At 42.9% G+C, this 288,358-nt stretch overlaps 1 protein-coding gene and 1 pseudogene across 1 annotated transcript; one reads left to right on the top strand and one right to left on the bottom strand.

The window, feature by feature from the left end:
• The first annotated feature begins 104,839 nt into the window (after window positions 1-104,839).
• Window positions 104,840-220,815, top strand: LOC148008682 (uncharacterized). The gene is made up of 9 exons (XM_087674079.1): window positions 104,840-104,950; window positions 106,867-107,019; window positions 108,246-108,329; window positions 108,485-108,531; window positions 151,408-151,481; window positions 191,208-191,266; window positions 219,378-219,437; window positions 219,594-219,674; window positions 219,803-220,815. Exons 1-9 carry the CDS (start codon window positions 104,894-104,896, stop codon window positions 219,854-219,856), a joined length of 669 nt encoding a protein of 222 aa, XP_087530205.1. The 5' UTR covers window positions 104,840-104,893; the 3' UTR covers window positions 219,857-220,815.
• Window positions 122,824-124,169, bottom strand: LOC148008683 (uncharacterized; annotated as a pseudogene).
• Window positions 220,816-288,358: the final 67,543 nt, after the last annotated feature.

Here is a 288,358-nt window from a genome sequence, read left to right as displayed (position 1 = left end):
TCCACAAGCAGCTTTGATGCATTTACAGTATCTATACCTATCTTCTTAGCACACTTGGGTGAAATAAATGAGTGTGTACTTCCACAGTCAATCAAAACTTTAAATGATTTACCTTGGTGACTAGCCGGTGTCTGTATTACCGAATATTGACGATTTGGTCCTTTCCTGTGGAATGCAGCATGAACAGTTACTCTTTCAATATCTTCTTCCATAGTAGGGTCTTCCTCCTTATTAGTCTCTTTTAGGGTAATATTTGACGTTCTTCCTCTTGCCATAGCTACATAACCACGACCTTGGGCAGCTCTGCCTTGACCTCGAAATTGGCCTTGGTGATGGTTTCTACCAAGCTTTGGACAATCTCTCCTGAAATGTCCTGTCTCATTACAATGGAAGCACCTAAGACCATCCTTGTTTCCTTGGGTAGGAATAAAATTTCCAACTGCATTGGATTTTGCCTTCTTCTTTTGTCCTTGGAAAAATTGTCCTTGGGTTCTTTTTGCTTGACCTTTAAATCCTCCTTTGTTCTGGTTATTGTAGCTCCAGAACTTATTGTTATTAGGCTTTGATTGTACTTCCCGCACAATAGGAGCAGCTTGAATCAGAGCATCCTGGAGGTCTATGGGGCGCATTGATTCTAAACGAGTGTTCAGAGGATAATTTAGCCCATTGCAAAACTTGGACACTTGTTGAACAGTATCCATGGGGGGTGCATATTTAAGAAGAGAAACAAACTTGGAGTAGTATGCTTCCAAGGTCAGTCCCATTTGCTTCAAATTGAAGAACTCGTTCATCTTTTGGGTGCGATAAGCTGGAGGTAAATACCTCCCTCTTACAGCTTCTTTCAGCAAGTCCCAAGTAATGGTATTTTCAGGGACACCTTGATCTCGGCACCACTGCTTCCACCAAAGTCGAGCTTCACCAATTAATTTTAGCTTAGCTATCATGGCTTGGTTGGCTGGGATAGTTCCAGCAGCAGTAAAATAATCTTCCATCGATTCGATCCAAATTTCTGCATCAGCTTCCACATTTTCGCCTTTCCCATTAAACTCTGGAGGTTTGACTTGCTTCAATAAACTCCTTTTCTCTTGAGCTTCGTTGGGAATTATTGTGGGTGCAAGATTCTGGGAAATTTTTAGAAATTTGTAAGTTAAATTTTACAACTCTATGTAGCGTCAATAATAGAGTTCAGTACTTCAAAATATCTCTCGCTTAGTTTACTGAAACAACTCTCAAATCAACTTTCTTCCCATAAAATTAAATTGCAATTTCAGAGGTTTCAAGACAAAAATAATAAAAATAGGATTGTATTATTTCTTTGATTGATGAAGTATCAATCAATCTTTTATTACAACGGATATACAAGGTAATCAGATGGAAGGAAATACATTATTCAGATGGCTCGCAGGCTCATCTTATTTTCTCTCAGGAAAGGATTCCCTACTACAATCTACGTATGACACTCTGATACATCCTTTATGAAGTAACTTGGATTCGGAGAGTGAATATCTAGGAATCTATATTTTTGAGAGAGTTCAGGAAATCCCTCTTTTTTGTAGTTGCGACGGCTAGAGCGACCTATGACTTTTATTCTGTCAGCCGGAAGGATCTTCGTAACTTCCCCATAGATATATTGGTTTAGTTTGATCTTCTTGCCTCTAGTATACAGGGTTGAGTTTACAGTGGCCTCATGAAATAGATAGATCTTAACAACTTTAAGATCTTCCATCCATTTTACCCTTTTCAGATTATTTTGAAGATAAGCTAGACGGCTTGCATCAATATAGCAATATCCTCCACTAATCATCCAACGTCTTTCACGATATAGAGGCGACGGGTTGTACAACTGATCTAGTACTCGCATCATCTGAATTCTCCAGGAAAAACTGGATGAATGCATAGCTGACATAAACATTACTTGAAAGATCAAGAATCGCTTCCAAGATTCATTACTCTGCCATAATTCAAAAAACATATGTTAATAAAGAGAAGAAAACATGTCCTAAGCTATGCTTAGAAAAAAATAATATTTTTCTTAAGCTTACGTCATAATCTATACTAACGTGCGCTCTGATACCAACTGTGAGGTGTCCGCTAGTCCCAATCCACGGCACACCTTTTAGTAGTCCATCAGTAGGTTTTTCCATAAATGATGCCGCCCGCTGCTCCCTTGGAACATCACGGGATTGTCACTTAGGCCCTACCGAGTCTACTTCGCAACGGGAGAGTTCTGGCCGAACCCACTAGGATCGACCTGAAGACTTGGGTTCCTAAAATCGGATGGGTCTCCTAGCAGCCAGCTAGCGTCAGTAATTTCGAGTTCCACTTTTTAGAGGATTACTCAATCTGAAGCGGACTTGCCATTGCACTTGGTTCAAAGAGAATGGGAGACGGAGGGGACTGTGGTACATCAACCCTCCTGCCCATAAGGCAAAATCCCATTCCGGTCCCCTAAAACAATGCAAGTCGGTTCTACCTAATGACTACTTGGTCAATTTATCGTCTTCCTATTTCTATATTCGATGTAGAAAAGCTCCCAGCTAACCGGGACCACCCTACCATTGGACGGACCCGTCGGGGGTTACACCCACCCGCTTTCCTCTGATGATGGGTCATCTTTAGTTTTTTAATTACCTACAACACATTTATTGGAACATATACAACCAGCTTCCTTAATTAATCCATTTAGTCACACGTTCCTTCACATAATTTATCTCACTAACACGCATACAATTCGAACAGTAAAGCAAACTTCTTTATTGTATTGGAAGTCTTATTACAATTTTCATCATTCCGACCCAGCGGAGAGATACACAGAATTCCATAAGGACATTCCGTCCACCAAGATTCCACCCTCATAACTAGTATTTAGGGTTCCAGGATCCCATCCTGGGTCACGAAGGGGCTCGTCAGATTCTTGGAACAATGCAGGATTTACAGCCAGAGCCCCCTCTGGCACCTACAATTCCTACTGCCCGAGACTATCCCTACTGACAGACCTTTCGCCTACGGAGCCGGTCCAAGCCTCTCGTAGCGATAATCATGACCCCCTTGGAGTAGGGTCTCGCCGCTAGCTTGGGGGTAGCCTAGCGCGATCCTTCCTTTTATTCTATTGGCAATAATTTCAATTCAAAATCTAGATTCTAGCAAACACAAACAGTCCTTTCAAATATGTATCAAATAGTGCAATGACAATCATCCCAACATGTAAATCACAGTTTCACATAGCCAAGGTAGACCTTATCCTAAGGCAACCTTTCATTCTAATGAGGATTCTTCTCCCCATAAAGAAGTGTTGAGTACACCTCTTAAAACACGTTAAGCAAGGCATGAGTTTTCCATTTGGATTCACTTATCTAACATAAGCAAAATCCCTTAAGGAAATATATTGTGTCAATAAACTCAACAATATGATCTTTAGGATTCCTAAATAGATAACCAGTTTCTATAACCTTCACTAATCAGTTCTTAACCTTGTCGTATTTTGATCATAACTCTATTGAATACGCATAAAGACATATGTACAATAACCTTTGACAATTAATTCTGTCTTGATTCTATGCCTTAGTATCCCAACTATTCTAGCTAGAAATCATAGTGATTAATCGTTTTATGCTTGAACTAATATGTCCTTCTAGATGAGTTATCAGTTTAATGTGTAAGAGAAGAATATGAAAGCTAATATCCTATGTAATTTATCTTATATTGTAAAATTGATAATCTAGTAATGAATAACCTGGTTTGGCGGCATGATGACATTAGGAACTTCATCTTTACTCGCGCTCGCATTAGCCACACCTGATGTTCCAATTGTGGTGGCAATTCCCGCAACCTCGGGCACTCCCGTATCATTGGCAACACCCGTTGCTTGACCGGTTGCATTGATTTCCATGGTTTTTTCACTTCGTCACTTTGGAGCCATCGTCCACGAGGAGTCTGAGAGATAGGGAAGGTGGGATAGATTTTAGATGAGAGAGGGTAGAGAATATGGCTTAGTTAAAGATCGAGACAAGGGATTTGAGCTAGCTCTCTTCCTCTCTCTCTCTCTCTCTCTCTCTCTCTCTCTCTCTCTCTCTCTCTCTCTCTCTCTCTCTCTCTCTCTCTCTCTCTCTAGCTTCTCGCAGCCTCTTGAAGGAGTATTCTTCCTTCTCTCTTCTTCTCTCTCGCAGCCTCTCGGGGTCTCCTTATGTCCCTTATGCCTCTCCCATGCCTCGTATTTATAGTGAATTGGGGAAGAGGGCTTGTGGTTGAGAAGTGGAGCTCTTTGTGGAGGGGGATCTTGGAAAGATCAGTGATCTGATGCTCAGATCATAAATCTGATGGTTCCATTGGCTCCGAAAGGGGGGTAAAACCCCAAGACACTTGGTTAGAAAGCTCTCAGTTCACTCTTTCTTCTTTTCTCTGTTCGAAGTGCTGTCTACTGCCTGTAAACTGCGATCGCGGCGCGCGCGATTTCGCCAGTCACTTTTCTTTATTTTTCTTTTTATAAAATCTTCAAACTAACTAACACATCACTTGTTTTTTTCTTTTAAATGACATCTAGTTCTAGAAATCTCCATATCTCTTTTTTTTAAAAAAAAAATTAAGATAATCTCTAAAATATCTAAAATATTCTAGTCTTGTCCAAAGGTCTAATATTTTTAGACCATCCAAACTATACACATTATCCTAGTGATTAATATAACTCATAAGTTTCGTTCGCGTTGTAATTTACGTGAAGGATGGCCACGGTCCTTGCCAATTCGAAAAAAAATATCGAATTTACGACTCTTGATTTTTCTAAATAAAATATTTTAAATTAAATAAAAATTATTAATAATTAATGTTAGTTAGTTTTTACCTTAGTTAGTCTTTAGTTAGTAATCTTACTAACTTAACTAACTTTTGAACTAACCAACTAACTTTTATTGTGTGGAAATATTACATAGTGGCACCATAGCAGGTCCAATAAATCCACCACCACCATTGACAACTTGTGCTTGCTTTGCGAATCAACTCATCTATCCTCTATAAGCTAACTTTGCGTTTATTTGGCAAACACTGCAAACCATCTAGATCTTTCTCATGCTCTTGATTTGAGTCTCTTACTTCTTTGTCTCTTTCCTGTGCATGAGAGAATTGCATAGTCTGTCCTATAGTGGAACAACACAAGAGGGCAAGGACCAAGAATAGGTTGAGGCACTTAGAGCGTTGATTTACCAAAACATAGTTGCAGCTGAGGAGAAGAGGGCAAGTTGGTTGAAGGAAGAATGAACATAGGCACATGCATAAGTTCAATCCATCATTGTGTAGGAAGCTCGCTTCAATAACATGAAGGCTCTTGTGTATGCTATAATCTCTCTTGGCATCGTAGCTCTATACACGTTTGCGTAAACTTGCCACTTTCTTGCTAGCTCTGATCATAGCTTTCACCACTTGTTCCCTCTTTTGTTCCTCTTGTAGACCCTGGGGCCTATAGATTGCAAGGATACAGATAGCTTTGATAAAGCTCAAAACCTCTTACAGCTTGCCATGTCTAGGATGGAGGATGAATTCATTAAGTGCACAGTGAATGAGTAGATCCTGAATGGTTGTTTGAAATCTAAGGTGGATGAAGGCTCTCAAGGTGTCTATAGATTGAAGATGAAGAAATGAGAAGCTGTAAAATCACTGCACACTATGTTGGACAGGCAGTCCCAAATCTTGAGTGCCTTGAACAAGGAGAAGAAGAAGAAAAGTTTGCTCCCTACTAAAGCCTCTTCAAAGCCTTCAATAATGGTGCTCCACTTGTTGAGAATGAAGAGTAGAGAAAGATTCAAGCATAAAATGCCTTTCCAAACCTCATGAGATGAAGGCTAGGAGAGATTGAAGAAGAGGAAAAAGAAGCCTCTCTTGAAAAGTAACCATAGTTTAACTCCCAACTAAGCCTGGTTCACTTCCATTTTACCTAGTTATCTTCAAATTGCATGAAAATTTGATGGCAAACTACTATTTTAGACTTTCACCGCCATATCTGACCTTGGAGATCTCCAGATATAGTGTCTTGCTAATTGTAGATGGTCTGCAACCCTCTGCTAATCACTATCTTTGTCAAATACTTGTCTAAAATTGATTTTGATGGAGAAAAATTGGATTGAAATAGAAGGAAAAATGGATCAAAGACCAATGCTTTGATACTGCTTGTCAAGAAGTGAACTAGAGAGAGAGAAAGAGAAGAGAGAAGATTGTAGAAGAGAGAAGAAAGAGTGCAGAGAAGAGAGAAATAGAGTGACGAGGAGAGAGAAATACTAGAATAGGAGAGAGAAATACTTGAAAGAGAAAGAAGCCATTGAAGTTGTGAGCAAGGTGAAGAGAAGAAGGATAGTAATGCATTAATGTGTCAAAAGATAGTTACAAAATGATTGGTACCTTCACCTTTTATCAAAACTGCATCATGGACATTAACTTGCTAGTGTCCATGGAGGTTGCAGTGTCTTGGGCAGTCGAGGTGGTCATGGCATGGGACATGAAGATTGATGGGAGGGGGTGTATTGGGGCCTTGCCCTTGCCTAATACTATCATGACTACTTTACCCTCTAATGCCTTGGCGCTACCTCTTGGCTCTCCTTCCCTCTGAGGGCTCATGGTAGTTAGCTCTTATGTGCCAAAAGTCTCCTCCACTAACCTGTGCATGGCCTCGACCATCTCTTCATATTCCTTTCTCCTCAACTCTTTCACCTCTTCCTCTGCTTTTCTTTTTCTCTCTTCTTCAGCCCTTCTCGACTCCTCTTCCACTCTCTTTAGCTCAACTGCTTCCTTCTCCCTTCTCACCTCTTTGGCCCTTTTGGGCCCTCTTCAGCTCGGCACATTCCTCCTTGGTCATTCTTTATTTTATTTCCTTCTGTGACTTCAATGGGGTTTTCTTCTTTGGTGCCCTGGGCTCTCTTTGGCATAATTGTGTCTCTTGCTCTTCCCTATCACTTATAGTCCTCTCAGGGGTGTGGTAATCAGTCAAGGGTGTGGCAATTAGTCAGGGGTCTCCCCTACTACAACTTCACCTTCTTCTATGTCCTTTAGGGCCTCTTGGATGATGGTTGTTAGTACTCCACCGAACTTGATGGTGGATGCCTTGGAGGAGGATTTTCTCCTAGAGTTGACCTCACTGTGGAGGCTGGGGACTACCCTATTGAGAATAGCAAATGATGCTTGATGTGAATGCCCATAGAGGCTAGATGTGTGCCTAGAAGAAACCTGCCCATAAGTGGCTTTTTATCCTCTAGGAAGAGATGACAAAATCCCATAAGCACAGTGAGGTACAATGGTACTATCCAAATGCTATATAAGCATGTACTTGACACTCATTTCAATGTGATAGTACTATCATTCTGTGTCACTCAAGATTGTGTTTATGAGTCCAAGTTAATCTATTTTGGAACCTAATTCACTTGAGTTACAATTCTTTATCTCAATCATGTTTTATGTTTAGAGACATCATTTGACGGTAGATATACAATTAGTTATTGGTCTAGGAGACTAAGGAACAAGAAAGTGTCAAATGATAATAATACATCTACTACTAATTCAATTCTTGATGAAGTCTTTCTTACCTTAGAGAGTTTGGATGATGAGCTTGGTATTCCTTTAGTTAGTACTGAGAGCATATGATAATGCAAAGGCCCTATTGAGTAATCTAGTGGTACACAAATCTAGCAAGGTGAAATATCATGTTAGAATATTTGATTTTGAGGGTTATGTAGCAAGTAACAATTATGCTTATAAGATAAAAGTAGTTGAGGATGTTGAGCCCACTTCTTTTGAGGAGGCTATTAGTCATGCTCATTGGGATGTAATAATGGATGAGAAGATGGCTACATTAGAGGGCAATAGGATTTGAGATCTAGTAACATTGCCCAAGGGTAAGAAAGCTATTGGCTATAAGTGGATCTATAAAATAAAGCATAATATAGATGGTTCTATTAGTAGGAATAAGGCTAGATTGGTTGCAAAAGGCTATGCATAAACATATGGTATAGATTATGAAGTGATATTCAATCCAATTGCTAGGATGGCAACTGCCAAATGTGTAATTGGTTTGGCAGTAGCCAAAGGTTGGACTTTATAACAGGTGGATGTGGAGAATGTCTTTGTGTTAGATATGCTCAATGCCCCACCCTCATAAGGTGCCACAAATAATCCATGATGCTCAAAGTTGTAAGGACCTCATTATGAGGAGAAGCCATATGTGAGCCCCTGAGTCCTGACTTGTATGTCAGATGAGGTCTATGTGATCGGATGGCAAAAAGGTGACCATTATGAGTCTAATCTTTGGGTTAGACGGAGTACTTAAGCTGGTAGTAACTCAAGGCACATTGCATCGAGTTGCAGGGTAAGGGAGTTATCAGGGGTCCTTATTTTGGGGTCCTAAGGTGTACGCAAATCGGATGCTGGATGCGTACGTAGCGAGGGCCAGAATGTCTCCAAGAACAAAAGAACTCTAGTAAAGCTCATCAAACAAGAAGATAGATTTACATGATGTCAAGAAAAGAGACAAATTGGGTACAATCTTCCCCTATGCCTTGTGTGAGCACTTCACAAGGCATATATTTATAAATTTATTCATCTCAAAACTCAAAAATAGCCAATTTTACAATTAACATGCTTTGGCCTTTTTGTTTGCTTCTGTCCAAATAAAAAATAAAGCGGGTGGGTGCCACAAAAGTCAGGCTGTGCCCAAATACAATGTCCGATAATGAAATATTTAAATTGTGCGCCCATGCACATAGAAAATAATAAATATTTATCAAGTACTTCAATAAATAATAGCGCCATGCCTTTAATGATAAGACGCATGTCCCATCAAAAATGATAATTTCTTCTAGGTAATTTGATTATATGCTATCGCCCAATGCTTCCCAATGCCACCGCCGCCTGCTCTACACATCAAGTGAAGCATTCACAATTGTCAGAAAATAATAAAATTAAACCAACAAAAGTGAATACCTAACAGTTTTCAGCTACAAAATAAATAAATAGGTTGGAGCTCTATCCTAACCTTAATTTAATACGAGTGCACTCTAAACTCATAAACATCCATTAATTTAAATATGTATTTTGTAGAATCACCCATTGTGGAATCACCCACATGCACATTAAATTAACATGATGCCTGAAAAGGACAGGTGTCCCTGTCAACTTCTTGCACAAGGAATCCACCTTGTGTACGATCCCTGGCAAATAAATATAGTTTTATGGAATCCACCGCAAAACTTCACAGAATCCACCGTGGAATAAAAACCTCACGGAATCCACCATGGCCTCACAGAATCCACTGTGGAATATGTCTCTTGGCATCATATACCCCCGAAGTGGGATAGCAATTGTCTTCAATTGCTATTAGCTAAATGTGAAGCGAGCAGTGAGGGATAAGCATTTAGGTTGCAGGCGTGCATCCATTGGGCCTCTTCAACAAGATGATTTTTAAACTTAACCAAATATCTAGAATATCTACGGCTAGTTCTAGTGGTCATAAAGTCCGTATCTAGAATAGTTTCATGTTCAAGGATTTCAGTTTCTTCTTCTAACAAATGAGGGTTTTCATAGACAAGGTGAATAGGTAATTAGCCTCTAAAAGGTCGTAACAAATTGATATGAAAAGTATTGTGGATTTTCCAGTGTTGGGGTAGTTCTAATTTAAATGCATTTGCATTGATTTTGTAAATGATATTGAAAGGTCCATAAAATCTAAGGGCTAACTTAACAACAGGGTGTCTCTCAACACTTTGCAATCTTCACTTTTCAATGCGTAACCAAACATAATCATTAACTTTGAAACTCATGGCTTTTGTTTCCTTGTTAGCTTGTTTAGTGTATGATTGCTGGGCTTTCACAATCATGTCTTTGACTTCAACAAAAATAGTAGTATGTATATTGGCAATATCATCAACAGCTTTAACTTTGTTTAACAATGATATAATAGGTGTAGGCAATCTATGTCCATAAATGATTTCAAAAGGTGCTTTATGTGTAGATGTATGTGGTGTATTATTGTATGCAAATTGAAGTAATTGCAAGTGTGTATCCCATGTTTGTGGTTTTGAAATTGTGTATGTACGCAAAAGATCTAAAATTGTAATGTTAGTAGCTTCTATTTGCCCATTAGTTTCAGGATGAAATGCAGATGGAAAATCAATCTTAGTACCTAAATTAGCAAACAAAGTAGTCCAAAAATTATTCCAAAATCTAGAATCATGATAAATAATAATAACTTTTGGCAAACCATAGTTAGTGAAAACAATCTTCAAAAACAATTGTGCAACTTGAGATGCAGTTAATGTTTTCTTGCATGGAAGAAAATATGATTGTTTGATGCCAGGAGGCATATTCCACAGTGGATTCCGTGAGGTTTTACGGTGGATTCCGTAAACTTAGATGTCCGGGGCTCATACACAAAGAGGATTCTTTGTGCGAGAAGTTGATGGGGACGCCTGTCCTTTTCGGGCGTTTCATTAATTTAGTGTGTACATGGGTGATTCCATAGCGGGTGATTTCGCAAAATGCATATTAAATTAATAAACGTTTATGAGTTTAGAGTGCGCACTCGTAATAAATTAAGGTTAGGATTTATTTCTAACCAGTTGATTTATTTATGTAGCTGAAGACTGCTAGGTATTCACTTTTGTCGGTTTAATTGTATTATTTTACTAACGATTGTGAATGCTTCAGTTGATGTGTAGAGATAGCAGCAGTGGCGGAGGAAAGCATTGGGGTCTAGCGGGTATTCGACATTTGGACTATATTTTGATAGACGCCACGCCTATATTTTGTTATGTCTATAGAGACATCGATTATTTATTATTATTTTGTATGTGCTTATGCGCCCGGATATGTTATTTCTATTTGGACATTGAGATTGGGCGTGCCAGACTCTATGGGCACCGTCCATTAGCTTTATTTTCCTATTTTTGTAGAAAGCAAACTCAAAAGCTAAAAAGCGTGTCATATTTTTGTAATTGGGCTATTATTGAGCATGAAGATTGGAAATATACATAAAATACATGCTTTGTGAAGCGCTCACACAAGGCATGGGGGAGATTGAACCCAATTTGTCTCTTGCCTCTTGTCGTGCATGCTTTTCATGGGTTTTTGTGCAAAAAGGTAGAGTACTTTGTTCTTGGGGACCTTCCGGGATTCACCACGTGAGCTATCTGCGACCGATCTGCGCACCAGTGGTATCAGAGCGGAGCAGAGATCAAGAGCTTCCAATCGCTACCAATCTCGGGCGAAGGCGGAGCTCCAGGAACAAACGGCCTCTACAGTCAATCTCGTCGCGAACCGTCGATACAGGCAGACTTCTGGCGATCAAGAACCCCTGTTTCCACTGTCAGATCGCGAAGGACCAAGCTCTGCAGGCGGAGGACCACTCATACACTTCCATCATTAATTCGTGGAGTTACAGAGATAAGCTCCATTGTTTTTATCATTATTTCTTTCAATTAAGCTTAAGACAAAGCTTAACAAGCTTATCAAGCTTCAAAATTTCACGTCGATCTGCAAGAAGGACCCTCCGAATTTCACGCGCGGCCAAAAAAACGGCCCCCCCCTCACGAAAAAAAACGGCAGCCTGCTAGTCCACCATTAAGCTACTAAGCTTAATTACCAAGTCAAATTAAGCTAAGTCACACAACTCTCTGCAAGTTACACAGATCTGACAAGTTCGCAAACTCTGGGTCTCGCACTTCTGAAGTCAAGTTCCGTAAGTCGACTCTAATCAAGTTCTGCAAGTTCTGCAAGTCGGCCTAAGTCCAGCAAGTCAACAACTCTGCAAGTCTGCTAAGTCTGCAACTCTGCAAGTCAGACTAAATCAGAACTGACTAGTGCTTAAAACTCATAGAAGACTTGTTCGTATGCAAAAACTCTGGACTGGAAAGTTGTTCGCAGCAAGCTGTTCTACCTATCTACAAGTTTCTTGAAGTACTTTCAGCAAACGGAGACAGAAATATTGCAGAATTTCTGAAAATTGAAGAAGAAATATCCAAAAAAAAACACATAGCCTTGTAACCCCAAATTTGAGCTACGCTCATCCCGCTAACTGATTTTGAGTGAGAAAGGTTTGTTGAGTTTTACAGGATGACTACCCCACATATGGATGATCCTATAGCTAAAGACGATCTACCCGAGCCTACCATGGAACAAAAGCTGGATCTTATCATACTGCAATTGGAAGAAGAGCGAAGAGCTAGGCAAGCCTTGCAAGCGCAATTGACAAAGCTACAAAGAGCGTCCACCGATAAAGAAGAACCTCAAGCTGAAGATTTGATTCGCCGTACCATCGACGCCACCCTTGAAGCACAAACCATTCGCAAGGAATCCAAGATAAGTAAACGAAGTTTCAAGTTTCGCACTTTCAATGGCACAAGAGAAGGAAAGACTGTTTTATCATTCATTAGCCAGTTTGATGACTATTTCCATGAGGAAACTTATCCCGAAAAAGATAAAATCAAGTGTGTTACTAATCATCTAATAGACAGAGCATCACTTTGGTGGACTGTAGTCCGCAAGAGCATAGAATGTCCTGCTACATGGGAAGATTTTAAGAAGAAGTTCATGCAAAATTTCCTTCCACCGCAATTTCATGAGAAGGCTATCAAGCAATGGGATTTACTTCAACAGCGAGATCGTGAGCCTATTCCACAGTATACAGAGCGTTTTTGGAATGTACTCCTACAGCTACGCATGCTTGAAGACGTACCAGAGATGACACATAAGCGGAAGTACATGTCTGGACTTCTTGGACATTACTACGCTGAAGTGAACATGTTCAAGCCTGCTACCCTTGAAGACGCCATCTCCTTAGCTCACGACACTAAAGATAAGTTACGCGGAAGAGATCGACGACCACAGCCATTCCAAGCAAACGGTACTTATGGATCTAAACAATTCAATTCCAATTTCAGAAGGTTTAATCCAGGTCGTTTTTCATCACCATCTTTCCGCAAGAATTGGCCTAAACCACCTGCATTACCATCCACTGTCAATTCAAATTCTAAGCCTATTCCACAAGCAAATCCAAATATACCCAGACTCCCAGCCATTGCAAATAATGTGACCAAAGCTAAGCCAATAGTATGCTACAAGTGTCACCAACCAGGGCATCTCGCAGCAAATTGTCATTCAAAGAAGCCATCAGCACATATCAACTACCTTGGAGTCATGGACGAAGAAGAGCATGAGGATATGCCAGATTTCACTGAAGATGAGGATAATATTACTACTACTTCCGACACTTTACCAGGTATGCCTACTTCACATTCATTGTTGACTATGAAATGTATGGTGCATGGAAAAGAAAGAACTATATTGCATGATGACGGTAGTACCCATGACTTTATTTCAGCAAAATTGGTAAAGGAATTAAAATTGCATACTATACCTACGCACTATCGCATAAAAGCTGCATTTTTAGGCACTAGGTACAATGGCACACAAGAAGTTCAAGATTTAGAAATTCAAATTGGTCCATATATTGAAAGAAGAAATTTCTTAGTTGTCCCATTACAGTCAAGCGACATTATTCTAGGAATGCCATGGAGACACTAACATAATCCCAATATAGATTATTCCACACACACAATGAATATTAATTTTCAAGGAAAATCTATTACATTATTTGGTATGCATGCATCTCATATTTTTCCACTGCTTTCGCATACTCAAGCAAAACGTGCACTACGCAAGAATACTAAATCATATCTCATTTGGGTGAATGAATTGCATGCAAAGGAAAATCATATGCACCCTAGGCATAAGGAATTTCTCGCATATTTTAAGGACTGTTTTGCAGAAGACCTACCACCAGGTTTACCTCCATCACGTCCAGAAGACCATAAGATTGACCTAATACCTGGCACACAACCACCTTGCAAAGCCCCATATAGGCACAATCAAATAGAGCAAAAAGAAATCCAGAGTCAAGTTGAAGAATTACTAAATAGAGGCTTAATTCGACCTAGCAGTTCTCCATTCGGTGCACCTGTGCTTTTAGTCAAGAAAAAGAATAATACTTATCGTATGTGTATTGACTACCGAGCATTAAACAAGATCACTGTAAAGAATAGATATCCTATACCTAGAGTTGATGACCTTATGGACAAACTGCAAGGATCTTCTATATTTAGTAAAATTGACCTTAAGTCTGGATATCATCAGGTGAGGCTAGATAGATCCGACATATTTAAGACTACATTCAGGACACAGTTTGGCCATTACGAATTCTTAGTCATGCCATTCGGATTAACTAATGCACCTGCTACTTTCAGTAGAATGATGAACCGTATTTTTCTAAAATATCAGTATTGTGTGATTGTTTTCTTTGATGATATTTTAGTGTTCAGTCAAAGTGAAAAAGAGCATTATGAGCATTTATCATTAGTTTTTCAGTTACTGAAAGAAAATCAATTGTTTGCAAATCCTGACAAGAGTGAATTCTTTAAGACAGAAATAGAATATCTAGGTCATATTGTATCAAAAGAAGGAATTAAAGTTGATCCTAAGAAAATTGACGCAATATTGCATTGGCCTGTTCCTAAAAATGTACATGAACTACGCTCATTCCTTGGTCTTGCTAGTTTCTATAGGAAGTTTGTACGTAATTTCTCATTACTTGCTTTACCACTGACCAAACTTCTTAAGAAAGGCATTGTTTATCAATGGACTGAAAATCAGCAGAAATCCTTTGACTTACTCAAACGTGCATTAACCAATGCCCATGTTCTACAATTGCCTGACTTTAACAAACCATTCTTTTTAGTTGTGACCGATGCTAGCGGATCAGGAATAGGAGCCGTGCTAATGCAAGACAACCATCCAATAGCATATTCTAGTTCTAAGCTGAAACCCTCTGAGCTTAAATATTCCACTTATGACAAGGAACTCTTAGCAGTTGTACAAGCATTAAAACAATGGAAGCATTATTTAATGGGTTCAGAATTCATGATAAAGACCGACCAGCAAAGCATTAGACATCTACTTAGCCAACCCCAAATTTCTGACCGTCATATCAAATGGGCTTCATTCATTCAAAGTTTCCATCCTATCATTCAATACCAACCTGGAAAAGAAAATATAGTTGCCGATGCATTGAGTAGAAGACATGCAATTCATAATATTTCTATCATATCTTTTGATTCTTTGATTGCTATGAAAGACACATATCACCAAGATATTACTTTTCATTCTAATTGGAAAAAATTAGTTAAAAATAATTTCATTCATGTTGATTCATTGTCATATAATGATGGATTCATATTCTTTGAAAAGAGACTGTGTGTTACTATTCCATTCCGATCTTTTGTTTTGAATGAAATTCATTGTCCCCCATATCAAGGTCATAGAGGTATCATTTCTACATTACGCATGTTAACTGAAGATTTTTATTGGCCGCATATGGATGCAGATGTATCTAATTTCGTTTCTGAATGTCTGATTTGTCAAAGAATAAAGAGACATCATGGTAAACAGTATGGGTTATTAATGCCTTTATCTATTCCATCTAAACCTTGGGAACATATATCTATGGATTTCATTACTGGCTTACCAAATACTAAATCTAACCATGACATGATTTGGACAATTGTAGATAGATTTAGTAAGCAAGCATATTTCATTGCATGTAAGAAAACTTTAACAGCATCACAAGCAGCACAGTTATTTTTGAAAATTGTTTTTACTAACCATGGATTGCCGAAAGTGATTATTTCAGATAGAGATTCTAGATTTTGTAATAATTTTTGGATTACACTGTTTGCAAATCTAGGCACAAAGATTGATTTCTCATCTGCATTTCATCCAGAAACAAATGGACAAACAGAAGCCACAAATAGCACTATTTTAGATCTTTTACGTGCATACACTATCTCTAAACCTCAGACATGGGATACTCATTTACATTTATTACAGTTTGCATATAACAATACACCGCGCACATCTACAAAGAAAGCACCTTTTGAAGTTATTTATGGATATAGATTATCTACACCTGTTGCATCTTTGTCTAATAGAATACAAAGTGCCGATGATATTGCTGTTATGCATAATAGTATTTTTTATGAGGTCAAGGATATGATTGCTAAAGCCCAACAATCATATACCAAACAAGCCAACAAGAAAAGACAAGCCATGAATTTCAAAGTTGATGATTATGTTTGGCTTAGAATAGAAAAGCGTAGACTGCAAAGTGTAGATAGACATCCAGTTGTCAAATTAGCTCCTAGATTCTACGGACCATTTAGAATCATTCATAAGATTAATGACAATGCTTTCAAGTTAGAACTGCCATCTCATTGGAAAATTCATAATACATTTCATATTAGTTTATTGAGACCATTTAGAGGCCAATTACCTATCCACCCTGTCTATGAAAACCCACCTTTACTAGAAGAAGAGACTGAAATACTTGAACCCGAAGCCATCATAGACACTGACTACATGACCACTAGAACTGGCCGAAGGTATTCTAGATATCTAGTGAAATTTAAGAACCATCCTGTAGAGGAAGCACAATGGATGCACGCTAGAGACTTAAATGCTTTCCCCACTCTGTTAGCTCCACATTGAGCTAATAGCAATTGAGGTCAATTGCTATCCCACCCCGGGGGTATGATGCCAGGAGGCATATTCCACGGTGGATTCCGTGAGGTTTTACGGTGGATTCCGTAAACTTAGATGTCCGGGGCTCATACACAAAGAGGATTCTTTGTGCGAGAAGTTGATGGGGACGCCTGTGCTTTTCGGGCGTTTCATTAATTTAGTGTGTACATGGGTGATTCCATAGCGGGTGATTCCGCAAAATGCATATTAAATTAATAAACGTTTATGAGTTTAGAGTGCGCACTCGTAATAAATTAAGGTTAGGATTTATTTCTAACCAGTTGATTTATTTATGTAGCTGAAGACTGCTAGGTATTCACTTTTGTCGGTTTAATTGTATTATTTTACTAACGATTGTGAATGCTTCAGTTGATGTGTAGAGATAGCAGCAGTGGCGGAGGAAAGCATTGGGGTCTAGCGGGTATTCGACATTTGGACTATATTTTGATAGGCGCCACGCCTATATTTTGTTATGTCTATAGAGACATCGATTATTTATTATTATTTTGTATGCACTTATGCGCCCGGATATGTTATTTCTATTTGGACATTGAGATTGGGCGTGCCAGACTCTATGGGCACCGTCCATTAGCTTTATTTTCCTATTTTTGTAGAAAGCAAACTCAAAAGCTAAAAAGCTTGTCATATTTTTGTAATTGGGCTATTATTGAGCATGAAGATTGGAAATATACATAAAATACATGCTTTGTGAAGCGCTCACACAAGGTATGGGGGAGATTGAACCCAATTTGTCTCTTGCCTCTTATCGTGCATGCTTTTACATGGGTTTTTGTGCAAAAAGGTAGAGTACTTTGTTCTTGGGAACCTTCCGGGATTCACCACGTGAGCTATCTGCGACCGATCTGCGCACCATTGTTTGCTAAATCGATCTACAATAGTCCAAATCATATCACGATTAGCTTGTGTGTTAGGCAAACCAGTTATAAAATCCATTGAAATATGTTCCCATGGTCATTAAGAATTGGTAAAGGCATTAACAAACCAAATTGCTTACCATGGTGTCGCTTGACTCTTTGACAAATTAAACACTCAGATACAAAGTTAGAAACATCAGATTCCACGTGTGGCTAGTAAAAATCTTCAACCAATGTATGTAAAGTAGAAATAATACCTCTATGGTCTTGATATGGGGGACAATGAATTTCCTACAACACAAATGATCTAAATGGAACAATTACACACAACATTTTCTCATAAAAAATAAATCCATCAGAATAAGACAAAGAATCAAATGGAATCCAGTTATTAGCAACTAATTTATTCCAATCATCTTGAAAATTGGGCTTTGGTCATAGGTATCTTTCATAGGAATAAGGGAATCAAAAGATATAATAGAGATATTATGGATACTTGGTCTTCTACTTAAGACATCGGCAACGACATTCTCTTTTCCGGGTTGATATTGGATAAGTGGATGAAAACTTTGAATAAAAGCAGCCTATTTAATATGATGGTCAGAGATTTGTGGCTAACTAGGGAGATGTTTGATATTTTGTTGGTCAGTTTTGATCATGAATTCAGATCCCATTAAATAGTGTTTCCATTGACGTAAGGCCTATACTATAGCTAACAATTCCTTATCATATAGGGTTTAAGTTGGCAGCTAGAATAGGCTATGGGATGTGAATCTTGCATAAGGACAACTCCTATTCTTGATCTGCTAGCATCAATGACTACTAGAAAGAATGGTCGATTAAAATCGGGTAATTGCAAAACAGTTGCATGTGTTAAAGCACGTTTCAATTAATCAAAAGACTTTTGCTGATTATCAGATCAATGATATACATTACCTTTCTTTAATAATCTCGTTAAAGGTAATGCAAGCAATGAAAAATTCTCACAATTTTCTATAAAAGCTAGCAAGACCTAAGAAAGAATGTAACTCATGCACATTTCTGGGGATTGGCCAATTCAAAATTGCATATTTTCAGGATCAACTTGAATACCATCAGAAGAAACAATGTGTCCTAAGTATTCAATGTGGGTTTGGAAAAATTCACTCTTTTCAAGGTTAGTATATAATTGATTCTCTTTCAATAATTTAAAAACCAAAGATAAATGTTCATAATGCTCATTCTCATTCTTACTGAAAACCAATATGTCATCAAAGAAAACAATTACACAATGCTGATACTTCAAAAATATTCGATTCATCATTCGACTGAATGTGGCTGGTCATCATTAGTCAAACCAAAAGGTATAACAAGGAATTCATAATGATCAAATTGAGTTCTAAATGCAGTTTTTATCCAACAGTGCGAATGTATCTCATGAACGGAAACTAACATTTCATGTGTTTCTTTTAATCATGATTGCAAAACAGGAATTCTAATTGACTATTCTAATGTGAAATAATATAAAAACCTTATCATTTTATGTGTGTAAAAGCTGTCATTTCATGCATATAAACTTGTGCAAACTCCATACTCTACCATTTCGCGCATATAAACTTATGCGAACTCCATACTCTATCATTTCACGCATGCAATCTAGCCCTTAGAGTAAACAAAAATCCTACGACTCGTCCTTGTTCCATGCACATAGCTAACCCTTTCATCTCTTCCACGAGAAATAATACATAATTAATTATAACGCTTAAAGAACCTGGGTTTGATTCGTGTTCGTAGGGGCATTTATTGCGTTGGTCGCTCCGCTCACCTCTCCCACATTACCGGTACCAACGCTAGCTTTGGCACCCACGCTTCCCGCAATTTTCTTCTTGGGAGCCATTTCTACTCGGGGTTTGGATAGTCCGGGCCTTAGCGACCTTCAAGATGACCGGTTCGGGAGGGAAAGGTCACGGAAAGGGGATCCTTTGCCAATGAGGGGATGGCTTGAGTGTGGCTCCTCGAACCGTCTTCACTCTCCAACTCTCTTCCTCTCTCTTTCTCCTTCTCTCTCTCTCCCTCTCTTCTTCCTCTTCTCTTCTCCTTCTTTCTCTCTCTCCTTCCTCTTCTTCTTCTTTTTCTACTTCTCTCTTCTCTCTTTCTACCTCTTCTACTTCTTATTCACTTCTTCTTCTCCTTCTCTCTCTCTCCTCCTTCTCTTCTTCTCTCCCTCTTTTCTTCCTCTCCTTCTTCTTTCCCTCTTCTCCTTCTCTCTTCTCTCCTTCTACCTCTTCTTCTTCCACTTCTTTTTCTTCTCTCTTCTCTCCTTCTCCTTCTCTCCCTTCTCTCTCACTTCTTCTCTTCCTCTTCTCTCTCTCCCTCCTTCTTCCTCTTCTTCTCTTCTTCTCTCTCTCTCCCTCCTTCCCCTTCTCTCCTTCTCCTTCTCTCCCTCTACTTCTCTTCTTCTCTTCTCTCTCCCTCCTTCCCCTTCTCTCCTTCTCCTTCTCTCCCTCCACTTCTCTTCTCTCTCCCTCCTTCCCCTTCTCTCCTTCTCCTTCTCTCCCTCTACTTCTCTTTTCTGCTCACAGGGGATGCCACAGCCGACTGGCAGTCGAGGAGGCAAGTGGGGGGTGGCTTTAGACGGAAGGCTCAAGGGCCCACGCAGTTGCTACCGACCAGAGGGGGTGGGAGGAAGTTATCGTCGGAGCCCTCAAGGCTACTGCTACTGTTGCAGGGAGGAGGTGGCGACCTAGGGAAGGGGGAGCGCAGTCTCCATGTAGACGAGGAAGGGGAGGAGCCTCCCCTTTTATAGGAGGGGGAGGAGGTGGGTGGCATGGCCACCCCTCCCATCTGGGGGGCTGCATGCCCCCCAGCACCACCACATCACTCCCTCTCTCTCTCTCCTCGACGTGCTGTCGGCGAGGAGAGAGAGAGGGAAAAAAATTTTGAACTAACCATAATATTTTTTTTTTGAAATTAAGGGGGAGGGGAGGGGAGTTCCTATGGGGGGGAGCATGGGCATGTTACATAAAGCAAACATAAAAATACAATAAATTAACATCGAGGGAAATACAAAGAAAGAGCTTGACAAGACTTCCTTTTTAGTCCTTTTGCATAGTATGCAATACTGAAAGAGAGAAAAAGTAGTATTCATTTACCTTTTCTTAATGTTCCTTTACAAATTCATTGAAGATCTTTTAATCATTCATCAAGTTCATATTTATTATTGTTACAATCATCTGTGAGATTTGCAAGGGCAATGATACTTTTTAATATCTACCATATCAAGTTACATCAATGTAAAACTCCTTGGTCCCTTTGATTTTTGATACCATCCAAGTTGAACCTCCACCCCCAATGGCCTATCTAAGAGACTAAACCTTTTCTTATACTCCACATAAGCAATGCCAACTTTTCTTTATATCTTTTGATCTCATCCTTAGTACCACACACTTTTTATTTTATTATTTCTTGTACTTTTTGAAGAGCTTGCCTTTGATGAGCTTGTGATCTTGCCATGATATTTTCTTCTTGGAAGAATATAGCAGGATCTACACCAATGCCAAATATATTATTGTTTGCTTGAGTTTGATAATTCTCCTCCTTACTATAATATACTCCCTATCACACCCTTGTAAGCCTATCTTTAGGCAACATGGGATTGCCATTAAGTTAACTTACCAATGTAGACTTCAAAAGAAACCTACTACTCTCAAGCTCCACTATGAGGTTCTCTTTATCTTTTTCCTCCTTTTTTCATCCAATATAGAATCTACTACGTGTCTTATCTCACTTATAGATACATCCTTCTTTGAATCTATTCCATCATCTACAATCTAAAGATTCCTTGTCTATATCATAATTTTATAGATTTGAATTTGCATAGGCCTCAAAAAATCCTTCAGACCAAGGCTCCAACATTTATTGTTCTCTTTATCTTTTGGCTTTGTTTGCAAACCTTCACAAATTTGTTGAGCACTTTGTAATCCCCCTTTCAAGGCCTTGATGATCTTCTTATCAGCCTTATAAACATTTATAATCGCCTAAATCTACCTTTTTTCATGGTCTCCTAACCATGCTACCAACTTTGCTAAAAAAGATTTCGGCTACATCAGATCTAGTCACATGTATTGGAAGCATCTTATTTAGATGGAAGTCTCTAAAATATCTTATGAGGAATACAACAAAGTGACATGAGAATTTCATGTCTAGGAATGCCTCCTTACTAATAAAATTCCTAGATAGTGTATATGTGGTACGTTTTCTAATCCAAGATCTCTAGATTTGGAAGAAGAGTATTAGCTTTACTAGTAAATGGTCTCTCCACCAAGCTCAAGTGTGGGGCCAAGAAAGTATCAATGTAATCTATAAGAACTTCAAGGTAGGCTTGTGTTCCAACTATTTTATACTCTTTTCGTGCTTTCCATTGTTTGCTAGCTCTCCCAAACACCATTGGACTTGCCTACTATGTATCCTCTATATTGCAACCAAATTTTGACTCATCATCTACTTCCTTAAGCATATGCTTGTCAACATAAAAAGTATCATAAATAATGGTGACATGATTCAAAGTAATCCAAACATCACTAAGAATATTGATTAGCTCTTTTTTGTTGTGTATAAAATATTGATCGTGAATGTGTAAAACTTCTCAATCTGATAAGCTGAAAGGGACCATCCATCCCATCTGATCTCATATTTAATGCCATGCTTATTGATATAATCAACTAAGATTAATTTTCTTCATTGACTATCTCCATAATAATGTGTAAAGCATGCCATCCCAAAGAAGGAGATATCATGTTATGACTATATGCCTACTAGCCAACAATTGCAAATGTTGACCAAAAGTAGATCCATTTGTTATGATTTGTTGGAAATCTAGAAACACATGATATCTTGGTTAGAAACTAATCATAATAATGACTGTTTTGGATGGATTACTGAATTTTGGCACGGATCTAAAGTCTAAATTTGCAAAAAACTTTAGGGATCCAAATGGCTATTATGAGCTCCCAGTTATATGTGAAAATGCATTATAAGAAACCTTTTAAAGCATGGCCATATTGCCTACAATTTGAAGTCCTCAAAAGGGGTTGAAATGACGATACACAAGCATACAAGTTTGTTTGCAAATCTTGTCAAGCTCTAATTCAAGCCCCTCAAAGATTGTGTAAGGTACACCATCTATTTGAAAACATTGTGTTGTCTTTCTAAGTACTTGAATTTAGTTTAATATTGCTAGTTTTTTATCTTTGTCCCAAGGAGATCCACGTAATTTTGTAATATTGTTGCATTGGATGGAGTTCAAGATTCAAAGACAACACAAAAGAATTGTGGTGTGGTTGAGATTAAAGCTCTTAACAGTGGAAAAAACTTTATGCTTGAGATGCTACATATATTATTCATTCCATGAAGATTTTGGGGAGCTCAAGTACACTGTTTCATTTGTTTTTAAAACCACTGATAGTTCAACTAGAAAACCTCATTATTAAAGGCTTTGAAATGAATTTTAATGTGCCATATTTATTTTTGGATATGACTCTAAACATTTAGAGCTCAAGTGATACTAATGATGGTCACAAGGGATCACCCTTATCAATGTAAGATTGGAGCATTCAAAGAAGGTGGCAGTCATTTTATCAAAGAGATAAAGCCATCGCTAGTTTGGAAAGTGAAGGGTGAGGCAGATATCTATGTGATCGAAATAGGTATCAATTTATGTATCTTTTGTTGAAACAATCTACAAATGATATGTTAATATGCTTGAGTTATGTCGATAGAAAAACTACTCAAGTCCAACATGATGATTTACTTAAGTGAAAGACATCCCCAAAATATACTATGACTTGGGTTGCTCAAGTCTTTTACAATTATGCTTGTGATAATGGATGGTCATTTAGAGACATTCAAACCATGCGGTCCTTGTTGCTAGGTTCTTGGAAGGTGAGATCAAAGGAGTTTCTTGGAGCTGCAAACTCAGCTCCATTGGAGCATTCATAGGTATATAGACCAAAGTTCTATATTCTCCTTATGTTTTATACATAGTTAATTATTTTCCATATCTAATCATAAGTTAGTTGTGAAACAAGTTTTTGTGAAGTTTTGGATGATATTTTACATCATGGTAGTCATGATATGCGTTGGTGTTATGAGCCACAATGTAAAGTCTCTACTTATATTAACATCAAGACCAATAATAAAAACCATGAAATTTGATATGTCAACTCTCATAGACAAAGACTATGTACATGAATAGTTATGCATGTCCAAGAAGATTTTGATGGGCTTTCACCTCATGAAAGAATCTCTAGGGAACTCCACCAAGCTCTTTTTTGCCCAACTAGATATGGAATTGATAAAAATGGATCTCAGGAATGTTCTCAATCACATGCATTAGCAAGTTTTTCATGTAAATCTTCTCTATGGTTTAGTATATGATTGAACATGTTCTCAAATTTCATTGATTCACTTATGAGAGATTTGGACAAACAAAAAAAGAACAAAATTGATTATTCGTTTGAGAAAATTAAAAAAATAACTCCTTCCTCAATCCAATATGGTAGATGGTCAACGTTACCAAATAGACACCGTGAAAATTATGAGGCAAATGAAACTCAAAAATGTGTATAATTGTGTTTCCATGCTACAAATACCATGAATGCCCAAAGCTAAATCATTATGGATTTCATGTGTTAGAAATATGAAAGAATATGTGTGCAAAAGACTCATTGAAGAGAAAGGAAATATCGTAGTTTGGAAAGAAGCTAGTTCATAGAATCTCCACAAATGAGGAAAGAAGGTATGCGGAGCATCATCTTAACTTTGTCCTTGTGATGACAAAGTGATAGAATATAAAAATTTTCTATTCAAAGGGGAGACTTATAAGATAGCCAATATGGTAGTTGTAAAGTGTGACTAAGGTAAACACCTACATCTAATGTAGATCATTGGAAAGAATGTATAACATCTTTCTTTTCATTCAAATGTGATGGGCATTTGATGTTATTCTTTGGAGCTAAGTACTATAAGCAATGTTTTGAGATTAAGAGAAGGCAATCAAGCTTAGAAGCTGATAGTACCACTCGTATGAGCATTTTACAAAGTATGTGTCTTCCTTTCCCATGGGATTGCATAAGACCAATTGGTTCTTTGTTACACAAGTTTATTCCTTTTCCACATGGAAATTTCATCATTGCATATAAGACAAAAGATCTAGAAATGAGAATCCAATTAACTCAACTAGGTTGTGTTGGGTGTATTCCCCCTTGGCCAAAAGAGAAGGATATTATTTTGATGGAATGCCATCTAAACTTAATATGCTCACCAAAAGAATGGAAACTTGCAATCATCTGAGCTATGAATTATGATAAAGTCTTGCAATACTAGCATGGTTGAAACAAATAAGTACACAAGGAAAAGAATGGATGGTCACAATGGAAAACAATGAGTAGAAAGGTTGGTGGTTTTGCATGTGAGTGAGTGAGTGAGAAATGGTTTGTTCTTACAACAACAAGTATAAAGATCCATGGAAAAGACAAGGAAGTTCCAATTATGTGGAAATTGAAGTATATATCCTTCAAGAGGGATCAAGATTTTTTACTCATTTATTCAATTTATTTCACTATATAATCTAGCTATGATCATTTTTTTAATTCTTATTATTTGTCTCAATGTTTTCCAATGGTCTTTATTGCTTCAAATATGCAGATATCTAAACTAAATTATGAAAGTACTCATAGTTCTAAGCTTTTTATCCTTAGATTTCATAGATTTGACAATGTTAAGTGTTTTTCCAAAAAATGGCTACCTTGATTACAAGAATATTATATGAAATTAATGAATTTTTAGATATTATTGTTGGTATGATAATGAATATGAAAGGGCCATCAAAGTTAGTCACACAAGTAACTTAAATTTTAAGATTTATGATATTTTCGTATGCATTTTGGTCAATATTTTTTCTTTATTCAATGATTGTGAAAGACAATAAGCTAAAATTTTAAAAGACGTTTCTATCAATGTTTATATGTTACTCAATGGATTTTCTTTCTTATGCAAGATAACTTGCCAAAACAAAGAGACATTCAATATCATGTGTCCCCTACACCCCCATCAAGGTTACACAAATGTAAGATAAATCTGATAATTTCTTATTCTGTGAAAATAAAATTATTCATGAGTTAGATCTAACTTAAAAACTACTACATTATGCGAGGTAATATAAATGAATAAATAAATAACTATTATTCTCAACCATCTAGCTCCATATCACCTTTGGAAACAATTGGAATTGGTCCCATACCCACATATGATGAGATATTCTAACAACTTGAGAAAATAGAGGAAGGAAAGTCGTGTGTGAATAAAAATTTAAGAGAAAAGTTTCATGAGTGACACCTTATGATGCTTGCAAATTATAGGCTTATACATAGGTAGTTTCACAAAATTGATATAGCAAAATATCTATATTTTAAGGAAGTTAAAAAGCAGTAGTGAGAAAGGTGATCCATGAGAATTACCATATGATTTTACATATTTGTTTTAATGATGTTGAATATATTTAGCTTGAAGATGATATCTACGAGTTGCTTAAGTCTACGAATCAATCGAATAGTCAACACATGATGCATAACTATTACAAGAGCAAGTAAGTATAATTCTTATACATATATTTATTATCAAGTACATATTTAACTTTTATTTTAAAAATATGATGTTTGATTTGTCTTAGTATTTTGATTAAAGGATGTGAAATTGTGAAGTTACAACTATTCATACAAATTCACCCACTACTAATAGTGAAGAGGAAGGTGCTAGCTCCTCAAAATAAGTAAGTTTAAAACCCATGGTTTAATAGTCATTAGTTCTTTCTAAGATAAAGTCTAAACTTAGTTCCTTCTTAATCATATTCGAGGTTTGTTCATAGAATATATCGTCATATAGAAATTTTAGTATATTGACTTCTAATTTGTATATATTTATAGGTCTATAAACCAATGTTTGAAGAAGGTATTGATGATACCTATTTTCCTCTATAAGTTAGATACTAGATCATATATCTAAATCATATAACTTAGATGTATAATTTACCTTAATAAGCTACATTTTTTTCATTATTTATTAGATAATAATCAATTTGTTGATTCTAGTGACCAAGATGTTCATGCATCTAATGAGAAAGCTGACAGTATTTGCATTGGGTCAAAGTTACAGTTTTCAAATGAGGTAAGTGTTATTATTTTCTCACTGCCTCATTAGGTTGATCACATGCTTTACATAAATTTTATCATTATTTATTATATTTTTCTTAAATAAAAACTCGTGTATGCTTTTATTAAGATTTTGATGCAATTGAAGAAGATCATGGTACAAGTTTTATAGACTTATTATTGAGAAAATTTAACTATGTAGAGAAATTTTCCAACATAAAGGATTACAACTTACCATAGTAGTTAAAGGGTAGCAAGAATGGCAAACATCTTGAGCCACATGGACCTATAGCATTGGAAATGGAATCATCAATCATAGAGAGGGGTGTGTGTGTGTGTGTGTGTGTGTGTGTGTGTGTGTGTGTGTGTGTGTGTGTGTGTGTGTGTGTGTGTGTGTGTGTGTGTGTGTGTGTGTGTGTGTGTGTGTGTGTGTGTGTGTGTGTGTGTGTGTGTGTGTGTGTGTGTGTGTGTGTGTGTGTGTGTGTGTGTGTGTGTGTGTGTGTGTGTGTGTGTGTGTGCACGTGCGCGCGCGCGTGTGTGCGCGCACGTGTGCGTGTGTGCGTGTGCATGTGCGCGGGTGCATGTGCGTGTGTGTGTTGTCAAGGATATTCGAGGAATCAATCAATCGTATACACTCAAACCTTCAACAATGATGAATTGTCGGAGGCAAGGTTGTAGCTAGCATAAGAGAAATTGGCGTTTGCATGAAAGTGACTAGAGCTCTAACTCCACACTAACTAGACAAGTGGCTAATAAGTAGCTTTTTTGAGAGAGAGAGAGAGAGAGAGAGAGAGATAATACAAGGAAAGTATCCATGCTAGCTACCTCCTACAACCACAAAGAGAGAGTGAGAGAGTATGCTTTTTAGCACTCATGCAGCCCGAGATATTGAGAGAGAGGGGGGGACCGTAGACATGGTACATGCACCAAGCAAGGCCATAGAATGTTTCACAGGTAGACTTCGTGCAAGTACCAAGTAGGATATTGTGGGCAAGCAATTGGTAAGCAAGCTCAAAGGTGGAGAGAGCAAGCAAGCCACTCATCAAGGGTGCCATGTGTCACAAGGGTGCAAGGGGCTACCACGTATTCCCAAACCCCACTCCACCAGTGTGTCAGTGTGTGTGTGTGTGTGTGTGTGTGTGTGTGTGTGTGTGTGTGTGTGTGTTGTAAATAACATATATAATAAATAAATATTGTAATTTAATCTTACATTAGTAAAGGCACGTGTGCCTAGCCATCCACATTTACCCACTATACACTATACCCACATACTTGTATATTACAGGTGACAAGTGCCCATCATTGTTATTTTTATTCTTTATTCTTTCAATGACTATTGAATAAGGGAAGGCCAGTCACACATTGTGACTATCGGAGTTCCCACATACACTACATCTCTCTATTGCTCTTTCTCTCCATCTACCAGGGGAAGGGCAAGAAGCAAGTTTTTTGCGCAAGCTTTTGAGTGTTTTTTTTTTTTTTTTTTTTTTTTTTTTGCAACCCCTCTATTCTTATTCCACATAGTTCACTTATTCTAGCCTTAGATGTATCCATCTCCACTTCCACCACCACCACCACCGTTGCCACCATCACTGCCGCCGACCATCGCTGCTAGCTTTACCACCACCACTACCATCATTACCTTCACTCCCACCTTCACACACACACACACACTCTCTCTCTCTCTCTCTCTCTCTCTCTAAAATAATTTGTGCTAGCACTCTCGATTGATAGAATCTATATCATTTTGTATTATGAAAGGCATTTCAACAAATAGTTCTCTCTCTCTCTTTCTCTCTCTCATGTTTGAAATATGGAAACATTTGTATAAGCACTCCAAATCAATACAACTTGTATTACATTGGATTGTGACATGTGTTGCAACGAATAGCTCTCCCTTACTGATATATAGAGCTCACTCACACACACACACACACACACACACACTCTCTCTCTCTCTCTCTCTCTCTCTCTCTCTCTCTCTCTCTCTCTCTCTCTCTCTCTCTCTCTCTCTCTCTCTCTCTCTCTCTCTCTCTCTCTCTCTCTCTCAAATAATTTGTGCTAGCACTCTCGATTGATAGAATCTATATCATTTTGTATTATGAAAGGCGTTTCAACAAATAGTTCTCTCTTTCTCTTTCTCTCTCTCATGTTTGAAATATGGAAACATTTGTATAAGCACTCCAAATCAATACAACTTGTATTACATTGGATTGTGACATGTGTTGCAACGAATAGCTCTCCCTTACTGATATATAGAGCTCACTCACACACACACACACACACATACTCTCTCTCTCTCTCTCTCTCTCTCTCTCTCTCTCTCTCTCTCTCTCTCTCTCTCTCTCTCTCTCTCTCTCTCTCTCTCACAATAACAAAATAATTTTAACAAGCTATCTAGATCTAGATTTATATTACATTTATCTTTGGCAAATGTACTATTGTTCCACAAACTGATAGGCAACGATAGTAAAAGATTATCATAAATTTATAATCATAGCTAACCAAGCGAGGTATGTCTATATTTTCTCAACAAAATAAAATGTATTTGCTCTGAGAATTAGTAAAGTCTTTGCTTTGCTAGTCACACTATGGACGACGTTGAAATGTGAGATGTAAGTTCTCTTCCGTAAGCATGGATTGGTGTATAAACATGTCTATATTTGCATCCATTTCAAATACTCACTAAATATTTTTCTTTATACATGCCTCTAGCAACCTCATTAAACATTGGTTAAAAAATAAAAACATATTATTAAAGCTTGAACATCTGTGGATTTTTTATTATGGTGGCAAGATTGGTGAAAATAAGTATAAATTTGATGCTCAATCAGTATGATTTATGAGAGAGAGAGAGAGAGAGAGAGAGACTATCATTTTGATCTCTCATTGTGCATGTCTCTGCTAACTTGACATCATATTGTTATAATATTAATATTCATAGGCTATAAAATATAGTTATACTTGCACAATGAAAATGACTCTGAAATTTCATAATAAATTTGATGTTCCTCAATGAGTAGTAGACATATTATTTTACTAGATTTCAAAGCCCTAGATGCCTTTTTCACACACACAAAGTCAATGCATCTTTTTGCATTTGAGTTTTTACTCTGCTAGATGATGCCCTTTTATGCCTTTCTATTTGCGTGTTGCACATGTTTTTGTTTAATCAGGTCTTTGGCATTGGAGACACCCATCAAAGTGACTTAGGAATATTGGAAGAATAATACAATGATATGCTATTCTAAAGTGTTTGTTGGCATGGATTTCCCTTATATTAGATTCATTTAGTAGAATCCTCTTCCAATGATGAGCTGGCTTGGTACAAGATGGCCTAGATGCTGAGAACTGATGGTATTTATGAAGGTGTAGAGAGTTGAGGAGACTGAGGATATTCTCCTATTTTCCAGAAAGTTTTGGTATACACTTTGGAATAGTGCACATATATAAAAGCAAGACTCTTCAACTGAACATTGGTGTATATGCTAGCATGACATAGAAACTGATGACATATTAATAGGGCCATTTAAGAACACTTCGTTAGATCTCTTCAGCCCAAGTCATTTTAGAGAAGATAGTCACTTGAAAAGCAGTTGCGTGGAGCACATCATTAGCCTTGGAATTGGGTAGTGAAAGTGGTCTTAGTAGTAAAACTATGAGAGTCGCTACTTTCGAGTTCTTTTAGGCAATGGCAACATAATTAAGTGACTGGAAGATACAGACAAAGAATAAAGTGGCAAATGACACTCCAATAGATGATTTGAGCCATGTGCTATCATCCCTTGAGAGACAATGGGGAAAAGGTGCAACTTATTGAGGCCTTCCTTCTTGTTGGATAGTAGGACCTTCTAGTGTTTGTTGGATAGTAGGACCTTCCTTGTGGAGAGGAGGCAAGTTTCATTTGCCACCATAGGATCACTCCACCTATCTTCAGATCTAGAAGATTCTATAGCCATTGAATTTTTTAATTGATAGGTCTTGGCTGTCATTTGAAAATCCATGTATGAGGTAGCATTAGGAAGAGTTGATGCACTGGAGCACACTGCATAGTCAAGCTCTTACTTGTTGGCAAATAATGGTGGCAAAGGACAAGGTTCTTTTAGCTACTATTTGGCACGGCAAACAAACAAGGGCTATTGTAGCTTGGCTCGTGATTATTTCTAGGAAGGGCCTTAGCTTTGTTAATGTGCATCCTAGGCTTTGTGCAAACTATCTACTAAGGGCTTTTTTTAGATTTTAACCTTGAACGGAGCTATTGATGCCCAAGTTATCGAAATGTATTTACATCCTATTGTCATGGAAGCATCGATGATTGTTCACCAAGGACAATTTCAATCTTCTCCTTTACTAGAGTTCCCCTTTCATTGAAGGGCATGAGGCATAAAAACCTTTGGCTGACTTTGTCTTTTATCACATGGTTGGCTTCAAAATGTATGCCTTTCTATGATTGGCTTCTAGTTTGAGCATGTGTTTAGATACATAGGATGATAGGCTTAGATGGCTTGAACTTGATGAGATGATATTGAGATACTTGTGTTTTGAAATCACATTAGCTAGTGAGATCCTCTAGAGATATTCCTAGGTGGCATCTTTTGCTTTTGGGAGCTTCTTGTTTGGTACATATAAACAAAAGGATTCATGAATATGTGAGTTTAGTAGTCCTAGAGGAATGATCAACTATGGGTTAGTCTACAATATTGACGAGATACAAGATTGCTCTAGAATGAAAGGTGAGGATTGCTTACCACAACATATTTACATGATGCAAACATTTGTACCAATTGGACAATTCGTGAAAACTTTGGGCTTGCAAAGGACACTAGTAGACCAATCCCAATGAATGTAGAGAGTTTTGACTAATGAAATCCTTCTTATAGATGTGTGTAGTATGCGAGGATATTATGTGAGGATTTACTAAGGTTTGTAGAGAAAATGTGATGTATGAACAACCACAAGGCTAAGAAATGAACTCAGAGATTTGGAATGAAATGAGAATGAATGAAACAAGGAATGGTCTCAATGAACAAACTGAGCATGTGGGGTAGGTTATACAAGAAATGCTCAAGGAGTGGAGGGCTGTCCGACAACCACTTCTTAGAGGAGTTAGTTGAGGAATGCTAAAGCAGTGTATCCTACTTTGACAAATGCAGAACACCAATACTAGCCAAACTCAATGTCAGAAGGACGTCAAATTTTAATGCTTTACTTAGCATTTGACTAAAAGCTAATGAAATGTGCAAATGTGACTTGTACACGTGAGATGCAAGTTAATTATTTCATAATGTGGGACCTAGGACCCCAAAATATGAATTAGTGCCAAAGGCAAAGTTGTAATTGTGAAGAAAATTGTGGAGTAGTTGCTAGGATTTGCACTGAGGAAACATATGATCACGACAAAAACACAACGATATAGACACAGATGTGCAAAACTTAAATCCTAAAAGCATAACTCAAAACTCAAATATAGAAACAAACACAAACAGAAGGAGAGAGAAAGAACACGAGTCTAAAGTGAATTAATACTGTAAATGAATGTAAGAGTGTACAGAGTACCCAACGGCAAAGTAGGAGTGTCGAAGAGTGACATCCATTGGAGATGGATCCCAAGTACTGTGATCGCCAGTGACAAGTCAGAGTGTTGGAAGTGAGTAAACTATCAAATGTAGATGCTAGAGGCTGTTGGAACACTTGGCATCATCAAAGAAAGCTATGGAGGAGGCAAGCAATAGCCATAATCTGCAAATACGGATGTGGAGTTGTTGCTTGAAGAGGGAGAGTTGTCACGAGGGCTGGAGGACAAATGTAGCTAGGAGGAGGAGTGGAGCACTTGTCACCTAGCTGATGGAGATTAAACGCAAGCTGCAAGAGACTGTATAGAGGGTGACGATGACAGTGGAGTGTCAAAAGCAGTAGTAGGAGTGACATCAGGTAGGAGGCAACAACAAGACAAGTTGTCACCACCAAAAACTGGAGCACTTGGAGGAGTGATGGCAGCAATCACGAAGGCTAGATAGCCACATGAAGGAAGACTAATGGCAAAAAATCTGCACAAGAGATTATGACTGAATGGGGGCATTCTATCAATATATAGATGTGGATGGATCCTCCCAAATTAGGGTTTTAAAGAAACTCTCTTAAACTATGCCATGTTCCAGGGTTTTTCATTAAATAAGCATGTTTATGGGTTGTTTAAAAGGCTATTTAGCATGTAATGCATTTCTTAGCTCAACACCCCCTCTTAGGCCCAAGACATGGCTAGAAAGAAAGGCCAATCCAGTTTTGACCAAGGCACCCCACCCCAAAGCAGCTAGGGTATTGGACAAAGGGTGCACGGTGGCTGCCTAGTGGCCTACCAAGACTACAAAGTCAATGGTTATCTTACCAAGGGAGTCCAAGTAGTCACCCTAGAGAGGATAGGGCATTGGACAAAGGGTGCTCGTCAGCTTCCCAGTGGCCTACCAAGTTGTATAAAGGTGGATGGAACTATAATGAACTTTGTTTGTTGTTGTTGTTTTGAAAAATAAAAAATAATAATAAAGTGTTTTGAGAGATGGTTTGTAGTTGATTAATAAGTGTACTACTATATGGGAGAATGAGAAGGGATGGCTAGGTCCAACCCATCATAAAACAGACAAGCTACCCATCCACTCAAGAGTGTCGATGATGAGGGAAGGGTGATCAGGTAATGGTGGTGTGGTGTACAATTTGTTGGTGGAAACAACTTAGGATCTGTCTAGTGGGACTTTGCACAATGAACATGCTACATACTGTCAAATGCTCATGCAATAGATGCCACTTAGTAGGGAAGTTGTTCACTTGCCCAAGCACCCTTTACAAAGATGATGAAATCATGTATGAAAAAGAAGGTACAATTGGAGAGGGGGGAGCAGAGGCTGATGCTGAAGAAAAGTGCCAAAACTTTAGATTATCAAGAAGGGTGGCAATCCCCTCAACCTTGGATGTTGATGCAATAGGAGGAAGAGGAGCTGGATGTCGATCATTGTGTGGTGTCGAGAACCAAGATGTGAGGAAGCATCCCAATTGGAAGAACAAGAGAGAAGCCATTGCCATGATAGCATCAAGAGATAATGCATGAGCCACCTCAAGGAGGGAAGTCTCCATGTTGGTAGAAGAGCAAAACTTGTAGGATGATGAAACCATGAATGGAATGGTGTGCATCTCAAGTCTCTAGCCTAGGGTGCAAATGTGCATATTAGCCCTACATTGAAAACAAAACCTTGCAAAAGAAAGGAAGATCTGCAAGCATAGAGGTCAGTAGGGAGATGGTCTGAAAAACAAAACAAAATTGAAATGAAAAGCTAATTGAATGAACAATGCAATGGTGCAAATGTGTATGTGTGTGAGTAAATGTAACAGAAGTCTTAAGAATGAAAGCTGAGGATAAAATCCTATGAGTCCGAATCAATAACCCTAAGACCTAAGAGTGTGAAGATGGAGCTAATGTAAGGATGTGACCATCATCGCGTATGCCCACTAGTAGGTCTCTTCCAATGAAATGCATGATGAGGTGGTGAGACAGTCCTAGAGGACGAGGTGAATGTGAAGTGGATGCGTTAAGTGCAATAGGATTGGTACTTGGAGATCAATTAATCATCCCCTTAGGAATAGAGAAGAATGGTCGTTGAGATTGTCCGTGTTCCACATCTCAAGCAGTTGCTATGGCCGAAGGAGCAGATGGGGTAGCAATGGGAGGCATAGCCAAGTTGGACTGGTCAGTTAGAGTGGAGATAGTTGTAGCAGTTTGTTGGTGTTTCTTAGGAGGAAGACCTTGGGCCTTGGTACAACACTCCTCGTCCACATGCATGTGCAAAATCTATTTTTCTTAGGGAGTTTTTGCTTGATGGGTTTTGTTTCTTTGGTTCTATTTGAAGAAGAGGACTCACCCTTGGCTTAGCTTGCCTTTGCATCTTGCGAGTTCTTACCACTGTTGGCTCTACCTTGTGAAGAAGATGCAACCAGTCCCCTTTCTAAATAAGTATGTGTGGAGGCTTTCTTGTGGACTTGGTCATGTAGCTGTGCATACTACAAGAACCAGCACTCAAACTCATAGAAGGTCAGCAATCTAGGTAGTGAGATAATGTTTTGGATAAAATGGTATTTGTGGGGCAACTAGTTCAAAAAGAATGTGACCTGCATTCGACTTTGGGGAGCTAGTAGTGGCAAACTCCGTAACTGTTGATGTTTGGCAAACTTGACTTTCAGATCATCCCCTTAATGGAAACTCATGAAGCTAAAAATCGAGATTGATACATTGAGTGCAATCTTTGTCATATAGTGGTTGATGAGATGACTCCAATGCTCAAATGCAAGGGGAAAATGTTGTGATTGAGAGTGGAACTCAAGAAGCAACCCGTACATTAACTCAACATTGGTTGTGGCATCACAGGCTCTCCATTGACAGATGTGATCAGGGTGAGCTAATCGAGGGTCTGGGCATAGGCTCTAGACCAATGACAAGGTCTGAAAGATTCAAGCACTTGTTGCATAAAGTTCGACCAAGTGGGAAATTTCATCTCATTAAAACGAGTCTTATTATGAAGGCATTCTTGGCCGCATTCTTGGCCGTTGCAACTGAAGTTTAGTTCCAGGAGATGGATAAGGTGTGTAATGAGAATAGGGGGGATAGGATGAGGGAGTGGAGTACACTTGGGAATTTATCCCAAAGTGCCAACTGTGCATGCGAAAAGGATACACAATGGATTCGAATGTGGGCATGGACTGACTATGCATGGCCATGGTAATCACACCAGGATTAGAAGAGGGAAATCCTTGTGTAGGAGTGACCCAAGGAACGTGCGACGATGCACCATATGCAAAGGAGGGAAATCCCTGCGTTTGGAAGGTCAAAATGGGGATGTGAGTGTCCAAGGGTAGGGAGGGGGATGCCCATCACAACCGTCCAAGGGTGAAAGGAAGTGCTCGCTTTTGGGTGTGTGGAAGGCACAATCTTAAAGGGCGGCATTTCCCCTAACAATGAGGGTAGGTAGTGTTAAGCTAAAATAGGCATTACTTGTTGATTAGCCTCTTAAACAGCCCCAAACACGCTAAAAATACTCTTTTAGAGTGAAACCCTAAACAGGGAGCAGTTCGAGAGAGTTTAGTGGAAACCCTAATTTTTGGGGTGCCCTTCCACATCTACAAATAGATAGCCTGCCCCCATTCAGCCATCATCCTTGTTTACAAGTTACACTAGCCCACACACCCTCTGTTGCTATTGACTGCACCCTCTGTTGCTATTGACCCCCACTTTCAAGCCTGAAACCTGCCTCTATATGTTGTCCAACCATCATCAACTACAGCCACATAATCTTCAGCTTGTCCATTGCTATAGGCGACAACTGTCAGCTGCTGGCAACTGCTCCAGACTATCCCGTTCAGCCTATTGTCCATCATCTCTAGGGTCAGCCAGCCTGCATTTTTAGCATTGCAGGCCCTAACACTCTCAAACACTGTTTCACCCTGCTGTTTACAGCTGACTGTGCCTAGTTTCCAACCTATGATCGGTAGTACACTGCTGTATTTACTAGTTTCCAGCCTCCAAATTGTTGCATTTTGGTGAGCAGCTTGTTGTTATTCACTATTCAGCACTCCTACACTCTGACTGGTGGTCACAAACTTGGGATTCGTATTCGCTGGACGTCACACTCCGACGTTGCTCTGCCCTTGAGCACACTGTACACTCTTACATTCATTTACAACATTCATTCACTTCAAAGTTGTGTTCTCTCTCTCCCTTCTTTTGTTAGTGTTTGAGTTTTTGTGTTTGAGTTTTGAGTTTTGCATTTAGGGTTTGAGTTTTGAGTTTTGCGTTTAGGGTTTGAGTTTTGCCCTTTGTGTCTGTGTCTATCTCTTTGTGTTTCTATCGTGGTCGTACACTCTGCGTGTCCTCAGTGCAAACCCTAGCAGTTTCCTTCACATGGTATCAGAGCCCCTGCTCTTGTAAAGCATATCCTGCAGATATTATGGAGAGCTAGTCTTTGTGTGAGGCACACAATACGACTCTAACTGAATCACAATGTCCCAGACACCTTCTTCTCCAGTTCCTATGATGTCTTATCAAGCTTCTCCATCATTGGAGGCCCTGAGATGGCATTATGGACTCGATGAGGAGGACAACACTCCACCTTCACTAGATTTCACTAACATGACAGAGGAGGACTTTGAGGAGTACTATCGCAACAAGTATGGTAATGTTTACACCCCTCCTACCAATTTTGCTACCACATCTAGACCGGTTGGTGAGGCTGGCCACCTCTTTGATCATGGAGGACATACGGCATTCGAAACGTCTGGTGATCCATCTTCATCATCTCAGCCAAGTCCAATGTCATGTTTGTACAATTCTTTTGTGTTGCATGAATCAAAACCCTCACATGTTTCTTCTTTTGAGGTACAGGATTCGAATGGCTTTGCATATGTGAACTTCAATAGAGGGGACTCACTAAGCAGACAAAATTCAGGTACATCTATAGCTTATGTATCATTTAACCATATCACACACACTTCTCACTTCCCTCCCATCCCACCCTCTTCTATATCACACCTCTCATCATCTTTCCAAAACCTTGGATTATACTCCACATCTGCATCACACACCCTAGGGGTTGGATCTTCCATCTCCGCTCCTAGCACCTTTTCCTTCTCCACCCCATTCTCTACCTCTTTGCACCATGGTACTTCGTTAGGGGGAATGCCACCCTTTAACACAGTGACTCTCACCTTTCAGCACATGAGCACACCCATAACTCCTGGGACGACTGTGATGGGCATCCCCCTCACTATCCCCAGCTTCACATCTCCCATGACCACTCATACGTAGGGGTTTCCATCCTCAGCTTATGGTGCATCTTCACACTCTACTTGGGTTACACCTATGCAGGGATTCCCATCTTCTGCTCACCGTGTTTCCGTCCCACCTCCTTGGGTTCCTCATGTGGCTACCATGCCCATGCCTAGTCAATCCATCCCTATTTATGGATCCACCTTGCACAATACACGCATGCTTGGTGGGCACTCTAGGGCCCATTCCCAAGTATACTCCACTCCCCCATCCTACCCACACTACACTTTTTCACACTATCCATCTCCGAGCACTACCACTCCTATTGCAACGGCCAAGAATGCCTTCATGGATAAGACACGTTTTAATGGGTCAAATTTCACCACTTGGTCTAATCATGCAACAAGTGCTTGAGTCTCAGGGTCTTTGGGACCTCGTCATTGGTCTAGAGCCTATGCCAGACCCTTGACTAGCTCACCCTGATTACATCTGTCAATGGAGAGTCCGCAATGCCACAACCAATGTTGAGCTAATGTAGGGATTGCTTCCTGAGTTTCACTCTCAGTTGCAATACTTCCCGCTCGCATTAGAGCGTTGGAGTCACCTTCTCAACCGCTATGTGACTCGAGATCGTACTCGGTGCATCAATCTCGACTTTGAGCTTCAAGAGTTCTCTATTAAGGAAGGGATGATATGAAAGTCAAGCTGGCTGAATATAGGCGGTTACTTGATGAGTTCGCTACTACTAGCTCTCCAAAGTCAGATGACGATCAGGTTACATTCTTCTTGAATAAGTTGCCTGACAAGTACTACAATTAGGGGGTTGGTTGCCTCTTCTTAGAGAGGGACAACCACTAGTGGCAAGAACTCGCTAGATGCAAAGGCAAGCCAATCAAAGGGTGACTCCTCTTCCTCAGATGGAACCAAAGAATCCAGACCTATCTGGCAACAACTACCTTGGAAAAACCGGTTTTGCACACATTGCCAGAGAGCAGGCCATGTGGATGAGGAGTGTTGCTCCAAGGCCCAAGATCTTCTACCTAAATAGCCTCAGCAGACCGCTGCGACTGCACAGTCTAGTGGGGTTACGCCCTCCGCTCCTGTTTCATCTGCTCCTTCAGCACCCGTTGTTGCTATTGTTGGACATGTAGCTCAAGTATAGCCTCAGCGGCCCATCTCTTTCACTACCCCTGAGGGATTGGCTGATTAGGACTTCCAATATACTTTTTTGAACTAATCATATGTGTGCATGTGTGTGTGCATATTAGGACTTCCAATATACACACATAAATACATGCACGTGTGTGTGTGTGTGTGTGTGTGTGTGTGTGTGTGTGTGTGTGTGTGTGTGTGTGTTATTGAGAGAGAGGGAGAGAAAGAGAGATTTTTGGTGATAATAGTTTTTTAATAAGAGAGATACATAGAAACAAGTTCTTAATGAGACACACACACAGCGTGCATGCATGCACACACACATACACGTAGAGAGACAAATCAAGGTATTTGAATAAGAGAGAGATATAGAAATAAGTTTTTAATGAGACATGCGTACATGCATTGCACACACATATACACATAGAGAGACAAATCAAGGTATTTGAATAAGAGAGAGATATAGAAACAAGTTCTTAATGAGACACACACATGAGTGCATGCATGCACATGCACATACAAAAAGAGAGACAAATCAAAGGTAGGTTTGTTTGTTGTATATTACAAAACTAAAGACATAGCTTTAAAGACTATTGCTCATACAAACTCTAATCCACCTTGACTAAATAATTCATGAATGGTTTGCCTAGTCTTTAAAATTAGAAATATATTCTAGATACATTGAATGTAAGGAATTTCAATTGGAAGGGTATTAGGACTCAATGGAGAAAACAAGGAGGAGAAAGAGATAAAAATGACTTTTGGATGAGAGAGAGAGGGGGGGGGGAGAGGGAGATAAAAACAATTATTGATGAGAGACAAGAAAGATGTATCTTTTTAAAAATCATTGATAAGAGAGAAAAAAAAGAAATGTGAAAAAGTAGTTTGGATAAAGAGGTACCTTTTTCAAAAAAAAATTCTCAAGTTCTCTCTAAAAGAAATTTTCACTAAACATAGAGCTATCAATAACCCCTTCCCAACCAAAAATTTTTCCATAAGTCCCCTCGTAGAGATAGAGACAACTTGTGAAATTTTTTTTATGAGAAGAGGTTGTTGGCAATCCCTATCTGGCAACAAAAAAATTCATGTCCCCTTAGAGAGATGATGGAGGGGAGTTGTGATTCAAATCTCTCTCTCTCTCTCTCTCTCTCTCTCTCTCTCTCTCTCTCTCTCTCTCTCTCTCTCTCTCTCTCTCTCTCTCTCTCTCTCTCTCTCTCTCTCTCTCTCTCTCTCTCTCTCTCTCTCTCTCTCTCACCGAGAAGGGGTTACCGACAACCCCTATTCGAAAAAAAATCATGTCCCCTTAGAGAGATGATGATAAAGTCACATAATCTCTCTCTCTCTCTCTCTCTCTCTCTCTCTCTCTCTCTCTCTCTCTCTCTCTCTCTCTCTCTCTCTCTCTCTCTCTCTCTCTCTCTCTCATTTTTAATGAGGAAACTACTACAACATTCAACTAGACAAAGATTTGTTCTTCTCGTTCACATAGGAGATAAAGAGAATTTCAAACCAGATGATGATATTGAGTCTCAAAAGTCATGCAAGTTAGCAGCATGGAGACTTCTCTACGAACGTAACTCGGTATCCTTATAGAGAAGTATATTTGCAATGGTATCTTGTTGATGTGTTCTCTATACATAGTAGGACTATGAATGGTAGGTTCATATGTGGGTAATTGGAGAAGGGAATATTGCAAACTTTGCCAAGAAAATGCACAGATTAGATGCATTTGAAGGAGAAGTAGCTCATATATAAGGATCACCAGATTGAGTAGCAGTGGAATGAGAAGGTGTACTGGAGATGTCCTATCTTTCTGGACTACCTAAAGGTGAATTCCCCTCCAGCAATAAGGCATTATACCAAACATACTCGAAGGAAAAAATGTACAAGAGACATAAGGATCCAAGTTCTGGTAAGTAATTCCACATGTATTCATTAGAATATGTCACACTTTTATGTCTTCTTCTAAAGAGAATATGGCTGATTGTAGGAAAGTGATACCTCCAGTGCATTTCTTTTCGTAACTCATTCTTCAGTAAGGAGTCAAGGTGAAGCCACAATTTCTAAAATGTTTTGATGATATTAATTGACCACACTTTAGCCCTACAATGATACTATTTGTGGATGATAGCATAGAGAAGATACATCGTAACCCACCTAACTCCTTTACATATCCATTTGCATTTCAAAAAAGTCCTATGGATACCATCCTCGTCAAACACATGCTTCCCTACTTGACTAAGAAAAATCCCTTCAATAGTATTGACTTGCAAAACATGCTTCCATGTTTGATTGAGCTAGCACGTTTTCACGAGGAAGTTTAGAAGTTTGTTAGGGAACACCCATTTCACCCTCCAACAATGGACATCTGGATCGATATTTAATGTTTGCAATAAATATGTCCATTTGCTTTGCACATAGTAGTTCACTAACTTGCAAATGCATTTGTGGATTTAGTATATTTTTTGTAGTTTTTATAGTAAGTTCATGCAATATAATGTGAAATATATCAGTATATTAAAATATTTGATCGTTAAAGTTGGGAGTTTAAAATGAAGAATTCTTGAAATGAATAGCAGCTACCAGTAATGAAGCAATATGGAGCTATATTTTACGAAGATTGTGAAGCAATTTCTTACGAGGGTCTATTGTAAACAAATGCATAACTTCAATCCATATGCAAGCCTAATCAAATGAGGAAAAGAGAGAGCAATGTGCAAGTATAAGTGGATATGTCTGTAGTTTGCTTGTGTGTGCATAATTAAAGTACTAACACATCAAGATGTAATTATAAAATACATGTAAAGAAGGGAGAAAGGAAATATGTGAATGTATATGCAGTGTGATATCTCATATATATGCATAATTGAACTATTAACATTGTGATAATATTATCAAAGATAAGCACATCAACTTAATCTAGTGATGTAAATAAGTTAAGGGGAGAGAACTGCTAATGCATTGTTAGAGAGAGAGAGAGAGAGAGAGAGATGATAAATGACAAAGTTGGGGGTGAAAAAGACAAAGAGATAGAGAGAGAGAGAGAGAGAGAAGGAGGAGATTGTTATTCAGAAGGAGGAGAGGGAGATGCATGTCGTGGATCCCCAACATATGAGAGAGTGTGTGTGTGTGTGTGAGAGAGAGGAGGAGGAGATTGTTATTTAGAAGGAGGAGAGGGAGATGCATGTCGTGGATCCCCAACATATGAGAGAGAGAGAGAGAGAGAGAGAGGAATGTGTAAGTGTAAGTGTATTTAGTTTTACTCATGTGTGTACAATTGAAGTACTAATACATCATGATGTAATTATATAGTGCGATATCGCATATGTATGTGTAATTCAACCACTAACATTGTGATAATATTGTAAAAAATAATCACATAAGCTTAATATAGTGATGTAAAGCAATCAAGGAGAGAGAGAACTACTAGTGTTGAGAGAGAGAGAGAGAGAGAGAGGGTGTTATTGAGGAGGAGAAGGAGAGGGAGATGCATGTTGTGGGTCTCCAAGAAATGAGAGAGAGAGAGAGAGAGAGAGAGAGAGAGAGAGAGAGAGAGAGAGAAAGAGATGTTATTGAGGGGAGTGACATGTCGGTGGTTGGTCTCCAACATATGAGGAGAGAGAGAGAGAGAGAGAAAAATAAGTTGTGGTTCTGATGAGGAGGAGGAGAGTAAGATGTGGTGGTGTAGTGGCAATGCTAGTGGCAGTAATGTTATTGAGGGGAGTGAGATGTCAGTGGTTGGTCCCCAACATACAAGGAGAGAGAGAGAGAGAGAGAGAGGAGAATTGGTTATGGTTCTAATGAGGAGAGGGAGGGTAAGATGTAGTGGTAGCGATGGTGGTGCTAGTGGTGGTGGTGGTGGTGGCAATGGAGAAGTAGCATTGGCACTTGAATATGCCCAAAAGAAAAAGAGGACCAAGTGGACTATGTGGAATAAAACTCGAGGTTGCCAAAAAGAGCTCGCTCAAAAGCTCACTTCTCGCATGCACTCCATCTACCATAAACACTATAACCACTAATACCTTTATTATTTGACCACATGGTCAAATCTTGTTATCTTGCTTAAAGGTGGAGTCCATCCTAAATACTATATAAGATACCTTCCCAAATTCTACTTTCAAATATGGATCTAGATTTAGCCACGTGGTCAAAACATTTATCACTTATTTGAAATTAGAACTTAGGAAATTTCCAAATTCTCTAATATGGTGTTCATAGATGTTACTTTGCTCTTGCTTCCACTTGTGCACTTCCACTTAGGCTCTACCTTTCAATTGGTATCAAAGTTTGGAATCAAGAAGCTTCACTGGTCATTTACTTCAGGCCACCATGAAGAAGCTTTAGCCCAAGGTTTCAAGGCATCCATTTTTTCTTCCTCCAAGTATGCATCGAGTCTTCCTTCTCCCAGCTTGTTCTAGCTTGCTCTTGGCTTATCAAGGAACTTCCTAGGGCTTAACTAAGACTTCTTGAGTGATTACTAAGCTAAGAAGCAACCATTCTATCCATTTTGAGTGGATACAAGCATGTTACAAAATTCATGGATAATTATAGGAGCTTGACAACACTTTTGTATTTTGGCCATAACTTTTAAATATGATATCAAATTTAGGTATTCTATAACTAGAAATGAAGAGCAAGAAAAGAGCTATAGGTTTGAGCACTTAAAAAGTTGATCCCGTATAGTTCCATTTCTTTATTTTACATAAAACATAACAACTTTGGTTTGGACAACAAGCGTTTGATTGATTTATGCTCTTCTTATGCTTATGGGGGATGTTTGTAATGCCCAAATGATGCATTGATGCTTTGAAAAGGCTTTTCAATGATTAGAGCTTGATTAGCTCAGTCATTGAAGTGTTTATTTCTTTAATAATAGTTTGGATAGCAAGCATAGAATACTAAGCTTCATGGTTGAATGCCTATTGTGCCTATATGGTATTTTGGGTATACTCCAATGATGCTAGCATTAATATATGAGCCTAAATATGGTTATAACATGCTTTAGAACTTGGATTTAAGCTACGCTTGATGTACTTGGGATTTGGTTAATTGCTTTGAGATTTTTTGCTTACTCAAATACAAATATTGAAGCTTTATTAGATACTTATACTCTCAAATGCATTTGTGATGTGCTTGGCTTCCCTAATGCTTTGACGTATATATCCTGAGCTTTGCTTGCTCACTTTGCATTCCAGATTCACTTCTAGTGCAATATGCTTGTACTTACTTGGTAGAGTTTGTTCTTTGAGACAGTGGGACTCTTGATTCATGTATATGCTCTCTTGTAACTCCAACACTTACATATGTTAGCAATTTATCAATGATGTATACATGCATATTGGTTATTTACTGAGTGCCATTGCTCTTTGCTCAATCAATTGTGCATTTGACCAATCTATATAGTTATTCTCAATATCTTCTACATGCATGATGTATATGCTTATGGGATGTATGGTTTACTAACACTTTGAGTTCGTAACAATCTTTGGTATAGGTGGTCTATGTATTAAGTGCCATTGCTCTTTGCTCAATTAGTTGTGTATTTTACCAATCTAGTTATGCACTAAGTGGCATTGCTCTTTGCTCAATTAGTTGTGCATTTGACCAATCTTTATAGTTACTCTCGAGATCTTCTACATGTATGATGTATATGCTTATGGGACATATGGTTTACTCACACTAAGTTCGTGACAATCTTTGGTGCAAGTGGTCTATGCTTAGTCACTATTAGTTGCATTTTTTGTATCCTGGTCACTCTACAAATATTCCTAGGAGTGGGAGCTTGCTTTCTTGGTTATTTGCCCTTGACATATATTAGTATCTTTGTTTCAGCATTGTTGTAATTACAATTTATAGCACTCTTTTGGAAAGCATGTAGCTTATTTCGGCACTCTTTTTTATTGCAATTTGGACAGCTCTAGTCTCATTTGATGCCACCCTTTTGCACGCTCTTTTAGATCAAATTTGGGACTATTTTGCTTAATTTACGATAGCTCTTGCTCTTATCATTTACAAACATGTATAGACATCATGGTAGATTTATCAATCGATAGCTATTTTTGATGGCAATAACTTCCAACACTAGAAGACATAGATATGGGAAGTCTTGGTGCAAAAGAGGCAAGTTTAACCATTGAAGTTAGAGGGCACAAAGCCTGAGCCTTATGATGCAGATAATTGGCTAGAACTTGATTAGCTATGCAAGTCCACCATTATCAAAGCATGTATATTTAAATGTCATTGATATTGAGGGTGGTGCTTATGCATTTTGGAAAAATATTTGTGATCTTTATGGCAAACAAAGACCTATATCTCAGTTATATTAGTTGAAGAAACTCATGGACCTTCACATAAAGGAGGGTACAACTATGTCTACTCATTTGAATTTCATTCCACTTTCAGCCAGCTTGTATCATATGGCATTCAGTTTGAAGATAATATTAAGTCTTTATGAAAGGTGAGAAGGATCGAAGCTTGCACGCGAGCTATGGCGGGAGAGCAAGAACAAGAAAGAGAGAGACAAAAAATGGGAACTCCAACGGTCACAATGTGTGACTGGGCCTTCCTTTATTTACTAGTCACTAAAATGAATGTAAAGAATAAAGTGACGTGATGGGCGCCCGCCACCTGCAGTGTGCAGTGGCGGGTACTGTCAGTGTAGTAATACACGGGGCGGCATGGCAGAGGCGCCTTTACCCCAACAACCTCCCACTTAAAGGCGAATCTGCTCCAGTGAGAGAGAAAAGAAAAGAAAAAAAGACAGTACAACTGTACATAGGTACAAGGGATGAGGAAAGGCAACATCTCATCCAATGCCCATCAATCTCCTGAGGAAGGCAAAGCGCTCAGTAGTGAGGCTTTTCGTGAGCAGATCTGCAGGATTCTCGTCAGTGGAGATCTTGACAAGGTCAACAGACTTGTCCTCCACAACACCACGTATGAAGTGATACCTCACCTCAATGTGTTTTGTCTTCGCATGGAAGACCGGATTCTTAGCCAACTGAATGGCACTCATAGAATCCGAATGCAGTGTAGGTATAGCATCAATCCCAAGGTCAGCAACTAGACGGCCTAGCCATATGGCCTCCTTGCAAGCCTCAGTGGCTGCAACATACTCGGCCTCAGTGGTAGACAAAGCCGTACACTTCTGAACCCTGGACATCCAAGAGACAGCCCCTTCAGCATAGGTGAATACATAGCCAGAAGTGGACTTCCTACTATCTGCCTGTCCTGCATAATCGGAGTCAGTGTACCCCACAACCCCTGTATCTTGGCTGCCATAGCAAATACACATATCTGATGTGCCCTTCAGGTACCTCATGATACCCTTCACGGCATCCCAATGTCTGCTGCCAGGTGTAGCCATATAGCGTGCCATAACACCAACTGCATGCGCAATATCTGGACGAGTGGCTATCATGGCATACATCAAACTGCCCACGGCTGAAGCATAAGGGATCTTGGCCATCTCGGCCCTCTGCTCATTTGTCTGCGGACAATCGGCCTGTGATACCTTCACATAAGAAGGTAATGGACAGCCAATAGGCTTTACGTCTTGCATGCGAAAGTGTTCAAGGACTTTATGAATGTACTCCCGCTGTGAGAGATACAAAAGCCCCTGATGCCTATCGCACTTAATGCGCATCCCAAGTATATGTGAGGCCTGTCCAAAATCCTTCATCTCAAAGCTCTTCTTCAGCTGAGATTTAAGAGCATCTAGCTCATCATGAGCTTTCTCTGCTATCAGCATATCATCAACATAGAGTACCAAGATAAGCAAACTGCCATCATGGGCTTTCTTCTGTAAAGATACGGATCCATAGCACTCCTGCTGTAGCCCTGTGACTGTATAAAGGCATCAAACTTATGATACAATTCCCTAGGTGCCTGCTTCAAGCCATACAAGCTCTTCTTCAACTTGCACACTAGGTGCTCCCTGCCAGGTTCTGCAAAGCCCTTAGGCTGATCCATATAGATCTCATCATGCAAGTCCCCATGTAGAAAAACCGTCTTGACATCCATCTGATATAGATCTAAGTCAAGCTATGCAACCAAAGCCAAGACTAAGCACAGGGTGGTCATCTTAACCACAGGAGAGAAGACCTCATCAAAGTCCACACCATGTTCCTGCTTAAAACCCTTTGCTACCAATCTAGCATTGTATGCCGGCTTGGGGTGTCCAGGGGTACTTTTCAGCTTGTACACCCACTTGCATGGCAAAGCCTTCTTGCCCTTAGGCAAGGCAACCAAATCCCAAGTCTCATTCTTATGCAGGGAGTCTATCTCAGACTGCATAGCCCTCTCCCAGGAGTGACTGTCACCCCTGCGCATAGCCTCATCATAAGTGAAAGGCTCTCCTGCATCTGTAACCAAAACATAATGCATAGAGGGCTGAAATCTGTCAGGTGGACGTCTGTCTCTGGCAGACCGTCTCACCGCAGGCTCTGCTGCCTGTCTAACTGCCTGTCCAATATCCTGGCCCTGTGGAGGAACTGCTGCAGGCTGTACTACTAACTGTGCTGGAGCTCTAGGCTCCTCCTGAAAGATCACTCTGCGGATCTCAACCACCTTCTCAGGCTACCTGTGCATCTTGTCTTCATGGAAGACGACATCATGGCTGCGTACTATTTTCCGCGCCTGCGGATTCCATAGGCGATAGCCCATCTCTCCTGACTCACCATAGCCAAGGAATATGCATTTAATGCTCTTTGGATCCAATTTACTCCTCTTGTCCTTGGGCACATGGCAGAATGCCTCACATCCAAAGACACGGAGATGCGCATAAGAGGGTGGCTTACCAGCCCAAACTTCCTCTACAACCTGGAAATCCAATCCACTGGAAGGCGATCGGTTTATGACATGCACTGCCGTACTAACTGCCTCAGCCCAAAAACTCTGGGATAGGCCTGCATGGCTAAGCATAGAGCGTACACGCTCCTAAATAGTCCTGTTCATGCACTCAGCCACAAACCATTCTAGGGTGGGGTGTAAGAGGCGGTCAACTGACGCTTAATACCCTTGTCATCACAAAACTGCTCAAAAGCATGCGAGACATATTCTCCCCCATTATCTGTCCTAAGGCATTTCAGCCTATACCCAGTCTGGTTCTCAACAAGAGCAAGCCATCTCTGAAAAACTGCCAAGACATCGGACTTCTGCTTTATGGGATAAGCCCACACTTTCCTAGAAAAATCATCAATGAAGGTAACGAAGTACTTCGCGCCACCCATAGACATGCAAGGCATAGGCCCACAAACATTGGAATGCACCAATGCCAAGGGCTCACTCATGCGTGGCCTACCCGATTTCTTATGCGTAGACCTATTCTGCTTACCATAAAGATAATGATCACACGAGTCAAAACATGCATAATCCAAAGGCAGAAGATACTGCAAACCAGATAACATTTTCATTCCCTTCAAAGGCATGTGCCCTAAACGAGCATGCCAAAGTGATACATGTGGGATAGAACCCACTGCCAAAACATGGTCAACTGAGGACCCAGATACAACAAGAGGATAGAGGCTGCCAGCCTTGGGGCCTCTAGCAAGCACAAGTCTGCCACGAGTAATCTTCCAGGCAGAATCCCCAAAACATACATGAAATCCTGCATCATCTAGCTGTCCTGCAGACATAAGACTGCGCGTAAGCGCAGGTACATGACGTACATCCCTAAGCAAAAATGAACTGCCAGTGAAAAACTGCAACTGAATATCACCCATGCCCACAATATCAAGAGACCTGTCGTCTCCAAGTCTGACTGAACCAGATATAGTGCGGTAAGAGTGGAACCACTCACGGTAAGGCGTCACATGGAAGGATGCTCCTGAATCCAATAACCAGCACTGTGCATACATACTAGATGTCTTAGTCAAGTGTGAAGCATCAAAAGAACTAGCTGCAAGTATAAACTCATCACCACCATCGGACTCCTCAGTCTGCGTGACATTAATTTCCTCAATCTTGACGCTGGACTTCGCAGGTACTATGCTGCGATCAGAGGACTTCTCCTGCACTTTATCTTTCCCCTTATCCTTGCGCTTCTCATTGCGCAACTCATGACACTGTGGTCTAATATGGCCCTTTTTCCCACAATGATGACAAGTGACATTTGCATTGCGCCCACGCGACTTACTACGCGACTTGCCACGAGATTTAGACCGACCCTTCTACGAGTCACGGCCTCGGCCATTACCACGGTCATACCTGTCATTCCTGCCTCTAACTGTCAAAGAATGACTACCACGAGAGGCATCCAAGTTTTTGCGATTCACCTCTTCCTGAAGAAGAGCACTCTCAACATCTGCCAATTTTAGAGTAGCACTAGAGGCACAAAGAGCAGTATGGAAAACATCCCATGACTCATTCAGAGTCCCAAGCAAGAAAAGAGGACTTACTTCCTCTCCAAAGGTGATATCCTGCGAAGTCAGGTTCTTCAGTATAGCATGGAACTGGCTCAAGTGAGCAGACATAGTCGCATTATCCTTCATGCGCAGATCCATAAGCTGCTTCAACCAGTACATCTGACTTGCCGGACTTTTCTTATCATAAAGATTCTTGATCTTATTCCATAGATCCCATGCACTCTGTGCTTCCTCAAATACATTATAATGTACCTGTTCAGTGAGAGACAATACAATCGTGGACTTGCATAGCTCATCAAGTTCAAGCCAGTCGTCATTGTCCATAGTTTCAGGCTACTCCCCACTCAACCGAAGTGGCTTAATCTGAGATTTTTGCACCAAGACCTGCCAAATTTGACTCTTCCAATAAGAGTAGTTGGTACCATCCAACTTTGTGATGTTAAATATGGCATTATCAGTCGAAGAGGACGCCATAATGCAGGCTGGAAATGCACAGACAATGTAAAACTGCTGGCTGTTTTACTACAGAAAATGCCCAAAATCCACTGAAATGAGCTCCAAATGGCGAGAAAAGTGTGCCAAAAGATGCTGCCCACTTAGTACTAGGTGCGGTACACCAAATTAAGATATTTCAGCATAAAAAATACTGCTCAGTCCACCAATAAATGCTTGCTGTAATAAATTTCAGAATTGCAATAATGAGAGCAAACTGTCCCAAAACTGGATCTAATGTCAACTAAACAATGCTAGGTCCAAAGCCGGCATGAAATGGACATAAGCAAGGCCAATGACAGTGAAAAGAACATGAGCTCAACACCGAAGCATGTCAAAATAACATCTGCCAGTGAAAGGCACACCCCCAGACACTCTAGGCAAAGTGTTCCTGTAACTACCAAAACCTGACACAAATAGGTGTCTGCTCAAAGAGAAAGATCCAAATATGAGACTCAGCTCATAAGCATCATGTGAACCAAGAGTACATCAATGCATATCCATAAAGATCGGAGTATGATCCCAAAGTCTCAATGCGTATGTAGCTGCTCAAGACATAAACTGCTCCAAATACATGTAAGTGCTCCAATAGCATGCAACTGTCAAAGGTCAAGTCAAAGGTCAAGCAAGCATGTAAAATGCTCCCACTGGCACAAAAGGCGTACAAAGCGAGCTCAGAAGCTCAAACAACCCAAGAGAAAGCACCAGTGATAAGTGACCCTGTCAATGCATTAAGCGCATCCAAGAGAGCATGGCATACATGAAGCACCGGTCGTATTAACCATGAAGCAATACATAAGCCCAAATAAGCTCTCGGTCAACTCAATGACATCCAAATAGCAACCAAGATCAGTGATCAAGTAAGCCGGGAATGCTCAAATACATCCAAATCCAAGCTCCAAATGTCGGTATGGCATACACGAACCAAATAGCATATGTCACGAACCAAAGCATGTAATGCAAAAGCCTAACTGTCAAGCAGAGACATGAGGCATAGGCGGTCCACGAGCATGCCAAGTCGGTCCAAATGCCAATGAAGACGGAGCTAATGCGAAGCTCAAAAGCATCCCATAATCTCATACATATGCTCCAAGTCGTCCCCAAATGTCAGAGACATCATGCCAAAGCTCAAAGCATACATCCGGTATCGGTAGGTAAGTGCCAAAGCATGTAAAGTACCTTCAGCCCACTGTTATTCCAGCATGTATTTATTGTTCTAAACAGTAGATTTCAGCCCCGAATTCAAGCCAAAATCATGGTCAAACCAAATGCATACATCCCCAATACATCCGGGTAGGAAGTAGACCGCATACGGGCATCAAATAGCTCCAACGGAATGAGGCATAAGCAACAAATGTCAGTGTCAGGGGTGCTACCCTGTTTCCAGCACTGTTATGCAGTGAATGATAGTTTCAAAACTGAGAATGATCAGCTCCCAACCTCAATGTCAAGCCAAAGCATCAAAATGACATCCAAAAAATGGCTCAAATGCCCTCCAAATAGGCCAATGATGAGTGCTCCATGAGCAACAAAGCATTCAGTTGTAAAACGTGGAGGTCAAAGTCTGAAAATGGGTGCCATATTCAGCGTGTTGAGGCCTGGAGTAATGCTGCCAATCACGTGGAGTTATGATGGTTGGGGGGGCTCCAAAATAAGCCCCAATAGGCCACACACAAGGGCTTGATGAAGATCAAGTGGCTGCAGCTTCAACACGTGAGGAGGGGAGGGCTGAATAGGTGCGCTGAAATCAGCGTGAGTTGCTGGAAAATGGCTACTGATCAACGTGGTTGAATGTTGAGTGTGGGGGGGCTCAATGATGGCCCAAGGTAGGCACGTACCAAACCATGAAGGCCCAATGCAAAGGGGATGGAAGATATGAGCTATGGAGCTCAAGAAGAGTGGCTGCCCTTTGTTCCTACCCTGTTTCAAACTAAGAATACACTCAAATGCCTGCAAATGCTGAAGCAATACCTCAAGGGCAAGGCCCTGATGAAGCTCAAGAAGGCCGGGATGGAGCTCGGGAAGCCGGGGAGAGTCGGGAGCTCTAGAGGTCGGCTATGGCTACCGAGATGGAGACCCAATGCGTGAAGCGAGTCGATGCGAAGGTCAGGAAGCACTGAGTCGAGCTCGAGCAAGAGAATGCCAAGCTCTAATACCAGTTGAAAGGTGAGAAGGATCGAAGCTTGCACGCGAGCTATGGCGGGAGAGCAAGAGCAAGAAAGAGAGAGACAAGAAATGGGAACTCCAACGGTCACAATGTGTGACCGGGCCTTCCTTTATTTACTAGTCACTAAAATGAATGTAAAGAATAAAGTGACGTGACGGGCGCCCGCCACCTGCAGTGTGCAGTGGCGGGTACTGTCAGTGTAGTAATACATGGGGCGGCACGGCGGAGGCGCCTTTACCCCAACACTTTATTCTTGCTTGTTATACTACATGAGTCATTGGACACCTTTTGTACTACTATGAGTGCTCATCCCCTTAAGGGTAGTTTTAAGTGTACTGATGGAGAGAGCCCTCTATTAAATGTACTAATGTAGAGGGTACTGGTAGTAATAACCATGGTAGAGACTCCCAACCCAACAAGGACAAGTCTTAGTCTCGTGGGTAATCTCACAGTAAGTCCCACAAATGCAAGTCCTCTTTGACATGTTATTATTGTGGGCAATAGGGTCATATTAGGCTGTAGTGTCATAACAGGCATAATGGTAAGCACAATGAGAAAGACAAGGGGAAAGCACAAGATAATGCAATATCTAATGATCATAGCACTATTGTCCCTAGTAAGTCCAACATGAAGATTGAAGAGATAAATATAGTGCATCCTAAGTTTGATGATGACTATATCTTAGTACTTCATCTCTTAATACTACCCTATTGACCGATGCTTCATCTACTTGCTCCCAATGTTGGCAGCTTGATTTGGGGGCCTCTTTCCATGTTATCCCGTGTCGAGATTGGTTTTATATCTATTGCAACATTACAGGTTTTGTGAGATTGGAAAATACCAATGTATTTGATATCATCAGCATTGGGGATGTTTGACTACAATTTGCTTTAGGTACCTCTTATATTTTGCATAATGTATATCATGTATCAACTTTAACCAAAAGCCTACATTTCTATTGGATAGTTGGATTATGCAAGATACCATGTCCCTTTTGGTGTTTCTACATGGAAGATTACCCGTGCTAGTCACCTTGTTTTTGCTCAAGGTGCCAAGGTTGGCAGCCTCTATCCTTTGTTTGTATATGGGTTTATTGACCATGTATTGGATATTACTAATTTACCACATGTATTTTTAATGAAAGCCACCTTGGGCACATGTCTTTGAAATGAATAAAAGGAATTACTTGTTGTTGCAGTATTTTGCACCTCTTGAATTTGCTCGCATTTTGATTCATGTGATCATTGTCTTTATGGCAAGCAAACACATAACATTCATAAAAAGTGTAGCTCTACACAAATGGACGAGCCTATGGCTCTTGTGCATTCCAATGTATGTGGTCTTATGCCCTAACAGTCATTGGGTGGCACAAATTACTTTGTGACATTTATTGATGATTATTCATGCAAGGTTTGGGCTTATCCTATTGAGCAAAATTTTGATGTCCTAGCTACATTTCATCAATTTTTTAACTCTTGTTAAACTGGTCTAGGTATAGGGCTAAAGAGTGCATGAACATGACTATTCAAGAAGAAATTTGTAGTATGCTTAGTTAAATAGGCTTACTATAGTAGTTTTGGGCTAAGGTAGTTATTACTACGATGCATCTCATTAATAGATCCCCGTGCATTGCTTTTGGCTGTCAAGTTGCTGAGAATATATAGTCTGGAAAACTTCCGTCATATGCTCATTTGAGGATATTTGGATGTGAGGCTTTCTACCATGTTGCCAAGGACAAGCACAACAAGCTGGTTCTGAAGTCTATCAAATGCATCTGTCTTGGATATGCTGATGTAGGTGAGATGGGCTATCGCCTTTAGGATCTGTAGGCTTGGAAGGTTATTCCTAGTTGTGATGTTGTGTTTCATGAAGAGAGGATGCATAAGTAACCCGAGTAGGTAATTGAGGTATGTAGGGTGGTGTTTTAGGAGGAGCCTCCTATTATTGTACAACCAGCCCTAGTGAGACAGAGACAGCCTACTACAATCGTTGATGATGTGGTGGCCCATGATCTATCCGTTGTACCTAATCATGTTGTGAAACAGAGAGGATATGCTATACATGCCCCATAGCCGGCTTCGAGGCATTCTACTAGAGCTTCATGTCCTCATGATCACTATAAGCTCTCTATGGATCATGTCATGGTAAAAGACTTTGCATATAAGGCTAGATTGGTTGCAAAGGGTTTTAAGTAGGATCATAGTGTTGACTTCAATGAAGTCTTTTCTCCTGCAGTCAAGGTGACTACCCTATACTTGGTCTTGGCTTTGGTTACTTAATTGAATTTGGATCTTTATTGGATGGATGTGAATATGGCTTTCTTAAATGGAGATTTGTATGATGAGATTTACATGTAGCAACCTAAGGGCTTTGCAGAGAAAGGTAAGAAACACCTAGTGTGAAAATTAAAGAAGACTCTTTATAGGCTTAAGCAAGCACCTAGGGAGTGGTACTATAAGTTTGATGCTTTTATGCATTCATAGGGGTATTCCTGTTGTGATATGGATCCATGTTTTTTAATACAAAGAAGGCTCGTGATGGTAGCCTTCTTATCTTGGTGCTTTATATTGATTATATGCTTATATATGGGAGTGCTCATGTTGATCTAGATTCTTTTAACTCAACTCAATAAGAACTTTGAGATGAAGGACATGAAACATGCATCACACATACTTGATATGCACATTATGCACAATCACTCTAAGAGACTTCTCTACTTGTCCCAAAAGGAGTATATATACAAAGTACTTGAGCAGTTTCATATGCAAGATGATAAGCCTATTGGTTGTCCTTTACCTTCTAATGTGAAGGTTAGTTAGGCTAATTATTTGCAATTAGATTATGAGAGGGCCAAGATAGTGAAGGTTCCATATGCCATTGGAGTTTGATGGGCTATGATAGCCACTCGACTTGACATAGCATTTGTAGTAGGAGTTGTGGCATGCTATATGGCTACACGTGGTAGGTGTCATTGGGATGCCGTGAAGGGTATCACAAAGGTACTTGAAAGGCACTATGGATATGTGTATTTGCTATGGTAGCCAGGATACAAGAGTCATAGGCTATACTAACTTAAATTATGTAGGACATGCAAACAATAGGAAGTCCACCTCACCTATGCTAGAGATGTTATCTCTTGAATGTTCAAGGTGCTAAAATACACAGCCATACCTACTACTGAGTTTGAGTACATTGCAACCACCATTAAGGCTTGCAAAGAGGCCCCATCGTTATGCATCGATTTGCAAATCTTGGTATGAGGATGACTCCTACACTACATTCAGATTCGATGAGTACCATCAATTGGCCTATAATCTAGTCTTCCATATGAAGACAAAGCTTATTGAGGTGCACTATCACTTCATCAATAGAGAGGTGGTAGAAGACAAGCTTGTTGAACTTGTCAAGGTCTTGATTGATGAGAATCCTGCAAATCTACTCACTAAAAGTCTCTTAGTGAAACATTTTTCCTTCCCTAGAAGGTTGATATAGGCGGAAGATGAGATGACGTCTTTCCTCATCCTATTGTACTTTATGTACATGTTATACTTTCTCTTCTTTCTTTTACTCCTTACTAAGGCAGATTCACATTTAAGCGGGAGGTTGTTGGGGGAAAGGCACATGTGCCTAATCACCCACATTTACTCACTATACATTGTACTCGCACACCTGTACACTATAGGTGGTGGGAACCCATCATTGTCACTTCATTCTTTATTCTTTCAATGACCATATAATAAGGGAAGGTCAATCACACATTGTGACTATTAGAGTTCCCACATATGGTGTTTCACTCTCTTGCTCCATCCACCATAGCTCTTAATGCTACTTGTGTGCTTCCACTTGGGCTCTATCTTTCATATATTATATATATAATGTCTTATAATATATTGAATATATCATATTAAATATTATTATGCATATGTATTTAACATATATACCTTGAGGATATGCCTCCGTATTCTTTACTATGATATATACATATTTAAGAAATACATCTCAAATATACAATATGGTATATATGGTAATATTTATAATATATCTAAGATGTACTCCTTAACATGACATATACACACCTCATGTAGCACATGATTTGCACCAATGTTCGCAACATTAAAGTAATTTGTCTTAAGACACACTTTATGTGGAAAGAGGGCTTAGTTAAAGGGTTATATTTTGGATGATTGCTAGCTCAATCTTGCCCACCCATGCATTATTGCATTCTTATATACATGAAAATAAGACTATCCATATACATAACAGTCAATTAGAGTTAACATAAAGGAGAATAATACCTATGAAAATCTCTATTGGCCGACTACCCAAAGGTATGGTGCATACACTTGGACTTCATGTGGCAAAATTCATTCCCCCTAGATTGTTCTTTGAAGTTAAACATGTGTGCAAAAAAGACTCCTAGCTAATATTATGTGGTTGTGCTCATAATTGTGTTGGTTATCCATTGCAAATGCATCATAATTTATTGTTGTGGCCCACATACTAAGCAACACTTTATACACCACAAATTATATTTGTTGAGTATTTGGTAAAGAACTCCTACGCATGTGTGCCTTGGTGTTTAGTAGTAAAGCAAATAGACTAATAAATGAAACCCTATGTGTAATGTTGTGCTTTTTGTGAAGCTTTCATGTTTTCATGTCATGCAATATATATGAGTCATAAAGGTAATTAAAAAACAAATATGCCATTTAAAATAGATAAAGAAGGTAGCTTGATGCATGGATATTTTAAAATAGATCCTAAGTTATGTGTTTTCTAGGTATGAATGTAAATCTTAATGATGTTGATAACATATGTTATTAATAGAAACCACCTTATATAAACACAACATGAATATACTTAATAATATCTTCATCCCTTCATTTTAGATGTTCTTTAGTCATGTGTGTGGGTGCATCTTCCCCCTTTGCTCTAATAACATTAATAGCTACACTAAGAATCTTAATGCTATAGTAACATTAGTGTATTCGATAATACAAAAAATGTTAGTAATAGGACCTCACAAATGGTTGACATATCACACGGTTAATATTGTTTGTGTTTGATAAGATTGATATTATTATTTGAATAATAGCAATATTAGTAGTGACATAATAACAAGATTTATGTGTTAATATAAATTAATATTTATTTAACTATTATTTTATAAATATTATTAATATCAAACTAGAAATTAACAATTATAACGAGCATTTATATGTTCATATAGAAAAATAGTTTTTTATTTTATTATGTATTATCATTAGTATTATAATAGTTGGATTTATTATGTTAATATAATATTTTAATAATAATAATAATATAATTTCTTATCTCAATATAAAAATCTAATAGTTTATTAAAATATTAGTATTGCTACTATATATTATTATTATTATTATTAACATTACATAAACAATTAATTCTCTCTCTTTGTCTCATTAATTCATTCTTTCTCTTACTTTGTTCAAGTGTAAATATTTTTTTGTAAAACTTCAAAGGCTTTAAATAATACTTCTTTGAGTGAAAGTCGAGAATTACATTTATTATATATAAATGATATCATGGACAAATATATTTTTAATAAAATGTATTTTAAATAATGTTAAATAAAATTAACCTTTATATGCTTAACACATAAACATTGTGTAAGTGTACCATCGTGTTTGCACATTAGTAGACATTAACTATATCTTTATAATAACAAATGGAAATCTTCTATGCCTTTTATTATCCTTGGGTATATTTTCTTTTTCTCTCCTTATTATCCTCAATTACTATTGTAGTTCTCTTTCTCATGCTTGATTTTGAAATTGGCCTTTAATATATTTGTTTCTAGACTCAGTATATCGAGGCCCTTTATGACATGATCCTTTGCCTTATAGTACTTGCAAAACATCTAACTCTCTTTTTCCTTACCACCCTTATCAGCCTTGTTTGTGTGAGCAACATTTGTAAATTTTTGCTTATTAGTAGAACATGAAGCTTTTCCTTTACCTTTCTAATGAGCCACAAAAGCTTGATATGCAACACACAATATAGCCATGTTTCACCTACATTGTTCTTCTTGTGGCAAAATAAAAACCAACTCATCAAATGACAAAGTATGTAGATCACCTTTCATTGTCAAACAAAGAGTAGATGTAAAACTTTGATAAGAATCAAGAAGACCATTAAGAACAATCTGCATAAGTGATCTGTCTAGTAAAATCTCATTTGCAGTAATTAACTACTCTTAAGGTATTTGATTATTGTCAAAAATTTGTCCATGAAGTCACCTTCATCCATTCGTTCACTCTCTAATAACTTACATAGATAAGCGACATGAGCCTCATTTCTTCCTTGATATAAAGATGCAAGGATATCCCAAGCATCCTTAACTATCTTACATGAGCAAATATGTTGAATCATGATATGTTTAGCATATAATACAATCGAATCACGAGCCTCTACATCTTTGCCATCCTAACAAATCTACTTAGGAGTAGGTGGTGGTGATGGTGCTCTAGTATTATCCAAACTGATAATATCCTCAATAACATCTATTTCTATTGTTTCTTTTGCACTAGTAGCTTTCGCAATACCACCAAGACAACTTTCAATTCCAAGTACAATGTTCCAAAGCCCCTTTGCAACCAATACATGACACATCATATAACCATATAGTGGATAGTTGGTTCCATCCAACTTGTCCTTAATAGTCAATCTATGGAATACATCATTGTTTCCAACCATGGTCATTGATTGTACTTGATGCAAAAGTTGCATGTATAGGGGAAAATATACATGGAACCGAGAGACTATAAGGGCTCTTACTTAACACATTTAAAAAATTCTACACAACAGGATGAAATAGCTTGTGCAATTCTTGCAATAGTGCAAGTAGAGGCCAAAATAAACTTGAATAAAAAATTTGACGATACCTAGTATTGAAGGATGTTCCTAGAGTATATGTCAACCTATGCTCATAAAATCTCATCTCAATTTGAGGAAATCAAGTAGAGGGTGTTGATGACTTTGCCCAAGAGGTCGAAGCCCGCTATGATACCAAGTATTGGACTTACGATTGCAAGCATGCAAGTACATAGCTAGGAGAAGAAGAAGCTTAAGAGAGCACAACTCAAAGTATATTGAGAGGTATCGAAAGGAAATATTTAAAAGACTAAGTATACCCTAAAGTTAAAAGAGATATATACAAGGCTAAGGGGAAAAAAATCTCCTAAAGGGGGAAAAAAGTACCTTGGTGGTCCTAAGTGTGTTCATACACATCACTACCGAAATATCTTAATAGAGATGTAGCAACAACAACCGTCACCTTATCAAAACTTCACTTTTGAACTTCCATCCTTGTACATGTTCACCATTTCGACAATCCCATGAGGTTGATCAATCATGGGAACAACTACCATATGAATAAACATACTTTTGGAAAAATCTAGACAACCTTCATGTATGATTCCTCTCAGGATTCTTGATTGTATTGAATGCCCCCATTGACACTTGGAGTTGAAGAACTTTGAAAACGGAAGCTTATAATTCAAACTAAATGTGGGCATTACTTTGTCAAAGAAGATACAATAATGTCAACGACGTGAACAATGAATATGTGTCTCCAGAAATGAGAGTGTTCTAAGTCATATGAAGGGTATCAGTCTTGGCGTTTAGTAAGTAGATGTTGCACTCCCAACTTGCGTTGTGAAATGTTTTATAATGGTCCTGATCGATACACGATAGGCACTCTTACCCTTAGACACTTTTATTGACAATGTTTGTCTTGTGTATTGATGGAGTCTAGCTTAAAAGGTCCTCTATCCCATTGGCCACTTCGATGAAGAATATATAGGCTCTTAGACTCTTGTAGATATATGCCACGGGGAAATGTAGCCGGTGCTTTGAACACACACACATGTACACACATACGCGTGCACACACACACACACACACACACACACAAAAGAAACTCAACCAACACGAAAACCAATTGGGCTAGGACTCCGTTGGCGGCATGTTGGCTCTTTGGTTTCTTGTCTAATTTGAAAGTCAATTACTTTACAAAATTTACTTGTGCAAGAAGAATAATAACAAAAAGAAAGAAAAAAAGTGCAAGGCTGCAGGGCCAGGGGTACAGCCAGCCAGCCAGCCATGGATCTCTTTCTTGAGTCCAAGCGCAAGAGGGATCCGTGCTGAAACTCGTCCATTTCCCCACACAAACCCTAGCTCCTCAGAAAAAACAGATATGGACAATCATGACGACATCTTCCCTTCCATCGTGGAGCTAAACGTCGGTTAGTAGACTCATCTTGTCGTTCAGTTTTCCTAATCAGTTGATGTCTGTTGTTGTTGTTGCTGTTTGTTTTTTGTTCATCCATTCTGTTAACTTCAGTCTGCAGGTTAGATTGCATTTTCTTTCACAAGTTTTTAGCAATTGCGTGTAAGTTTTGGTTGATCCATTTTGGTGGCTCCACAATATTGTTTGATAGTATATGTTCCTCCATTTTGGTAAGTCGACTTAATAGTGTTTGCTGGCGTTTGTGCATTCTTTGTTCATACATTGGCGACTCCAGTGAATAGGTTGGTTGCATTCCTCTCAGTTTTCAGTAATTTTTTGTTAGCCTTTTGTTCATGCATTTGTGATTCCAGCAAATGGTTTGATTGCATTCTTAATGGTTTTCAGCAATTGGTTGTTAAATTTTTGCTCTTCGATTATTGGCTCCATTAAAAAGACTGATTCCATTCTTATCAATTCTTTATTAGGCTTTAATTCATCCACTAGCCACTCCAGTTAATAGGTTCAAAACAGTGTTACCAGTTTTTCAGCATTGTGTCTACTATCACCAAAACTAAATTGATATGTGAGCTCGGGCAGCCAGTCTATAAATAGGCCAAAAGAGAAACAACAAATATGTAGGTCAGCAAGTTTGTAGCAAAACAGTCTGCTTGCATCAAAATAAATAATAAAATAATAAATTGCAGTGAAAATGCCACCTGCATGCTATGTGGCACCTGCCTGACAGCTGCATCACCTGCCCAACTGCCCGGAACTGCTGCGAACAATTGGCGATTGCATGAAACTGCCCGACCCGATCCAGAAATGTGCGAATCTGCCCTAGAGTGTCTGTACTCTGCCTGTGGTCATCTAGGGGATGACTAAATTGCGAACATCCCCTCTGAGATCTTGGATGCAGATGTATGGCTCAGGGACCTTGGAGCTCTCTGACCTGCACACACCAAAACTAAATTGATATGTGACCTCAAGCAGCCAGCCTATAAATAGGCCAATAGAGAAACAACAAATGTGGAGGTCAGCGAGCAAAAACTGGCTGATTGCAAACAAAACAGTCTGCCTGCATCAAGATAAACAATAAAATAATAAATTGCAGTGAAAATGCTGCCTGCATGCCATGTGGCACCTGCTCGACAGCTGCATCATTTGCCTGACTACCCAGAACTGCTGCAAATAGCTGGCGACTGCATGAAACTGTCTGACCTGATCCAGAAATGTGTAAATCTGCCCTAAAGTGACTGCACTCTGCCTGTGCGTGTCCAGAGGATGACTAAATTGCTAACACCCCCTAGAGTGATTGTACTCTGCCTGTGCCCATCCAGAGGATGGCTAAATTGCTAACACCCCCTTTGAGATCTTGGATGTGGCATAAGGCCTAGGGGTTTGGAGTGCTGTCGAAAAACGGCTTGAGGAAGAGCCTTTGTTAACAAGTTTGCCAAGTTATCCTCCATCTTGCAATACACCACATCAATAATCTTGTCTAAGATCTTCTCCCGAATGAAATGGTACTGTATCTCAATGTTCTTCGACCTAGCATGGAATATGGGGTTTTGTGCCAAGCAATGCAACTCTCATTGTTGCAATGAAGTGTCCGAGGACAACCAAGCTCTCCTAGCAACCTCTGAAGCCATATTATCTCACATGTGGTAGAAGATGTTGCTCTACACTTCGCCTTTGTAGATGATAGGGCAACTGTGGGTTGCTTCTTACTACTTCAAGAGATGGCACTTATACTCAAAGTAAAGCAATATCCGGTCGTTGACCTCTTGTGGTCAACATCTATAATAAGGCATGATCAATAGGGTTTTCATCAAGACGATAGAGATCTTTCGGTGATGGTGCTTGTTAACACTATCGAAGAAGAAACTTGATGATCATATACCGCACATTGGAGGCCATAAAAAATGACACGAAACCTTGAAGTTGCAATGGCTGAAATGATAATAAGATTTTTCTTGATGCTAAGCACATAGGGGACATCATACAATGTCAAAGGAGTGCTCAAAACAAAGACAACCTACTACATAACAGGCATTGTTCGCACATAACTACACTCCCCTTAGGTACGAGAGAGAGAGAGAGAGAGAGAGAGAGAGATTTACGAAAAAAGAGAGAGAGAGAGAGAGAGAGAGAGAGAGAGAGAGAGAGAGAGAGAGAGAGAGAGAGGATAAGATCTATTAACGTCTTCCTGCTAATCATTTCACTGTTAAAGTTGTGGTGGACTTTTAGTTGTATTTGTGTTTTTTTTTTGTTGACTTGATGGTTTGATGTAAAAAATGTGAGACGTATCCTTTCTGTTTGGTTGGCTTGAAGGCCGGATGTAAATATTCCAATATTAATATACATTTATTCATGAAAAGAGAGAGAGAGAGAGAGAGAGAAGATAAGATCTATTAACATCTCAAAAATTCCAGAATGGTCTATGAGACCATAACCAATACAACTAGTATCATCATCTCTCATCAGAGAAGAAGATATAAAATTTATGTGTAGGTCTACATGGTAGATTGGAATGAGAAGTATGAAAAATTGAAAAAACTAAGTTTAAGAAGACTAAAAAGAGTGTAGAGTATCTCCCCCTCAGTCTATGGAATCCACCAAGACCGTGCAAGCTACCTCTGAGTGAGTCAGCATGCCAATGTGCATTTATAACGAGCAATCGTGATGCGAATGTGACACATATGGGCATGCCTATGTTGCCGAGTAGGTACTTTAGGGTGTCATGCTCTACGTAATGCAGTAGCTCTGTCAATTGTGATGCTGCTTGATGATTTCCCTCGATGACGCCTATTAGTAGGAGATGTAGTGTTTGGGGTGGCAGCGGCTGGGGGTTCAACTACACTGAAAAAGTCTATCTGTACTCATGCCATGTAAGTTCAGCCACGTGCTTATATGTGTATACCAACATTGTCTATCTCTCTCAGTTGCAAGCTGTCTTGAAGACTCTAGAGCTAGTCTAGGATATTGGTCTTAAGGGAGCTGCCATATCCTCTGGAGGAAAGTAATTGCTTGGAATAATGCCTCAACTACCATGGGTGCAGTGCCTAATTCTGCTCGGATGATTTCTTGTGGTGCTGAGGCTTTTGCCCTTATCATGCGTGCTATCATCATGACCAGTGGTCTTTCCATATGTTCCCAACCATCATAATGTTGTGCTTCTGGTCTATCATAGTCCATAAATGGCATTCGTCTAGTATGATAAAGACTTGGGACCCAAATGGCTGCCCCATAGAGTAGTGTGGGCATAACTAAAGTGTCAAAAAGCCACAATTTGGTACGAGGCTCCTGAAACTGTATGTGTGCATATTGCTGCTGTAGAGTACACAAAGCTGCTTATGCCCATGCAAGTCTAGCCTTTGAAGTCTCCTTCCATGAAAATTGTGGGCATAACTAAAGTGTCAAAAAGCCTAGCCTAGAGTAGTGTGGGCATAACTAAAGTGTCAAAAAGCCACAATTTGGTAAGAGGCTCCTGAAACTGTATGTATACACATTGCTGCTCTAGAGTACCCTAAGCTGCATATACCCGTGCAAGCCTAGCCTCTGAAGTCTCCTTCCATGAAAACTGTGGCCCTTTGAAAGTGACCCCGAGGTATACATATTGTCTAACCATTTCCACAGGCTGACCGTCATACATAAAGTGATGCTCTGAGCGTGTCACCCAAGTCGCCGAGGTGTTAAAGACCATAATTTTAGTCTTTCCAAGATTAACTTTGAGACCTTTGTCTTCATAGAACACATGCAATGCATCTGGATAATCAATGAATTAACAGATTAATGCACAATAACTCAATCACAAAATGAGAGGTGATGTATTAATGAGTGAGAGAGAATACAATGCTCAAGGCAATCACAATGACAAATGCCACACTTGTGTGCTAGTGACGCACAAAGTGTGCTTTTATAAACTCTAATGGCTTAACCATCATAAGAAAAATAAAACCCTAACCCTAGTGTTAGTTCGTAGGGCACTAGGGGCAACAATTGCATTTAATGATAGTTTAAATGCATAGGGAGCGTGGATCATGGATGAAAGGGTATCAACGTGTAGCCCATGAGATGGCCTACATTTTATACCATGTGAGAAGTGGGTGCAATGATGGAAATGTGAGAATTTGTTGCAATAGAGCACAAGAGAGAACAGAGACACTGCAAAGAAACATAATTACCGCAAAAAAACTCAAACTCGGAATGCTTGGGAACTGGAATCCATGAACTAAGACAAAGACAATACAAAGACAACAATGAGTCATTGGTTGTGTTGGCATTGGCCCTCCCCTCTCTCCAACAGGATCTTCATATGGTGTATGCTGATGTGATTGACTAGAGGAGGGAGTGTGTAGAATAAATAGTCCATGAATATGAATAGATTGGCGAGTATAAATGAGGCATCATTAATGTAGTATTCTAGGAAATAATGTGCCAGATGGCCAAAAATAGGCACACAAAAATGTTGGTGATTACATCACATCTAGTAAAGATGTGCCCGTTCCCAATCCACTGAAATACGCATGGACTCACTCTCAGACTGAAAATATCTGCTAACACAGTCAGCCACCAAGGCAGTCCGAATGGGCCCATATTCGACTCAAGAGATGGCTCCTATATTGACTAAGTCTAGTAAGCACAACCATCAATGTAGTGGTCCACTTGACATGAAAAATAAACAATCTAGTAGTGTAATAAATGATAAAAACACCTTAGTTGAAAGGAAAGAAAGACAAATGTTGAAATAAGGAAAAAGAATGTCCAAGACCGGATTTCAAAAAGAGAAGATACCATATTTGTCTCCATGTTGATGGAGGCAAAACCAAAAAAACAAATCTTCAACTCAGTTAACACAATCCTCACCCATGCAAGAATCCAAAAAAACAAACTTTCAGTCCAATTAGGATTGGTGAATACTTGCAATGTTAGCCTTGAATTGAAATACAAAACCTATCACGAAAGGATTGGAAAAGAAACCTAGCAGTTTTTCATATTGAGATGCTTTGGCTAGTAGAAAGAGATGGAAAAGTGACTAAGTATGCAAAGAAAGACTTGAAAAATGCAAGAGTATGGCTAAACCTATGGTAGAAAAGCCCATTAGGGCATGTTCGCTGCTTTTCTAGCCATCTGAGGCCATTTTGGGTCCCGTTTGAGACCTGCAAGGTTGCCATTAGTTTCAGGGTATACTACAATTTCAGTTGTGTGGATTGAAAGTAGGTGTTTAGGTTATGAATTTCAAATTTGTAAGTTTTGAGGTATTTGCCAAGAAGCAAACACGAGTTTTATCTGTAAACAAGTTGTAGATTACATGTACTATTGAGCAATCACACTGAAAAAAAATTGCTTGATGAATCTAAATGTGAACTAAGAGTGGGAGGGAACGGTGAAAAGTGGGAAGGTGAATGTGAAGCACCAAACTCATACTCACATGAAACAAAAGATGAAGATTACCTTGTGGAACGTCTCTGGTCATAGAGTGTCCTTCAAATCTATGTTGGTACCAAATTTGGTCTCCATGGTGACTTACGGTTGGTTCGTGTATGGCTGAAGGAGTAGTATAGACAAAATCAAGATCACACAAAAATAGACTGCACAAACTTGCCATTGGGCTTGACCATAAAGAGCTTGGACTTTTGGTTGTGTCCTAAGTGGATAGTCTTTCCTCAACTGAGAGCGACTAGTCTCACTAGAAGTGGGCTTCTTTGAATGATCCCTAAAAGGTTAGTAGATGAAGATTTTGGAACATTGTCCTTCAAATCAAGACCATAATGCCTCAATAGGGCTTCCATTGTAGGAATAGCTTTAGAAAAAATTAGAGGATCCCAAGATGGAGTGTGGTCTAAGCCATTGTGAAGTAGCACATGAAGTATAATGTGATCAAGAACAAACCAAGCACTCCATGATAGCCTTAGGTAACTCTTTAGAAGAGCATACCTTGATTCCTTGTGGAGGTATTCTAGGTTTTACAAAAGGAAACACAGATTGAAACACAATGAACTCAAACACTAACCCAAAATGCAAAATGAAGATAATTGAATAATAAATCAAGAAATGAATGAAAATGTACAAAATGCTTAAGGGGAGAGTTGCCAAATAGTCTTGAGGGAGCAGGCCGAGGGAGGTGCCGATGTGTGTCTCTCACTAGAGATGGATTTGGAGTGCAGTAATCACTAGTTGGAGTAAAGTCTGATGAAGAAAAGTGCTGAAAATACAAAAACGACGTGTTTGTAGATGATGATGATGATGTTAGCAAGCTAGGGCAAAACATAGCCTGTAGGAGTTGCAAGGTGGAAGGGCGATAGTTGGGGATAGCCGCGGTAGCATATTGAATGGAGAGGATAGCAATAGGGGCAAAATGTAGCTTGAAGAAGTCAGCAGCATGAAGGCGATTATTGTGGATGGTGATTGCAAGAGGTGGAGGTGATGGCAATGTGCGAGTCTGTGCATGTTCAGTTGTGATCTGGTCTATGCGTTTTTTTTTGTGGAGTGATTTTGAGGCCTATAGTCATTATTTTATGGCTGACGTGGGCCCATCAAATCTAGCTGACCCGTTCATGATCTTGTCCTATTTATAGGACCAATGGCTCCCTCTTTATTCATCAGTCGACATACTTCTATAGCAGGTTCTGTTGGAGAGAGAGAGCCGGTGCTAGTGCCCACACAGCTGATGACTCACTATCATTTTGTATTGTCTCGACTTGGTATATAGATTCCATTTCTTGAGCATTCGTTTGAGCTCTCTTTTCAATGTTCTTTTTTTTGCAATGTTTCTCTTTTCTTTTCTCTTGTTCTTTTATTTTCTCGTGTTGTGGAGTCCATTACGGTAGATTCATAGGCTTCCATCATTGCACCCACTTTTGACATGGTATCATACGTCCATGTTAGGTCTTGTGGTGCTGATTCCTTCTGCTGCAGGTCTGCGTTTTACCTCTTCTGTTGCCAATCTATTCGTTTACTGTCTGCTGTGACTGACATTCACCGTACGCAACCACCTGCAGCCAAATTTCAGCCTGTTTTCAGCACTAGATACGTGCATTTCATCAGTTGTACCTGTGTTTTGCTGCACTGATCAGTTTTTGGCCTGGTCAAGTGCAGTTAATGCCTGTCCTGTTTGTGTTTTGATCATCAGCATCTGTATTTTCATGTTTTGATCCCGTATAGGGCTGGGCGATAGTGTTTTCAGGCTGTCAGGTTTGTTTGGTGGCTGACATCTCTATGATTATCCAGTCGTTGGCTGTGTTTTTGTTTGTATCCTCTTGTTTTATCTCTCTATGTAGTAGTTGTCTTTTTGATCATCTTGTGTCTGATTCTCTACTCAGCTTTAGAGAGGGTTCTTGTGTATCTGGTTGTTGTGTTCTACACATCACATTGTGTGTACTGTTGATTCATTCTCTATGTGCTTTCTTTACTGCTTGGGACATGATCAACATAGGACTTTTAGCAACATTTCAAGAGATTATGGCATTTGGAGATATGCGGGAAAGGATGTCAGAGGGATTGATTTACCTCATCCCAAAGGGCAGCAGAGATAGACTAGAGATCACCCACTGGAGACCAATCACTTTGCTTGGAACAATGTATAAAATCCTAGCCAAAATGATCAGCCTTAAACTCTCTCTCTTAATGCCAAACCTCAAGGCTCATTCACCCTACCCAAACTGGTTTTGTTGGTGAGCGTAGCATCCTTGATAATATTTTCACCTTTTGGGAATCCATAGCTCTTGCATGATCCAGGGGACAAAACTTCATTGTTTTGCTTCTCAATTTTGAGAAGGCCTTTTATAGAGTTGTCTAGAGGGCACCATGTTGAGGATGGGTTTTCTAGAGTAGTGGATTAAAGGTGTTTCGGTTCTATATTCACTCATTGGCTCACAGCCAGGTCCTCATTGGTGGAACTAGAGGTGCCAGATTTAGTATTTAGAGGTCAGTGAGACAAGGATGTCCCCTTGCACCTCTTCTTTTCTTATTTGTTGGTAGAGGCTATAAGCTCCTTCCTGAGGGGTAGGAATACATGTATTCGAGGCATTAGACTTACCATTCTAGAGTTTGAGGAGTCGTTGGATGTAGAGTTTGAAGATGGCACATCTATTTACCTAGATGGGGATGAGGAGACTTTTAGGGCCTTTGTAGCTGTGATGGAGGTTTTCTGCAGAGCTTTAGGAGCTCTTATTAATTGGCACAAATCCTATGTATTTTGGGTTTGTGATACTTGGTAGATTGTAACGTGCCCGCCCCTCAGATTGCAGGACACGTCTTAGCAGCCCATCGAGAGATCAATCTAGAAGACGTCGCCCGGCACTCCCAAGGAATGACACGGGGTTTGCCAACTAGGGTCTCTCGAGTCTGCTTCGCAACGGAACTTATCTGGCCGTTCCCACTAGGATCGACCTAAAGTCCGGGTTCCTAGCAGTCGAGTCTTCCTAACAACCTTCTAGCGTCGGTCGACAGCCGCTCCACTTTGCGTAGATATAACTGGACCCAAGCAGACTCATACCGCACTTGGTTCAAAGAGAATGGGTAACGAGAGGGATGCATCGCTCGACCTCTCTGCCCGTAGGGCATAGTCCCATTCCGGTCCCCTAAAACGGTATGAATCAGGGTTCTAACCAACATTATCTATGGTCATCGTCCGACCTTTCCTAACATTTATCGTTAACATTTCCTTTGAGGAAAGCTCTCGGCTAACCGAGACCACCCTTCCGTAGGATAGACCCATTGGTTACATCCACCACACTTCCCCCGGGGGTGGTTTTAGTTATCTAATTACGTACCACATTATGTTTGACATATAAAAGCAGCTTCCTTAATTAACCTGTTAATCGTAGGTTCCTTTACGTAATTTAGGGCACTAACACGAAGACAAGATAAAACAAGATCAAACACTTCTTTAACTTATCTTAAGATTAATGTTTGTCTCCTGCCCATACAGGAGAATTAAGTGTTCCTTTCTGCCTCTGCAAAAAAATCCTTTTGTCTCTCGGCAATAAAACCCGAAGGTTTATCCTACCAAGATTCCGCCTTGTAACTAGTATCAAGGCCTCGAGATTGTTAGAGATCAGCGCCTGTACGGGTACAAGACTGCACAGTCTAGTCGGACTGTGTCATCGGCTACACAGTCGGACTGCCACGTGGCAGTCCGACTGCCTGCAGTCCAGTCAGCTGCATTTAATGCAGCCGACCTGCCCTGGTTTTCGCCCAGATTCTGGCTATAAATAGCCGAGTTCTTCAGCAGTCTTCTACACTTCTCTGCTCGCAGATTACAGACCGGTGGCACGCGCAGGTTCCGTCTCTGTTCGCAGATTTCAGACAGGAGACAGTGCAGACTGCAGCGGACTTCGAGGTGAACAGCAGGTTGCATGGTCGAGGTGGAGACACGCAGTCCAACGCACTGCGCCCGTGTATATATCTGCATATCTTTGTATTCAGCACACTTTATACAGCATATCTTCATCTTCCACTGTCTCTTTCTCTCTTCTCTCTCTGTGTTCTCTCTCTCTCAGTCCTACGCTTCCGCATCGCTGCACTCTGTGGAAGCCGCCCCTGTAATCTCAAGGATGTCTCATGCTCAAGAAGCATCGAGGTCATATGTGTAAAACTGACAGGAGTCGATGATGTCTGCGCCCGCAAAGCATTGGCCACTCCATCAAACTCCGGGGGGAGCTTGTAGAGGACCGTCCCGACAAGATGCGCCTTGGGAAGAGCAGATTGCATGTGCCGAAGCTGGTCCTGTACCTGCGTAACACGAAGAAGAAAAGACTGAATAGTATCTTTCGGCTCAAACTTCATCTGCTGGAGCTGGCCATAAAGTGTGACGGCCCGCATGGTGGAAGGTGCCTCGTACATCTGTTGCAACTTTTGCCATACTTCAGGAGATGTCCTACAGGAGGTAACCATCGGTAAGACCGCTTTAGAAATACACCGAAGCAACGCCGAGTAAGCACGGGCATTGTCCGAGTCCCATGTGAGCACCGCTTCCTCATGGTTGTCCTCATCAAAGTCTTCAGGAAGAGGAAAAGGACGGAGAGGTCGAGGAAGAGCTCCACAGACGATGTACCATAACCGCTTCTGCACAAACCAAGCTTTCATGACAGCACTCCATGTGAGATAATAAGGTCCATGTAACTTATCATTAGTGGAAGTGCACGGAGGAGCCATACGGAGAGGATAAGAAGAGAAGTAGAGAACAGATGGAATTGAGAGAGGAAACACAGCCAAAACACAAGCACAGACTGCAGAAAATGAGAGTTCACATGCAATAGAACCCAAAATCTGATCAATAGAAGACAAAATCTGCTGCAGAAAGTCAAAAACTGCCAAAAACAGCAAAAACGGCCTGAATGAACAGTCACCCAGCCACGAGAGATGTTGAATCAGCAAAACGCAGGCTGTAAACTGCAGAAAAATAGGTAGAAAACTGTCGTCAGCAGCTGCAGATGAAAAACGCAGGCAGTAGAGGGTGCATAGGCAGCAGGCGATGGTAAGACTGTAGAAAACGCAGGTCAAACAGGGCGCCTGTATTGAGCAGCAGCCGCTTGAGCAGAAAAGGGGAAAACAGTCTTGAAATCAGCAATAAAACACAGCAGAAACACAAATCCTGAAAACTGATACCATGTCAGAAGTGGAGCAGCGGTGGAAGCATAAACATGTCCTGAAACATGTCCTGAAATAAACTGCTGAAACACAAGACAAAAAGAGAAAAGAAAAGAACACGATACAGATGAGAACTCAGATGTATGCACGGGAAATGGAATCCATATATCTGAACACAAGACAGTCGCATACAACAGTGAGTCACTGGCTGCGTGGGCACTGGCACTGGCTCCTCTCTCCACAGAGTTTGCAGATGGTGAAGATGATGATGATGACTGAGGAGGAGCCACTGAGTATAAATAGGCTGAAAAGTGGGGAGCAATAAATGCTCGTAGGACAGCATTAATGCTGGCCGACTGGTGCATAAAATGCTCCACTGGCATAAAATGCCACACCGGATAAAACCTAAAATACCGAATAAAAATGCCCAGCCCAGATCAAGCTCAGACTCACACATGAGCTGACAAATACTCTGCTAACATGTCAGAAGTGGAGCAGCGGTGGAAGCATAAACATGTGCTGAAATAAACTGCTGAAACACAAGACAAAAAGAGAAAAGAAAAGAACACGATACAGATGAGAACTCAGATGTATGCACGGGAAATGGAATCCATATATCTGAACACGAGACAGTCGCATACAACAGTGAGTCACTGGCTGCGTGGGCACTGGCACTGGCACTGGCTCCTCTCTCCACAGAGTCTGCAGATGGTGAAGATGACGATGATGACTGAGGAGGAGCCACTGAGTATAAATATGCTGAAAAGTGGGGAGCAATAAATGCTGGTCGGACAGCATTAATGCTGGCCGACTGGTGCATAAAATGCTCCACTGGCACCTTCCGGTCCATAATCGTCTGGAACTCCAAGTCAATCTCTATAGACATCTTCACCTGTAATGCCTTCACAAATGCAAAAGCAGCCCCCTCTGACTGTGAAAACTCAGCCTGCTAAGGCTCTTCCGCGTCCTGAAACTTCTTCACCCGTTGGAGGCGATGAAAAAGCAAAACCTGCACTTGAAAGCTGAAAACTCAAACTTCCTCCTCGTCAAACAGCAGTAAACAGCAGCAAATCCACCACCTGGACTTCTTTCCTGCGCGCCCACGCTCGCTTCAGTCTTGTTCCGAGGCGCAGCCCTCCTGCCTGCCCTCAAACGCTGAAAATGCAAATTTGTGTCGCGATAGAAACTCCTCTTCAGGTTGGTTCTGCGCTCAGTCAGCCCTCTAACATTGCTCTGATACCATGTCAGAGTGCAGCGGTGCGGAAGCGTAGGACTGAGAGAGAGAGAACGTAGAGAGAGAAGAGAGAGAAAGAGACAGTGGATCGTATGTATATCATGCAGAATGATGATTTTCTTCCCGAGATGCTCGACATCAAAGTGTTGCAGCAATATGCCTTGTCAGACCATTTCCCTCTGCAGCTTGAGCTGCTTGCACAACCCATTGCACCTTTCAAGCGATTTCTGGACCGACTCCCTTTGCGCTTCAACTCATCTTACCTGAAGCATGCACTCTTTCAGGGCTATATGCAGCAATTGATTGACAGATTCGTCTTGGACTTCTCTTCTCAGGGCACTGCATCTTTTGAAAGATTGCTCTCTAATGTGCAGCGGATTGCTCGGCAGTATGGGATTTATCATGCCTCTCTTTGTCGGCAGCGTCGCCAGGCAGCAGAGGATCTGCTGGCTTTGGTTCGTGAAGTGAGTGATGCGCTGCGGAGATGCAATGTCCGGCGATGAAATGTCAGGTAAAGAGCAAACACGTGAGCAACAGCAGCGAGTGAGAGCGAGAGATGCAAGATGTTCTTGGGTACAATTGGAGTGTGTACCAATTTAGGTTTTTAGATAGATATATATGAAAGTACAAGTGTGCTAAGGGTGCGTTCACACCCGTGCACATATAAAAGGCACGATGGCCCTTTATTCCCAACAGTTTGTTCTCTGCTGGTGGACACTCCGGATGATGCATTTCTGCTCGCACTGGACATGCGGGTGGCTGATCTTATTAAAGCATTCCAGTTGAAATCATATCAGCAGGCCAAACTGCAACATCTGACGGAAACTTTGCAAGATAGTGCATGTCAGACCCATAAGTTCTTTCGAGCTCTCCATGCCTCTTCTGCTCGAGCAAATATGACCCGACTCGAGGATGTAGAAGGCCACCTTATCCTGGATCCGTAGACTATTGTGCATGTGTGCAGGAATTATTTCCGTGACCTTCTCGGTTCCACTTCTCCACCTTCGGCCCAAATTACTCAGGCCCGTTCGGCTTTTTACGACCTGGTCCGCAATCAGCTTCCGCAGGACATGCAAGCTACTATGGAGTCCGATATTTGTGAGGCAGAGGTTATGGATGTCTTGTTACACTTGCCTAAGGATAAAAGCCCGGGTTGGGATGGTCTCACTAATGAGTTCTTTGAAGCTTTTGCTACCCAACTGGCGAAACCTTTGCAGCAAGTGTGGGAAACGGGGATCATGCCTTCCTCATGGAAAGAAGGCCTTATTAAACTGCTTCCAAAAGCTCCTTCGCCATCTAAGTTGACACAGTGGCGCCCAATTTCTTTGATGGGTTCAATGTACAAAATCTTTTCCAAAGTAATGGCGAATCGGCTCCATAAGCATCTCTCGGCCATTGTGCACCCTCTACAGTATGGTTTCATTAAGGGCCGAAATATCCTACACAATGTATTGAATGCTCAACTGGCAATTGATAATGCCAGGCATTCCAATCAGGAGGTCGTACTGATTCAACTGGACCTGGAAAAGGCTTTTGACTATCTAGACTGGTCTTTCGTTGCTGAACTTATGTCTGCTATGGGCTTTGGTCCGCGGATGTCTCGTCTAATATACACCATTAGCGCTGCAGCGTCTTCGCGGGTCATGCTGAACGGAGGTGTTACTGAGCCATTTGTCCTTGCCCGCTCTGTCAGACAAGGGTGCCCTTTGAGCCCTCTATTTTTTGCCCTTGCAACACATCCAGTTCTTTCGATGTTATCTCATATGGCAGCCTCTTCTCAGTTGGCAGGACTGTCGCTTCCTACAGGATAGCACTTCATTAGCCAATCCCTGGCGGATGATACTTTTATGATTTTGCGTGCGGACAGGGATAACCTTCGAAGAGCATTGGATGTTTGGGGCCTCTTTGGTCAGGCGTCCGGCCTTCGCATCAATGCCCTCAAATCAGCCATTCTCAGCTGCATGGAGTCGGATTTGCAGTCCCTGGCCTGGCAGGGTCTGGTTGTTCCTCGTGGCTCCATTGTCAGGCACCTTGGGTACCCTTTGGGTGTTGATGTTCCCCCAAAGCAGCTTCTGCAGTGGATTTCTCAGAAAATGGTGGCTAAGTTTATGTATTGGAAATCTCAAGCCTGGCCTTTCCATGTTCGCCTCAAAGTGGCCCAGACTATTATGTTGCCAATGCTCACATATTTCTTGCCATTGTTGCCCTGGACTACTACGACTCTCAATGCTCTTACTCAGTCTATTCGTTTCATGCTATGGAAGAAAGACTCATTGCATGCAGGTATTTTCTGGATCTCTTGGTCGCATGCGTGTACCCCCAAACGCATGGGTGGCGGAGCTATTTTAGATGCCCAAACTCACATGCAGGCACTCCGTTGGTTGCTTTTCCGCGCCATGTGCTCGGATCATCATCCATGGGTCGATATAGCCCGTTATTTCCTTGAGGGCCATGGGCTTCTACATGGCAATACCCAAATCCGGAGTTCTTGGTGGCATGTTCTTAATGCTGATTCGCGGTTCTTCAGTTCTTCTTCGTCGCTGCTTACTCATTTGGTGTGTTCCTGGAAACACGTCCTCCAGAAGGCTCAGTGGCATCCAGCGGAGGATCGCTTAGCTACTAACTCTTTTCAATTGGAGTTGCTGGCAGTCGCGCGTTTACTTGCATGGGAAGGTAAACAGGACCTCAGACCACAATTCAACCGGATGGCCCGTTTGGGTTTGTCTTCAGTTGTGGATGCCACCCTTGCCAGTCGCAATGTGCTTATATCTTTTCGTACAGCTAGGAGGCTTTTCAGGATCCCTCGTGGATACAGGCCTTTATGGAAACAGCTTTTGAGGGTGCTCCAGAGCAGACAACCCTTTCTTGCCCTTGCTTCGGATCATCCTTGGCAGGATTGGGACCTACAAGGCCGGCTGACTTTAAGCAAAGCTTCTGCTAACCAAGTGTATCATATTCTGATTAAAGATCGTCAATGGCTCGTCACCAAAGCGAATGCTTTATGGGGATTACGTAAATCCCGGTCATGGTGGAGGGAAACTGTGATGGCGGGCTGGTTGAACAAGACACCCTTCAAATGTAAAGTTTTTCTTTGGAGAATGATGATTGGTGGTCTTCCGCTTGCTTCGGCTCTTTCCAAGCGACGAATCTCCAATGGCCACTGTTTCTTTTGCACCACTGCTGTGGAATCCGCCCGCCACCGATTTATTTCTTGCCCCATCGCAAAGAAAGTCTGGTTATTTTTGTCGGCTGTTTGGCAAGGAGTGGTTGGTTTCACCCTGCGCCCCTTTGATTGGGTTTTCGGGCAGCCCAAATACCCCGCTCCTGCATAGCCACATATGAAGCTTGTGTATCATTTTCTTCGATATTGGGGCTGCTGGCATAACTGGACCATTCGGAATGCTTTTCTTTTTGACTCCGCCTATAATATTCCGCGTCATATTGCGAGGCTTAAGGGCCTCTTGTATTGGCAGTTGGATCTTCTCCGGCATTCTGATTTGCTCTCTAGGGAGGACTTACGTCCCTGGCATATGGCAATTTCCTCTGCATCTTTGCCATGAGTTGTAACTTGTAGTACTTAGAACCTCTTCACATGATGACTTAGATTGTCGTCATGTATCTTGTAATCAAGTAATCTTGTACTTTTTTCGTAATTAATACAATTACCTTTTACGAAAAAAAAAAGAAAGAAAGAGACAGTGGAAGATGAAGATCTGCTGTATAAAGTGTGCTGAATACAAAGATATGCAGATATATACACGGGCGCAGTGCGCTGGACTGCGTGTCTCCACCTCGACGATGCAACCTGCTGTTCACCTCGAAGTCTGCACTGTCTCCTGTCTGAAATCTGCGAACAGATACGGAATCTGCGCGTGCCACCAGTCTGTAATCTGCGAGCAGAGAAGTGTAGGAGACTGCTGAAGAACTCGGCTATTTATAGCCAGAATCTGGGCGAAAACCAGGGCAGGTCGGCTGCATTAAATGCAGCCGACTGGAGTGCAGGCAGTCGGACTGCCATGTGGCAGTCTGACTGCATAGTCCGACTGTGCAGCCGATGACAGGTCAAGCCTCTCAGAAGAAGGGGAAGAACCAAAAGAAGAAGAAGGGGGATAACAAGTCAAAGAAGGACAAGGACAAGGACAAGGACAAAGAATCCACATGTCATATTTGTGGCAAGACTGGCCATTGGGAGAAGGATTGCCCTGACAAAGACAAGAAGGACACCAAGGATTCTGGAGCGGTGGCTGTACCCTCATCAGCTGCATTTCTTCATCTAGTTGTCATTGAGGACTCTTCACCGAATGCTTCTGATGCTGCGATGACGGCTCCCCAGGCTCGAGAGTGGATCGTTGATAGTGGTGCCTCTTGGCACATGACTCCTTCATCAGATAGTGTTGCCCAGTTGCGGCCCTGGCGAGGGCAGATTCTCATTGGAGATAGCTCTTCAGTATCTATTGCTGGACGGGGTAAGATGCAACTTATTCTAGATGGACCTGGTGGTACCCATACCTCAGAGGTCTTGCATGTACCAGGTTTAGGGTATCATCTCCTGTCAGTTCATAAGATTTGCTCCCTTGGACTTTTGGTGGAGTTTGACAGTAATTCGGTGCGAGTCCTTGATCGTGGGTCAAGGAAGGTTCTATCATCCGGATATGAGAAGAACGGCATCTATAAATTGAAGTCTTCCACCGCCCTCTCTACTCTTCTTCTTACCTCTCAGACACAGTCAGAGTTATGGCATGCTCGGTTTGGTCACCTCAACTATGATTATCTTCGGAGGGCATCACGTGGACAGCTTGTTCGAGGGTTGCCGGATATAGTGGTGAGCCAGCAGCCATGTGTCTCCTGCATTCGTGGGAAGCAGCATAGGGATGCCATTCCCCACATAGCTTCGCGGCGGTCTACTTCACCGATGGAGCTTGTATCTACGAATCTATGTGGCCCTATGAGGAACGAGTCCTTGCGTGGGAGCTCTACTTCTTGTTGATCGTAGATGACTATAGCAGGATGACATGGGCCTATTTCTTAGCATTAAAGTCAGAAGCTTTCTCTCACTTCAAGGATTGGCTTCTCTTTGAGGAGAACCGATCGGGCCAGAAGTTGAAGACCTTGCGATCCGACAAGGGTGGTGAATTTGTTTCTAATGAGTTTGCTCGGTTTTGTGCAGATAAAGGTATTCACCAGGAGTTTGCCAATACCAACACTCCTCAAGAAAATGGCATTCTTGAACAGAAAAACCACAGTGTGATCGAGATGGCGCGCACCATGATGGAGCACTGACAGACCCCTCAGGTTATGTGGGCCGAGGCTGTGGCTACTGCAGTCCACATCCTTAATCGATCCCCTACTTCGGCTGTTGATGGGATGACCCCTTTTGAGGCTTACTTTGGGACTAAGCTCGATGTTTCTTACTTTAGGGTCTTTGGGTGTGATGCCTATGTTCACATTCCCAAGGCTCACCGTGATAAATTTGAAGTAGCTTCCCGAAGACAGGTATTTGTTGGCTACAGCTCCCAGTCCCAAGGCTATCGATTGTATGATCCCGTCAAGCGGGATGTGTACACTAGTCGAGATGTGTAGTTTGTGGAGGTTCCGGCTATATCAATGGGTGAGGAGCATCCCGTTCTTGGAGATCCAGGGGAGAGTTGGGCTCCTGCTATAGTTCCATTGGAGCCCGTGCCTTTTGATTATGATTCTGTTTCTGACACAGAGTCTACTGTTCCACCGGTCACCCCTAAGGAGTTACCACCGGTGGATATTCCAGAGTCTTCAGCTGATAGAGAGAGACGAGGGGAGATTCGGCCTCCTCGCTGGGCCCGTGACACACTTCGTGATTCAGGGATCGAGGGGGTTCCTGAGGAGTGGGGACCGCGGGATGGTCCGCGGCGGTCACGGAGGCACCAGGCACATTCTACAGAGCTTGTTTGCTCTAACTATTGTTTGATGACCCGTGTTATGCAGGATCGAGAGCCCACCTCCGCGAAGGAGGCTTTACAGTCCGCACCATGGAAGAAAGCTATGGAAGCCGAGTTGGAGGCTATTGAGAGGAATGGCACTTGGTCACTTGTGCCCCGCCCCCCGAATAAGAAGGTGATTGGCGTCAAATGGGTCTTCAAGACCAAATACCTTAGCGATGGTTCTTTGGATAAGCACAAGGCTCGCCTTGTTGCTAAAGGTTTTGCACAACGCCCAGGGATTGATTGTCATGATACTTTTGTCCCCACTGCTCGTATGGCGACCATTAGAGCTGTTCTTGCCTTGGCTGGCCATAGGAGATGGCCTGTTTACCAGTTGGATGTGAAGTCGGCTTTCCTCAATGGTGATTTGAAGGAGGAGATCTATGTTGAGCAGCCTCCTGGCTTTGGATCTTCAGATGGGAAAGTCTACAGGTTGAAGAAGGCCTTGTATGGCCTCAAGCAGGCTCCACGTGCATGGAACGAGAAGATTGATTCGTTCCTTCAGTCTCAGTTGGGATATCAGCGTTCTAAGGCCGATCCGCAGCTTTATGTTCACAATTCCGAGGATGGTTGTGTGCTTTTTGTGTTGTATGTTGATGATTTGATTGTCACAGGTGATCATGCACAGCAGGTTCAAGAGACGAAGTCAGCTTTACATCGGACGTTCGAGATGACGGACTTGGGTCTACTCCATTTCTTTTCGGGCCATGAGATTTATCAGTCTCAGAGGGGGATCTTCATCTCTCAGCAGAGAGATGTACAGGAGCTCTTGGTGTCTTTTGCGATGGAGAATTGTCGGACCCTTTCTACTCCTATGGATCCGAACTAGAAGGCCACTTCCCATTCAGGTTCTCCTATGGCGGATGCTTCCCACTATCGTCAGTTGATTGGATCCTTGATTTGGCTTCTTAACACTCGGGTTGATCTTTGTTTTGCTGTTGGGCTCTTGGCAAGGTTCATGAGTGAACCTAAGCCGGTGCATTGGCAGGCTGCTCAGAGGATACTTCGGTATTTGAGGGGGACGTCTGATTTAGGGATTCATTATCCCGCAGGGACAGATGGTTCAGATCTTGTACTTGCAGGTTGGAGTGACTCGGATTGGGCCGGTGATGTGGACCACAGGCGGTCTACTACAGGTTACTGTTTTACCTTGGGTGCAGGTGTTATCTCATGGAGTAGCAAGAAGCAGCCCACGGTAGCCCTTTCATCTACTGAGGCAGAGTATCGGGCCGTGTCTTCCACCACATGTGAGGCTGTGTGGCTTTGGAGATTGTTGGAGGAGCTTGGCTGCCCCCAGACTCGTCTTACTTTGCTGCAATGTGACAATGAGAGTTGCATTGCCTTGGTATGGAATCCTGTTTTTCATGCTCGGACGAAGCATATAGAGATCCAGTACCACTTCATCAGAGAGAAGCTTTTGGATGAGACCATCACTGTGGAGTACTGCAAGACGGAGGACAATCTTGCCGATTTGTTTACGAAGGCACTTCCCCACGCTCTACTTCGGAGACATTCCAGATCCCTCAGGCTTCTTCCCTGCCCAGGCTCTGAGAGGGGGTGTTAGAGATCAGCGCCTGTACGGGTACGGGACTGCACAATCCAGTCGGACTGTGTAGTCGGCTATAAATAGCCGAGTTCTTCAGCAGTCTCCTACACTTCTCTACTCGCAGATTACAGACCGGTGGCACGTGCAGATTCCGTCTCTGTTCGCAGATTTCAGAGAGGAGACAGTGCAGACTACAGCGGACTTTGAGGTGAACAGCAGGTTGCATCGTCGAGGTGGAGACACACAGCCCAACGCACTGCGTCCGTGTATATATCTGCATATCTTTGTATTCAGCACACTTTATACAGCAGAACTTCATCTTCCACTGTCTCTTTCTCTCTCTTCTCTCTCTGTGTTCTCTCTCTCTCAGTCCTACGCTTCCGCACCGTTGCACTCTGACAGAGATCCCATCTTGAGTCATGTAGAACACTTGTGTAGGGTCCGGAGGCATTGGGATTTACGGCCAGAGCCCCCACTGGCACCCAAGCGTCCTCCTACGCCAAGTAATTTCCACAGAGAGACCTCTCGCGACGGGTTCGGTCCATATTCCGGGCGTGGATTCATAACCCCCTTGGTTAGGGTTTGGCGGTTCGCGGGGGGTAGCTAGCGCCATCCTTCCTTAATTATCCCTTTAGGAAATCAACCACAGCTAAAGCACCCAGCTTAAAAACAATCACTAGGGAAAACATCCCTTTTGTTTCCATGGCAATCAGTCATCTCAGACCCGGCCATGTAATCATCAAACACACCCTACTTGGTTTAACATCCAAAACCACATTGACAAACAATTGAATGAACAACCTCTTGCTTCAAGGCATTGCAATCCCAGTGCATGCACAATCAGAATTTAACTTGGATGTATCAAAACACTTGCTCAAGGGATTTACAACCTTTTCAAACAACCAAGCATAACTTCGGTCAACAATCCATTTAGGGTTAGGTCACCAGCTTCAATTAAGCTAGGAGCGTATCCATTTGCGATAGTCCACAGCATGATCGATAAAACAATTTGCAGGCAATTATACTTATTCCTAATGCACCGGATCTCATAAAGGTCTAGGTTTCTATCCATCGGAAACTATCATTTCATGTGTTTCTTTTAGTCATGATCGCGAAGCATGAATTCTAAATGACTATTCATGCACTGAACTGGTTTAAAAGCTATTATTTTATGTGAAATAATACGAAAGCCTTATTATTTTATGTGTGTAAAAGCTATCATTTCATGCATATAAACTTATGCGAACTCCATACTCTACCATTTCACGCATGCAACCGAGCGCTTAGAGTAAACAAAAATCCTACGACTCGTCCTTGTTCCATGCACGTAGCTAACCCTTTTATCTCTTCCACGAGAAATAATACATAATTAACTATAACGCTTAAAGAACCTGGGTTTGATTCGTGTTCGTAGGGGCGTTTATTGCGTTGGTCGCTCCGCTCGCCTCTCCCGCATTACCGGTACCAACGGTAGCTTTGACACCTACTCTTCCCGTGATTTTCTTCTTGGGAGCCATTTCTACTCGGGCCTTCGATAATCCGGGCCTTAGCGGCCTTCAAGATGACCGGTTCGGGAGGGAAAGGTCGCGGGCAGGGGATCCTTTGCCGATGAGGGGGTGGCTTGAGTGTGGCTCCTCGAACCGTCTTCACTTTCCAACTCTCTTCCCCTCTCTTTCTCCTTCTCTCTTTCTCCCTCTCTTTTTCCTCTTCTCTTCTCCTTCTTTCTCTCTCCCTCTCTTCTTCCTTTCCTTCTTCTTTTGCTCCTCTTCTCCTTCCTTCTCTTCTTCTCTCCCTCTCCTCTCCCTCTCCTCTCCTTCTTCTCTCCCTCTCCTCTCCTTCTTCTTCTCCCTTCTCTCTCTCCTTCTCTTCTTCTCTCCCTCTCCTCCTTCTACCTCTTCTTCTTTTTCTTCTCCTTCCCACTCTCTCCTCCTCCTTCCTCTCCTCTCTCTCCCTCTTCTTCTCCTCTTCTTCTTCTCCTTCTCCCTTTTCTCTCTCCTCTTTTTCTTCTCTTCCTCTCCTCTCTCTCCTTCTCTTCTTCTCTCCCTCTCCTCTTCTTCTCCTTCTTCTTCTCTTCTCTCTCCCTCCTCTCTCCTTTCCTTCCTTCTCTCTCTCCTCTTCTTCTCTCCTCCTCCTCCTCCTTCTTCTCCTTCTCTTCTCCCTCTTCCTCTCCTTCTCTTCTCCTTCTCCTTCTCTTCTCTTCTCCCTCTTCTTCTCCCTCTTCTTCTCCTTCTCTTCTCCCTCTTCCTCTCCCTCTCTTTACATTGTTCACAAGGGAGGGGCACAGCTGTCGAACGAATGGGGGGAGGGTGCTGACGTCATGCCCCAGGGGAGGGCGTGGGGGATTCTCAGCCCGACGGAGGGGGGAGGGGCTGCCTGTCGTCGAGGGAGGAGGGGGAGGCGCTTCTCCAGGCCCACGAGGGCGCTGCTGCTGCTGTTGCCGACGGAGAGGGGAGCGAAGCTTCTGCGGAACAGGGGGGTGCTCAGCGTCCCTCGACGAGGGAAGGGGGGGGGGGAAGCTTTATAAGTGGAGGGGGAGGTGGCAAGGCAGTGCCACCCGGCACCTGGGGCGGGCTGCATGCCGCTCGCCCCCCCCCCCCCCCCCCCCCCCCCCCCCCGCCTTAACTTCACTCCCTCTCTCTCTCTCTCTCTCTCTCTCTCTCCTCGCCATGCACACGGCAAGGGGAGAGAGAGGGAGAGAGAAAAAATTTTTAAAAAAAAGGGGGGGGTGGGGGTTCCTATGGAGGGTTTAGTACGGGTTTACAGGGGAGGGGAGGAGACATTACATAGATAGATTGGAAACCACATGAGAATTTCTCTTGGGTTCCTTGTGGCACTTTTGTGAGGTACCTAGGCTTTAGAGCAGTAGTTGTCACCCTTACTACTTAGCATAAGACAAAAGCTACTATATTGGAGCACAACAAGACTATCACTAGCAGGCAGGGTGGTTGTTGTAAATTAGGTTCTGTTAGCCACCATGTGGTACATAACTTCTCGTTGGGCCTTCTCTAGGTCATGCATTGGCCAAGTGAAGTGTCTCATTAGAAATTTCATTTGGTCAGGTGGAGATAGTAGTCTTGTGAGGGCCAAGTTAGCTTGGGATGTTATCATCCAGCCTAGATCCAGGGTGTTTTGGGGGTTATTGATCCATATAGTCAGAGTAGAGCACTTATTGATCCATATAGTCAGAGTAGAGCACTATGTGAAGATATGCTAGGGTTTGCATTAAGGAAACACATCATGTACGACCAAGACTGAAACACAAAGACTTAGACAGAGACGAGCAAAACTCAAACCTTAAACGTAAAACGCAAAATGCAAAACACAAAAACTCAAAACTCAAACACAAGGACAAACATAGAGAGAAGAAATTGAAGTGAATGAATGTTGTAAATGAATGTAAGAGTGTACAGAATGCCCAAAGGCAGAGGGATGCAGTGTCGAAGAGTGACGTCCACCAGAGATGGATCCCAAGTGCTAGGACGACCAGTTAGAGTGCGGAAGTCGAGAAAAACATCAAATGCTAATCATCAGAGGGTCAGATGACTAAGGCGATAGTATGGAAGGTGCTTGGAGGAGAGGGCGGCAGTAGGAAGTTGCAAATGCAGTTGTAGGATGGCTGCTTGTAGGGAGAAGATGGTTGCAAATAGGGAGAGGATGGTCCCCAGCTGCCACTTGGGGGTGAAAAGGCCGAATGCAGACTGTAGGGCTGATGCCTGCTGATGACGAGGGAGGGCTGTCACATAAAGCTTGGCTGATGGAGAGTCCAACATTTCATTGTGCTGCTGTTGACGATTCTGCCATTGAATGTGTTGTCTTGTGTTGCATTTCAGTGTCATCTCCATGATTTGCATCTGACCTGCCTCATCTTTTGCGCTTGATGATCATGTGTGTTCATGTTCTGTTTCTTCATGGCTGCCTGCACTATGAATTCTGGTCGCAAAGTGCTGCCTGGACTAGCTGCTGTCTCTTTGAATTATCAGGCTGGTGTAGTAGTGGTGGTGGGCCATGCAAGTGGAGATGTTACATTAAGAATCTGTAGTTGGTGATCTGTTTTCTTGCATCTCTGACAATTGCATATTGTCGATTTACATTCTTGCACTTTTAACTTGTGAAGCCTTAATTCACATTTGGAGTCCTTTTTTGACGGTTGTTCCTGTGCTCTTTAGCTTTTGAGTGTTGTGATTCAGGTTTTCCCATGCATTCTAAATTTTTTGCGTGGTATAACTCGTGTATTCTCTTATAGGCTAATCAAACTCCCTTTGCTACTCTCACCCGCTGAAGGTAAGGCGCAAGTAATTTCCCTTTTATTTCACTTTGTGATGATCCTGTTCATGTTCTTATGATTGAGAGATTCCCTATTTTAGCAATCTCAGGAAGTTGTGGTAGAGTGTTATGATACTTAATAGTGTTTTTCACAGAATGTGTTGGATTGCTCCAGTTGTTGGAGGAGTCTTTGTTTCCATCACGATGTTGCAAAGCATTGGTCATGCATGTGAAGGTGGTGAGAAGGAATGATGTATATGTCTACATTCTCTTGGTTCACTTGGGGGCTACAGCTGGCTTGAGTGGACGGTTCTTCTCTACTTGAATGATGTTGGATGCCCTCACATGCTCCTAGCCAGAAGGGACAGGTGTGAGAATAGAGAAAGGGTATGCTAATGCTCTTTGGTTGTTGGTGGATTTGATGTGTGTCATTGAGTTCATGCGTTTTGGCAATCCAAACCTTGGATTGGTGTGTCTAGCACGAAGTTCATGCTGGGATGTGCGACATGATGTGTTCATGTGGTCTTGCATGAGGGGACCCGAAGGGCATGCATATGCTCTAGTGGAGGAATCTTGGTGTCATGGCAAGCTGTCCATGCTGCTTGTGCGACTATACGAGGTGCAAGTTGGCTAGCTTGACTGTTTTGCTTTCAGAGAGGGACTATGGCATTCGGAGTCCGGACTTCTTCTTCAAGGGAGAAATCCCTGAGGCACATCCAACAGAGTGCACTTTGCTGGAATATCCATGGTGCATCCTAGGTATTCTTGATTTTTGCTTGTTCACCTATGCTTTGAGAGAGGGTGTTAGAAGTGGTCATATCAGATGTTCATGGGCACCCATGGCCTAATTTATGGGCACTCTCGTTATCCTTTGTTTGGTAATTGGCCAACCTAGTTGGTGATAGAACAACTCAATTTTTGTCTATAAAAGGAGGTAGTGTGGCCACAGTTCATAATACTTGTACTTGCAGATTCTTGGCGTGGAGAGGGAGCATTTGGAGTGTGCAAGCTGGTGCTTAACCATTGTACTCTTGTCATAATGGATTCCTTTTCTTAGTTACATGTTGTGCCTTTCATTATTCCGCTACTTGTTTTGCTCTTCTAACAACTCTTGCATTCTCTGTACATGTAATGGAGATTATGAACCCCTGCAGATTTACAACTGTGCTACACAAAACATTGCACTTAAAAAGAGAGCATGCTGTTGAGATTTAGCCTAAATCATTAACATAAATGATGGCAGAATAGTCAATGCTGCAGACAAAGGAAGCCTTGTTAATAAATCTAAGTATGCCACTCTTTATCGACAGTTCTTTTGAACTAGTTTTTCAAACACTAATGCAACCATATTCCCTTTGGTTCTTGAACCTGCGCATTTATTAGCTAAAGGGTAAATGGGTTTTTGAAGTTTAATCTAAGTGAGATTAGAGTTTTTACCCTTTCAATGTTTAGAGGCTTGAGTCTAGTTCAAGGAAGATCTCTACACATTTGATATATATTTACTAGATGAGAAATGAAATGGTTTCTGATTTTAATAAATTATGTAGGAGGGACCATGTTTGCAACAACTTTAGAGACGTTAACCAGACAAGAGACAGGTTCAGTGATTTCGGCTATGTTTAGTGGTCGGCATCAGCTTCACAGGGACTCAAAGGTGTGATGTTCAAGTTTGGAATGTCGTTTTTTTTTTGCAGTTAGTTTCTAAACCTGCCTTTTGAGTGTTAAGCTAGCTTTATTATTTTTTCACCTGGTGCCAATGCATAAATTTAAACGTTTTCCTTGACTTCTTATGCCCCTTTAACTGGAAACACGGATCCATGCATGAAGTGTTCATGCATAAGAGTATGAATTGAGTCTAAAACATTTGGTCATGTACCGATTCTGCTTAAAATGTTCATAGTTGTCAGGTTGTGGGTTCGGCATCATCTACTGGTTTTCCCTCTTTCGTTGCATCACCAACAATAGGAGACAGAGATACCCTTCTCTTCCTTTCCCACCCACTCTTCCCTTTATAGGCGGACACTCCGATGCTATGATTTCTCCATAGGCAGATGGATAGACCACTGGGTGCTTCTCTTTCGGCATCACCAGACCTTCCATTGATGCTTGTTGACACGGACCTTTTCTCCCTACACCGCAAGAGTATAATCATCTATTCCCACCCCCTTGGCACTTGTTGTGCCACCTCTCCCTACACCGCAAGATCCCCACCCCCGTGGCACTTGTTGTGCCACCTCTCCCTTTTTCCATCAATAAGTCTTGTGTTTGGAGCCGTTCCAGCTTGGTGTCAGCATCTACAACATAGGTGTTAGCTTTCCACCACCTTGGTGTCAGTCTCCACCAATTGGCATCATCCTACAGTTAGCATTTGCTGCATTTGGAGACTTTTCACCAGCTGACAAAAGCTCCCCGCAGTTTGGTGTCTTCCTATGAGCTGCGTTTTGCATCTGGAGGCCTTTCCTCAGCCTAGCATTACCAACCACACTCTTGGTGTTAGTATTTGGGCTCTCATCATGTGTGTTTGGCAGCTCATACATCTCAAGTACTTGCATTTGCAGCCTGGCTCATCTCTTGGCATTTGAGGATTGTGCAGATTCCCATAGGTGCTGCTGCTTGGTTTAGACCAGACAATGCAATCATCTTTTGAGCTTCGGCTCCGTTGTATTTGTTAGATATGCTCAATGCCCCATCCTCATAAGGTGCCACCAATGATCCATGGGGCTCTAAGTTGTAAGGCCCCCATTACGAGGAGAAGCCAACTAAGCAAACTAATTGAGTATGCGAGATCTAGTCTAGTATGTATCATTTAAAGTAGTTTCCCTACAATAGAGTGATAGGTGTGAGCATCAAAAGGCTGATTCGAGGTATCCTTATGGAGATGGACAGCGGGATAAAGAGGTGTGGCCATTGGCCATGTTTGATTGGTGCAATATTGTTCAGCTGTAAGGCGTACTTCTGTGATAGAAAGATACTTTGCTCGGAGTGAACAATCTCCATTCCCAAGAAATAAGATAACAAACCTAAGTGGGTCATCTTAAATGTAGTGCAAATCTTTGCCCTGATTTTTGCTGTGGCCGTAGAATCAAAGCCAGTGAGAAGTATGTCATCAATATACATCAGGATATAGCCGACCCCCGCATTTGTGGTGTGCATATATGGATTGGATCATAGGGGGTGAAATGGTAACCATGAATCTGTAAGAACGTGTCCATCTTGTGGTATCAAGGCCTTGGCGCTTGCTTCAGCCCATAAAGAGCTTTCCGGAAGTGAAATATCTTGTCATTCCGGTTAGGGGAAGAGAAGTTGGCAGGAAGTTGCTCCATATAGACTTCCTCCTCCAAATAACCATTCAGAAAGGTACCTTTGACGTCCATCTGATAGATCAGCCAACCGTGGTGAGCGATGAGCGAAACCAACGGACGGAATGATGTTAGCCGAGTGGTAGGCGCGAAGGTTTCTTCATAGTCAATGCCGTGCTTTTGCCTGAGGTCTTGTGCTACAATACGAGCCTTGTATTTGTCTAAAGTACTGTTAGCCTTTAGCTTGGTCCTAAAAATCCACTTTGTCCCGATGACACTTACCAAAGTCCAAGTCCCATTTCGGTAAATACTATCCAGTTCCTTTTCCATGGCCTCATGCCACACAGATGGTCTTGGAGAGCCTCCTTCCAACTGTTTGGCTTGGAATGTGCAATGTAAACAGTGATGCATATGAAACGTGAGAGGTGAGCCGAGGAGATTTTCTAGGGTCCTTCTGTTAGCCTGTCTTGGCCAGTTGGTCAGCTCCTGGGTGTAGGCAGTCGGCCCATTTTATGTGCAGGTTAGACATTATGGTGCAGTCAGCCAGTTTTAGGCCAAGTCGGTCAGTTTTGGGCCAGGTCGGCCAGTTTGGAGGCTGGGGGGCTATATATAGCGGCCCCCTTATCAATCGCTTACATTGTCTTGCAGATTTCAGCACACTCTCCCTTCTCACCCACTCCAGCATTGGTGCTGCCATTGCTTCCAGCCTGATCTGGTGCCCTCATTGACGCTCCGGGCTGTGTGCAGGGACGGATCAGTCCACACCTTTGTATTCAGCATTCATTTCAGTCAGTGCAGATTTTCTTCCTTCATTTTTTGCTTTCTCTCTCTTCCTCTGTGTTCGTGTTTCTTCTTCCGTTGCGCACTCTCACATGGTATCATTGCCTAACTGAGAGCACGGAGGAGAGCTTTCATAGAGAGACACCATTTCTTTTCTTCTGCTGTTGGCATACCTTCACCATCAGCAAGGCGGCTCTTCCTGCAGGTCCCAACCCTTGCGTTTGCTGCAGAAGCCTTCTCCAGTGGCTGCCACGTCACCATCTACCTCCTGGTTGCGTTTTGCTGCAAGGCGGCCTTCTATCAGCTGGGCGACACTCCTCCTGATGGTGTTTTGCTCTTCAAGTGGTTTTTTCCTCCTTTGGTGGCTCTCTTCTTGTAAGCGACTCAGACTCCCCCCCAGGCGTTTGCATCATTTCCAGTTGCGTTTACAGCTTCTGGTTCTTGGCGACCTCAGTTTCTTGCCGTTAATAGTCTGATCGGTGGTTGGTGACCCTTCTGGTGATTATCCCTCTGCATCGGTAAACTTTGTTTGGTGTTTGCAGATTTGGAAGATGTCTTACCAGTTTTCAGGCTTCGATGACTCAGAGTATGAGCTTCTTTCTCATCATTCCTCTAAGCGGAGACGGGATTATTAGGAGTTTTGTGATCGAGGACGGGAGAAGTCTCCTCGTATCCGTCCTTCTTCAGTCCATGCATCTCAAAGGGTCCATTTGCCGTGAAGGTTCCATCGGCAAAGACTGCTTCAGATGTCCGTATGCCTTCCTTGATTCCCTCGATACAAGTGCCCATACTCCCTTCCTTTCCGAAGGAAGACAAGTTGGATGGTTCCAACTACTCCCTCTGGTCGTGTAAGGTGGAGTGCATCCTCGACACATTCGACCTATGGGAACTTGTTTCTTCATCCATCGACCATCCCTTGGTGGATCCGTCAGATGGGGCTTCTATGGACCGTGCAGCCTTGTGGGATAGGCTCAACTCTCAAGCCCGTTCCTTTCTCTTTATGAGTCTTCACGACTCTGTTCTTGTTCATGTTCACAAGTTAAAGACCGCGGCGGAAGTGTGGAAGAAGCTTGCGTCTTTGTATCAGCATAGGACGTTCGTCCACAAGATTTCGTTGGAGAAGAAATTGCGGATGCTCAGTCTTGATGATTCTTCTTCTATGAAGGAGCACATCACGAAGATGAGGCGAGCTAGCCTCTCTTGGTCAGGTGATTTCGTCCGAGGATATGGCGATGATTCTCTTGACTCAACTGCCCTCACCCTGGTATGATGTCTTCTATACTAGCCCCATCACCTCGAGGACCCGCGAGAAACTCTAATGGGAGGAACTTTCCCTGCTTGTCTTGGAGCATGATGAGCGTCTCAGAGAGGTGGGTGCCAGTGGCTCCACCAAGGCTTTTATTGCATGTACTGGTGGCGGCAAGAAGCAGCAACAGAAGGAGAAGGCCAAGGACACGAAGGAGGAGGACAAGAAGGATGTGAAGGAGAAGAAGCCCAAGTGCCCACATTGTGGGAAGGGCACTCATCCCGAGGAGAAGTGTTGGCAGAAGTACCTCCATCTGAAGCCCAAGGAGAAGGACTTGAAGGTGGCCCCAGCCATAACAGAGTCTGCTTTTGTGCATGTCTTTGTTGAGGAGGATATAGCCCTAGCTTCTTCCACTCAGGAGAAGCCTTGGCTAGTGGACAGCAGAGCATCTTCTCACATGACCTTTCGGCAGGATTGGCTTCAAGATCTTCGTTCAAGAGGGGGCACTGCCACCATTGGTGACAACTCTATAGTTCCTGTTCGTGGCATGAGGACTTTACCTCTGTTTTTTGACAAGCGGTCTTCTTCCGCCAAAGTTCTTTATGTACCTGATTTGGGTTTTAACCTATTGTCTATGCATGGTCTTACTCAGCTAGGTACCCGAGTCATTTTTACCTAGGATGCAGTCACAATGGAGGATGCTTCTATAGGTGATGCCTTTGGACAGGTACATGGAAGGGTGGGCTCTACACGCTCACAGCCTTGGCTGCGAGGGCTTCCCATGAGCTTGGGCTACTTTGGCATGCTCGTTATGGGCATTTGAATCTAAATCTTGATGCCATTCGGCGGGCTTCCAAGAGGAAGATGGTGGAGGGACTTCTAGATTTTCCTCCTCTTCACACTTTATGCCCCAGCTGCTTGAGGGGCAAGCAGCATAGGCAGCCTCACCCCACAAGTTGCTTCCAGGAGGGCTACTTTCCCGCTTGAGTTGGTCCATACTGACCTTTGCGGACCGATAGGCATGGCCTCCCTTGGGAAGGCCAAGTATCTGGTGCTAGTTGTGGACGACTTTAGTCGTTATGTGTGGCCTTATTTCTTGGAGTACAAAAGCGAGGCGTACTTCCGTTTCTGCAAGTGGAAGGTGTTTTTGGAGACCTAGACTTCTTTCAAAGTTCGTGGCGTTCGAGCTAATCACGGTGGCGAGTTCACTTCTCACCGTTTCTCTCAGTTTTGCAGGGATCACGGCATTCGGGTGGAGTATTCTCATCCGAACACACCATCAGAGAATGGTGTGGTGGAGCGTGCGAATCGGACCATGGTGGAGATGGCCCGATCCACGTGGAGCATCGGAGTCTTTCTCATTCCCTTTGGGATGAGGCGGTGGCTACGGCGGTGCATATATGCAACCGCTCTCCGACTTCGGCATTGCAAGACATGACTCCTTTTGAGGCTTTCTTTGGGAGGAAGCCTTCCGTGTCTCACTTTTGTATCTTTGGATGTGATGCTTTTGTCCATGTGGACAAAAAGAAGAGGAAGATGAAGCTCGACTCTAAGTTGAGAGAGCTTATCTTCGTGGGCTATAGCACGACCACGAAAGGATATCGGCTCTACGACCCGACAACACGGAAGATTGAGGTGAGCAGGGATGTGATCTTCGATGAGGCTTTAGCCTCCGAGGATCCGATTGATGGTTCTATTACAGGTGCTTCTTCGTCATTGACGGACCCTCCCCCACCTTCTTTCCCTACTCTTCCTTCCCGGATGCCTCTTAGCTCCCCTCCTTCTTCGGCTCCTCCCCCTCCTATTCCTCCTCGTGTTCCCTCTACTTTTGCTTTACCTCCCCCTTTGGCGGATGTGACTCCTTCCTCTTTGAGTACTTCCACCCCTTCAGCCTCCCCTCAGGAGTCTTCTAGGGATACACTGCCATCGGATGGGGAGTCTTCTTCAGATGAGGAGAATCTACCTTCCCTTGGTGAGGGGGAGTCCCTTTCTCAGACAGGTGCTTTGCAGGTTCCGGAGGCTCCTCGGTCTCCCTCACAGTAGGGGAGTTTCTCAGGCTTCCTTTGTGGTATCACCGGCTTATGCAGGATTCCGGTGTTACTCACTTTCTTACTTCTTCTATAGGTCCACATAGATCAGCCCGATTATGGGCCCCGCTAGATAGTTCACTCTGTGTGAACTATGCTCTTATGTCCCAGATTCTTCAGGATTTTGAGCCTTTCACTGTTGAGGAGGCTCTTGCACAGGATGTTTGGAGACAGGCTATGCAGGCAGAGCTTGAGTCCATCGAGCGAAATCAGACTTGGGACCTTGTATCGTGTCCCACGAAACGGAAGGTGATAGGTGTCAAATGGGTCTTTAAGACCAAGTATCTTGCCGATGGCTCCTTGGACAAGTACAAAGCTCGGCTTGTTGCCAAGGGTTTTGCACAACGGGCAGGTTTGGATTACTTTGAGACTTTTGCTCCTACTGTTCGGATGTCCACCATTCGAGTTCTTTTGGCTCTTGCAGCTCACCACTATTGGCCTGTTTACTAGATGGACGTCAAGTCCGCCTTTTTGAATGGCATCCTTGAGGAGGAGATCTATGTTTCACAGCCTCTAGGTTTTCTTGTGCAGGGGAAGGAGGATCATGTCTACAGGCTGCGGAAGGCCCTTTATGGCCTGAAGCAGGCTCCTTGTGCTTGGTACCGGCGGATTGACCGCTTCTTTCTACAGTGTGGTTTTCAGCGCTCCGATCATGATCCCAACCTCTACTTTAGGGTTGTGGGTGACCTTTGTGTTTTGCTGATCTTGTATGTGGATGATCTTATTATTACAGGGAGTGACACTCAGCAGGTGGAGCACACTCGGTCTATTCTACAATAGGAGTTTGACATGACGGATCTAGGGATCCTTCACTTCTTTCTTGGTCTGGAGATCTATCAGATGGCACAGGGCATATTTATCTCGCAGCACAAGTACATCTCCGAGATTCTTTCGGAGTTTGGTATGGCCGAGTGTCAGCCTATTTCATGCCCCATGGACCCTGAGTCCAAGATTTTGGCAGATGGAGTTCCCCTTCTTGATCCCACCTGTTACAGGTGCCTTGTTGGCTCACTTATCTGGCTTCTTCACACTCCACCGGATATCTCTTTTGTGGTGGCTTTGTTGTCTTCTTTCATGAAGACTCCTACTCAGGATCACTGGCGCGCAGCCTTGCGTGCCCTTCGGTATTTGCAGGGGACTCGATCCTATGGGATCATGTATGGTGATGGGACCACTCTTTCTTGATGGAGTGATTCTGATTGGGTAGGTGATGTGGATTCTAGATGGTCCACTACAGGTTATGCTTTCACCCTTGGATCCGGTGCTGTCTCTTGGAGCAGCAAGAAGCAGCCTACTGTGGCACTTTCTTCGACAGAGGTTGAGTATCGGGCCTTATATTTGACCTCTATGGAGGCAGTTTGGCTCCGTCGTATGCTGGCAGAGATTGGCTTTTCCCCGACAGGACCTACGGAGCTGCGCGTGGACAACCAGAGTGCTCTTGCTCTGGCAAAGAACCCGGTGTTTCATGCTCACACGAAGCACATTGAGGTTCAGTACCACTATGTTCGAGAACGGATCGTGGATTCGGAGCTGGTGGTGGCCTACTATCCCACGGCGGACAATGCGGCCGATCTCTTCACGAAGCCTTTGTCTCAGGCTTCTTTGCTTCATCACATGCGGATGTTAGGTCTTCAGACCCTCCCAGGATCTGAGAGGGGGTGTTAGCCTGTCTTGGCCAGTTGGTCAGCTCCTGGGTGTAGGTAGTCGGCCCATTTTATGGGCAGGTTGGACATTATGGTTGCAGTCGGCCAGTTTTGGGCCAGGTCGGCCAGTTTGGAGGCTGGGGGGCTATATATAGCAGCCCCCCCTATCAGTCCCTTACATTGTCTTGCAGATTTCAGCACACTCTCCCTTCTCTCCCACTCCGGCATTGGTGCTGCCATTGCTTTGAGCTTGATCTGGTGCCCTCACTGATGCTCCGGGCTGTGTGCAGGGACTGATCAGTCCACACCTTTGTATTGAGCATTCATTTCAGTCACTGCAGATTTTCTTCCTTCATTTTCTGCTTTCTCTCTCTTCCTCTGAGTTCGTGTTTCTTCTTTCGTTGCGCACTCTCACACCTTCAAAGTGGAATCTGGTGGAAGTATCCATGAATCTCGCATGGTCTATTGGAACCAACGAGTTAACAGGTCTCGCATAGTGGGCTTGGGAGCTGAAGTGTCTGTAGGAAGGTCAGCAACGGGTAGTAGATCTAGCTCAAAAGGTGCGATCTCATGTGATATGAGTGGAGACGAGGGCGTAGAGTCTGGTGCAGAAGATTGCATGATGTTCCTCTCATCAAATGTGACATCTCTCCTAACTATCACCTTGTTCGTGCGAAGATTAAACAAATGGTAGGCTTTTGCTTCGGAAGAATAGCCCACAAAGATCAAGAGATCAGCTCGAGAGGTGAGCTTTCCGATCTTGTCATCTAGGGTGTGTGTATAAGCACCACTACTGAAGACTTTGAAGTGAGAAACAATAGGCTGAGAGCCAAAAGAATGCCTTATACGGAGTCCTTTTAGGGACTGCCATAGTTGGACATCGGTTAAGGATGTACACCGAAGTGCTAATAGCCTCAACCCAAAGGTTCTTAGTGAACTTTGCTATGCAATTAGCATAGAGCGTACCATATTCATGATTGTCTGGTTTCTATGCTCTACGACTCCATTCTACGCAAGGGAGTTGGCAGAGGTGAGTTGGGAGTGCAATGCCCTGCTCCTGTAGAAACTCAAAGAACTCGTGGGAGGTAAACTCACTACTAGAATCACTCCTCATAGTACCCATATGATGACTAGTTTGGTTATGAACCGGCAGCGCCCAAGCATTGAAATAAGTGAAGACATTTATCTTGTATGTGAGGAAGTACATCCACATGTACCTAGAGAAATCATCCACTATAGAAAAGAAGTACAGTGCCCCATTTAAGGCAGCAGTGGATGTGAGACCACAAAGATCTACATAAATGAGCCTTAAGGGATCCTCAGTATGTGTGGTAGACTGCTGAGGAAAGGGTGCACAATGCTGCTTACCGAGCTAACATGCTTTACAAACCTCTTGAGATAGTTTTAGACGTGAAAGACCCTCAAGCATCCCCCGATGCAACAACTCATAAAGAGAGTTGTAGCTAAGATGTCCTACGTGAAAATGCCAAAGATGCTTAGAGTCTGTGGGCTCCTATGTGGTGGCCAAGGCTTGGAAGTGATGGAAGTTGGAACTCTGAATCATTGGCAGTCCCCTGGTAAGAAAATGGGTCATGTGGTAAAGGCCATTGGGATATGCCTTGCCTCGAGCAATCACTAAACGAGTCAGAGAGTCTAGGACCTCGACTGTGGTCGCTGTGAAGGAAATTGCTTGTCCCAATTAATAAAGTTATTGAACGGACAACAAGTTTACCCTAAGCTGGGGGGCATTATAGACATCATCTAGGGAAGCCTAATCCAGACCTTGATCAGTGGCAAAACTGATGCGATCTTGGGCTTGAATCGTGACCAAGGAGTCATTTTCTCGCGGACTCTCTCGGTTGTAGGGGCTTAGGAAATAAAAATGTCCTCTATAGGAGTCACGTGATGAGTGGCTCCACTATCCACAAGGCAAACAGGGGAGGATGTGCTCGGTTGTGACGACTCAACTTCTACATTCACCTCATCGAGAGGCAACTCGCAGATGTAAACGAGACTTATTTCCGACGTCTCTAAGGAGATGATGCGGGCCTCTGCAGACCAGTCAGAAAAACCCTCTTGAGTTGAGTAGTTCGCCAACTGTGATGGTTGATTGGTGGCCATGTAGGTTTGGCCTTGCCATTGCCCTTGCTGGGGGTTGATTGGTGGTTGCCATTGCTCGTGTTGGGGGTTGCTGCCACCCTACGTCCCTTGCTGGGGGTTACATGATTGGGCTTCGGGGGTTTGATTCTTAGATTTTGGCTACGTGCCTCTTACCTTAGATTTACACTCGTCATAAAGGCTAGCCTTTTGATAGTGTTGACAATATCTATTCTTCTTAGGTACATTCTCCCATCCAGGTTTAAGAGTTGATTGTGTGGTTTCTTGGGATTTATTAGCCTTATTTTGATTTTGATTTGAATTTTGTTTGCCCTTGTCTTGTTCCCCTGAGCCCCTCTATTGAGAACATGTTATGAAATTGATCGAATAATTGTGCGTGACACAATAGCTAACACTCAAACTCATAAAATATGGGCATTTGAGGCTGTGAAATCACCTGTTGCATTAAATGGAAATATTTTCTTGGCAGCTTGTTAAGGAATAGGGTAATGTGATTGTCAGAGGACTTAGGAGCCCCAATGGTTGAGAACTCAGCGAATAGACACTGATACTTAGCTAACTTGACTTTCAAGTCACTACATTGAAAACCATTTTGGGCTTGGTTGTAGTTGAGGATATGGAGCTCATACAGATGGATGTAAAGACTGCGTTTTTACATGGTGATCTGCATGAAGACATATATATGTAGCAGCTTGAAGGGTTTGTGGAAAAATGGAAAGAGAAGATGGCATGTAAACTCAAAAGGAGTTTGTATGGGCTGAAACAAGCACCAAGAGAATGGTATCATAAGTTTGATACATTCATGCAGTCCCAAGGCTTTCATAGAAGTCAATTGGATTATTGCTTGTACATCAAGAAGGCAGTAGATGGCAACCTGATTATCTTGGTTTTGTATGTTGATGGCATAATGATTGTTGCCAGGGATACTCATGCCTTGGACTCACTGAAACAAAGTCTTCATGGTAGCTTTGACATGAAGGATCTTGGTGATGCAAATCACATTCTTGGCATGCGAATACTTAGAGATAGATCGAAAGACTTACTCTATCTATCTCATCAGGAGTATATCTCCAAGGTTTTGTAGTGTTTCAATATGGAGGGGGGGAAAACAATTGGGGTTCCATTGCCTCCATATGTGAAACTCAGTGCAGAGGACAACCTTACATCTGATGATGAGAAGGCTGAAATGACCAAGATACCATATGCTTTAGATGTTGGCAGTTTGATGTATGCTATGGTTGCTATACGTCTTGATATTGCCTTTGTAGTGGGAGTGGTTACCAGATACATAGCAACCCTTGGCAAGAAGCATTGGGATGCAATGAAAGGTATTATGAGATACCTCAAAGGCACAAAGGAGTTGTGCATTTGCTTTGGAAAGCAGAAGGCATCTGTTGTTGGCTTTATAGATGCAGACTATTCTAGTCATGCGGATTGCAGAAAGTCCACTTCTGGGTATGTGTTTACCTTCACAGGAAAAGCAGTCTCTTGGATCTCCAAGCTACAAAAGTGTGTTGCATTGTCTACTACAGAGGCAGAGTATGTGGTTGCCACTGAGGCATGCAAGGAGGCTTTATGGCTTTCACATCTGGTGGGAAAGCTTGATATCACAGAGTTACTTGTTCTCCATTGTGATAGTCAAAGTGCTATCATGCTAGCACAGAATCCTGTCTTTCATGCAAAGACAAAGCACATACAGGTGAAGTACCACTTCATTAGAGATGTACTTGGAGCGGTTTGCTCATTGCCCCGATAGGTGATGGGAGTTGGATAGATATATGTATTTCAGCTTTGTACATATCTAGACTTAGCTGATTCTTTTCTCCTCTTCAGGTACATTGCCTTTAGGTGGGAGATTGTTGGGAATAAAGGCCCTCGTGCCTTTTAATGTGCTCGGGTGTGAACACACCCTTAGTACTTGTACTTACACATATATATATATCTATCTAAAAACCTAAAGGTACACACTCGTCATTGTACCTACAAAAGTGCTTACTCTCTACTCTACTCTATCTTACTCTCTCTGTTTCTCACTGCGCATAACAACTGACTGTCTCGATCTCCGTGCCTAGCCTATCACTATAATTTCTATGATGAATCATGCATATTGCATGAATTTGAGGTCTTCTTGATAGGGCATTAGCTACCTTGTTTTGCTTTGCAGGAATATGCAGTATTTGAAAGTTAAATTGAGCTAAATAATTGACCCATTAAATATGCTTCCCAGAAATCTTTAGTTGGTTGAGTAAATGTCTAAGATTGTCATGCTCTATCTTGATGAGAAATTCTCCACCTAAAAGATAGTTTCTTCCATTTTTTAAAGCTTGAATAATAACCATTAAATCCTTTTCATAGGTAGTAGCATTCTTTTCTACATTTTGCAGCCTTCTGCTGTTGAGCTAAAATACGTTTTTTAGTTGATTAACATTCTTAAACAGCCCCAAAACACACTTAATTAATGAAAAATCCTAAAAAGGGGAGCGGTCCAAGAAAGTTTCAGTAGTCCCCCAAAAACCCTAATTTTTGGGGCATCCTTCAACATCTATAAATAGACAGGCTGCCCCCATTCAGGCCACATGAGACACTGTTTCAGCCTACATTTGCACCTGTGCAGCCTAGGTGTCAGTTGCTCATCTTCCTACGGCATATTCAAATGTGCGTTTGCTGTCTGGGACAGCTGCCAGCCATCACACGCACTCCTACTGTTTGCGTATGTTGATCAGCATCTACTGTCACTGTTCATCTTCCTGTGGCATATTCAGATCTGTGTTTGCTGTCTGGGACAGCCGCCAGCCATCGCATGCACTCCTACTGTTTGCGTTTGCTGATCAGCATCTGCTCTCACTTGCGTTTACAACATCTACCTCCTCAAACACTCTGAGTGGTGTTCACAGACTTAGGATCTGTCTCTAATGGACGTCACACTCCGACATTGCTTTGCCCTTGAGCACACCGTACACTCTTACATTCATTTGTAGTATTCATTCATTCAGAGTCGTGTTCTTCTTTCCCTTCTACTATTTGTGTTTGAGTTTTTAGTTTTGCGTTTAGGGTTTGAGTTTTGCTTTCTGTGTCTATGTCTGTCACTTTGTGTTTCTGACGTGGTCCTCGTACACTTTGTGTTTCCTTAGTGCAAGCCCTAGCAGTTTTCTTCACATGGTAATAGAGCCGGTGCTCTTGTAAAGAGTATCTTGCAGACATTGTAGAGAGCTAGTCTTTGTGCGAGGCACACAATACGACACCTTCTCTAGTTCCTATGATGTCCTATGATGTCCTATCAAGCTTCTCCATCAGTGGAGGCCTTGAGACGGCATTATACACTTGGTGAGGAGAACGACACTCCACTTTCACCTTCACCTTCTTTTTTGACTCCTATTTTAGATTTCACTAACATGACAAAGGAGGACTTTAAGGAGTACTATCACAACAAGTATGGTGATGTTTACACCCCTGCTACCAATTTTACTACCACATTCGGACCGGTTGGTGAGGATGGCCACCTCTCCGATCATGGAGGACATAAGACATTTGGAGCGTCTAGTGATCCATCTTCATTATCTCAGCCAGGTCCAATGTCAGGTTTGTACAATCCTTTTGAGTTGCATGAATTAAAATCCTCGCTTGCTTATTCTTTTGAGGTACAAGATCTGGATTGCTTTGTGTATGTGAACTTCAATAGAGGGGGCTCTTGAAGCAAACGTAATTTAGGTACATCTACAGCTTCTGTTTCATTTGAGCATGTAACACACACTTCTCACTTCCCTTCAATCCCACCCTCTTCTATCTCCAGCCTTGATCATCTCTCTTCATCGTTTCAAAATCTCGGATTACACTCCACATCCGCTTCACACACACTAGGGGTTGGATCTTCCATCTCCACTCCTAGCACCTTCTCCTTCTCTACCCCATTCTCTACCTCTTTGTACCAGGTTACTTCGTTAGGGGGAATGCGACCCTAACACCGTGCCTCTTACCTTTCCGCCAATGAGCACACCCATAGCACCTGGGACGACTGTGATGGGTATCCCCCTTGCTACCCCCAAATTCACCTCTCACATGACCACTCAGATGCAGTGGATTCCATCCTCGGCTTATGGTGCGTCATCCCACTTCCCTTGGGTTACACCTATGTAGGGATTTCCATCTTTTGCTCCACGTGTTCCCATCCCACCTCCTTGGGTTACTCATGTGGCTACCATGTCTATGCCTAGTCAGCCCATCCTATGGATCCACCTTGCACACTTCTCGCATGCTTGGTGGGCACTCTGGGGCCCATTTCCAAGTGCACTCCACTCTCCCATCTTACCCCCATTACACTTTTTGACACTACCCATCTTCGAGCACTACTTTTGTTGCAACGGCCAAGAATGCCTTCACGGATAAGACTCGTTTTAACGGGTTGAATTTCACCACTTGGTCGAATTTCATGCAACAAGTGGTTGAGTCCCAGGGTCTTTGGGACCTCATCATTGGTCTAGAGCCTATGCTAGACCCTCGACTAGCTCACCCTGACTACATCCGTCAATGGAGAGCCCGCAATACCAAAGCCAATGTTGAGCTGATGGAGGGATTGATCCCGGAGTTTCACTCTTAGTTACAGCACTTCCCGCTCACGTCAGAGCGTTGAAGTTACCTTCTCGACCGCTATGCAGCCCGAGATAGTACTCGGCGCATAAATCTCGACTTTGAGCTTCAAAAGTTCTCTATTAAGGAAGGGGATGATCTGAAAGTCAAGCTGGCTGAATATAGACGATTATCCGTCGAGTTCGCCACTACTGGCTCTCCAAAGTCAGATGATAATCATATTACATTCTTCTTGAAAAAGTTGCCCGAAAAATACTCATTTTCATTCAGCACATTATCTCACAGCCTCGATTGCCAACCTTCTATGAGTTTGTGTGTGAGTTTTTGTGTTATGCGAGGCTGCATGATCAAGTCCACAAGAAATCCTCATCACAGCCTTATTCAGAGCAGAGGGGGTTGGTTGCCTCTTCTTTGGGAGGGAAAACCACCAGTGGTGAAAACTCGCAAGACACGAAGGCAAGCCAATCAAAGGGTGACTCCTTTTCCTTAGATGGAACCAAATAATCTAGACCTATCTGGCAGCAATTGTCACCAGGTGGTGATACTTTTTGCAGTTGCTTTTCTTATTTACTTATATAAAATTTTTATTTTTCTTTTCTTTAGTTGCTGTTGCTTTTTACCCTCAGAGTTCTCTTGGAATAAGCTAGGATCTTTGCATGGCCAGAAGAGGCAGCCATTGGGACAAATTGGACTAATGATTTGTTTGAGCCTTAGGACCAGTTCCATATTGAATGGGCACTGAAGAATAGAATGCCAGTGGTTTGGGACTGTGTGCTTAGCCATTGGAGATGGTGCATGATAATGAGTCCGGCCAAGACTGAAGATGCACATGTAAGAATGCTCACGGAATATAAGTCACCGTAAGTGAGCCACATTACACTTTTTAATGGTTGCAACAATAAAAGTAGCTTAGAACAACTTGAGGAATGCAAGGGTCACCATCCCTAAAATTTAGGGAGTTACTATTTTTGGACCCTAGAATCTGTTCGCGTCATTATCTTTGTTTTTACACGAGGATTAATTCTTTGGTCTGTGCTGAGGTCAAATTTTGCACCGATCATGGAGAATTTCAGACCGGAAGGTTTACGTGAAAATTGTTACATGTATGCCATGTGGCACAAATTTCCAAAAGAGAGAGAGCATTAAAGAAAATGTAATAGGCAAAAGGGGCAGATCTGAGAATAAAGTTTTGAGAAGCTGAGGGGAGATTGCTGCAGTTTTTGCCATGTAGGAACAAGGTTTTCAGCTCTGATTTAGTGCTGTTTGTGGGACTGTTTTAATACTGGACAGTAATAACAGTGAATTTCAGAGATCTGCAGACTGCAATTCTGCACATGAATCATCGAGTTTTGGTTACAGAAAATGCTTTCCTAAAAGGGATGTTGTTCTGGACATGTTGGACAGTAAGAACAGTGAATTCAGAGATCTGCAGACTGCAATTCTGCACATGAATCATTGAGTTTTGGTCACATGCTGGATAGTAAGAACAATGAATTCAGAGATTTGCAGAGTGCAATTCTGCACATGAATCATTGAGTTTTGGTCATAGAAAAATGCTTTCCTAAAAGGGATGTTGTTGTGGGCATGCTGGACAGTAAAAACAGTGAATTTAGAGATCTGCAGACTACAATTCTGCACATGAAACATTGAGTTTTGGTCACTGGATAGTAAGAACAGTGAATTCAGAGATTTGCAAACTGCAATTCTGCACATGAATCATTGAGTTTTGGTGACATGCTGGACAGTAAGAACAATGAATTCAGAGATTTGCAGACTGCAATTCTGCACATATGAATCATTGAGTTTTGGTCACAGAAAAATGCTTTCCTTAAAGGGATGTTGTTCTGGGCATGCTGGACAGTAAAAACAGTAAATTCAGAGATCTGCAGATTGCAATTCTGCACATGAAACATTGAGTTTTGGTCACTGGATAGTAAGAACAGTGAATTCAAAGATTTGCAGACTGCAATTCTGCACATGAATCATTGAGTTTTGGTCACAGAAAATGCTTTCCTAAAAGGGATGTTGTTTTGGATATGCTGGACAGTAAGAACAATGAATTCAGAGATCTGCAGATTGCAATTCTGCACATAAATCATTGAATTATGGTTACAGAAAATGCTTTCCTAAAAGGGATGTTGTTCTGGTCATGCTGTACTGTCCTTATGCAGCTGGGATTTACTCAGAAAAGACAAAAACCAATTGTTCACAAGTTATGTATTTTGGAACATTTCATTTTTGTAACTTTCCATCTTTTAATTGATAAAGAAAAACCGAGAGGGGCGCCGGTCTTCGGGGCCAATTTGTTGTTGAGTGAGGGAGTGAGGTCTTTGTTTGTGTGTGTGTGAAAAGACTAGGTGTTTATTGAAGGAACTACCGCTTTGTGTGAGTCATAGACTGGTTTTAGCAACTCCCTAAGAAAAACTGGTTTTGCAGACGTTGCCAGAGAGCAGGCCATGTGGACGAGAAGTGTTGCTCCAAGGCCTAAGGTCTTTCATCTAAAAATCCTTAGCAGATAATTGCGACTCCACAGTCCAACGGAGCTACACCTTCCGCTCTTGCTTCATCTGCTCCTTTAGCATCCGTTGCTGTTGTTGGACATGTGGTCTAAGCACAGCCTTAGCAGAGAGTCTCTTTCACTACCCCTGAGGGACTGGCTGATTGGTCTGCAGGTTCCGATCACATTGCATTTTATGCATCCATCTCATCTTCCTCTCCACCTCGTCAGGCGTTCCCTTGGCAGAACTGCTACTGGACGTACGTGATGGTGGACACCTTCTTAGACTAGCATGTCTCTAGGTCCTTTAGGATACCTTAGGTTAATCTAGCATCCATTTTTCGCAATCTTAGAGTCGGGCCCATAGGATTCATTGTCCTTAGCTTTTCCATTCTTAAGTCTTCTGCTGCATTTACTCACACATATACACATTCATTGCATAGTCTTTTTAGTTAGATTTTCTCTCTGTTATGTTTTGCTTTGGAGCATCTCATCATCGTTGACCTCTGTGTTTGCAGATTCTCATCTCTTTTGCAGGGTTTTGTCTTTCAATGTAGGGCTAACTTGTAGATTGCTTTGGTCCTACCTGGGATAGAGACGTCAATAGAGGTTGGGGACCACTCTAGGTTGCAAATGGCCTAGCCAATTTAATTATGGATGGGCACATTTAATTTTGGGCAAAGTTACAAGGTTTGAATTTACTTTTTAAAATTTAAAAATTAATCAAATGGCTAGATAATGCTGAAAAATGGGTTTTGAAGGCTGCAACTTGGCAAAAATGCCCATGCGAATTGAGAAAACATTTTTGGGGGTTGGGTGTCAACCATTCAATTAGTTTACAGCGAGGGGGAGAGAGAGTTGCTGGTCCATTTTTTGATCAGAGAACAACAATTTGTTGCAGAAGATAGCCATTTGGAGGCCTCGACAGGCAAGGAATAACAAGGAGACACCTTCTAGGGACTAGCGACAACATTGCTGATCAGGTGACAATACTTTGGAGGTGCTTGGCAGTAGATGACTGCATTAAATGCAGGCTGAAGCAGGCATTAAGCAAATTTTAGGGTTGCCTCATGAAGAAAATATGATTTCTCTCTTATCTTGGCTCTCTCTTACCTTCTCCAACCCATTCTCAAGAGATCTTAGCATTTCTCAGCCAAATTTGGTGGACAACATAGGAATCTCTATTGTAAACCCTAAATTTGTGTAGAAATTAGGTTTTAGCAACCACCTCGGGACTTGTGCCAATAGGAAGAGGCATTGTATACTCAAATCAGTACATGAAATTCGTGGAATTGATAGGGATTTTAGATGCCAAGGTATCCATTGTGAATTGGGGCAATATTTTGGCAAGTTGGTGGTTCCATTTGTGCAAATCTTGGGTGAAAATCAAGGGGCAATTGGCCCAAATTACTTGCTAATTGTTTGTACAACAAGAGGCTTTTGGATCAGCAAAGGAGATTATGGAATCTCAACTTGCACTCAATCCATCAGCAATTATACTCAAAGAAATAACAAAAGGGGCGCAAGTTTTGGGGCCAACCTAGTGTCCATAGTCCAAGATTGATAAGCTAATGTGTGCCTTTCAGTTTATGCTCATTTATTAATTGTTGTAAGTGCTTCATCAAGTTTTACCACCCTCTCCGAGAAGGAACCCTGGTTTCAGACTGCATCCTCTTTGCCTCCACATTCAAGTTGGCCAAATTTGGTAATTTGCTGCAGGTTTGACACTTTGACATGAAACTCCTCTATCTTTGGTGTTGCCATCATCAGCTTGATCTGGTGTTCTCATTGATGCTTTGGGATGTGTGCAGAGACTAATTGGTCCATCATCGTATTCAGCATTCATTTCATATTCAGTGGAGATTTTTCTTCTCTTCTAGCTGTCTCTCTCTTCTCTTTTCCCTTTGTGTTCGTGTTTTTGTTGCGCATGCACTCTCACAAGATTCACACATGATATATACATGCTAGTAACATCATCTCCCCTATGCTTTACCCTCCCCTGATAGCTTGGAATGTGAGGATGTGGTCAAGTGCAGAATATGTTCTCTTGAACCTTGCTTGTCCACATGCCTAGTGTTGGTGTATTGCTGCCCATTTGATTAGCTCATGCTCTAGTACCGATCCATAAAGCTTGGCTAGCATGTTGCCAACCATGATGGTTCTATAGTTTGTGGAAACCATAGTATCTCCAGTGTCCACCTTTTGGGATTGGTGCTATAGTATTAGGTAGCTGACCAATTGTGCTGCAGAAGCCTTTAGAAAGGGATCTGTTAAGTAGATGGGCTACAAGTGGCGGCAATACATCTCTTTCATGTGAGAGGTGCTCTGCTACTGGTCCATCATGTCTTGTGCTTGACCGTTCTAGAGTTTGTTGATGGTGTCTTAGATCATAGGTGTGCTAAAGAAAGTGGAGGAGGTGGGTCCATTCTCATGCGTCTTCATTAGTCAGACTTTCATCTTCTGCCATCAGTTCGGCACCCTCAGTAACGCACCTCAGCAGCATGCAGGGGCTGATTGTGTGCAGTGTTTTCTTCTAATGTCATGTGGTACATGCCATCTTTTCTTGTAGTTTTTGAGCTTGTTAACATTTTACAAAATTTTCAAAGAGCCCTGAACCTCTCTACAGTTCATGTTTTATATTGCTGTGCTTTTACATGTTTTGTATTGCTAGAATGCTAAAACCGGTGCTGTATTGATATTTATGAGGAGATGAACCTCTAAAAGTTATCACATACACAGTTCTGTATGCTGTGTGTATTTATTGAAGCTGTTAAAGTCTGGCTATAAAATGAGTAAAAGTTTGAAACAATTGCCTACATGCTAATGGAAGTTTGTGGTGCTGTCAGGGGTTAGTTTTCATCGACAGAGATGGAACGCACTTCCGGCACATTTTAAACTGGCTGCGTGATGGTTCCCTTCCTACCATGGATTTCCCTTCCTATCAAGAGTTGTTAAGAGAAGCAGAGTACTACCAATTAGCTGTATATGTTGAACCTCTACTGCAGTTTCTAATAAAACTGTGATTATACGTTTTAGTTGAGTTTATGTGCTCATGTAATTCCTTCTTTTAAATGTTGTTTCAGCTTTGTGTTTGGATGCTTCTTTTAGCTTGTTAAACTGGCTGCGTGATGGTTCCCTTCCTACCATGGATTTCCCTTCCTATCAAGAGTTGTTAAGAGAAGCAGAGTACTACCAATTAGCTGTATATGTTGAACCTCTACTGCAGTTTCTAATAAAACTGTGATTATCTGTTTTGGTTGAGTTTATGTGCTCATGTAGTTCTTTCTTTTAAACGTTGTTTCAGCTTTGTGTTTGGATGCTACTTTTAGCTTTTTATGATAGCTCCAGTTTCAAATTTTTGGGAATTCACTTTTCTGGTCCAATCTTGGAAACTGAGCTTTCACATCTCATTGACTATAATCCCACTTACCAACATTAAGTGCAACAAACACGAGTGTGTCTGGCTAAATGCTATGGGCTAAGTCTTGTTTGAAGGATAGTTTGAGGATGACGAAGCACTGGGCACTGAAAAGTTGGGGAATCCTCTTGGGAAATATCCTGGATGAAAATCATCTGTCTTATCTCCAATTCATTGAGATGATATCGTCTGGTCATCTCATTCAAAATGTACTTTCACATCTGCAATAGGTCTTCCACATGATTGTCTAAGGTAAGAACCCTTGTGAGGCTTTATCGGGGTAGGCCATTAGTTGCATAATTTTGGGATGTGCTGCCTTTGGTCAAAGGATGAGAGTGGAAAGTCAAATGTTGAGTTGAAATAGCACACATGCTTGAGCTTTGTTTGATCAATTTGTGTGATGGCTCTGTTCTTGCACTCTGCAACACCATTCTGAGATAGTGTGCCCACTCTGACAAACTACCTGTAAATCCAATGAGCAGAATAATAAGTATCAAATGCAGAAGAGTTAAAGTCAAGTTCTCATGGTGTGGAGCCCGGACCCTATAAATCCTATGTCTCTCCACTATGGGCCTTCAATCTCATATTGCGACAAAAAGTCATGCAATCTGATATCTGGATGTGTGTGTGATATACTATATTTATGTTACAGAGACATATTAGTTAAATATAAGAAGGTGAGAAGATGTGGCAGGGGAAAGGAAGTGGAGACATAAAAGCGGAACCAAAAGGGTAGATACTTTTAAAATTTTTCTTACAGAGAAATATTGAGAATCTTGATCTAGCGGACTAGTGGGCAGGGAGCGGGTCAAGGAATGGGAATGGCTGCTTTCAGAGTCAGTGGGTCCAGGAAGGCATCCCAGCGGTTCTTAAGGGCTGGGAATTGGCCAAGGGTCAGGGGGTCCAGGAAAACATTCCAGCCATTCTTAAGGGCTGGAACCGCCATCCCCTGTCTCTATGTAAAAACTCTTACTTAAAGTGGGTAAATAGCATCTCAATAAGAACCACTCATGATGTGCTTAACATTGCTGGTATACTTGCATTGAATAGAACTTCTTTTCAAACGTTCACATATTGAGCGTCTTTTGTTCTTCAGTGTGTTTTAAAGATTGGCTTTAGCGAACTGTTGGCTGGTTGGCCCAATCATTTGCATTTCAGTATAAATAATTGTCTATCTTGCCTATCTTGCCATAGCCATTGTTGGTAATTAGCATTGTAATTTTGCGTTGCGACCAATAGGCTATACACATCTTATGGATGAGAGAAGGATGCCTGTAATTATGCAGCAACCAGATTATGAGGGAAGGATGTCTGTAGTAGTTGTGCATACATGTAGGTGGACTCCTAAGTCTGGATGGGGAGTTTTCACAAGTACCACACTCTAATAGATTGTAGGCACCTCCAATGCTCAATCATTAATTCCTACCATGCTATGTGCATGGCTACAGTGCAGTGTAGGCTACAATATAAAGGTGAAGCACAATGCATGAGTTAATAATATACATGTGCTATCATCTAACACTCAATAAGTCTGTTACTGTTGCCTAATTTGTGTGCTCTTGTATATGCTGGGGATTTTTGAGCATCTGGAAATGGGTCCATGTATGAGGGGTCAAAAAGTCTAGGGTGGCCTTTATTAGTTCATAGTAAAAGCTTTGCTTAGACTAATTAATAGCTTGATGCTCTTTTTGTTTGAGCAGGGTCTAATTGAAAGCATTGGTGCTCTCATGAACAAGAAGGAAGAAGATGATGATCAACCTGAGCTGACAAGAAAGGAAATAATCAAATGCATACAATCACAACACATTCGTTTTCGGGGCATCAACTTGTCTGGCCAAAATCTCTCAAAACTAGTGAGCTCTTTCTGTGCAAGTTCTGTACATTTACTGTGTCATATTTTACTCACCTTAGCATTCATAACTGCCTTGGCTTTTATTTAATAGGAAGGCTTGAAAAAAAATGTTCATCTGGAATTTCACCTGCCATAAAGCATCATGCCACTGCTTGGCATTCGGATGCACTAGTTTGGACTTTTTAAAATTGACATCCAAACCTGCAACCAAAGCAAATGAAGCATTTAAGATCAGCTTCTTCATTGTTAGATGAGTAGGAAAATTATGCACATAAGCTTGGGTCTTGAAGGGGGCTCAATGCAGAAGGTGAAAGTCATTAGAGTTTGTGATAGTCAGGGCATTATGGCATAGGTGCATTGCTATAGCTTTCAAGTCTCTGAGTTGAGAGGGCATCCTTGCCTTACACAGTTTCCCAGTCTCCAAGATTCTGTTCAGTCAGAGTCCAGTATATGTGATGCGTTTGAGACCTTAGGGTAGGTAGGTACCTTTAATAAACTAACAGTACCGTCGAAGTGTATAGTCTCAAATTTATGTTATGTTCATATAGGCAGAGCTGACATTTTCTGCTTTTTACAGCTTTGATTAAGGTAGCTGGATGTGGTCTGGGGTTGTCAAGAATTAATACAGTTAATCACACCTCTGCTTAAACCTTTTGCTTATATCAGCAGCAGGTTGAAACCTGAGATGCACAGTCTGTGCACAGTAGAAAATGACACACCGTCATGTTTGGCTGAAGATAGTTTCTATATCTGTGCATAAAGGCATGTGGTAGATGCAGAATACCAGAGTTTATACAAGCTGCTAAAATAAACTATGGAGTTATGTTGAGATGATTATGTGGACAATGGAATGCCTGACGCATGCAGCTATGAGCCATGCCTTGAGAATCACACATAGTTTGGATGCCTTTAAAGCAGGAGTGAGTGGTGTTATATGCGCTGTTAAAAATGATAGTGCTTAATACAAGGCATTACTCTGGATATTCTGACAGGCACCCTTAGTCAAGATTTTCTACGCACAAATGTTGATAGAATCAGGCACCCATGGCTTTGTGTAAACTTAACTTGGGATAGAAAACAATCAAGGGTATGGAAAGATTGCTTTGGTGTGAATGTGTAACCACTAAGCTCTCTCATGTGCTATATATATGGTGTTTTGTGAAGCTGCACTATGGAATAATAACTTATTGCAAGGCATTCATTGTGACATTGTCTTGGGGTTTTCAGGATCTAGAAAAAGCAGATTTCACCTCTGCTCGGCTAATCAACACATTCTTTTCGAAAGCTAATCTTCTCTCTGCAAACTTTACTGTAAGTTACTGTATGCTTGACTCCTGTGTGAGTCAAAGTTGTCTGCCTAATTGAGTGCAATAAGCTTTTTCCCTGTTGAAATAAGCTGTATGTTTGACTTCTCTAGCAGCAAAGCTGTCTGGGAGGCTGATAGAACATTGTTTTATGAATAACAGGATGCAGAGGCAGATGGCTCAAATTTTCACCATGCTGTTCTTCGAGAGTAAGCCTGCTTGACACAATTTATGTTGAACGTGTATAATCATCTAGCTGAATGGAGGTCCCCCTTTTCCTGTTTGATTTCTTTAGTAATAATGTGTATCTCATCTTATCAAAACCATTCTTGGCTGGCATCTCTTTGCATCTGGCAAATATTTTGTGACTTCTCCTCTTCTTACAATCCTACTCTATGTATGGCTTTCTGCTTGTAAATCCACAAGAAGTATAGGGGCTGAATGATTGCAAGAAAACAATTAAAAAAGACTCTGAAATTTCAGATTAAATTCGATGTTCCTCAATGAGCAACAGGCATCTTACTGTCTTATTAGATTTCACAGCCCTAGATGCCCTTTCACAACCACTGACTCTACACATGGTTTTGCATTTGGGTGCTTACCCTGCTAGATTTTGATGCTCTTGATGCCGTTTTATTGTTACCATAAACATTTCTTGGCTGGCCTCTCTTTGTATTTTGTACCCTCTTTTTTGTAAATTTTTGACTTCTCTTCTTACAATGCTATGCTACATATGACCCTTCTGCTTGCAAATCAAAAAGAGATCATCATTGGCGTAGTGTTTGAATGATTGCAAGAAAACAATGAAAAAGACTCTGAAATTTCACAATAAATTTGATGTTCCTCAATGAGCAGTAGACATATTATTTTACTAGATTTCAAAGCCCTAGATGGCTTTTTCACATGCACAAAGTCAACACATCTTTTTGCATTTGGGTTTTTACTCTGCTAGATGATGCCCTTTTATGCCTTTCTATTTGCGTGTTGCACATATTTTTGTTTAATCAGCTCTTTGGCATTGGAGACACCCATCAAACTGACTTAGGAATGTAGTGGAAGAATAATACAATGATATGTTATTCTGAAGTGTTTGTTGGCATGGATTTCCCTTATATTAGATTCATTTAGCAGAATCCTCTTCCAATGATGAGCTGGCTTGGTACAAGATGGTCTAGATGCTGAGAACTGATGGTATTTATGAAGATGTAGAGAGTTGAGGAGACTGAGGATATTCTCCCATTTTCCAGAAAGTTTTGGTATAGACTTTGGAACAGCGCACATATATAAAAGCTAGACTCTTCAACTGAAAATTGGTGTATATGCTAGCATGACATAGAAACTGATGACATATTAATAGGGCCATTTAAGAACACTTTGTTAGATCTCTTCAGCCCAGGTCATTTTAGAGAAGATAGTCACTTGAAAAGCATTTGCGTGGAGCACATCATTAGCCTCGGAATTGGGTAGTGAAAGTGGTCTTAGTAGTAAAACTATGAGAGTCGCTACTTTCGAGTTCTTTTAGGCAATGGCAACATAATTAAGTGACTGGAAGATACAGACAAAGAATAAGGTGGCAAATGACACTCCAATAGATGATTTGAGCCATGTGCTATCATCCCTTGAGAGGCAATGGGGAAAAGGTGCAACTTATTGAGGCCTTCCTTATTGTTGGATAGTAGGACCTTCTGGTGTCTGTTGGATAGTAGGACATTCCTTGTGGAGAGGAGGCAAGATTCATTTGGCACCATAGGATCACTCCACCTGTCTTCAGATCTAGAAGATTCTATAGCCATTGAATTTTTTAATTGATAGGTCTTGGCTATCATTTGAAAATCCACGTATGAGGTAGCATTAGGAAGAGTTGATGCACTGGAGCACACTGCATAGTAAAGCTCTTCCTTGTCGGCAAAGAATGGCGGCAAAGGACAAGGTTCTTTTAGCTACTATTTGGCACATTATATCTAGTTGGGCTTTTGTATTGGTCATGGGATACACATAATTAGGGATTTCATTTGGTACTGGAACGGCAAACAAACAAGGGCTATTGTACCTTGGCTCGTGATTATTTCTAGGAAGAGCCTTAGCTTTGTTAATGTGCATCCTAGGCTTTGTGCAAACTATTTGCTAAGGGCTTCTTTTAGAGTTTAACCTTGACAGGAGCTATTGATGCCCAAATTATTGAAATGTATTTACATCCTATTGTCATGGAAGCATCGATGATTGTTCACCAAGGACAATTTCAATCTTCTCCTTTACTAGAGTTCCCCTTTCATTGAAGGGTTTGAGGCATAAAAGTCTTTGGCTAACTTTGTCTTTTATCACATGGTTGGCTTTAAAATGTATGCCTTTCTATGATTGGCTTCTAGTTTGAGCATGTGTTTAGATACATAGGATGATAGGCTTAGATGACTTGAACTTGATGAGATGATATTGAGATACTTGTGTTTTGAAATCGCATTAGCTAGTGAGATCCTCCAGAGATATTCCTGGGTGGCATCTTTTGCTTTTGGGAGCTTCTTGTTTGGTACATATAAACAAAAGGAGTCATGAATATGTGAGTTTAGTAATCCTGGAGGAATGATCAACTATGGGTTAGTCTACAATATTGACAAGGTACAACATTGCTCTAGAATGAAAGGTGAGGATTGCTTACCACAACATATTTACATGATGCAAATATTTGTACCAATTGGACAATTCGTGAAAACTTTGGGCTCGCAAAGGACACTAGTAGACCAATCCCAATGAATGTAGAGAGTTTTGATTGATGAAATCCTTCTTATAGATGTGTGTAGTATGCGAGGATATACTAAGGTTTGTAGAGAAAATGTGATGTATGAACAACCACAAGGCTAAGAAATGAACTCAAAGATTTGGAATGAAATGAGAATGAATGAAACAAGGAATGGTCTCAATGAACAAACTGAGCATGTGGGGTAGGTTATACAAGAAATGCTCAAGGAGTGGAGGGCTGTCCGACAGCCACTTCTTAGAGGAGTCAGTTGAGGAATGCTAAAGGAGTGTATCCTACTTTGACATATGTAGAACACCAATACTAGCCAAACTCAATGTCACAAGGACGTCAAATTTTAATGCTTTACTTAGCATTTGACTAAAAGCTAATAAAATGTGCAAATGTGACTTGTATACGTGAGATGTAAGATAATTATTTCATAATGTGGGACCTAGGACCCCAAAATATCAATTGGTGCTAAAGGCAAAAGTTGTAATTGTGAAGAAAATTGTGGAGTAGTTGCTAGGGTTTGTACTGAGCAAACATATGATCACGACAAAAACACAACGATACAGACATAGGCGTGCAAAACTTAAATCCTAAAAGCATAACCCAAAACTCAGACATAGAAACAAACACAAACAGAAGGAGAGAGAAAGAACACAAGTCTAAAGTGAATGAATACTGTAAATGAATGTAAGAGTGTACAGAGTACCCAAGGGCAAAGTAGGAGTGTCGAAGAGTGACGTCCATTGGAGATGGATCCCAAGTACTGTGACTGCCGGTGACGAGTCGGAGTGTTGGAAGTGAGGAAATTGTCAAATGTAGATGCTAGAGGCTGTTGGAACACTTGACATCATCAAATAAAGCTATGGAGGAGGCAAGTGGCAGCCATAATCTGCAAATACAGATGTGGAGTTGTTGCTTGAAGAGGGAGAGTTGTTGCCTGGGCTGGAGGACATCAAATGTAGGTAGGAGGAGGAGAGGAGCACTTGTGGCCTAGCTGATGGAGATTAAACGCAAGCTGCAGGAGACTGTCTAGAGGGTGACGATGACAGTGGAGTGTCAAAAGCAATAGTAGGAGTGACGTCAGGCAGGAGGCAACAACAAGACAAGTAGTCACCACCAAACGCTAGAGCACTTGGAGGAGTGATGGCAGCAATCACGAAGGCTAGATAGCCACGTGAAGGAAGACTAATGGCTAAAAATCTGCATAAGATATTATGACTGAATGGGGGCATTCTGTCAATACATAGATGTAGATGGATCCTCCGAATATAGGGTTTTAAATAAACTCTCTTGAACTATGCCATGTTTCAGGGTTTTTCTTTAAATAAGCATGTTTTGGGGCTGTTGAAGAGGCTAAACAGCATGTAATGCATTTCTTAGCTCAACACCCCCTCTTAGGCCCAAGACATGGCTAGAAAGGAAGGCCAATCCGGTTTTGACCAAGGCACCCTACCCTAAAGTAGCTAGGGTATTGGACAAAGGGTGCACGGTGGCTACCTAGTGGCCTACCAAGACTACAAAGTCAATGGTTATCTTACCAAGGGAGTCCAAGTAGTCACCCTAGAGAGGATAGGGCATAGGACAAAGGGTGCTCATCGGTTGCCTAGTGGCCTACCAAGTCGTGCAAAGGTGGATGGAACTACAATGAACTTTGTTTGTTGTTGCTGTTAAAAAAAATAAAATAAAATAATAAAGTGTTTTGAGAGATGGTTTGTAGTCGATTAAGTAAGTGTACTACTATATGGGAGAATGAGAAGGGATGGCTAGGTCCAACCCATCATAAAATAGACAAGCTATCCATCCACTCGAGAGTGTCGATGATGAGGGAAGGGTGATGAGGTAATGGTGGTGTGGTATACAATTTGTTGGTGGAAACAACTTAGGATCCGTCTAGTGGGACTTTACACAATGAGTATGCTACATACTGTCAAATACTCATGCAATAGATGCCACTTAGTAGGAAAGTTGTTCACTTGCCCAAGCACCCTTTACAAAGATGATGAAATCATGTATGTAAAAGAAGGTACAATTGGGGGGGGGGGGGGGGGGAGCAGAGGCTGATGTTGAAGACAAGTGCCAAAACCTTTAGATTATTAAGAAGGGTGGCAATCCCCTCAACCTTGGATGTTGATGCCATAGGAGGAAGAGGAGACGGATGTTGGTCATCGTGTGGTATTGAGAACCAGGATGTGAGGAAGCATCCCAATTGGAAGAACAAGAGAGAAGTCATTGCCATGATAGCATCAAGAGATAATGCATGAGCCACCTCGAGAGGGGCTTCCTCCATGTTGGTAGAAGAGCAAAACTTGTAGAATGATGAAACCATGAATGGAACGGTGTGCATCTCAAGTCTCTAGCCTAGGGTGCAAACGTGCATATTAGCCCTACATTGAAAACAAAACCCTGCAAAAGAGAGGAAGATCTGCAAGCACAAAGGTTAGTAGGGAGATGCTCTGAAAAACAAAATAAAATTGAAATGAAAAGCTAATTGAATGAAGAATGCAATGGTGCAAATGTGTATGCATGTATGAGTAAATGCAGCAGAAGACTTAAGAATGAAAGCTAAGGATAAAATCCTATGAGTCTGAATCAATAACCCTAAGACCTAAGAGTGCGAAGATGGAGCTAATGTAAGGATGTGACCATCGTCGCGTATGCCCACTAGCAGGTCTCTTCTAATGAAATGCATCATGAGGTGGTGAGACAGTCCTAGAGGGGGAGGTGAATGTGAAGTGGATGCGTTAAGTGCAATAGGATTGGTACTTGGAGATCAATTAATTAGCTGCTCAGGAATAGAGAAGAATGGTCGCTGAGATTGTCCGCGTTCCACATGTCCAGCAGCTGCTAGGGCCAAAGGAGCAGATGGAGCAGCAATGGGAGGCATAGCCAGTCAGAGTGGAGGTAGTTGTAGTAGTTTGCTGGTGTTTCTTAGGAGGAAGACCTTGGGCCTTGGTACGACACTCCTCGTCCACATGGCCCAATCTTTGGTAGCGTGTGCAAAACCTATTTTTCTTAGGGAGTTGTTGCTTGATGGGTTTTGTTTCTTTGGTTCCGTTTGAAGAAGAGGAGTCACCCTTGGTTTAGCTTGCCTTTGCATCTTGGAAGTTCTTGCCACTATTGGTTTTCTTGTGGACTTGGTCATGTAGCTGTGCATACTACAAGAATCAATACTCAAACTTGTAGAAGGTCTTATTATGAAGACATTCTTGGCCGTTGCAACTAGAGTTTAGTTCCAAGAGATGGATAAGGTGTGTAATGAGGATAGGGGGGATAGGATGGGGGAGTGGAGTACACTTGGGAATTAATTCCAAAGTGCCCACTGTGCATGCGGAAAGGGTACACAGTGGATGCGAATGTGGGCATGGACTGACTATGCATGGCCATGTTAATCACACCGGGAGTAGAAGAGGGAAATCCTTGTGTAGGAGTGACCCAAGGAATGTGCGACGATGCACCGTATGCAAAGGAGGGAAACCCCTGCGTTTGGAAGGTCAAAATGGGGATGTGAGTGTCCAGGGGTAGGGAGAGGGATGCCCATCACAACTGTCCGAGGATGAAAGAAAGTGCCCCTTTTGGGTGTGTGGAAGGCACAATGTTAAAGGGTGGCATTTCCCCTAACAATGAGGGTAGGTACTATACGGTGTGGAGAAAGAGAAAGACATAGGAGTGGAGATGCAGGATCCAACTCGTAGGGTGTGGGATGTAGAAGTTATGTGTAATCCTAGGTTTTGGAATGAAGGAGAGGAAATTGAGGTGTGGGCTAGAAGAGGGTGGGATGGAAAGGATTTGAGAAGAGTGGCTTGCATCCTCAAATGAAACAAAAGATGTCAATATATGTGATGAAGGATGATTGCTTTGAGAGGCCCCTCTATTGAAGTTTACATATTGAAAATCATCCGGATCTTGCACACCAAAAAGAGAAATAGGAGAGGGTTTTGATTCATATGACTCAAAGGGGTTGTACGAACCTGACATTAGGCTTGGCTGAGTTGAAGGTGGGTTGACATTTGTCCTAAATGTTGTATGTCCTCTAGGATCGGAGAGGTTGCTAGGCTCACCAACCGGTTTGGATGGAGTAGCAAAGCTAGTAGGAGTGTAAGTTTGACTGCACATGATGTGTAAGGAATCTTTAAACTCCTCCTCTGTCATGAGATTAAAATCTAGAACAAGAGAACACAAAGAAGGTGAAAGTGAAGGTGGGGTGTTGTCTTTCTTGCCGAGTCCATAATGCCTCTTCAAGGCCTCCAAAAGAGAAACAGGAGAGTGTTTTGATTCATACGACTCAAAGCGGTTGTACGAACTTGACATTAGACTTGGTTGAGATGAAGAAGATGGGTTGCTATTTGTCCCAAATGTCGTATGTTCTCTAGGATCGGAGAGGTTGCTCGGCTCACCAACCGGTTTGGATGGAGTAGCAAAGTTGGTAGGAGGAGCGTAAGTTTGACTACACATGATGTGCAAGTAATCTTTAAACTCCTTCTCAACCATGAGACTAAAATCTGGAATAAGAGAACACAAAGAAAGTGACAATGAAGGTGGGATGTCGTCTTTCTCGCTGAGTCCATTATTCCTCTTCAAGGCCTCCAATTATGGAGAAGCATGATAAGACATCATAGGGTCCCAAGGAGTTTGAGACATTGTGATTTGGTTACGAGTTGTCACAAAACCAAGCCCCCACAATATTTGTAGGATATTCTTTACAAGAGCACTAGTTCTAATATCATGTGAAAAAGACTATGGAGTAGGTGCTAGGTTTTGCACTGCGGAAACACAGAGTGTATGACCATGATAGAAACACAACGATGCAGACACAGACGTGCAAAACTCAAACCCTAAAAGCAAAACTGAAAACTCAAACACAGAAACAAACATAAGCAGAAGGAGAGAGAAACAACACAACTCTGAAGTGAATGAATATTGTAAATGAACGTAAAAGTATACAGAGTGCCCAAGGGTAGAGCAGTAGTGTCGGAGAGTGATGTCCATTGGAGATGGATTCCAAGTATTGTGACCACCAGTCAGAGTGTTGGAAGTGAGAAAATTGTCAAACACAGATGGGAGAGGTTGTTGGAACACTTGATGTCAGCAAAGAAAGCTGCAAAGGAGGCAAGCACCAGCCAGACACATTGCAAATGCAGATGTGAAGCTGTCACTTGAAGAGGGAGACATGTCGCCTGAGTTGGAGGACAACAATCGCAGGGAGGAGGACTGAAGTATCTGTCAACTCGCTGATGGAGATCAAATGCAAGCTGCGCTGGACTATTTGGAGAGGTGATGACTGTGGAGTATCAAACGTAGCACTGGGAGTCATGGTAGGCAGGAGGTGGCAATAGGAAAAGTAGTCGCCAGAAGCTAGAGCACCTAGAGGAGTGATAGCAGCAGTCGTGAAGGTTGGACAATCACGTGGAGGAGGAATGATGGCTGGAAATTTGCTCAAGGGATTATGACTGAATGGTGGCAGTATGGAAGGAGAGAGAAAAATAGATATTGAGGGAGAGGAGGCTCTCGTGTGGTCTGTGGGTATAACTATATTGAAGTCTTCTGAGTCTCCTTTGCAAAGAAGTTTGTGAGCTGTCTCTGTGAAGGGCCTCGATATCCTGGAGCAGGTGTACTCCTGAGATGCATGTCATGAAGCCGTCGTATCTCAAGAAGAAAGAGGCCAAGGTATCGCTGATCGGTAAAATCTGTGACTCTGGATAGTGGTCCAAATCCGTCTCCAAAGAGACAGTGGAAACGATCACGGACCTCATAATACGCTGGGCAGCGGCAGATATAATACTCCTCTGTCTCTGGCTCTAATTGGCATATCTGGCATATGCAATTCTCAGGTGGGATGGATCTATATCTGCTAGTCTCAATCTCTAGCTGATGTGAGGAGGTGCGCAACTGGCCAATAGTACATCTGATCCCCTGGGAAAGGTGGGTGTCCATGTATCTTGGGCGAACAATAAATCCATCATCTGTAGTATGAAGGAAATGCTCACAGTAGAAAGCCATCTTTGTCCCTAGCTCCTGCCTTGGCATCAACCATGCCCGCTTGCCCGCTTGATATCCCAACTAGGTAAGATCCATCCTGATGATCTTGCAAATCTCTAACCTGCTCAGATCAAGAGATGGTGCATCAAGGGAGTATTGGAAAGGGGGTAACTTGTTCATACTAAAGCCATGTAGCTTGAACCAGACCGACATCTGTGCATACCAACATGAAGTATCACCCTATTTGGCAAGTTGCCTGGAGGACTCAAGGGCCAACCGTGCATATCTGTGTTTGAGTAAGTCCCATAGGCTATGTATGTATGCGACCGATCGGGTGAGGGCCTCTACCACAATCGGTGTAGTTGCTAGCCCGGCTTTGATCATCTCATGTGGCACTAAGGCCTTACATCTGATAATCCTGTATATCATGGACACTAGGGGTTTCGGTGTAGTTGCTAGCCCGGCTCTGATGATCTCATGTGGCACTAAGGCCTTACATTTGATAATCCTGGATATCATGGACACTAGGGGTTTCTCCATCGACCTCCATTTGTCGTAAGTGCGCCCTGATTTGCTACGGTGGTCAAGATTGGGCCCCCATATTTGTACTCCAAAAAGTAGTGTGGATGTGGCGAGTGTATCGAAGCACCATAGCTTGGTGCGGGGTTCTTGGAATTGCACCTGTGAGCACATCCTCTCCAAACCACCTAGTGCTGTGTATCCGCGAGTCAGTCTAGTGTCTGCTACCTCTCGCATAGAAAAGGTGGGCCGTGTGAATAAGACTCCCAGGTATGTATAAGAATCCACATACTCCATTTCCTCAGATCCATATGTGAATTTAGGTGCTGATCTCCTGACCCATTGTGGTGTAGTATTAAATACCATCACCTTGGTTTTACCAAGGTTCATTGAAAGTCCATTGTCCAAAGTATAGGAGTGTAATGCATCCAAGTGTCTCTGTAGACCCTCTGGAGAGTCAGCTATCAAGTGCTAGCTAGTGGAGCTTCTCTATCTCCTTCCTGTGAAATATAATCAGCAATCCCATCAATGTACATGCCAAATAATGTCGGAGAGAGGGGGCATCCTTACTTCACCTCAATGGTGGACTAAATAGGTGCCAAAAGGCCCTTAGGTGTCCGGACTCTGCCCACAACTCTCTCATACAGTGCCAAAATACCCCAATTGAGCTCTTTTGGTACTCCCATGGCATGCAATCTATGTATCAGCCTATCTCTTGGTATTGTGTCAAAGGCTTTGCGGAAGTCCACAAAGCAATAGTAGGTCCGTCGGCCATGGGCCCTTTCCTCCTCAATGATCGCTTTGAGTGTGAGGATGTGATTCTGTTAGCAGTCATGTTTGTCATGCCTTGTCATCTCCTGCATGTGAGCCTCAGTCTGAGTCAGACGAGGACATTAGGAGCTCTGACATGTCTGTCATGTGTTATGATGGGGGAGGCTAGTCACTCTTGACTGGCTGTCTTAGGTTGTGTATTTCTTTTTGGCCTCTTTTAGTGGGCAGCCACTGGCTGCCCGGCCACCTTTTTGGTCACTGTTGTGGGGCGCCCATTTTAGGGCACTTTTAGGGTTTGCGCCCATTTTAGGGTTTGCGCCCATTTTAGGGTTAGGGTTAGGGTTTGTCCGTTGCCTATATATTGGCAGCCCCCCTCCCCACTTGGTCACTTGTCTTCTTGCAGATTCCGACACTCCTTCTCCCCCGTGGTGGCGCTGCCATCGTCATCAGCCTGATCTGGTGCCCTCACTGACGCTGTGGGCTGCGTGCAGGGACTGATTAGTCCATTTCAGTGTATTCAGCATTCATTTCAGTCAGTGCAGATTTCTCTTCCTTATTTTCTGCTTTCTCTCTCTCTCCCCCTCCGTGTTCGTATTTCCTCTTCCGTTGCGCACTCTCACATGGTATCATCGCCAAACTGAGAGTACACGGAGCTGAGTTTTACGCGGGAGAACACCCACAACTCTGCGTTTGCTGGTCAAGACGTCTCCAACAGCTGAGGCGTCATCCTCTGCATCATCTCCTTGATCAGGGCGGCCTGTTTTGGTGTCAACAAATTTGCGTTTGCTGCTGGCGCCTTCTCCAGTGGCTGCCACGTCATCACCACCCTCTTCCTGCCTGCGTTTTCAGCCTGGGCGGCCCTCCTCCAGCTGGGCGACATCCTTCCAGCCTGCGCCTTGCTGTTCTGGTTGTTGTTCCATCGTCCGGCGGCTCTTTTCCTGCTGGCAACTTCTTCCCAGGCTGCGTTTTCAGGCAGGCGGCTGTTTTTCTGTGGTGATTGCATCATCAGCATTTGCGTTTGACATCATCCTTGCGTTCTGTGCAAGGCGGCCAGCTCAGGAGCTTCTGGTGTTTGTGTTTCGGCACCGGCAACCTTCCCTTGTTGTTTTTTGGTGTTTGCAGATTGGAAGATGTCTTCTCATCAGTTTACAGGTTTTGATGACTCAGATGATGAGCTTTTGTCTCGACATTCATCTGAACGGAGGCGTGATTTCTATCGCGAGGATCGTCATATGGAGTCTCTTCCTCGTTCCCATCCCCCTTCTATTCATGTATCTCGGTGATCCCCTTCCAGTGGGCCGAAGATGCAGCCTTTGGTACCCCTTGTACAGGTATCCGTACTTCCTTAGCTGCCCAAAGAGGACCGGTTGGATGGCTCCAACTTTTCTCTATGGTCCTGCAAGGTGGAGTGTATCTTGAACTCCTTCGATCTTTGGGAGCTTGTTTCTGTTCCTATTCCCCGGCCTATGGTGGATCCCTCAGATGGGACATCTATGGATCGTGCAGCCTTATGGGATCGGCTCAATTCTAGAGCCCGATCTTTCCTCTTTCTGAGTTTGCAGGATTCTGTCCTTGTTCATGTTCACAGGTTGAAGACTGCAGCGGACGTGTGGCAGAAGCTAGCGTCTCTCTATCAGCAGAAGACGTTTGCCCACCGGATATCTCTTGAAAAGAAGTTGCGGATGCTCGCTATTGATGATAGTCCTTCCATGAAGGACCACATCAACAGATTACAGGATATGAGGGATGAGCTTGCATCCCTCGGTCGGACGATATCTTCTGAAGATATGGCCATGATTCTCTTGACTCAGTTGCCATCGCCTCGGTTTGATGTCTTTTACACCAGCCTACTTACATCGAGGACCCGTGAGAAGCTTCTATGGGAGGAGCTATCCCCGCTTGTCTTGGAGCATGACGAGCGACTCAGAGAGGTCAGTGCTAGTGGATCCGACTCCACTAGAGCCTTTGTTGCAGGTTCGGGAGGACAGACGAAGAAGAAGAAGTCAAAGGCTAAGAAGAAGGACAGTTCTTCAGACTCTGACTTAGATTCAGAGAGACCGAAGTGCCCACACTGTGGGAAATGGACACATCCAGAGGAGAAATGCTGGAAGAAGTACCCTCACCTTCGTCCGGGAGCGAAGGATGGATCTATATCGGAGCCTTCTTCTACCTCTACACCAGCTGTTACCCATGAGTCAGTGTTCCTTTATATCCATGCTTTGGAGGAGGATCCTTCTTCTGTGGCTGTAGTGTCTTCTGCGCAGCCTTGGTTAGTGGACAGTGGTGCTTCGAGTCATATGACTCCCCGAGGTGATTTGTTACAGGATCTCCGTCCATCAGAGGGTTCAGTCACTGTTGGTGACATTTTATCGGTGCCTATTAGTGGTGTTGGCACATTGCCTTTGTTTACAGACCGACCTACGAGCTTCCTTTCACAGGCCCTACATGTTCCGGACTTGGGCCTTCCCCTCCTCTCAGTTTATGGCCTTACGAGGCTTGGCACACGAGTGATCTTCACCGAGCATGCCGTTGTTATTGAGGATTCTCTTACAGGAGCCGTATTATCTACAGGTTGGCAGGAGCGCGGGCTTTACAGGCTCCATTCCCCTTCTTTGATACAGGGTCCTCCGAGGCAGTCTATTGCTACACCCGTTCCCGCTTGTGCACCTTCTATTCCACAGGTTCCTTCCCATCCCCCACCTTCTCCTCCGGTGGTTCCCTCGTACCCCCCATCCCTTTCAGAGGGGGACGATCTCGGTGATGCGGCTGTGGATTCCCTGGCCCCTAGTGTTTTAGAGGGGGCTTTCCAGGATCGTGAGGAGCTCCTTCAGCGGCAGTCTACATCGACGGACTTCATCCACATTGGCATTCCTCTTGCCACCCCAGGATCTATTTCCTCTTCGGCCTTCAGCCACATCCAGGATTTGAGAGGGGGTGTTAGCAGTCATGTTTGTCATGCCTTGTCATCTCCTGCCTGTGAGCCATAGTCTGAGTCAGACGAGGACATTAGGAGCTCTGACATGTCTGTCATGTGTTATGATGGGGGAGGCTAGTCACTCTTGACTGGCTGTCTTAGGTTGTGTATTTCTTTTTGGCCTCTTTTAGTGGGCAGCCACTGGCTGCCCGGCCACCTTTTTGGTCACTGTTGTGGGGCGCCCATTTTAGGGCACTTTTAGGGTTTGCGCCCATTTTAGGGTTTGCGCCCATTTTAGGGTTAGGGTTAGGGTTTGTCCGTTGCCTATATATTGGCAGCCCCCCTCCCCACTTGGTCACTTGTCTTCTTGCAGATTCCGACACTCCTTCTCCCCCGTGGTGGCGCTGCCATCGTCATCAGCCTGATCTGGTGCCCTCACTGACGCTGTGGGCTGCGTGCAGGGACTGATCAGTCCATTTCAGTGTATTCAGCATTCATTTCAGTCAGTGCAGATTTCTCTTCCTTATTTTCTGCTTTCTCTCTCTCTCCCCCTCCGTGTTCGTATTTCCTCTTCCGTTGCGCACTCTCACAGATTCAATGTGGAGAAGTCTCTCTTAAAGCCAGCCTGTACCCCACCTCTCTGCCCACTTGCTTAACTCATGCTCAAGGATGGAAGCATATAACTTAGCCAAACCATGATAGTCCGATAGTTACTGGGTAGAGTAGGGTCCCTTGACTTGAGGATAGGCACAATAGTGTTCGTGCTCTAGCTTTCTGGTAGGCCTTCACATATGGCTCTGTTAAACATGTAAGCTAGGAATCCTGCCACCAAATCTCTAGCATGGATCAAGTGCTCAACTACTAATCCATCATGATCTTGTGCCTTTCCTATGCTAAGTTTGTTAATGGCCTCTCGGACCCTACTTTCTATAAAGAAAGTGGTCTTCTCTGGACAAGGCTCAAGTGGGTCAGGAAGAGGTGGCTGACCCTCCACAGTATAAAGACTAGCTGCATACTCCTCCCATACAACGGTGAACGTAATAGGTGTGGTCGGGCAATGCTCTCTGAAAAGCCTCCAAGCCTCTTTAGAGTCGTGGCTCAAGAATAACTGATACAGGTTTCGCTCTAGCTGGGCCAAGAATGTTCTCTTCTTCCACCGTGTGAGGTGTCTAAAGAGTATCTGTGCTTGTCTGTGGATAGTGAACCCTAGTGCTATCTCTCTTTGTAGCCGTGCTCTGGTCTCACGGCACTCATCATCATACCGGCTGTTCTGAGGTGTCACCCCGGTGGAGGCTCTCTGTGTGAGTCATGAGTGTGGGAAGGCTAACCTGTAGTGATGTGTAGGGCCTCACTGAACTACTGAGTTAGCCCTTGTAATGGAACGTTAGGGTCTGCATCATGTAACAATCTAAGGATCTCCGCCTCATAGATATCCTCTGTCTCTCTGGAAAAGAGGTATCTCGGGTGTCGGGGAGTTGCATGATGGGTTTACGTGTGAGTGAATTGGAGGTCGATGGTGAATGATAGGAAGACATGATCCACTGCAACTCCGAGAAGGCGTGGGGATATTGAGAGGTCCTAGATGTGAGATATCAGGATTGATGGGGCAAGAACATAGTCTACTGTGTTGGCACCGTGTCGGTGAGGATAACATGTGAAGATGCCGGATAGAGGGTATCTAGCCAGGCCATTGAGAATGGCCAACTTGTGTGCTGTGCCCGTCTCCACAAGGTATCTCCCATATTCGGTGACTTCCCCCATATCCTGAGATGTCCTCTCCAGCTGTAGCTCTGACACATCCTGCTCTTGTAGCATCTCCTCAAATGCATCAAAGAAAGACACCTGATGGGGAGGCTGTCCTGGCATTAAAGTCTCCTAGTAGGATAACCTCTCCCTCCTTTGAGAACTCCCAAATATCCTCATCCAAAACCACATATGGTGATTGCTCCTTGGGTGGGGCGTATCAGGGCATACAAAGTGCGTTCCTCACCATGCACTCTCACCCACATGTATCTGGCCTGCTCATCTCTGCGAACTACCTGGATCATCTGCTGTAGCTCCTCCCTGAATAACACGGCCACTTCTCCCGACCCCTGATTACTGTTGTCTGTGCATGTCTCCGTCCTGCAAGCTGACTCCCACCTATAGCCTGTCACCCGTGGAAGTGTAGTATGTGGTCCCTGATGTGTCTTCGAGTAGAACACTATATCTCTCCCTCTGAATGTCTCCTCAAAAGCTCCCACATCCAATTAGAGGGCTCCATTACAATTCCAAATTGCCACTGCAAGGCTGGTCCCATAGGTATCACACCGTCATTTGTGGCGCCTCTCCATGAGTACAATTCTCCCTCCTTTGTAGAAGGCGAGTTTGCCCTTCTCCCTGGCTGCCTTAATTTTTGGCATGCACTCCCTCATGTGGGCTAGTTGGGTTGGTGTGAGGTCGTCACCCAGAAACACACCGGTCCCCTTAAATGTACGACGTTGAGCTAGGAAGTCTCTCCTAGCCTCCATGGTGGGGAAGCGGAGAATGAGTGGATGCTCTTTTGAGCTTTCCCCTGCTGTGCTTTTCTTGCCTACTCTCCAAGCGGAGACATGCGTATCTTTCTTAATATTCATTAACGCGTATAGCACCTTGGTGTCCTCATCCACTTTTTCATGTATCTTCAGCCTTGTCACCCGAACATGGAGTGCTCTGATTTTCCTTTTTTGTTCCTCCTCCAATGTGTCATTGATTATGGTTGTTGCAGGTGTGTGTGCTAGGTGTTCCCCCTTCTTTGCAATTTGAATCCATTGCTCCACCTCCTCTACTTACTGTTGGGTTTTCTTGAGCATCTCTACCCAAGAAACAGCCTCCTTCATCGTCTTCTCCTCCTTTTTTTGGAGTTGTTGTACTTCCTCTTTGATACGGGTGAGCTCCTCAGTCATGCTAGGTTGCATTTCTCCTTCCTCTAGCTTGGGGCTGAGTTGAATGTCAGTTAGTAGCTGCCTAAGTGATTGAATCTCACCATCTTTGACTTCTATCTTCAATTCCAGCTTTTTAATCTTATCGTTCAGCTGCTTGTTCACTATGCTCAGTCCGTTGTCATACTCCTTTTTGACTTTGTTGATGGCATTGGTAATCATCTGCTCTATTTGGACCTTCTCCATTCTGGGGGCGAACTCTTTCTTGTTGTGTTGGGCCTGTAGGGGAGCTCGATTCACAGTTCAGAATAGAGGATAACCATTTCAGTGTATGTGAGAAACAACCATTTCATTACAGGTCTACTGTCTGCAACAGGAGGGACTGTGGGACTAGGAGATGGTAGCAGGGAACTGGGGGCTGTAGAGGTGGTGGGTGAGGAGCTGATGGATGCTGGGAGAGGCTGGCGTTAGGTGGTGCAGATAAAGCAGGCGACAAAGGGCTGAGGTGGCGTAGGTGATAAGGGGTTTTGGGATGGGGAGAGGACTACCCAAGCAAGCACTAGCAGCCAGGGGGCTTTTGCAGCCAACCAAGAGGTCATTTGCAGCAGGTGACAGGAATGGGAGGCCCTAGATAGGATGATGACAATAGACAATACGAAGGGATTGCAGTTTTGGGGCTCCCTAGCAGTGGCAAACAACTTCAATATCTGTTTGAATAGGGTAGTAGAAGATTTCAGGCCTTTCTAGTGATGAAAATTTGAAATTTCTCTCTCTACAACATTCTTTCTCATCCCTCAACTATCCTTAAAGTTATCTCAGCAAAATCCAGCCATTTGAGTCATTAGAGGTTGAGGTTTTGGCCAATCTATGTTGTAAGCCCGATATTACAATGGCCAACAGGAGGAGATTGCAGTTTTGAGGCTCCCTTGTTGTGGGGAAAAACTTCCATAGCTGTTTGAATAGGGTAATTGAAGATTTCAGGCCTTTCTTTCGATGAAATTCTGAAATTTCTCTCTCTACAACATTCTCTTTCATCCTTCAGCTATCTTTCAAGTTATCTCAGCCAAATCCAGCCATTTGAGTCATCAAAGGTGGAAATTGTGATGAATCTATGTTGTAAGCCCTAATTTACAACAAAAATTAGGGTTTGATGGCTGCCGCGGGGTGTGTGCTTAGAATTGAGGGCCTAAGCCTCGACTTCCAATAGCTGAAAGTGAAGAATGTCAGGGGGATCTCAGAGGCTAGCCAGCCAATCTCATGTGTGGGCTTAATATGTCTCGCAAGCAGGGTGAAGGCCAATCCCCGTGCAAGCCAAGGGGCTAATTGGTTTAAAGGTGTTGAGCTGAAAATCCATTACATATTGATTAGCTCTTTGAGAAAACCCCAAAATTTCAGTAAATAGGGAGCGGTAGAGAGTTTCGATGTCCCACATGCAAAGCCCTAATCTGGGAGGATCCTTCTGCATCTACAGATAGACAAGTTGCTCACCCCCTTAAAATCCTTGCAATCGTCCTCCCACATATGGATTTCAGCCATTAGTCTTTCACTCAGTGGTGGTCCAGTCTATGCAGTTGCTGCCACATTATTAGCATCCTCTCGAGCACCTAGCATTAGTATTCTAGTAGCTATTGCGTGCAGTTTCCTTCCCATGGACAACCAAATCAGCTTGCATTTACAACTCTAGACTAGACTTGACGATAGTTTGATCTCCATCTAGCGATGGAATCAGCTTGCGTTTTTGCAGCTATTGTGACTACCTACATCATCTTCCCCTTCCTGTGTTGTTGTCTGGGATTTTTATTGCCTTGGTGATGAGCATTTTGGAGTTTCTCACATTACGACATCTTTGACTAGTGGTTATAGCACTTGGGATCCATCTTTGGTGGATGTTACACTTTGACACTCTTCACCTTTGTCCTTGAGCATTTTGTACAGTCTGGCATTCATTTACAACACTCATTCACTTTTGAGTTCTTCTTTCTCTATCTCTATTTGTGTTTGCATTTTGAGTTTTTGAATGTCAGTCACTATTTGAGTCAGTGTTTTAGTTATAGTCTTACTCTCTATGTTTCCTCAATGCGAACCCTAGCATATCTTCACAAGGTATCACAGGCGGTGTTCTTGTAAAGAGTATGCTACGGATATTACGGAGGCTTGGTTTTGTGCAAGGTACATGAGCGAAATGTAATTTGATTCATAATATCTCAAACACCATCTTCTCAGGATCCCATGATGTCTTATTAGAGGCACTATGGACTGAGCAAACACCTACCTTCACCTTCATCTTCTTTTTCTTCTCTTGCTCTAGATTTTAGTCACATGATAGAGGAGGAGTTTTAAGAGTACTTGTGCATCACATATAGTTGAGTTTACACCTCTCCAGGTGGTTGTCAAACCTTAGTTTTTGATGTAAATTAGGGTTTATAATAGAAATTTTTCAATATCACCACCTTTTGATGACTCAAATGGGTGGATTTTGCTGAGATAACTTGAGAGATGGTTGGGGGATGAGAGAGAATGCTGTGGAGAGAGAATTTCAAAGTTTCGTCACGAGAAATGCTAAAAACTGCTTTTGCCCTCCTCAAACTTCCATGAAAGCTATCACCTATAGCTTAGGACCACTAGAAAGATTGCTGTCCCCTCTTGTATGCTGTGTCATGTGTACTAGGACTGTGGGATGTTGTCACCTGCTCTGTTAGGGCTCAAAAATGTTGTCGCCTATTGTAGGAATGATCCTGGTGGCTGCAATTTACATCAGCAACATCTAGTTGCTCTCTAATCGCCTCCTCTTCCATAATGGCTGGAATAAACTTCCACCTATCCCAAAAACGTTTTTTTCCACTTGTATAGGCAAGTTTTGCCAATTGGCAGCCTTTTGATTCCATTTTTCAGCATTATCTAACTTATTAAATTAATTTTCAAAAGATTAATTTTGAAAATTATATTAATAATTATTCTAGTTCTTAGAAATATAATTTCACTAGCCAATATTTAAATTGGCTAGGCCGATTTGTCTTCCAAGTATCCCTAAGCAATTATTAACTGTTAGACTGGCATTAATTAATTAATTAATGTCTAGTCTCTAATGTAACCACTAACATTAGTGGCGAATAAATTAGTCTTGGTCCAAATCTGACACCAAGTATCACCTAGTACATGCCACACATAACTTATTACAACTTTTTCCTTTGGCATTAAGTGATATTTCATGGTTTTGGGTCCCACACATGAAATAATTAAGTTGTGCCTCATATGTTTGAGTCACATTGGCACATTTGATTAAGTTTTAATCACATGCTAAGCAAAGCAACAAAATTCTATGTGCTCATTGGTAGACCATGCTCTTAAAATCCTTGCAATCGTTCTCGATTGCACTACAATGTGCCAAAGCATCTGTGGCCATTAGTGGAAATATGTGTTGGCATCATAGTCAAACAACATGTGCACATATTGCATAACGAGCCTCATACCCTTTGCATGTTTGAAATTAATGTTACTTAAACTAGTTACAATCCACACACATGAATCATAACCACTGTTAGAACCGTAAGGGATGCATCCACAAGCCTAAACCCAAGGTTGTTCTGACCACCAAGGTATTATAATGCATCAACTAAGCATAAATAGTGCCGCATCGCAACGATGTACTACATGATACTCATGCAAGGCATACATCAACCACAAACCACATTTAACTCATGCAATGTAACTTATCTTGCATCACTTGTAAATGTATATTGCATGCCATCGAGGTATTCCACACATGCCTTGCAAACGCACATTGCATCCAAATGTACATTCCATGTATTCCATATATGCTAGCAACCTTGTAATAATATAGTTTCAAAGCCTAGGTGCAAATCATATACATCTGCATACCAACTCAATGGCTAGTATATTCAATAGGGATCCCAATGGTAGAAATACTGTTAGCTCATAGTACCATGGATGCAAGCCAAGTACATCTGAGATCTATTATATAACCAAGTTGTCCATCACTAGGGGAGTGGAGATGTTGCCTCCCCCTTCAGCATCAGGAAATACGTTGGACCTTCTATCCTTTGGTGAACCTAAAAGAGCCGGATCCAAAATTGACTCTAATTGAGACGCATTAAGATAAAGTGCATCACTAAGGATAATCTGCCAGGTTACCCTCCTCCATCTAGTTGGATTCTTACATAGGTGAAACAATGTTGAAATTTCACCAAGAAGCACATTGAAACTTTACCTCAAGCTTTACTTACCTCAAAACCTCCACTAGGTTTTAAGACTTTTTCCTTCTTGAGCATTGCGATGCTTTATACTTTCACATTGCTACAATTCCAACTTAACTAATATGCAACATTTCATCTAGTTGACTAGTCCTTATGTGTACTTGACATGCTAGGAGCACCAGATGCATTAGACAACATTCTTATTTGTATACTTTGGACCATTGCAATGTGACTATGCATGGGAATTTCCATACTACGAACCATACCAATATATATTTTCCCATACATTGTATGTATGAATGGTTGCATTTTTCCTCATGTAGGCATTACTAGCTGCATTTTTCCTCATGACTAGCACTATGCGGAGCATTTGCATGATCAACATTAATACTAGGAGTCTCAAATATAGTGGCTGCATATATGCACTACCAAACTTGCCACTTTGTGCCCTAGCATCATGCTGTATTACCAACCATATTGGGATACTTTGGACCTTACACACTACGCATTGGTTGCTACATACCATAAGGAGTTGTGTCATACATTCTCGTATGAGGTCCTTGACCCACCATAGCATGAAAACTAGTGCCATTATCAAAGTACCTTGGCTGCTCCATCATTGCATGCATGCCATGTTGTCCAAAAAGTATTGGATTGCCACCTTCAAATTGGCTTTGTATTTGCATCAATTGGCCCATTGGCATCATTTGCTTATGGTCACTATTCACATTTGGAACATCATGCTAGTGTGTTGGCTCTTCCTTTGGTGCATCTTGCTGTCGTGAAGCTCTTGGAGACAATTTTCTCTTTTTAACTTTGCTTCCCTCATTTAAGGGGCACAAAAAGCACATGAACTGAGAATCATTTGCCAATTGCATGAGGTGTCCTTAGTTGATCTTTAAATTGATCATCAAATTCCTCTTCCTCTAGTTGGTCATTATCTTTAAGAGGCCTAGAAGAACCCACCTCTTGTTCAATTGTCTCATTCTCAAATTGCTGCCCATGCTACATGCATGGTCCAAGATCAAGCATTGCATTTTCCCCTTCATCATATGAATGTTCAGATTGAGAGGCATCATCCTTGCTTCATTTCATCTCACTATTTGGAGACATTCTTGCTATAATGCTCAGCTGATCACATTTTCAGCACTAGAGCAAGCTTTAGATTTCCGATGAGATACCATAGGCCCACCAATTCAAGAGAGTTGATGCTATCCCAGCAATGGAACCTTGAAACCAGCCTCCCTTCTGGAAGAGGGTGGAAATGACCCGATTTAACACTAATTACAGCAAGCATAAAATTCACATAAATTGAAAATGCAAAGTTACTACTTTATTCTTGAATTGTGGATAGCTTGTTGGCCCTAAAATTCGTGCCCCTTATGTTATCTCGTTAACTTTTATTGCAAATGGATGCAGTAGAATTGAGGTCCTCTGAACACCTCTGCTAATCGAAGTGCCACTTGCTGTGAAAACTGATAAGCAAGTCTCCACACTAATTTGCCCCTTGGTTTGCTCGAGGATCGCTTCACCCTGCTCCTTGGAAGACAAATTTAGCCCCAAATTTGATAGTGCTTGGTTGGCCTCTTGAATTTAGTTGAAATTCCTTAATATCAACTGTTGGAATTTAAGTCCTAGGCCCTCAATTCCAAGCATGCATCTTGATGTGGCTATGAAACCCTGATTTGTGCTGTAAATTAGGGTTTATAGCAAATATTTTTCAATATCTCCACCTCTGATGACTCAAATGGGTGGATTTTACTTTGATAGCTTGTAAGATGGTTGGGGGATGAGAGAGAATGCTATCAAGTGAGAATTTCAGAGTTTCATTGTGAGAAACGCTGAAAAATTGTTGCTACTCTACTTAAATTGCCATGACAGCTGTCACCTATAGCTTAGGACTACCAGAAAGATTGCTGCCCCCTCCTGTATGCTGTCACTTATACTAGAAGAAATCTTGGGCTGCTGTCACATGCTCTTAGAGGGCTCCACAATGCTGTTACCTATTGTAGGAATGGTCCTTGGTGGCTGCAAATCATATGATTAGCATTTCCATGCTCTCTAACACCCTCCTTGTCAAGTGGCAAGCCTTTAACATCATTTTTCGGCATTATTCAACTTATTAAATAATTTTCAAAAGATTAATTCTAAAAATCAATTTAAAAATTATTCTAGTATCAAGAAATATAATTCCACTAGCCAATAATTAAATTGACTGGGCTAATTTGTCTTTCAAGTATCCACCAATCAATAATTAAATTGGCTAGTTAGTTATTGACCCTTAAATTGACATTAATTAATTAATTAATGCCTAGTCTCTAATGTTACCACTGACATTAGTGGCCAATAAATTGGTCTAGGCCCAAATCTCACACCGAGTGCCACCTAGTACTTTTCATATATAACTTATTACAAGTTTTGCCTTGGGCATCAATTGATATTTTGGGGTCCTAGGTCCCACAGTATGAAATAATTAACTTACACCTCACATTTGCAAGTCACATTTACACATTTGATTAACTTTTTATCAAATGTTAAGTAAAGTAATAAAATTTAATGTCCTTGTGACAACTATGCCCAACAATAAGTAATCGACTTGGAGGATACCTTTGCCCCTACCTCTTGCATTACTATCATGAGGAGTAATATTACCCTTGCTGCCCATTTTCATTGGGAGGTGCATCAGTTGGACATTAAGACGGCATTTTTCCATGGATATCTCACTGAAGAGATTTATGTTTCTCAACCTCTAGGGTTTGAAGTGAGAGGCTTGGAGCACAAAGTTTGTCATCTCTGCAAGGCCTTGATATGGGTTAAGTAAGCTCCAGGGCTTGGTATGTCCGCATAATTTCTCATCTATTGTATCTTGGATTTGAGAATAGCCCTAATGAGGCTACTCTTTACATTTGACATCAGGGATATGATTTTATTATTCTTGTACTTGATGTTGGTAACATGCTTGTCATTGGGACCAATGCTAGTCAAATTGCAGCATTTAAGGGTTATTCATAGCAAACCTTGGCTATGAGAGATTGTGGTCTACTTCACTATTACTTGGGTATCCAATGTGCCAATATTGAGAGGGGCATCTTATGAGATAGTCCAAGTATATTGGATAGGTTCTTCAACGTTTTAAATTTGAGGATTGCAAGCCCATGTCTACTTTCTTGGAGCTCAGTTTTAGATTCGTTTTTGATGATAATAACGAATCCTTAGATACTACGTCATATCAACAAGCTGTTGGATACTTGATTTATATATGTCACATGAGGCTCGATCTTTAGTTTGCTATCTCCCAATTGAGCAGATTTATACATAGGCCTTGAGTACTTCATTGGCAGGCAATGAAGCACATTTTTGGGTATCTTAAAGGCACCTAGGACCTTGGCCTTTTGTACAAGGTTGATTCTTCACTATCTTTGCATGGATATTCTAACAATGGATGGACGTTTAGATTCTCGTGTCTCTCATAGTGGCAATTGCTTCTTCTTGGGTATATCTCTTGTTTCTTGGTTTAGCAAGAAACAAACTACAGTTGCCATTTCTAGTTGTGAAGCTAAGTACAAAGCAACGTTCATAACTACTGTGGAGTGCGTTGGTTACAAATTACTTGTAGATCTTTATGTGCACGAGACATCTCCAATACTTATCTACACTAATGGCCATAGTGCTTTGGCCATTCAATGGAACCTAGTTTTCCATGCCCGCACAAAGCAACCACCTTGGGACCCATGCCAACAATTAGAGGCACTGAAGATTGAAATCAACAGTTGGAATTGGAAGAATTGCCAATGATTTCATATGCTAGGCCATCCCAGTTGATTTGAGGTGGCATTGGGCTAGTTAAGGGTCAAATTTAGACAAGTCTTGGGTGAAAATCAAGGGGTAAATTGATCAAAAGGCTTGTTGATCATTTATTACAGCAAGGGGCATTTGGATTAGTAGAGGAGATTGTAGAATCTCAGTTGTACTCCACTAATTGCAATATAAAATAAAGATATACTGCAAGGGGCACCAGTTTTGGGGGCAACAAGGTGCCCAATGTCCAAGATTGCATGGTAAAGTTTGTATTTCTAGTTATGTGAATTTTGATAAATGCTGTATTTTAGTGCATAATAATATCTTGATCACCCTTTCCAAGAAGAAAGGTTGGTTTCATGGATTTTCCATGCTATGGTGGGTCAAGGACCGCATATGAGAATGTGTGGCACGACTCCTTATGGTATGCAACACGTGCATGGTATGGAAGGCCCAATGTATTGATGTATTGGGAAAAGATTGGTAATATGCATAACTCTATGTATGGCAGGATTGGTTTGATGCATATGTCTAGAGACCAGAATGGGCTTGAATGCACGAGTAGGTCTTTCAGGCAAAGGGATCTCCTTGAAATTCACCTTCATGGTGAGCACGAACTCTGTGTTGACGTGTAACTCAACCACTTGGGATCCATTCACAAAGACCCAATCACCATGATCGGTCCACACAAGAGGCATCCCAGCAGTTATCTTTGCTTTGCTGTATGAGGGTTCGGTCCCCTTAGATTCAGCCATTTGGGTACAGGGAGTTATCTCCTCATCGCGTTCATAGGAGTGGATAGTCACTTGCGTGGCAAATGCCACCCACTTTCTTCTAATTGCGGATTTGGATTGAGGTTCGGGAGTCGACTTGGAAGTCTCATCCTTCACCTCAGGAGAGGGCGTTGAGTTCACAGGTTTTGCTTGTGCTTTGATATTCTTTCGCTTCTTGGAGCTCAGCTTTGCTCCTCTGTCCTGTCCGTTGCTGCAGGGGCTGTTGCTTTATTCTCTCGGCACAAGGAGATTGCTGGATCACCTTCATTTGCATTGGGGATGGCCGTTTGTTTAGTCTCGTGGCTCCGTGAGTCCTCTGCTGCGCGACTATGAAGCCTTGCAGTCTCAAGGGTGGCCGTTTGTTTAGACTCCTGGCTCAAGGAGTTCTTTCTTCTTGAGATCTTTGATGGGGACACAGGGTGGGTGGCCTTTTGTTTATCCTCCCGGCACAAGGAGCTTGCTTGGTTTCCATCATTGGCATGGGGGTTTCGTGTTTCTTTATTCTCCCGGTGCAAGGAGTCTTCTCGGGTCTCCTTTTTGAAGTTGGCTGTTTGTTTATTCTCCCGGCTCAAGGAGTTTTCTCGGGTCTCTGCATAGGATTTGGCCATTTGTTTATCCTCCCGGCTCAAGGAGTCTTCACGGGTGATCGCTTCAGGGTCGGCCATTGGTTTACCCTCCCGACGACTCAAGGAGTCTTGTTTCCCCTATGCATCATGAGTAAGAGTTATTTTATGGTGGACCTCATAACCACGTGCCCGGCCTTGTCGAAAAGGTTGGGGCGGCATTGCGTGCGAAGTGGTCACGAGAGCTCAAACCAGGCTCCGTGCCATGTTGGGTGTCATCTCCACGCAAGCTCGAACCCGGCTCCGTTCGGACCTGCGTCTTCATCGTTTCTTGGGCCTCAGCCCATCTCAGCATGACCATAGCCCTTGCGGCCTTCTTGGAAAAAGTAGAGGCGCTTGGCGTCTTGATCACTTGACTCCGCAAAGTCTCCTGTGTAGTCGCTTAATAAATCGTCACTCGAGCTCGAACCCGATTGAGTGCGATGGGGGGAAGTCGGGGTCGACGGGTCACCTATTTTTGAGTTTGAGGGAGTATGTTGACCTTTTGGGACACTAAACTCGGCATGACGCTGGCGGCAATCTCCCCACTGTAATCCCTTGCAATCCCTCTCTTGAGGGTGCTCTCATAGGTCCAGGGTATCTCAATCTCCCGCTTCACTGAGGTGGTCGCACCATTTTTCAATACTAGCATTCAGATTTTTCAAGTTGGCATGATTCCATGCGAGGTTGCTAGTAACCTCATCGATGCGCTAGGTCCGATAGCACCGTCCTAAGGGGCTTTTCACTACCTTTGAGTAGATCCACCTTGGTTTGCCCTATTTCTCTTCTTTGAGGATCCAACGTCATGTTATCTACTAGGGGCTACCTCTTGTTGGCTTACATCCATTTGATCTTGTCTTTTAGCATAGGAGCTTTAGACTTTCTCACAAGGGCCGTTTTTCTTAGACCATGCTCGACCTCTCGGTGGCCAGCGCGCACTTGCCGCGGAGTTTACTCTGATACAAAGTGTGATGAACTCGCCATGGATCCGTCTAGGGGTAGGGGGGACCCACCCCGCAGAACCCGCCTCATGGGGTATTACCCACCACTCGGCATGACCACAAGCACGCGGAAGCGTATCATGACACGACATGAGGATACAACAAGTGAAAGAGGCTTAAAAACGGAGGCCACTCTTGAGGGCATGAAGTTGTATTACACGATGGCATGAAGGCTTGGAAGCTTTTTACAAGGTGCCAAAGGCGCAAGGGAGAGGTTTCACGGGCAAGGGTTGGCGCTATCGATATGCATTGCAACACGGCGACTTGACACTGTGAGTGAGGGAAGGGCTTGAGCGGCTCACATCCCTCATATTGTATGCATGTAGTGATTGATTTACATGCTAAAATGATCACTGTTTAGCAAAAGGGCGAGACCCATACTTTGGATGTAAAGCTGAAAGGGAAGTCTGTTTCTATTGTATTGGCTCTTGCCATTTTCAAAATAACAAAAAATCACCTTTGAATGTACTTTGGTTTTACTAATGATAACGTTGATAATGAAAATATTGAGAACATGTCAAAGTTGGAGAAGGAACACATTTCATTTTTGAAAATGTATGCTGATTCTACGACATGTGCTGCCGGGAAGGCTAGAAGATCATGGCAAAGATCTTATTCCTCATAATGGCCTACCTAATGAGCCACCCTACAAGGTCAGTGCAGCCTTGTAGGAGGAGATTATGAGCTAAGTGAATGAGCTACTAGAAAGAGGGCTGATTCATCCTAGCTCTTCAACGTTTGATTCTTTGGTACTTTTGTTTCAAAGAAAGGATGATTCATGGTGTATGTTCCTTGACTATTGTGCGTTGAATAAAATCACGATAAAGAATGCGTTTTTGATCCCTTGGATTGATGATATTATGGATAGATTGTAGGGGGCAGCCATATTTAGCCGTATAGATTTGAAAAGTGGGTATCATCAGATACGCATCAGACTGAAAGATCTAAGTAAGATTGCTTTAAGGACATCTTTTGGGTTGTATGAGTTTCTTATCATGCCTTTTGGACTTATGAATGTTCTTTCCACTTTCAATTGGATGATGGATTGTGTCTTTAGGCCACATACAGGATTTTGGGCATCTTATTTGATGACACGATTGTCTACTCAAAGAATGAAGCAGAGCATAGAAAGCACTTGGACATTGTGTTCAATGAACTGTGTGAGCCTAGATTGGTTATTAATGACAAGAAAAGTGAATTCTCTTTGTATGAGATTTACATTTTGGGGCATGTTGTTTTAGTTGATGGTATTCGTATAGACCTAAAAAAGGTTGAGGCAAGACTCTCATGGCCACATTTGAGAGGTGTACGAGAACTGTAGTTTCATAGAGCTATGCTCTTACTAGGGAAAGTTTGCGCACAACTTTACTGAAATTGCATCTGCATTGCATGCTTTACAAAAGAAGAATGCACCATTTAGATGGATAGTAGTGGAAATTTCAGCATTTGACAAGTTTAAGGAAAAGATGACTTTGGATCTTGTGTTTGTGTTACCCAATTTGAGGAAGTCATTTGGTCCAGTGTGATGCACGTGGGAAGAGCATTGGGACTGTTCTAATGTAGAATGGCCGAGTTGTGACTTATGTGAGCTGTCTTCTACATAGTGCAGAGAGAAATTTGCAGGTCTATTAGAAAGAGCTCTTAGTTGTAATTCATGCTCTATCTACATGGAAACATTATTTGTTAGGGGCTGATTTGACAATGCAAATAGATCATCAGAGAATGAGATACTTTTTGAGGTAGATGAATTTGTCATAGAAGCATATAGGATAGACAAACTCTCCCTGTTTTATTTTTCAGATTGTACACATTGATGGAAAATAGAATGTTGTGGCTGAAGCATTGTTCGGTAAGCCTCACATATTAGTGGTTATTATGGTTTTCCACACTGAGCTAGATGCCATGAAGGACTAGTATGTTGCTGATTCGGATTTTGTTAATGTGTACGATCAGCTTTGCAATGGCTAGAGGCATGAGCACTTTGTGCTTAGAGTTGGTTTTGTGATGATACATGGATGATTGTGCAACACAGAGCAACTGAGGCCTAGGGTGATGATTGAGAGTCATTCTCCTCCTCATGGAGGGGATAAGAGGGATTGATGCCATAATCAAGGCAATGGAGCATTTCTTTTTTTGGCGAGCTTTGAGGCATGATGTAGAGCGGTTTTTCAGGACATGCATCATATGCCAGAAAGTGAAGTATGATAGGTAAAAGATGTTGGGTTTGTTGTTGTCCTTGTCTATTCTAGACAAGGCTTGGTAGAGCATTGCTATCGACTTTATCTTTGAGCTTCCTAGGACACCTACAGGGAATGATGGGATATGGGCTATCATTTGTAGGTTTAGGAAATAGGCCCATTTCATTCTAGTAAGGAAGAAGATAAAAACTGATCATGTGACATGCTTATTTTTGCAAGGTATAAGTACCATGGTATACTAGAGTCGATCGTCAGCGATTGAGATCCTTTGATGACAAGTTTATGACACACTTATTTTTGCAAGATGTAAGTACCATGGTATGCGAGAGTTGATCGTCAGTGATTGAGATCCTTGGATGACAAGTTTATTTTGGGAGGGGCTGTTGGGACTATGGGTATCATGTTGAAATTCTATAATCCCTTTATCGGCAAATAGTTGCTGAGTCTGAAGAGGCAAATTCCACAGTGCTGGATCTTTTGAGGTGCTATGTATCTGAGTATAAGACATAGTTGGAGCAGTACTTGCCTTTGGTAGAGTTTACATAGAATAACATGGTGGATAGTTCCAATGGCAAAGTTCCATTTGAGGTTGTTGAGGGTAGCAAGAAGGTACAACCTATCTTGCATAGTAAGGATAAGATGTTTGAGGTTGATGACTATGTGGAAAGCTTGGATGCAACCTATGCAAAGATAAAGTATGCACTTTAGAGATCTCAGGAAAAGCAAAAGAAAGTAGTTGATCGCCATAGACGTGCTTCACACTTTGATGATGTTGATTTTGTACTATTGCATTTTGAAAAGACGAGGGTAAAAAAGATGACAGATGGAGATGTGATAAACCTTTTGTATATCAATTGTTACCAAGACATATTGGCTCAACGATTCCAAATTAATTTGATGCTTATGTACTTTGAAAGGCGATTTGTATTATTTAAGTGTTTCAAAATATGATTAAATGTGTATCTTTGTATTTAAGGGTGGCCAGCGCCCAATATGCCTTGTAATTATACTTGGGTTGTCATTGATGAGATGCCCAAGAGAAATTAAAAGTTAAGTTGGGCGATCAGATTGACCAGAAAGCTCAAATGACTAAGGCTTTTACACTTAGATAGTCACATTGACTAGAAGCCTATATAATGAGTGGTTTTAGAAAGTGAAACCAGATACTCATGATTGAAGAAACAAACTATGAACTAGTGACCTATATAATAAAGCTCTCCAAAAGCTAAATTTGCAACTCCTAAAATTTAGGAGGTTGGTAATTTTGGAAGTTTCTCAAATGGAAATTTTGTTCGCGACAAAGGCTTCGAAATTTTGCAAGGAACAATTTTGACTTCAGTAGCTATCTCAAAATTTTAACCATTTGAGAGATTTTTAGAGTAGAAGGTTTGAAAGCTTTTTTCTCTAGAAAAGTGACATGTGGTATTTAGAAGAGGACATGTGTCTTTTTGAAGAGACAAAGTTTCTCTACACTTGTCATTTTTAACAGACACTTGTCATCTTGCACACGTTGTGCTAGCAAGTATTTCACGAAAATAGTCCCAAGGCCCTGAGGAGAGAGTGGGAGTCAAAGGCAAAAGTTGTTAGAAGTTATGTCACCTAGGTGAATGTTGGTGTTAGTTTGGCCCTAGGATAATTAATTGGCCTATAAGTGTCAGTGGTGACACTAGGGTTTAGGCATTAATAAATTAATTAATGCCTGTTCATGGGTCAATTAAGGCTTGGGACCACTTGGGGCTGCAAATGGCATAGGCAATTACTTTGTGGATGGGCATATCTAATTTTGGGCAGGCTCAAATAGGGCTGAATTAATTTTCAGATAGGGCTGAATTAATTTTCAGAATTAATTAGTTTTGAAAATTAATTATGTGGCTGAGAACAGCTGGAATATGGATAAAGAAGGCTGCCACTTGGCAAAACTTCCCATGCAAGAGGGGAGAGGCTGTTTGGGGGTGGTTGGAGCCTCATTCTGTGGATGTAAGGAGAGAGAGAGAGAGAGAGAGAGCTGCTGATCATCTGTAGGCTGGCAACTGCAAAAAATATGCTACCAACAGCAGATGACAGCATTTATGACCTTCCTAGGAGCAGGCGACAGCAGCCATGGGCTGGTGACAGCATTCTCCAAGCCTTTTGACAATAGGTGACAATTTCTGAGCAGTCTTTGACAAGGCAGTAGCCATTTTCAAGGTTTTCCCATGATGAAATTCAGAAATTCATCTTTCTACAACATTCTCTTACCTTCTGTAGCCTATGCTCTGATATTCTTAGCCATTTGGAGTAGATCTCAACCGGATCCGGTGGACAACAGAGGAATTTCTGCTTTGAACCCTAGTTTTTAGTAAGAATTGGGCTTTTGCAGCTACCTTGGGACCTGTGCCAGCAATAAGAGGCATTGAAGACTGAAATCAATAGCTGAAATTGGAAAAATTGCGGATGATTTCATATGCTAGTCCATCCCAATTGATTTGGGGCAGCATTGGGCTAGTTAAGGGTCATATTTAGACAAGTCTTGGGTGAAAATCAAGGGGCAAATTGATCAAAAGGCTTGCTGATCATTTACGATAAAAAGGGGCATTTGGATCAACGGAGGAGATTGTAGAAGTTTGGTTGTCCTCCATCCAATTGCAATATAAGATAAAGAAATACTGCGAGGGGTGCCAGTGTTGGGGCCAATCGGGGTGTCGAAGGTCTAAGATTGCATGGTAAAATTTGTATTTTGAGTGTGTGAATTTCTTAAATGCTGTAATTAAGTACACAATCAGGTCTTCACCACCACCTCATCAAATAAGGAAGGTTGGTTTCATATATGGCCTATCACATTCTCATACAATGCATAGATGCTGGATAACATACACTTTGTCACACTAACTGTTGCAATCTTTGCATGAAATATGCTCGAGGTATTGTATTGAATGTCTTACAGGAGTATAGTGGATTTTCTTGCTTGGAGTCCAATATTCCTCAATGATTGCTTTGAGTTTGAGGATGTGATCCAATGTGGTGTGTCCATGCCAAAGACTAGCCTATGTATTTGTATCATTCCTCTCCGCCATGTGCTAAGTTGATGTTACAATATGGATCCGTATATTTTGGCCGATGTGTGGCCAACCATGATGGTTCTGGAGTTGTTATTGTTGGATTTGACTCATGCCTATGCTCACAGAGGAATGTCGATGATCTTCAGTAGGACATTGGGGCACTTTTTACTCTCCGTAGTACAAGAGGTTTTTTTCCCCTGGATTTATTTCTTTTATTTTATGTGCTTGTGTTACACAGTTTTAGGCACTTACCGTGTTTCACACTCTTCGGGTGTGAATACTCTCTTACAACCCTAAGGTTTAAGGGTTGTACTTTATACTTGCACCTTACACTTTAGACTATTTTGCATTGGGTATCGTGCTCTAACACTCTACACCATGAACTGTACCTTAAGTCTGAGCTTCGATTTGTACTTCCTCTCACATTTGGTATCCGAGCTTAGCTTCAGCTTAGCTTAGCTCTCGGCTACCATCGTTAGTAGCTCCTCAATCTTCATCAGTAGCTCCACTGCTAGCTGACCCACTAGCTCATAGCTCTAGCTTCTTCCAGCTGGTCCATTGGTCTCCGTAGCCCTCCTGGCTAGTACCGCTAGGAACTCCAGTACTGCCAAGACTCCAGAGCGCCTGTAGCGCTCCATAAGTAGCACGTTTGCCTAGAAGCACCCAGTTTGCCAGGCTCGTCACCTGAGCAGGCTGTGTTGAGAAACCCTTCACCCTTCACCCTTCACTTGTAGTTTGCATTTTTGCGTTTCTACGTTTTGCGTTTAGGATTTGCAACCCCAAAAAGGAGCGCCATCCTAGACTGACTATGCCTATTTATAGGCGACTCTCTCATCCATTCCTTATGGTTGTTTCATTCAGTTCGTCACTCTTCTCTCTAGCCTCTCCACTACCCTTACGCCCCTTCAAGAGAACATTGTGGTTCTTGGTTCGTGGCTGTCTTTATTATCTTCCTTGTGCTACGATACCCTTGTTCCCTTGTATCACATTCACTCCATGATTCAGATCTTCATTATTCCATTCATCAGAGTTTCTTCTCTCTTCTCTTCTCTTCTCCATGTTTGTGGAGTTCACTTCGTGTTCCTCCCCATAAACTCTACTGTCTTGCTAGTACGTCATCTTTTGACATGGTATTAGAGCTAGATTTGCTCAAACACTGGTAAAGATCCTCCACTCCAGTGACGGCAAAGACCGGTGGCGGGTTTGGCATCCACTTCTCTTCGTCTTCTGGTGTATTAGAATCTCGTTTTTGTTGGTTTCAGGTGTTTTCAGCTTGCTGCTCACATCCCTTTCGCAGAGGACATCGCAGTATCAACCGTCCCTTGTTGTCATCTACAGTGTGGCGCATGTTTCCAGCCTTCCACCTGTAGTTTGCAGCTGTTTAGAGGAGAGCAACTGTTGTTGATCACTCTCCATTCAGAAAACAATCTCGTTTTTGCAGATTTGAGGTATTTCAACTTACTCTTGGATACGGAAGATATCGTGGTCCAAGTTGGCCATTGCTGTCTACAACAGTTTAGCACTTGTTTCGAGCCTATCACACACTGTTCGGAGTTGATTTTAGCATGCGGATTGCTATTGCTTGTTTTTCCTACGTTTTTAGTATTTCTTTCTCCTCACCTGTGTTTTTCTATTGGTTGCAACCTCTTACTGCTGGTCGCATCCTCCTCCCATTGGTAGCTCACTTCCAACCCTTCCACTGCCCTCCCACCCCTTGCGGTGGACATTGTGGTTTGTACTTCACACTGCCCTCACACCCCTTGAGGCGGACATTGCGGTTCGTGGTTCGTGGTTCGTGGCTGACCTCTTCCTTCTTCAGCAAGGCACACTGGTACCCATGGCTTCTTTATCAACAGATGATCAGACTATTGGGTGCTCCTTCTGTGGAATCATCGGACACACCACCGATGCTTGCCGACTTCAACCTTTGCTTCCCATCCCCGGAGCAGATGCATCTACATCTACTGCGACTTCAGAGGGGACTCCTATTCCTCCAGTTTCAAAGGGGATCCCCACCCCTCTCTCAATCCTTCGCAGACCCTGGCGGAGGCCTTTACCTTCTTCTTCTACCCTTGGATGGGTGGTTTTCTTCCAATGGTCATCTCATCTATTAATACCCAGGATCTCGAGGATCTACCTAGATTGGGGCCTTGGAGGTTCAGCCGCGACTTGGTGACGAGGCCTTCGTATTCCTTCTTGCATGGATGCACGGAGCTAGTGGCTTCTCTCCTAAGGTTGAGTTTTGGGTTTTCTAGTTCACACTGTCTACTGTTCTTTACTACATGTTACCTTTCAAGTGGAAATCTTGGATCTTAGGGATCCTCTACATCTTCTTCCTTCTCTTCTTCTTGCCTTGGTCACTTGGTCAGCATGGAGCCAACTCCCGAGATCGAGTACGGGCATATCTTTATGGTTCTCGGCACCACACAAAGTCCGACATTCCTCCTATTTATTGCATGTTTTCATCATCTTTGTACTAGGGTGCTTAGGCAAGTGAACAATTTCCCCATGAGGGACATTGTCCAAGTGGCACTTGCTGCATGAGCATTATTCAGCATGTAGCATTCCATGTCCACCTCACTCTTCTCTTCTTTCCCTTTTTGGGCCTGAGAGGGGGTGTTGAGAAACCCTTCACCCTTCACCTGCAGTTTGGGTTTTTGTGTTTCTGCGTTTTGCGTTTAGGGTTTGCAGCCCCAAAAAGGGCCGCCATCCTAGACTGACTATACCTGTTTACGGTTGATTCATTTAGTCCGCCACCTCTTCTCTCTAGTCTCTCCACTACCCTCACACCCCTTCAGAGGGACATTGCGATTCTTGGTTCGTCGCTGTCTTCATCATCTTCCTTGTGTTACAACACCCTTGTTTCCTTTTATCACATTCACTCCATGATTCAGATCTTCATCATTCCGTTCATCAGAGTTTCTTCTCTCTTCTCTTTTCTTCTCCATGTTTGCTGAGTCCACTCCGTGTTCCTCCTTGCAAACCCTATTGTCTCGCTGGTATGTCATCTTTTGACAAGCGGCGCCTTTGCGTGCAGTGCCCCTTGTTTGTTTCGCCTCCAATCCTAGTCTTGTCGCGGCCCCGCCCAGACCACTTGCACCAGTATAGATACCCGTCAGCTTTGGTCCAGTGAGCTGCTGCCCGCTTGTCTTACTTATTTCGCCTCATCTGTATGCCACCTGCACCTCTGTTTTTTGGTTCGCCAGAGCTGAGCCGCCAGAGGTCTCCCTACCAGTTTTTGTTGATGTAGCTTGGTCTGCACCGCCTTTAGTCACCTCCATGACCAACTCAGTCCGTATAAGAGGTAACAAACGGGCAAAATTTATCAAAATTTTATTGACATTTAATTCTTCGGAAGGGACTTTTTGCCTAGGCATGCAATCTCAGTTCCAACGTGTGTGGCTTGGACATAATTACTGCAGATATTTTGTGCATTTTGGGCTAGACGTTTGGGGCTTTTGCAGTCAGCTTAGTGTATGAGAAATGTAAATCTATGTCAGTCTGCAATAGACCGATTTCGTGCATTTTGGGATGATAAATTTTGGGACTTTTGTATTTTCAGTTCTGCTGAGCACTTATTGCACCTTGGACATCGTGCATTTGAGACAGTTAATGCCAGAGTGTGATTGAATTTGCTAATTATAGCAAAGTACTTGCTGTAATTTTTGAAAATTTTGAGATTTCCAGGTTGGTCCAGCTTGAGATATTGCTCTTTTGCTCTCTGATCAATGACATTTATCATGGCAAATCAGAGAGGTGATGTATTTACATATGTATCCAAGGAGGATAGGTTGGATGGCAACAACTATTCCCTCTGGTCCTTCATGATAAAGAATGTGCTGATTGCAAAGAATCTTTGGGATGATGTCAGCAGTGAAGAAGTTAGGCCCGGAGTTGTGGCTCTTGCTACTCCTCCAGGAGGATGTGGATAATTTTCAACTCAGCCTGTTCAGCCTGCTCCAGCTCAGCCACTTCCCCAGAGATCAGCAGCACAAAAGGCATGGGATACGTGGGATGCAAAAGCTTTGTTGCTGATTGCATTGGCAGTTTAGTGGTCTATCATTCCTCACATTCGGTCTGCAGGAGCTTCATGAGAAGCATGGCTGACCTTAGAGCAGATGTTTGCTAGAAAGAATGAGAGAGACATCTCTTTCCTGAAGAAAGAGCTTGAGGCTGTGAAGATGGATGAGGGTGATTCTATGCAAGATCATCTAAATAAAATTTAGGACTTGCGTGAGCAGCTTATGAATGTAGATGAGTATTACTTAGATGCGCACTTGATATCTACTACCCTGAATTCATTGCTGCCCTCGTACTTGGCCTTTCATACGGCCTTGAACCTCACCATGAGGATTTCCCCATAGCCACTTACTTTCCTTCAGTTGGTCAGTTTGCTCTTAGAGAAAGAGCAGGCATGAAAGAACAGTGGTGTGGATGTTATAGACTCTGAGCAGACTTTTATGGCAAGGTAGAAGGGCAAGGGCAGCCAAGCAAAAAATGCTTCGCAGAGCTTTAGGACTTCAGACACTTGAAAGGGCAGCAAGAAACAGGGGGACATGCATGCCAAGAAGGGCAAGTGCCACTATTGCAAGAAGCCAGGACACTATAACACTGAATCTAGAAAGCACATAGCCAAGGAGAAAAAGAAGTCAGGGATGTCTGTTTCTCATGCAGCTTCTACTGCCATTGAGTCCGCATCCTTTGTTGTAGACAAGAACTATTGTTTTTACACATGTAGTTATGACTCTGCTTGGGCTGATAGAGCATTTAGCTCTACTGAGGATGTGAGCATATGGTTTTTGTGGTAGTGGTGCTTCCAAGCACATCACATCTCGCAGAGATTTGTTTGCTTCTGTTACTGCAGCCCCAGTTAGCAAGTCTGTGTACAATGTGCCAACAATGCACCATACCCTGTTTATTCTCCGCTTGCAGGATGCCTTGTTTGTGTCAGGCATAAATAAGAATTTGTTATCTATTTCTTCTTTGGCCAGGTGTGGCTTGTAGGTCACCTTTGATGATGACAGATGTATGGTGAGAGAGAAGGAACACACGACTTTGGTTCTGATTGGCACTCTATGTCTTGGATTAAATGAGTTGGATGCTTTTTTAGTTGATTAGTTAGTCTATCTAGCATCCACTCTCACTCCTACTATGTCACGTGCGGAGTTATTGTATGCTCACATGGGGTATGTAAACTATGGTAGCTTAAAGCTTATGCAGTGTACACACATGCTTGATGGTTTATCTCTCTTGGAGAGACCTCTTGAGCATATATGCGAGGGAAGTATTTTGGGGAAAATGCATCGTTTTTCATTTTCCTGTGATGTTGCTTTTAGGGCAACTGCCAGATTACAGATTGTGCACTTACATGTACGTGGCCCTATGCAAACAAAGTCATTGGGTGGCTATTACTATTTTGTCACTTTCATTGATGACTTTACTCGTTTTTGTTGGGTCTACTCTTTGGTGAAAAAGTCCGAAGTGTATGATGCATTTTTGGCTTTTGTAGCACTTGTTGAAAATCAATTTGGCTGTAGGGTAAAGACTCTCCATTCACACTGAGGGGGGGAATACATATTCTCTATGCTGAATTCTTTTTTGAAGTAGAAGGGCATTGTTCATCAGTACACTATTGTTTATACTCCATAGCAGAATGGGGTTGCAGAGAGGAAGAATTGGTCACTCATGGAGATGGCCAAATGTATGCTGAAAGCAAAGAGCTTGCCAGAGTTTTTGGATGGAAGCAGTTATGTGTGCTTGGCATGTCTTGAATAGGTGCCCACCGAGGCATTAAAGAATGTCACGCCTTGTGAGGCTTGGAACAACCGGAAACCTTCTGTTGGGCATTCTCATACTTATGGGTGTCTTGCATATGCACACATTCCCAAGATACTCAGGAAGAAGTTGGATAACAAGGCTGTTAAATGCATTTTTGTGGGGTACAACAGTGAGAGCAAAGGATATAGATTATATGATCCTATCTCTAAAAAGGTTTGTCAGTAGGGATGTTGTTTTTGATAAAAAATCAGAATTATCCCTTGCTGGTTTTGACACATATTAGGCTGCCAATGATGTATTTGAAGGGCTGCTGCCCATTTCTTTCGATGATACAGCTGGAGCTTCAGCAAGTGAACTTAATGTTCAGCCAGCTGCTCCATTGGGTAATTCAGAAAATTAGCCCATGGCTGATCTGAATATTCAGCAAAGTGCTGAATTTGAAATTCAGCAAGAGCTTGTACATAGTTAGGAGGCTAGGCAGATGCCTAAATGGTATTTGTAGACTATGAAAGATAGTCATCTGGATGCCTCTATTGCTGGTCGTACTAGAAGACAAGCTCGTATGCATGATGGTGCACATACCGTGGAGTTTGTTGTGGCAGCAAATACATATGATAATGAGGGGCTTGGATGTTTTGAGGATGCACAACATAGTGTGCATTGGATGGCAGTAATGCAAGCTCTCTTTGATAACATCATAAAGAATCAAACATGGGATTTAGTGTCTTTGCCTGTTGGGAAGAAAGCCATTGGTACAAAGTGGGTCTATAAGCTGAAAAGGAATGCAGATGGACCCATTGACAAATATAAGGCCATGCTTGTGGCCAAGGGCTACGTACTGAAGAAAGGCATTGACTATGAGGAGACATTTGCTCCTACATCCTGCATGAGTACCCCATTAGGTCTATGGTTACTTTGGCTGCCCATTATGGATGGACTGTGCATTAGGTTGATATAAAGATTGCATTTTTGCATGGGGAATCTCAAGAAGAAGTGTATGTATAGCAGTCCATTGGTTTTGCAGTTGAGGGATCCGACAACTTGGTCTACAAACTGAAGAAGGCTTTATATGGTTTGAAACAAGCTACTTGAGCTTGGTATGCAAAGATTGATGCTTTTTCACTCAGCCAAGGGGTTCATAAACAACTCATCAAAGTCTATCCTTTACGTATGTAAAGAGGGGGGATCCTTGCTGGTCTTATGTCCATATGTTGATGATCTTTTGCTTACAGGGACACATGCTGATCAGATTTCAGCAAGCAAACAAAATTTGCAGCAAACTTTTGAGATGTTAGATTTGGGGCCTTTACACTATTACTTGGGCGTCTATTTCATTCATGATGCTAGAGGCATTGGACTCTCACAGTCGAGATACATTGGTAAACTTCTTGAGAGGTTTGGCTTAAAAGTTTGCAAGTCAGTTTGTACACCAATGGAACCTGAACTGAAGGCGTCATTGCATGATGAGAGTGACTTATTTGATATCCATACATATGCTCCAGCAGTTGGATGTCTTATTTATCTATGCAACGAAAGGCCAGTCATACAGTTTGCAATTTCAGCCATGAGCAAATATATGCATTAGCCATGCATGTCATATTGGCAAGCTGTCAAGCATGTTTTTCGTTACTTGCACGGTACTAGGACTCTTGGATTGCTCTATGCCAAGGGGGGACCACTGCACTTGCATGCTTACAGTGATTCTAATTGGGCTGGTGATTATGATTCTCATCACTCCACTAGTGGTAATTGTTTCTTTCTTGGCGCATCGTGCATCTCTTGGCTTAGCAAGAAACAATCCACTGTTGCCACATCGTCATGTGAAGCTGAATACAAGGTAGCTTTCACTACCACAGTTGAATGTGTATGGCTTAGACGATTGTTAGCTGATTTGGATGTATTTGTCATAGAGTCTACTCCTTTCTTCATCGATAGTCAGAGTGCCATTGCAGTGGCATGGAACCCAGTGTTTTATGCACACACGAAACACATTGAGATCCATTATCACTTTGTCAGAAAGAGGCTACATGCATGTGATATCAGCCTTGTCTACTGTCCTATCACCAATAATGTGGCAGACATCTTCACCAAAGCTCTTTGTAGTGACAAATTCGAAGCATTTTGCAATGCTTTAAACTTGATCTCCTTTGGTGGATGACCCTTGTACCTTGATCACTCTTCACTCGAGGGGGATTTGTTGGGTTTGATTCACGCCTATGTTCACAGAGGAGTGTCGATGTTCTTCAGTAGGACACTGGGGTACTTTTTGCTCTCTGTACGAGAGGTTTTTTCCCCTAGATTTATTTCTTTTACTTTATGTGCCTATGTTACAGAGTTTTAGGCACTATTGTGTTTCACACTCTTCGGGTGTGAACACTCTCTTACAACTCTAAGGTTGAAGGGTTGTACTTTGTACTTGTAGCTTACACTTTAGACTGGGTGTCATGCTCTCACACTCTACATTATGAACTGTACTCCCAGCTGAGCTTTGATCTGTGCTTCCTCTCACAGTTATGGATCAAAGGATCACTACTTTTAAATAGTGGAACTATGGTATGGTTTAACAAATCTTAGGGAATACCTCACAAACCACCTTATTAACCGTTTGTGCTAGTATGCTGCACACATGTGAGAAGTGATTTGCTGTACCATACCATCTTCATCTTGTGCCTTTCCATTTTGCAATTCATAAATTGCCTCTTTGACCATCTTATCGGTGAAAAATGCACATTATTTTGGCTTGTAGACTTGTGGAGGCTATATGGGTGTCTGTCCTTGCATATCATATAGTTGTCTCCCATAATGCAACCAAACATCAAGTGATAGAATATATATAGGGGGTTTCTTTCATGAAACATTCTTCATGCTCTTTTGGTGTCCTGTCCCAAGAATAGCCGATATATTTTTGTTTCAAGCTTTTCCAAGCAAGCACATTTCTTCTTCCATATGAGGTGTTTGAAAAGTGTGCTTGCTTAGCCATGTGTTCAAATGCCTAAATCCGTTTCCTTCTGTAGGCATGTGCTAGTTCTTTGTAGTCATGATCATACCACCCATTTTGGGGGATTATAGAGCGTGGAGGTTTGCTTTATGATATGGTGTATGGGAATGCATACATTACTAAAGTATGTAGAGCTTTTGCCAAGTCTCTTGTGCATTCTTCTAACGATTTGTCCTTAGCTAGCATTTTTATATTGTCATGCATAGATCCACTATATACGTGTGAGGTCTTCTATGTAAAGTGGTATCGGCGGTGCCTAGGGAGGTATGATAATGTGTCTCTAATGCATCCAGAGTAGAGTGAGAAGGTTAAGATGGCATGGCCTGCTGCTATTCCAATGGGACACCTCAAGATCTCAAAATTTGTAATGTGTGGTATGAGTGTTGGTGATCCCATCAAATAATCCATTGTACTCGCCCCTTATTTGTGTTCTCAGCATGTTGAGGCATTTGATCTTGGCTAGCATGAGAGGCCATTGAAAATGGCTAATGCATGTACAGTGCCCAGAGCTAGTAAGTGTGTTCCGTAGGTGTTTACTTCTTTATCTAGGGACATCCTATGTAGACCCACCTCTTCTACATGAGTTTCCTTGAACATGGCATCATCCTATATAAAAAAGTCACTTACCTAGCCCCAATTTGCGCATTAATGTCTTGTACTAATAGTACATCTTCCAAGATGGCATATTTGATGATATGTTCGTACAATACATCAAGTGATGATTCATCCTGTGATGCATATCTTGAGTTTGGAGGGGAAAAATAGCATATAGCAATGAAAATATCATGTGGTCTATTTGTGTGTATCCTAACCCACATCTATTGTGTATCTTTTTCTTTCCGTGTTAGTTGGATGATATCTCTGAGACCTTCATGAAAGAGTGTGGCCATGCCCCTAGAACCCCTAGTGCGTCCAGGCTTTCTAGCCTGTGTGTGTAATACGCTCTCGCATATGTACCCAGGAATGTTCGGCAATTTACCCCCTCTACATTGATGTTTTTGGGTATACATAGCTATGCCCAAATTTTGAAAATTATCCTCAAAATATCTAGTATCTAGGCATAATGCTCCATTGCAATTCCATACTAACATCCTAAGTATCTCATAGGCCACACCATCATTGTGGGCCGGTGTTTTGTAATAATCACTTTGCCATCCCTATAAGTATTTCCTTTCTTTTGTGCCTCCGATATGTTAGGGATGCTTTCCCTTCTATGTTCTAGTTGGGTGTGTGTCAAATCCTCATTGCGGTATATCTTTTCCCCTTTTAGAGTGCCTTGTTTTGTGAGGAAAGCTCTCTTCTTATCCAAATTCTCAAATTTCAGCATGAGAATATGCCCTCTGTTATCCCTTGGGTCCTTAACTTTCTTGGTCCATCCCACTACATGGATTCGGAGTGCCTAACTCGTTCATCTTGCTTCTTCTTCTATGGTTGCATTCATTGATTCTATTTGTTTGCATGTCTCCTCTTGTTCTTTCTTGCTACCTCAATTCATTGGGCATTTGTTTCATGCCTGTAATTCTTTGAATAATTGTCATATTCAGCTTCAAGTATTTGTTGTTCTTAATTTTCTTGAAACATTAAGTCTTGAAAATAAGAAAATAGTATAATTGTTGAGCATACTATGTTGTTTGGGGCATTTATAGAAAGTGAGCGTAGTCAAAACAAAAGGTGTGTTTGGGGTGGGGGGTGCGGTTTTACAGAGAGACACACAACTAGTGAAATTGACCTTGCGCACTTGGTGACCATACAAATCGACTGTCAACGGTCAAAGTCCTCAAAACTCTGTCTGCATTTGAGGAAGCATTATGGAAAAGGCACAAGTGCATTGGAACAAGTTGAATACTCACATAAACTCTTTCATATTTCTCTCTTGCACACCATTGGTCATGACTCATTGTGCATATGGAGCATATGATAGGTGGCAAGTATTTATGGCGGCACAGGGAGCAGCTCTACAACAGGACGTCACCCATGATGAGGGTATAGATGTAGACCATGGATGCCATCAAGTTTGCATCCATGAAAGATCACAACAACAAGCTGCAGTAGCTGCAGATGGAGACCCTGAATTCAAGGAAGATGATATACTCTGAAGACATTGCTGTTACCTTATTGGTGCAGCTACCCCCTGGATAGAGTGGTTTCTATTCTTCTTTGATCACTTCCAGATGGGTTGATACAATCACATGGGAGGAGTTGGTGCCCATTGTGTTGGATCATGACGACTGTTTTGAGCTACAATCTCTATAGAAGGGGAACTTAGAGACTGTGACAGGCTAAAACACAAATTCAAAAAAGAAGGGAAGGAGAAGAAGGATGATAAATCCAAGGAGGAATCGACGTTTCACAAGTGTGGCAAAACATGCCATTGAGAGAAGGATTGCCCGGACAAGGACAATGCAATAGATTCGTAGAACCAGACATTCATAAAAGTAAGATGGTTCAGATTGTTATGAACTCTTGGGTCTTGAACATGGTCACCTTTTCTTTTAGAAGTCATTTATTTTTATCCTAATTTCATGAAGAGTCTTGCCTAAAGATTAAAGCCCTATATTCTCAAGCAGCTCTCTTGCAGCAAATCAGTCTCTGGCTTATTGGTTGTATCTTCAGATTGCTGGATTTGAATCAACCAAACAGTCCAAGCTGTCTATCCAAGCTAAATATTGTTCTTTAATGTAAATCATAATGAGGCAATATTCACTAGAAGAGGATTCTGAACATTCTTTACAAAAGTACTCTTTAAAACATCTGTATTAATGCGCTCTTCCTGAATATTCCTGTGTAGTTTTGATGCTCTAAGTTAAGCAGTGCCAATTCTATTTAGTTTGAATATTCCTGAATGGAGTTTGTTTGCGATAGGTGTGTGTTTACAAGAGCAAGCCTCCGAGGATCAGTTCTTGCAGGAGCCAACTTGCAGAGTGCTAATCTACAAGGTTTGTGCTGTTACTGCTCATTCATGTCAAGAGTGTAACAATCTTTAGGGCACAACAGACTGTTTTGTGAATAGCAGCACTATGAGACATGTTAAATATTTGTTATGTGATAGTTCATTAAACGTTTCACATTCTCTGTGACGGCTTTTCTCTTTTCTAGCATCATTGTTACATGATAATGAGATGGTTTTGGTAGAGCTTACTGATGGTGCTAGGGAGCAAGATTGATTCCTTTCTATCTTTGAATTTGACAGTTTTACGAGTTGACCCCATCATACCCTCCTCCCCCCTTCATTTTTTCTTTCCCTTCTTCCCTGCCTGCCCCTTGTCATGCACCACTCTCAGCCACTTCTGACCTTGCACATGACTGCTGCTGTCACCTATCCTGCCTGACTCTCCTGTGGGAGCCGCTACTCCCGCCTATCTCCCACATGTGCTTGCACAACTGCTGCCGCCATCTCCCAATCTTGTCCCTTCCTCTCCCATCACCTCTTTCTGTTCTCTTCCTCCTCCAAGGGTCTTTCTGGAGTTGCTGCTCCTCTTTTAAGCAGCCAGCCTCCCTCCTTCGACACCAAGATTGAGATCAGGTTGTCTCCTTTCCACAAGGAAGGTTTTACTTCAGCATTGGTGCAGCCTCATCTTCTCAGATGGGCAGCTCCAGTCAACGCAAGCAATGGAGTATTCTGCAATGGTCTTTGGACAGATGCTGGGAGTTTGGACATGCCTCATGTGGGAAGCTTTGTGACTAGCTTTACTTCACTGTCTTGAGCTGCTCCTCTTTGGAGCTGCCAGCCTCCCTCCTTTGACACTGAGATTGAGATCAGGCTGTCCCCTTTCTGCAGGGAAACCTTTAGTCCAGCATCGATGCAGCCTATTACTGTCCCCAGCCGTTGACCTTGAGCATTAACTTCTAAGATGGGCAGGTCTAGTCAGTGAGAGCAATGGAGTATCTGCACTGGTCTTTGGACAGATGGTGGGAGTTGAGACACTTCATTTGGGAAGCTGTGTGACTAGCTTCACTTCACTCTCCAGCAGTAATCTGGCATTGTGCCCTCCACATTTGCCACTCTATGAGGCTCCCAATCATCCACTAGGCCTTTGATCGTGATGCTGCAGGCTCTAGTACATGAGGGCTGGGCAAATCCTTTAGGCCTATGACAACATGAGCAAGTCTAGATCGTATCATGTATCTCTATCTCATATAGTAAGTAAACATCATAAGCATAAGGATTGATGAGCTGCTGCCCTGCCCACACCCCACCCCCACAAAACAAAAGCTGCGTGGGTGCCCCACGACAGAATATCGTGGCACCCCCTACATGCACCCACCCCGCATGCCATCGTGCTGCTGGACACTGTTTACTACCCACCTGTCCTGCCACACGACGTCCCGTTTTGGCCCCCTTTCCACCTTTTCACTGTCCACTTTCCACCTTTCCACCTGTGCCCTCCAGGAATGGCTGATAGGAGAGTCGGGTCAGATTGGGCATGGTGCAGGAGACGGGACAGCTGGTGACAGATTTGGCAGGGAACTGATTTGATGCGCAGCAGGCAGGACATTTTTGGCATGAAGCGTGCCGATTGATAGGCTGGAACAGAAACTGGTATATGAGAGAGTAGCTGAGTGTGAGGATCAATGGCGGCAGTGGCGGCGGCGGTGGCTGAGAGGAGGTATGGCTTAGGTTTGGATTCAGCAGCGTACGTGTGCATGCACACACACACACACACACATGCGGTAACAGTGAACAAGTGAACAACAAGAGAATGTCACATCCGCTATGTAAAAATGATGTGAAAGTACAATCCCTAAGGTATGACATACCGCACCCATTGATGGGTGTTCAGATGAGGAAAAAACCCTTCTCCAGCTAGAAGGTAAAACCTGCCCTTGGGTAAGGGAGCGTTCACACTAGAACTTCGGAGGAACATGATAAGTGTAATAGGGGAATGGGGGTACACTAGAGCATAGGTGGGATAGTTGACAAGGACCACTTTATAAGATCATTCCTTGGTGCTCCTCATGCTTGATGCCCTTGCTTCAAAATTGGATCCTCATTCCTATCGTATCCGGGCTTGACCTATGGGAATGAGGAATTGGGAAGGCAAGTTGAGCAGCTTTAGACGAGAGGGTGGGCACAGGATGGATGGATTTTAGAGTAGGTTCTAGAGGCCATGGAGAAGTTGAGCAAGATTTGGGTCCTCAGAGCTCAATAGCAGTGTTGGGAGGAGGAGAGGGCCCTTTGGAGGAATCTAACAGCTATTCTAAGTTTCCTTTAGGAGTTGCATGGGGATCCTATTGTACATGCCTAAGAGCTGCATGCATGGGCAGCTCTCGCGGGCCTAGTGATTATTTTCACATTAACATTTAATGTTAATGTTAAAATTTGAGGGCTCATACCAAGTGAATAGACATGGAAAGACCTTTTCTAGGAGGGCTTTTAAGAGTGCAAGTTGTGGCTTGGTCTAGATCCTCTTTTCTTTGCAGCTTGATTTGGGCTTGGTAAGGCCATAGTTGTGTCCATATGTAGTACAGTATGATCCGTACAATATGGCGATTTCGGATGAAAAAACAGGGTACTTTTGGCCACACCCACCAACCTCCTTTTTTTTTCAAGCATGAATCTTACACACACACACAAACAACAAACCAATCCCACAGGAGTGGCTGGATCCTCCCATCCGAGAGCCTGTGTAGCTTGGAGACAGCTGCCATGCATCCAATGTGGAAAAGAAAATGCAGAGGTATGCTGAAGTGTCGTGCTTTGAATAACGCTGTAGCTTTGTCTACTATGATGCTGCCTGATGATGTCCCTTGATGGCGCCTATCAGTAGGAGATGTAGTGTCTAAGGTGGTAGTGGATGGGGGGTCAGTTATACTGAAAAGGTCTGTAAGAAAAGGCCTTGACATCTCTGGTCCTCATAGTCCATCACCTGTCTCAGTGCTCCAAAGCCCTCCTTAAAGAGGCAATGGTAGCGAGTCTCGGATATCATAGTATACAATGCATTTACAAATGTGTGTTCCTTCGTCTCTGGCTCCCATCCACAAAGTTGGCACATCCTCTCATTTGCTGCAACATGGCTCCATCGACATGTTTCAATCATCAGCTGATGTGATGAGGTGTGATCTGTCCAATAGCAACTCCAAGCCCATGAGAAAGTTGAGCATCCATATATATCAGCCTCATTATCAAACCATCATGGGAAAGCTGCAGGAAGTGACATTGGTATTGTGCCATCTTTGTGCCTAATGGGAAAGGGGGCTTGGACCAAGTCCTCTTTGTCTCCACTTTAGTGATGTTTGCTTTGATCACTCTATTCAACTCTGAACGACTGAAACTCAAAGTGGGACAATCAAGGCTGTAATCACACGGTGGCAATTTGTCTATATTCATGCCATGCAAGTTCAACCATGTGCTTATATGTGCATAGCAACACTGTCTATCTTTCTTTGTTGCAAGCTTTTTTGGAGAGAGAGAGAGAGAGAGAGAGAGAGAGAGAGAGAGAGAGAGAGAGAGAGAGAGAGAGAGAGAGAGAGAGAGAGAGAGAGAGAGAGAGAGAGAGAGAAGGCCAGTAGACTGACGGCTTGCTTAATTGACGAACAGAACATTTGCCTATTCACGACCTGCGCAAAGGGCTTGAAGGCACATTGTGAGGTTTTGTTGCACAAGTTGCAGAAGTGCGGTCCTTCACAGTCTGATTGTATACTAGGTGCAGTATACATGCAGGGATTGAAGAAGGAGACGGATTCTGTTCAGATTTGAGATAGCCAGTGAGGGTCGAGAACAAAAGAGAGAGAGAGAGAGAGAGAGAGAGAGAGAGAGAGAGAGAGAGAGAGATTTTTGTTATGGCAAATCTGTAGGTGTCAAATGGTATTGATATGGCCTTTCTCGACCAGCATATAGACAAAGATTTAGCGGAATTGGATGGTGAATTGTTGGCTGAAGATTTTGGATAGTTGATGGATGGGGATGAGATGGGTAAATGTCGTAAGATGTTGGTTGATGAACCGGTTTTATGTGCCCCGAATTTGCCTCAGCAAGTTGTTCATGCTTCATGCTCACAGAACTGATGGGTCTCTTCAGTTTATGTAGGTCGCTGCCAACAATCTTATGTCGGATTATGTTCATGCCAATCATAGTTGCCTCCGTACGTGGGACGGAACGGTGTGTATAGTACGATCTGTATGGTACCGTACGGTACGATTTCGTACGATAAAATTGGCCTATTTCGGCCACTTGGCCTGTGCGTACTCTTTCCGCGTAAATTCCTGCGCCCCCGCGTCCCGCATTATATAAAATTTCTGTTATGGGTTCGTTATATAAAATTTTCTCCAAAATCATTGCTAACAGATTGCAGAAAGTTTTTCCGCACTTGTTTCATCCATGCCAATATGGTTTCATTAAAGGCCGCAATATAATGTATAACATCTTGAATGTTCAACTGGGTATTGACTATGCTAAAGCTTCAGGACAGCAAGTAATTATGCTGCAGCTCGATATTGAGAAGGCATTTGATCATGTTAGCTGGTCTTTTTTGCGGCAATTATTGTCTACAATGGGATTTGACCCTCGCATGGTTTCTCTTATTGACACTATTGGTCAGGGAGCTGTGGCTCATATTGCTCTTAATGGAGGGATCACAGAAGAAATTGCCTTATCTCGGTCCCTTAGGCAAGGCTGCCCTCTCAGCCCTTTGTTGTTTGCCTTAGTCACTCACCCGATGCTCTCCTTGATGGATAAGCTGGCTGATCAAGGTGAGATAGTTGGCTTGTCTCTTCCCAGTGGCACTCAACTTGTGGGTCAATCTTTGGCAAATGATTCTTTTATGTTCCTTAAGGCTGATTGCACTAATGTTACTCGGGCAATGGTGGCGTGGAATCTTTTTTCTTTGGCATGTGGTATTCATATTAATACTCAGAAATCTACCCTTCTATCTTGTACGGAGACTGATCTGCAAGCCTTGGGCTGGCATGGAATTGTGATCTCAAAGGGAAATATCACTAGACACTTGGGATACCCTATTGGTGTGGAGGTAGCACCCCGGGCCTTATTGGATTGGATGGGCTCCCGGATTCATGACAAGTTCATGTACTGGAAATCTCAAGGTTGGCCTTTACATGTCAAACTGAAAGTTGCTCAAAGTATTATGATCAGTATGATATCATTCTTTTTGCCTGTGCTTCCTTGGACTAAGAAGTCCCTTTTGGAACTTGTTCAGCCTATCAGGTCCATGTTGTGGAAAAAGAAGGGGAACCGTTTGGGACAGGTCTGGATTTCGTGGCAGCATGTGACTATGCCTAAACGAATGGGGGGAGCAGCTTTGCTGGATGTTAATTTGCATATGAAAGCCTTGAGGTTGGCCCTTTTGTAGGCGTTATGTGTACAGAGTCATCCTTGGTCAGACATAGCAAAATTTTTCATTGAAAAGACTGGCATCTCCCATGGTAACACGGTCATTCGTGCCTCTTGGTGGCATTTGCTTAATTCCTCGAGGCCTCTTAAGATCACCCAGTCTTTTCTCCTTTCTCATTTGATTGCATCTTGGCAGGAGATCTTACGTTTTTTAGTTTGGCGCCCTCCTGAGATTTGTAAGGACACGAATTCGCTGCAAGGAGAAGTCTTGGCCTCCTCCAGATTGTTAGATTGGCCGGACAAAGATTTGCACAGACTCAAGTTTAATCGGATGGCTCGTTTGGGGTTGTAGACAATTTTGGACGGTGTTATTCCTAGCCAGTCCCGGCTTTACTCTTTTTGGCGTATTCGTCAACATTTTCGGGTACCCTGAGGATATGGTGATATCTGGTGATCCATACAAGTCAAACTTTAGAGGTTCTCTCCGTTACCGATTCTACAGCCTTTGTATCCATGGTGTGACTGGAAGTTTGTGATATCGGATGATTTTGAGAAGAGGTCTGCTAACCAGATTTACTATCAGATGGTGGAGGCCAAGAGATGGGTCACTACAAATGTGAATAAATTATGGCATATTAGGGATGGCAAAAAGAAGTGGCAGGAAATATTCCTTAAGCTATGGAAGTCCAAGGTTCCCTATCAGAGGAAATTCTTCTTGTGGAGATTGTTGATTGGTGGTCTTCCAACTGGAGAGGTGCTGCGTGCTCGGAAGATTTGTGCTGGACGTTGTGTATTCTGCACTACATGTGATGAAACATTGCTTCATCTTTTTGTCTCTTGTCCAGTTGTGCGACAGGTCTGGTGTTTTATTTTTCGCGTGTGGCTCTCGTCTACTTAGCTACGCATATCAGCCCATTCTTGGATTATGGGAAAGCTTCCCTAAATCCTTCTTTGCATTCTGATTATTCCTGCCTGTTACCGTTCGTGAGATGGATTGCCATGTGGCATATTTGACGTACTCGGAATGCCTTTATTTTTGATTCGGTCTCAGGCATCCATGGTCATGTGGCCTGTATTCGAGGTTTGGTGTTATGGCAGATTTCTTCTATGATATCAACTGACCTCGTTCTTCCTGACATTGCTGCTCCCTGGCTGGCTATTGTTCGCTCTACACCAGCAGTGTGACTTTCTTCTTGTGTTAAAGTCCCAATAGTCTTTCGTCACCTTCTTGGAGGACCTGATGATCTGATGTAACAGTATGTAAGAGATTTAGTGAGAATCCTGACTGGATGGTGTGATGTATATATTCGGAGAGAGAGTTCTAAGCTGACCTGATGGTCTGATGTAAAATATTTACTTAATTCAATTACCTTCACGAAAAAAGAGATAGAGAGAGGGATTAGATTCTTTGTTGGTCATATTTGATGGTCATAAGAGTTCCTCTTGATTGATAGACTGTAGGTGGAACCAAATCGTTGTTATGATCCTTATTTTAGTGCGTCATAATTTGATAGTCATAAGTGTTGGCCTTGATTGGTAGAATGTAGTTGGAACCAAATCATGGCCATGTTCCTTATTTTAGTTGTTCGCTTTTAATGTTCACATATGGGATAATCACAATGTTTCTTTTATGAAAGATAATGATTGAAAGGGTATGTCCGTTTTTGCTTGTAAAGGTTGTGATTGATATGGCTCATCTGATTTCACTTGCTCAACTTGCAAAACAGCACATCTGTGGCCTAAAAAAGAATATCTTTTCTTAAAAGGGCACAAAATTTCAATTTTTGACCATAAATATTGCATGCTATTCCATGGACACTTTTTATGTCCTTAAACGTTTTTTGAAACGTTTCGGGTTCGGGCTTAAATACCACGTGGTGCCATTTGGGCATTACAAAACATTTTGGTTGAGGAGACATGTTGCAAGAGACTCTGACCTTGTTTGGCATTTTGCCCCTTCCTAAGTGCCATTTTAGGCCTTTTCGTGTAACTATGGGGCATATATGTCCCAAATGATCCCTTGTGTAGATGTGGTTTGTGGGATAGGTTGGCACTTTGTTTGGGCACTTTGTTTGGCACTTGGTAGACTAGGTTTGCTGATGGGAGATTTTAATGTGTGTATCAATGCATTGTAGTTTATCTTTTAGCATTTAGTGATGGATGCTCGTGAGAGCCATGTTTGGTGTGAGCTTGCTTTGAATGTTCTTAAACAAGATCTTTGGTCTTGGCTTTGCCCATTGGATCCAAGATTCACTTTTCACTTGACGCAGCATAACACTAAATGGTCTAGATTGGATTGTATTTACGTCATGCATCATGACACCTTCATGCTAGAGATCTTGGATATGCAGGTCTTGCAATGCTACGGCTTGTCAGACCATGTTCTAGTTTGAGCTGCTTGCATCGTGGATGATTCCTTTTGAATAGTTTTTGGGCAAAGCTTATATTGCGCTTGATTCGGCTTATTTGAAGCACTCTCTTTGGAATGATTATATGGGGCAATTGTTTGACTGATTTATGTTTGACTTCCCATCAAGAGGAGTGCATCCCTTTACAGGCAGTGTCGACAGGCAGTAGAGGAACTATAGCCTTGATGCATTCATTGCTTTCTCGAGTCCCTAGATGATACAATCTTGTCCTCACTGGCTATGTGATCGATCGATCTTATCTTCTAGTTCCAATTGAGATCTTATTAGCAGGCTAAATTAATTTCTTTGATTGACAATTTGGAAGATGCCTCTTGCTAGTCTCATAAATTCTTTCGGGCTCTACATCCTTCCTTGCCCATGAGTATATGGTTGGACTATAGCATCCAAATGGGCATATGGTTATGGAGTCGTAGTTCTTTGTTGCATGTGTCTTGACTATCTTTGGGAGCTTCTTTGGTGGGCCCAACACCCCTCTTAAGTATATTTCTACCGCCTGTTTGGCTTTTTATGCTTTGGTCGAGGACCACGTTTCATCTGATATATATAGGTTGCATTGGAAAGTGACATTCGTGAAGATGAGGTCATGGATGTCTTATTGCACCTACTTATGGATAAAAGCCTCGGTTGGGAATCGGGATGGCCTTACTAATGAAGTTTTTGAAACCTATGCCTTTATTTGGGAATCGGGATGGCCTCATTGGGATGGCTCAATGTATAAAGTTTTCTTTGAAGCATTGGCTAATTGCCTCCACAGGCATCTCCCTACCATTGTGCACCCCAATGATCATGGCTTCATTGAGAAAAAAAGGGGGGGGGGATATAGAAACATTTTGCATAATGTGTTGAATGTACAAATGGGAATTCAGTATGCCGAGCAGTCTAACTAGGAGGTGATAGTAGTGCAGTTGGATTTAGAGAAAGCTTTCGATTATTTGGACTAGCCCTTTCTTGTAGAGCTGATGCATACTATGGGTTTTGGTCTATGTATGTATCAGTTGATCTATACCATTAGTGATGATGCTTCTTCCAGGGTTATGTTAAATGATGGAATTATTGACCCCTTTCCCATTGCATGCTCGCTTTGAAAGGGCTGTCCATTGAGCCCTCTGTGTTTTTCCTTGGCAACACATCCAGTGCTGATCATGTTATCCCATATGGTAAGGACTAGACAGTTGTGTCAAAAGATGACGTACGAGTGAGACAATAGGGTTTGCGGGGAGGAACACGGAGTGAACTCGGCAAACATGGAGAAGAGAAGAGAAGAGAGAAGAAACTTTGATGAATGGAATGATGAAGTTCTAAATCATGGAGTGAATGTGATACAAGGGAACAAGGGTGCCGTAGCATAAGGAAGATAATAAAGACAGCCACGAACCACGAACCGCAATGTCCTCCTGAAGGGGTGTGAGGGTGTTGGAGAGGCAGGAGAGAAGAGGTGACGGGCTGAATGAATCATTCGTGAGAAATGAATGAGAGAGTGGCCTATAAATAGGCATAGTCAGTCTAGGATGGCGCCCCTTTTTGGGGCTGCAAACCCTAAATGCAAAACATAGAAATACTAAAAACGCAAATTGCGGGTGAAGGGTTTCTCAACACCCCCTCTCAGACCCAAAAAGGGGAACAAGAGAAGAGTGAGGTGGAGATGCAATGTTGCATGCTGAAGAATGATCATGCAGTAGGTGCCACTTGGACAGTGTCCCTCATGGGGAAATTGTTCACTTGCCCAAGCACCCTAGGACAAAGATGATGAAAACATGCAATGAATAGGAGGAATGTCGGACTGTGTGGTGCCGAGAACCATAAGGATATACCCATATCTCGAGAGGTGGCTCCAGGCTGACCAAGGGACGAAGAAGATCCACCCTGTAATTTGAGAATACCACTTGAAAGGAGACCTTTGAAGATAATCAAGAGACAGGATGAGCTGTAGAATCTGAAACTCAACCTCAGGAGAGAAGCCACTAGCTCTGTGACTCCATGTTGAAAGGAATACAAAGGCCTAGCCACCAAGTCGCTGTTGAAGACCCAAGGGCCCCGATCTAGGTAGATCCTCTAGATCCTGGGTATGAGTAGAGGAAATGACTTCTTAAAGGAGCTCGAGCCACTCCTCGAAAGTGAAAGGTGGTGGTGTATGAAGAACTTCATGGCACTTAGGGTCCCTCTTTGAATCGGAAGGAGTAGAAGTAGGATCCCCCTTTGAAGCCGAAGAAGAACTAGAAGCCCCCTTTGAGGGCGAAGTGAGAAAATCTCCCTCTGAATCCGAGTTTGAGAGAGAAAGGGAATCTAACCACTCATGGCTCACGGACTGCAAAGCATTTGATGACGAAGGAAGTGCCGCCGGTCGTGCCGAAGAAGGTATCTGGGGCTCGGAAGAAGAAGCTAGAAAGCACCCAGAAGTGGCCTCTTGAACCTGTTGGAAGAGGGTGGGAAGAAGGAGGCTTAGGATGAGCCAAGGGTGGGAAACAGTCCCAAGCTCTCAGGAGAGTGGACTGTAGAGGAGATGTGGGCCGTGGAAGCGACTGTACCAAGAAGTGGGTGGGGGAAACCTCTGCGTTGTGGGGTGGTCTCCAGGAGGGCTTATCGCCTCGTAAGGTCTTAGAGTCTCCGTGTGCTCGAAAGGACTTAGTGCATGTCGGGTGCAGCTTATTGCCTTGAGCATAATACTCCAATTGTCGATGTAGAACGATCTCTGTGTCCCAGAAAGGAGAGGTGGCACAAGGAGTGCTTGGTGGAAGACGCATATACTCCGGAGGGGTGGGGAGCAAAGGTCGATGTTGACAGTCTTCGGTGGGATGACCATTTGTGCTGCAATAGGAGCACTCAGTAGAAGGGCAATCTGTCGGGGGAGACACCATGGTACCGGTGTGGTAAACTGGATAAGGGAGGGTGGGAGGGAGAAAAATGATATCTTCTAATGCACAACAATAAAACGTCGCAGTAAAACGCTGTAGTAGAATGCAACAGTAGAACAACGCAATAAAATGCCACAGTAGAATGCCGCAATAGAACGGAGTAGTAGAATGTTGCAGTAAAATGTCGCAGTAAAATGTCGCAGTAGAATGCCACAGTAGAATGTAGCAGTAGAACGTAGCAGTAAAATGCCGCAGTAGAACGCAGTAGAAGGAAGAAGAAAAGACTAAAGTGGAACCTGCCACCGGTCTTTGCCTCCACTGGAGTGGAGGTCTTTGCCTCCACTGGAGTGGAGGTCTTTGCCACTGTTTGAGCTGATCCAACTCTGATACCATGTCAAAAGATGACGTACTAGCGAGACAGTAGGGTTTGCGGGGAGGAACACGGAGTGAACTTGGCAAACATGGAGTCTTAAGAGAGGAGAGAAGAAACTCTGATGAATGGAATGATGAAGTTCTCAATCATGGAGTGAATGTGATACAAGGGAACAAGGGTGACGTAGCATAAGGAAGATGATGAAGAAAGCCACGAACCACGAACCGCAATGTCCTCATGAAGGGGTGTGAGGGCGGCGGAGAGGCTAGAGAGAAGAGGTGACGGACTGAATGAATCAGCCATGAGAAATGAATGAGAGAGTGGCCTATAAATAGGCATAGTCAGTCTAGGATGGCGCCTCTTTTTGGGGCTGCAAACCCTAAACGCAAAACATAGAAACGCTAAAAACGCAAACGGCGGGTGAAGGGTTTCTCAACAAGTTGGCGGGTTTATCTCTTCATTTTGGACAGCATTTTGTTGCATAGTCGCTATTAGATGACACCTTTATGACCTTGCATGTAGAGAAGGACAATCTTCGTAAGGCATTGGATGTTTGGACTCTATTTGAGCATGTTTGTGGTCTCTATGTTAATGCTGAGAAATCATCCCTCATCAACTGCACTGAATTTGACATCTAGCCCTTGGGATGGCAGGGGATGGTGGTGCCCTATGGCAATGTTGTTAGGCACTTGGGATATCCTTTGGGTGTTGATGTTCAGTTAAAATACTTGTTGGAACGGATCTCCGAAAAGATGGAGGCAAAATTTATCTATTGGAAAACATAGGCGTCACCCTTTCATGTATGCCTCAAAGTAGCCCAAGCCATTATGCTACCCATGCTTACCTAGTTTTTACCCTGCCTTGGATTACCGCTTGTTTGAATGCTCTTACCAAACATATCTGTGGAAAATGAAGTCGTTGCATGCAAGTATCTCTTGGATTTCTTGGAGCCATGTTTGCACCCCAAAGAGCATGGGTGCTGGGGCGATTTTGGATGTATAGACCCATATGTTTCAGAGCAATATCTACAGATCATCATCGTTGGGTCTTTAGAGTCTGTTTTTTTCTGGAAGACCGAGGTATTGTACATGGTAACACTAGCATACATGCATCATGGTGGCACGTTTTTAACTCCGATGCTTACTTTTCCACATCCTCCTCTATCTTAGTGAATCATTTAGTTTCTTCTTGGAGCTCATTCTTCACAAGATCCACTAGCATCCTGCACGCAAATTCCTTTCAGCTGGAATTGTTGGCAATGCCGCGCTTGCTCTCTTGCAATGGGAAACAGGAGGATAGGTCCAAGTTCAATTGTATGGCACATTTGGGTTTGTCATTTGTTGTGGATGCCACTTTGATGAGCCATGGGGGCATGATGTCTTTCCATATGGCCATGAGACTTTTTTGGATTCTTGGTGGATATTGTGACTTATGGGGCTGGATTCAAAGGTTATTGTGGCCTATGCAACCTTTTCCTTCAGCTGACTCGGATTGCCCTTGGCAATATTGGGATCTTGCTAGTTGTCTTTGTCTTCAAAAGCTTCAGCTAAGCAAGTGTATCATCTTTTGATTAAGGACAAGCATTGGTTGGTTACTAAAGCCAATGCGATCTGGGGCATGCATAAATCCAAGGCTTGGTGGAAAATGACAATGATGAAAGGAGGGTTGAACAAGACCCCATTCAAATGCAAGGTCTGTCTTTGGAGAGAGATTATTGGTGGGATTCCCCTTGCTTCAGCCCTTTCTAAGCGCAGAATCTCCAATGGCCATTGCTTTTTTTGTACAACCAGCATGAAATCTTTGTGTCATAGATTTATTTCCTACCCTTTAGCTAGGAAAATTTGGGCTCTTCTAACAGATATGAAGCAAGCAGTTGCTGGTCTATCGCTATACCCTTCTAATTGGGTTTTGGCTACGGCCAAATATGCCACCCCGTGTAGCCACATATGAAGGTCTTCTTCCATTTTTCTAGAATTTGGGGCTGTTGGCATAATCCGATCATCTCGAATGCTTTCGTCTTAGACTTTGTTGTGGGTGTCGAAGGACATAGTGCCAATCTCAAGGGTCTTCTACACTAGCAGTTAGATCTTGTGCAACATGTTGATCTTCTCCCTAGGGAGGATTCAGCGCCTTTTGTGATTTGATATAATAAAAATTACCCATTAAAAGAGAGAGAGAGAGAGAGAGAGAGAGAGAGAGTATTAACGTCTCTAAAAGGCCAATGTGGCCTATGAGACCAAAGCAATACATACAATGATGGTGTGTTTCTCATCTGGAACGAGAAAAAGATGAAAAACATGCCTATAAGACTGGAAAAAAATGAAATAGTGTCCTATAAAAGGGAAACATGTCAGTGATTTGAAAGTGAGAGTAGAGAGAGGAAAACTATCCATCAATGATATGTATGTTCTCTAAGGAGGTGTATCTCTGCATGGCTGAGGCGTCTCGGCATCAGTCTCCTGTGGCGCTTAATGATGGCTTTAATTTGTCTGTGGTGTGGATGTCTAGGCCTTCGTCCGGGTGGACGTGGGCACCTAGACCGGCGAAGTGCCACTGCTCTATCCAAAGCGACACCTACAGAAGATGAGGTCCAATGATGATGTACTCCTGTAGGTTGTGTGGCAGTAGTAGTGGTATCTGCCACACTCTGTCGTGTATCAGTGAAAAAGTCAGTAACTCCTCTCTGTCTATGTGAGCCGAGCTGTGGGGGCCTCCTACTCCGTAGAATTGTTGCTCTGCACCTCTGGAGCTCCAAGTGGAAGAATCCCAAGCATCTCTGATCCTCAAACTGCATGATCCGTCTCAGGGGTCCAAAACCCTCTCGAAACAGACAGTGGTATCTACCTCGTATGTTATAATATATAGTGCATCGGCAGATGTAGTGTTCCTCTGTCTCTAGCTCTCTATCGCATAGTGGGCATATGCATTCTTCTGTCTGTATACCCTCCCATCTGCCTGTCTCAATCCTCAGGTGGTGGGATGAGGTGCGGATCTGACCAATGACTGTGCGTAGTCCATGAGGCAATTGTGTGTCCATGTAATTAGGTTGGGTGATGAAACCATCCTCAGATACCTGAAGGAAGTGGGTCTGGTAGTGTGCCATCCTCGTGCCATGGGGGGAGGGGGGTCGGCGGATCCAGGTCTTCTCCGTATCTAACTTCACTATGTCTGCTCTGATCACATGGTTTAGCTCTGATCGGCTTAGGTCAAGTGTAGGGCAATCCAGGCTATAGTCAAAGGGGGGTAGTTTGTCAATCTACAGCCCATGTAGACTCATCCATGTACTCATCTGAGCATACCAACAGTGTTTGTCACTGTCTGCTGCTAGTTGTCTAGAAGAGGCCAAGGCTAGCCATGGGTATCTATCTTGGGGGAGCTTCATAGTCTATGTATGAATGTCATTGCTTGGACCAAGGCCTCAGCCACCATGGGTGATGCTCCCAACTCAGCTTTGATAATCTCATGTGGGGTTGAGCTCTTCGCTCGTATCATACGTGAGATCATCATGACCAGTGGTCTTTTCATATGCTCCCATCTGTCATAGTATTCCTTCTCTGGTCCATCCTGGTTTTCCAAAGGCTCTCTCCTCGTGTTAAAGAGACTCGGACCCCAAGGAGCTGCACCATATAGGAGTGTGGGCGTAACCAGGGTGTCAAAAAGCCACAGCTTGGTGCGCGGCTCATGAAATTGTATGTGAGCACATTGCCTCTCCAATGCACCTAAGGCTGCATATGCTTTTGCCAAACGAGCCTCTGATGTCTCTCTCCAAGAGAACTGTGGTTCCTTCAATGTGACCCCAAATAGACATACTGCCTAACCATCTCCACTGGCTCTCCATCAAAAGTAAACTGGTGCTCAGCTTGTCACCCAAGCAGCTGAAGTGTTAAATACCATAACTTTAGTTTTCCCAAGGTTCACATTAAGATCTCTATCTCTGCAAAAAGCTGATAATGCATCCATGTGTTTATTTAGTCCCTCAGGTGAGTCAGATATAAGTACAATATCATCGGCATAAAGCAGTAATGGTATCAGCACTCCAGCTAGGTTGGCTCTGGCCCCACCAGTCCTATCCACATATTCTGAAATTTCATCTATATACAACGTCGGTGAAAGTGGACAGCCTTGTTTCACCCCAATGGTGCTATTGACTGTATCTGAGATGCCCTCAGGTGTTCGTAATCTGCCCGTCACTGTCTCATACAAGGCATAGATACTCCGTTGTATCTCTACAGGCACATCAATGTTTTGCATTCTTCTCATGAGTCTAGCACGTGACACTGTGTCTAAGGCCTTGCGAAAGTCCACAAAACAGCAATAGATCTTTTTCTTGAATGCCTTGCCTTCTTCAATGATTGCCCTCAATGTAAAGATATGGTCTAGAGTTGTATATCCCCTCCTAAAGCCAGCCTAGCCTTTTGATCTCAGGCCATGCATCTCGGCCCATTCACTCAATGCTTGTTCCACGATAGAGCCATATATCTTGGCCAGCATGTGTCCAATCATGATAGTTCGGTAGTTACTAGGTAGCGCAGGGTCTCCACTCTTAAAGAGCGGCACAATAATATGGTTTGACCAACAGGTTGAAAATCCCTCACAAATTTCCCTATTAAAGATGTGAGCCAGCGTTGGTGCCAAAATATCACAGGATGCCATGTGGACTGTATTGCATGAGAATCAGTGGGATGTCTTGTGTGCTGTTGAGCACAAGAGTCACGGTGAAGTAGGAAAAGTTGTGGATTGCCATGGGTTTCGCTTGTTTTATGCAGGAACACATGCCATGCATTATTCTGGTGTGCTTATGATTGTACACGAGAAATATCAGCCTGTTCTTATTAAAAATGATGTACATGGCCGCTTTGTGGTAATTGAAGTTTTATTTGAAGGAGAGATCTTATGGTTGCTGGGCCTTTATGCTCCGAATGACCCTTTATCCCGCCGGGATCTTTGGAATACTTTGCAGACCTCCTTGTCACTTGGCAGACGGGGTTTTTTGATGGGGGATTTTAATATGTGTGTTGATTCTTCACAATCCACATCAGGGCATTCGGTGATGGACGCTCCGGAAAGCCGGGTGTGGAATGCGTTTGCTCTTGCTGTACTTAAGCAAGATCTTTAGTCTTGGCTACACCCTTCTTCTACAGGGTTTACTTTCCATTCTACACAGTATGTAACTACATGGTCGCGGTTGGATGGCATGTATATCATGCGGGACGATGATTTTCTTCTTGAGATGTTGGAAATGCAAGTGTTGCAGCGATATGCCTTGTCGGACCATTTCCCTCTCCAGCTTGAGATACTTGCACAACCCATTGCACCTTTTATGCAATTGCTGGATAGACTCCCTTTGCGTTTCAACTCGTCTTATTTGAAGCATTCAATCTTTCAGGGCTATATGCAGTAATTGATTGATAGATTCTTATTGGACTTCGCCTCTGAGGGCACTACTTCTTTTGAACGATTGCTCTCTAATGTACAGCGGGTTGCTCGGCAGTATGGGATCCATCATGCCTCTGTTTGTCGGCGGCGTCGACAAGCAGCGGAGGGCTTACTGGCTTTGGTTCGTTCTCTGTTGGCGGACACTCTAGATGATGTATTTCTGCTGTCACTGGCGATGCGTTTGGCTGATCTTATTAAAGAGTTTCAGTTGAAATCTTATTAGCAGGCCAAATTGCAAAATTTGGCTGAGAATTTGCAAGATAGTGCTTGGTAGTCTCATAAGTTCTTCCGCGCTTTGCATGCATCTCCTGCTTGAGAAAATATGACTCGACTCCAGGATTCTGAAGGTTGAATGGTCACTGATCCTCTGACTATTGTCAATATGTGCAGGAATTATTTTCTAGATCTTCTTGGTTCTTCGCATTCACCTTCTGACCAGGTTACGCATGCACGGTCAGTCTTCTATGATCTGGTCCGCCATCAGGTTCCACTAGATATGCAAACTACTTTGGAGACAGATATTTGTGAGGAGGAGGTTATGGATGTTTTGTTACATAGTTGCAGAGAGTCTGATTTATAGTCATTGGACTGGTAGGGACAGGTTGTTCCTTGTGGTTCCATTGTCAGGCATCTTGGGTACCCTTTGGGTGTTGATGTTCAGCCAAAGCAACTACTAGAGTGGATTTCACAGAAACTGGCAGCTAAGTTTCTGTATTGGAAGTCGCAAGCTTGGCCCTTCCATGTTCGCTTCAAAGTGGCTCAGACAATTATACTACCAATGCTCACATATTTCTTGCCATTGCTGCCTTGGACTACTACTACTTTGAATGCTCTTACTCGGCCCATTCGTTTCATGTTATGGAAGAAGGATTCATTGCATGTAGGCATTTCATGGATTTCTTGGTCGCATACATGTACCCCCAAACGCATGGGTGGTGGGGCTATTTTGGATGTCGAAACCCATATGTTGGCACTCTGTTGGTCTCTTTTTTGTGCCATGTGCGTGGATCATCACCCGTGGGCCGTTATAGCCCGTTATTTTCTTCAGGACCGCGGGCTTCTGCATGGTAATATACAAATTCGGAGCTCTTGGTGGCATGTTCTTAATGCAGACTCTTGGTTTTCTAGTCCTTCCTCATTCGTGCTTGTTCATTTGGTCGGCTCTTGGAAATTGGTTCTCCAGAAGGCGCGTTGGCATCCAGCGGAGGACTGCTTACATACTAACTCTTTTCAACTGGAATTGTTGGCAGCCTTGAGATTACTTTCGTGGGAAGGCAAACATGAGCTCAGACCAAAATTTAACCGCATGGCCCGTATGGGCTTGACTTCAGTTGCAGATGCCACCCTTGCCAGTCATAATGTCTTGATATTGTTTCGTACAGCCAGGAGGCGTTTCCAAATCCCTCGTGGATACTATGATTTATGGGAACAATTTTTGTTAGTGCTCCAGAGCAGGCAACCCTTTCCTGCCCTTGCTTTGGATCGTCCTTGGTAGCATGTTGGTTGAATTTGGAAAAGGCCTTAGCTAACCAGGTGTACCATCTTCTGATTAAAGATCATCAATGGCGGGTTACTAAAGCTAATACTGTATGGGGATTGCGGAAATCTTACTCATGGTGAAAGGCAACTGTGATGGAGAGCTGGTTGAACAAGACACCTTTCAAATGCAAGGTCTTTCTTTGGAGGGTGATGATTGGTGGTCTTCCTCTTGCCTCGGCCCTTTCCACGCATCGAATCTCTAACGGCAATTGTTTCTTTTGCACCACTACTGTGGAATCGGCCCGTCATTGATTTATTTCTTGCCCTCTCGCTAAGAAAATCTGGTCACTCTTGTCAGCGGTTTGGCGTGCAGTGGTTGGTTTCTCACTAAGCCCTTTTGATTCGGTTTTTGTGCGCCCCAAATACCCCACACCTTCACAGTCGCATATGAAGATCTTGTTTCACTTCCTTAGACATTGGGGCTGTTGGCACAATTGGACCATTCGGAATGCTTTTCTTTTTGATTCAGCCTCTAATGTTTGGGGACATATTGCGAGGCTTAAAGGTCTCTTGCATTGGCAGATAGATCTCATTCGGCACTCTGACTTGCTCCCTCGGGAGGACTTACTTCCCTGGCATATGGCAATTTCCTCTGCGTCATTGCCATGACTTGTGTAACTCTGTCGTTTCGTACTGAGATTTTACACACGATGGCTTAGAGCCATTGTGTATCTTGTAATCATGTAAACTTGTACCTTTTTTCGTAATTAATACAATTACTTTTTATGCGGGAGAGAGAGAGAGAGAGAGAGAGAGAGAGAGAGAGAGAGAGAGAGAGAGAGAGAGAGAGAGAGAGAGAGAGAGAGAGAGAGAGAGAGTAGTGATGGTGGACTTGGCTCCCCCGTGACCTGGCGACGTGCCTCTTGCGCGATGTGGGCGATCTCCCCCCGGACCTGCGTGGAGTTCGTTCTGCCCTGACGTCCACGTCACACCTTGCCCTCGACATCTTGCCTGCTGAGCCTATTGACAGAACGAGCCGTTAGTCGTCTGGACGTGCGCCACGCTGCAGACGCCCACGATTTCACACGCCTTGCTGGTTTGCGGTTCACCTGCTCGAGCTCGTCCTGTTCTGCACAGGCGCCATGTTGCCGTCCTGTTGCTGCAGCCGTGCTGTTACCTAGTTTTGCAGTTGTGCGGAATCTGCAGAGCTTACAAAGAAGAAGAAAGAAAGTTATATTAACGTCTACAACAGGCCAAGTTGGCCTATGAGACCAAAATGTTGCATACAAAATGTCTGGGAGATTTCAAAAGTCCAAGTGAAGCTAACATTTATGCTATGTTGAACTAAATTGAGTAGGTACAAAATGATATCTAGACTAGATACAATCTAGAGGTACTCCCAGTGCGGTGTGGAACTGCTCTTGGAGTGTTCATCCTAGGATGTCCCGCATGGGTCGGTCTAACATGGAGAGACTAAAGCGGCAGGGCAGGGCCCTCCGATGGTGGCGTAGTATCCCTTGTATCTTTGACATGTGTCTTCTGCGGGGACGGGGGCCGGTGGGGCATGGGCGCCGGGCTTTACCTCTCGCTGTGGCTATTTCTAAGGTGGTCCCCCGAGGTCGGGAGGCCGGTTGGGCTGGTGGGGGACTTGGTGGTGGGGTGGGTAGCTGGTATTTGGTAGAATTCGTTGAGTGTGCGTTGGTTGGTGGCTCCTTGTCTTTGCTCCGTGGTTCGTAGGAGGTGGTCTTTGTGGTGTCGTATTTCCAGTAGAAAGAGCCCCAGGCATCTCTGGTCTTTGAATTCCATCACCTTGGAGAGTGGTCCGAATCCTTCGCTGAATAGGCAGTGGAAGCGTCCTCGGATTTCATAGTACACTGGGCATCTACAGATATAGTGTTCCTCTGTCTCTAGCTCGAGATGGCAGAGCTGACAGATTCGGTCTTCTGGGGAGAGGGGGTTGGCCCCGTATCTGCCCATTTTGACCCGTAGTTGGTGTGAGGACGTGCGGATCTATCCGATGGCACTTTTGACCCTGTGAGACAGGTGTGTCTCCATGTAGCTTGGGCGGGTGATGAAGCCATCGAGGGAGATGTACAGGAGGTGCTCTCGGTAGAAAGCCTTCTTGGTTCCTAGTTCCGATGTGGGGGCCACCCACGTCCTGTTTGGATGATATTCATTCTGATGATGCGATTCACCTCCTCTCGGCTGAGCTCCAGGTGTGGGCAGTCTAGGCTGTATTATAGTGGGGGGAGGTGGTCCATGTGTAGGCCATGGAGCCGTAGCCAGGTCTTTGTTCGGGCATATCAGCACTCAGTGTCCCTTGTGTTGCTAGCTGTTTGGATGACTCCAGCGCGAGTCTGGGGTACCGGTGCCGGGGCAGGTCCCATATTCGGTGCAAGAAGGTCACGGTCTGGAAGAGGGCCTCAGCCACGAGGGGCAGTGCCCCCAGCTCTGCGCAGATGATCTTGTGTGGTACGGAGGGCTTGCTTCGGATCATTCGTGAGATCATAAGTATTAAGGGTCTCTCCATCTACTCCCATCTCTCATAGGTGGCCTCCTCCTTAGGCAGTGGTTGATCCTGTGGGGCCCTCTGCGTGTGGTAGAGACTGGACCCCCATATGGGAGCCCCGTACAGGAGGGTTGGTGTGACCAAGGTGTCAAAAGGCCAGAGCTTTATCCGGGGTTCCTGGAACTGTATGCGGGGACATTGGTTCTCCATTGACCCGAGGGCTGCATAGCCTCGGGTTAGTCTATCTTCTGCTGCTTTTCTCAGGGTAAATCTCGGTCCAGAGAATGTAATCCCCAGATAGACGTATCTTTGGACCACGTCCACGGTCTCTCCACCGTATGTGAAGGGGGGTACTGACTATCGGAGCCATTGGGTTGATGTGTTGAACACCATGACCTTGGTTTTCTTAGGTCTTTGTCTTGGCAGAAGGCCTATTGTGCATCCAGTTGGCGCTGTAGCCCTTCGGGTGTGCTGGAGATGAGGACTATGTCGTCCGCATATAGTAAGATGGGTATTAGTGTCCCTCCCAGGCTCGATCCCTCCTCGCCCAATCTATCTATGTACTCTGAGATCTCATCAATGTAGAGGCCAAATAGGGTGGGTGAGAGTGGGCATCCCTACTTGACTCCGATGGTGCTGGTTATCTCCTTTGATAGCCCTCCTGGTGCCCGAACTTGGCCCGTTACCGATTCGTATAGTGTCAGTATCCCCCATCGCATTTCGGTTGGGACCTCCAGTTCCTGTAGTCTCTGCGTGAGCCTCGCTCGTGGGACTATGTCAAAGGCCTTGGGGAAGTCCACGAAGCAGCAGTACACCCGTCTTCCATGTGCTGTGCCCTCCTCTAGGATGGCTCTCAGTGTGAGGATATGGTCAAGGGTGCAGAACCCCCTCCTAAACCCTGCTTGTCCTACCACCCGATGTTGGTGTTGCTCTGCTCACTTGCTCAGCTCGTGGTCCAGTATGGATCCATAGAGCTTGGCTAGTACATGGCCAACGATGACTGTTCCGTAGTTCGTGGGAACCATGGGGTCTCCGGCCTTCAGGATAGGTATTATGGTGTTGGCTGACCAGCTGGCAGGGAAGCCTTCGCATAGGGCTCTCTTGAACATGTGTGCTAGGAGAGGTGCCAGTATGTCTTTGGTATGGGTCAAATGCTCTGCTACCAAGCCTTCGTGGTCTTGGGCACGGCCATTTTGGAGTCTATCAATGGCGTCCCGAACCCGCTCCGTGCTAAAGAATGTGGATGATCCGGGCCTGCTCCCTGGGGGCCGGGGTAGCTGGGGTTGCTTGGGTACTTGGTATAGTGAGGTTGCATATGTGTGCGAAGTGTCCGGGGAGGTGATGGGCGTCTGGGCTCGGGGTTCCTGAAACGCCTTGCATGCCTTTTTGTTGTCCTGTCCTAAGAATAGCTGGTAGAATTTGTGTTCCACTTTGGAGAGGTAGGTTTGTTTCTTCCGTTGCACTAGACGATGGAAGATCAAGCGTGCTTGTTTATGTGTGTGTACTCCCCGTGCTTCGTCCTGTTGAAGACGGAACCGGGTTTCCCTGCACTCTGCGTCGTACCAGCTATTCTGTGGGACATTCTTGTTCGGAGGGGTGGAGTGAAGGATGTGTGGGGGAAGTATTCGGCAGCTGAGGTGTGTAGTGTGCCCACCAACTGTGTTGTGACCTCCTCTAGGGGTGCGTGGGGGTCCATTTCCTGCAGGCTCCAGTAGAGATGGTCGGAGTATGCGCTCGCAGTTAGCCTGGTAAAGTGGTACCTGGGGAATCTTGGGGGGTTGCTTGTTGGGGGGGGGGGGGGGTAGGTCATACCTGCAGGTTATGTCAAATTGCAGGTAGGCATGGTCGGCAGCCACTGCGAGTGGGCGAGGTGATATTTTAAAGGACTGGATGTTGGGGATAAGTGATAGAGGGCCGAGGATATAGTCCATTGTGCTTGCTCCCAGTTTCTATGTGGGTGCTCCATGTGCCCCCCGTCCGATGCAATTGGCCGCGTGCTTGTGTGGGAAGCATGTGAGGGCATCCGACCCGGGCCATCTGTCGAGACCGTTGAGGATGGCTAGTCCGTGTGCCTCCCCTAATGCCAGTAGGTGTTCACCATATTCGGTGCATTCAGCTGTGTCCTGTGATGCCCGGTTGAGTCCTATCTCCTCCAGTGCGATCTCTTTGTACATGTGGTCTTCTCTCTCGAAGAAGGGGGTCTGCCTCTGTGCTGTGCATGCATTGAAGTCTCCGGCCAACATGACATCCCCCAAGCTGGAGTAGTGCATGATATCCTCGTACAGTGGTAGGTATGGTGACTTGCCCTTCGGTGATGCGTATAGGGAGTGTGCTGGTGGGAAATAGCACACCGCCATATATATGTCTCGGGGGCGATCTGTGTGTATCCGGATCCACAGGAACCGGGCTTCCTCATCTTTCCGCATGACTTGCACCATGGGCTGTAACTCCTCCCTGTACAACACAGCCACCCCTCTGGACCCTCGGGTCTCTCCTTTTGTTCGGGCTCTAGGGCGGCATGCCATCTCCCATCTATATCCCCTCACTTCTGGTAAGTAGGTGCCTGGGCTTTGGTGGGTTTCTGTGTAGAGGACGATGTCCTTGCCGGTGAAGGTCTCCTGGAATAATCCTGCATCTGTTTTCATAGCTTCGTTGCAGTTCCACACTGCAAACCTCAGGTGGGTCTCATAGGCCGCGCCCTGTCATTGGGGTTTATCTGTGATGATGACACGACCATCTCTGTATACTGTCCATTTTCCCGCTTTGCGAGTCTCCAGGATCTGTGGCATGCATTCTTTACGGTGTGCCACCTGTGCGGGTGTGAGGTCATCCTCCAGGTAGACTTTTTCACCTTTTAGAGCTGTCCTTTTAGAGAGGAAGGCTCGTCTGGATTCTAAGTTGGCAAATTTGAGGATAAGAGGCCTTCCCTTGGTGAGGTCTTTCCCTATGCACCATGCATTCTCCACTATTTGAGGGTCCTCTACTCCCAGCTTTCACATATCTGCTTGGCGTCTGCCAGGGGGACTATCCCCTTCCTTCCATCCGACCACTCGGATGTGGAGCGCTCTAAGCTTTCTCCTTTTCTCCTCCTCCAGTGCTGCATTCACAAACTTCTCCTCCTTTGTTGGTGACTTCTTGGCTACCTCAATCCATTTGGAGTTCTTGGCCACTTCGGCTTGTGCTTGTTTCACTATATTCGCCCATGTGTTGAGCTCCTTTGTTACTTGTGTCTTCAGCTCGTTGATCTTGGTTTGGACGTTGGTGGGCGTTGTTTCGGTGATTTCTCCTTCCTCCTTCTTGAGTAGGTCCAGCTGGTTTCTATATTCATCGAGCTCATGCCTCAATTCTTCGATCACCCTTTGTGTGTGTGTGAGAGAGAGAGAGAGAGAGAGAGAGAGAGAGAGAGAGAGAGAGAGAGAGAGAGAGAGAGAGAGAGAGAGAGAGAGAGAGAGAGAGAGAGAGAGAGAGAGAGAGAGAGAGAGAGAGAGAGAGAGAGAGAGAGAGAGAGTTTTAACGGTGAGAGCGTGCGATCGCGGAGCGAGCAGCCATGCGGTCGCCTGTGCGCCTATCCCTACCGCTGCTCGTTTGACCTGCGAGTCACTGCCCCTACCTTCGCCTAGACCTACGCGTCCTGTTAGACTGCCCCATCGACGCCTGAACGAGTGCACGCCTGTTTGCTTGTGGTCTCCTGCTTTACGTCCATGTGCAGAGCTAAGGAAGCCGCGTTGAGAGAGAGAGAGAGAGAGAGAGAGAGAGAGAGAGAGAGAGAGAGAGGATTGCCTAGACCTGTGCGCCGCCTAAAGACCCATTTGACGACTGCCGCCTGACGAGTGCGCCTGATTGCCACCTCACGCCTGACGATTGCCCGCGCGACGACTAATGACTGCCTGCCTGACGAGCGCGCCTGACGAGTGCTTGCTTCGCGATGGCCTGATGACTGCCCGCGCGCCTGAATATCCACCCGCCTGTATTCGTCTGTGGCCGCCTGCTCCGCTTGTGCTTGTCTGCTCGCCTGACGCCTGCCGTCTGAAGCCTGTGGTCATAGAGCACATGCTTAGCCGCAGCCTGCTCCTACTTGCTTCTTCAGAGAGAAGACAGCAATATGGTTGGCCTGGATATGGATTTTCTAGACCGGACGGTGGCAGCCCTTGGCCCTGATTTCGATACAGAGGAGCTGGAGGATATGGTGCCGTGCACGGAGGATATGCCTCCGGCTTCTGAACTGCCGCCTGCGGGCAAACGCTCCAAGCATACTTCTGACGAGCCAATGGGTCCTCAGGAACGTTCCTATGTGCAGGTTGCCTGTGATCCTGTGGATTCGCAGGAGATTGATTGGGAGCATTTGTTGGACTTTGCCAATACTCTGCTTGGCGATTATGTCTAGCATAATAATGAAACTTTTTCTGACGTGGGAACTGATGATGTGCTGGAAGCCACGGTGGACCCGAAATCAGTCTTGCGGTCGTTTTCGGTGTTTTATGACCGTGCCGTTATACTTTTCTTCATTGGTAGGATCCCAGTGCTTTCACATATTCGCCAGTGGATGCACCATTTATTGCAAGGGGAGTGTGTTGAGGAGATCTTCCTTGGACCTCGCGGCTTTTATGAGGTACTGTTTAAATCGGAAACACATCGAGCAGAGCTCCTGTCCAAGTTGCCATTATTCTTTGATTGCCGCTTGGTCCATGTTGTACCATGGCGCCCTATGGGCGACTTCCAGCGTCTGCTTCAACGAGAATGCCCGGTGTGGGTGGAAGTGGAAAATTGTCCGGCGGTCTACTGGCCATTGTTGAAGGATGCGATAGTAGTTGTGGGAACAGTGCTGGTTCCCCCAAGCCTCAGGGCTATGAATCGAAACCGTTTATGCATGTTATGGGACACGGCCAGGAAAAGGCGTGCGTGGCTTCGCCTCAATTGTTCTGGCATGCATCCTTTGCATTTTCGCTTGAAATGGGGCAACTTTGCAGGACACTGCTTTTCATGTGGTAAATTGGGGCATTTTATGGCCGAATGCCCCGAAAGACAACCGTCTTCTCAGGATGCGCATGTTGTGCTGCCTAAGGATGGCATGGTGCTTGATGCCCCGACACAGGAGGCCCTTCAGCATTCGGTAATGGACATGCCGGAAAGCCGGGTGTGGAATTCGGTAATGGATACGCCGGAAATGCCATGTGGACTGTCTTGCATGAGAACCGGTGGGATGTATTGTGTGCAGTTGAGCACAAAAGTCATGGTGAAGCAGGAAAAGTTGTGGATTGTCATGGATTCCGTCTGTTTTATGCAGGGACACATGCTACGCACTATTCGGGCGTGTTGATGATTGTCCATGAGAAACACCATCCTGTTCTTGTTAAAAATGATGTGCAAGGCCGCTTTCTGGTAATCGAAGTCTTATTTGAAGGAGAGATTTTATGGTTGCTGGGCCTCTATGCTCCGAATGATCCCGTATCCCGATGGGATCTTTGGTCGACTTTGCAGGGCTCGATGTCACTTGGCCGAAGGGGGTTTTTGATGGGAGATTTCAATATGTGTGTTGACTCTTCTCAGTCCACTTCAGGGCATTCGGTAATAGATACGCCGGAAAGCCAAGTGTGGAATTCCTTTGCTTTGCGCATACTTAAGCAAGATCTTTGGTTGTGGCTTCACCCTTCTTTTTTAGGGTTTACTTTTCATTCCGCACAATATGCAACTACTTGGTCGCGGTTGGACCGAATGTATATCATGCAGGGGGATGATTTTCTTCCCGAGATGCTGGAAATGAAGGTCTTGCAGCAATATGCATTGTCGGACCATTTCCCCCTCCAGCTTGAGATGCGGGCACAACCTATTGCACCTTTTATGCAGTTGCTGGATACACTCCCTTTACATTTCAACTCCTCTTATTTGAAGCATCCAATTTTTGAGGGCTATATGCAGCAATTGATTGAGAGGTTCTTATTAGACTTTGCCTCTAAGGGCTTGGCTTCATTTGCACGGCTGATCTCTAATGTGCAGCGGGTTGCTCGGCAGTATGGGATTCATCATGCCTCTCTTTGTCGGCGACGTCGACATGCAGCAGAGGACTTATTGGCTTTGGTCCGTTCGTTGCTTGTGGATACCCGAGATGATGATTTTCTGCTGTCATTGGAGAGGTGTTTGGCCCATCTTATTCAAGTGTTTCAGTTGAAATCTTATCAGCAAGCCAAGCTGCATAACTTGACTGACACCTTGCAAGATAGTGCCTGCCAATCTCATAAGTTCTTTTGCGCCTTGTATGCTTCTCCTGCTCGCGAAAATATGACTAGACTCCAGGATTCGGAAGGTCGCATGGTCACTGAATCGCAGACCATTGTCAATATGTGCAGAAATTATTTTATGGAACTTCTTGGTTCTTGTCCCTCGCCTTCTAGCCAGGTTACGCATGCCCGCTCGGTCTTCTATCATCTGGTCCGCCAGTAGGTTCCACTTGATATGCAAGCCACTTTGGAGGCAGATATTTGCGAGGAGGAGGTTATGGATGTTTTGTTGCACCTGCCTAAGGATAAAAGTCTTGGTTGGGATGGTCTCACTAATGAATTCTTTGAGAACTCGGCCACGCAGCTGGTAAAGCCATTGGCGGTCATGTTTCAGCCGGTTTGGGAAACAGGGGTCATGCATTCCTCATGGAAAGAAGGCCTTATCAAACTGATTCCAAAGGTCCCTTCGCCGTCAATGCTGCAACACTGGAGACCAATTTCTTTGATGGGCTCGATGTATAAAATCTTCTCCAAAGTGCTGGCAAATCGGCTTCACAAGCACCTTCTAGCTATTGTGCATCCTCTCTAATATGGTTTCATTAAGGGCCGCAACATTCTGCATAATATCTTAAATGTGCAAATGGCTATTGACTATACGCGGCACTCCAGTCAGGAAGTGGTATTGATTCAATTGGACTTGGAAAAGGTGTTTGACTATGTGGATTGGTCTTTCATTGCAGATCTCATGTCTGCTATGGGTTTTGGTACTCGGATGTCCGGATTAATCTACACCATTAGTGCTGCGGCTTCTTCAAGAGTTATGCTCAATGGTGGGGTTACAGAGCCATTTGTCCTTGCACGCTCGGTCAGACAGGGTTGCCCTTTGAGTCCTCTCTTCTTTGCCCTGGCGACTCACCCGGTCCTTTCAATGTTTTCCTCAATGGCGGCTTCTACTCAGCTGGCAGGATTGTCTCTTCCTTTGGGGCAGCACTTCATTAGCTAATCTTTGGCTGATGACACCTTTATGATTTTGCGGGCAGACAGGGACAACATTCGAAAGGCATAAGATGTTTGGGCGCTCTTTGGTCAGGCCTCTGGTCTTCGCATCAATGCCTTTAAATCAGCCATACTCAGTTGCACGGAGCATGATTTACAGTCATTAGGCTGGCAGGGCCAGGTGGTTTCCCGTGGCTCCATTGTCACGCATCTTGGATACCCATTGGGGGTGGATGTACGGCCAAAGGACCTACTGGAGTGGATTTCACAAAAATTGGCGGCGAAGTTTATGTATTGGAAGTCGCAAGCGTGGCCATTCCATGTCCGCCTCAAAGTGGCTTAGACAATTATGCTACCAATGCTAACGTATTCCCTGCCATTGCTGCCGTGGACGCCTACTACTTTGAAGGCTCTCACTCATCCCATTCGTTTCATGCTATGGAAGAAGGATTCACTGCAAGCAGGTATTTCATGGATTTCATGGTCACATACATGTACCCCTAAACGCATGGGTGGTGGAGCTATTTTGGATGCAGAAACTCATATGCTGGCTCTTCGTTGGTCTCTTTTTCGTGCCATGTGTGTGGATCATCACCCGTGGACCATCATAGCCCGTTATTTTCTTGAGGACAGCGGGCTTCGGGCCTCCTGGTGGCATGTCCTTAATGTTGACTCTCGATTTTCGAGTCCCTCTTCCTCTCTGTTACTGCACTTGGTTGGCTCTTGGAAAGTGGTGCTCCAAAAGGCCCGTTGGCATCCAGTTGGGGACCGCTTGCAGACTAATTCCTTTCAGCTGGAATTGTTGGCAGTATCGAGATTACTTTCATGGGAAGACAAACATCAGCTCAGACCGAGATTTAACCGCATGGCCCGTTTAGGTGTGACTTCGATTGCGGATGCTACCCTTGCCACTCGCAATGTCCTCGCATCGTTTCGGACTGCTAGGAGACTTTTCAGGATCCCGCGCGGATATCGTGGTTTATGGGAACAACTATTGTCGGAGCTACAGGGTAGGCAACCCTTTCCTGCCCTGGTTGTGGATCGTCCTTGGCAGGACTGGGACCTTGCAGGCCGGTTGAGTTTGGAAAAGGCCTCTACTAATCAGGTGTATCATCTTCTCATTCAAGATCACCAATGGCTGGGTGTGAAAGCTAATACTGTTTGGGGACTGCGGAAATTGCAGTCATGGTGGCAGGCAACGCTGATGGAGGGCTGGCTGAATAAGGCACCTTTCAAATGCAAGGTCTTTCTTTGGCGGGTAATGATTGGTGGTCTTCCTCTTGCCTCGGCCCTTTCCAAGCGTAGAATCTCGAATGGCAATTGTTTCTTCTGTACCACTACTGCGGAATCGGCCCGACATTGTTTTCTTTCTTGCCCGCTTGCCAAGAATATTTGGTCACTCTTGTCGCAAATCTGGCGCGCAGTGGTGGGGTCCTCACTAACTCCTTTCGATTGGGTTTTTGTGCGCCCAAAGTACCCCACACTGCCACAGTTACATATGAAGATCTTATTTCACTTTTTCAGATACTGGGGATGCTGGCACATTTGGACCACGCGCAATGCTTTTCTCTTTGATTCGGCCTCTAATGTACCGAGACATATTGCCAGGCTTAAAGGCCTCTTGCATTGGCAGCTAGATCTCATCCGGCACTCCGACTTGCTCCCTCGGGAGGATTTGCTTCCCTGGCATATGGCAATTGCCTCTGGGTGGTTGCCATGATTGGTGTAACCCTTTTTAGTGCATTAATACGGGGATTTCCCACACGTTGGCCTAGGGCCCTCGTGTCTCTTGTAATCATGTAATCATGTAATCTTGTACCTTTTTTTCGTAATTAATACAATTACCTTTTACGAAAAAAAAATAGAGAGAGCTGTGTTCGTTGCTACCGCTCGTGAGCTCCTGCCTCTGCATCTGACCTGTACAAGTAGTGATACAACATGGGTGATACAACATGGCTGGTCTGGATATGGCTTTTATTGACGAAACGGTGGCAGCCCTTGGTCCGGGTTCTGATACAGAGGAACCAAAGGATATGGTCCCTTGCACAGAGAAGATGTCTCCTGGTCCTGACTTCCAGCCTGCGGGCAAACGTACCAAGCATATGTCGGAAGAGAGAATCCATCATCAGGATCGTTCTTATGCTCAGGTTGCTTGTGATTCTGTGGATTCTCAGGATGTTGACTGGGAGCATTTATTGGAGTTTGCCAACACTCAGCTTGGCGATTATGTCCAACATAATCATGAAGCTTTTTCTGACTCTGGAACTGAAGATGTTCTGGAAGCCAGGATGGGCCCGAAAAATATATTGCGTTCATTTTCAGTATTTTATGACCATGCTGTTATACTCTTCTTCACTGGCAGGATCCCAGTGCTTTTCCATATTCGCCAGTGGCTGCACAATCTACTACAAGGGGAGTGTGTGGAGGAGATTTTTGTTGGGCCCTGAGGCTTCTATGAGGTGCTATTGAAATCTGAGAAGCACCGTGCTGATCTCCTGTCAAAAGTGCCATTGTTCTTTCATCGACGTTTGGTCCATGTTGTGCCATGGTGCCCAATGGCAGATTTTCAGCGCCTGCTTTAACGTGATGCTCGGTGTGGGTTGAAGTGGAAAATTGTCCGGCTGTCTATTGGCCATTGTTATAGGATGCCATGGCCATTTTGGACACTGTTCTGGTCCCCCCGAGCCTAAGGGCCATGAATCGTAACCGTTTGTGTATGTTATGGGACACTGCTAGGAAAAGGCCTGCTTGGTTACGCCTTAATTGCTCTGGCATGCATTCTCTGCACTTTTGTTTGAAATGGGGCAACTTTGCAGGGCACTTCTTTTCGTGTAGAAAATTGGGGCATTTTATGGCCGAATGCCCAGAGAAGCAACCGACTTCAGATGCTGAGCATGTTGTGTGGCCCATGGAAGATATGGTGCTTGATGCTCCGTCGCAGGATGCAACCTAGCCATCTAAAGTTTTGGATAAAAGTAAACAACAGGTTTCGGGTTTGGATTCCCGTGGCAATGAATGGGTAGATGTACGTGCAAAAAAAGGTAAAAGGTTTGATGCTGGTATGGCGGATACTGGGCCTAATGCTTTGCAAGATTCCATGCGCACTTATATGCGCAGGAAAGAAATATTGTCTTCAGAGCACAATGCTCATACTATGGTTTCTTCTGCTCCTCGGAATCAGTCTACCAGAAAAGTATATACGGGCGGTCCAAAGGGCCCACCTGCTAAGTTGGCTTTTGATACTAGAGGTAATGTGATTACCCCATGGGATCGTTGTTATCCCCGTTCCATCCCCAAGACAGTGCATATTCCGTCTATCTCTAAAGCTGGCCGTCAGAACTCTTTTGCCGTGTTAGCTGATTTTTTGGATGAGGGAGTCCTTGACATTCTAGCAGAAAAGGTTAAATCGAGGCAAGCTTTGCCTTGTTCGTGATTTTGTTTTTTGGAATACACATGAAGATAGCCACGTGGAATGTGCGAGGCATTTGTTCTCACAATAAGCAACATGCCATGTGGACTATATTGCATGAGAATCAGTGGGATGTCTTGTGTGCTGTTGAGCACAAGAGTCACGGTGAAGCAGGAAAAGTTGTGGATTGCCATGGGTTTCCCTTGTTTTATGCAGGGACACATGCCATGCATTATTTTGGTGTGCTTATGATTGTACATGAGAAATATCAGCCTGTTCTTATTAAAAATGATCTACATGGTCATTTTGTGGTGATTGAAGTTTTATTTGAAGGAGAGATCTTATGGTTACTTGGGCTCTATGCTCCAAATGACCCTTTATTCCGTCGGGATCTTTGGAATACTTTGCAGACCTCCTTGTCACTTGGCAGACGGGGTTTGTTGATGGGGGATTTTAATATGTGTGTTGATTCTTCACAGTCCACATCAGAGCATTCGATGATGGACGCTCTGCTAAGCCGTGCGTGAAATGCGTTTGCTCTTGCTGTACTTAAGCAAGATCTCTGGTCATGGCTACACCCTTCTTCTACGGGGTTTACTTTCCATTCTGCGCAGTATACAACTGCATGGTCGCGGTTGGACCGCATGTACATCATGCAGGATGATGATTTTCTTCCTGAGATGTTGGAAATGAAAGTGTTGCAGCAATATGCCTTGTCGGACCATTTTCCTGTATAGCTTGAGATGCTTGCACAACCCATTGCACCTTTTAAGCAATTTCTGGATAAACTTCCTTTGCATTTCAACTCGTCTTATTTGAAGCATTCAATCTTTCGAGGCTATATGCAGCAATTGATTGATAGATTTTTATTGGACTTCTCCTCTGAGGGCAATGCTTCTTTTGAACGATTGTTCTCTAATGTGCAGCGGGTTGTTCGGTAGTATGGGATCCATCATGCCTCTCTTTGTCGGTGGCGTCGAGAAGCAGCGGAGGACTTACTGGCTTTGGTTCAGTCTCTACTGGTGGAGACTCCAGATGATGTATTTCTGCTGTCACTGGCGATGCGTTTGGCTGATCTTATTAAAGAGTTTCAGTTAAAATCTTATTAGCAGGCCAAATTGCAAAATTTGACTGAGAATTTTCAAGATGGTGCTTGTCAGACTCATAAGTTCCTTCGAGCTCTACATGCATCTCCTGCTTGCGAAAATATGACTAGACTCCAGGATCCAGAAGGTCAAATGGTCATTGATCCTCAGACTTTTGTGAATATGTGCAGGAATTACTTTCTAGACCTTCTTGTTCTGCTTCTTCACCTTCTGACCAAGTTACTCATGCACGCTCAGTCTTCTATGATTTGGTCCGCAATCAGGTTCCACATGACATGCAAACTACTTTGGAGACAGATATTTGTGAGGCGGAGGTTATGGATGTTTTGTTACACTTTCCCAAGGATAAAAGTCCCGGTTGGGATGGTCTCAGCAATGAATTGGGATGGTCTCAGCAATGAATTCTTTGAGGTTTTTACATCCCAACTGGTGAAGCAAGGATAAAAGTCCCGGTTGGGATGGTCTCAGCAATGAATTCTTTGAGGTTTTTACTTCCCAACTGGTGAAGCCATTGACGGCTATGTTTTAGCAGGTTTGGGAAATGGGGTTCATGCCTTCCTCATGGAAAGGTCTTATCAAATTGCTTCCAAAAGTTCCTTCGCCGTCAATGTTGAAACATTGGCAACCAATTTCTTTGATGGGTTCGACGTATAAAATCTTTTCGAAAGTGGTGGCGAATCGGCTCCAGAAGCATCTTACTGCCATTGTGCATCCTCTTCAATATGGTTTCATTAAGGGCCGAAACATTCTGCATAATATCTTAAATGTGCAAATGGCTATTGACTATGTAAGGCACTCTAATCAAGAGGTGGTATTGATTGAATTGGACCTGGATAAAAGCTTTTGATTATTTGGAGTGGTCTTTCATTGCAGAACTTATGTCTACTATCGGTTTTGGTACTTGGATGTCTCGTTTGATCTACACCATTAGTGCTGCGGCTTTTTCGTGAGTTATGCTAAATGGTGGTGTTACTGAGCCATTTGTCCTTGCACGTTCTGTGAGACAGGGTTGCCCTTTGAGTCCTCTCTTCTTTGCCCTTGCGACTCATCCGGTTCTTTCGATGTTATTTCATATGGCAACTTCTACTCAGTTGACTGGATTGTCTCTTCCTTTTGGACAACACTTCATTAGTCAATCTTTGGCTGATGACAGCTTTATGATTTTGCGTGCCGACAAGGACAATATTCGCAAGGCATTAGATGTTTGGATGCTCTTTGGTCATGCTTCTGGTCTTCGTATCAATGCTTTCAAATCAGCCATTCTCAGTTGCACAGAGTCTGATTTACAGTCATTGGACTGGTAGGGACTGGTTGTTTCCCGTGGCTCCATTGTCAGGCAACTTGGGTACCCTTTGGGTGTTGATGTTCGGCCAAAGCAACTACCAGAGTGGATTTCACAGAAACTGGCAGCTAAGTTTCTGTATTGGAAGTCGCAGGCTTGGCCCTTCCATGTTCGCCTCAAAGTGGCTCAGACAATTATGTTGCCAATGCTCACATATTTCTCGCCATTGCTACCTTGGACTGCTACTACATTGAATGCTCTTACTCAGTACATTCGTTTCATGTTATGGAAGGACTCCTTGCATGCTAGCATTTTATGGATTTCTTGGTCGCATGTATGTACTCGAATTGCATGGGTGGTGGGGCTATTTTGGATGCCGAAAGTCATATGCTGGCACTTTGTTGGTCTCTTTTTGGTGCCATGTGCTTGGATCATCACCCGTGGGTCTTTTATAATCGTAATTTCTCAGTTGACCACAAAGATTAGCACTAGCACAAAGCTTTGGCTTGCAATCAGGTGCCTCGGGCCCACCAAATCAAGAGATTTGATGTGTCCCGGCAACGGAACCATGAAACCAGCCTTTCTTCTTGGAATGGGTGGTGATAACCTGATTTAAGAGTTAATTTCAGCAACGAATAAATGCACATAAAATGAAATACACACTTTACCATAAGATTCTTGGACAGTAGACGTCCTCTTGGCCCCAAAACTGGCGCCCCTTGCGGTATTTCTTTAGCTTTCATTCAATTGGAAGGAGTACAACTTGAGATTCTTGAATCTCCTCTTGCTAACCAATTGCTCTTGCTGTCATAAATGACCAGCAAGCCTTTTGGGTAATTTGCCCCTTGAATCACCCAGGACTTCTTCTCCAATTTGACCCTTGGCTGGCCAAATGCTGCCCCAAATCAATTCAGGATGGGTTGGCTCTTGAAATGCCTTGATAATCTTCAATTATCAGCTGCTGATTTGAGTCCCTTGAGCCTCCAATCTCTGGCGTGGATCCCAAGGTGGCTGCTAAATCCTAATTTCTGTTGTAAATTAGGGTTTACTGCAGAAATTACAGATCAGCCCACCAAAAATGGCTGAGATCTCCTCCGAATGGCTAAGAATTGCTCAGAATGGCTGAGCATAGGCTGAAGGAGATGAGAGAATGCTGTAGAGAGAGAAAATTTTGAGATTTGTCGCGAAGAACTGATGAAAATCTGCTGCTGCCCTGCTGTACCAGCCCCAAATGGATGCACTAACAACAATAGGAGCATCAGAGTCTGTGATCTTCAGGAGAAAGTGCATCAGCAGCAATTGTCAGTTTCCCAAGGTGAAGAATATGCAATCTCCATCACCAAAGTGGTCTCCAATGGCTGGGAAATGGCCCCAAAAGCTGGCAGCCACAGTCCAACACCTCTTTCCAACAGCTCCAAAATGAAAAAATGAGATTTCCCTCTCCCTTCAGCCCTATTTAGCCTTTCCTCCACTTGCATGGGAAAGTTTGGCCAAGTGGCAGCTTTCTTAATCCATTTTCAGTAATTTCTAGCCATTTAATTAATTAATTCTGAAAATTAATTCCGCCCTTAATCCATGCCCAAAAAATTGACCTTGCCCATCCAAAAATTAATTGGCTAGTCCATTTGCAACCCAAAGTGGTCATGCATTAATTGACCCTTGGACATGCATTAATCCAATATTTAATGCCTAGGCCCTAGTGTCACCACTGACATTTAATGGTTAATAATGGTCGTAGGGGCAAACTGACATGTGTCACAGGATCCTTGGGCCTTCAACTGTAAAAAAAAGTAGCTTGCAGCTCACATGTGCAACAGATGTGCATCTTTTAATTGCACATTTGATTAATCCTTTAATTAAATGTCAATTAAACATAAGCAAAACATCAAAATTTCACGTCCTTGTGACACATACCCTCCATTTTGGATCCATGTGAGTAGAAATAGACCTACAACCCTCCATCTTAAACATGGTAAAAAGCTGCTACGTTCCTCAACCGAGAGATGAAAATTCCCTTTGGAGCTTGCGAAATCTCATGACCTAGAAAGAAGTGAAATAGGCCATATCCATCATCTTGAACCTGTCAAATAGTGCCTCCTTGACCTTTTGGGAATGGTCACCTATTAGGATGGGATCGTTCATGTAAAGGAGAAACAAAGCATGCCCTCCGGGTGATGTGTGGAGGTACAAGTGGGGATCAACAGAGGAACGCCAATAGACTAACTTTGTTTGGAGGAATGAGACTATCTTCTCGTTTCAAGCATGCGGAGCTTGTTTGAGGTCGTAGGGGGCTTTTTTAACCTGTAAACTTTTCCATTGGATGAGGAAAAGCCAGAACATTGCTGGACATAGATCTCTTCTTTAAATAACCATTAAGGAGGGCATACCTCATATCCAACTAATAAACCATCGTTCTTTGATGCCTCTTTAAGGCAATAATGGCCCTAACGGTAGCTATTCTATGTCTAGGTGCAAAGGTATCATGGAAATCCACTCTTAATTGCTCGAACCCGTTAGCAATGAGCCATGCCTTGTGCTTATCTAGAGTGTCATCATTGAGGTATTTAGTTTGAAAGACCCACTTGACTCCAATCATGTTACTATGAACATACCATAGCACAAGTTACCAAAAGTACCATTCTATCCAATAGACTCCAGGTCTTGCTCCATAGCCTTCTTTGAACGTAGTGAGTGCAAAGCCTCCTTCATGGAGGTGGGCTTCTTGTCTTGTATGGCATGAGTTATCAAACAATAGATCGCCATGGGCCATCTTGTGACTACCACTCCTTAGGAACTCCCTCAATCCGTGCATCATGGAGTGTATCAAGTGGCGTACGAGGAGGAGGTTGGTACTCCCATATCGCTCTGCCTCTAATGAAGTCTTTGTAACATCCACCAATGTTGACTCAATGGGTGAATTTGGTGGTGAAGAAATCTCGTCCTTTGTTGATGGGGGAGCCTCAAGAGGTATAGGATCCAAAGGCACTAGCTTAGGTGCCCAAGTGTGACCGAGATATCCAAGAATGCAATGCTTAGCATCCCCCTCTACAATTGGAAAGTCGACGAATTGAACATCTTGACTCATGTAGATCTCTTGTGAAATCGGATTATAAAGCATATATTCCTGTAACTTTGAGCTATGTGCCACGAATACTTGTCTTTGGAAAGTTGACTCAAACATAACTGTCTCTTTGTTTGGGATGTGAATAGAAGTATTACACTGAAACACCTTGAAAAAAACACATTTGGCTTTTGACTAAAGTAAGTCTCAAAAGGTATCATATTAACTACGGCCAAGATAGGTGATCGATTAAGAATATGGACAGCACTGGCCATTGCTTCATTCCATAGACACTTTGGTGTTTGCTAATGCTTCATCATGGTCTACGCTAACTTGATCACACAAGGAATCTTGGCATTCTCCTGATGTGTATTGGTGCTGGAGCAAACTCCTCGTGAATGCCATGATCTACACAAAACCTAGCTTCCTTGTTTGAGACAAACTCTCCTCCTTTGTCTAAGTGCAAGGTCTTATGTTTCCTATTAGATGTGTTCTCCTTGAAGAGCAACCAATCCTTGAAGTGTGAGAATGCTTTAGACTTCAACTGCACGAGATCTAACCATGTCATCTTGCTAAAATCATCAACAATTAGCATAAAGTATAAACTTTCCTTCAAGGAGTGTGTCCTCATTGGTCTACATAAGTCCGTCGAAATAAGCTCTAGGGACTCCTTTGTTCTTTGCAAAGCCTTGCTTGGAATCGCATCTCAATGTTGCTTGCCCCAAATGCAAGATGCATATGCTGGGTGGCTCACGTCAATATTTGGTAATCCACAAACAAGCCGACCCGTGAGTTGCCTTCCTAAGGTACTCATGATTTAGGTGGCCAAACCGAGCATGCCATATCTCGGTCTATATCTAACAGGAAAGAAGAAGAGAGGTAAAATTTGATGAAGTGCGCATCTTGTAGACTCCATTCTCCTGGTGACATGTAGAAAGAACCTGTCACGAATCTCCATGAAGAACTCAAGAGTCCCTATCGAACTTGACCAAAAGGCAAACGGCACAAATTTTTCTCACGGAAAGAAGATATCCAAAACGTGGCACATAGAGAACTTTTGATGTGTGAGTACCACCATGCCCATCCAAAATTACTTGCATATCACCTTTTCCTTTGATAGGGACCGAAGAGATGTCTCACAAATGAGAATTTGCCCATGCATTGGATGCATACGGGCAAATAATATCGAGGAGTCATGTGGTTGAAAGTGCGATTGTCCACAATCCACTCAAGAGGTTGTGGGGCCATCATCGCTAGATCAAAAGTTGCCAATGTAGAATACTGAATCGTCTCCAAATGGAGAAATGCGGTTTATGAAGGAACAACCACCATTGCTAAGTTCTTTATGGATTTCTCCTTTTTGGTGTCCTTTTTCTCATGAGGGCAATCCTTGTTTGGTCTTCTCATCCTTCTTCTTCTTCTTGTTCCCCTTCTCTTGAGAAGATTCACATGTCAATGCCTTTGTCTTGGGAGCATTCTAATTTCTGAGTTGTTTCTCTTGATCTAAGACCATCGGAACCAAATCCTCCCAGTTAAGGGTGTCTATCCACCTTGAAGCAATGGAGGCAGAGTAAAATGCACTAAATTAGGGTAGTAAGTGCGAGAGAAGAGCTATTGCCATGCCCTCTAAGGTAATCGCTTTCCTTGCATTCTAGACCTGCATTTGCAATTGGTGAAGTATTGATATGCTCCCTCATGGAAGCGAACTTAGATGGATTCAATGTTTGTGTTTCTATACCTTTAGAAACATCCACTTCATCACGGTCATTCAACTATACAAATGGTCCAGTTCGAGCTATATCTCCTAAGCAATAGTCAAATGCTCTATGTGGGTTATCACAGCTAGGGTGTAGGAGAGAAATAGGAATGATCGGATGTAGGCATTTAGTATTTCCCAATATGCTTGTGCCTTCGCCGACTCGACTTTCTCATTAGGAGAGAGCTTGGATAAAGCATGGGCTGTAGGGTAGTCTATGGCCTTAGTCACGAGCTTTGTCAAATCATAGGATTCAAAGATGGCAAACATCATTATCAGCCATAAGTGGTAATTCTTTCCATAGAGCTTCAAATCTTGAGGAAGAGCTAGTAACACGGGGAACTTATGGTCCATACTAGCCTGAAACTTTATGAGCTTGAAAGACGTTGTAACTTGAATAGCATGCACAAAAACAAGGGTAGCAACCTTTGACTCCAAAAACGCAGCTTATTACGGCATCCTCCGATTGTCCGTTATGTGTTTCAACTGCCAAAGGCAATGAAAACTCAAAATCTGCAGCAAAAGCCTGAAAACACAGCCTTTTCTCCTTGATGAACAGCCAAAAACCTGCAAAAAATCAGTAACTTTGCTCATTTCATGGGCTGTCCACTCATCTCAGCGGTGTGTTGATGCACAACCTTCCCATTTTCCCTTCAATGCTGAAATGGTAGTCTCTTGTCGTGTTGAAATCTCCTTTTTAGGTCTGCACATGATCAATCAGCCCTTCTATGCTGCTTTGATGCCCTGTAGAGTGCACTGAATGTGGAAGCGTATGACTAGAATGAAAGAAAATGAACACTGAGAGAAGAGGGAGACAGAAATAGACAGTAGATCACAGAAATCTTCAGTGAATGAATGCTGAATAAAGGGAGCAGATGTGTACAATTGGCTCTTGGATGTATCCGATGGAGCTCTCTCACATCCACACACCAAGTATGAAGTAATGTGTGACCCTCGGCAGCTAGCCTATAAATAGGCCAAATAAAAAGCAGGTCTGCCAGTAAAAAACTGGCCAACTGCGGCAAAACAGTCCACCTGCAATAAAATATTAAAATAGTGGCACACTGCCCACACTGCCCAGAGTGCTCCAAAAGTAGTTCAATCAGCTGGCTATGTGACACGTTTATTTCGATTTTCCTTATATAATATGTATGAGTCATGATGTCTAAGGACTGAATCATAGTATAGTTTGTCTAACTTTGACATTAGTCAATGATGGACCCGTACCATGTTTTACTGAATTGACTCTCATGTATTATCACTTTTACTCAATTGGCCTTTTTTTCTTTAAGAGAAAGTTCCATAGAGGTTTTAAACATCTTTATCAATTAAAAATCCGTTTGTAAAAGAACGCATTTTTTATTTTATGCCCTCTGGAAATAAAGTTACGAAACAGGTTTCTGACATTTCGGTTCTAAACATTCATGCTGAAGTTGCCCTTCTTTAAACTAATTGACAGTCTTAATTTTCAGATGCATGCCTAGTTTCATGCAGCTTTTGTGAAGCCAATATGCGATCAGCACACCTCCAGGTAATCAAATTCTATGTTTTAAAATTGTTTACTGATACACTGTAGGAGTATGATATAGTTTTGGATTAACACTCATCGTGGCAGAGCCATTAGTTTTCCTTAAATCTACAGGTTGAGAACAGCTTTCACTTCAATGAGATGCACAAGCACCTCTTCGCATTTTCGTGCCACTATGTCCTTGTTTCAGTTTGCCCTTTCCTACCCATTGTTTTTCTAACCATCAGGCTGTTTCTGCTTGCAGTTTCCATTGGACGCATTACCACCTGTGATTTTGCCTTACTCTTTTCAGTTCTGTCCACTTGTCATTTCCACCTTCCCTTTCAAGTTGCTTTCTTCCTATTTCTATTTCTGTGTACTGCTGCTTCCTGTTTCCAAGGGAGGTGAGAAATTGGAGGAAAGGTTATTTTCATGATACCTCCTACAGGAGGATGTGTAGAAGATCCAGTGCTGCTGAAAGGCATAGATGCAAGTCTAGAAGAGAAAGAGATGATAAGATGTGAAAGGCCTGGAAATGATGCTGAAGGAAAGGCTATGGGATTCATCAAGAAGCCATAAAACTGCTAGGTATACAAATGGGATTGGAAAAACTTCAAGGTCTGCTGTTGAAATAATAATCAACCTAGTGCTTGGACGATGTAGATATGAGACAGGGCCTATTGAGAGAGAGGCTGGGAAGCTCTTAACTAACGTCAGTGCTCCTCCTGGAATAAGGGCATGGGCTAGGAATCCTTGGGGGTACTAGGGAGCCAGGGGCTCCTGCTGATCCAGGTCTTCTTGAACTTTTGACATTTGCAAAGTTAGCATGGTGTATTCTACTGTGGGATAAGTAGTTTTTTGCTATGCCTTTTTCCTATTTTTGTAAGCACTCCATTGAATAGAAGCAGTTATATCCAGCGATAGCAACTAGCATTGGACAGATTATTTGCGAATGTCAACTCCAAAATGAGTTGGCACCCTGTATGATTTGAAGTGTAATAGAAAACAAGGTGATGTAATCACAAGGGCCTGCCCAGATAAGAGCAGAATTTAGATTCAAAGCCTTAATAAAGGGAAGATACTAATGACTAGAGAGAAAAATGTATGGCTACTGTAACAACTGCAGGTCAAATTTACATTAAGCATTAAGGTTATACATGGCTAGGACAAAAACTTCAAGCCCATCCCATTCTAGACATTGTTAAAAAGAAGAAAATGTATGAACTCTTTGAGAGCACATAAGATGGACAATGTGAGAGTGTTATAAGAAGAAAAAGAAGAAGAAGAAGGAGAGCATATTAATGTATTTGAAACACTAGTGTGGTGGCCTATGAAACTAGACCAATAAATACAACAAAGTGTATCTCTCATCTGAAAAAGGGCTATCCTCTGCACTGAGTTTCACATATGGAGGCATGGAACCCCAATTGCTTTTTCCCCCTCCATATTGAAACGCTGCAAAACTTTGGAGATATACTCGTGCTGAGATAGATAGAGTAATCCTTTTGACCTATCTGTGAGTATTTATTTGCCAAGAACATGATTTCCATCGCCAAGATCCTTCATGTCAAAACTGCCATGAAGACTTTGCTTCAGTGAGTCTGCCAACAATTAGCATGTGATCAACATACAGAACTAAGATAATTAGGTTGCCATCTGCTGCCTTCTTGGGGTATAAGCAGTGATGCACTTGACTTCTATGAAAACCTTGAGACTGCACAAAATGTATCAAACTTATTATACCATTCTCTTGGTGCTTGTTTCAGCCCATATAAACTCCTTTTGAGTTTACATACCATCTTCTCTTTCCCTTGTGCCACAAACCCCTGAGGCTGCTGCATATATATGTCTTCATGTAGATCACCATGTAAAAACGCAGTCTTTACATCCATCTCTATGAGCTCCATATCTTCAGCTGGAACCAAGCCTAAAATGATTCTCAATGTAGTCATCTTGACTATAGGAGAGAAGATCTCATCAAAGTCAACTCCATGTTCTTGCTTGTACCCCTTCGCAACCAATCTTGCTTTGTACTTTGGGGAGGAACCAGAAGTGACCTTCATCTTGTAAACCCATTTACATGGAAGTGTTTTCTGCCCTTTAGGCAACTGCACTAAGTCCCAAGTGCCATTTTTCTCAAGAGATTCTATCTTTGACAACATGGCTTTATACCATTTCTTTCTGTCCTGTCTGTCCATTGCTTCCTTGAAGCAAGACGGTTCACCACAGTCTGTCAACATGACATAATCAGTCACATTGTTTGCACTAGGAACAAATCTTTCAGGTTGTCTAGTAGCCCTAGACGATCTCCTAACCAATGATCATTGTTTGTTGGCTGTTCTTGCAAATTTCCATTTTCAGCTTGCTGTCCTGGCATTTCAGCATGCAGATCAGCATTAACAACTTGCTATCCTCCTGGCTGTTCCTACACATCCAGTGGCTCATCATTATGGGCAATGACTGGCTGATCATTTCCAGCATTAGTTTCGGCATTTGCAGGTTCATTTACAACAGGTATTTGCTACTGTATAGAGAGCACATTTTGCTGTCCATAAGGTATTTCTTCACGGAATACAATCCTACGGACCTCCTTAGTCTTTTCGAGCTGTTTATGCATGCGATCTTTCTAGAAGATAGCATCACTTCTGCGTATTATTTTCCTTTTCTCAGGATCCCATAATCTATACCCCATTTCACCGTTGTCACTATATCCTAGGAAAATGCATTTTTAGGACTTTGGCCCAAGCTTGCTGTATTTTTTTTTACGAATGTGCACAAATGCTTTGCAGCCAAACACTTTCAAGTGTGCATACAAAGGTGGCTTGGCCGACGACGCTTCTTGGGAAACTCCCTCCCTCCAAAGACCTGTTTGGTGACTGATTAATCAAGTGTACGGCTGTCATAACAACCTCTGTCCAAAAACCATGGGGTAATGTAGCATCAGACAGGACCTTATCTTGTATGGTCCGATTTGTATGCTATGCAACTCCATTTCGGGGTGGATTATGAGGGGCAGTGAGCTCCCTCTTTATTCCTTTGCTGTCACAAAATGCCTGAAAGGCTTTGGACACATATTCCCCACCATTGTTAAAGTGAAGACATTTAAGTGTCTTATTAGTCTGATTTTCAATCAATGCCAATAATTTTTTGAACTTGTCAAGCACTTCATTCTTGCTACGAATAGGGTAAACCCATACCTTCCGTGTAGCATCATCGACAAATGTGAAAAAATATTTCTTTTCCCCTAAAGATAATCCTGGCATCTGACATACATCAGAATGTACTAACTCTAGAGGAGAAGATTTCAGTGAAAGAGACTTCTTATGAGATGTCTCTGCTTGTTTATCATAAACACAATGATCACAATGCTCAAAATCAGCATAACTAAGATAAGGCAAGTAATCCAAACGAGAAAGCACTTTCATTCCAGTTTGACTCATGTGTCCCGACTGGCCATGCCACAAAGAAACACTTGGCTGCTCGGTCACAGCAACAACATGATCACTCACACTAGATACATGGAGGGGATACAAGGTATCACTTTTACAACCTTTGGCAATCACTCTAGATCCCTTATAGATCTTCCATTTTCCATCACCAAAGGTGGTATGAAGTCCATTATCATTTAGCTGCCCTGTGCTAATCAAGCTTTTCTTGAGTTGAGGTACATGCCGTACATGCTGAAGTGTGAAGACAGAACCATGCTGAAACTGTAACTGCACACTGCCAATACTTGCAATGTCACATGCATAGTTGTCCCCAAGATGGACAACACCATGTCGACCCCCTGTATAGTTAGAGAACCACTCACGATGAGGGGTGACATGAGAGGAAGCACCTGAATCTAGAATCCAAGTATGCATGTCATCATTCGTATCTACAAGTAAAGCATGTGTACGAAAGTGTGAAGAGACAAAGAGTATGTCATTCCCACTATCACTGTCATGAGTGACTACATTCACTTCTTCCATTTTGACACTGCTCTTCTTAGGCTGACTCTCTTTCTTCTCTTCCTTGCTATCATCTGTCTTCTTGCCCTTTCTTGTGTCTTTCTTCCATTTGTAGCAGTCACGTTTATAGTTACCCTTCTTGCCACAATGATGGCATTCAATATCCTTGCCATGTGATTTACTGCATCCCTTGCTATGAGATTTTCCTTTCTACTGTGATCTGCCCCTAGTATGCAAAGCACTGGAAGACTTACTGGATGCATTGTTCTGCCGATTCATTTCTTCCAGTATGAGTAGAGCACTCTCTACATCAACATATAAAAGGATCGCATTAGAATTGCTCATAGCAGTCCTGAATGTATCCTAACTTTCAGACAAAGTGCAAAGCAAGAACGTAGCTTTAAATTCTTCATCAATCAAGAACTTAAAGCCAACCAGCTGGCTGAAAATAGAGTCAAACTCACTCAAGTGAGTAGACATTGCTGTACCCTCTTTTGTACGCAAATCCATATTCTTTTTCAGCCAATACACTTTGCTTGCGGCACTCTTCTGTGCATACAGTTCTTCCAATCAAGTCCAAATAGCATAGATAGAATCCAAACCGTCAATGTTAAACAACAAGGCATCGGAAATCAATAGCTTGTTTGTTGAGTGTGCAAGCTCGTTTAACTCATCCCAATCTTCGTGTTCCATATTTGTGGGCTTTGTCCCTTTGGTCTTAATCGGCTTTGCCTGCTTCTTCTGCAATAGGATATTGTAGCACTGTTTTTGCTAGACTACAAATTTATGTGCTCCTTCAAGCTTCTTAATGCGCATGAGATTATTGTTGTCACTACTGCCAGCCATGATTTTCAGCCCAAATGTGACAAAAAAATTCAGCAAATGCAGGCCCAAACTGTTACACAAGTGACCAAGGTACAAACAAGTACCAACCGGCAATAAATGACCACGTAGAAGCAGAAATTTCAGATTTGTAAGTAAATTTTCACAAGCACCAAACCTTGTGCTACAGCACTCCACAACTGATTACAGCTGTTTCAAGGGCAAATACATCACATTACATGATAAGTCCCAAATTTTAGCTGCATTTTCTATTGTACATGCACCCACGGGCACAAAATTTGACACGCGCGGTCAAAAACCCCAAAATTTTTGTACTCAAAGCATCAACCATACATCCACACTATCTCTGACATGCATAGAATAGGCCAATTTTGCCAAAATAGAGCAATTTCAGTAAAACCCCCCAATTTTTGCAAGTGCTAGATGTTCAAATTGCATGGAATTAAACCCGCATGTACATAAAATGACCAAATGGCGCACAAATTTTACCCAAATAGCAAAAGCCCCAAATTGCACAGGGTCCAATTGTTGGGTATTTCACTCACGCCTCACTTACGGCTACGCTCACATAGGAGTGTCGGTGATCAGTAGGACATTGGGGCACTTTTTACTCTCAGTAGGAGAGGTTTTCTCCCCCAGACTTATGGTATTATTTCGTATGTGCTTATGACACACACTTACGGGCACTTACTGTGTTCGGGTATGAACACCCCCTACAACCCTAAGGTTTAAGGGTTGTACCTTGTACTTTCAGCTTACACTCTTTCAGTCTATTGCATTGGGTATTGTGCTTCACTCTCACAATGTCTACTGTTTTTTGTGTTGAGCTTCGATCCTGCCGTCCTCTCTCACACCAATGTGCATCAATGCCAAGAAATTGGGTAAATTTCAGCCCAATTTTCGCATGTACATGAAAAGCCCCAAATGTCAGAGGCAAAATGTCACAAATCCCTGCAATTTCTGAAATATCACTGTTATGTCTCACTCGCATCAAATCTAAACAAATCCCCAAATTTCTAGGATCCGGTGTGCATAAATTTTAGTGAAATCGAAAAAAATTTACTAAAATGTAAAAAGCCCCAAAATTCTTGGGCCATGATCGCACAAATCTGCACTCTGTGCTTCCACATGTGAAACCTTGTCAGAGGGAAAAGGGGATAAAAGGGATTTTTAAAGAAAAAAAAACTTGACTTTTGAAAAAATGTGACGGCGATGGGGGTGTGTTGACCTGCCAACCCGGGTTGTGCTAGCGTCTCCAGTCCGTCGCGTGGCTCCTATCGACTACCCCATTCCGTTAGCGCCCCGCTGGTCCCGACGTGTGGCTCTTGTTGATGTGCCCACTGTCCGTCTGCTTGGTTGCATGTCGTCAGCTCATCTAACTTTGCCTGCTGACGCAGTTTTTGCGCATCTACCCATCTGACTTCAGTTGTTGCACCTGCAATGCTTGCAGCAACTATCGTCTACTCTTCAGCATCCAGGACCTGTCGTATGCCACGTCTGCTGACGGCTGCCTGCGCTATCTGTCTGCCATGTGCGACTTGTTTTGTCTGCAGTGTGTGACCTGAGCTTGGTCGCCTCAACTGTTTGTTGCCTACGGCTAGTTACCTCACGCCCGTAACCCGCTTTGACACCAGTTTGTTGTGACAGAGAGCGCAAGGATCGAGACACGCAATGCTTTCTCATAGCAGAGAGTCAGAGAGAGAGAGTGCAGAGTGGAGAGGAGAGTGAGCACGACTTGTGGGTACAATGACGAGTGTACCTCTTTAGGTTTTTTAGATATATATATATATATATATATATGAAAGTACAAATGTGCTAAGGATGTGTTCACACCCATGCACATATAAAAGCCACGATGGCCCTTTATTCCCAACAAGAGTGAGGGTCACAGGTGATCATGGGCAAAGTCAATGCTAGAGTCTGAGCTCAATTCGGATGAGCTACAACTCATGGTAGTAGATACTCATGAGTTAGTTTAGCATTATAGACTGCAGTAACCAATTGCCAATTTGTTCATTGATGTTGTTACTTTTTACTCAGTAATTAGTAGTTACTAGAGTCTAGAGACTAGTACGAGTGCTCACTGGACTTTGGAGTTTGGATAGATTGTTCACATGAGTCATGACATAGTTACATGTGTCATTGTATCTTGATTTTACTTATTATAGATCTTGTTCCACTATTCTTGATGTCAGTCTTCACCGCTCTTCAGATCATAGATGATTCATGAGTCATACATTATAATTTTAACCATTGAGTCTAAACTTTTTACTCATGAGACGTGACACGTGTAGTGAATTATGATTTCAATCATATGACATGAAGACTCAAAGTTTTGTATGAAATTTGGGTACATGTTGTAGGCATTGATATATTTACATACCCACATAAATTGTATTTATTTTAGTGTACAATCCGAAATGCCATTTCCCCATTTTCAAAATTTGGCCAAAACTCTGAAACTCTAGTTTTTCCAATTTCTGTTTCCGCATTTTTGAAACTCCCCCATACTATGCCCTAAAGTGCCACACATGACAACATAGAGCATCCAATGTGCAGCTAGAACGTATTTACGCCACGCAGGAATGCGCTAGATGCGATGGCAAAAAGCATGCAGTTTTTTCGTATGGATCCATATAAAAACATATAGGATGGTATGGTACAAACCATACAACACGAACAGTACCATACAACATACAAAGGCAACTATGCATGCCATAAGAATGACTCTTAATGAAGAATCTCAAACATTTATGCTCGGCTCAACAAAAAGTGTATTATTCATTGTTGGCTCAACAAAAAGTGTATTATGACAAAGGCAACTATGCATGTCATAAGAATGACTCTTAATGAAGAATCTCAAACATTTATGCTTGACTCAACAAAAAGTGTATTATTCATTGTTTATTTTCCATCTAGAGAGTCATAGCATTAGATGATAGCTGTTTTGGGACATGGTAAATTCTTTGACATTTCAGATATAAGATTTTGGTCTCATAAGCCGATTTGGCCTAATATGACTTTCTTTCTTACTTTCTCTCTCTCTTTTTTTTTCGTGAAGATAATTAAATTAAGTAGTAAATATTTACATAAGACCATCAGGTCAGCATACTCAATCTCTCTCACACTGTCTCTGTAGAAATTTACAAGAAACGAGCAGGCTCTCAGAACAACCTATTACATAACCAATTCTAATAAATCAGACAGAAAGAACAGCTGGAGTAGAGCGAACAATCGCCAGCCAGGGAGCTGCAATGTCCGGAAGGACCAGGTCAGCTAACATCATAGAAGTGATTTGCTGTAACACCAATCCACGCATATGGGCCACATGCCCATGGATGCCATATGTGTCATAGGGCTGTCCATCTAAGAAAATGGAATAGGCAGGAACAATCTGAAGACAAAGATGGCATAGAGGACATATTTCCCATAATCCACAAATGAACTGGTATGCGGTGTTGGGTCACCAAGAACCACACACGGGAAATGAAATTCCAGATCTATCGCGCAACACGGCAAGAGACAAATAGGTGAAGCAATGTCTCATCTCATGTGGTACAGAAAACACAGCGCCTTGCAGAGATCTTTCGGGCATGGAGCACTTCTTCCGTTGGAAGACCCCCAATGAGCAACCTCCACATGAACATTTTATCTTGATACGAAACCTTAGACTTCCAAAGCTGGATAAATTGTCTCGCCGCTTCTTTTTGGTATCCCTGAGATGCCAGAACTTATTAACCTTCCCCCCATCTTTTAGCTTCCACCATCTGATGATATATCTGATTCGCTGACCTTTTCTGAAAGTCATCAGGAAGCACAAGCTTCCAGTCACGCCATGGATGCAATGGCTGTAACGCAGGCAAAGGAGAGCAGCTCTGAAGACAGTCTTGTATTGACGACCAAATGTCCCTGTATCCACGAGGCACCCTAAAGTACTAACGAATACGCCTAAAAGAATAAAGGCGGGGCTGCCCAAGAATTACCCCATCACAGACTATCTTCAACCCTAACCTAGCCATCCGATTAAACTTATCTCGTTGCAAATCTTTGTGTGGCCAATCCAACAACCTCGAGAGCGAGTATTTCTCCTTGCAACGAATTTTTCTCCTCACGAAATGAAGCATCTCCTGCTAGGAAGCAATTAAATGAGAAATGAGAAAAGATTGGGAGACCTTTATGGGCCTCGTAGAATTAAGCGCATGCCACCGGGAAGCATGAATAACCGTGCTTCCATGAGAGATGCCAATCTTTTCTATGAAGAATTTGGCAATATCTGACCAAGGATAACACTGAATACATAGACTCTGCAAAAGGGACAGCCTCAAAGTGGCCATATGCAAATTAACATCCAACAAAGCTGCACCCCCCATCCTTTTCGGAGTGGTGACATGCTGCTAAGAGATTCATACCTGCCCCAAACAATTGCCTTTCTTTTTCCACAGCATAAATCTAATAGGCTGGACCAAATCCAAAAGGGACTTCTTGGTCCAAGGCAGCAATGGCAGAAAGAAGGAAATCATACTGATCATAATGCATTGAGCCACTTTTAGCCTAACATGAAGAGGCCAACCCTGAGATTTCCAGTACATGAACCTGTCATGAATTCAGGATGCCATCCAATCCAACAAAGCACGGGGAGCGACTTCCACACCAATATGATATTCCAGGTGTCTAGTTATATTACCCCTCGGGATCACCATTCCATTCCATCCCAAGGCCTGTAGATCATTCTCCGTACAGGAGAGAAGGGTGAATTTCTGAGTATTAATGTGAAGACCTGATGCCAAAGCAAAAAGGTTCCAGGCCACCATTGCCCGATTGACATTAATAGGATCCGCCTTGAGGAACATAAAAGAATCATCTACCAAAGATTGGCCCACCAGCTGATCACCACCAGGAAGAGATAACCCAACTATCTCACCTTGAGCTGCCAACTTATCCAATAATGAGAGCATCGGGTGAGTTACCAAAGCAAACAGCAAGGGGCTGAGTGGACAGCCTTGCCGAAGAGACCGAGATAAGGCGATTTCCTCCGTAATCCCTCCATTAAGAGCAATATGGGCCATAGCACCCTGACTGATGGTATCAACTAGAGGAATCATCCAGGGGCCAAAACCCATTGTAGATGTTAATTGCCACAAAAATGACCAAGTAACATGATCAAATGCCTTCTCAATATCTAGCTGAAGCATAACCTGCTGGCTAGAAGCTTTGGTATAATTGATTCCCAGCTGGACATTCAAAATGTTGTGCATTATATTCCGACCTTTAATGAAACCATATTGACGTGGATGAATGAGGTGTAGAAATACTCTCTTTTTTTTTCGTAAAGTAGAAATACTCTCTCTCTCTCTCTCTCTCTCCATGGAGCTTTAGCCACCTTTACTCCTACTTACAAATCATCCTACAATAATGTCAAAGCCATGCCACCTTCACTTTTTGCCACTTGGATTCTCTTGTAGAAGCTATGAACCTTTAATGCAATCTTGTAAGCACCATTCTGTGAACAAAAATTTAAGGCCATAAAATCTTATACGAATGGACATTGTTTGATGGAAACAGATGCTGATTTAGATTTTATAGAGTGGAGGGATTGCCAAACAGTATCTGCAATTTTGTAAAAGTATTTTATCAGAGAGAAAGCTTCAGCACTATATACTTGAGCGACTTGGACATTACTTGATGCAAACAATTGATGCTGATGTAGATTTTAACAGTGGAGGATTGACATACATATTAATAGTATTCATCAGTATCTCCAAACTTTGGCTAGTATTTTATAAGAGAGCAAGATTCATCACTGTATGCTTGAGCCACTTGGACCTTCCCGTTCTCACCATTTTATTAAGATAAATGACAATTGGATGAAAGGGTATGTACAGGGTTAATCAGACATCTTTGCCTAACAGACGGTTGGATGAAGACAAATCTTTTCAAGTCATCTTGCTGTACTGCATTGAGTTAAAAGGAACCTGAAGATTCTTTAAAAAGCTCTCAGGTAAACCCTCTATCAAGTATAGATACAGTTTCCTGCTATCATTCTTACAAAGCTGAAGCTTTATTGAGAGAGCGGCTGTATCAAGTGTAGATACATTTTCCTGCTGTTCTTATGGATCTGAAGCTCTGCAATGGACAGTTACAATCCTTAAGATTTTGAGTAATATCATTTTTGTTTGGACGTACTGCACCTGTCTCTAGAGCTCTTGACTATTAAACCAGTGCTCACAACTCATGTTTACTGTGAATGGAGTGATTGGAACATCACAATCATCCAATACTTCAGTTTGTGAATACCATTTGTCTGACTGGTAATGGTATCAAGAAGAGACGATTGAAACTGCTGAAAGTTTAGCCCTTTCGTCAATTTCCATGACTCCATAGTCTCTGAAAACCCTAGTTATGCAAAACAGCCTGAAATGCCACTTGAGGCAGGGCGAAATGTTGAAACATGGCCAAAATTTCTTGATGCGTCTCTTGGACCCAAACATTTTATAATCCTGAAATGGCCCCACATGGTGTTTCAGGCAAAACCCGAAACATTTCGAGAAACATTTGAGGACATGGGCTTCTCAAATGAGAGAGAGAAACCTCAAATAACCATGATTGGCTTTCTACATGAATAACCAACTACTCCTTAATGAAAAGTCTACATGGAACTAGATGCAATGTTTATGGTCAAAGATTGAAAGTTTGTGCCCTTTTAAGAAAACATAATTTATTTTAGGCCACAAATGTGTGATTGCTATAATCATCATCCCACTAGCTTCTATTGTATCTTCATATCCTAGGCTAGATGGATATTCTTGGATAACTACACACTAGCATCTCTGACCTTTTTGGAAGCTTAGTGTGTTGCACACAACTGGGCTTAATGCTTGCATCTTATCATTTCTAGAGGTTTTACTTCCCTAGACTACTTCTAGGTTAGTCTTGATTTCTCATTAGATGAAATTTATTGCACAACCACCTAGTCTGCAATCAAGCTAAAAACAAATTATCTACAATGACATTGCCTAGATACAAAGTTATAGGGACAAGAGAACGGGATCATGAAGTGGGCACAACAGGGGTAGTGCAAACGATATGTAGACATGGAGCAGCCACCTTGCTGACTATCAAACCAGCCAAAATCATGGAAGAAATCTGCCATAATAGCAATCCTCTCGCATGACCCACATGATCATGGATACTCGAGGCCGAGTCAAAAATGAATGCATTATGAGTCTGCCAGATGTGCCAAAGACCAGTCCATCGCATAAAATGAAAGAGATGAGGATATGGATGTAACATGGTTGTGGACTGCATTTTACCAAAAAAACCGAGGTTGGATGGCCGTCTGCTGACATGTGATAGAGGTCCATGCTTGGAAAATGAAGTGCCAAATCTGTCTAACAATTGGAAATCTTCTTTCTTTTTTTCGTGAATGAGTGTATATTAATATTGGAATATTTACATCCTGCCTTCAGGCCAACCAAAACAAAAAGGATACAAGTCTCACATTTTTACATCAGACCATCAGGTCAGCATAGAAAAGAAAACACAGATACAACTAAAAGTCTATCACAACTCTAACTCTGGAAGGTCACTCAGAAAGGACAGCTGGGGTAGAGCGAACAATATCCAGCCAAGGAGCAACAATGTCAGGAAGAACCAGATTATCTGAGACCATAGAGGATGCCATAATACTAAACCACGAACATGGGCCACATGCCCATGGATGCCCGATACTGAATCAAAAATGAAGGCATTCTGAGTATGCCAAGTATGTCACGGGGCTGTCCATCTAAGGAAATGGAAAAGGTAGGAATAATCGGAATGCAAAGAAGACGAGGGAATCATGTTTCCCATAACTCATGAGCGAACCGGTGCTGAGTTGTCGCGGACCACACACGGGAAACAAAACTCCAAATTTATTTAGCAACAGGGCAGGAGACAAAAAGATAAAGCATTGTTTCATCTCATGTAGTACAGAACACACAATGACCAATAGAGATCTTGCGGGCTCGCAGCACATCACAAGTTGGAAGACCCCCAATTAGTAGCCTCCACATGAACACTTTACCCTGATACGGAACCTTAGATTTCCAAAGCTAGATGAGTCTTTCTTGCCACTTCTTTTTACTATCCCAAGTATGCCATACTTTGTTAGCCTTTTTCGTGGTCCATCTTTTGACAACCACCATTTGATGATAAATTTGGTTAGCTGACATTTTCTCAAAATCATCAGGAATCACAAACATCCAATCACACCATGGTGAAGAGTGCTGTAACATTGGCAAAGGGGAGAATTGTAGAGGGAGCTCACGCTCAACCGCTAAGACCCACGGACCACTTATTGTTTCAAGCGTTTCAAGCGAGCTCTGATGGCTCTCTCTCACCTAGCCGACGCCCCGTCGATCCTATGAGTGTAGTGACCTTATCTTGATGTCGAAATGAGTTACCTCCTCTCCCGCGCACTCCGGTAGCTCCACGACCTAAGTGCAAGCTTCAAGCAAGCTCCATCCTCAAGCTCCAGGCTACAAGCTCCATAGCCATGAGCAAGAGAAGAGAAAAGAAGAGAAGAAGAGAGGGGAAGATGGAGAGCTTCTCCTCCCTGGTCCCTCATCCTTACACACTCACTCCCTCACACTCTCACACTCCCTCTCTCAAGCACAAGCTCAAGCAAGCAAGCAAGAAGAAGAAGAAGAAGAGGAGAACCACTTTTAGCCATACACAAGAATGAGCTTCTCATTTACTTTTCAACTTTATATACAAAACCCTAAATCCCTTTTGGGCGGTCATCTCCTTATCCCCTTTTTTATATGACCGGCCGTGACCTAGGCCATTTTTCCCATTGTCCTTCTATCTTTCTAGCTTCCTTTCCACTGCCCGTCTACATTTACAAATTGCATGGTTGAGAGCCCGATGCTCCTTAAATTAAATCATGATGCGCTTGCGCTCTTTTACAGAAGTATTGACTTGCACTTTTCCTTGTGCGTCTTTTTTCCTTATTTAGGATTTTTTTGCGCTTTTTGTGTTTCTAGATTTTTCTTGGCACGCCTTCGTTTTCCGTTTCACTTTGCCTCGGTCTTTGTCTTCTGCTTTAGCTTTTCCAGATTTTCCACCTTGTTCGTTTGACGGTTAACATGACCCCTCTCCTAGACGAGTGTCAGTCCCATGGCACTCACTGTTGTAGGTAGCAGGCTTTGGCATGCATTGAAGACGTGGGTGGAAGGGATATCTATGGTTGCCGTGGAGTCTTGGTGGTGGTGTGGAGGAAGGTCGTTGGAGGGACGTTGGTGGCCTAGGTGGCTGGTGGTAGGATTGTTGGAGTTGGTGGTAGGGCTGTTCTTTGTTGGGGATTACACTGTCAGCTAGCACAAGTGTTGGTTTGTTGGGGATTTTGCACATGACGATTCTTGGCGGATTTGCAGGATGATAAAGGATACGAATTCAGAGTTGAGTATCGATGAAGAGAGAACGACACTTTCGTTGGAGTCTTCAATACCTGCAATTGAAAACCTCTCATAGGTGGTCTCTCCCTAGGGGCAGTGCTAGTCTTCTTTATCGTGCACAAGACGTAGTTCAATTAGTTTGGGAGATAGGTTGAACTCTAAGCAAGGAGAGTATTGTCCTGCACTTGAGGACCCAAACTGTGTATATATTTTGGTGCAGATAGTATATGAGTACGTGTGCATACTTAGATATTATGTAGTTAGAAGACCGCGGGCTGGTTTCTCGTAACAATGTGTGGATGAAGCAAAGTTGTTCATGTTGAGAAGAAGTACACGCGAAGATGTATGAAACATCCTTTGCGTTGTGACTGTACGATGTAGCATAATTGAACACAGGGACACCGCACTTTCGGTAGCTGGGAGCTATTGGACTTGCTTGATGAGAATGGTGTACTTTTCATGGCCATTCGTGCGGTGCTTACCATGATTGATTGCAATGGTATTAAGGTAGAGTGCAAGAGGGAATCGTGCGAATGGGTCAGGGTGACAGGTCTACCCATAGGCGAGACAAGCTTTCTAGGTATGTCCTGCCCTTGATGTGCCCTGAATAATTGTGGGTGATGTTGAAGGGCTAGGAGAATAGGGACGGAGCCAGCCGACCAAGGTCACTGGACGTACCTAATTTGAGGACCCCTAGGTGTTGTGCTGTGATCGTGGGTGCTTTTTAGCTTTTCGTTCTTTTTTTTTTCTTTTTTTTTCTTTTTTTTTCTTTTTTTCATTTTTTTCTTTTTTTTATTTGGGTGACTTACCTGAGTACAACCGTTGCAATATGTTGAGGCTAGCAGCCTTTCAATGGGTTGGGGAATGTCAAGCTTCGAAGGCTCAGGAAATGGATATTACAGCGATGAGTGTGTCTTAGCCTCGTTGTTGGAGATGCAGTTGTTGAGATGGGGAGATACACTTGAGATTTTGCAACCCTCTTTGGAACATGCGATGTTGATACAATTAAGGTAAGAGCTGCCGTGAGTGCCTGGTGTAGAGTGTAACCCAGAAAGAGAAAGTGGTTAAGATCATGCTTTGGGCCATGCGACATGGGCGATCGGCAAGGGTGAGTGGTCTTGCGGTGAGTTGGGCATTGAACACGTTCGCATGAAGATCTGCGTCGTCCTGCATCCACTTGTCACTTCATGAGAGTATATGCAAGTCGTATGCATCAAGTACAACGAACAGATGCAATCATGTCAAGATATTACTTAATCAAAATCCTATGATGCTAATTGCGATGTATATTCCGGTGCTTGTTAAAGACGTGGCATAGATTAGCAGTAGGTAAGGAAAGTGTATACAGGTAGGGAGTCTGCCCCTTTAACCATTTAAAGACAAAAAGTTATGGCAGGATGGGCTTTGTTAAGCAGCTTCTATATCATAGGGGCTACTCTATTTGTACAAGGCGGGGCGAGTCCGGGTGGTTGTGCGACTGAGGCTGTGCCGGTGAGAGGCTCCTGTGAGGCTGGGCGGGAAAGATGTCGGCTGGGACTCGGATGGTGTAGTTCCTAGCCACAACTGTTTCCAGAATGCTTTTAAACAATGCATCAAATTCTTGCTTGTCTCGAGCTGCCCTCTCCTCTTTCGAGCATCTGGTGCCCGATTGTCTGCCGGGAGCCTGCACGACTAGTGTTGCCACACCCCGTGTGCTCCCTTGAGTCCTCGTCCTCTTGGCTTGGGGGGTTTTCGGCCTGCGTCTTGGGCGGTGTCGTTTGGAGCCGCTTTTCGGCGCGTACCTCTTTAGAGTAGCCATGTGGCGTTCTGGTGGGGGCGTTAGTGCCTTATACTCTTTCCGACGGCGAAGAGCTTCCTTGCATGCTAGCTGTACTATGTGGTCCATGACTACTACCGTAGAGGGGACCTGCAAAATGCGAACCAAGGATTAGGCCCTGATGCAGGATAAAACTATTCGCATGGAAGGGATTATACAGTGGGTTATCAAGCGCATATGACTGGGAGGAGAGAGGTGAGGCATGCAATGTTTGTTATAGAGGGATGGCCCCCATGATGATGTTCGTTTTGCCTCCAACTATTAGCAAATCTTGGCTTATGCTAAGTTGTATGGACTAGTTGTCATGGAGTGGGGCAGGGCTCATCCCCAAAAGAATAGACCGGAAAGGGGAAAGGTGCATAGTTAGGGACGATGCCTCGTCTACATCATCAGAGATGTTGGTCAGGGCTTCCTATGGCGGTAATGAGGGTTGCATGCCCTCCACCTGGAGGTGGGAATGGTCACACGACTTCTAAATGTGTGGTGAGAGGAGGACCTGAGGAGCTCAGCCTGTCAAATCCAACTCTTCTTCTTGCGCTTGACTATCATTGCTTGTGTGTTGATGCTATCTATACAGGGTCGCAAAATTCATTGTTTATTTACATACATATTTACGAATCCATGTCACTTCACGAGGATAAAAACCAATTGTAGAACTCCGGATTGTACTGGAGTGTGACACATGCATCCAGTACTCGTGGAAGCATACTTAATAACGATAGATATTTTGCAACATCGAGTAGCATGGTACCTTGTCCGAGTCTATTGGGAACATGTAACTCTTCCTCAGTGAGAACCTTATCAGCCAAAGAGTTCTCTTGGCTAGTTCTAGCTAAGTCCGTACCTCGAATGGCAGTCAACACTCGAAATGAAGTTGGTGCCACATAGGTTGGGTCTCTTTGAGATCGCCATTTGGCCAATCACTCCTCTAAGACTATCATAATTTGGATTTCTAATTCGGCCATTGCAACCCGGTTTTCAAACCAACGTTTTTCAAATTGACTTCAACCCTCTAATTGTCACTTTAGTTTCTCTATCTCTAAGAGACTTGGTTGGCAGAGCACATCATTGAATGTTTTAGTTAAACGTAGTTCGTCGGCTTCCTTGTCAGAGGTGACTCGCATGCGTTCATACAGGAGCCGGTCATAGTGCTCGTCAAGATGTTCTTGCTCTTCCTAGGATAGGAGAAATGGCAAGTATTCTTCAAGCTACTCCCTAGGGAATGCGCCCATGTCTGCAAGGACGTAGACACGTGCGAATACCCTGAGTTTAGCATCCAACTCGGTTAAGCATTCTGCGACACTTCTATGTTCAATGAGGGCTTGCTCGGTCGCTATCTCATGCAAGGTTCTAGGAGTTTGCCGAGGCTTTAGCATAGCTAGGGGCTCAGACCTAGATGAGCAAGATTGGTCAACGCTAGAATTGCTTATGCTCTCGGGGTTTTCATGTTTCTCTTGAGGCTTTGTTATTGCATAGCCGATGGTTGACCTCCTGTCATAAGTGCAACCAGCCCAGTCAGCATCAGTATACCCCATCAAGTCAAGGGTCATGGTTCTTCTTGGATATGGCTGATATAGATTTGTCACCTTGTTGTGACAGCGTTGTATCCACTCTTGATTGGTCAATGCGAGTTCTGTTGTTAGTGGATTGAGTGTTGCAAGTAATTGTTGATGGTAGCGGCTGCTTTGATTTTTCAGAACACACGGATGTGTCTGAGGTTTCACCGCTATTAGGAGAGACATCAATGGGTTCATTGGTGGATGGACTCCGTGCTTTATTCCTCAGCTCTTTAACACTCTTGGTTTCAATCTTCTTGGGATCTATACACGCTTCATAGGTCAAGATATTAAAATCTGCTCCTTCATCAATCAGAGCATCGACAATGTACTCTCTTTTTGTGGTGAGTTTGACCCTAAGATAAGGAGGTAGTACTATGTCTTCGTCTTCCGGGTCTTGGCTTGTAAATTTAAGCCTTCTGATAAATACCCTTGAGTCCCCAACTGCACGACCAGATGTGGATTCTCCACTGATGTCTTGGATCGTCTGTGCAGTGCTATTCATCTATCGTTAGGATTGTTATATCTAGTCATTCTCGCCGTTGTAGCTTGATGTTGTTACTTTCCGTTTTGACTAGATGCAGTCCAAATGCAACACATACGTGCTTTTGCAGTGTGGCCTTTTTGCCCTTGTTGGCTAGATTGGCCCATTGAGGTTCTAGGGTCTCTGTTTGTCTCTGTTCTTTGGGTGTGGGCTTTTGGTTGCTCTTATGCAAGTGAGAATCCATGCTCGTGTAGAGCCATTACTACACTAGGGTCTAATTTGGAGGACGGCGCGTGTTCTCTCTCCAGCCTACTCGGGGGAGGTGCGGAGAGGGCAGAGCCCCCTCTGCGGGGGTCCGGGGGGTTTATGGCTCAGCGGATTGTCTCTAGGACTCTAGGTCTCGCGACAGCCTACGCAAGCTGCTAATCGGCTGCGCCTTACAAATTTGCCTATTCCTTGCGCTAGAATTGAGTTCTGAGCATGAGGAGGACTCGTGACAGATTGTGCGGTTGAGCTCTAGCTGCGTTTGGTCAAATTTTTGGAAAATTTGGAAAAGTCTACACTCGGCTCAACTTGTTCGAATTGTAGGGGCCGAGTGGGTGACTCAAACGGGCCGAGGTGCTCACTTGGACAGGCCGAAAAGGTCCACTCGGACGGGGTCACTCGGACAGGCCGAGGGAGTCTACTCGGACGGGCTGAGGCACACGGGCCAAGGGCTGAATTAGGTTTGTCTAAGGGCCGAGTTTTGCGCAGGCCGAGAGCCGAATTGGGTTACTCGGACGGCTGAGTGGGATGGTTGGCCGAGGGCCGATTCTGGGACTCAGCCCAGAAACCGGCCGCTTGGACGGGCCGAGTTGCGCGCGACGAGGCAGCGCCGAGGCGATTTTGATCGAAACCGACGATTTAGCTAATCATTTCACACACAACCTTCCAGATCACAACTAGGGTGCAAGGGGAAGTGATTGATATATCTGAAGCGATGGGTAGGCTCTCCTGCGACAAGATGGAATCGATTCTCCGCGGGCTCTCTCTCTCTCTCACTCACTGCAAGGGTTTCAAGTGAGCTCTCCCTTGGCTTCTTGGCTCTTAAATCCCTTCCTGGGTAAGGTTTGGACGCTCCCAATCACTCATTGCCGACATTAAGCATCCCAAGCAATCTTCTTGCTATTTTTTACATGATTTGTGCCCTGTTTTGCCCTGTTTTGCAACGGTAAACCCTACCCTTTTCCGATTCAATTTCCTAATCCTAACCTACGCTAAATGCAACAAGAATCGAAAGCAAAAAACTGAAATGATTTTTCCATGTTTTCCAATCATCAAACAAAAAAAAAAACCCAAAATACTTACTTTCTTTGAAGATAAAAAAAGCTAACTTCCTACCTATCTCAAGCTTTGGTTCGGGGATGATTCCCTTACTTCGGTGCTCAATATGAGGTGCACAAGTGCTCAAGCTTGAATCCGTTGGTCCCGGCAACGGAACCAAAATGTAGAGGGAGCTTACGCTTAACCGCCAAGACCCACGGACGGCTTATTGTTTCAAGTGTTTCAAGCGAGCTCTAATGGCTATCTCTCACCTAACCGACACGCCGTCGATCCTACGAGTGTAGTGAGCTTACCTTGATTCCGAAATGAGTTACCTCCTCTCCCGCGCACTTCGGTAGCTCCACGATCCAAGTGCAAGCTTCAAGCAAGCTCCATTCTCAAGCTCCATAGCTACGAGTAAGACGAGAGAAGAGAAGAGAAGAGAAGAAGAGAGGGGAAGATGGAGAGCTTCTCATCCCCGGTCCCTCACCCTCACACACTCACTCCCTCACTCTCTCACACTCCCTCTCTCAAGCACAAGCTCAAGCAAGGAAGCAAGAAGAAGAAGAAGAAGAGGAGAACCACTTTTGGCCACACACAAGAATGAGTTTCTCATTCACTTTTCAACTTTATATACAAAACCCTAAATCCCTTTTGGGCGGTCATCCCCTTATCCCCTTTTTTACATGGTCGGCCGTGGCCTAGGCCCTTTTTCCCATTGTCCTATCTTTCTAGCTTGCTTTCCACCGCCCGTCTACATTTACAAATTGCACGGGTGAGAGCCCGACGCTCCTTAAATTAAATCATGATGCGCTTGCGCTCTTTTACAAAAGTATTGACTTGCGCTTTTCCTTGTGCGCATTTTTCCCTTATTTAGGACTTTTCTGTGCTTTTTGTGTTTCTAGATTTTTCTTGGTGCGCCTTTGTCTTCCGTTTCACTTTGCCTTGGTCTTTGTCTTCTGCTTTAGCTTTTCCAGATTTTCCACCTTGTTCATCTGACGGTTAACAAGAACCTCAAAAGCCAGTCTTGTATAGATGACCAAATGTCATGATAACCTCCAGGTACCTGAAAGTGTTGACGGATACGCCGAAAAGAATAAAGATGAGCTTGTCCAGGAATGACCCCATCAAGGACTATCTACAACTCCAAACGAGCCATCCAATTAAACTTATCTTTGTGCAAATCTTTATGAGGCTAATCCAACAACGTAGAAGTAGCCATCACTTTTCCTGGCAACGAATTCTTCTCCTCACGAGAATCAGGAGGGCGCCAAAATGCGAGACGTAACATCGCTTGCCAAGAGGCAATCAAATGAGAAAGAAGAAAAGACTGAGAGGCCTTTACAGGTCTTGTGGAATTAAGCACATGCCACTAGGAAGCATGAATAACCTTGTTGCCATGAGAGATTCTAGTCTTTTCTATGATAAATTTTGCAATGTCTGACTAGGGATGACTCTCTATACATAATGCCTGGAAAAGTGCTAGCCTCAAGGCTGCTATATGCAAGTTAGCATCCAACAAAGCTACTCCCCCCATCCTTTTAGGAGTAGTAATATGCTGCCATGAAATCCACACTTGGCCTAAGCGATTCCTTTTCTTTTTCCACAACATGAATTGGATAGGTTGAACCAATTCCAGAAGAGACTTCTTGGTCCAAGGAAGAAGAGGTAGGAAATACGAGATCATGCTGATCATGATGCATTGAGCAACCTTAAGTCACACATGAAGAGGCCAGCCTTGAGACTTCCAGTCACAATTGGAAAACTTCTCTTTTTTTTTTTCTTCTTCCGTAATGGATGTTATATTTATAAAGTACTAAACGACAAAAGAGTTACAAAAGTCATGGCAAAGACAGAGGAAATTGCCATATGCCAAGGAAGTAAGTCCTCCCGAGGGAGTAAGAGTGCCGAATGAGATCTATCTGCCAATGCAAGAGACCTTTAAGCCTCGCAATATGTCCTTGAACATTAGAGGCTGAATCAAAAAGAAAAGCATTCCGAATGGTCCAATTGTGCCAACTGCCCCAGTATCTAAGGAAGTGAAACAAGATCTTCATATGCGATTGTGCCGGTGTGGGGTATTTGGGGCGCATAAAAACCCAATCAAAAGGGCTTATCGAGAAACCAACCACTGCTCGCCAAACCGCTGAGAAGAGTGACCAGATTTTCTTAGCAAGAGGGCAAGAAATAAATCGATGACGGGCCGATTCCACACTGGTGTTGCAAAAGAAACAATTGCCGATGCTTGGAAAGGGCTGAAGCAAGAGGAAGACCACCAATCATCACCCTCCAAAGAAAGACCTTGCATTTGAAAGGTGTCTTGTTCAACCAGCCCTCCATCACAATTGCCTTCCACCATGACTGAGATTTCCGCAATCCCCATACAGTATTAGCTTTAGTAACTAGCCATTGATGATCTTTAATCAGAAGATGATACACGTGGTTAGCTGAGGCCTTTTCCAGCGGGCCTGCAAGGTCCCAATCCTACCAGGGACGATCCGAAGCAAGGGCAGGAAAGGGTTGTCTGCTCTGGAGCACCAGCAAAAGCTGTTCCCATAAATCACGGTATCCACGAGGGATCCTGAAAAGCCTCCTGGCTGGATGAAACGATATCGACACATTGCGACTGGCAAGGGTGGCATCTGCAACAACTGAAGTCAAGCCCAAACGTGCCATGCGATTAAATTTTGGTCTGAGCTCATGTTTACCTTCCCAAGAAAGTAATCGCGAGGCTGCCAACAATTCCAGTTGAAAAGAGTTAGTAGCTAAACGGTCCTCCGCTGGATGCCAATGAGTCTTCTGGAGAACCAATTTCCAGGAACATACCAAATAAGCAAGCAGGGATAAAGGACTAGAAAACCGAGAGTCTGCATTAAGAACATGTCACCAGGAGCTCCGAATTTGGGTATTACCATGCACAAGCCCATGATCCTCAAGAAAATAACGGGCTATAAAGACCCACGGATGATGATCCAAGCACATGGCACGTAAAAGAGACCAACGGAGTGCCAGGATATGAGTCTCGGCATCCAAAATAGCCCCACCACCCATGCGTTTGGGGATACATGCATGCGACCAAGAAATCCATGAAATGCCTACATGCAAGGAGTCCTTCTTCCATAACATGAAACGAATGTATTGAGTAAGAGCATTTAATGTAGTAGTAGTCCAAGGCAGCAATGGCAAGAAGTATGTGAGCATTGGCAACATAATTGTCTGAGCCACTTTGAGGCGAACATGGAAGGGCCAAGCCTGTGACTTCCAATACAGAAACTTAGCTGCCTTTTTGTGTGAAATCCACTCTAGTAGTTGCTTTGGCCGAACATCAACACCCAAAGGGTACCCAAGATGCGTGACAATGGAACTACGGGGAACAACCATTCCCTGCTAGTCCAATGACTGTAAATCTGACTCCGTGCAACCAAGAATGGCTGATTTCAAAGCATTAATATGAAGACTTGAAGCATGGCCAAAGAGAGTCCAAACATCTAATGCGTTGCGAAGATTATCCTTGTCCGCACACAAAATCATAAAGCTGTCATCAGCCAAGGATTGACTAATGAAGTGCTGTCCAAAAGGAAGAGGACAATCCAGCCAACTGAGTAGAAGCTGCCATATGAGATAACATCAAAAGAACCGGATGATTCGCAAGGGCAAAAAAGAGAGGACTCAAAGGGCAACCCTGTCTCATAGAGCGTGCAAGGACAAATGGCTTAGTAACACCACCATTCAGCATAACTCGCGAAGAAGCCGCAGCACTAATAGTATAGATCAAACGAGACATCCAAGTACCAAAGCCCATAGTAGGCATAAGTTCTGCAATGAAAGACCAGTCTAAATAATCAAAAGCCTTTTCCAGGTCCAATTGAATAATACCACCTCCTGATTAGAGTGCCTTGCATAGTCAATAGCCATTTGCACATTTAAGACATTATGCAGAACGTTTCGGCCCTTAATGAAACCATATTGAAGAGAATGCACAATGGCAGGAAGATGCTTGTGGAGCCGATTCACCATCACTTTGGAAAAGATTTTATACATTGAACCCATAAAAGAAATTGGTCGCCAATGTTTCAACATAGATGGCGAAGGAACTTTTGAAAGCAGTTTGATAAGACCTTCTTTCCATAAGGAAGGCATGAATCCCGTTTCCCAAACCTGCCGAAACATAGCCGTCAATGGTTTCACCAGTTGGGTAGCGAAAACCTCAAAGAAATCATTGGTGAGACCATCCCAACCGGGACTTTTATCCTTGGGCAAGTGTAACAAAACATCCATAACCTCCGGCTCACGAATATCTGTCTCCAAAGTAGTTTGCATGTCATGTGGAACCTGATTGCGGACCAAATCATAGAAAACTGAGCGGGCATGAGTAATTTGGTCAGAAGGTGAAGGAGTAGAACCAAGAAGGTCTAGAAAATAATTCCTACACATATTCACAATACTCTGAGGATCAGTGACCATTTGATCTTCTGCATCCTGGAGTCTAGTTATATTCTCTCGAGCAGGAGATGCATGGAGAGCTCGAAAGAACTTATGAGTTTGACAAGTACTATCTTGCAAATTCTCAGTCAAATTTTGCAATTTGGCCTGCTGATAAGATTTCAACTAAAACTCTTTAATAAGATCAGTCAAACGCTTAGCCAATGGCAGCAAAAATACATCATCTGGAGTCTCCACCAGTAGAGAACGAACCAAAGCCAGTAATTTCTCTGTTGCTTGTCATTGCCGCCGACAAAGAGAGGCATGATGGATCCCATACTGCCGAACAATCCACTACACATTAGAGAGCAATCGTTCAAAAGAAGCATTGCCCTCAGAGGAGAAGTCCAATAAAAATCTACCAATCAATTGCTGCATATAACCGTGAAAGATTGAATGCTTCAAATAAGACGAGTTGAAACGCAAAGGGAGTCTATCCAGAAATCGTTTAAAAGGTGCAATGGGTTGTACAAGCATCTCAAGCTGTAGAGGAAAATGCTCCGACAAGGCATATTGCTGCAACACTTTCATTTCCAGCATCTCAAGAAGAAAAGCATCATCCTGCATGATGTACATGCGGTCCAACCGCGACCATGTAGTTGTATACTGCGCATAATGAAAAGTAAATCCTGTAGAAGAAGGGTGTAGCCATGACCAGAGATCTTGCTTAAGTACGGCAAGAGCAAACGCATTCCACACACGGCTTTCTGGAGCTTCCATCACCGAATGCTCTGATGTGGACTGTGAAGAATCAATACACATATTAAAATCCCCCATCAACAAACCCCGCCTGCCAAGTGACAAGGAGGTCTGCAAAGTATTCCAAAGATCCCGACGGAATAAAGGGTCATTTGGAGCATAGAGCCCAAGTAACCATAAGATCTCTCCTTCAAATAAAACTTCAATCACCACAAAATGACCATGTAGATCATTTTTAATAAGAACAGGCTGATATTTCTCATGTACAATCATAAGCACACCAGAATAATGCATGGCATGTGTCCCTGCATAAAACAAGTGAAACCCATGGCAATCCACAACTTTTCCTGCTTCACCGTGACTCTTGTGCTCAACAGCACACAAGACATCCCACTGATTCTCATGCAATACACTCCACATGGCATGTTGCTTATTGCGAGAACAAATGCCTCGCACATTCCACGTGGCTATCTTCATGTGTATTCAAAAAAGAAAATTAGGAACGAGGCAAAGCTTGCCTTGATTTAACCTTTTCTGCTAGAATGTCCAGGACATCCTCATCCAAAAAATCAGCTAACATGGCAAAAGAGTTCTGACGGCCAGATTTAGAGGTAGAAGGTGTATCCATTGTCTTGGGAATGGAACGGAGATAACGACGATCCCATGGGGTAATCACGTTACCTCTAGCATCAAAAGCCAACTTAGCAGCTAGGCCCTTCGGACCGTCCGTATATACTTTCCTAGTAGGCTGATTGCGAGGAGTAGAAGAAACCATAGCATGAGTAGTGTGCTCTGAAGACAACATGTCTTTCATGCGCATATAAGTACCTAAGGAATCTTGTGAAGCATTAGGCACAGTATCTGCCATGCCAGCATCAAACCTTTTACCTTTTTTGGCACGGACATCTACCCAGTCATTGTCACGGGAATCCAAACCCGAAATATGTTGTTTCCCTTTATCCAAAACTTTAGGTGGCTGGGTTGCATCCTACGACTGAGCATCAAGGACCATATCTTCCATGGGAGGCAAAACATGCTCAGCATTTGAAGTTGGTTGCTTCGTTGGGCTTTCGGCCATAAAATGCCCCAATTTTCCACATGAAAAACAATGCACTGCAAAGTTAGCCCATTTCAAACGAAAGTGCAAAGGATGCATGCCAGAGCAATTAAGACGTAACCAAGCAGGCCTTTTCGGAGCAGTGTCCCATAACATACACAAACGGTTAGGATTCATGGCCCTTAGGCTCGGGGGAACCAAAACAGGGCCCACAACTGCCATGGCATCCTTTAACAGTGGCCAATAGACAGGTGGACAATTTTCCACTTCCACCCACACCGGGCATTCGCGTTGAAGCAAGCACTGAAAATCTGCCATTAGGCGCCATGGCATAACATGGACCAAACGGCGATCAAGGAACAATGGCAGCTTAGTCAGTAGATCGGCACGATGCTTCTCAGATTTCAACAACACTTCATAAAAGCCTCGGGGCCCAACAAAAATCTCTTCAACACACTCTGCTTGTAGTAGACTTTGCAGCCACTGGCGAACATAGGAAAGCACTGGCATCCTACCAGTGAAGAAGAGTATAACAGCACGTTCATAAAACACTAAGAATGAACGCAAGACATTTTTCGGGTCCACAGTGGCTTCCAAAACATCTTCAGTTCCAAAGTCAAAAAATGCTTCATGATTATGTTGAACACAATCACCAAGCAGAGTGTTGGCAAAGTCCAACAAATGCTCCTAGTCAACATCCTGAGAATCCATAGAATCAGAAGCAACTTGAGCATAAGAACGTTCCTGATGATCTATTGTATCTTCCGAAGTATGCTTGGTGCATTGCCCGCAGCTGGACGTCAGGACCAGGTGGCATCTCTGTGCAAAGAACCATATCCTCTGGTTCCTTTGTATCAGAATCCGGACCAAGGGCTGCCACCGTTTGGTCAATAATGGCCATATCCAGACCAGCCATGTTGTATCACCACTTAAGAAAACAAGAGATCTGAAGCTATTTGCAGGGCGCTCTCTCTCTCTCTCTCTGCTACCACAGTCTGCCCGAAAGCAAAGCAAGATGCCACGAACAGACCTTGTGCAGGTCAGATGCAGAGCCACTATCCGCAAGTAAGACGACCTTCAAGCAGGGTGCGCTGAAGACTGCCCGAACAGCAGGTCTGTTTCCGCCTAGGGCAGAGCTATCCCTTCTCCCAATGTGGTGTCTGTGTCTCAGGAACAGATCTGGGCACCACAGGAACAGGTTGCAGGCGTGCACGGGCAGAGGTTGCGGAAGGCAGGTACAGATGACAGGTTGCAGGCGTGCAGGGACAGCTCGCAGGACGACAGGGGCAGAGCTCGTGGAAGGCAGAAACGGCGCAGGCCTCTCTCTCTCTTTGTCTCTCTCTCACGGAACAGGGCGACACTGGAAGGAAGGTCGCACGCCGGTAAGCACCATGGGTCGACAGGATATTTACAGGTAGGCAAGGGCAGGGATCAATGTTACGAGTAGGGCAGAACGGACCCTGCACTAGTCTGAGGGGAGAACGCAGGCAGGGTGCAGGGCAGGTAAGCACGTCCGCACGTCAGGGGGAGTCAGATCCGCCATCGCTTCTCCGTCTCTCTCTTTTTTTTTTTTTTTTTTTTGTAAAAGGTAATTGTATTAATTACTAAAAAAATACAAGATTACTTGATTACAAGAAACATGACGACAATCCAAGCCATCATGTGAAGAGGTGCTAAGTACTACAAGTTACAATTTCATGGCAAGGTTGCGGAGGAAATTGCCGTATGCCAAGGACGGAAGTCCTCCGTAGAGAGCAAATCAGAACGATGGAGAAGGGCTAACTGCCAATACAAGAGGCCCTTAAGCCTCACAATATGCCGCTGAACATTATGGGCGGAGTCAAACAGAAAAGCATTCCGAATGGTCCAGTTATGCCAACAGCCCCAGTATCGAAGAAAGTGATACATGAGCTTCATATGTGGCTGTGCGGGAGTAGGGTATTTGGGCTGGCCCAAAACCCAATCAAAGGGGCGCAGTGTGATACCAACCACCCCTCGCCAAACGGCTGACAAAAATAACCAGACTTTCTTAGCGATGGGGCAAGAAATAAATCGGTGGCGGGCGGATTCCATAGTAGTGGTGCAACTTCTCTCTCTCTCTCTCTCTCTCTCTCTCTCTCTCTCTCTCTCCAACTTATAACTTCTTCCAGCTTATAGCTTTCATTAATATCTTCCAACTTACAACTTTAAGTTCTTCGATTTATAATATCTTTGTAACTAGGATATTACATAATCCTGGTCTTCCCTTGATGATTGATGTTCCCATTCCCATTTCACCCCTTCTGAAAATTCTTGTTCCCATTCCTGTCCCTATTCCTGTTTGCGTTCCTGTTCCAAAGTTTACCTCAACTATGCTGGAAACTCCCTGAAACTACATATTTCTGTTTCTGATGATGAAAGGGAATTGTTTTCATTTCAAAGTTTCTCCCACACCCTCATATGATAGAACATATGGAATGTGTGTTTCCTTACAAAGTCCACAGAAACTAGTGTGTCGTTTCAATGACTGCAGGGTGCTGACTTCACAAACGCCAATCTTACGGGTGCTAATCTAGAGGGAGCCAATTTAAAGGTAATTGAATGTGCAACTATATTTTATTTTCACCTTCAAGTAAGATCTTTGTATTGAAACAAGGTATATTATACTGAGCTAAAAGGTTCTAGTCCCATTTTTAGTCAGGTTGCAACTGTGCTGGTAATCCATAAGTTTCTGTTTTTGGCTGGTCAGGGTGCTACTCTAGTTGGAGCAAACTTGAGCAGAGCAAATCTCCACCGGGTCTATCTTAGAGATGCTAACCTGCGAGATACGGTAACATCTTTTAGTTGTATGGCAAAAAGCAGAGCACTCTGTAAACAGTGGATTGAACTACTCAGGCTCTTGTTTCAATCAGCAGGATCTAGCTGTGTTTACTTCTTGATAGTACTGTGTAATTGCAGCTTCTGGAAGGTGCCAATCTGGAAGGAGCCAACCTTCTGAATGCAAGCAGGTGATAACTAGGATTGAGAGCAGCCAATCAATTTGGTGAAAGCAGGAGTGGCAGTAAGTATTGAGTAATAAATTTGTATTTTATAGCCATTGTAAAATTCTTTCAAGTCCCATGCTATAGTTGTGGAGTCCACAATATCTGTGGGAGCAATTTACAAAGTCGACCTGCATCCTCCTCACAGCAAGATGTAAAGAAGACTGATATGTACATAAAGAATCAAGGGTTTTTCCCAGAGTCTTGTTAAGATTCTAGTAATGATTATAGTGCTTTCCTATTCTTACTGTCATTGATCACAATGTACTGCGGATACATATGTTATCATTGATTATATGGAAGTGGGTAGACATGTTAATGTCAGTTTCCTGTACTTTACTACAAAGAAACAAGTGGCATCTGCCAGCCCTCTGAAGGCTGCGACATTGAGCTGAACTGAATCCCTCATTGCTGCTGCTTCTGATTTGGATTTTCTGTAACAGCTTTCTTAAGGCTGCTGACTTGATGTTGTTGAGCTCAAGCTCATTTGCTGCTGGGGGATTGATGGATGTAGGAGCCAGGGCATATTGAAACTTTGCTATTACATGCTTTTCCAGAGCTGTAAACAATTCAGAGTCCATTTATCTCATAAGCCCGGTTAAGTCTTGGAGCAGAATGTAATCCTGTGGTGCTTCTAAGCTGGTGCAAAAAGAAAGTCTGGCCCAGGCACTGAATTTTGCCATCCTGGTTGTTTGCAAATCAGTCATTCACCAAATATGCCAGTGAAGACGTGAATGTCTATGGCAGGACCTAACTAGGTGGATTTGGTTGCTTACTACTATCATCTCAGTAGACAGTATCATCAAATTGTTTTTGCATGACCTCATTACATTTGACCTGACGTGTACCAGCTCAATATGTAATTTTTGATGAAGCAAGTTTTGTATACAGTAACATTAATTTGATTTTAAAATGACCTTACATTTGACCTGAAGGTACCAGCTCAGTATGTGATTTTTTATCAAACAAGCTGTGTGTGTAATACATATGTTTGTAAAAATCTTCAACTGTGTAGGAGCCAGGTTCAGTAAATCCTCGGTCTTATTGCACTTTTATCAGTTATTAATAACCGGATGATCTTTTGGTATCTTGCATCAATACTCTCTTGTAGTCCTATACTTGCCCTTTGTTTTACTTCTTGAACTACTTAAACTTCAGTAAATGTATAGTCAGCTGCATCCTCCTTATAAGCCGACTGTGAACTTGCTAATACAAGGATGGTATTATGAACACCTAGTCAGTGTTGATGTTGGTTTTGTGTGGTGCCATGATCTTTGTTCCTTGCTTTATGCAATATTAGTTTGTTTGAGTCAAGGTGAGAATCATGTAGTCATCATTTTCAGTTTTGTTTTTTCATTTTGAAAAACAATAACACTGTCAAGGTCAAGCAGAAAGGTAATTATTAGCTCAACATAAGACCTCAATTTGTAATACAGTATTCTGAACTTGATCCTAACCACAAACTGCATCTTTTTTTTTCTTTCATTTTTTGAATTGCATCATCCAATGAAAATCCTCAGTGATTGTTATTCTATGCATCCAAATGTACTTAAATGGTGCATTGAGCATTATTTGTTATTGCTAAATTGATTTACAGCTAAGAAATGTAGCAGAGAGATTCTGCTCTCTTGAAAATCAAGAACACACTAGATAACTGGAAGCATGAGGGTTACAAATATGGATGTTTCCACAGGTGCTCCATTTTGAGGCATACCTTATTATCTTTTGCAAGACAATAGTGATTGGTGCATGTTCTTCATTCATCAACAAAGAAATATAATCTAACTGTGATATGATAAAATTGGATGTGAGCTCCCAATGCTGGCTGCTTCTTTAGATGAAGTTGCATGCCCGCATCTGCTAGAAGCAATCTCTACATGAGATGTAAATGCCTACGCATGCACACCTTTTCTAATACTTTCACAATCTTTGACATTTAATATGGTCAGGTCTGTTTCTGGATAGCCCTAAGATGTTGGTTGTCATTATATGGGGGCTTTATAAACACTTCTAACGTATTGGTTCATTGACATGGAATGACGACTAATTTGGGCCCATGTAAGGTGTATTTACATGTGCTTGTTTCAGTCTCCACAAATTTACAGGTGCATTACTTTAGGGAGAAGTTCCTATGCAATGCTCTCTCTTGGTAAGGTTTTATCATGGCTACCATATTGTTATTTTTGTGGATCATTAGCTCTTGCTTGAGCAAGGTCACTACCTACAGGGGAATAGCCTTGCCTTGTTCGTGTGTGCGTACACGTGCACATATGCACAAGTGCTATGATTGTGTTACTCGAGGAAAAAGATTAGACTTCAGGAAAAAGGGTTTGCATCTATCAATTGTGAACTATTATTATGAAAGATAACCCCTAGGCTCAATCTTAGCAACTAGTATTGAACTCTCATTCCCACGACTGTAGTATGAGTTTTTTGAGCCAACCCATTCAAATTAGCAAATGAATCTTGTATTATAGTAAAAATGTCTAGACTATAAGTATTGGTTTGTTGTAAAAAATAGCCAATCCTTGTTTGGTGGTTTAGTTCACCATGAAGTGGTATTCCTTAGAGATGTGAGTGGCCAATGTGCCATACCCTACTCTGCACCCATCCAAAAAAAGGGGGACCAATTTATTTTAAGATTGTTTTGAGGGTTTCACATTTTTTTTTCCTCTTGTTTGTTTTTATTCCAAAATTATACTAAGAGAATCTTTGCTTTATAAGTAGGAAGTAAGAATGTAATGACCCCCATAAGATCATTTTCATTTGCTCCCCTTTGGACTTATTACAACAATCATACTTATCTCATGCCTTTTTATATAATTGTGGAATGTGAAATTTTTTGTCAAAGGCTTTATTTCGAAGTGATGTGCTACACAGTTTGCAGAAAGATTGAATGGCCTTGATTGATTTAAGGGTAGTGTTTTACTCTATTACATGTACAAGGAATTGAAGTTAGTGTTTTACTTTTTAGTTCTGAAAACTTGATATTCCCTTATCCACTCAATCAATTGCTTTGATATTGTCCACTCAATCAATTGCTTAGATATTGCGTGGGTATGGTGAAATTGGAAGGTTTAGGTTCTAATGACTTTAGGCATGAAAAGCACACATGAGCCAATGGTTGGTTTGGTGTTTTTAATGTGCTTACTTTTCTATGAAATAAAGATGTCTCCTTGTTTAACATTGTATATAATTTTTATTTCAAGTGCTCATATATCTAGGAACATAGTTTGTAAATTCATTGGTCAAGAAGAGGGTTTATGTATAAACAATATTATTTTTGTATTGAAATGCTTATGAATTATGATTTTAAATGTCCACTCCATGTACTTTCATAGTACAATTGATTGGAGGAGAAAAATACATGTCTGTGTTTTATATATTTGCACAAGCCATTGTGACAAGTCAAATAGGTTGCATGGGTGTGACCATTGACCTTGATACTAGGACCAGTAAAATGATTATGTGTACAAAGCCCAAAATAAAAAAGCAAAGGCACAAGAAGGACCAAGACATTAAGAGTTACATGACCAAGACTTTCAAAGCAAAAAAAAACATCTTATATTGCAATAAGATAAAAATAGCTTAAAGACATCAATCACTCCAAGATCATTTGAGCAATTAAATTAATGTCTTAGATCCTTGATAAATTATTGTAATATCAATTTTCAACATCGTTGTCACTTGTAATGATTGTGCATGTTGTATGCAAAGAGTGCCCAATCGTAGGTGTTTAAGACTAAAATGGCCTTATCCATGTGTAAAACAATCCACCTCATCTTCATAGTAGGAAATAAATCAAACAATCCAACGGGATAATACTATCTACATGCCCTACCCGAGAAGGGTTAGATTTGATTTTAACGAGGAGGTTCATGGTAGATACGGCTTCCCTTTGATCTACAACGTAAATGCCTCAATTCGTGAAGAGAGCTTGATCTCCATCGAAAGGGATATTCATCCATCTATAGCAGGTTTCAAAGAGGTTGCAATGATCTTGTGTAACATTTATTTCTTTTACCTTCATTATCTTCATATTTGCTTTCTACTAAAGACAATCCAACACACACACGCATCCTCTAACATGCCCCAAAGGTGCATAGGACAAAACATCATAGCTCATGATTTCATTTGCAATCCACTTCGGGGTGCCAACTATAAAGGTTAAAATAGTTACTATATAAGTAATGATCCTAAATTAGCCTATTGCTTAGGCTTTTCGAATGCTTCTATGATGGTTTTCTTGCCTTGATAAATTACCCATTTTCCCTCTTTTTGTAGTTGGCTTCATGCTGGCGATCTCACTTGGTTTTGCTTTGTGTTGTACTGGTACAAGCTCATCTGTGATCAACGTTTTGTTTTCCTTGGAACATTTTGATTACTTTAATGGTCTTGCTTTATGTTGTATGTCTCCAAACTCCAAAGCTGCTTGTGCCTGCGTGCATGTGTGTGTGTGCGTGCGCGCGCGCACGTGCGTGCATCGACTTGGAGGAACAATCAGAGATTGACGATACTTAGACTATAGCTTGGTGAGTTTCCACTATCCTATTCATTTTCTTTGCTTTGTCTCAATGGATAGCTTGTATTGTGAAGTAGAGTCTCTGGTTAGGTTAGGCTACATAGATAGGCAAAGCATCAATCCTTGTTGTGTAAGAGCCCATGAGGAGATCATGAATACATGAATCATCTAGGTTTGGCAAACCACAATGAAAAGCTACACTAACAATAAACATATGAATTTAAAATGTGTATAAAACAAACATTGCTATTTTGAGTCTTGCTTACCTTTTTTATGTGTGTATAATTTCATGTGCATTTTCACTCTATAAAATTTATAGTATAATTAATCTATTATGCACATGTTTTAATTAACGTATCACATTATTGTACCATGGAAATGGGTAAGGATGCAATGTGTTGGATTGAATTATATCCACCCATTTATTGAGAATATGTATTATGATTTACAAATTTTAATCAGGTGAATGTAAGGCAAGGTTTTTGTAGTATTTCGTTTTAAGTAGTATCCTAGCCAAATGGAAAGTCAATGTTTGGAAAGTAGTGGATAAAGAGTGCTTGTAAAGCTTAAGAAGGCAAACAATAACAACCTTCTCACAAATTAGTACATTGATTAGAATTGAGAATGGCATACTATGATGGAGAAACTCCATCTAGTCCCATGGAGCACTAATTAATTAGAATTAGAAAGTAACATAGTAAACTTGAGAAACTTGTCCCATTCCATTAATTTTGGTTGTGATATTGCATGGCATACCTTAATATGATATTGTGGGAGCTTTCACTCAACCGCCAAGACCCACGGACCGCTTATTGTTTCAAGTGTTCCAAGCGAGCTCTAATGGCTATCTCTCACCTAGCCGATGCGCCATCAATCCTACGAGTGTTGTGAGTTTACCTTGATGCCCGATCGAGTACCCTCCTCTCTCTCGCACTCCGGTAGCTCCACGACTCTTGATGCTAGCTCAAGCATCCTCAAGCCTCCTCCATCTCCCAGCTCCATCCTCCATAGCCGCGCACGCAAGAGAAGAAAAGAGAAGAGAAGAGAAGAAGAGGAGAGGAGATGGTGAAGAGCTTCACCCTCTTGATTCCTCACTCTCACACACACTCACTCCCTCACACTCTCACACTCCCTCTCTCAAGAGCACACACAAGCAAGGAGGAGAGAAGAAGAGAGGAAGAAGAAGACTCTTTTTGCCACACACCAAAGAATGAGCTTCTCATTCACTTTTCAACTTTATATACATGCCCTAATTTCCATGGGCGGTCATCCCCCTTTTTTACATGGCTGGCCATTAGCCTAGGCCCCTTTTCTCATTGTCCTTCTATTTTCCTAGCTTCCTTTCCGTCGCCTGTCTACATTTACAAATTGCACGGGTGAGAGCCCGACGCTCTTTTACAAGATTTTAGGGTGCGCCTTTTTATTTTAAAATGCTCCTTTTTCCCTTTTGCATTTGCCTTGGACTTTTAAGGTTGCCCTTGCGCTTTTGGTCTTCTTTCCTCTTCTTTGTTCAGTCGGGCTATCTTTTTTCCGCCTTTGCCCTGTGTCTTCCCACTTTCTTTTGCTTTCTTTGTGTTGGGGTTAACATTACCCCTCTCCTAGACAAGTGTCAGTCCCATGGCACTGCGGTGGGCCATAGTGGCTAGTTACGTCGGCCTTTAGGCGGAACAGGTAGGTCGGGGTTGGAGGGATTGATAGGTGATGGAGGTTGGGGATGATGACCAGGAGAGATTCCAGCATGCTTTAGGCTCTATGAAGATACGCGGCATCTGTCACATGGTTGTGGCACTGGTTACGTAGCCGGTCGTCTTTTGAGTATGAGAAACGCTTGAAGCAATAAGCAATCCCTTAGGATGATGGTATTGGAGGGATTTATTCTGAAGAAACCCCTCAAATGCGGTTTGGCTTGCAAACCCATGGCTTCGATTGAAGATCCTTGTCTTTGAGTTGAAGGTCTTCAGTTTTGAGTTGAAGGTCTTCAGACGAAGCGGTTCCAAGATCTATGCCAATGGCAGCTCTGCCTTGACTTGATTCACTCAGGGTGGCCATCAGCAGGCAGGTGGCCAGATGCTGGTATAGGAAAAGAACTGTTGATCATTAAGGGAAGCCGTGGGCGATCCTCCTCCGCGGGTAGCCCTATCTTGAAGTGCGAACATAACCTGCAAGAAAAGTTGTGCACTCCCTAAGGGGTGTGTCTGTCTTGCTGTGTAGTGCGTGGTGCGTGTGGTAGTGGAACTGGGAGATGGGTCTGACCTTGGGTAAGCCCTTGGTAACGTCCCACACTTGAGGACCCAGTTCGTGCTTTGTTGGCGGTGCAGTGCAAGTCTTAGGGTGACAGGTCTGAACGTCCTGCCCTTGATGTGCCCCAAGTGTGAAGTGGGGGGGGGGGGGGCGGCCTAGGGAGGATCCTAGGTGCGGTGATTGTGGTGCGTCTTTTCGTCTTCTTCTTTTTTGTATTTATTAAATATAATAGCATGAGGAGGTGCATACATGGAGGCAAGCGGTACAAGGGCATGACAGGAGTTTACTCCTCGTCATCTGAATGGTGGGTAGGGGTTGGCGGAGGGCGGGGGGACTTGTTAAGGAATTTTCGAGTCAATAAGTAGCCTTTGATGTGGAGGCGGGTTTTGAGGGTGGTGGTAGAAAGGAAGGGGTAGTTGCACTGGGTGAATTTGCTGTCGTTCATGTCTTCGAGTAGTGCACCACAGAAAGATGGCAAAAGAGAAGCACGCATCATGAAGCGAGTCATGGTATTGCTGTCTATGGCGTTGGGGTCAAAATAGAGGGGTGGGAGGTGGCGTTCTTGGGGTGCGGGCTCTTGGTGGACTAGGATCCTAATTAACCTAAGATAATTACAAGTGATGATGAATGCGGGGTCAGGACAAGAGGTAAACTCGCTAAGAAATTTATCTATAGAACTATACAAGTCGGGGAGGGTGAAGAGAAGGGCATCCCTATGGGAGGTGCTATTGGTATTATAGATAATGGAGAAATCGAACCTGTCGTGGATGGACGGATTGAAGTCTACCTCTACCCTTCGAGGATACGGCATAAAAGTGGGGTTGGTTCTCTCTGAAGGGAGGATGTTGCAAAATGCCATCCACGCGTCCAGGTTGACGTCAACAATGCGTCTCCTCCAGGTGGGTTGGCAATTATAGCCTTCCACTGATCTAGGCACCTGGAGGACTTTATCTTGCCAAAACTCGCGGTCCTCGGCTCCCCAAGCAGTTGGGTGAGCCTCACGCTCCGCTAACCACTTGGCTTTGAGCCTTGCCCCCATAGCAATGACATCCTCTACCAGTTCAATGGGTAGTACCCTATTCAAGGCAGTGGGAAACTCAAAGCGCAAGTCGAAGGGGTCGCAGTTATACTCCTGTTGTTCCTAGATAATCAATTCGGTACGAAATTCAGTAGGGGAATCTTGGGTACGCAGTAGGAGAGGGGCAGGCTGTCTTGGAATGGGTATGGCATTCAGCTTTCTTATTGCCTTCTCCACCATCTCTTTCCTGCAGTTGGTTTGGGCCGCTCTTCTCTCGGCAAATGTATCAGGGGGCTGCACTTCAGCTTGTTGTGGCTGAGGGGGTGGTGGGACGTATTCCTCCTCCTGAGATCCCAGATCGCGGTTCACCCCCTTCTGCTTGCTCGTCTTCTTGTGCTTTTACCTCTGTGAAACCGAGGTCATCTATCTCCTGCGCCATCAGGCCTACCTGTGCAAGATATCTCCTCTGCTCCTCTAGGCTCTGCAGCGGGCCTCCTAGTTGCAACGGCACGTGCAGGCTTGCTGTGAGAGCTCTGCGCGCTATGGTTAGTTTCCTCTACAGCTGATCATTGGCTTCATCTCCTTCCGATCTAGTGGAGTGGAGCAGCGTATTGAGGAAGGTGTGCTGTTGGGCTATCATGGAGACTTGGGCCGCCTCTGCCTGATTCTCAGCCAGCACCTTGTGTCCTTCGGTCTTGGCTAGCCGGCATACTAAGTCCCGTACTCTCTGCTCATTGTGATCGGCCCATTCTTTTGCCCTTCTTTCCATATCTTCCAGGCTCTCCCCCTGTTGGAGGGTCATTGCCATGAGCTGTTGCTGCTGGGCCTCGAGCTCATAGTGCAGGCGGGACTGCTCCTGGCGTTCATCTGTGATTTGCGCATTGAGCTGGTCCAACTTCACCTGCATCCTTCGCACCTGTTCTGCCCTTAACTGGTCCAGCTCTGCAACCTCTTGTCTGATCTTGTCAAGCTGGCTTTGCGCTTCCAGGTTAACTGCAGATAACTGATCATTTTTGCGTCGAAGGTGGGCATTCGTTTCCCTCTCCCCGTTGAGACGCTCCATCAAGATTTTTCTTCTTCCCTCCCAGGCAGCGTCACGTTCCTTCAGGGCTTTTAATTCTTCCGCCTCCTTAGTGCTGGCTTCCTCCCTGAGCACAACGATTTTCCTTTGATATTCTGTTATCTGCTTTGTTCTCTCCAACTGGAGGGCCACTTGTGATTCTCGTTCCGCTGCCAGCTCCTCCACGGCTATCCTTCTTTCTTCCTTGGCCCTTTGCAACTGCGAGAGCAGTTCCTTCACATACTCGTCGTATTGGCCTGCTAGAGGTGGGGGGTGGGGCATGGTCGTAGTGGTGGCAACATCTTCTATTTTTTGCCTTTTCAGTTCCGGCCTTGGCTCCAGTTCAGCCCCGTGGCTACCCTTTTGGCTCCTGAAGCTGGGGTGGCCACGGCCGCTTCCCTTGCCAGCTCCCTTTCCACCAAAAATTGTAGCCAAGTGACCACATTGCTCTTGTCGACTTTTGGGGTGGACCCTTAGGCGGCGGCGGCAAGGGGTGTCGTCATGATAGGAGTGGCTGGCATGGACGGTATGAGGAGGGGGGAAGCTCACCTGATCAGGTCCTTTCCTTTTCCTTTTGTAGGGGGCAGGGACGCGATTTCTGGTACACCGGTATTGGGACTGGGTGCCTCAGGTTGGTGCGGACCCTCTGCTCCTTCCTCGTCTCTTCTGTGCTGTTCCTTGATGGAGTGACGGGTTGCCAGCTCCAATTCTTTCTCTTCCTTCCTTCTCAGCTCCTCCTCGGCCTTCTTTTTTCTTTCCTCCTCATCCCTCACGGACTCCCTTCGAGCCCTTTCCAGATCTTCCTTCTCTTTCTTCTTTCGCTCCTCCTCTCTTTTTCCATGTAGGGCCTTGGTTCGTTGTTCCGCATGCCTTTGTGGTGTAACCTGGGATTCTCCCTCCTCGTCGGCGTCCATTTTCGTCTCATCAGACGACCTCTGCTACTCTTCCGTGTGAGGCGGGGACTATGACGGTGATTCGCTACTTTCCTCGTCACCTCCCTCTTTGTCTTCTCCTACTTGTCCCTGCCCTGTCGCTTCTTGGATGATTGCCGTAAGGACACCTCCAAACCCTATGGTGGAGGCCTTGGAGGATGATGCCTTGCGGGTCGATCGGGACGACGGGGACTCTCTTGCCACGACTCTTCCTCCTGTCGCTAGGGACTTCGCCGAAGCCTCAATTGTCTTTCTCACGAACCCATTAAGGTTCACCTCATCCAGCGATTGTGCCGCAATGCTATCGAGCAGAGGTACATTGATTCGGGTCATAATGATGTTGTACCTCTGGCTTGAGAACAGGGCGTGCACCATCTTTGCCTGCAGCTGAATTTCTTGGTTGGGGATGTCCGCTAGGCTAATTTCGTCATTGGTGTGAACCTTCACTTTATCCATCCCCAACATGGCATATATGTCTCTTTTTGGCTTCCTTTCCACCTTATTTGGCAGCCCTAGTGCCCTTTCCACCAACTCGGGGGTTAGCTCGATCTGCACCTGTCTGGTAGCTTCCTTGTCACGCACCGTGATAGTGCCCCTGTTTCTGTTGAAGGTATGCAAGAAATCAGCGCACAGGGTGTAGTCTATCCTTTGGCCCACTGCGTCCAGGTACTTCTGTAAGTGGCACTGCTCTATGATTTGACGTACCGCCGGTTCTTCGATGACTACGTCTTCCAGGTTGAAGACGTGGCGGAACTTTAACTGGTTGAAAGCTCTTGTTTCCATCGTGAGGCCGTACTTTACTTGTTCCTCCTCCGAGAAGGGAAGCTTGCCTGCTTTGTCCCGGCTTGCCATGGTCGCTACCTGCACATTTAGCCATTTCCATTTTTAGTATTTTTTGACAACTAATTTGCTGAAAAACAAAAGCATAGCAGATTTTATTGAACATAGCCTTAACTTTGCCTTTCAGACTTCTATCACCACCTTTTACTTTTGCATTTCAATTTTAAGCGTTTCACACTTGGTTTACTTTTTAGATTTTATTTCGTTTATCCCCTTACTACCCCTTCCCCCCTTTGGAAAAGAAGAATCCGTCCCAGGATTGGAGGTTGTGGGTCCAAGGCATTCATCTTTATTTCTGTAGGAGCCAAGCGTAGAAGTTGGGGTTATATTCCAGTTGAGCCGCGCAGTCCAGATCAAAGGGTCGAATTCCTACATGTGTGATGTACGTGAGGACATCTGTGAGGAAATCACCGGGGTCGACTCGACTTACGATGTAGAGCTCTTCCTCTGTTAAGAGGCGGTCGAGATTGGGGTGCCCTGTGATATGTTCATCCATGGGTCTACCCCGAAGAGTGGTTAACACTCTATACGAGGTAGGCGCGATGTAGGTGGGATCATACTCGGCCGTTTTGATGGCTCAGCGTTGTTTAGTGTTGGTCATTATGCGACATCCGTCGACTTCCCATTGCAACCTAAGAGCGTACCACTGCCTCAAGAAGGGTGATCCCGTATTAGCCAGGTGGAATAACCTTGCGATCTCTTGGTCGGTGATGGAAGACGTTGTCCGTGGGTCAAATGATGTGATGAGGCATTGCTTAATGGCTTGCTCTTTGGAGACCTCGCTAGCGAGCAACTCAGCGGTAGAGCGAGAAGCCTGTGCAAGGCGAATTCAAAAGTCTCCCAAGAGCAAGGCATATTGCGCACGTCAGTTGCAAAGGGTTCTGCTAATAGACCCAAGTCCAGGCGGCCATAGCTGAGGGCCAGTGCAACAAAGGTGGCATAGAGCTATTTGATGCAGTCCACCATGTCATCTCCAGTGTCCTCTACAAGGTTAGCGGCCAACGTTAGAAATGACTTTCGTTCATAGGAGGGCGTAAGGCCGACGGGTGGTTGAGGTATGCTAGAACTGGAGGTTCTGACTGTACAAAGTTGCGGCTGGGAGTCCTTTTGAGTTGGCAATCTGGCTGTTGGCAAGATGGATGGGTCGGGTTTGGTCACAGCAGCTGGGCTGTTGCAGTCAACTAGGCTGCAGAGCGGCGGGTTGACTTGGTCGGATGATGCCACTTGTGATGATGGTTGTTGTTTGGGTCGATAGGTGTGTGCGACTCTCTTGGGCTGACGCATAGAGGAGTCGGATGGCTGGGGTTCTGGAGAGCACTGCGGCCCATGGTCTTGAGGCATTGGGTGACATGGCTGATCAGACTTGAGGTCGGCGTAGGACTAGTGCTTTTGGCAGTAGGGACCTTAGGGATCCACAACGAGGCATTCCCCTCATAGTAGCCTTGCGCATGTAGGAGGATTTTAGGGACCCATATTTGTTTAATCACGTGGCACTTTCGGTGATGGCATCTTGGTTTCCTAGATTTAGAGTTGTAGGTCTTATGCAGACATGCGCGTCTAGTCCTAGGCGGTTCTCGAGGCTGTTTAGGTACCCATTGCAAGCGAGGCTCTTGGGGTTTTGCTTTGGTTGCTGCGGCCTGCGATTTATGGGGATCTGGGAGCAGCAGATATGCATTATCCCCTCCTTAGTCTTGCCTACGACTGTTTCTATTAGTGGCCCTGTGAATGATGATGGTGTTACGAGGCCCTTGCTGAAAGCTGTGACAATGTGCATGTTGCCGATTGCTAAGTGGATGCGCTGCGACTCATAATCAACATTGCAGTGAGTTTGCTTTTTAAAGGTTCGCCTGAGCAATGACTCCGTGCCTGCGTCCGTGGTACTTGGCAATACGTAAAATAGCATGGGGACAGTTTCAGACTCGATAGAAATGGCGACTCTGCATTTGCCGAGAAGCACATAGGATTGAGCCCCGTATGGGCTTAATTTGGCCATCGTGGGATGAAGTAGTGGTTTGCCAAGTTGGATCCAATGCTTGTGCGTTAAGACATTGAAATCTGCCCCCTCATCAATCAAGGCGTTGAAGGAGCATGTTTGCTTGGCAGTGACCGTGACACGGAAGTAGGCGGATTCTATATCCTCCCCCTCATTATCGTAGATTTCAGTAATTGTGGCTACTCGTATATTTACAGGTGGTTCTAACATTGGTGGCTCATGCAAAGGATGAGTGGGAGGGTAGTACTTCTTGATACGGCTGCCATTGAAGAAGCCTATTCCTTCACCATCCAGTGTCTCAAGCTCGACATTACCAGTTCGGCTGATTGCCCGAACCTTGAAGGGTCCGAGACCTCTGAATTTCATCTTTTGCTTATGTCCTTTAACTGAGTAGAGGAGCACTAGATCACCCTGCTCAAACTCCCGTCGCTTGACATGTTTGTCAAACCAGCTCTTGCGTCGGGCTTTCTCGCAGATAAGTGCGTGGGTGGCTAGAAGACGAGTCTCTAATAGGCGTTCCAGCTCGACCAAGCGTTGCGTCCATGCTTCCTTCCCTTCCCATCGTTCTTGGAGGCGCTATTCTCAGGCTAGGGACGAAGAATTCTAATGGGAGAATGGCTTCAGTCCCATAGGTCAACCTAAAAGGTGTTTGACTGACGGCCGTTTTATAAGCTGTTTGGTAGGTCCACAAGGCTGCCATCAACTTGTTATCCCAATCGCTTCGTGAGGCTGAGACTACTTTATTCAGGACGTTGATGAGAATTTTGTTGGTTGATTCTGCCTGGCCATTAGCTTGAGGGTAGTATGGTGAGGATTTGCGATGGATGATAAGAAAGGCGGATAGGAGATGGGCTATCACTTCGTTGATGAAGTGTGTTCCTTGGTCGCTAACCAGTTCGATGGGGCAACCGAAGCGCGAGATTACTTGCTCCCATAAGAACTTGGCAGTCATCCTAGCATCGTTTTTTCGTGTGGTTGTCGCCTCTGCCCATTTCGTGAGGTAATCCGTGGCCACCACGATGTACTTGGCTTGTGAGTATTGCGTCGCGGGGCTGATGGGTCCTATGAAGTCAATCCCCCATTTTTTGAAGGGTTGACGAGCAATAACAGGGGTTAACTCCATTTGATCCTTACGAATCGGGACTTGTGTCCGTTGGCACTCGTCACAATGCTTGACGAACTGCTTAGCGTCACAGAAAAGTGTGGGCCACCATAGTTGGGACTGTAGCACCTTCCGTGTTGTCGTGTCTCCGCTAAAGTGTCCTCCTGCAATGCCGCTGTGCGCCTCTGAGAGCACATCATGCATCTCATGCTCACACATGCACCTACGCAACAATCCGTCTTGCCCCAGTCTATAGAGTTGGCTTGCAATCAACTGGTAGGGCTGGATTCTCAGGATCAAGTGCCTATGCTGTGCCCGTTCTATTGGTCGCTCGGGTAGTCCGTACTCGAGCACTTGGACTATGTCGTCTGCCTAGTATGGTGTCAGATCGGCCCTAAATAGGTCTCCTTCGCTGGATAGGTGGAATAAGTGGGCGTCAGGTAACTCATCCATGATGCCTTGTCCAGCGGCTTCTCCTGTGGGTATACGGGACATATGATCAGCCATGTAATGTTGTTTTCCCTTTCGTACCACCATGGAGAAATCGAACTCTAGGAGCAGGAGGAGCCATCAAGCTATACGTCCTGTAGCATAAGGTTTGTTCACTAAATAGAGCAGGGCTTGATGGTTCACGAAGAAGGTGAAAGGGGTGGCCAACAGGTAATACCGGAACTTCTTCACGGTGAACACCATGGCTAATCCCTCCCTTTCCGTTGTCGAATAAATCATCTCCGTTTCAGTGAGTTGCCTGCTGGCAAAACTCACTGGGTAATCCAGGTTATGCTCATCAGGTTGGCACAACACTGCCCCCACGGCAAACTTAGAAGCGTCAATGTGTACGTGGAAGGTAATGGTCCAGTCTGGGGCTCGTAGAATCAGTGCCGTTGTTAGAGCCTTTTTCAATTCTTCGTATGCCCATTAGCATGCCTCGATCCACTCGAAGACAATTAGCAGCTTGTACAATGGCCTAGCGATTAGTGCCTAGTTCAGTACAAACCGCCGATAGTATCCTGTGTGACCTAAGAAGCATTGAACTCCCTTGTAATTACTTGGGGGTGGAAGGTCAACGATAACCCTGACCTTTGAGAAGTCCGTGGCAATGCCGTTCTTCAACACCACATGTCCTAAGATGCATCTGTGCTTCACCCAAAACTGACATTTCAAGGGGTTCAGGGAGAGACGATATAAGCGACACTGTTCAAAGACTGCGCGGAGTTTGTCTAGGTGTTCAATCCAGGTCGAATGGACACACAGGTAGTCGACAAAGACCTCTAACTCCTTGCGAATCATGTCCTTGAAGATGGTGCACATAAGGCGTTGAAAGGTGGTGGGGGCATTGGTCAACCTGAAGGGCATGACTATGTACGCAAAGACGCCCCACTCAGTGGCAAAGGTGGTCTTGTGCCTGTCTGTAGGATGCACTTGCACCTGGTTGTACCCTGAGAAGCCATCTAGACAACTGTAGGCTTCCTTGCCTGCCACTCTCTCAAGCATGTGCTCGGTGTACGGCAAGGGATAGTTGTCTCTCTTTGTAGCAGCGTTTACCTTTTTGTAATTGATGCACACTCGGATTTTGCCGTTATTCTTCATCACAATGACTATGGGTGATACCCAGTCTGTGTGCTCAATTTCGTAAATGAATCTAGCTCTCATTAGCTTGTCAATTTTCTCCTTGACAGCATGGGCGTGTTTTGGATTCATGGGGTACGGTCGCTGCTTGATCGGCATTGCGTCCGATGTCATGGGTATGTTGTGAGTCACAACACTCGGATCTACCCCCCGTAGCTCTTCTCAGGACCAGGCAAATACGTCCATGTACTCCCACAAGAGAGCGACAAGACTCAACTCTTCCTTACCAGTTAATTCATCGGCAATGAGCACTGGTCGGGGTATCTCCCCTTCCAGGGCTAGGTTAACCTCCTTGACCTTGGCTGGTCCTTTGATCGGTTCGTTTGTCTGTCCTTGACGCTTGGCACCTAGCAGAACCACTACCCTATCCCCTTTTTTGAATTTAGTGAATCGCTTAGGGAGGTCCTGCGGCTTTCGCTGCCCTTCTGATCGTGTATCTTTGGGGTGCTTTGCCCTATCCTGGTGTGACCGTCTATGTCTCAGGTGGACGGGTAAGTCCCCCTTGGTGCGTCTGGTCATGGGCAGCCTAGGGATCTATGGGTCGCTATCCGAAGTAACTTCCGATTCAGAGTCAAACCCTCCATCTTCGCTGGAAGAGGCGGTCTCCCCTAGCTGAAGCAATTAGGATGGCGATTCGGTTCTAAGTATTGGTGTCGTTCCTACTTGGGCTAGGCCTGCTTGCTCCAGGTCTATGGCCCCCATACATTCCAACCACGCACGATCACATTCCATGCGCATGACTTCTTGCTCCAATCTAAGGGCCTGCCTTTTCTGTGGCTTGGCGTCTCCTCGTATCTGCTCAATTTCTCATCCATCCGTGTCGTACTCTATGGTATCCACTTCACCCTCGCTCTCACCACTGAAAGATTGGCAGTCTTCGTATTCATCGCAGGAATCTTTGTCGTTCAACTGCCCATCGTCTCCTAGGGCTTGGAATGTGCCATCTCATTGGTCTGGAATCAGGGCCCAGTTATACATGAGGTTCAGCTCGTGCACTCTGGTCCATTGCCACCTAGGATCCTCTAAGAGATCCTGGAGCAATTTGAAGTTGGCAGCTGGGTTACCCGCTAGCTGGTCTGCTAGGTATTCCAGTACCCCTTGGAGTTCCCTTTTGTTGGATGGTACCTGGAAGGTAACATGCTTAGGCTTTCCATGGAAGCTTACTGCCATCATGTAGATGGGTGTAGAGAGTGCTTCGTTTGTCTTGCCAATTGTTTTGATGGCCCGCTCATACGCCTCATGGTCTGAGAATGGCAGGTCAATTGTAGCGAGAACATGCATCCAATCCCGCTCATCCTCTGGGCATGGGATATACTTAGTCAAGGACCCATAGGGTACCCTGACCTGAATGTTCCCTTTGAGCATAATAGAGATGGCGTCTAGGTCAACTGGTGAGGTCTTCCAAGTGTCCATCTCTATTCTTACGGCGTCAATTCTATTGCCAAGGAAGATCAGGCTGTTACCCCAATCTTCGATGACTCTAGCATTGCGCATCCAGGGTCTGTCCAATAGGATATCATAGTCCACTCCCTTCATGACTATAAAGTTGACAGAGAATTGGACTCCTGCAATCTTTACTGGCCAATTCTTCAAGACCCCGAATGGCTTCACTCTCATACCATTTGCTAGCGTGACATTAAACCGAGCAGCTTCGACATGCGGGTTTCCCCAAGTCTGCAGCACTACGTGGCTAAGCACACTAACCCTGGCTCCCGTGTCTACAATTCCCTTCCTTGTTGTGTCACCTAGGGCTAGGACCGGCACGACTGCATGCATCTCAGAGCCCTCCCAAAAGGCGTTGATGTGCAAGGATTTAGGTACGAAGTGTAGCATCAAAATTGGCAATTGTGTTTCCGCATCCTGGTCTTAAGGGTCTGCCGTGGCCTGCTCTTGCGATCCCTCGACCCACTGCTTAAGGTCTTGCCATAGGGCAGGGTGCTGCTTAAGCAGGTCCCCTAGGCTAAGTGTTACAGGCGTGGTTACTAACGTGGTCAAGAGGTTTTCAGACACTCGTCCTTCTCTTAATCTAGACTGTCTTGGCCACTGGCCGCGGCTGTTCTGCGGTTCTGTTGCATCTAGACATGGTCTCAGCGGCACTGCTGGTGGCGCAGTGGCTTCGGCCGACTTAGGTTGAGGTGGTGACATTGGCACGCTCATGGTGGAGAGATCATCGATCTCGTCCTCTATGATGGGTTCAGCATCCTTGAGATGCTGTTGAGCCTCCCTCACCCATTCCTTCACTTTTTCTATGGCCTCTAATTGCCGCTTGGGGTGCGGGTATTCCCCTATCTTGGCGCTTCCCTTTTGGGTTGTTTTAGGGGCTGAAGTCTCTGCCTCTGTGTCTGAGACTTTCTTCCCATGAGGTAAGGTCGTAGCACTGTCGGTCTTTAGTGCGACCTTAGCTTCCGATCTCTTCTTTCTCCGCCTACGACTTTTCTTTCCTACTGAGGCCACGTCAATATTGCTAGGTCCTGGCAGAGAGATGCCGGCCTGCTTCGTTTGGGCTCGGGTCATAACTCACAAGGGAATAGATGTGGCCTCCCCATCGGGGTTTTCAACACCAAACAGCCCCAATGGGATGGATGGCAAATTAGCTAAACCTGAGGACGACTTCTGCTTTGGCTAGTCTATGAAAAGATGGGTGATTCCGCATTCTGCGCACCTTTGGTCAGCTTTGTCCCTGTTTTGCTGCTCTCTTTCAGGGCAGCATGATTAGACATGACCGGGATGTCCGCAAGTCCAACAAGTGATCGGATCCTGTGGCTGCCCTCCTAGGCCTCTACCCCGTCCTCGTCCTAACGCCATCACTGGTATGGGTCGATAATCCATGAGGACCGCGTTGCCCTCGTCATCATGCGAGACGTAAGGGTATATGTAGGTCTCTTCGTCACTGGGCTCCTCCATGTAGTGTACGGGAGCGTCGCTCGGTGGGTGGGTCACATAAGGACCAAGCGGTCTAGGAATGCCGGTAGGATTTATGTCCATTCTACGGACAGCTAGTTTCAGATTGTTTCAAGCATCCTCAAGCCTCCTCCATCTCCAAGCTCCATCCTCCATAGCCGCGTGCGCAAGAGAAGAGAAGAGAAGAGAAGAAGAGGAGAGGAGATGGTGAAGAGGTTCACCCTCTTGATCCCTCACTCTCACACACACTCACTCCCTCACACTCTCACACACTCTCTCTCAAGAGCACACACAAGCAAGGAGGAGAGAAGAAGAGAGGAAGAATAAGAATCTTTTTGCCACACACCAAAGAATGAGCTTCTCATTCACTTTTCAACTTTATATACATGCCCTAATTTCCATGGGCAGTCATCCCCCTTTTTTACATGGCCAGCCATTAGCCTAGGCCCCTTTTCTCATTGTCCTTCTATCTTCCTAGCTTCCTTTCCGTCGCATGTCTACATTTACAAATTGCACGGGTGAGAGCCCGACGCTCTTTTACAAGATTTCAGGGTGCGCCTTTTTATTTTAAAATGTGCAATTTTTCCTTTTGCATTTGCCTTGGACTTTTAAGGTTGCCCTTGCGCTTTTGGTCTTCTTTCCTCTTCTTTGTTCAGTCGGGCTACCTTTTTTCCGCCTTTGCCCTGCGTCTTTCCCACTTTCTTTTGCTTTCTTCGTGTTGGGGTTAACATATATACATTGAATGGAAGTTGTAACACATGTTATTAGTCATGAAGGAAGCATTAATCAAAGTTGTGCATCGTGACATTAAGGCTATCCAATGGCGACAAAAATCCTATTCAAATCCCTAGAGAACTCTTTGCACCTTCAAGGAAGGAAACATTGTAGGTGTGGGACCCCGAGAAGGTTAGGTGACATGAAGCCTTGTTTTTCTAGGATAGTGTGCAAGGGTTTTCCCTACTAGTTAGCAAAGGTTTATTGGCATACCCAAGATTTAGACATTGATCTAGATGGGAGGTTCGAGGGTTAAGGCTTGATATAAACAAGGCTTTTCTTTTTACAAAGTAGATTCATTGTAGATTAGAGTAGATTGGATTGATTGGCTAAATTCATGTATAGATTAGAAATTCTTCTTTCTTTTTCAAGAAATCAAAATATATATGTATCACTTATGAAGCAGCATCATTTGGATACATGTGTTTAGATAAGCTTAGCATGAGACATAAATTTCTTGTGCAACCATCGAAGGGGGAAAATTAATAAATAAATTATTTTCTCTAAATAATTGTTGGTTATTTTCTTATTTTTCCCATGTATATCTATGAAAAACTATGGGAAAAGCATTGGCTCATGACTAGCTAGGGAAGGTCTTGATTAGCTAGCTAGAAACTACAATGATTGCATGCACCAAAAGAGATCTTGTGATGATTAAATTAGGCTTAAAAGCTACTAAGAGTCATTGAATATATGTTGGATATTTTTTTTATTTTTCTAAAATGATGGTATATGGATGCATGCATGCAAGTTGGAAATCTTTATTTTTGACTAGCCATGAACATGGATACTTGGATTGATTGCATGGAAATGATGGTATATGGATGCATGCATGCAAGTTGGAAATCTCTACTTTTGACTAGCTAGCCATTGACATGCATGGACAAGTAGAGTCAACAGATGAACCACAAATTATAGGACCTACATCTCTACCATCATTTGCGGTTCATCTATTGACTCTACCTATCCTTCGGCCTGCTTGGCTCAAATTCAAAAGGATTTTTATACTGTAGCTGAGTGGAAGGCTACTTGAACTCTTGAGTTCAAGCTCAATAAGTTCAAAGAACACCTACTTGAGTTGGGAGCCCCCTACAATGCTTGGGACTTTGTCTCACTACCTTGTCATTTTGGGTTGAGAGATACTCACGATTCCAGTTCATGATAGAGACCACTACCTCTAGTGGGAAGTTTTCTGCCTTACTTGGATTTTTATTATCTACCTTGCCAAACTCATTTGCCTTACGACCACATCTCCCTTTTCTTTGGACTCTAGCAATTCACCTCCTAGGGTTGATTCATAAGGTGGACCACCTCAAGTTGCTTAACCTCAAGTTACCACCAAATGTATCTCTTAAGTTGGTTTTCTCAAGTTGATGAACCATCATTTTCCTTGAGCTATAACCAAGTTGACAAAAGCTCAATTATTTTGGATTGCACCACTTTGAGTTTAACCTCCTTGCCCAACCAAACTAACCTTGAGGATATGTGTTACCACAAGAGCCTCTATCCCCACTGATTATCTCGAGCTAACAACACATGGTTGAAGGTTTCATCCACCTTGATTCATCACTATATGCCTAAGATCCTATCTATATCAACAAGTACCTCATACTTAACTACCTTAAGTTCAAGCTCACTCACACCACATTGAGTTTGGACCACACCCACCATCAACCATCTAGGGGTTTGACCTTGGTCTATCTTGATTTCCCTCTCCACCTTGAGCTAACCACCTCGAGTTCTCATCCATTGACCTCAAGCTACTACTCAAACAACACCTCGAGTTACCTCATCTTGAGATACCCTCCCATACTAGCTAGAGCTCCTTTGCCACATTACCTCAAACTCAATCCAATTCCACCACCATCATACACTACCAACCATAACCAAGAGTTCCCTTCAACCATGCAATCGAATCCTACCTTGAGGAAACAATGGAGAATTGGCCCATACCCATCGAGGAGGCAACCACTTACTTATCCATCTCAAGCTAGCATACCTAGCCTACTCCTTCCACCCCAACTAATCAAGACCATAGCACTCAAGCCTCTCTAATCCTAGCTCACCTAAGTATCTTATCTTGACTCAACCTGAGGTAATCTCACCCATTTTTTCTGAGTAACCAACCAGCCTTCTCAAGTTACACCCACCTTGAGTTAACCTAAGTTTCATCCATCCTTGATTACCAACCATCTCAAAACCACCTACCTAGATCACCTTAAAGCCCAACATCCATTGTGTGTACTATGGAGGTAACCACCTAAAATCCCTAACATTCATTGTGTGCATTGTGGAGGAAACCACCTTCCAATGGAATGCCCCAATCCATGGTCAAGATCTTGCACTAATTGTGGGAGGTATGGACATGATACAACAAACTAGAGACTACGAAGGAGACTTCCTTACCCTTAACTATATCTCCAAAAGCCCCACCTAAACCAAGAGTTCCCCTATGGAAAAGGAGCTCCCCTAGCTTTATTAGCAGCTAATAGTTAGAGAAAATTCACACCTAGGCTAAAAGGGATACTGAGATGCCCCACACCAGTTGTAACACTATGACTAAGGGATGCTCTTATTAGCATGTTAAGGAGACACTCAATGAAGAGCCACATACGAACCCCTATGTCTCATATGAGGAAGATGGATCATGGATTATAAATCATCTCCAATGATGACATGAAAGTGGGTGCACATGTTATATACTTCAAATCTGTAAGTTTTGAGGTGTTTGCCAAGAAGCAAACAAGTTGTAGATTACATGTATAGTTGAGCAGTCAGTAAACAAAACACTAGGTGGTGTATTGCCGTGCACTTGTTGTGAAAGTTTGTAGAAGACACTTGCTATTTTGTATCATTTTTATTATAATGACAAAGAATAGTGAAAACCCCATCATTGAGAAGCTAGACAAGAAAAACTATCCATCATGGAGGTTCTGTGTGAGACGCTTCCTTTATTGACAAAGACCTTTTCGAGTTTTTTTCAAGTGAAGAAAATGAGACAGAGCTGAGTAACCTTACAACGACGATTGCAGATGAATTAGAGGCATAGAAATAATGGAATGCAAAGGGTACAAAGTTGATATATTAGCTATTTGCAGTCATTGATAATACTATATTGGGACATATAAAAAATGTAGAAACTTCACATGCAGCTTGGACAATCTTTTAGAATATGTTTTCAATAAATATAAAGTCACAAAAGATTAAACTCAAGCAAGATTTGAATACTTTAAAGAGAGGAAAAATGTTCTTGTGAATGAGTATGTTTTGAAGGTGAGAAGCATTGCAGATGCTTTGGTACTGACAATTGATGCAATGCCTAATGATGATGCTTTAGTTTCATCTACTTTGGGTGGCCTTAATAGTAAAATGGCTTTGAGATCATTTGTCACTTGTGTATATATACACAAGCCATTTCTAGATTTTGATGAGTTTGTCTCTTTCATGACCATTGAAGAGATCAATATGCAAGGTGAATCTTTTGAAATAAGTGGTGAACATGTCCAAGATTTTTACTCAAGTTTAAAAAGGGGACATGGTAGATCCTCTTCAAGAGGCCGTGGTATGGGACATGTTGGTGATAACCAACAAAATAGATTAAATCAACAATTCAGTGAAATTCAAGTTTCAAGAGGCCATGGAAACTTTAGAGGCAAGGGGAGATCTAGAGGAAGAGGTGAATGAAAGAACAGAGGTTCTGGAAATTTTGATATTGTTTGTCATTATTGTGGCAAAATAGGTCATATAGCAAGCTTTTCTTATACTAAGAAGGATGATATTTGTAGTGGAAAATTGCAATAAGGAAAGCATGCATTATCTTCACGACACAAAACAAAGACAAAAATGAGCACAAGTTCATTATGTAGCATATCATGAATGTTGTTACAAAAAAGGAGACACATAATGATGTATGGTTTATTGATTCAGGTGCATCCAATCATATGACCAGTCATGCTATCGAGACCCAAAATGGGCCCGAACACTGACTCTCTAGGCACTAGTCGAGATTGCTCTACACTCAAAGAACACACCTTCTTGGCCTCGCGGTTAGGAGCATCTAAGGGACACACAACCCTAACTTCTATTTTAAATTTCGTGTTTATTTTGGATTGTAATCCAACGATTAAGCCTTTCCCACACTTCTCAGAGGGAGTCCCTACTACACATATCGGTGTAAAACACCATGTAAGCACAAATAGAGAAGGCACCCCTCGACTAAATGTCGCGGCCCCACTGTGGCTCTCCTATACCTTGGGGATTGGCCCTTTGATGCGTCGATAATACAAATAGCACATACGTCACAAACTCCACTCTTGTTTTCAAATGTTCCAAGAGATATAGATATTTTCCTCACTAAATAGTCCCTAAGGAAACTGATCATCTAAACTTATAGCTTAGGATATCTCACATACTCAACGTAGGTCATATGCATGAATACAATTGCAATGCATCTAATAATGATACCATCAATTGAGAGCAATGCAATTGTGTATGAACCATAATGCTCAATCATTTTATCATTTATAAATCATCATTATGAGTTGCAAAGACATTTCTTTTAATGATTTTAATCTACACAATGCTACGTTGTTGAGGGTCAGCAGCACCGACCATTCTCATGCTGCTAGATCCTCTTAAACATAGTCCATAAACTATGCCATGCATAAGCAAAATATTAGAATTTAGAATCTTATTAGCAATTACTCACCCTTAAAACCCCTCCTTCTTCCTACCGCTTATGTTATGCATGCGTTGATATGTGTAGGAAGCATTTTTTAATGTGTTTTTCTTTATAAAAGTGATAAATACTCCACTTTAACACAAATAAAAGGCTGAACTAAGGCTTATCTCTCATGATGCAGTCATGTCACACATCCACAAACATAAATATTTTTTTTTTCTATATTTTGAATGTAAAATAATTATTTTTTACCTATTTTTCTATTTTTGCATAAAATATGATATTTTTTTAATTTTTTAGTTTGGACTGATCATGTATACTAAGAATTAATTTTATATCATTCTTTATTCCATAGAACCACATAAACACCACAAAAACCCCAAAATTGACCATTTTTCTTAAAACCATGTAGTCGCGGGTTTCGTAGATTTATGTATAAGTTATTATGTGACTTAATTTTCTTATTTTCTTCAGCATCTCTAATAGATTATGCATTAACAACCAAAGAAAACCATTTTCAAAAAATCTCAATCAAAATCTATCATAAAACAAGTAGAACGATCGCTTAAGCATAAAAACACACTTTTTGAGACTCATATTTTAAGGTTGAGAGGCCATTGGCACTTTTTCTTGGCCATTGATGTTCTTCCACAGCTTGATCTACGATCCTTTGTGCTCCACACTATCACTCCATCAGCATCTTTCATCAAACTCCACCCCCTTCTCTCATAGAATCAAGCATATAAATAGATAACAAAAAGAGGAGAGAGAAGAGAGGAGAGAGGAGAGAGGAGAGAGGAGAGAGAAAGGCTAAGAAATTTGTATTTCATTTCCTTGATCATATTTCACATGCTTACAGTCAAAATCTTGCTCTTAGCATGTAGATCGGGCTTCCATCTCTCTCCCTCTTGATCGAGGTGTATTGAAGAGACAAATCCATCCAAAAATGGGGTACAAAACAAAAAACGCCCCCTCCTCTTGTCGGGCAAGAATTTGCATACATTTTTTTTCTTTTAAATTTTATTTCATGTCATTTATTAAATGTTCACTTCAAAAAAACCACTTTCACACTTCTGCGAGGTTTTTCGACATGTTTGGAGGTGTAAACACTTGGAATTGTGATCCGACTAGAAGGCTAGCTCCGTGACATTGAAATCTATAAACCTTGATCCTGTTGTGCACTTTTCGGCTCCTAAATCACATAACTGCTTTAGAACGCTAAACCTTGTGGGGATTAAATGGGAGGTCAAACGACCTCCGATTGATAAATAGAGACTTGTGCTAGATTCATGGCATAAAAAATCCACTTAGGAAAACACTAGCTCGTCGACCATCTGCCATCGTTCAATTTTGCGTGAGAATTTGGTCCTTGGCGCCTACTAGCTATTTTTTTGCTCTAAGAATGGGCTCTAATGCTTCAAAAATGAGTCCCAAAATCTAGCTCTCATTGGCGACCACGGGATATAGCAACTCAGCCCGTCGAATCCCACGAATTGATCTACACATACATTACTACAAAAAGCCTCAAGTTGTGACTAGAAAGAAACAACAACACATATCACAGCTCTCACCCTTTCCATTGACAAAAATCACGGCATGAAATCCATGAGGGAGAAGCTAAGCAGTATTTGATCAAGAGGTTAAGAGTCAATTATTAACCAACTACTCCAACATAGCCTAGCTAAAAATAACTATCAAAGAGATCGTCCTAAGTGGTCGTTTGACCTACCTACCTAACCAAGGACACCAGAACCAAGAGCTTCCACTAGGCAAGGACTCCCATAGCATGATGATCTCATTTAATTATTATTATTTTTCTCTCTATTTAGCTTTATTTTCCTTTAACACCATATTGGGGAATATGGGAAATTTTCATAAGTTTGGGACACGTGGTCAAATCTTTGGATTTGTCATAACTTGAACACATTAACTCCAAATTGAGCGCTATATAGCTCAATAGATTCAATTTTTCAAGCGCTTTCCAATGATAGGTCATATCATATGGTTTTGAGAAACTTATGGCCATGTTATCCGAGTGCCACCTTTTTAGTATTCAAAAAATGGGAATTGGGAGATTCCCAAACTCACTAATATTGTGTTCTTTAGAACCTGATACTCAGGCGTGTAAAAAGGAGGAAGCTGAGCGTAGTGACCCAAGGAGAACAGAGCATTGGCCTCAGGTCTTGTCTTGGCACCCAAGGACCTACCAAGCCCTCGCAAGGCAACACTTAATCCTTTTTTAATGGTCACTTTAGTTTTCGCTCCAACCTTCATTTTTCTTTTCTTTTGTGGCAAGATGTCACCCCAAGGAAGGGGAAGGCATGGATCTAACTCGTCCTTAGGAACCTACCAAGTCTTCGCAAGGTGATAGACAATTGCTTTAGGAAAATTTTTTCCTTTTTATTTCAGCTTTTATTTGCTAGTGGTTAGAATTCCTTTGTACACACCTCTATATAATACTGGTCTTTCTTAAGATCTTTATTTCTTATCAAATAGTTTTGGGCAAGCTCCCCTAATTGCCTCACCACTAATAGAAGCTCCTAGAAATAACTGCCTAGGAGGCTAGCAAGACAGGATCACTCAGGACTCCTCAAAATGGCTCTTTTAATTCTAGACAATGGCTTCATAAGAGGTGAACAACTGCTCGAAATTCCCCCCTAGACATACTTAACTAAACCCTGGGACTTCATGCGACGATTTGCTGGTCCCTAATAAAATAAAATAAAACCCCCACAAATACATATATAGAAGTAGCTTAAGGGAAAAAGCTCAATAGGGCAACATCACCACTTTGATTGGCCATCAGAAGCTCCCACACAACAAAGGCTCTCTCCAAGCACTCTGTCAAACCTGTTTGGTACAATACTAAAACAAAAATCGATTAAAAGCACCCGCACCAAACAATCACAAGGCCATCTTGGCCTATCAAGATATAACATTGCACAATAAACGAATTGGCCCTCTTAGCCTAAAGAGATATAACATTCCGCATCTAAAACTTAGCCCTCTTGGCCTAAAAGAATATAGCAATGTAACTCTTAGAAAACCCTCATTGGACTAATATTGATAGACAATGAGATGCTCCATCCCAAGGAGAAATTTGGGCTTCAAGCCCTAAACTAAATGCATTAAATTTTGACCCATACCTCTTTCATGGATAGCAAGAGGCGTATGCATAAAGTGTCATCAGACCAATCTATGGGTCTAAGATAATAATGACAAATGGGTCTTAGCTACTCTTTGCATCACCCATACTAACTATCACCTGCCATATAGAGCATGTTCTTATAAAAGTTCCCATAATCAATTGGGCCATGTCTCATCATCAATAAATATATCCAAACTAGGACCATAATTGAAAAGGAGGTCTTCATATGCATAGTTGGCTAATGAATCAACAAACTCATTCCAATGTTATGAAATCAGCTGAAGAGACACTCTCAAAGTCATCGATGAGGTTCATGGCAGCACGATAGCACATACGAAGAATAAGGTTCCGTATAGTGTACATCACATTCAGTTGGTTCAAAACCAATTGGGAATCCCCTTTTACTAATAATTGGCAAATATTGCTCTTCTTCGCAATGTTCAATCCCATAATCAAAGCTTTATACTCCATCATATTATTAGTAAAGCCTACCCCAAGGTAGAAAACTAATTTCATCATGATTCTATGTCAGGGATCCTTAATAACCACTCCTATACTCCCTTTCTTGTTGGGACCCCTGGACACTCCATCAAACTATAATGTATACGTCCATGATGGGTTCACATAGCTAGCCATTGTCACCTCTACTCGTACTTATGATAATCAAAATTTAGCATGTTCAGAGGATGTACCGAAGGCTCCATCCCACCTTCTTCATTGAATATAATAGGGATACTCGTCAGAATTCATAAGTAGTGATGACACAAGACTTTGATTTCCCAAACAAATGATATGTCCTCTTGCTCAATGATTTTATATCCCTTACTCCACCAGATAAGCTTTCCCTGATGATATCTTTGCTCCAAGTATGGGTGTTCCAAGCAAGAAATTAGTCGCCCCATCAACCAATGTTTTCTCTTGCAGGTTCGAGATCAGCCAAGCATGGGCCTACAAGGCATAATTCTGATTAATGCATTTAGAGATAATAAGGTTTAATCTTATTAAGATTAACCTTACTTTTAAACTCCACTCCCTGTAGATCGGCTAGTAATGCTGTGGACTTATTTTTCCCTATTCTGACTATTTTGTAGAGACGATCCCACTTAGGCTCTAGTTTCGCTAGAAAATAGCTCCTTGCATGCATCATAGTATAAAGCTAATTGCCCTTTCTTAAATGTATATTTCTTCACTTTTAAATCATGCAACAGCTTCATCTGATGCTTAGCCACTTCCTGGTGTAACAGACTCTACAATTTGAGCTCATCTAGGTGTGCTAAAGTGATAATGCTCTCAAAGAGTGCATATTTATCCCCCAAAGAATGGTTAATTGCGAATCTTATGGTCGGTAACTCAATCTCTAGGGGTAATACACACTCCTCCTCATAAACTAATTTGAATGGGGTGTGGTCGGTGACTCCTTTAAACATCGTGTTATATGCCCACACTACCACATATAACTTCTTATCCTAGTCTCATCTCTTCTCTAATACTATCTTTGATAGAATACCCACAAGCTGTTTATTGGTACTTTCAACCTATCCATTCGTTTGCGAGTTATAAGGAGTCGTCTTATTGTGATTAATCTGCCATGCTTCAGTCAGGCTCTTAATCACCTTATTTAGAAAATGGGTTCCACGGTCTGACACTAATTCCTTTGGTAGACCAAATCAGTAGATAATCTTCTCAAGAAGGAAGCTAGCAATCTCCTTTGCATCGTCCTTCTTTGTTGCTTGTGCTTTTTTGACCACTTCGTAAAAATAGTCAGTTGCCACTATGATATATCTCTTATGTGTAGAAGACTACGAGGTAATAGGACCCGCAAAATAGATGCCCACTCTCTCGAATGGTAGTGTAGTGATAATAGGAGTCAGTGGGTGCTTCGTATTCTCCCTACTATCATGACATTGACATATATCACATCTCTTGATATACTCAAATGAATCCTGAAAAATGGATGGCCACCAATATCTAGCTCTCAAAGCTTTTTGTGCAATCAACCACCATGCAAAGTGCCCTCCACAAGCAGAGTCATGGCACTCTTCCAATATAAATGGAACCTCGTCAAGCATAACACATCGGTAGTAAACATCATCAACCCCCTGCTGATATAGTGTTCCTGTAATCAAGGCAAATTTCAAAGCCCGATGTCTAATTTTCCTCTTGTCTGATTTTGATAAAGTGGCTCTAGTCTCTTCTATGGATAAATAGTGCGTTATAGTAGGATACCATGATGGAATGGAGGCTGTATCAATTTTAAATAGTCCCTCAATATCAATAACTTCGGCCAAGATCTCCTTTGGTTCCTCGAAATCCACAAGACATTCAACGATGCCTTGCAACTTCAATGGCTTACTTCTAATTTCATAATCAAACTCTTGTAGAGTAATCAGCCATTTTGCTAGTCGATCAGGCAGTTGTAACTTGTTTAGTAACAATCTAAGTCCTTCTGCCTTCGTATAAAATACGAACTTTTCATTGAGAATATAGTGCCGAAATTTTTTGGTCCCAAACATCATTCCAAGGCACAATTTCTCCATGTAGGTGTAATTAAGTTCAAATATCCCCAATTTACGACTAGCAAATGCTATTGGATGATACAATTTCTCCCCCCACATCTGGGCTAAACAATAACTAATGCTATGCATTGTGGCAGTTGAAAATATATAAAAAATCTCACCCCTTTTGGGTACTTTTAGGACTGTCACTTTTTCCAATTCCTGCTTCACATCCTCGAAGGATACTTGACAAGGATCACTTCAAACAAATAAATAGTTAAAATATAATAGATTTGTCAATGGCAACGTTATTTTTGCCAGTGCATTAATAAATCATCAATAATATCCCACTGATGACAAAAAGCTATACACTTTTTTAGGAATACGTGGCGGACTACTAGTGACAATAACCTTTATCTTTTCAGGATTGGTCGCAATACTAGTTGAACTAACCATATGATCCAACATGATCCAATGGTAGTCCATAGGGCACTCCAAAGACACACTTTCTTGGGTTAAGAGCAATGCAAAAATGCATGCAATGCTCAGAACACTTCCTCAAAATAATCAGCATTCTTTTCCTTATGATGGTTGTCCCCAGATTGTTAATAAAGATTTTCAGCTCCTAAAGGGAAATATCACCAAAAGTCTTATCAGCTATACATTGCCAAGAATCCGATGCATTACATAATCCAAATGCCATTACATGATACGCAAAGGTGCCAAATACAATAATAAATATCGTTTTTAGCTTATCTTCCTCTGCAATTGTTTACTGCAGAGCAGAGAAAGCGGAAAAAGAGGCATTAATAGGAAAAGCTCAAGGCAGAAAAAAGGAAAAGGTGCCTTAGAAGGGAAAAAATCTGAAAAAAATCCAAAAGCATGGGAACAACCAGCAAGAGTCCAAGGCACAACCATGGAAGCTGCAAAAGAGCCAAAAGTGAGAAAGGCACAGCCAAAATCTTTGTAAAAGAGCGCAAAGCTCCCTCCTGTGCAATTTGTAACCATGGACGGGCGGTAGGACTAAGCTAGGAAGTTAGAGTAAAGGGAAAAAGGGCCTAGGCCACGACCGGCCATGTAAAAGGGGATGATTGCCCAAGGGAAAGAGGGCATGTATATAAGCCAAAAGTTAATGGAAACTCTCATTCTTGGTGTGTGGCAAAAATCTTCTTCTTCTTCTTCTCTTCTTCTTGCCTTCTTGTGTGTGCCTAAGTGAGGGAGTGTGAGAGAGTGAGGGAGTGAGTGTGTGAGAGTGAGAGATCGAGGAGAAGAAGCTTCCCATCTCCTCTCTTCATCTTCTTATCTTCTCTTCTCTTCTCTTATCTCATGCGGCTATGGAGGATGGAGGTTGACAAAGAGAGATTGAGGTTGCTTGAGCTTGCATCAAGGATTGTGGAGCTATTGGTGTGCACGGGAGAGAAGAGTACTCGATCGGGCATCAAGGTAAAGTCACTATACCCCATAGGTAGGGACAGTGCATCGGCTATGTGAGAGGTAGCCATGGCCGCTTGACTTGAACTGCTTGACAATAAGCAATCCATAGGTCTCGGGGGTTGAGCGAGAGAGTTGACTTCATTTTAGTTCCATTGTCAAGTCCGACGGATTCGAGCCTTGAGCACTGCACACTCCAAATATAGCATGGAAGTAGGGTTTCATCCCTGAACTGGTGTTTGAGGTATATAGGAGGTTTAGGAGTATTAATCGTTGAAAACAAGGAAGTATTTTTGGGTTTGGATGTGTAGATTAGTAGGCTAAAGAAGCATGAACATTATCTTGTGATTTTTGTTTGCATTGGGTAGTGTCAAGAATCGCGTGGTGGAGGGGGTTGCTCAAGATGCTGCACCGAACACACACAGAATGCACAAGGAGAAGCTCACTCAAGAGACAAGAAGAGAGATGGAGGCCAAAACGTTTTCTTGCTGATTTCTTCTTCTTCTTCCACACACTTTACAATGTACACAAAGTATAGATAAGATACAACATAAAAGGAAAGTGGCCTATTAAGTCAAACAATGCATAACCGACTACACTAGTCGACTGGCACTATAACTATGCCAGCTGTAAATAGGTGTAACGACCTGAATATAATAAGTAATGAGTCAGTGGCCATGTGAGATTCATAATGACCACCGACGTGCTAAGTGTAGATGTGTGGACCCATCTAACCAGGTGGTCCATCATCAATGTCCGCATGTGTTGAGCTTGTCATCTCAACACTCCCCCTTAAGCTCAACTACATCTCTGCAACTCCAAGTAAGCTTCGAAACTTTTGAAGCTTCTCTGTACCCAATGCCTTCGTGAAGATGTCAGCTATGTGATCCTGTGTGCTGACATACACCAAGTTAATCTCACCTGCTAGTACCTTCTCTCTCACAAAGTGGTAGTGTACCTCAATATGTTTTGTCCTGGCATGGAACACAGGGTTCCTAGCCAACTGTATACTGCTCATGTTGTCACAATAAATGACAACTGGACCTTCCACCTGGACATCCAAATCAGCCAATAGCTTTTGCAGCCATACTACCTCACATGCTGCAACAACAGCACCTCTATACTCAGCCTCTGTACTCGACAAAGCAACTGTAGATTGCTTTTTGCTGCTCCATGCAACTGCTACACTACCAAGAGAGAACATGTATCCGCTGGTAGATCTTCTATCAGACATACTACCAACCCAATCTGCATCTGTGTATCCAAATACCTGTACATCTGTACCTGCCTCATAGAGAAGTCCATAACGTAATGTGGACTTCACATATCTCAATATGCGTCTGACTGGATCCAAATGTGGCTTTCTAGGTACTTGCATAAATTGACTCACAAGACCAACATCGTAGCTCAAGTCTGGCCTTGTAATGGTCATGTAGATCAAACTCCCCACTATCCTCCTGAACATAGTAGGGTCTTCTATCTCATCCCCAACATCAGCACTCAGCTTTACATTCTACTCCAACGGGACTGAAAGTGGTTTGCATGCAGTCATACCATAGTTGGACAACATATCCAAGCCATATTGTCTTTGGGACAGCCATATACCGTCATCACATCTGATCACCTCAATGCCAAGGAAGTACCTTAGTTCACCTAAATCCTTCATCTCAAACTTCATCTTCAAACAGCCCTTGACTTCAGCAATCCCACTATCACTATCACCTGTAATAATCAAGTCATCCACATAGATGACTATGATGACCAAACCTGCATCTCCCTTTCTCACATAAAGTGAGTGATCAGCATCAGAAACATAAAAGCCAATATTGACAAGATACTCTCTAATCTTGTCAGACCATGCTCTAGGTGCTTGCTTGAGCCCATAGAGTGCCTTCTTCAACCTGCACACATACGTGGGATGCTCTAAATCTTCATAACCTGCTGGCTGATCCATATACACTTCTTCCTGTAAATCACCATGCAAGAAGGCATTCTTTACATCCATTTGCTGCAACCTCCAACCTTTGGCTGCTGCCAAAGCAATCACACATCTAACAGTTGCCATCCTAGCAACTGGACTGAAGGTTTCATCATAATCTATGCCATATGTCTGGGCATAGCCTTTTGCAACCAGCCTAGCTTTGTACATGCTAATAGAACCATCTGCATTGTGCTTAATCTTATAAACCCACTTACATCCAATAGCTTTCTTTCCCTTCGGCAATGATACTAGATCCCAAGTCTTATTGGCCTCTAATGCAGCCATCTCCTCATCCATTGCTGTATCCCAATGAGCATGACCAACAGCCTCCTCAAAACATGTGGGCTCAACATCCTCAACTAGTTTCACCATATAAGCATAATGGTGAGCTGCATAACCTTCAAAACCAAATCTTTTAACAAGGTATCTCACCCTGCTAGACCTGTGTACCATTGGATCACTCAATGGAGTCTTTGCATTAATGCATGCTCTCTGCACACCTGGAGTCCTCACTGAAGGAATGCCAAGCTCATCATCCAAGCTCTTTGAGCCACTGGAATCTCCATCAAGAACTGCATCAATGCCTTCTGACACTTTATTCTTTCCTTTGTCTTTACCTGTAGTGCTACTAGATGCACCCGAAGATGTAGAGGTACTCCTTAATCTCCCAGACCAAGGACTACCAGATGATGTCTCTGGTCCGCTAAGAGTTCGTGATTCTTGCTTTTCAGCCTGCACATGAGTGTCATGATCATGATCCAATGCATCACCACTAGATGCATACCAACTGCTCATTTCATCAAAGATGACATCCCTGCTCACTCTGAACTTACATGTGACAGGGTTGTAACAGCAATATCCTTTCTGCTCTAAAGAGTATCCAATAAAGACACACTTTTCAGCCTTTGGATCCAGTTTCTTCCGCAACTCATCTGGCACATGAACATACGCAATGCAGCCAAATACTTTCAAGTGTGAGACATCAGGCTTCTTACCTGTAAAACATTCTTCGGGGGTCATAACATGAACTGCAGCTGTGGGAGTTCTGTTCATAATATAAACAGCAGTATGAACAGCCTCAGACCAAAAATGCTTAGGCATATTCTTTTCAGCCATCAAGGCACGTGCAACTTCTGCAATATGCATGTTTTTCCTTTTTGCAACCCCATTTTGTTGTGGGGTATACCTGCATGTGAACTATCTCTTTATCCCATGAGACCTCAGAAAATTACTGAACTCATTGGAGAGGTACTCTCCCCCTCCATCTGACCTCAAGCACTTTACTTTCAAGCCTGTTTCTCTTTCAACTACAGCCTTGAAAGTTCTAAAGTGCTCAAAAGCTTCACTCTTTTCCTTCATAAAATATACCCACAGCTTTCTAGAACAATCATCAATGAATGTGACGAAGTATGAACTACCTCCAAGAGATACATTTTGTGTAGGCCCCCAAATGTCTGTATGCACAACATCAAGGATATTTCTGCTTACATCTCTGTCATGTGAAAAGGGTTGTCTTGCGTGCTTACCAAACTGACATGCTTCACATACCTTCTGAAATTCTGCAACTTTAAATGTAGGCAAACCTGTAACCAACCCTTTGGACTGCATTAATTTCAGCCTTTGTACATTTGCATGTCCAATGCGTTTGTGCCAAATTTCAATGTCTGCAACAACACCTTTTCCTTTGGCATACATAGCAGTATTCATAGTAGGAATTCCAGCATCTAGAGTGAACATACGTCCAACTCTACTTCCCTTTGCTACCAACCTGCACTTGTCATTGAAGTCTTCTACAAAGCAGCCCTTTACATTAAATTTGACTTGCAGGCCTTGCTCTACCATTTGACCGACTGATACCAAGTTCTTTGTAATAGATGGCACATGTAATACATCTGAAAGACTCTTTGTCTTACCATCATGCAAGGACAAGGGAACTTTTCCAATGTGTGAAATTGGGTGGCATGAGTCATCACCCGTCTGCACATAACCTGCATTCCGCAAATCCTGCATCTCTCCAAACCATTCTGCATGGCTGGTCATATGATTGGATGCACCTGAATCAACATACCAAACATCTTCATGTGTTCCCTTTCCTGTAACAGCATTCAGCATATGCTGCATAACGAACAAACGTTTATTTTTGTCTTCATTCTGTCCTGAAGATGATGCATAGTTTCCTTGCTGCAACTTACCACTGCGGATATCATCTTTCTTAGCATAACATTGGGCTGCAATATGACCTGTTTTGCCACAGTAGTGGCACACAATACCAGAGTCGTTAGAACCTCTGTTCTGCCATCCACCTCTTCCTCTAAAGCTCCCCCTGCCTCTAAAGTTACCACTACCTCCTGAAACCTGCATATCGCCAAATTGCTGATTCAATCTGTTTTGCTGGTTGTCACTACCACGTCCTGTTCCACGGCCTCTTGAAGAGAACCTGCCACGTCCCCTTCCAGAACTGGAGTAGAAAGCTTGGACCTGTTCACCACTTATTTCAGATGTCTCACTCTGCATGTTGATCTCTTCAGTGATCATAAGGGAGACCAATTCATCGAAATCTGGAAATGGATTTCTGACATATACGGAAGTTACAAAAGACTTCCAAGCCTTTTCATTGTTAAGTCCACCCAAGGTAGACGACACCAAATCATCATCATCGGGCATTGCATCAATCACTGCCAATGCATCTGCAATGCTTCTTACCTTCAGTGCATACTCATTGATAGACATCTTCCCTTTGTTTAATGTATTCAACTCTTTCTTGAGTTGAATCTTTCGTGCCTTTGTATTTACAGAAAACATACTTTCAAGTATGGTCCAAGCTGCATATGAATTCTCTGCATTTCTAATGTGTCCCAGCATATTATTGTCAATTACTGCAAATAACCAATACATGACCTTTTTATCCTTTGCATTCCATTCTTTCCGTGCCTTTGTCTCTTCTGCAGTTGGAGGATCACTCATCTCCGGCTCCTTTTCTTCACCTGAAACGAACTCCTAGAGGCCTTTTCCAATAAGAAAGTTTGTGACACAGAACTTCCATGAAGGGTAGTTGTTCTTATCGAGCTTCTCAATGATGGGGCTTCCACTATTCTCTGCCATTATCACAAAATTAATACCAACAGCAAGCAAATCTTCTGCAACCCTGGACCTGTAGTGCACAGCAATACAACAGACAGTCTTTTTCACTGTCTGCTCAACAATACATGTAATTTGCAACCTGTTTGCATATAAACCTTGTGTTTACTCACTGGTAAACACCTTTGAACTTACAGATCTGAAATCTGTAACCTATGCACCCACTTTCGGTCAATACATCGAAGTCACAGCGTACCTTGAAACTGTTGTCCGCAACCTTGCGGCTCTAAAACGGGCCCTGAAACGGCCTCAGATGCCAAAATAACTGCGGGTAAGCCCTGAAGGGCTTATCTGCACAATACACAGCGCTCTTCGCGCACACCAAACCTCACTGCAATCTGAGATTTTTGCTCTGCCCTGCTTCCGGTGCCTCCACAGGCACTATCCAAGAGAAAGAGTTGAAGGATGGGAGAGCTTCTTAGCCGTGGCTTGCTTGCTCGAACCTTGCTTCTTCTCCTTTGCTTCAACCTTCAAAATCAGCCTCTCTCAATGGCGCGGCTCTGATACCATGTCAAGAATCGCGTGGTGGAGGGGGTTGCTCAAGATGCTGCGCCGAACACACACAGAATGCACAAGGAGAAGCTCACTCAAGAGACAAGAAGAGAGATGGAGGCCAAAACGTTTTCTTGCTGATTTCTTCTTCTTCTTCCACACACTTTACAATGTACACAAAGTATAGATAAGATACAACATAAAAGGAAAGTGGCCTATTAAGTCAAACAATGCATAACCGACTACACTAGTTGACTGGCGCTATAACTATGCCAGCTGTAAATAGGTGTAACGACCTGAATATAATAAGTAATGAGTCAGTGGCCATGTGAGATTCATAATGACCACCGACGTGCTAAGTGTAGATGTGTGGACCCATCTAACCAAGCGGTCCATCATCAATGTCTGCATGTGTTGAGCTTGTCATCTCAACAGGTAGGATAGGATCAAAATAGTGTGAGCACACAATAGGGTTTTTGTTGTTGTATAACAAGTTGAAATAGGGAAAAGAAGGGCAAAAAATAAAATCTTGGGTTAAGTGTTGGTAAGAGGAGAAAGATTAAGGTGAATGCAGACTTGGGCAGGGCAATAAGAAGCCAAGGGTGGCAAGAGAGACCTCATTTTGCCTTTGAGAGATTAAGAGAGAGAGCTTGAGAGAGGGAGTGAGATTTGTTGTGTAGAGGGATTGTGTCACTCGATTCTGGAGCTCTCCTTGTGATCCAGGTATGCAAAACCCTCCTTTTTATGTCATTGTTGCTATCTAGAAAGCCCTGCAGGAGGCCGTGAGACGTGCTTGAAAAAATTGAGAAAAATCGTCGTGTTGTGCCCCATCACAATGGACTCTCGAACCAAACCATATGAGTCAGACCCAACTACCAATCGGACCACTCTTTAGAATCGAACCTAGTCCAGTCTGGACCGTTCGACTTTGAAAGAAAGACCACCATCGATAGTCCCATTCTGGAAATCAGACCAATAAACCAGAAAAATACAGACCCAAGGCTAGTTCCACATCTCGGAGCCATCCAGGATAGAAATCAAAACACCCATGGAAACCCACCCTAGCTCATCAAAGCTAGAAACTAAAGGAAATCATGACTATATGGCCTAGAGGTAAACTTTGGGAGCCCGGTGTCGAAGGGGTTTTTGTCAAAAGGTCATATCCACCAGGGATTAGAGATAGAAGGAAGTAGAGATAGGAGATGGAAGAGAAGAAAAAGAATAGACAAGAGGTAAACACGACAAAGACAAAGTACAATGAATTGAATCAATATGTATTGACAAAACCTGAAATCCTTTGTCTGGCACTACTCAAAAGCAATCTCCACGCATTAGATCTCCTCCTGGAGCTCCTTCATAGACAAAAAACGTGCAACAAAACAACAGCTCCTTCTTTGCTGCTCAGAACCCAAATCTGATGGCTCCGTTGGCTTTGGAAGGGGGGTAAAATCACAAGACATCTGTTCTAGAATCCTCCAATTCACTCCTTCTTCTTTCAGTTCAAAGTGCAGTTTTCAGCCTGTCAACAACGATCGTGATGCAAGTGATTTTGCTAATCTTTCTTTTTTATGAAAAATCCCATAACTGATTGAAAAAGCAACTTGCTTTTTGCATGCCATCCTAATCTAGAAGCTTTTCTAACTTTTTCATATTTTTACAATAATTAATATCAAAAATAGGCTAAAATTATCCAAAAATCTAGTATTTTTGGACCATTCATGCCACTCACACTAGTACTAATGACTCAGATCATATTGACTCTCTTGATCAATAAGAAAGACGGATGATGATGCACTCCAAAGTTTTTCACACTGTGTCTGCGTAGTGGCACAACATCCATCCCCTTTGAATCTGCACATCCTCCAATATGTGCCAAAATCCTAGTTGTCATCAACTTCTGAGTCCTCATCATCCTTTGTAACCATATCCTTTGCTTCTTCATCTTCCATATCTTCCTAGCTATCCCCTGTATCATGGCCACTATTTTCTTCCAATTCTAGTAACTCATAGGTAGTAGATTCTCGCCTCTTGAATAATTTGATTCTTTTCTCCACTATTGAAAGTTTTATTTCTGTCCCATCCAGCTCATTTAATGCATAAGTAGCATTATCAAACACTTGTCTTACCACATAGGGTCCAAACCATCTTTTGGAAACTTTACGCATAGCATTATGCTAGTTGTCTAAACTGCTATCATAAACCAATACCCAATCCCCATCTTATATGGTTCTTGGCCTTAATCTATGTCTTTTGTCAAACAATTTCTTGTTCTGTATCCTTGCTGTCCTTAACTTTGCAACTGCTCTCTCTTCGTCTTCTGACTTTCTTTCCAACTATCTAATGTGCAAGGCCAACAACTCCTCTCGATTCAACTCCTCCTCCTAAGGTAGCACACTCCATGTGAATGTCATCTCTTATATTGGCATGATACGTTTTTTACCATACATCAATTTAGCAGGCATATATCCCGTAGTAACAGCACTATGAGTTGTTCTGTCAACCCACAAAGCATAAGGGAGCAGCCGTGGCCAGTCTTTTACCTTCTCTCCACATGCTCTTGCCAATGCCTTCACAATAGGTGGATGATCTCTTTCACTTCTACCATTTCCTTCAGGGTTATAAGTTGAAGTTAAAGCAAGCTTTATACCCATCTGTGCAAATCATGAGCTTCATCTGCATCTAGCTCACCCCTATATGCTGTAATTTTTTCCACATAGCCATACCGACAAAAGATCTCTTCTAAGAGAAAAGTACACACTGCATTTGTTATCTTTGTACGTAGAGCTCTCCCTTCCACTTGATTAGTCAAGTCTTCTCAGGCAAATACAAGATACATCATTTGCCAAAGACCTGTGGCCAGCCCACAAGATTTCATGAAATTCTTGTTGAGATATCGAGCTCCACTCGTGATACGCCAGGGTGACCGTTGTGTATTTATGTCACCGACTTGTCAGTTGCAGATGCGGTTGGTACACCGCCCCTGAATAATAGCTACATGATAGCTATCCTTATCTACTCTAGTTCGTGGCTCAGTTAGTATGCCACCTTAGTTAGTTGACTTTGGTCTGAGACCCATATAGAGGGTTCTTCTATTTCTTTGTACTTGAGTTCTTTTGGCTTACACAACTAAGAAGAGGAAAACTGTTTTCAGCCTCCACCCTTGTGTGTCTTCCCCCATTGTGCAAGCAAGAAAGCTACAAGTGAGACTCCTTCCTTCTCTCCCACAATCTTGACATGGTATCAGAGCCTTGTTCGTGGTAAGGAGCTCAAGAAATCAAGCCAAGCTCGCGGTGTTCTGGTAAGAGGAGCAGTGTTGCTTTCATTTTCTGTTTTGGGAGCAGATCTCTGCAGGTAGCACAACCGGAAATTGCAGGAGTGCATTGTCTCAGGTTGAGACGCCCTTCGCGGTGAAGCAAGAGGGCAGTATATGCTGCGGGCGAGAGCTTTAGCTCTCGGCGACCCTGTTTTTTTGATTTGAGGCCATTTCGGGGCCTGTTTTGGAGGCGGAAGTTCTCTGCACGCACTCAGGAAAAGGCCCAGTTTTATGCTGTGCGACCACTGTTCTACAGGTCGGTGAAAAGTTACCACAAATATTGCATCGTATGCTCGTGTGCAGAGACATTGGGAGTTACAGAATCATCCCTGTTGCCTGTTGATGCAAAATCGTCACTGAAAGTGACTATGTGGTCAAATACCACTTTCGCCAGTTTTGCAGATTTGCCCTTGTGAGGGTGAAGCTGAGTTTTTGCAGTGACAGAATTTTTCGCAGTGTTCTGTAATGGCGTCCGATTCTCTTTCACAGATTGTAACTGAAAAGCTTGACAAGAACAACTTCCAGGCATGGAAGTTTAGAATGACGAATTTCCTTATGGGAAAAGGATATTGGGAATTTGTTGCAGGAAATGAAGAAGAACCAGTTCTTCCTGATGTTCCCAATCAACAGCAAATGCAGGCATTCAAAGCATGGCATGAGAGAGCCAGGAAAGTTATGTACTGGCTGTCTATCAGCATTTCAGACTCTATGATTGTGCATATTCAGGATGCAAGTACGCCAAAGGAGGCATGGGATACTCTGTCAAAGATGTATAGCACAAATACGCAAGCCAGGAAAATGCAGCTCAAGCAAGAGTTGCACAATGTGCAAAGAGAAAATATGAGCATCAATGACTACCACATGAAGGTGAAGAAGATAGCAGATGCACTTGCTTCCATTGGGTCGCCAGTGGAAGATGATGATTTAGTTTCTGTGACCTTGAATGGTCTAGGAAAGGATTATGCACAGTTTCAGACATCCATTTCAGTTCGTGAAAGATTTCCTGATTTTGAGGAGTTGATTGCTCTTCTAATTTCTGAGGAACAGAGAAATGGTGGTGCATCTTCTTCAGGAGGAACTTCAAAAGAAGCTGTCTTCTACTCAAATGCTGGAAGAGGTAGAGGCAGAGGTAGAGGAGGCCGATTTGGAGGCCGTGGTAGAAATCAGAATATGCAGCAAACTCAAGAAAACCAGTCCTATGGAGGAGGACGTGGTAACTCTAGAGGCAGGGGGAGCCAAAGAGGTCGTGGTGGATGGCAAAGAGGTCAAAATGCAAACAGTAATATTGAATGCTACTACTGTGGTAAAATGGGTCATATGGCTAAAGACTGCTATAAAAAGCAAAATGACATCATGAATGGAAAACTGCAACAAGGGAATTATGCATCTTCTAACAGACAGGGTGATGACAGAAATGAACATTTGTTCATGGTGCAGCACATGAACAATTCTGTGACAAGTGCAGAAGAAAGCAATGATGTATGGTATGTTGACTCAGGTGCATCAAACCACATGACAGGTCATGCAGAATGGATGGAGGATGCAAGGAAAATGGAAAAACCAGGATTTGTGGAGACTGGTGATGATACTGCACATCCTATTGTGCAGATTGGAAAAATTCCCTTGTCTATGCAGGATGGGAAAAAGAAATACCTGTCCGATGTATTTCATGTCCCGAATATCACTAAGAATCTAGTTTCTGTCGGTCAAATGGTTGAACAGGGCTTGCAGGTCAGATTTAATCCTCATGGATGCTTTGTTGAGGATATGAAAAATAAAGGTCGCTTGATAGCAAAAGGAAAGAAGAAGGGCAGAATGTTTACATTGGATGCAGACATGTCTGAATTGAGTGCAGCAATGTTTGCACATGGGACCGGTGTAGTTGCAGATATTGATATCTGGCATAAACGCATTGGTCATGTTAATGTACAGCGACTTAAATCAATGCAGGCCCAAAATATTGTTGCAGGTTTGCCGAAATTCAAGGTTGCAGAAATGCATAAGGTATGTGAAGCCTGTCAGTTTGGAAAACAGGCAAGGAAACCATTTCCTAGGCATGTTCAAGAGAGTAAGAAGCCATTGGAATTAATCCACTCTGATGTGTGGACAACTAAAGCTGCATCTCTTGGAGGCTGTCATTATTTTGTCAGTTTTATTGATGACTATAGCAGAAAAGTTTGGGTGTATTTTATGAAAAAGAAAAGTGAAGTTTTTGGGCATTTCAAAACTCTTAAAGCTATGGTTGAAAAAGAAGCAGGCTTGCAGATAAAATGCCTAAGGTCAGATGGAGGGGGAGAGTACCTCTCAAATGAGTTTGCAAGGTTCCTGCAAGAGCATGGCATAAAGCAGCAATATTCATGCAGTCATACCCCACAACAAAATGGAATTGCAGAAAGAAAAAACAGGCATATTGGAGAGGTATCTCGTGCCATGCTCAATGAAAAAGACTTGCCAGATTTTTATTGGGTTGAAGCAGTTGCTACAGCAGTCTACATAATGAACAGGACTCCCACTGCAGCAATACATGGGATGACTCCAGAGGAGAGGTATACTGGTAGGAAACCAGATATTTCTCATTTGAAAATTTTTGGTTGCATTGCCTATGTACATGTGCCAGATGAGTTGAGATCCAAGTTGGATCCAAAAGCTGAGAAGTGCATCTTTATTGGTTACTCTCTGCAGCAAAAAGGGTATAGATGCTATAACCCTTCTACTCGTAAGTTTACAGTGAGCAGAGATGTTGTTTTTGATGAGATGAGTAGCTGGTATAAACCAGTAAATATGATTGATGATGTAGATGCACAAAATGGTAATGCTGCACAGAATTCACAGCAGCAGTCGCAAAATATTAGTGGACCTGGAGCATCCTCTAGCAGTGGTTCACATTCTTCGCCATGGACAGGCAGATTGAGATCAGGAGATTCTTCTCAAAGCAATGCAGATAGTGGTATGCAGGTATCACAGAAAGGAAAAGAGAAGGTTGATCAGCCCATGTTTGATGTGAATGCAGGTCACTCTTATGTGGATGGTGAATCCAGTGGCTCAGAACAGAGCATTGATGATGAGTTGGGTATTCCTTCTATTGTTACACCTGGAGTAAGGAGGACCAGGGATGTTTTGAGAGCACCTGGGAGTGAACCTACTTTGCGCAGGTCTACCAGAGCTAGGTATCCTGTGGATAGGCTGAAATATGATGGATTTACAGCCATTCATTATGCATATATGGTTAAAGTGATACAGGAATCAGAACCCACTTCTTTTGAGGAAGCCATGGGAAAAGAAAAATGGGAGAAAGCCATGGATGAAGAAATGGATGCCTTGGAAGCAAATGCTACATGGGAATTGGTACCTTTGCCTAAAGGTAAAAATGCAATTGGCTGTAAATGGGTTTATAAGGTGAAGCACAATGCAGATGGTTCTGTGAACAGATACAAGGCAAGATTAGTAGTCAAGGGTTATGCACAAACATATGGCATTGACTATGAAGAAACATTCAGTCCGGTTGCAAGGATGGCAACCGTAAGAGCAGTCATTGCTATGGCTGCATCAAAGGGATGGTCTTTACATCAGATGGATGTAAAGAATGCCTTCTTGCATGGTGATTTGCAAGAAGAGGTCTATATGGAGCAGCCACCAGGTTATGTGCATGCTGTTCATCCTGAGTTTGTTTGCAGGTTGAAGAAAGCCTTGTATGGCTTGAAGCAAGCACCTAGAGCATGGTCTGACAAGATAGGACAGTATCTTGTCACTATTGGCTTTCAGATTTCCAAGGCAGATTTCTCACTTTATGTGAGAAAAACAGAGAAATGTATTATGCTACTTGTCATTTATGTTGATGATTTGATTATGACAGGTGACAGTGATGAAGATATCCTTCATGTGAAAATGATATTGAAGCAGAAGTTTGAGATGAAGGATTTGGGAGAGCTGCGTTATTTCTTGGGCATTGAGGTGATTAGATCACCAAGTGGGATACAGCTCTTGCAGAGGCAGTATGGATTGGACATGCTGTCCAAATATGGGATGACAGGCTGTAAGCCTATTTCAGTTCCTTTGGAGCAGAATGTGAAGCTGAGCACAGATGCAGGTGAGCTTCTGGAAGACCCTACTATGTACAGACGCATAGTAGGAAGTTTGATTTATATGACTATTACCAGGCCAGATTTGAGCTATGCTGTTGGATTGGTAAGTCAGTTTATGCAGGCTCCAAGGAAACCACATTTGGATGCGGCTAGACGCATACTCAGGTATGTGAAGTCCACATTGCAGTATGGACTATTTTATGAGACTGGGGTTCAGATACAGTTGCATGGATACACTGATGCTGATTGGGCTGGTAGTATTTCTGATAGACGATCTACCAGTGGATATGTGTTCTCTTTTGGGAGTGCTGCAGTCACTTGGAGCAGCAAGAAACAGCCTACAGTTGCCTTGTCGAGCACAGAGGCTGAGTACAGGGGTGCAGCAATGGCTGCATGTGAGGTAGCTTGGTTGCATAAGCTACTTTATGATATGCATCAGTCTACAGATGGGCCAGTTGTCATTTATTGTGACAACATGAGTAGTATACACTTGGCAAATAACCCAGTCTATCATGCTAGAACAAAGCACATTGAGGTGCATTATCACTATGTGCGGGAGAGGGTTTTACTAGGTCTTATTGATCTAGTTTATGTCAGCACTGAGGATCAGGTAGCTGACATATTCACGAAGGCATTGGGCGCAGAGAAGCTGCGCAAGTTCAAAGACCTGCTTGGTGTGCAGGAATTGGGATTGAGCTCGAGGGGGAGTGTTGAGATATCGAGCTCCACTCGTGATACGCCAGGGTGACCGTTGTGTATTTATGTCACCGACTTGTCAGTTGCAGATGTGGTTGGTACACCGCCCCTGAATAATAGCTACATGATAGCTATCCTTATCTACTCTAGTTCGTGGCTCAGTTAGTATGCCACCTTAGTTAGTTGACTTTGGTTTGAGACCCATATAGAGGGTTCTTCTATTTCTTTGTACTTGAGTTCTTTTGGCTTACACAACTAAGAAGAGGAAAACTGTTTTCAGCCTCCACCCTTGTGTGTCTTCCCCCATTGTGCAAGCAAGAAAGCTACAAGTGAGAATCCTTCCTTCTCTCCCACAATCTTGACAATTCTTGCATAATATTTACTTATGAAGCTTTGTCACCCAAAACTTGCAATGGCATACCCTGTTTCCTTTTAGCATGTTTCCATAAGTATCCATCTTTTAAGAAAAACTCATAGGCTTTCCTTTTGATTTTATTAAACTCCTCATCTAACCATTCATTTCTCTTTGTTAATGTACTGAGGTATTGATCAATTCTCAGCTACTCTCCTGCATATTTTTCTTCCAAAAACACTTCTACACAAGATGCAAAATATTTAAAGCGTCTTCTCTTTGTTGTCCAAGCTTCTGTTAATGTTGTAGCAACACCTTGCATTGCTAAGTTCACTCTTACAACATCATTTTCAGCTGCAAGAAAGTCATCTTCTTCCTCCTCATCCATCATCCCATCTTCATTCTCATAGCGTGCTTGAGATAACATGTTTGCCATTGGGGTATCTCCTCCTGCAATATGCTCAAATTCAGGGTTCAAAGATTTGATGTATGTAATCAACCGGAGCATAGCAATGTCCAGGGTAGTGCAACTAGTAATCATACCCAATACCGGTAAAAAATCGGTCTCAATGACTACATGAGCACCCATAAAATACTATTTATCACATTTAAGGACTGTGACAATTCCTCGTAACTCTCTTTTTACTTGTGGATACCTTCTCTGACGTTCAGTCAATACTTTAGCACCAAAGTGTATTGCATATCTTTTCCCTTCCTCATCATCTTGCCCAATTGCCCATCCAATTCCAATTGGGCTTGTATCAACAGTAATAATGATAGGCTTTCTATGTGAATAGTCAGCCTTTCTCAATGTAGGAGCAAATTTTAAGAGCTGCTTCAATTTCTTCATTGCTTTCTGATGCTTCCTTTCCCAATGAAATCTCTGACCTTTCCTCAGAAGCTGATATAGAGCATCGGCTACATGTGCAAAGTGAGGAATTCATATCAAATAGAACACACATGCACCCAAGAATCTACGCACCTCTGTTACATTCGTGCATACATCTTGCATTCTATCAATCCCATCTATTTTTGTTGGTGATGGTCTTCACCCATAGGGCCCACACATATGCCCAACAATAAAAAACTCTTCAACTCCAAAGAAATACTTTTGTCCAAAAAGAGTTAAATGCATCTCTTCTAGACGCATCAAAATCCTCTCACAATCCAAAATATGGTCTACAACAAACTGTTTGCATCCATGAGCATCCATCTCTTCATTGTTTTCATCCACTGCGCACCCTTTGATTGAAACATCATCCAAGAAGAACATTGTCAATTGTGGTATAAAATCTCTGAGTACCCTATTCATAGCATTTGTCATGTGTGCCACTGAGTTTGTTGCTCCTTGCGGAAGAGTACACATCCATACTGACCCCAAATGAGTCTTCATGGTTGTGATATCCTTGCTTTCAATTACAATTTGAAACTAATCATGCCCCGAGTAAAGATCACCCAAAGAATAGATTGCTCCACCTACAAAAGCCTCTACAAATTCATCAACCACATGACCTACACCCACATTTCTTATGATCACTTTATTGACTGGTTGCATGTCTTGAACAAATCTCAAAGCCCCCTTCTTTTTGGGTACAGTAAACCAACGATTTGAGTATGGGGCTGAAGAGGGCTCCGCAAGATCTTCATGCAAATCTTTTCATTTAGCAAATCCATTAGCTTTGGCATGTAAGCTTTAGGCACTGGAATGGGCCTCAAGTTCCATGGTACATGTGGCACAGTAAATATTACCATAGGAGATACAACATTTGGATCCACATAACCTATTTCAGTTGGTTGAAATGCAAATGCCTTTCCATACCTAGCCAATATACACATAAAATGGTCTCTTTCAGCAGGCAAAAGAAACCCTTTTGCACCAACTTTCAATTCCTGTAATGTTTCAGATGTAAACTGATGATCTATATCTTTAGGATCCTGTAAGCTTGGCTGCCTTGACACTTTTTCATACAAACCCTCACTTTCTAGTGGAAGTGGAAAAGCAATTGGTTTCACCTTTTTGTCAACTGTCTTATACTTTGTCTACACAAGTGCTTCAGCCCATTGTAATCCTTCCAGTGAGCAAACAATGCTATAACATCATACATGTCCAAAGAACATACTAATAACACTCTATTTTCAGCCTTATTTTCTACATGTATAATTGTTGAAATTTCAATCATAGTGTCATTAATATTCAGCCCATAAAAGATGCCTAAAATGCCTTTATTTTCAGCCAACAGCCCCAATGCTCTCAGTTCCTTAGTAGCCCATTTCATAGATATGTGTTCAGCCTTGTACATAGCTTCCATAGGCTTAAACCAACATGAAATTTTTGCTATAAACCGAGAATAACCAATAGTAAATACATGCTTCATTCCATCAAGAGGTGAGTACATTCTTTGAACATCACTAATGTAGCCTCGCATTACAATAGTGCTTAATGAAAATCCAGGTCTTTGAATTCCCTTGCATTTGAAGCCAAAGGAGACTCCTGAAGTCCTTGCTTTAGACTCTTGCATAAGCAGAATCATCATCAAGCACCTTTGTTTCCATACGCACTCTTGTAATATAGGACTGTCCCAAAATCACTACATATAAGGAATTATCTTGCACAAAGAAGTGTTGCTCTTCTTGTACATCACCAATCGTCACTTTCACATTAGGACATGCAGCATAAAGCTCTCTCGAAGAATTATTTGTAGCCCTCATATGCCAACCATGATCAGTGTCCACAGGCCATGCACGATTTTCATTCAGTCCATGCTCAATGAAATTTATCTCAGACCCATGGTCAAGTAAAGCAACACAAGGAGTTTCACATTCTCCTATTTTTACTTCTATTTTAGTGGTAGCTCTGGCCCAATGATTTCTCGTATAATGACTTCAAGGAATAAATCCTAGAGTCTCTTCCCCATATTGGTGCATTTGTCTTACTCCACTATGCATATTGCTACAAGATAATGCATTTTCAGCCACTTTCTTCTCTTTTCCACATGTTGTCCACCACTAATTAGTAGCATAGATAATCCGGTGCTTGCTTTCATGCTCATATTTAGTTCGAATACCCAACAAACCAGTTTCCTCTTCAAATTGCAACACTGCACTAGTGGTATCACAAAAAAACTAACACTTCCTCTTAATTATGTCAATGATCTCATAATGAAATTCTCACTTGGCAATGCTAAGCACCTCTGTCGAGGTGAATTTCACTGATTGTTTAAGATCCGTTCTTCAAGAACCTTCTTAAGATGTGTGGCTGCCTCAATGTCAAATTGCAACTTATATCCTGGCTGCTTGCCCTTCTTTTTGCTCTCTTGTTTGATATCCTATTTTTGCTACTGACCTCTTCCATAACATGCTCGGGAGGCGGATGATTTGTAGCTTTAGGTTGATCCACACTTCTTCCTGTCACTCTTTTAGATGTCCTTGAATTATTTTCATCTCTCTTTCATTTTTCTTCCACAAGTACATCCATGTTTTGCACCTTTGCTAAATATGCATACATTGAATATGTATCTACTGGTGATTCCCAACCATTTATGTCATGAATTTCTTGCCCTGCATGAGACATTTCACTATCAGTAATCTTTCTCTTTTCAACTGCATGTAAAGCATGTGTCCATATTTCAGCCTTTGAACAAACCATCACTTGACCATGCATTCTATCCAACTGTAGACCAAAAGTAGAAGCACGTACCGTTGCATAAGCATTTCGAACAGCCAAGTCTTCCAACAACTTCTGCATACCTCCCTTTCCAAAATTCAAAGCAAGAGGCAATCCTATTTCTTGTGCATGGATCTTGCCATCTTTCCAAAAGATGAGATGTCATGCCAAGGCCTCCTAATAAGTAGCACAATCCTTTCTCTCATGCTGCAAACTATCATACCACACACATCTTTTTCCTGGCTTAGGGACTCTTGGAGCTCCCTCGTAGACCAAAAACGTGTATCAAACAACAGCTTCCTCTCTGCTACCCGAAACCCAAATCTGATGGCTCCATTGGATTTAAAAGGGGGTAAAACTCCATGACACCTACTCAAAATCTCCCTATTCACTCCTTCTTTTTCTATGTTCAAAGTGTTGTCTGCTGTCTATCAACTGCGATCGCGACGTGCGCGTTTCTTTTTCATGAAAAATCTAAAATTGGCTGAAAAATCAACTTGCTTTTTGCATGCCACCCTATTCCAGAAGTTTTCATAGCTTTTTAGGATATTTACAATAAATAATATTCAAAATATAAAAAATAGCCTAAAATTGTCCAAAATTCTAGTATTTTTGGACCATCCATGATATGGACACTAACACTAATGACTCAGATGACATTGACTATCTAGATTAATAAGAAAGTTAGATGATGATACACTCCAGAGTTTTTCACATTGTGTCTAGGTACTAACATGACATCCACCCTCTCTGAACCTGCACATCCTCCGGTATCTGCTATTGATGTATCACCAGGGTCAAACACCCATAATGTTCAACTTGTTGCTTATCTTGTATATAAGAAGCGATCCCCCTAGATCATAGAACAAAATACTCAGCATTTGCACAACTCTTGAGCCATACCTAGTACCCTCTCTGGGGTCATAAGGCCTTGGGTGTGTATCATACGCTAGAGGTTGTTAAATCTCCATATACATGCTATCAATACACCCATCAATAAATACATAGCAACATGTCTGCTCTTTCAAAGTCGAGGGCATAGAAATATGCTTATACAAACAATTGTGTACCTTATCAAACATAAACTGAGCCTCAGTTGCATCCAACACATTCTCACCATCACCAAAAATAGTGAAGCAATCCATATCTTGAAGCATCTTAGAGTTGCCTATCAAGGCCTCTGACAAAGCATTCAAAACATTTTCCAACTGTGGAGCATCACATCTAACATCCTCTAAATTCATATCCTCAAGCTCATGACCTGTCTCAGAAATGATAATTGTATCTTGCAAATCATGTACATCCAACACTTCATCAATCTCCCTTTGAGTCCATGCATTAAGTAAAACATGATCTTTGTAAACCTCTTCAGATGCATTAAGAAAATTTGTAGATGCAATGGCTGACTCTTCCACTACACGATCTTCCAAGGCATCCGTGGTTGTCTCAATATCAGACTGCAGCTTATATCTCAGTTGTTTGCCCTCTTGCTTGCTATCCTATTTTTGCTCCTGCCCAATCTCTTCCATAACATACTTGGGAGGTGACTAATTTGTAACTTTAGGCAAATCCACACTTCTTCCTGTCACTCCCTTAGATATCCATGCATTATCTTCATCTCTCTTTTGTTTCTCTTCCACAAATACATCTATGTTTTTCCCTTTTGTTAAATATGCATCCACTAAATATGCATCTTCTAGTGATTCTTAACCAGTTATGTCATAAATTTCTTTCATTGCATGATACATTTCACTATCAATAACTTTTCTTTTTTCAGCTGCATGCAAAGCATGTGCCCATATTGCAGCCTTTGGACCACTTGGCCATGCATTCTATCCAACTGTAGACCAAAAGTGGAATCATATACAATTGCATAAGCATTTCAGATAGCCAAGTCTTCCAACAACTTTGTCATACCTCCGTTTCCAAAATTCAAAGCAAGAGGCAATCCCATTTCTTGTGCATGGATCTTGCCATCTTTCTAAAAGATGAGCTATTGTACTAAGGCCTCCTGATAACCAGCACAATCCTTCCTTTCATGCTTCAAAATATCACACCACATACATCTTTTCCCTGGTTTAGGGCTACTGACCATCCCCTTTCCTCATGTCCTATATCATCCAATTTTCCAACCTTCAACTGAAGATCATGCATGCCTTTGACCAATTCATCCAATACATATTTCTCCCTAACATTGGGAACATCAGGTGCAGCCATAGGATTAGCCACGTAAGTAGATGGATTATTGGATACATCAACTATTTTGCCCATAAAAGTGGGCAAGTTAGATACATGCAATCCTTCTCTTCTTCTATGCTTTTTAAATAGTGCAGTAACAACTTCCTTAACATATCTCCACTTTGTTTTAAGATGTGACTTTGTAGTCTGACCCTCTAGCAAATCATCAAGCTTCTCTTGAAGATCAGGGTCTGTTGCTTCTAGAAACAATTCAATTTTTTGACTTGCAAGAGCTTGTTGTTCTACAAGATCTAACTGCTCAAATCAACTTTCAAATTCTCTTAATAATTTTGTAGCCACAAGACCCTTATTGGGTGGTAAAACCCACTCCTGAAAAGTCTTGTGTGTAATCAAACTGGTGTCTTCAATGTAAAATTCTTCCCTGAGTATCTTCTTAAAAGCTATCCAGTCAACATCCTTCATGTACAATTCAATAATGTGCACTTTTAGTTCATGTAGAGTGATCCAAAAAAAAATAATGGCTCCATGAAAGTTAAGCCACTCCAAATAATTCCATCTTTTGAGCATAGGTGTGTACATATGCAGATAGATCCCTGCCATTGAACAACTTCATCTCATGCTCAACTGCTTGCAGAGCATTCATCACAATAATTTCTGTTTGAGCAAAAGTCTGCATCACCTATTGTTGTTGTTGTACCTACATAGGCATATTCATATTTTGCACTAGTTGCTGCAAAACATCACTAGAAATTGCGCTAGAAGGCTCTTCCATCTTGTCTTTCCTTCTAAAGACCTTTCATGTTGGGTTTACCAATGTTGGAGGGGTTTTAGTTGAAAGGACATTTCCACCAGGAATCAGAGAAAGAAGGAAGTAGAGGATACAAGATGGAAGAGAAGAAACAGAATAGATAACAGGTAAACATGATAAAGACAAAGCACAATGAATCAAGTCAATATGTATTGAGAGAACTTGAAATCCCTTGTGTGGCATTACTTAGAAGCAATCTCCAAGCATTAGATCTCCTGGACCCTTGTAGACCAAAACGTGTATCAAACAACAGCTTCCTCTTTGCTACCCAAAACCCAAATTTGATGACTCCATTGGATTTGAAAGGGGGGTAAAACTCCAAGACACCTACTCCAAAATCTCCCAGTTCACTCCTTCTTCTTCTATGTTCAAAGTGTTGTTTGCTATCTGTCAACTGCCATTGCGACGCCCACGATTTCATCCATCTTTCTTTTTCATGAAAAATCCAAAACTGGCTGAAAAATCAACTTGCTTTTTGTATGCCACCCTATTCTAGAAGTTTTTCTAGCTTTTTAGGATATTTACAATAAATATTATCCAAAATATAAAAAATAGGCTAAAATTTTATAAAAATCTATTATTTTTGGACCATCCATGCCACATACACTAGCACTAATGACTTAGATCACATTGACTCTCTAGATCAATAAGAAAGTCAGATGATGATGCACTTCAAAGTTTTTCACACTTTGTCCACGTAGTGGCACGACAACACATTAGTCTCTCTTATGATTACTAAAGAGATTAATATATAGGGTGAATCATCTAAAAGAAGTGGTGAATAGATCCAACTAGAGCCCCAAGAGGAACACCAAGGAAAAGGGGATTCTACTGCAAGAAAATCTATCTTGTAACATCAACAAGCTTTTATTTCATTCTTTTGATGACCAAAACAAGGAAAACAGCAATTCTTCACGCAGCATCATAGTAGATATCTCCCACGGATTTGATAGAATCAACCATAATCTTCAACATCTTCATAGAATCCTTCAATAAAACAATGAACATAAAAGAACACACCATTTTTTAATGGAAATCAATCACATATTATTCATCTTCAATGTCTTCATAGTTCTCTCTCTCAATCTCTCATATATAGTTACACTGTTTTGATAGGATTGACTATCTCTCTCTCTCTCTCTCTCTCTCTCTCTCTCTCTCTCTCTCTCTCTCTCTCTCTCTCTCTCTCTCTCTCTCTCTCTCTCTCTCTCTCTCTCTCTCAATAGTACATCATCTCCTCACTACAATACTCTCATAATAACTCTCAATAATCCTTATTAGGTCGTGGATGCACCTCCCAAGAGGTATGTCTGATATGAAGAGGCACCAAAGCCACTAAAGTGTCTCTTCATAGCTCACTGCTGTCACTGTCACTTAGTCTTCTCTTCAGTCTTCAACAGCTACTTCTTCCATTTGTTTTAGCTCTTTTAAACTTAGATTCATCATTTCCAAAATTTAGAAAACTTTCCCCAAGTCACACATACATTCTACAGAACACTTACAGAAGGTCTATAGAATAGTACAGTACAATACCAGAGCAGATACAGAACAATTACAGAGCAGAGACAAAGTAGAGACAGAGGCTCTACAGAAGGCTTATAGAGGGTTACAAAAGGTCATTAGAACCTCATATCTCATACTCAAACCATTCCAAACTATCAAAAACTATTCAATAAGCTTTCAAAATATTTCAAACTCCATCAATCATCAATCCATGCTTCATACAGAAGAAAATCAGAACAAAATAGCAGCTATAGAGAAGGTATACAGAACCAATCAGAACCTCAAAAAAACCTATCAGAACATCACATAGCATCATATCTCTACTGAAAATCATTATGAACTTCCAAAACATAATCCATATTATCCAAAACACTCTCAAACACTTCCATTATCAACCATACATCACTCTAAATCCATCAAAAATCAAACATTCAGTCCTCAAAAATAACAAAAATCAGTCAAAAATTCAGTCTTTTTCCACTCTCAACATATCCCCATACTTAGAAAGGAAGTGTCCTCACGACCTAAGGAAAAGAAGAATATAAGTTCACTAAAGAGCTCAATTTTATCTTCCGTAGGATCTTCAATAATCTCGCTAAACCACGACCCCAACTTATTACCTGTATCTCTAGAAAAAACTTCTAAAGGAAAACTTCATTATTCATTAACTCATCTGATAATCATTTAAAAATCATAACAAATTTGTAAAGGATATAAGAGGTTCTTCTTCAGCTTTCCACCATAAGCTTTCCATTCACCATCAATAGTTTGAAAAGAGCTCTCGAACAAATTATTCTCAATCAGCACGAACTCATCACATACAATCATTACAATACACACACAAACACTAACACACCCATCTAAATGACACCTCCAAAAAGAGAGATATATATCATTAAGAATCATTCAAAATACATTACAGAGGCATCAATGAAGATAATCCCTTTTGAAGGCTTGGTGGTTTCGAAAACGATCCATGGAGAAGGACTCATCCACAAATGTCTTTGGAGGATTTTGAAAAAACTGCAGGTAGCACATCCTTTCTAGCAAAACAAGGTATTTGCTAGGTAGACATAGGGCATGACAATAGAGGACATCCAACTATTGGGAATCAATGTTCATGTTGACATTCATACAAAGATTTGGAATGGCCTTTTGATCGTTATGGGAATGCCTATGCATGTATGCTAGATACCAAGCAAAATGAGCTATCAATCCCACTCAAGGATCTAGAGATTGTGAATATTGGTGAGCAAAATGGAGGCAATTTTGGCATGCTTGACTGGCAGTTGTCCAGTCCCATGGAATTATTGGCCAGTTTATCTGGGGTCCTGTGAGAGAATCAGTTGAGCTCCATCCTCTTCTTCTTGGAATCTGCTGATCGAATCCATCATACTCACTAACCAATTGAGGGGGTTGAGAAATAGAAGTGGCAGGAGATGGAAGTGGAATAAGTAAAAGAGGATGAAGAGATGGGTAGGAAAAGTCATAAAAGGAGGAATAAGATAAAGGAGTGGCTGAAAATTTAAGTGAATTAGTTAGGAAAGGTGTCAATTGATAAACAGGAAAAGTAGAAGGTATATGGATAGATGGTGAAGGACATGGTGGAGAAGGGGAAAATACTCAATCTTCGATAAAAGAACAATAGGTAAATATAGGAATTTGAGAAAAACCCTGAGGTTGAAAAAGAAGAGGTAAGATAGCTACTGAATTGGTTTGATAAAGGGAAAGATAAGTATCATAGCGATGAGCCATTTGTTGGTAGTATAATAGGGTAGGAATAGAGGGACCTAAGACCGATATTCTCTGATAGGCGTCAAAGAAGGATGAATCAAATGGATGGTTCTTGGAAAGATAAGCTAGGAGGTCCTTGGTTAGTGCTCTGCACATAGGTAGAAGCTGTATTCTGACGTTGATTCAGGACCACAGAATCAATCATTGAGTGCCATGAATTGTCAGGGCAAGTAGCCACTTTTGAAGAATAACACTGGAACATGTCATCTATCTTCAACTCCAAATAGTTGACATACAAGACAGCTTACAAAACCACATCCCCCACATACCATGCCAAATCTACATCATCTGAAATCAACAGATCACCTCGTATATACATGTAAGACAACAACATGGTATTCGTCGTCACAAAATCTTCAAATACTATACGGACCACTTCCGTCAGCAACTGAGGAGACCAAGCCCCACTCCAACCATCCTCTGGAAGAGGAAGATCCATCGTTGAAAGCTTCATATAGAAGGCCAACTTCTGCAATTGATAGTGGACAAAGAAAGAATGGTCTGGAGGAACATACTCCTGAAAGTGCTCAAATGTAGACCATAACAAATCCATCCTGGATTGCAATCTTTCCACTTTATCTTGAAACAATGGGCGCAATGTGGCCTATCTCTGGAGAACTGCCAAGTCCTGCTTAAAAATAGAAGGAATCATAGGAACATTGGGGCTTGGAGGAACGGACCGTGACTGTGCCAGTTGATCTTGCAACTGCTTAATTTGGGAAGCTTGTGATTCTACTGTATTATGAGCAGTCTAGAAAGCTGACAATTTTGCATCTAAAAGAGTCTGAAACTCTTGAGCTTCTTTGGACATCCTCTCTTTCTCCTCTGAGACTCTAGTGACCTCTGACTGAGCTTTTGTTAACTAAATCTTCAAAGAAGATATTTATTCTCTCTGGGTCTCAATCATTTGGGTCTGTTGCTCCATCTGCTTAAACAGATCTGCAAGTATGTCTTTAGTAGAGGCTAACTTTGAGGTTGCCTTATGCAGTTGGTCTTTGGACTGCATCAGTTCTTCATAGAAAGAAGCATACAACTGTTGAACACAAGTTGTCACTGAAAGTTCAATCGAACTTTGGATGTTATTACAAAGGAATGGAATAGTATCTCCTAATACTAAACTGTTCAGTGAAGGGTCTAATATTTCCAAAGGACCCTCTCTATGTGCCCTGAACAAATTGTTGCATGTGAGGTAATCAGGGAGGTCACTGCCAGATGTAGCATGAATTGTGACTGAAGGAATAACTGAGGGAGTTTTATCTGCCACATGCTTCAAGTGCTTTCGCTGAATGACCCATGGAGGAGGGGAATCAAGATCCTCTATGTCAATAGGTTTTGACTCTTCTGAAGGTGGAGGGGGAGGTACTAAATCAGATGGAGGAGGTGGTAGCACACCCTTCTTTATGCATGAGTATGTCAAGAAAGCATATAAGTAGGAACCATAAGTGACATTTGTGACATTTTCTCTAGCTACTTTGACAAAATGTTGATCCATCTTTGTAAGCAGGTAAGTATTCCAATCAATAGCCACCCCTTTTAACACCATCCTAGAAGCTGTGAAGAGTTCTTTGGATAAATAACAGGATGGTGTTTTGGCAGGCATAAACTTTTCTTGGAGGAACTGGCAGACTAACTTCCAAAGAGGATCAGTGATCATGGAAAAAGATACTCATGAAGTGTTTATCATTTTCTTGACATCCAGAATCTCTTTAGTCTGCTTCTGCAACAGCTTGAAAATCTCATCGTTGGAGAATAATTGTCTAGCTATAACAAAGGGATATCCTTTGTAGGGAAGAGACAAAGCCTTCCCTAACCCTCGGGGTATCAATACCATGGAAGCACCATGAACCAAGCCTGACTTCTTACTGTATGATGCAAGAAACTCATCACACATGGATGGATTATCTGGAATCAATGGGAATGAAGCAACCACGAAAGTCGCAAGTCCTACTTTCACTATAGGCTCAAAAGCCAATAGGGAAGAATAATCTCTGCTGATTAGCGGGACATACTGGATAGGAGGAGGAGGGTAAGGCGCCATTCAGATGGAAAACACACACACTACAAACACAGAAAATCACAAAGAATGCCTGGTAGGGGTGTGTATACAAAAGACTGAAGGCACACGGAGTAGTCCCAAATGCAAGGAATCCTATAAAAAAAAACAAACACCACTAACCAGACTGCGTGTGAACAGTCGAAGATGACTGTGTGTGAACGGCTGACTACAACACTCCACCGCACGGACAAGGCGGAAGCGCGTCCTCGCACGTGAATGCTTGCTAACCACACTCGTACATTGAGAACGACCGCACGGTGGGAAGACAACGGAGGAGATGGGGCAGAAACGGGGCTGTGAGGGGGTAACCTAATTGAATTAGGTGACTGAGTAGATTAAGTTAATTAGGTTAGCTTAGTCTGAGAAAGTCACTTAAGTTAGTTTAGTGTGCTAAATCAATCAAGCTAGTTAGGTGAGTTTAGTTTGTTAAGTTAGGTTAGTTAGGTTAGTCTAGTTAAGTAATGTAAGTAATATTAATCAGGTTAAGTAATGTTAGTTAGTTGAAGTAATATTAGTTAGTTAAGCTAAGGTTAGTCAAGTTGAACTAAGGTTAGGTAGTTATAACTAAGGTTAGTTAGTGTAACTATGGTTAGTTAGTGTAACTATGGTTAGTTAGTGTAACTAGGGTTAGTTAGGTGGAACTAACCAAGGTTAGAGAGAGAGAGGGAAGGCCCTTGCAGGAGGAGGAGGAGGAGGAGGAGGAGGAGGATGGGCAAATGGCGGGCGAGGCGGCTGCACGGTGGGCGAGAGGAGGGAGGAGGGGGAGGAAGAGGAGGAGGAGGAGGAGGAGGAGGAGGAGGATGGGCAAATGGCGGGCGAGGCGGCTGCACGGTGGGCGAGAGGAGGGAGGAGGGGGAGGAAGAGGAAAGGGTGGCGAGACGGGCGGTCGCACAGGGCTGGCGGCGGAGGAGAGCGCTGAGGAGGAGGAGGAAGAGGAAGAGGAGGAGCGAGGTGGAGGGAGCGAGGTGCTGAGGAGGCACTGGCGACGACGGGGCGAAGCGGTGGGGCTGGTGGTGAAGATGGTCGAGGCGAAGGAGGAAGATCAGCGGGCGATGCAAGAGGTGATGGCGACGCTGGCGGGGCGACGAGGAGGGGATGAGAGAAAAGGGGAGCTCAGAGAGAAGGGGGAGAACGACGTGAGGAGAGGAGACGCAAACGGCACGCCCCAGGTAAGTTTTAAAAATATATATATTTAACAAATCATTTTTTTTGTTTTGGTTGTTTGTTTTTTTTAAAATTAAAATAAAGGGGGTGGGGTATTTGTTTGTTTTTGTTTTTTTTTCTTTGCCTTTTTTTTCTCTGTGTGTGTGGGTTTGTTTTTGGTTTTTATTTATTAGTATTATTATTGTTTATTTTTTAATAAATAAAAATAAATTGAATATAGGTGTGCAAAAGAACGCATCCTCGTCTTGCGCACATGCGCGGGCGGGGGTAAAAAAATTTGCAATGACAAGATCAAACGAGGCAGGGATAGCGATGCGCGAGCCACAAGCGCCACAGGGGCATCTCAAGGCCCATAAAACCCAAAACAGGCACGTTCACATGCGACACGAGAAACGCAGTCACACAGCATAAAGAAATATAAATAAATAAAATCCAAACCATTCGTTGGATCGAAAAATTGTAAGAAGGAAAAATGTGTCGAGAGACGAGGGGAAAATGATGGAAACATGCAACACGGGTTCCGAGGTGAAATTAGGGTGTTCACATGGGAAAAACACAAAAAACAAGCCTGAAAACACATACGCGTATTAATATCGCAAAATCCGCGTATCGGAATGAAGTGCAAAAAGAAGAAAAATTTTACAAAACAAGGCGTCCTACAACTCTATTATGGCCAAACACACTTTCGATTGAGATAGGATGCGTTCACATGGAAAAAACCCCAAAAATAGACCCAAAAATGGACTCAAAAATTAATACGGGAAGAACCATGCATCGGAATAGAGGACATTAAAAAGGAAAAATGTCCGAAAGAAAGGGATTCACATGGTTGGTGCATTAAAACTCAAATTGGGGAAAATTAGGAGGGGTTCACATGGGAAAAACACGAAAATCACACTCGAAAACACTCGAAAAAATTAATAACTAAATCTTCGACAATTGAAAGAGGGGGAAAGAAAAAGGTAAAAGCGGGGGAAAGGCTGGCGAGACACGGCTATCAAGTTAAACTGGAAGTTCTGTGAAAAGAGGGTAGGTTCACATGGAAAAATATGAAAAATAGGCACGAAAAAGGGCTCGAAAACTCGTAAAATTAATAATGGATGAACCGTGCATCAGAATGACATGGAGTAGAAAGGAAAAATGTCAGGGAGAAGGGGTAGGATGGGGCTGGCACATCAGATCAGGGTTCCAAAGCAAGAAAGACACGTTCACATGGAAAATCATTCAATTTACGAGAATTGCTTCAAAAATTAATAACTTTAGAACCATCTGTCGGAACAGGGGTTGGTAAAAAGAAAAAATAAGTAGTTCAAAGCGACAAACAGGATTGCAGGGTTGGATTGGAATTCTGGTGAACGTAGGGTGTGTTCACATGAAAAAATCACAAAACAAAGAATAAAGGAAAACGGTCAAGAAACAGCTCCGAGGACAGGGTGAAATAGAACCAAGGAGTGGGGAAGGGACCCCATCAGGGTAAAATGAAATCATGGCATAAATGCATGATCATAACAGGATATATGCATGGATGTATGCAACATAGACGCACAGGGATGCATCCCCACACTTAAAACCTTAGCAGGGAGGGTAAACCGAACATCAGAGACCTAGTACCATGCATCAGACCCACCACGAACGTCCCCATACTTAAGACATGACTGTCACTAAAAAACAGAAAGTGTAGGGTTAGAAAACTTGGCCCATATTGTTGAGGAGGAATGTCGACTATCGAGGTTGCGTCTTATATCGTTGTCGGCTGCAGGAGGTAATAAGGTGTCTTCATAGCCCATGTCCTTCGTCCTTCATGGCAGGGACCACACGGCATTACCTAGGGAGGTAGCTAGTTGAAGGAATTGTAGAAAATTCGTCGATGACAAGGGATATTGCACTCAACTCACGATCACTCAAATGGAATGAAAGAGCAGTCACTCGCCCCATTACTAACATCACTCGAGTGAATAATGATGAAAACCCAGAGCTCACACCCAGTTTAGGAATCTACAAGGAGATGGTGCAGAGAGAGTATGCTAGGATGCACAATTGATGGTGCATCAGTGCATTCAACCTGTCTGGCATAGGTGCAAGTAGGAAGGCCAAGGAGCCTTGCAGTGCAGTATATAGAACAGAATGACGTGTCCTGTGCTGATGACAAAATCCCATCTCGTGGGTGCAGAGGGAAACGGGAACATACCTGACTCCAATGGTCGCAACGTCCCTCAATCCTCACCTCTTGATAATTGATTGAAGAAACACCAATCACACCAGCCCACCCTCTGTCTCACGCTTTGTTGAAAGGTATAGAGGGTAGCCCATTCCTAAAACCCATTGATGTAATCCTCATCGTCACTTGTGCAGAGCTTGTATGCCTTGTGTGCTTTGATGGTGCAACTGTGCATCCTGCCTAGTGCTAGCATACAATGCAAGAAGGAAGGGCAGGGGGCCTTGTAGTGCAGTGCATAGGAACAGATCATGCATTGTGCATTGAGAGGCCCATCCTATGCGTGCAACACTCTGTTCATACATCTCACCTCTCATTTAATTTGAAGGAAAAGACCGGTCACTCACCCCACCCTCTATCTCACGCTAATAGATACAGAGGGCAGCCCATACGCACATCCCCATCCTGTTAAGATAAAAGCTCGCATCACTCAAGGGGTTGGTGATGAAGATCATGTCGGCTGTTGTTGTCATCAAGATTGTGAGGAGAAGGCATGCCTAGGGAGGCAGCCAACAAATCTCATACTTCAATGATTTGTAAGAAGAGTCGTCTGTTAAGAAGGGCAGACAGACTGATATTGCAAAGACAGCACACCAAGGGTGGTGGCTTCAAATTACTTGCTGGAAAGGTTCTACTGTTGATGAGTCAGCTATCCTGAACTGCGGGGTATTACCACCTTTTTCACAGTCAGCTTCCCGTCCAAGGGTGTTTCCACCTTTTCTTGGAACAAGGCTTGTTATGACAGGGAATTTCTTCATTTTCTCCCATAATAGTCTCATTTGTTTTTTTTCTCTCTCTCTTTTTTTCTGTTTTCCTTTTTTTTTGTTTAAGAAAGAAAATGGTAGCAATACCATGTGTCAGTGTTGAGAATCTGCCAATCACACCCTATGTATGCCCCTTTGTATGGAACAACTAGGCTAGGAAGATGCAGTTCATTCTACGAAGAGAGACAGATCCCATAGGCATAGTGATGTAGTGTGCTACCAAGCAATCCTATATAATGATGTACTTGACTATCACTTTCATATAATGATAATGCAATAGTACTTGTCTCTTTCTGTCAAGTCCCTGTGTCATTGTTAGTCCTACACAAGATTGTGTTTATGAGTTCAAGTCTCAATCTTGAAACCTAATTCACTTGTGTAACAGTTATCTTCTTTGTCAATGTCAACATGAGTAGTATCTTCATCTTCCATCCTCCATAGCTTCCGCCTTTTCCATGCTCTAGATCCTGCATCTTTAACATGGTATCAGAGCTCAGCTGAGCATGGCTTAGCTCTTTTCTGCTCTCTCTCAGTTCCTCTTCAACTCTGGTCACCACAGTTCCAGCCCACGACTTCATCCCTCAACTCTACCTTCACTTGAGCTTCCATGGCAGCCATAACCAGCATCACCCTGTCAGCTTGAAGCTCTTGGGTCTCTCTCCACAAGTCATGTCTCACTACAATTTCTTCTGGGAAAATGTTCCTCTACTTCCAGAGCTCCTCTCTGGCACCTCACACCTAAGCATTGCACACCTTGGAGCTCAGCATTGACAATTTTCTCAATCTCTGCCCTGTGTCTGCCATAGCCAAACTGGACCTGCAGTACTTGGAGCCTCCATATCTTCCTCTACAGTCCTTATCTCCTCACTCTTTCTTCTGAGAATATCCTCTACATTTCTAGGCGCAACTTCCCAGCATGAAAAATGTCAGCATTGTGTGCCGTACGGCTTGCCATTGCTGATCTCCCCAAACTGGCGCAGTTTTTCGCAGCTGCCTAAACGACCTGCTCTAGCTCAGCATAGGGGCAGCCATTGAAGGGGCTTTTATGGGGCTTTAGTAGGCCATATAGTGGGCCAACTCCAGCTAAGAGGGCTCTTAAAAATTTTACTCCTGTGCTGCTATAGTGAAAAGAATAGTCGGATCTAGGAACCCTAAACTCAGGCAGCCATAGCTTTGAGCTTCAAGCTAAAAAATTCATCAGTTTCTCTCTCCTGAGGACTCAAACAAAGCTCTTGCCACTCAGATTTGACTAAACACTGAAGATTCTAACAAGGATTACTCATCAAATCACATCAAGGAGGGGAGATTTGTGCTTGGAAGATTTGAAAGAGTTGAAGAAATCAAGCAGCTCAAGCAACAACCACATCAAGCTCCTCTTCCAACTCATACTTCTCACTCTTCTCACTCAACTGAAGGTTTTGCTACTCTGATCTACTCCAAAACTTAGTCTTCAGCAAGAAATCAAAACATCAAAATCAACAAGAAGAAGGTTCAAGAAGATCCAGCATCAACATCAGGCTCATCAAGAACAGTATCTATTGATACTTATCAAGTGTTATTTGACACTATTCTTCTTGTATCCTTTGATACACTTAAGTACAACACTCTTACTGATTTATCTCAGATTTGAAGCTGATTCTTGGTCATATCAATGAAAATCAGGAAGATTTCTATGTGGATACACTTCATGAAGAGTAACATGACTTGTGTTGCTTATTTACATGACATAGAAGATGTTCTTACTCTACCTGCAGAAGGAAATGGAGCTACCTACACCAAAGAGAAATCAATGAATCCATTTGAAGATTCTGAAGACATGTCTACCACTTTGCTTGAGGGGGACAACTGGAAGAGCAAACTCAAAAATGTTGCAAGCAAAGTCAATAAAGGAGCAGACCAAGAAGATCATGAAGAAGAGAAGAAAGATAAGAAGATTTTCCATGATGCTGACAAAGAAATAGCATATGTTGAAAAAGACCACAAGGGCCTATCGGTCTTTGTCTCTCATTTTTTGTTTTAAAAGCATTGTACCTGCCTTAATGTTCCTTTCATAATCTTGTAAAAACTCCTCATGTAGCCTTGTACTACAGCCTCTGTACACTTTTTGAGGCCCCTGTTACAGCCTCTGGATGTCCACCATGTTTATGGTACCCACACTTAGCCTTTTCTACGACAGCCTTTGGCATTTTTCCATGTTTGTGGTATGCCCACGCTTTGCAGGTGCTGCTCTCACTAAAGCCTCTACACACTTTGTACTTTCAGGTTGTGATTGAGGAGGGGTGTTGAGAATCTGCCAATCACAACCTATGTATGCCCCTTTGTATGGAACAACTAGGCTAGGAAGATGCAGTTCATTCTACGAAGAGAGACAGATCCTATAGGCATAGTGATGTAGTGTGCTACCAAGCAATCCTATATAATGATGTACTTGACTATCACTTTCATATGATGATAATGCAATAGTACTTGTCTCTTTCTGTCAAGTCCCTGTGTCATTGTCAGTCCTACACAAGATTGTGTTTATGAGTTCATGTCTCAATCTTGAAACCTAATTCACTTGTGTAACAATTGTCTTCTTTGTCAATGTCAACATGAGTAGTATCTTCATCTTCCATCCTCCATAGCTTCCGCCTCTGCCATGCTCTAGATCCCGCATCTTTAACAGTCAGGACCAACCTCGCCACCATTGTTGGATCAGACGAGAAGAGAACAATGTTGGGTTGAGATGTTTCTATGAGGGATTAGCAGAACGAGACCGCCTCATGAGGAGAATCATAAGGGCTATCAGAAGCACGATGAGAAGGACAGTGCACCGCCCAAAAGGGAGAGGTTAGGTCGACTGTGATTGTCAAGATCCCTAGGGAGGGAAGTACATCTTCAGGCGATAGCCATTGAACAAGAAAGGATCATCAGAGGCATCAACGGTCTGCACCTGAATAGAACCGTTAGGATTGACAACAAGTACCTTGTATGGGCCCATCCACCATTGTTGAAGCTTGCCAGGAAACTTGCCAAATCTCGAATCATAGGCTAGGACAAGATCACCTTCTTTGAACTCCTTGTGCTTGATGAAACTTTCATGATAGGCCTTGCGTCACGCTTGAGTGGTTTCCATGCATTGTAGGGCCATCCGCCATATCTCATCCAAACATTCCAAGTGCAAGAGACGGCATTGAAGTGACTCATCATCTCCCAAGCGTTCTTTAACTGCCACTCGCAAAGAGGGAAATTCCAGTTCAACAGGGAAGACGACTTTTGTACCATAAACTAACTAGAAAGGGGTCTATCCTATAGCTGCCTTATGCGATTGGTGACTTCAACTTGGCCATTGGCTCTGGGGTAATAAGGAGTGGATTTGCGATGGCAGATCTTATACAACTCTGTCAGCTCCTCCATGATTTTGTTAAGGAAATGAGTACCTCTGTCACTCAGCAGCTCGAGGGGACAACCAAAATGGGTGATAATATTCTCGTACATGAAGAGGGCTACGCTATTACCATCATCCCATTTTAGAGCTTTAGCTTCACACCACTTTGTGACATAGTCTGTACATACTAGGATGTATATGTTTTGCTTCCGTCTGGTAGGTGGATCAATGGGATCCACAAAATCAAACCCCCACTTCTCGAACGGATTTAGGGGAAGAATAGGTTCCAGTGGCATGGCACTTGTTTTGGTAGGCTTCCCCATTTGGTCGCTGACAAGCATCGCATCTCTTACAGTAATCATGTGCATCCTTGTGGAGGGTTGGCCACCAATATCCTGCTCTAACAGAGCCTTCCCAGCTGTCGCTTCTCCTGCGAAGTGTCCACCACATGGTTTGTCATGGCATGCTTTCAATACTATGCCGATTTCATCCCCTGCAACACATCTTTGCAATACTTCATCTTTGCCTCTCTTGTACAGTGCATTGCCTAGCAAAGTGTAGGGGGATGATTCTAATAGAAGCTTCTTCTTCTCACGGCTTGAGATACCAGGAGGATACTGTTGATTTGCCAGGAGGTTGGCTATGTCTGCATACCAGGGAGTGACTGTTTCAACTAGAAACAAAGAAGCATCATGAAGATCTGGATCATCCTGTTCCTCTTCCTCTGTTTGAGGGATCCGTGATAGATGATTAGCTAGGACATGGGAACAGCCAAGCTTAGTGACCACTTCAAAATCGAACTCTTGGAATAGGAGTAACCATCTCATCAATCATCTTTTAGCATCTCCTTTGTTCATCAGGAAGGACAAGGCTTCATGATCCACGTAGAACTTGAAATGCATTGACAATAGATAGTGTCGAAACTTCTCCAGTGCAAACACCATTGCTAAGCATTCAAGCTCTATCACTATCTAGTTCCGTTCCCTATCAGTGACCTTCTGGCTTGCATAATAAGTTGGTTGATCTAATTTAGAGGGGCCCTTTTGACATAGGACAACACCTAGCCCTTCAATTGATGCATTTGTGTGCACGTGGAACTCCTTCATCCAGCCAGGCGGCTGTAAGATAGGTGCTTGGATGAGGCACTATTTTAGGGTATTAAAGGCCTCTTCACAGTCATCAGTCCAAAGGAAATCCACATCTTTCCTTAGGAGCTTCTGTAGAGGGGCTGCCTTGGTTGCAAAATTACAATAAATCTTCTGTAGTAGCCCACATGGCCAAGAAATCCTCTCAATTTCTTGAGGTTTTTTAGTGCTATTAAGGCAGTAATCTTCTCAATCTTCATCGGGTCTGTTGCAATCCCTTGTGCCAAGACAATATGGCCTGGAAGAACTCTTGATGAGACACCAAAGACACATTTGTCGGGGTTGAGAGAAATCCCATACTCTTGACATGTGTCAAAACATTGCTCTAGGTGTCCCCAGTGCTCACTGATTAAGCTATAGACACAGAATTCATCAAGATACACCTCAATGAAATCATGAAGATGATTCTCGAAGGCAGCCATCATTACTCATTGGAAGGTGGCAGGAGCATTATAGACCCCAAATGGCATCACTCTATAGGCATAGGTCCCCCATTCTATGGTGAATGTTTTTTTAGATTGGTCCTCTTCTGCAATTTGGACTTGGTTATATCCGCTGAATCCATCTAAGAGGGAATACAACTCATGGCCTGCCACTATGTCCAACAATTGGTCTATAAAAGGGATAGGGAAATGATCTTTCTTCATCTTCGAATTGAGCTTTAGAAAGTTGACACATATTCGAAGTTTCCCATACTTCTTGGGTACTACCACAATGGGGGAAACCCATTCACTGTTAGCCACATGATAAATGAACTCTGCTTCAAGAAGTTTCAATAATTCAACCTTCACCAGAGCAAAATAATTAGGATTCATACCCCTTTGTCTTTGCCTTAGAGGTTTGGCATCAGGCTCTAGGTCAATGTGATGTTGGCATACTATGGGATCAATCTCCTTTAGATCTTTATATGACCAAGCAAACACGTCTAAGTTCTCTTTGAGCTCTCTTTGAGTTCTCTTTGAGTAGGTCTCACAGGAATACTAGTTCTCCTTCTGGAAGATTTAGGCCACTTTTAGGTGACGTTTAGTACCGTCAATATCCAAGAACGTCACTTGTCTTTCACCTTCCACTTCGTGGATGAATGTACCACAAATTGCTTCTGGATAGAGATATGACTCTTTCAAGGAAGTAGTGTCCTCGTCTGATGTTCCATTAGAACCAGTGTCCTCCTTTTGAACAGATGACTCATTCGTCTGTTGAGGTTGCTAGAAGGGTATCAGAGCTTTGTTTGCTTCTGTGTGAGTGGTGATTTCTTCTGGACTTAGGGATTCATCTTCTAAGGATGCGTCCAGGAATGTCACATAGCACGGACCTTCTAGAAGCCAAGACTTTGATGGCTCTAGCTTCTGTTGGCAAGGGGCATCATTATCGTCTTTTCTCTGGACTGAACAGACAGGGCGACAGGAGCCACTGATTAACTTAATTTTTATGCTTTCAATCCATTGCAAAATATCTATATATATCATATTAAGCATATTCCTGCTTACATATATGCCATTTGAAATTTTTTTCCTTACCTACTTCCCAAACTTATATGCTTTACGAACTTTATTTAATTCTACAACTCTAAATGTAGGCAAACCTATAACCAAGCCTTTGGACTTCAGGCTTTGTATATTTGCATGTCCAATATGTTTGTGCCATATTTCAATGTCTACGACACCTTTGCCTTTAGTATACATAGCATTGTTTATAGCAAGAATTCCATAATTCCAAAGTAAACATATGGCTAACTCTACTTTCTTTTGCAATTAACACACACTTACTATTAAAGCCTTCTACAACTACACCTTTGTCTTTAGTATACATAGTAGCATTTATAATAGGAATTCCAACACCCAAAGTAAAGATACTACCAACTCTACTTCCTTTTTTAATTAACTCGTATTTATTATTAAAGTCTTTAACAAAATAATAATTTGGATTAAATCTAACCTACAACCATTGCTCTACCATTTGACCAATACAATACTAAATTCTTTGTGATAGATGGCACATATAAAACATTTGACAAACATTTTATTTGACCATCATGCAAGGACAAAGAAAATTTTCCAATCTCTGAGATCAAGTGGCATGAATTATCACCCCTCTCTACATAACTTGGACTTTGTAAATCTTACATTTCTCCAAACCCTTTAATATGTTTAGTCATATGATTGGATGCACCTAAATCAACATGCCATACATTATCACGCCCCTTTTCTTGCAACAACATTCATCATATGATGCATGACCAACAAATAGTCATTTTTGTCATCATTCTATCTTAAAGACCATGCATGATTTCCTTGCTGCAATTTGCCATTGCAAATGTCATCCTTCTTATTATAACAATGAGCTACAATATGACATGTTCTTCCATAGTAATTATAAATAATACGAGAATTACTAGAACGTCTACTTTGCCATCCATCTCTTCCTCTAGAGCTCCCCCTACCTCTAAAATTACCATAGTCTCTCGAAATCTACATGTCATCAAACTATTGATTTAATATGTTTTGCTTGTTAATGTTGGCACAATCGATGCCATGGCCTCTTGAAGGGGATCTACCATATCCCCTTCCTAAACTTGAGTAAAATGGTTGGATCTATTCACCACTTCTTTTAGATGATTCACCTATATATTAATCTCTTTAGTAATCACAAGAGAGACTAATGCGTTGTTGTGCCACTACGTGGACATAGTGTGAAAAACTTTGGAGTGCATCATCATCTGACTTTCTTATTGATCTAGAGAGTCAATGTGATCTAAGTCATTAGTGCTAGTGTCCGTGGCATGGATGGTCCAAAAATACTAGATTTTTGGATAATTTTAGTCTTTTTTATATTTTGGATATTATTTATTGTAAATATCCTAAAAAGCTAGTAAAACTTCTAGAATAGGGTGGCATACAAAAAGCAAGTTGCTTTTTCAGCTAGTTTTGGATTTTTCACGAAAAAGAAAGATGGGCAAAATTGCACACGTCACAA

Source organism: Lygodium microphyllum, unplaced genomic scaffold (genome assembly GCF_053477565.2).
Source record: "Lygodium microphyllum isolate KBCC unplaced genomic scaffold, Lygodium_microphyllum_v1.1.10 scaffold_85, whole genome shotgun sequence".
Taxonomy (NCBI): Eukaryota; Viridiplantae; Streptophyta; class Polypodiopsida; order Schizaeales; family Lygodiaceae; genus Lygodium; species Lygodium microphyllum.
The sequence above is the reverse complement of the archived record's forward strand: the minus strand, read 5'-3'. Positions and strand labels throughout refer to the sequence as shown.

Bases quoted from the DNA above. Each gene is read 5' to 3' on its own strand.
- LOC148008682 (XM_087674079.1), top strand. From the start codon at position 104,894: ATGGATTTCCCTTCCTATCAAGAGTTGTTAAGAGAAGCAGAGTACTAC. The intron at 151,482-191,207 runs GTTTGTGCTGTT...CTTAATTTTCAG, and splicing joins GCAGAGTGCTAATCTACAAG to ATGCATGCCTAGTTTCATGC. The intron at 219,675-219,802 runs GTAACATCTTTT...GTGTAATTGCAG, and splicing joins ATGCTAACCTGCGAGATACG to CTTCTGGAAGGTGCCAATCT.